We start from the raw sequence: 247,617 nt of genomic DNA on the forward strand, positions 1-247,617 counted from the left end.
AAGCTCAGAGAGACCGCTTCTTTCCACCACATCAAGCCCCCAAGCAATACAATGGTGGTGTCAACAGGCAGAGGCAACAGGAGACTGCAAGAACCAAAACTCTAAAAGAGAGGAGCTATGGTTCAAAGAGTGTATGAAAGCTCCCCATTGCCTTTTTCTCCCTTAGTTTCCCCTCCCCACTACCACTTGACCCTTGATGTGGAGTACTTGAAGAAGTAGATGGCAATATGTGGTAACTAAAGTCTTGGCTTTCTGGCTGAACAACTAAAAAGAGGAGTCTTGAGGAACCAGAAAGTTTGAGGGAGATGGTGGAGAGGGGAAAGCTCAGGAAAGCAAACCCACAAAGTCATTTATGAACTCCTAAGCTCACCCCAGAGCTGCACAAGTGTGGACCTGATCCTATTCAGCATAATGGTGACTGAAAACTGAACAGACAGACCATAGCCAAGGTCCAAGACTGACCACTGGGTGACACACATCCAGGAAAGAGACATCGTACTATGAAGACTTTGAAAATGGAACTGACATTGAAACCACAGCCTACAGAGGAGGGTTGGAACCAGTGGCCTGAATCTAAGCAGGTTGACTGCCTGCTAAAACAAAACTATTTAACATTCTCCATAGAAATGAAATAAGATCAGATTCTTATAAGATCAGATTCAAAATGTCTAGCATAGCCTAGTAATTTGGGGTAATAAATTACCAGGTAACTAGAATTACCTCGTTCTTTGCTGGGTAACCTGAAGTTACCTGGCAAATAACTGGGAAAATGCCAAAGCACCAGGTAAAAGATAATCAAAGAATGCCAGTGTTAAAATAACACAGATGTTGAACTTTTCAAAGATTTTAAAGCAGCCGTTATAAAAATGCTCCAGCAAGCAATCAAAAGAATTCTTGAAACCAATGAGAAAATAGTGTAAATCTTTGCACTAAAATTGATAATATAAAAAAAAATCAAAAGAAAAGTTTGACCTGAAAATAAAACAATCAAAATTTAAAATTCATTGGATAGCAAGGAAGGGAGGCAAGGAGGGAAGGAGGGTGGGAGAGAGGGAGACATTCAATAGCAGAATGTCAATTACAGAAAAAAAAACAGTGAACTAGCAAATATGTTCTGAATCAGTCTGAACAAAGAGGAAAAAATGATTTTTTTAAACAACTGAACAGAGCCTCATGGACCTATAAGACTATAACAAAAAGTCTAATTTTGTGTTATCACAGTCTCAGAAATACAGAAGAAACAGGGTGATGCTAAAAAAAATGTTAAGGAAATAATGACAGAAAACTGCAAATTTGATAACAGACAAACATATAGATTTAAAAGCACAGCAAACCCAAAAAGGAGAAATCCAAAGTAATTAGGCCTAGGCACATCAAAATCAAACTGCTGAAAATAAAAGACAACCAGAGAAAAACAATGCTGTATACATAAAGGAAAAATAATTTTAAAGACTAAAAATTTTCATCAGAAATCCTGGAGTTTAAAAAGGAGCAGAACAAGAGATTTAAAGAGCTGAAAGAAAAGAACTGTCCACCAAGAACTCCATGTCCAGCAAAAATATTCTTCAGGAATGGAGGCATTCTCACATAAAGAAAAACTAAGATAATTAATTGTCAGCAGTCATGCTTTCAAAGAAATTCTGAAGCAACTTCTTCAGACAAAAGGGAAATGAGACCAGAAAATAAATTTGGAATATCATAAATGAAGAAAAATCAATAGAAATGGAAAATATCTGGGTAAATAGGAAACTATGTTTCTTTTAAGTTGTCTAAAATATGTTTAAACAGTTGAAAGAAAAATTATAATACCTTGTGATGAGATTTACGATGTAACTACATGTAATGTATAAGAACACTACAACATAAAAAGGAGAGAATACATAGTACTACATAGTGGGAAAGTTTCTGTATTCCACTTTAAGTAACAAGAATATTGATTCTAAATAGCCTGTGAAAAGTTAAATATGCATATAGGAAGCCCTAGAGCAACTACTTAAAAAAATATAAAAACGCTATACATTAAAGCTGGACACTAAAAAATAGTCAAATAACCCCAAAGAAGGCAGGAAAACTAAAACAAAGGAATGGAAAAAAAAGAGAATAAACAAAAAAAAAACTAAAATTTTAGAAATACTCCAAACATTGAAATAATTAGAGGCAAATTCAACCTACAAAAGACAAGACAGAAATTGTGGAATGGATCTATTTTAAACACGTGAACCAACTATACACAGTCTATAAGTAACTAACTTCAAATATATAATGACATGGTTCAGTTAAAAGTTAAAGGATAAAAAAGATATACCATAGAAACACTAGTCAAAAGAAAGCTAGACTGGATATACTTATACCAGCCAAAGTATACTACAGAGCAAAGTGAATTACCAGTGATAAAGAGAGATATTATATCAGAGAGCAATAAACTTTTTCTATAAAACCCAGATAAATATTTTAGTCTTGGCAAGCCATATAGTCTCTATTGCAAAAGTATAATTCTGACACTGTGGTACAAAACAAACCATAAAAAAATACATAAATCAATAGGCTTGAATGTAGTCTAATAAAATTTTATTTACAATAACAGATGGCAGCCTGGATTTTGGCCTGCCATAGTTTGAGTCAGAGTTTACGGAGCCCAGTACTTTATATAAAAGTAAAATGGTTAACTGGTCAACAACATACAACTTTACATATGTATGTACCTATCAACAGAGCTACAAATACATGAAGCAAAACCTGACAGAACTAAAAGAAGAAACAAAACCACAATTACAGTTGGAGAGTTGAATATTCTTCACTCAGACAGACAGAAGTAGTTAACAGAAAATTTTTAAGGATAGAGAAGAACTGAATCCAACTGATTTAATTGATATTTACAGAATATTTCACCTACAAGAGTGGGATATATAATATATTCTATTCAAGTATACATGGAATGTTAATCAAGGCAGTCCATATCCAGAGTCATAAAAATCTTTCAATATCAAAGAACTGAAATCCTACAACATATATTTTCTAATTATAATGAAATTAAACTAGAAATTAGTAGTAAAGGTAACAAGAAAATCTTAGAAATTAAATTGCATACTTCTAAATAATCCATAGTTCAAAGGAAGTCTCAAGGAAAATTTAAAAATATTCTAAATAAAAATAAGAATATAGCATATCAAAATCTGTGTGATACAGCTAAAGTAGTCCTGAGTGAAACTTACAGCATGAAATGCTCATATTAAAATAGAAGAATGATCTCAAATCAACGAGTTAAGCTTCCACCACAAGAAACAAGAAAAAGAGAAAAACCCAAAGCAATGTAAAGAAGATAATGATATAAATAAGAGCAGAAATCATTGAAACTGAAAACAGAAATCAATAAAGGAAATCAATGAAATAAAAAACTGATTCTCTAAAAAGATCAATAAATTATTGTTAATTATCAAGAAAGACTGACCAAGACTAAAAGAAAGAAGATACAAGCTACCAATATCAGATGTAAAAAAGGGCTTTTACTACATACCCTACAGACATTATAAAATATAATAAAGGAATACTATGAAAAACTCTACATAAGGAAATTCAACAACTTAAATAAAATGAACCAATTCCTCAAAAACCGCAACCTGCCCAAACTAACCCAAAATGAACAAGACAGTACTATATTAAGAAATTTTGGCTGGGTGCGGTGGCTCACGCCTGTAATCCCAGCACTTTGGGAGGCCAAGGCAGGCGGATCACGAGGTCAGGAGATCGAGACCATCCTGGCTAACACGGTGAAACCCCATCTCTACTAAAAATACAAAAAATTAGCCAGGTGCGGTGGCGGGCGCCTGTAGTCCCAGCTACTCGGGAGGCTGAGGCAGGAGAATGGTGTGAACCCGGGAGGCGGAGCTTGCAGTGAGCTGAGATAGCACCACTGCACTCCGGCCTGGGCGAAAGAGTGACACTCTGTCTCAAAAAAGAAAGAAATTTTATCTGTAGTCAAAATCCTTCCAAAAAAGAAATCTCTAGACTCAAATGGTTTCACTGGTGAATTATACCAAACACTTATTTTATTTTTATTTTATTTTATTTTATTTTATTTTATTTTATTTTATTTTATTTTATTTTATTTTATTTTATTTTATTTTTTTTTTGAGACAGAGTCTCACTCTGTCACCCAGGCTGGAGTGCAGTGGCATCATCTCGGCTCACTGCAATCTCCACCTCCCAGTTTCAAGCGATTCTCCTGCACCAGCCTCCTAAGTAGCTGGTATTACAGGCACCTGCCATCATGCCTGGCTAATTTTTGTATTTTTGCAGAGACAGTGTTTCACTATGTTGGCCAGGCTTATCTTGAACTCCTGATTTCAAGTGATCTGCCCACCTCAGGCTTTCCAAAGTGCTGAGATTACAGGTGTTAGCCACCACGCCTGGCCTCCAAACATTTTAAAAAGAAATAATATCACTACTGTATTCCAGAAAACAGAAGAGAAAGAAACACTACATATTTTATGGGACCAGCATTACCTTCGTATTCAACCAGACAAAGACAGTATAGAAAAAGAAAACTACACAATATTCTTCATATAGAAGTGGAAGAAAAAACCTTAACAATATCCATTCAAATCCAACAATACACCAAAAACTGAATACACCGTGATTAGGGTTTATTCTAAAAATGTAAGCCTGGTTCAACATTAAGAAACTAATCAATGCCCACCATATCAACAGTCTAAAGAAGAAAAAAATACATAATCGTTCAATTAATACAAAAATGGCTTTTGACAAGATTCAAAATTGATTCATGATTTTTTAAAAACATGCTCAGTGACTAGGAATAGAAAGGGACTTCCTCAGCTCCCTATAATTTGGTAAATGATAAAGTTCATCATTTTTAAAAATCCCATAAATAAAATCATAACAGTGAAAGACTGAATGTTTTCCTACTGTAATGGGAAAACAAAGCAAGGACAAACACATTCACCAAATTATTCATCATCATATTGGAAGTCCTAGCTAATTTAATAAAGCAAGAAAAAGAGATAGGAAGAAACTAAATTGTCTCTGTTCGCAGATGGCATGATTGTCCATGAGGAAAATGCCAAGAAATCTACACCAAACTACTACAATATCTGAATATAGCATGAGGACACGATACAACCAACATGAAAAATTGACCATATTTCAATATACTATGAATCTACAAAGGGAAAGCAAACTTTTTTAAGAAGTACCAAACGTCTCCAGAAAATACCGAAATACTAATTATTTTAAAATGGTAAAGTGAATTCAGATCTCACCAATTACATGAACTAATTTATGTGTCTGTGTATTCTATGCAATTTTATTACATGTGTAAATTCATATTACCACCACAGCAGTAAAAATACAGAACAGTTCCATTACAAGGACCTTTAGTGCTAGCCTTTCATAGGGACAGTCTTCCCCACCTGTTGGCAACCACTAATCTGTTCTGCATCACTGTAATTTTGGCATTTCAAAAATGTTACATACATTGAATTATACAGTATATAACCTTTTGAGATTGGCTGTTTCCACTCAGCATACTGCCCTTGAGATCCATTCAAATTATTGTGTGAATAAGTTATTTGTTCTTTTTTTTCAATTTTATTATTATACTTTAAGTTTTAGGGTACATGTGCACAATGTGCAGGTTTGTTACATATGTATACATGTGCCATGTTGGTGTGCTGCACCCATTAACTCGCCGTTTAGCATTGGGTATATCTCCTAATGCTATACCTCCCCCCTCCCCCAACCCCACAACAGTCCCTGGAGTGTGATGTTCCCCTTCCTGTGTCCATGTGTTCTCATTGTTCAATTCCCACCTATGAGTGAGAACATGTGGTGTTTGGTTTTCTGTCCTTGCAATCGTTTGCTGAGAATGATGGTTTCCAGTTTCATCCATGTCCCTACAAAGGACATGAACTCATTATTTTTTATGGCTGCATAGTATTCCATGGTGTATATGTGCCACATTTTCTTAATCCAGTCTATCGTTGTTGGACATTTGGGTTGGTTCCAAGTCTTTGCTATTGTGAATAGTGCCATAATAAACATATGTGTGCATGTGTTGTTATAGCACCATGATTTATAGTCCTTTGGGTACATACCCAATAATGGGATGCCTGGGTCAAATGGTATTTCTAGTTCTAGATCCCTGAGGAATCGCCACACTGACTTCCACAATGGTTGAACTAGTTTACAGTCCCACCAACAGTGTAAAAGTGTTCCAATTTCTCCACATCCTCTCCAGCACCTGTTGTTTCCTGACTTTTTAATGATGGCCATTCTAACTGGTGTGAGATGGTATCTCATTGTGGCTTGATTTGCATTTCTCTGAATGCCAGTGATGATGAGCATTTTTGCATGTGTTTTTTGGCTGCATAAATGTCTTCTGTTGAGAAGTGTCTGTTCATATCCTTTGCCCACTTTTTGATGGGATTGTTTGTTTTTTTCTTGTAAATTTGTTTGAGTTCATTGTAGATTCTGGATATTAGCCCTTTGTCAGATGAGTAGGTTGCAAAAATTTTCTCCCATTCTGTAGCTTGCCTGTTCACCCTGATGGTAGTTTCTTTTGCTGTGCAGAAGCTCTTTAGTTTAATTAGATCCCATTTGTCAATTTTGGCTTTTGTTGCCATTGTTTTTGGTGTTATAGACATGAAGTCCTTGCCCATGCCTATGTCCTGAATGGTATTGCCCAGGTTTTCTTCTAGGGTGTTTATGGTTTTAGGTCTAACATGTAAGTCTTTAATCCATCTTGAATTAATTTTTGTATAAGGTGTAAGGAAGGGATCCACTTTCAGCTTTCTACATATGGCTAGCCGGTTTTCCCAGCACCATTTACTAAATAGGGAATCCTTTCCCCATTTCTTCTTTTTTGTCAGGTTTGTCAAAGATCAGATGGTTGTAGATATGCAGCATTATTTCTGAGGGCTCTGTTCTGTTCCATTGATCTATATCTCTGTTTTGGTACCAGTACCATGCTGTTTTGGTTACTGTAGCCTTGTAGTATAGTTTGAAGTCAGGTAGCGTGATGCCTCCAGATTTGTTCTTTTGGCTTAGGATTGACTTGGCAATGCGGGCTCATTTTTGTTTCCATATGAACTTTAAAGTAGTTTTTTCCAATTCTGTGAAGAAAGTCATTGGTAGCTTGATGGGGATGGCATTGAATCTATAAATTACCTTGGGCAGTATGGCCATTTTCATGATACTGATTCCTCCTAGCCATGAGCATGGAATGTTCTTCCATTTGTTTACATCCTCTTTTATTTCATTGAGCAGTGGTTTGTAGTTCTCCTTGAAGAGGTCCCTCACATCCCTTGTAAGTTGGATTCCTAGGTATTTGATTCTCTTTGAAGCAATTATGAATGGGAGTTCACTCATGATTTGGCTCTCTGTTTGGCTGCTATTGGTGTAAAAGAATGCCTGTGATTTTTGTATATTGATGTTATATCCTGAGACTTTGCTGAAGTTGCTTATCAGCTTATGGAGATTTTGGGCTGAGACAATGGGGTTTTCTAGATATACAATCATGTCATCTGCAAACAGGGACAATTTGACTTCCTCTTTTCCTAATTGAATACCCTTTGTTTCCTTCTCCTACCTAATTGCCCTGGGCCAGAACTTCCAATACTATGTTGAATAGGAGTAGTGAGAGAGGGCATCCCTGTCTTGTGCCAGTTTTCAAAGGGAATGCTTCCAGTTTTTGCCCATTCAGTATGATATTGGCTGTGCGTTTCTCATAAATAGCTTTTATTATTTTGAGATACGTCCCATCAGTACCTAATATATTGAGAGTTTTTAGCATGAAGCGTTGTTGAATTTTGTCAAAGGCCTTTTCTGTATCTATTGAGAAAATCATGTGTTTTTTGTCTTTGGTTCTATTTATATGCTGTATTACATTTATTGATTTGCATATGTTGAACCAGCCTTGCATCCCAGGGATGAAGCCCACTTGATCATGGTGGATAAGCTTTTTGATGTGCTGCTGGATTCGGTTTACCAGTATTTTATTGAGGATTTTTGCATCGATGTTCATCAAGGATATTGGTTTGAAATTCTCCTTTTTTGTTGTGTCTCTGCCAGGCTTTAGTATCAGGATGATGCTGGCCTCATAAAATGAGTTAGGGAGGATTCCCTCTTTTTCTATTGATTGGAATAGTTTCAGAAGGAATGGTACCAGCTCCTCCTTGTACCTCTGGTAGAATTCGGCTGTGAATCCATCTGGTCCTGGACTTTTTTTGGTTGGTAAGCTATTGATTATTGCCACAATTTCAGAGCCTGTTATTGGTCTATTCAGAGATTCAACTTCTTCCTTGTTTTGTCTTGGGAGAGTGTATGTGTCGAGGAATTTATCCATTTCTTCTAGATTTTCTAGTTTATTTGTGTAGAGGTGATTGCAGTATTCTCTGATGGTAGTTTGTATTTCTGTGGGATCGGTGGTGATATCCCCTTTATCATTTTTTATTGCGTCTATTTGATTCTTTCTCTTTTCTTCTTTATTAGTCTTGCTAGGGGCCTATCTATTTTGTTGATCTTTTCAAAAAACCAGTTCCTGGATTCATTGATTTTTTGAAGGGTAATTTGTGTCTCTATTTCCTTTAGTTCTGTTATGATTTTAGTTATTTCTATCCTTCTGCTAGCTTTTGAATGTGTTTGCTTTTCTAGTTCTTTTAATTGTGATGTTAGGGTGTCAATTTTGGATCTTTCTTGCTTTCTCTCCTGGGAATTTAGTGCTATAAATTTCCCTCTACACACTGCTTTGAATGTGTCCCAGAGATTCTGGTATGTTGTATCTTTGTTCTCGTTGGTTTCAAAGAACATCTTTATTTCTGCCTTCATTTTTTTATGTACCCAGTAGTCATTCAGGAGCAGGTGGTTCAGTTTCCATGTAGTTGAGCGGTTTTGAGTGAGTTTCTTAATCCTGAGTTCTAGTTTGATTGCACTGTGCTCTGAGAGACAGTTTGTTATAATTTCTGTTCTTTTACATTTGCTGAGGAGAGCTTCACTTCCAACTATGTGGTCAATTTTGGAATAGGTGTGATGTGGTGCTGAAAAAAAATGTATATTCTGTTGATTTGGGGTGGAGAGTTCTGTAGATGTCTATTAGGTCTGCTTGGTGCAGAGCTGAGTTGAATTCTTGGGTATCCTTGTTAACTTTCTATCTCATTGATCTGTCTAATGTTGACAGTGGGGTGTTAAAGTCTCTCATTATTATTGTGTGGGAGTCTAAGTCTCTTTGTAGGTCTCTAAGGACTTGCTTTATGAATCTGGGAGCTCCTGTATTGGGAGCATATATATTTAGGATAGTAGCTCTTCCTGTTGTATTGATCCCTTTACCATTATGTAATGGCCTTCTTTGTCTCTTTCCATCTTTATTGGTTTCAAGTCTGTTTTATCAGAGACTAGGATTGCAACCCATGCCTTTTTTTGTTTTCCATTTGCTTGGTAGATCTTCCTCCATCCCTTTATTTTGAGCCTATGTGCGTCTCTGCACGTGAGATGGGTTTCCTGAATACAGCACACTGATGGGTCTTGACTCGTTATCCAGTTTGCCAGTCTGTGTCTTTTAATTGGAGCATTTAGCCCATTTACATTTAAAGTTAATATTGTTATGTGTGAATTTGGTCCTGTCATTATGATGTTAGCTGGTTATTTTGCTCCTTAGTTAATGCAGTTTCTTCCTAGCCTTGATGGTCTTTACATTTTGGCATGTTTTTGCAGTGGCTGGTACTGGTTGTTCCTTTGCACGTTTAGTGCTTCCTTCAGGAGCTCCTTAGGGTGGGCCTGGTAGTGACAAAATCTCTCAGCATTTGCCTGTCTGTAAAGTATTTTATTTCTCCTTCACTTATGAAGCTTAGTTTGGCTGGATTTGAAATTCTGGGTTGAAAATTCTTTTCTTTAAGAATGTTGAATATTGGCCCCCACTCTCTTCTGGCTTGTAGGGTTTCTGCTGAGAGGTCCACTATTAGTCTGATGGGCTTCCCTCTGTGGGTAACCTGACCTTTCTCTCTGGCCGTCCTTAACATTTTTTCCTTCATTTCAACTTTGGTGAATCTGACAATTATGTGTCTTGGAGTTGCTCTTCTCTAGGAGTATCTTTGTGGCATTCTCTGTATTTCCTGAATCTGAATGTTGGCCTGCCTTGCTAGATTGGGGAAGTTCTCCTGGATAATATCCTGCAGAGTGTTTTCCAACTTGGTTCCATTGTCCCCATTACTTTCAGGTACACCAATCAGACATAGATTTGGTCTTTTCACATAGTCCCATATTTCTTGAAGGCTTTGTTCGTTTCTTTTTATTCTTTTTTCTCTAAACTTCCCTTCTCACTTCATTTCATTCATTTCATCTTCCATCACTGATGCCCTTTCTTCCAGTTGATCGTCTCGGCTCCTGAGGCTTCTGCATTCTTCACATAGTTCTCGAGCCTTGGCTTCAGCTCCATCAGCTCCTTTAAGGACTTCTCTGCATTGATTATTCTAGTTATCCATTCATCTAATTTTTTTTCAAAGTTTTTAACTTCTTTGCCATTGGTTTGAATTTCCTCCTGTAGCTCAGAGTAGTTTGATCATCTGAAGCCTTCTTCTCTCAACTCGTCAAAGTCATTCTCCATCCAGCTTTGTTCATGTTGCTGGTGAGGAGCTGCATTCCTTTGGAGGAGGAGAGGTGCTCTGCTTTTTAGAGTTTCCAGTTTTTCTGCTCTTTTTTTTCCCCATCTTTGTGGTTTTGTCTACTTTTGGTCTTTGATGATGGTGACGTACAGATGGGTTTTTGGTGTGGTTGTCCATTGTGTTTGTTAGTTTTCCTTCTAACAGACAGGACCCTCAGCTGCAGGTCTGTTGGAGTTTGCTAGAGGTCCACTCCAGACCCTGTTTGCCTGGGTATCAGCAGCGGTGGCTGTAGAACAGTGAATATTGGTGAACCACAAATGCTGCTGCCTGATCGTTCCTCTGAAAGTTTTGTCTCAGAGGAGTACCCGGCCATGCGAGGTATCAGTCTGCCCATATTGGGGGGTGCCTCCCAGTTAGGCTGCTCGAGGGTCAGGGACCCACTTGAGGAGGAAGTCTGTCCGTTCTCAGGTCTCCAGCTGCATGCTGGGAGAATCACTACTCTCTTCAAAGCTCAGATGGAAACGCAGAAATCACCCATCTTTTGCATCGCTCACACTGGGAGCTGTAGACCGGAGCTGTTCCTATTTAGCCATCTTGGCTCTACCTCCAATGAGCAACTTCTTATAATTTTTAGGAAAATTGAAGATGCAGGAATTCTATAGAGACTCCCCTTTTGTGTATTTACTTTGTGAAAGGATGAAGGGAAAAGAATGGGTTGGGAGAAAAATGCTTCTGCTATATTTTGTTTTAAAAGCAAAACAGTTTTAGCTGCCATGAATTCTGGAGCTGAGTCAATTTAGAGACCTGAGAGGAATATGAAGGCAGAGAAAGCAGCTGGAAAAGCCCTGTGGGCTTGCTGGGTCCCCAAGCAAGCTATTTCTACCCTGCCTCACAGGGGTCCTTGGAGAGGGCAGCCAGAGGCATTGGAAAAAGGCTTCCAGGAGAAGGAAACCTCCAGCTGAACTTTGTTAACAATTTGAACCGATGGAGAAGTCTCCTGGCCAGAACTCAGGAGAGAGTTTGAATCCAGTGTGCAGACTCCACAGGCAGGGGAAAAACAAAAGGCTGTTCTTTTTTTATATTAGAGTAGTATATCAACAAACTGAATAACTTTTAAAGATATCATACTGAGTGAAAGTCTACTTTCAAAAGGTTAAGTACTGTATTATGACATTTATGTGGCATTATCAAAAAGAAAAAATACATATACAGTGATTGAGAATAGATCAGTGGTTGCAAAAGGGAGGAAGATATGACTATGTCGAATAGCATGACAGAGTTCTTTGAGGGGTGATAGGAGGTACTACAGTTTCTTTAACCATTCACTTATCGAAGGACAACTAGGTTGTTTCCAGTTTTTGCCTATTATGAAAAAAGCTGCTATGAACATTTTGGCATAAGCGTTTGTGTGAACATAAGTTTTCATTTCTCTGAGATAAATACCTAAACATGCAACAGCTGGGTCATATGATAAGGAGCAATTTTCTGGGGAAAAAAAAAATTTGCCCTATTCTATTCCAGAGAGGCTATATGTTCCTACCAGCAACATGGTGTCTTTCATCATCAGCAGCATTTGGTGTTATCACTATTGTTTTTCATTTTTAGCTATTCTAATAGGTATCTAGTGATATACATTATAGTGTTGTCATTCCCTAATGGCTAATGATATTGAACATCTTTTCATGTGATTATCTTTCATCTGACTATTCTCTTTGATAAACCGTCTGTACATGTCTGTTGCCTACATTTTAATTGGGCAATATTTTCATCACTGTTGAGTTTTGAGAGGTATTTATATATTCTAGATACAAGTTCTTTGTTAAATATGTGTTTTGTGAATATTCTCCCCCAGTTTGTAGCTTGTGTTCTTCCTCTTTACAATGTTTTTCAGATCATGAAAGTTCTCAGATTTGATAAAGTCCAAATTTTATAATGTTTTCCTTTTTCGGATCATGCTTTTTCCAAGTCTAAGGACTCTGCCTAGTCCTTGGTCCCAAAGATTTTCTCCTGTGTATTTTTCTATAAGTTTTATAGTTTTATGTTTTAAATTTAAGTATTTAATCTATTTTTAGTTAATTTTTATATAAGGCATGAAGCTTAAGTCAAAATCTATTGAGCATATGTGTGTGATTTATTTTGGGGTTCTCTATTCTGTTCCATTTATGTATTTATTCCTCCATTAAATACCACAGTCTTTATTACTATAGTTATGTAAAGCCTGAGCATCAGTTATTCACCACATTTTACAATTCTTTACCAAAATTATGTGAGTCTAGATTTTTTGCGTTTCCATAAAAATTTTACAGTAGACTCTTTTACATCTACAAAAACCTTTCTAGGATTCTGAAAGATACTGAATTAAACCTACAGATCAATTTGGAGAGAAATGACATCTTTACTATGTTGAGTCTCCCAATCCATGAACATGGTACATCTTGCTACTTAGTTAAGTTTCTTTTGATTTCTTTCATCAATACTTTGTAATTTTCAGCACACATATTCTATATATACTTTTTTAGATTTGTACTAAGGCATTTCATTCTTTGAATGATTTGTAAGTAGGGTTGTGTTTTTAATTTTGGTTTCCACATGTGCATTCTTAATATATGGAACTGTGATTGATTTTTGTAGCCTGCAACCTTGCTGAGCTCATTTATTATTTCCAGAGATATTTTTTGTAGATTTCTTGGGAATTTTTTATGTAGACCTTCATGTCATCAGCAAATAAGTATAATTTTATTTCTTTCTACCTAATCCTTATGCCTTTTTTTCTTGCATATTGCACTGGCTAGGACCTCTGGTGTTGTATTGAATAAGAGAGGTGATAGCAGGTTATCTTTGGTTTATTTCCAATATTGGGGAAGAAGATTGAGAAGTGCGATGTTAGCTTTAGGTTTCTATAGATGTTCTTAAGTTGTGGAAGATTTCCTCTTCTTCAAATTTGCTGAGAATTTTTACCAAAAATAAGCAATTTGTAAAATGTCTTTTCTGCATCAATTAATGTAGTTTTTCTTCTTTAGCCTGTTGATACAGTGAATTTTATTGACTGATTTTCAAATATTGAACCAGCCTTGCATACTTAGAATAACCATGATTGATCATGTTTTATAATTATTTTTATACATTATGAGATTAAATCTGCTAACATTTTGTTGAGGATATCTGTGCCCAAATTCATAAGATATTGGTCTATAACTGTATTGTTTTGCCCTATCTTTGTCTGGTTTTTGTATTGATGTAATAATACCCTCATACAATGATTTGGAAATGTTCCCTCCTCTTCTATTTTGTGGAAGAGATTGTACAAAATTGATGTTAATTTTAAATTCAATGTTCAATAGAATTCCCCAGAGAAATTATGTTGGCCTAAAGATTTCTTTTGGGGGAGCTTTTAAATCATGAATTCCATTTATTTAAAGGTTATTGGATTAATATTGTATTTCATCTTGGATGAATTTTGTATTTTGTAGTTTTCTAGGAATTGATTCATTTATTCTAAGTTGTCAAATCAAATTTATCTATGTAGAGATATTTGCTGTATTCCCTTACTATTCTGTTAATGGCTGCAGAATTTATAGTAATATCTTGTTTCATTCGTGATACTGGGATTTTGTGTCTTATCCTTCTTTTATCTTTGTCTGTCTTGGCCACTGGTTTTTAACAGAGATGCAAAAGGAACTCAATAGGGAAAGGTTAGTCTATACAACAAATAGTATTGGAACAATGGGACATCCATATGGAAAATAAAATGAATTTCAACACATAAAAACGTATCTCAGAATGAATCGCGCAACTTATACAAAAAATCTCAGAATAAATCTCAGATCTAAATGATATAAAACCTTTAGAAAAAATAGGAGATATTTTTGTTAACTGAAGTCAGACAAATAATTCTTATACGTGATACCAAAAGTGATATCCATAAAGGAAAAAAATAATTAAATTTTATTAAAATTAATTTGTTTACAAAAGATATTCAATGAAAAGAATGAAAAGCTGCAGACTGATAGACATATCTATAAATAACTTGGAGTGAATTTCCTGTGTTCAGAACATTCCAAAAAGTATCAATACTCAACAGTAAGAAAATAAAAAATATATATATATAAATGAGCAAAAGATTTAAATGCTTCACCAAAGAGGATATATGGATAGAAAATAAATACATAAAAAGATGCTCAACATCATTAGTCATAAGAGAAATGCAAATTAAAACAACAATGAGATACTACTACTGACCTATTCGAATACATAAAATAAGAATACTGGTAAGAACAGCAAACAGTCAAAACTCTCATATAATGCTGGTGAAAATGTAAAAATACTACAGCTCCTCTGAAAAAGTTAGCAGTTTGTTGTAAAAACAAATATACACTTACTATGTTACAAGGCAATCCCACTCCTGGCCACCTATTCCAGAAAAAAAATGAAAATTTATATTCACATAGACATCTGTACAAAATGTTTATAGCAGTTGTATTTGTAATTGTCAAAACCTGGAAATAACGTAAAGGTCTTTCAGTGGGCAAACAGATAAACAAACTGGGATACGTCCATACAATGGAATGCTACTCGACAATAAGAGGTAACAAACTTTTAACATTCAACATCTTGAATGAATGTCAAAGGTATTATGCCGAGTGAAAGAAGGCTGCTTTCAAAAAGTTATGTGCTGTATAATTACATTTGCATAACATTATCAAAAAGAAAAACACTGCTATAGTGATTGAGACTTGATCAGTGGTTGTAGAGCTTAAGAAGGGAGGAATATAGGACTGCATTATAAAGAATAGCACGAATGAGTTTTTTGGGAGATGATGGAACTTTTCTATAACCTAATTGAGGCAATGGTTACATAAACCTATGCATGTATTGTTAAGCTTCACTGACATGTATAACAAAAAAAATCAATTTTATTGATGATTTTTTGAATAAATAAGTAAATAAAACATGGGAAGAAAGAGAAGGCAGTCACTGCATGTGACAACAAAGATCACTCATAACATGATAGAGTATTGGCTCTCAGCTAGTGTTGGTATTTAAAGCTATAGCTCAGTAGAGAACAAAAAGAGTTAAAGCAAGTGCTCTAGGAACTATACCTAAATTCTCAGTCCATCTTTTTTATACAGAAGCCCATACTGGAATAATTCTTAACGATGAAAGTGGAAAAAATTAAAACATCTGACAACACAAAATGAGAAAATTTGAACCTTATACACTGCAGGTGGGAGTGTTAATTTTTATGACCACTACAGGGTCATGAAATTTTGTAAAAGTGAATGTGTACATGCCCAGCAATTCCATTTCTATGTGTAGATCCTACAGAAAGTTGGTGCTTCTACAGACAATATTGTGTGTGCGAGGATATACCCATCAATGCTGTTTATAAAAGGAGAAAATTGGAAACCACTCATACGTCCACAATTAGGTGAATGGATAAATGAATTGTAGTCTATACCTACAATGAAGTAAGTTTCCAAAAAAGGACATCTGGCCCCCAGGGTTTTAATGAAGACTTTTATGAAATGCTTAAAAAAGAATTAACACTATTTCTACACAATCTTACCAACAAACATATGAGGAAGAATGCTTACCAATTCATGTTATGCAGCCAATATTTCCCTAATATCAAAACCAGAAAAAGATGATAAAAACAATACCTACAGACTATTATCCCTTCTGAATATTAAATACGGACACACAGATCTTTTACAAAATATTAAAAATAGAACTCAGTAATATATAAAAAATGTACACCTTTATCAAGTTAAGTTTATTTCAGGGATGTAGGATGGTTCCCATTAACAACCTAAAGAAGCAAAATTACATGATCTTATAAATTGATGCAAAAAATGCATTTGAAAAAATTCAACACTCAATCCTGATTAAACATTCTCCAAAAATTTAGAATAGAGCAGAATCTCCTTAACTTAATAAAGAGCATCTACAATAAATCTACAGCTAACATCACACTTAATGGTGAAAGCATGAGTGTTTTTCCCCCTTAAATTAGGAGAAGGGAAGTATGTCTGCTCTCAGCAACCTTATTCTACAGTGTTGGAAGTGCCAGCCAGTGCAATAAGGCAAGAAAAGGAAATAAAAGGCATACAGACAATAAAGGAAAAAATTTTTGCATATTTACAGATGGCACGTGGTTTAAATCTGAAGAAATATACAAATAAACTCCTGGAATTAACTAGTAAGATTACAGGATACAAGATCAACATTTAAAAATCAATGATATTTCTCCCATCCAAGTACTAACCAGGCCCAACCCTGCTTAGCTTCTGAGATCAGACAGGATCAGGTGCATTCAGGGTGGAATGGCTATAGACAAAAATCGGTGATATTTCTATACAAATGTCACAACCTATGATGTTTTGACTTCCAATTGTGGAAATGATATGCATTCCTTATGCTCATTGACCTACAATGGGGTTACATCTGGATAAACCCATTTTCATCATAAGTTAAAAATACCTTAAGTAGAAAACGCACTTTCAACTTACAGAATTTTCAACTTATGATGGGTTTATCAAAACAAAACCACATCATAAACTGAGGAGCATCTGTATAACAAAGAGCACAGAGAAACAAAATTAAAAATACAAGACCATTCACATTTGCACATAACAATGAAATACTTAAGTATAAACCTTAAAAAATATATACAGGACTTACATGCTGAAAACTACAAAATACTGATTAAAGAAATCAAAGAAATATATAAATAAAGTGGAGTGGCTTACCACATTCATAGACTGGGAGATTCAACATAGTGAAGAGTCAGTTCTTCCCAAACTGATACACAGGTTTAACATAATTCATATTAAAATTCAGCAAGATTTTCTACTGTAGACAAGCTTATTCTAAAATTAATATGGAAAGGCAAAGGAACTAAAATAACTAAAATAATTTTGAAAAAGAAGAAAAAAGTGGTCTCAAGACATGTAAAATATAATAATCGAGACTATGTAGTATTGTTGGAAAGGAAGATAAACCAATGAAACAGAAATAGCAAACCCAAAAATAGACCCACATTATTATGGCTAACAAATTTTTTTACAAGGGTACACAAGTAATTCAATGAAGGAAGGATAGCAAATTAAGTTGGAGGAATCAGATATTCATTGGCAAAAAAAAAAAAAAGATCTTCAACCTAACCCTCATGTCTTATACAGGATTTAACTCAAAATGAATTGCAGATTTAAATATAACACATAAAACTATAAAACTTTTGGAAGAAAACATAGGAGAAAATCTTCAGGTTGGTGAAGAGTTCCTAAACATGACACCAAAAGCATAATACATGAAAGAAGAAAATCAATAAGTAGGGCTTAATTAAATAAACACTTGTTCTCTGTGAATGACCCTATTAAGAAGATGAAAAAGCAAGTTAAAAAATGGAAGAAAACATTTGCAAACCACATATCTGACAGAGGACTGATATCTAGAATGTATGAGGAAGTCTTGAAACTCAGCAGTGAAAAAACAATACACTTTAAAAATGACCAAGAAAAACATGAACAGACGTTTCACCAAAGAGGAGATACAGATGGTAAATTAGCACTGTAAAAGATTTTCAGCATCACTACACTACTTGTGGGAATAGTACAGCCACATTAGAAAAGAGTTTGGCAGTTTCTTTCTTTCGTTTGTTCATTCGTTCATTCTTTCTCTTTCTTTCTTTTTCCTTTCTCTTTCTTCTTTCTTTTTTCTTTCCTTCTTTCTGTTTCTTTCTTTCTTTCTTTCTTTCTTTCTTTCTTTATTTATTTATTTTATTTTATTTTTTTTTTTTTTACAGTTTCACTCTTGTTGCCCAGACTGGAGTGCAATGGTGTAATCTCAGGTCACTGCAACCTCCACCTCCCAGGTTCAAATAATTCTCTTGCCTCAGCTTCCCAAGTAGCTGGAACTACAGGCATGCACCACCATGCCCAGCTAATTTTTTGTATTTAGTAGAGATAGCATTTCACCATGTTGTTCAGGCTGGTCTGGAACTCCTATCCTCAGGTGATCCACCCGCCTCAGCCTCCGAAAGTGCTGGGATTACAGGCATGAGCCACTGTGCCCAGCTGGCAGTTTCTTAAGGAATAAAATATGTATTTACCATATGCTCCAGAAATTGCACTCCTGGGCATTTATTATAGAGAAGTGAAATTTTACATTCACACAAACACATACACAAAATTCTTACAGCAGATTTATTTATAATAGCCAAAAACTAGAAATAAGAAACAATCAAAATGTTCTTCAATAAGTAAATGGTTAAACTGATATATAGTAGTCCCTCCTCATCCATGGCTTTACTTTCCACAGTTTCAGTTACCTGCAGTCAATTGTGGTTTGAAAATATTAAATGGAAAATTCCAGAAATAAAAAATTCACAGCTTTTAAATTACACACTGTTCTCAGTAGCATGGTGAAATCTTGCCTGTCAGTCACTTAGTTATCAGATTGATTGTTGCAATATCACAGTGCTTGTAACACAGGCACCCTTATTTTAACCTTTACTTTTATTTGCTATTAGTACCCCTACAGTAAACGAGTAACCCTTATTTTACTTAGTAGCCCAAAAGCACAAGAGTGCTACACCTAATTTATAATTTATCATCAATCTATATGTATAGGAAAAAACATAGAATATATAGGGTTTTGTACTATCTGTGGCTTCTCAGTCATCCACTGGGGATCTTGGAATGTATCCCAGTTGGATAAGAGGGGGACTACTATACATCCATACCATGCAATATTACTTAGTAATGAAAAGAAATGAACTGCTGACACATGCAATAACTTGGATACATCTCAAGGGCATTATACTGAGTGAAAAAAGGCCAATCACAAAACATCACATTACTTATAATTCCATTTATCTCATATTCTCAAAATGAAAAAAAATGATAGAGATGGAGAACAGGGTAGTGGTTGCCAGGTATTAGAAATGGTGAGAGGGAAAGTGATGGGTGTGACCATACACAGTAGGTAACATGACGGAGGTCTTTGTGATGATTGAACAAACACTTCTCAGAAGAAGATATTTGTGCAGCCAATAAACATATTTTAAAAAGCTCAACATCACTGATCATTAGAAAAATGCAAATCAAAACCACAAATGAGATACCATCTCATGTCAGTCCGAATGATGATTATTAAATTGTCCAGAAACAACAGATGATGATGAGGTTGCTTTTACGCCGTTGGTGGGAGTGTAAATTAGTTCAACCATTGTGGAAGACAGCATGGTGATTCCTCAAAGATCTAGAAGCAGAAACCCATTTGAACCAGCAATCCCATTACTGGATGATATGGTTTAGCTGTGTCTCCATCTGGAGCTCATCTTGAATTGTAGTTCCCATAATACCCACATGTCATGGGAGGGACCTAGTAGGAGGTAACTGAATCATGGGGATGGTTACCTCCATGCTAATCTCATATAAGTGAGCTCTCATGAAATCTGCTGATTTTGTAAGGGGCCTTTGCCCCTGCTGTACACTTCTTGCTGCCACCATGTGAAGAAGGACATATTTGCTTCACCTTCCACCATGGTTGTAAATTTCCTGAGGCCTCCCCACCCATGCTGAACTGTGAGTCAATTAAGCCTCTTTACTTTATAAATTACCCAGACTTGGGTATGTCTTTATTAGCAGCATGAGAGCAGACCAATACGCTGGGTATATACCCAAAGGAAGATAAATCATTCTGTTATAAATATCCATGAACGCTTATGTTCACTGCAGCTCTATTCACAATAGCAAAGACATGGAATCAACCCAAATGCCCATCAATGATAGACTGGATAAAGAAAATGTGGTACATATACACCATGGAATACTATGCACCCATAAAAAAGAATGTGATCATGTCCTTTGCAGGGACATGGATGGAGCTGCAAGCCATTATCCTCAGCAAACTAACGCAGGAAAAGAAAACCAAACACCACATATTCTCTCTTGTAAGTGGGAGTTGAAGGATGAGAACACATGGACACATGGTGGGGAACAACACACACTGGGGTGTGTTGAGGAGGGTAGGGGGAGGGAGAGCATCAGGAAAAATAGCTAATGGATGCTGAGCTTAATACCTAGGTGATGGGTTGATCTGTGCAGGAAATCACCATGCCACACATTTGTCTATGTAACAAACCTGCACATCTTGCACATGTACCCCGGAACTTAAAAGTTGAAAAAATATATATATAACAAAACGATGATGAATGAAATGTTATTCAGGGATCTGCTGTACTGTTATTCTTGGGAGAGATATGTATGCATATGTATATGTACATAGATACAGATAGATATAAAATCTACTACATGATAAGCTTCTCATGGGCATAAACCATGCCCTATTTATTTTTTTTAATCTTCAGAACCAATTATAGTGCCCAGTATACGGCAGGGATTCAATAAATTTTTGATGAATAAAATAATAAATAATAAACTAAGATAATATTTTATCAGTGATTCTATTGGCTTTTCTGAAATAATAATCTTTTCAGACTCATAAGCTTATCAAAGAATATCAAAGCTATTGTTTTATAACATAATTCTAGAATTTACTCCCAAAGCATTGTTAGTGACTAGGAATATTTTTTCCATTGTCCTGCCCCTCAGTGTTACCACAGTAATTCAACCTATGCAAAATGATACTATTCAAACTATAAAGACACTACATGAGATAATGGGTTCATCATGCACATACTATCCAGGACTTTCAATCTTACAATATTTCTTATAATATTTAGATGATTTTTTAAATGGTGCTAACAAGTGAAAAATACACAACAGTAAAAAAAAAAAAAAAAGATGGTAACGTTCTAGAGGGAAAGCCACTTATGAAAAACTTCAGTCTTTGATCTGCTAATTAATTTTACAGAAAGGCAGCCATTCTACATTTTACACTGCCCAAGATAAGATGTCTTACCAATGTACATGCATAACTCCACCTTTGTGAGAAACAAAAAGCAAATAATCAAAAAAAGAATAAGAGCCACTCCTACACTCCTAGGTAAATCAAAAGAAATGAAAACACGGACCTACATAAAAACTTGTACATTAATTTTATTACACCATTATCTATAATAGAATAAAAGAAAAAATAATCAAATGTCCATCAACTGATGAATAAATAAAATGTGGTTTATACATATAATGGACTATAATTCATCAATAAAAAATAATGAGTTACTGATACATGCTACGAAATGGATAAACCTGAAAATATTTGGTGAGTGAAAGAAGACAATCACAAACATTACATATTATGTTATTCCATTTACATGAAATGTGCAGAGTAGACTGGTGGTTGCCTAGGACTGAAGGTGTTTTGTGAAAATGTGAGGCAATTGTTGATAAGTACAAAGTTTCTTCTTGAGATGATGAAAATATTCTAAAATGAACTATGGTGATAGTTCAGAACTCTGTGAATATATGATAAATCATTTAATTGTATACTTTAAATGGGTGAACTATGTGAATAATATGTCAATACAGCTATTAAGTTTTTTAAATGATATTTGGAACTTTTTCAAGAGAGCAAAATCCAAGTAAATTATTTCTGTGAGGACTTACATCACTGATGTTTGCATATAACTATATCTTCAGCACATTATACTACCTACAGTTAATGATGACAACTTTGTGTCATTAAACAGGATAAACTTTAGTGATACATTTGAAGGCAGAAGACAAGATAGTACATTATAGTAAGTTTTCACCCAAAAGGATAAAATTTAAGTTCTGGTATGAAAGAGTTCACCCTAACTGGAAAACTCAGGCTTTTCCTAAAGGCAGACTTGAAGTCTAAATCACTGATGATTTTTTTGCAAATATATTAGTAGTTAACACTAAATAATACAATAATTTGTATACAGAGCAGTTTCATGATTACCCGAGACAGGGCACATATGAATGCTTGGCAAATAGCTATTCACTAAGAAAAGCTGACAAAGTACTTCTACAGGTCTGAAGCTGGTTGATTTTGGATTTTGTCAGTTTCCCCTTCCCAGCCCAGTTAATTCTGACAGCCAGAATGATGCCTGTTTCAGTGAGTCCACCCCCAGGAAAACAGCAACACCTGTCAACTAGTTCAGGTTAGTTTTAATCCTAGAATACCCACTAGCCACACTGATGAGAAAGAATTAGAAAGCACTTCTATATATCTGACATTATCTCTTTGTAACTGCTTCATCCTTCCTAACACCATCTTAACCCTACCAAACTAACATTTTACAATTTGGCTGAAACTCAGTCAACCAAGACAAAGTCTGAAATAGTATAACATAATCTTTTAAAATGTTTTACTTTTGACTCCAAAAAATCTATCCTGCTCCTGCTATGCCTACCCCTCAGCCTTTATTCCAGCAAAATAGGTGAAAATATGATTAATTATTGCCTGTAATTCCATATTATCATGTAAAATCAGTTAAGAATTTATGAAATGCCTTACTATATGCAAGATACTATTTTGATACTATAAATATTAAAAAACGAAAATGACATAGAATAATTTTACACCAGAAAGACTGCAAGAGAAAAAAAAACTGCTTCCAAGATCAGAATACATGTAGTCCTCATAAAATCCATTTCTACCTGTGTTTGTAACTGTCCTGAAGGAAATGACCAATACTGGAAAGGAGGACATAGGATAAAGAGCTATAAAGTCAAGTAATATAACTAAAGGTTGAAGAAAAACCAAAAATCTAAATAAAACTGGTCTAAAATCTAGGCTAAATTAAAATTATGTTGGAAATCCCTTTGCAATACATGCCAATAATGAATATCAAGAAAATGACTACTTGTGAAAAAAAAAACACTACTGGCTATAGCTTACTTTTCTTAACTGCACTTATTATGTGAAATTTACATTTCTACTTTTGAAAAAGAAGGTACTTATAGATCTTCCTAAGCACTTCACTTTAAACTATATACACAGAAAGCCAGTTACACTATTGTAAATTTCTCCTTGAGTTTCTTCTCTACATTAGTGCTAAGTTGGTTTGATGTTAAGACATATTGACTCAATATATAAAACTCAATTGTATTTCTATATACTAACAATGAACAGCTAAAAAAATTAAGAAAACAATTCAATTTATAATACCATCCAAAATAAAAAAATATTTAGGAATAAATGTAATAAAAGAAGTGTAAAACTTCTTAAAACTATAAAACATTGTTTAAAGAAATTAAACAACTAAATAAATGGTAAGACATTTTGTGCTGTTACAGTAAAAGACTTAATATTGTTAAGATGGCAATACTCCCAAGTTTACATATTCAATGCAATTCATATTAAATCCCAGCTGCCTTTTTTTGCAAAAATTGACAAGCTGATTCTAAAATTCACATGGAAATACAAGGGACACTGTATAGCTAAAACAATCTTGAAAGAAAAAAATCAAAGTTGGAGGACTCACATTTCCAGATTTCAAAACTTACTACAAAGCTTGAATAATCAAGGTAATGTGGTACTGCCATTAAGAAAAGACATACATAGGTCAATGGAACACACTTGAGAAGCTAGAAATAAACCCTTACACTTATGGTAAATTGATTTTTGACAAGAGTACAAGGATAATTCTATGGGTGGCGGGGGGTGGTCAGTAGCCTTTTCAACAAATGGTCTGAAATAACCGGATGTCCATAGGCAAAAGAATGCAGTTGAACTATCTTGTTACGCCTTATGCAAAATTTATCTCAAAATGGATCAGAGGCCCAAAAGTAAGAGCTAAAGTTATAAAACTCTTGGAAGAAACATAGGCATAAATCTCTATGATGTTGCATTAAGCGTTGGTTTCTTACTATTACAACAAAAGCACATTCAACAAAAGAAAAACATAAATCAATTTGATACTAAAAATTAAAAACTTTTGTGCTTCAAGGACCACCATCAACAGAGTAAAATGGCAAACTACAGAAAGGGATAAAATCTTTGCAAATCATATATCACTGATAAGAGACTTCATGTCTAAAATACCAAAAGCAATGGCAACAAAAGCCAAAATTGACAAATGGGATCTAATTAAACTAAAGAGCTTCTGCACAGCAAAAGAAACTACCATCAGAGTGAAACAGGCAACCTACAGAATGGGAGAAAATTTTTGCAACCTACTCATCTGACAAAGGGCTGATATCCAGAATCTACAATGAACTCAAACAAATTTACAAGAAAAAAACAAACAATCCAATCAAAAAGTGGGCGAAGGACATGAACAGACACTTCTCAAAAGAAGACATTTATGCAGCCAACAGACACATGAAAAAATGCTCATCATCACTGGCCATCAGAGACATGCAAATCAAAACCACAGTGAGATACCATCTCACACCAGTTAGAATGGCCATCATTAAAAAGTCAGGAAACAACAGGTGCTGGAGAGGATGTGGAGAAATAGGACCACTTTTACACTGTTGGTGGGACTGTAAACTAGTTCAACCATTGTGGAAGTCAGTGTGGTGATTCCTCAGGGATCTAGAACTAGAAATACCATTTGACCCAGCCATCCCATTACTGAGTATATGCCCAAAGGATTATAAATCATGCTGCTATAAAGACACATGCACACGTATATTTATTGCGGCACTATTCACAATAGCAAAGACTTGGAACCAACCCAAATGTCCAACAATGATAGACTGGATTAAGAAAATGTGGCACATATACACCATGGAATACTATGCAACCATAAAAAATGATGATGAGTTCATGTCCTTTGTAGGGACATGGATGAAACTGGAAAACGTCATTCTCAGTAAACTATCGCAAGGACAAAAAACCAAACACCGCATGTTCTCACTCATAGGTGGGAATTGAACAATGAGAACACATGGACACAGGAAGGGGAACATCACACTCCACTCTGGGGACTGTTGTGGGGTAGGGGGAGGGGGGAGGGACAGCATTAGGAGATATACCTAATGCTAAATGACGAGTTAATGGGTGCAGCAAAGCAACATGGCACATGGATACATATGTAACAAAACTGCACAATGTGCACATGTACCCTAAAACCTAAAGTATAATAATAAAATAAAAATAAATAAAGAAAGAAAGAAAAATACCAAGAGGTCCTATAATTCTATAATTAAAAAAAAACAGTTTTTAAAATAGCAAAATATGTGAATAGACATTTCTCCAAAGGGGATATACATATGGCCAATAAGCACAAGAAAAGATGCTCAATATCAACAAACATCAGAGAAATGCAAATCAAAACCAAAATGAAATACTACTTTTCATCTATTAGAATGCTATTAGAAAAATGACAAATAAAGAGAAAATGTTGGCAAGGAAGTAGAGAAACTGAAACTTACATACACTGCTGGGAGGAATTTAAAATGGTGCAGCCACTTTGGAAAACAGTCTGTCAGTTTCTCAAAAGATTACACTTAAGAGTTACCACATGACCCAGCAAATCTATTCATAAGATATAACCCAAGACATAAAATATATGTCCACATAAACATTTTTATATGAATTTTCATAGCTGCATTATTCATAATAGCCAAAAAGTGGGAACAATCCAAATGTCCACCAACTGATGAATGAAAAATGTGTTATATAATGAATGTTATTCAACAATAAAAAATGTGATACATGCTACAACATGGATGAACCTCTAAAACATTCTAAGTGAAAGAAGCCAGTTAAAAGGCCACATACTGTGTGATTCTATTTGTATGAAACGTACAGAATAGGCAAACCCAGAGACAGAACATAGATTAGTGGTTGCCTAGGGCTGGGGGCTTTGGGAGGAAATGGTAACTGATTGGTAATGGACACTGGGTTCCTTTAGGAGTGAGGAAAATGTTCTAAAGCTGATTGTGGTACTAACTGCACAAGTCTGTGAACATACTAAAAACCACTGAATTGTATACTATAAATGACTGAATTGTATGGTATGTAAATATCTCAATAAAACGTTTTAAACAAAACTTGGTGTAATATTTTATAAAAGAAAAAGATTTTTCTTTAAGCTTTCTTGCCAGATGGTTGGTCTCATTCTTTTTTAGACTCTTAACTATTGCCACTTTAATACTCTATAATATATACAGTATAATGATACCATATATTTCAATATTGGATTACTGGTTCATCATATATTTTTGTTTAAGAGTTAGACGAAGGGAGAGAAGTACCTTAACCCTTTAAATCTACTAGTTTTGCACCATTTACCTAAGAATTCTACAGTGGGATTTGCATATAAATCTAGCCAACAAGGTAGTACCTTATTTCTTAAACAAGGAAAAAAAAGAAAAAAAATTATGTACTTAAATATTGAAATTAAGGACTCACCCCAAAATAACCATATACATCTAAAAATAATCCTTATTTTTGATAGAAAGTATAATTTTTATAGACCAACACTTTGCCAATCTCACGCTATTTAAAAAAGGATTTAAAAAGAATTAAAAAATTTAAAAGAGAATTTTTAAAATCACCCTTATGTACTAAAATTTTAAAGTTTTATATATTTAAAGTTTTTAAATCTTAACTCACATTTAAATACAGAGTTTTCTTTCAGTTCCATGATACAAAAAAAAATAGTTGATGAGTACATCAATTAGTATATATACATATCTCCCATCTGGAGAGGGTATTTATGAACTTCGTTTTCAAGTGCTTCAAGCAGCTAAGCACCTTGTCACTCTGACAACTAAACCTGTATCCACTATGGGAAGAATAGCCAAAAGATCATGCAAAGTGAAATCCCCCACTGGATGTATTCAATCTGATCTGAGAGTGCCTATAGCAATTTAAGAGAAAAAATACATACTTTAATATTTTCCATAAAATATCACCGTTATGACTCAATACTATGTTCGAAACTACAGTTATACACTACATTGCCAAAATTTCCTAATTATTTCTCCAATCCTTTCTCCACATTTACTTCCATCTTAATCATGTGATTATATCTATCCTACTTACTCCTTTTTAGAAGATGTGATTTTATGTTAGCTACCATTTTCTCTTTACAGAATATTCCAACTGAAAAACTACTATTTCTACTCTGGCTTTCAGACAGGATCATGCCAAAGCAAAGATGTTCTATTTTTAAAGATCTCCAAAGAAAGGAATTCCAGAAACTTCCTAAGTAAACAATACTAAAGCTTTACAAATTTCACTCTTAGGAAATTTTTCCATAAACTAACTTAATTATCCACGTGAAAGATTAAGATCACTTGTATTTTCAGTGAAAATGGCATTATAAGAAGTTTGTTATTAGGATGTTACATGATGCAACATTCCACATTTTTTAAATAATCAGTAATCTTGTCACAGCATCTAAAGCTCTGGATTATGGCACATGAATCAAGGTTGCTTTCAACAAAAGACTTGGTTTTAATTTTCTATTCTCTACAGAGATTCTTAATACTTTATAACCCTAGCTAGGACAACTTCAGATGATTACAGTAGTACACAAAAATACTAAGATTAAGAAGGAGTCTCCCCATTCACCCTACAAGATTTCTCTTATCACTTCCTCTTATTGCACAGGTAAGAAAAGAAAACTGGTAAAAGAGCAAGAACCTAAATAAAAGATTTTGAGGCAATATGGGGAAGAGACTCAGTCCTAGAAGGAAAGTGACATGGCAACCAAGGGCCTGATGGGCCTTACATGTCCAAGCATATTCCCTCCCCTACCTTTTTTCCTCCCTAACAAGCTTATTCAAGTCACATAGCAGGAAAGGGGACCTTGTCTAAGCTGACCAGGCTGAATTCCTAATTATAAAAGGAAGAACCTAACCATTTATCTCTTTGAGTAATGCCCTCCAAGGTCACTGAAACAAGACTGTGGCATTCCTGATGAGAACCTGACCAGATCCAGTGGCTGAAGACAAGATGGACTCCAGCACTGACATTTTACTGACTTTTTCCTCATTATAATCTCATCGTAATACTAAAATCTCTGCTCAAGATAGGGCATATCCAACATTTTCTGGTCATGTGATGCATGTTAAAGCATGATGTCCCACTACACAAGCATGGAAAAGACCCTGCCTAACCATGCTTGTATATCGTTGCTTTTCCCATCTCAACTTCCTTAAAATGACAAAAGCCTAGCCCCTTGGGGAGCTAGCATCAGGATCCCCTTCCTATATGCTGCTCCCTTGCGATTGTTTAAGCTGCAAGCCTATTAAACATTGCCTGAAGAAAGTCTATATTTGGCCTGGTATTAATTTCTATTTACATGAGGGCCGAGAACCCGAGGTCCAAGCTGCAGTACCAATTTCAGTCCATTTCTTCCTATATAATCAACAATTCACTGCACACCAAGTTTAAAATGAATAACAAGGCTACATCTTCATTCAAAATCTCACTGAATACAAAAGTCAGAATTTTTAAAACCTGATGCTTTAATTTTCAAATAAACAACTAATTGTGTATACTGTACCAAAGAAAAACAGAAAATGAAGAACTAATCTCATGAAGTTGATGGAATGGGTTTCTAAACAGGACTTTGCATGTAATAAAAACAGTCTACTGCAACTATAAGTTTTAAAAACTAGTTTTAGTCCTTTTAAAAGTATAACTGTTTATTTTTTTAAAACTACATAATGAAATCACCTAAATTAAGTAGTGCTACATCTGCACGAGTAGCTTCTAACATTGCCTTAGTTACCAAATTTCCAAGATTGCTGTCAGATTTTCTTACTGTAATTTCACAGCCATCTAATTGTGTATCAGTTGGGCACAGAACTTCTTCTAACATATACTAAAAGGAAAAAAGGGGGTGGGGGGAGATTCAAGGTGGCCAAATAGGAAGAGCACCAGTCTGCAGCTCCCAGTGAGATCAACACAGAAGGTGGGTGATTTCTGCATTTCCAAATAAGGTCCCCAGTTCATCTCATTAGGACTGGTTGGAGAGTGGGTGTAGTCCACGGAGGGCAAGCTGAAGCAGGGTGGGGTGTCGCCTGACCTGGGAAGCAGAAGGGGTCGGGGAATTTTCTCCCCTACCCAAGGGAAGCCTTGAGGGTCTGAGCCTGAGGAACTCTGGAACAGATACTGTGCTCGTCCCATGGTCTTTGCAACCGCAAACCAGGAGACTCCCTCTGGTGCCTAGTCCACCAGGGCCCTGGGTTTCAAGCACAAAACTGGGTCGCCAATTGGGCAGACACCGAACTAGCTGCAGGAGCTCTTTTTTTTTTCTTTTTTCATACCCCAGTGGCGCCTGGAATACCAGCAGGAAGAGCCATTCACTCCCCTGGAAAGGGGTGCTGAAGCCAGGGAGCCAAGTGGTCTGGCTTGGCGGGTCCCACCCCCATGGAGCCCAGGAAACTAAGATCCACTGGCTTGAAATTCTCACTGACAGCAAAGCAGCAATCTGAGCTCCACTTGGGACATTTCAGCTTGGTCGGGGGAGGGGTGTCCACCATTGCTGAGGCTTGAGTAGGTGTATTTACCTTCACAGTGTAAACAAAGCCACTAGGAAGTTCGAACTGGGCAGAGACCACCGCAGCTCAGCAAGACTGCTGTGGCCAGACTGCTAGATTTCTTCTCTCTGGACAGGACATCTCTGTAAAAAAGGCAGCAGCCCCAGTCAGGGGCTTATAGCAGACTTAAATGTCCCTGCCTGACGGCTCTGAAGAGAGCAGTGGACCTCTGAGCACAGCATTCGAGCTCTGCTAAGGGTCAGACTGCCTCCTCAACTGAGTCCCTGAGCCCCATGTATACTGACTGGGAGAAGCCTCCCAGTAGAGGCCGACAGACACCTCATACAGGAGAGCTCTGGCTGTCATCTGGCAGGTGCCCCTCTGGGTCGAAGTTTCCAGAGGAATGAACAGCAGCAATCTTTGTTGCTCTGCAGCCTCCGCTGGTGATACCCAGGCAAACAGGGTCGGGAATGAACCTCCAGCAAACTCAAACAGACAGGCAGCAAAGGGTCCTGACTTTTAGAAGGAAAAGAAACAAACAGAAAGGATTAGCTAGTCCACTCAAAGACCCCAGCTGGAGGTCACTAACATCAAAGACCAAAGGTAGATAAATCCACAAAGATGGGGAGAAACTAGTGCAAAAAGTCTGAAAATTCCAAAAACCAGAACACCTCTCCTCCTCCAAAGGATCACAACTCCTCACCAGCAAGGGAACAAAACTGGACAGAGAATGAGTTTGACAAACTGACAGAAGTAGGCTTCAGAAGGTGGGTAATAACAAACTCCTCCAAGCTGGAGGAGCATATTCTAACCCAATGCAAGAAAGCTAAGAACCTTGAAAAAAGATTAGTTGAATTCCTAACTAGAATAACCAATGTAGAGGAAAACATAAACGACCTGACCACAGCACAAGAACTTCATGAAGAATACTCAAGTATCAATAGCCAAATCGATCAAGTGGAAGAAAGGATATCAGTGATTGAAGATCAACTTAATGAAATAAAGAGAGAAGACAAGATTAGAGAAAAAAAGTAAAAAGGAATGAACAAAGCCTCCAAGAAATATGGGACTATGTGAAAAGACCAAATCTACATTTGATTGGTGTACCTGAAAGTGATGGGGAGAATGGAACCAAGTTGGAAAACACTCTTCAGGGTATTATCCAGGAGAATTTCCCCAACCTAGCAAGAGAGGCCAACATTCAAATTCAAGAAATACAGAGAGCACCACAAAGATACTCCTCAAGAAGAGCAACCCTAAGACACAAAATCATCTGGTTCACCAAGGTTGAAATGAAGGAAAAAAGGTTAAGGGCAGCCAGAGAGAAATGTCGGGTTACCCACAAAGGGAAGCCCATCAGAGTAACAGCAGATCTCTCTGCAGAAACCATACAAGCCAGAAGAGAGTGGGGGCCAATATTCAATGTTCTGAAAGAAAAGAATTTTCAACCCAGAATTTCATATCCAGCCAAACTAAGCTTCATAAGCGAAGGAGAAATAAAATTCTTTACAGACAACAAACAAAAAAACTAAGGGATTTTTGTCACCACCAGACCTGCCTTACAAGAGCTCCTGAAGGAGGAACTAAACATGGAAAGGAACAACTGGTACCAGCCACTGCAAAAACATATCAAATTGTAAAGACCATTGACACTATGAAAAAACTACATCAACTAATGACAAAATAACCAGCTAGCATCATAATGACAGGATCAAATTCACACACTACAATATTAACCTTAAATGTAAATGGGCTAAATGCCCCGAATTAAAAGACACAGACTGGCAAATTGGATAAAGAGTCAAGACCCATTGGTGTGCTGTATTCAGGAGACCCATCTCACGTTCAGAGACACACATGGGCTCAAAATAAAGGGATGAAGGAATATTTACCAAGCAAATGGAAAGCAAAAAGAAGCAGGAGTTGCAATCCTAATCACTGATAAAACAGAGTTTAAACCAACAAAGATCAAAAGAGACAAAGAAGGGCATTGCATAATGGTAAAGGGAACAATGCAGCAAGAAGAGCTAACTATCCTAAATATATATGTACCTAATACCGGAGCACCCAGATTCATAAAGCAAGTTCTTAGAGACATACAAAGAGACTTAGACTCCCACACAATAATAGTGGCAGATTTTAACACCCCACTGTCAATATTAGACAGACCAACAAGACAGAAAATTAACAAGGATATTCAGGACTTGAACTCAGCTCTGGACCAAGCAGACCTAATAGACATCTACAGAACTCTCCATCCCAAATCAATAGAATATACATTCTTCTCAGCACCTAATTGCACTTATTCTAAAATTGACCACATAATTGGAAGTAAAACACACCTCAACAAATGCAAAAGAAGAGAAATTGTAACAGTCTCTCAGACCACAGCGCAAACAAATTAGAACTCAGGATTAAGAAACTCACTCAAAACCACACAACTACATGGAAACTGAACAACCTGCTCCTGAATGACTACTGGGTAAATAATGAAATGAAGGCAGAAATAAAAATGCTCTTTGAAATGAATGAGAACGAAGACACAACGTACCAGAGTCTCTGGGACACATTTAAAGCAGTGTGTAGAGGGAAATTTATAGCACTAAATGCCTACAAGAGAAAGCAGGAAATATCTAAAATTGACACCTTAACAACAAAATTAAAAGAACTAGAGAAGCAACAGCAAACAAATTCAAAAGCTAGAAGAAGACATGAAATAACTAAGATCAGAGCAGAAATGAAGGGGATAGAGACACAAGAAACCCTTCCAAAAATCAATGAATCCAGGAGCTGATTTTTTGAAAACATCAACAAAATAGATAGACCGCTAGCTAGACTAATAAAGAAAAATAGAATAATCAAATAGATGCAAAAAAATGATAAAGGGGATATCACCACCAATCCCACAGAAATACAAACTACCATTAGAGAATATTAGAAACACTTCTACGCAAATAAACTCCCACATGTGAGTGAACTCCCATTCACAATTGCTTCAAAGAGAATAAAATACCTAAGAATACAACTTACAAAGGATATGAAGGACCTCTTCCAAGAGAACTACAAACCACTGCTCAAGCACACAAGAGAGGACACAAACAAATAGAAAAACATCCCATGCTCATGGATAGGAAGGATCAATATCGTGAAATGGCTATACTGTCCAAAGTAACTTATAGATTCAATGCTATCCCCATCAAGCTACCAATGACTTTCTTCACAGAATTGGAAAAAACTACTTTAAACTTCATATGGAACCAATAAAGAGCCCAGATAGCCAATACAATCATGAGCAAGAAGAACAAAGCTGGAGGCATCACGCTAAATGACTTTAAACTATACTACAAGGCTACAGTAACAAAAACCGCATGGTACTGGTACAAAAACAGATATACAGACCAATGGAACAAATGGAGGCCTCTGAAATAACATCACACATCTACAACCATCTGATCTCTAACAAACCTGACACACACGAGCAATGGGGAAAAGATTCCCTATTTAATAAATGGTGTTGGGAAAACTGGCTAGCATATGTAGAAAACTGTAACTGGACCCCTTCCTTACATCTTATACAAAAATCATCTCAAGATGGATCAAAGACTTAAATGTAAAACGTAGGACCATAAAAATCCTAGAAGAAAACCTAGGCAATATCATTCAGGATATAGGCATGGGCAAAGACTTCATGTCTAAAACACCAAAAGCAATGGCAACAAAAGTCAAAATTGACAAATGGGATCTAATTAAACTAAAGAGCCTCTGCAGAGCAAAAGAAACTATCAGCAGAGTGTACAGGCCACCTACAGAATGGGAGAAAATGTTTGCAATCTATCCATCTGAGAAAAGGTTAGTACCCAGAATTTACAAAGAACTTAAACAAATTTACAAGAAAAAAGCAAACAACCCCATCAAAAACTGGGCAAAGGATATGAACAGATGCTTCTCAAAAGAAAACATTTATGCAGCTAACAAACTTATGAAAAAATGCTCATCATCACTGCTCATTAGAGACATGCAAATCAAAACCACAATGAGATACCATCTCATGCCAGTTAGAATGGTGATCATTAAAAAGTCAGGAAACAACAGATGCTGGAGAGGATGTGGAGAAATAGGAATGCTTTTACACTGTTGGCGGGAGCGTAAATTAGTTCAACCATTATGGAAGACAGTGCGGCGACTCCTCAAGGATCTAGAACTAGAAATACCATTTGACCCAGCAATCCCATTACTGGGCATATACCCAAAGGATTATAAATCATTCTATGATGAAGACACATGCACACATTATGTTTATTGTGGCACTATTCACACTTTGCTATCAAAGACTTGGAACCAACCCAAATGTCCATCAATGATAGACTTGATTAAGAAAATGTGGCACATATACACCATGGAATACTTTGCAGCCATAAAAAAGGATGAGTTCATGTCCTTGGCAGGGACATGGATGAAGCTGGAAACCATCATTCTCAGCAAACTATCACAAGATCAGAAAACCAAACACTGCATGTTCTCACTCATAAGTGAGAGTTGAACAATGAGAACACATGGACACAGGGAGAGGAACATCACACACTGGGGCCTCTCGGGGGGGTGGGGGCTAGGGGAGGGAAAAATATCATTAAGAGAAATATCTAATGTAGGTGAGGGGTTGATGGGTGCAGCAAACCACCAAGGCACGTATATACCTATGTAACAAAACTGCACGTTCTACACATGTACCCTAAAGTATAATAAAAATAAAATAAAATAAAAATAAAAATAAAAAATATATTTAAAAAAAGTTATCTAAAAACCAACATTTCTCATTTTTTAATTATTTTTTCTCCTCTTGATCATTTATTCACCTCCACGTCAAAATCAGATAAATTTACTGCAATTCTTCCTCTCCAAATATGAAAGTACCAAATATGAAAGGGATACCAAAATACTGTATATTTCAACAATCATTTACTTTTCAGAGCCATTTAATGAGCCAGGCTATCATAAATTTTAGGAGCCCCCATCTATACTTTCAGGAACCAGAAAACTGTTATAAAATATCTAATATTCATGATACCAAGCTGGTCCAAACATGAAGCCATCCATTAATACTTAGACCCTAATCAAAACAGAGTGCTCCATTCCCACAGAACTAACACAGACACCAGAAGTTATATGAGATAATGCATGAATAAATATAAATAGAACATGGCTCATATTGCCCATCAGTTCTTAAAAATGTCACACACACACATACACACGCACGCGCACGCACACACACACACATACACACATATTGATTTTCCAATGTGTAGGGTTGCCTGGAAAAAAGACAAACCTCAAGGCTTCAAATGTGTATGAAAGTTTTAAGTGGCATGATTACAAACCACTCAACATTTCAGGTAGTTAAGGAGAGAAGGCAAGAAAAAGTGCATTTTCTCATTACAAGCTGATGTAAAATTCACCTTTTCCATTGTTAACCCAGTACTTCTTAAATTTGAGTACTAATCCCTTTATTCAAGAAATAAATAATTGCAGTTTGTTTAAAAATATTTTCATAATGATAGTTAATGTAAGTTCAAACATTAAAGTAGATCTAAATTCCTGTTACTTATAAAGCCAAAATGAAGTATAAGTTGAATATGAAAATTAAAATCCAATAAATCTAAAACTACAATAATTTATTGTGATTAAATATGCCTTCTACAGTGTTGATTAGTCATTAATCATATGCCACCATGTTAATGTGTTGTCCAATAAATGTGAACGTGATCAATCTGTACTTTGCTAAATAATATAAGCAATATTCATGTACCTGTATGTTTTGAGTAAAATCTTTTACTATTGCTTTAATATATGAATCTTCTTCCAAATAATTCAAAATGTCCACTTTCTCAGATACATATTGGAAATACGCACCAAAAAGTCTTATATTTATTTTTGTTAAGTTTTTAAAATCGGATCCACTTTTGACAATCCAAGTTTCATTCACCTTACTGATTCCATAATCATGGTCTTGGCCTCCAGGAATCAAACTGACCCCTTCTGCTCTTTGGGCAAGCCTTGTATCATTTCCCCATTTCATATGAGTTATTGCAATAAGCAGATCTGCTCCTTCTTCTTTAAGTTCTACTTCCCTTCCTTTTATTAGCAACTTCAACATAATCTTTATAGTTTACTTTTGACTTATTAACTATAGCCAATGTATCTGGCCAATCTTCTTCAATTAATCCCATTAAGCCAACTTTTATATTGTTCCAATTAACTGTTTGTTTTTTTTTTTTTTTACTGCACCATGTCCAAGAGGTTCAGAAGCAAATCTGTCATAGACGTTACTGAGAAACCACGTAAAATGCATTTGTTTCATGTACTCTTCCAAAATATCCACACCAAAATCAAACTCACGGTTTCCTAAAAATAAACACAAAAATTTTTAAATTAATTCATAAGAATGTTATTCCATTTTCATATTTAAATATTGTCCTCCGAGTAGTAAAGTTTCCTATACTTGCAAGACTATATGTTAAGAGAATGCATTTTATCATACACTGCATTTACTTATGCCAGTATTTACTTACAAATGATAAAAAATTTTAGAAGCTTTTGTTATACAAAATTTCTCTGTAATCCAGGTAGCACTACATTCTAAAAAAAATTCTGAAGTAGGATGGAAAAAATGCCTTACAATATGGGGGAAATGCAATGATATGATGAATCTTAGGTAAATAACATGCTAACTTAAATATTATTTTTAGCTGGTGTAGGCACACTGGCCTACTTTATAAAAATACATATTGTTATTCCTAACTGAAATAATTTTTTAATTCATTCATAGTCACTGCAAAGGACTAAAAAGAAATCCTGATGTTTTTCTCCTGCATTTTCTGAAATAGCTTTATTCCTTATTAGGGTAAATGAGTACTGATTTTGAAAATCAAAATCAGTGATGTTTTGAAATCACTAATATGAATTATTACTAAAAACTAATCCTGTGGTAGGTTCTTTTGTAAATTTTTTAAAGACCAATAATATTGATTATTTTCCATTGATTGATTTTTTTATCATTTAATATTTTAAAGCATCAGATTTACATGAAGTAGGATGCTTGAACAATAGAGTAAAAAAAGTATATGCATTTTTCAATGAGCATGATATAGAAAACCAACTATTCCGAGCAAAATAAAAATAAAACATTAAAACAAATGATATGAATGTATGTGCACTTTCTTTTAAAGAGCAGAGATCTTTATGAATTATATTTGCCTTTTTACACCCTTAGGGAATTCTGTAATCATTAAGTTAGTTCCAATCTTTTATCACTGATACCTCTGGCATATATTTTCCCCACAGCACTTCTTGGGAAAACACTTCAGTGGGACCATTAGAGATTATGAAGTAGGAGTTGAAGAACTACTGACAATTACCTATAATAACACCTTTGATGTTCACAAATCTTATGAAGATATGAGTGTAAATAATGAGCAAGAATGGAAATAATTATAGCAAGGTTGTAAGGTTAATATACGAAAGTCAATCACTTGTCTATACACAGTAGTCCCCCTTTATCTGTGGGGAATACATTCTAAGAGTACTAGTGGATGCCTAAAACCATTGTACTAAAACCTATATGTACTGTTTTTTTTCCTATATATACACATCTATGAGAGAGTTTAATTTATAAATAAGTTGTAGTAAAAAATTAACAACAATAACCAATAATAAAATAGAACAATTATAACACTATGCTGAAATAAAAGTTGTATGGGGTACATGTGGTATCTCTATCTCAAAATATCTCATTGTCTGTACTCACCCTTCTCCTTCCTGTGAAGATACGAGATAATAAAATGCCTACAGGATGAGATGAAGTGATGTGAATGATATAGGTATTGTGATATAGCATTAGGCTACTACTGACCTTCTGACAAGACATCAGAAGGAGGATCATCTGCTTCACGTGATCCTAGATCATCAAGCCATGACAGTGTTGATGCTTGGAAGTCAGAAGCAGACTATGTCCATGACGAAAGGGCAGGGAGTCCAGTGTGAATACGCTGGACAAAGGGATGATTCACATCCCAGAAGGGATGGAGTGGGATGGTGCAAAATTTCATTATGCTTAGAACACTTCACAATTTAAAACTTATGAATTATTTATTTCTGGAATTTTCCATTTAATATTTACAGTCCATAGTTGGCTACAGGTAACTATAGCCACAGAAAGTGAAACTGTAGATAAGAGGAGACTACAGTGCTAGCAATGAAGAACTGGAATTTGAAATTGGAAACACAATGCCATGTACTGAAATAGGTATAAAACAAACAAAATGTGTATAGGATGTATAAGATCTATATGAGGAAAACTACAAAACTCTGATGAGAGGAAAAAAGAACTAAATAACTGGAGAGATATTCCATGTCTATGGATAGGAAGACAATATTGTCAAGTGGTTAATTCCAGGCATTTAATAACATCCAATTCCAATGACAATATAGAAGCAAACTGGCTTCAGTCTCCCCCACCCCCTCCCAGAAAACCAAAAACAAATGTATAGCACAAGATTATAACTAGCAATATCACAGAACTCAAATATAAGGATAACACAAGTCCCACAGTTACAGAAAAGTGAAAAAATTCTGAGCAGACAGTAAGAGAATCAGACTCCCACATCCACAATGCTCCTACCCCCAATCTGCTGACACCAAGTGTGCAAAAAATGTCCCCCCCCAATTCTATTTCTACACTGGAAAAATGATACTGAGTTAGACAACCAGGTTCCCCACCATCTTGGGTTGCCTAGCAAGGATCTATCTTCACCTTAACTCATGGGAAGCATCAGGAGTGCCTGAAAGGAGAAATATCCCTGAGAATAATCAAAGTAGGGAGACAGAACTACCATCCTCCAGCCCTAGAAACTCTGCTCTGTAACTCAATCAAAGGAGATGCCAGATCAGAGTGACTGTTCAGTGGCACCACACTATAGGAGGCTTGTTACACAAGTCCCTGGACACAAACTTCTAGCCAGCCTTCCCACACTACTGGGATATCACAATTAGAACCTCCTCCATTTGGGACAGGAAGTACTCTGATTATTAACTATACTAGAACCAAGACAAACCTGGGCATAAGGTGCCATCTGTGCTATGAAGGAGGAAGTGACCGAGCAGAAAGTAAAAACAATCAACAGATAAATTACAAAAAAAAATCTCAAGGCAAACATAGTCAATAAAAAACAAACCAAGCCAAACAGAGTAAACTGGAATCACTAATCTTTCAATGAATACACAAATGTACATCCACAAGAAACAACGGCAAACAAAACCAAGACCTCCTAAAACAGACAAAGCAAGAAACCAGTAACTGATCCTAAGAAGATAGAGACATGTGAACTCTGACCAAGAATTCAAAAAAAAAAAAAAAGTTTTAAGGAAACTTAATGATCTCTAACATAACACAGAACAGCAATTCAGAAATTGGTCAGAGAAATTTAACAGAGATTAAAATAATGGGCTGGGTGCAGTGGCTCACGCCGGTAATCCCAGCACTTTGGGAGGCCGAGGTGGGCGGATCACCTGAGGTCAAGAGTTCAAGACCAGCCTGGCCAACATGGTGAAACCCCATCTCTACTAAAAACATAAAAATTAGCCAGGCGTGATGGCAGGCGCCTGTAATCCCAGTTACTCAAGAGGCTGAGGCAGGAGAATCGCTTGAACCTGGGAGGCAGAGGATGCAGTGAGCTGAGATTGCGCCATGCACTCCAGCCTGGGCGACAGAGCAAGACTCCATCTCAAAAAATAATAATAATAGTAATGTAAAAAAAATCAAACAGAAATCTTGGAACTGAGAAATCCATTTGTTTAACTGAAAAGCTCATTAGGGGCACTCAACAGCAGAATGAATCAAGCAGAGGAAAGAATCAGTGAACTTGAAAACAAGCTGTTGAGGGGGACAGAGTAAGATAGCCTAATAGAAGGCTCCACTGATCAGAAACACAAAATTTATCAAATATCTACATGCACAAAAAAAAAGTACCTTCATAAGTACCAAAAATGAAGTGAGCACTCCCAGTACCTGGTTTTAACATATAACTGAAAGAGGCACTTAAGAGGGTAGAAAAACAGTCTTGAATTGCTGATGCCACCTCGCCCCCATTTCCTGGCAGCAGCCATTTGGCATGGAGAGAGAATCTGTGCACCTGGGAGAGGGAGAGTGCAGCAATTGTGAGACACTGTGTTGAACTCAGTGCTGCCCTATCAGAGCAGAAAGCAACACCGGACTGAACTCAGATGATACCCACCCACAGAGGGCGTATTAAAACCAGCCCTAGCCAGAAGGGAGTCACCCATCCCAATGGTCAGAATGTGAGTTCTGGCAAGCCTCACCACCACAGGCTAAAGTGCTCTAGGGCTCTAAATAAACTTAAAAGGTAGCCTAGGCAACAAAGACTGTAACTACTACATGAGTCCTCCTCTTGAACTGGACTCAGAGCCAGTGGACATGGGGGGGACACACAACCTACTAAGATACAGCTGAGGTGGTTAAGGGAGTGCTTGTGCCACCTCTCTCCCAACCCCAGGCTGTACAGCCCACAGCCGCCAAAAAAGACCCTTTTCTTCCACTTGAGGAGAGGAGAAGGAAGACTAAGAAGACTTTGTCTTGTATATTGGGTATCAGCTCACCACAGTAGGATAGGGCACCAGTCAGAGTTGTGAGGCCCCCTTTCCAGGCCCTAGCTCACAGACAACATTTCTAGACACACTATGAGCCAGAAGGGAACCCATTGCCTTGAAAGAAAGGAACAATCACCTGCTGACTAAAGAGCCCTTGGTCCTGAATAACCAGCAGTAATATCCACATAATACACTGTAGGCCTTGGGTGAGACTCTGAGACTTGCTGGCTTCGGTTGAGACTCAGCACATTCCCAGCTGCGGCGACTACAGGACTAAATTCCTCCTGCCTGAGAAAAGCAGAGGACCAGGAAGCAATAATAAAGAAAAGGGATTTATTTATTTCCCTTTTAGAATTATTTTAAGAATTTCTCTCTAGCTTAGCTAATTATCTTCAAATCCCAAATGCTATATTCTCAAATATCACACTAACACCAACTAAATCACAGAGCAAGTTTATGGTATGAAATAAAATAAATTTTCACTAATCCAAAGGGAAGACAGCTGGGAACTGCATCAAGCAAACGTGCTCCCAATTTATTACTAAATAAGATGGCTACAAAGATAAGGAAGCTACATATCTCCCTCACCATTTGCCCTTAGGGAATTTCCTTGTGGGCAAAGGATGAACAGAACACAATGCCATCTCTCTGCTTACCTGACAAATGCACATCTCATTGCTTCTTCTGCCCTATCATTTCACTAAGCCAGACTAAGGCATAAGTGAAGATTCTTTTACCCTCCTCTCACATGTAAATTGTGTATTCAGAAAAAGGCTAATCAGAGACTCAAAATAATGCAATCATTTGTCTTATCTACTTATGACCTGGAAGCCCCCTCCCATGCTTCAAGTCGTCTCAGCTTTCTGGACAAAACCAATGTATGTCTTAAACATATTTTCTGATGTCTCACAACTCCCAACAATGTATAAAAGCAAGCTGTACCCCAACCATCTTGGGAACATGTCCTCAGGACCTCCATAGGCTGTGTCACATCCATAACCTTGGCAGAATAAACTTTCCAAATTCATTGAAAAAAAAAAAGAAAAGTTAAGCAGAGGTAATCTAAAAGGAATTCTGTCTTGCACCTTAGCTCAGCCACAGGGGGGTAGAGCAACAATTGGGCTCTAGCAGTTGCAATTCCAGGCCTTGGCTCTTCAATGGCATTTCTGGACCTGCCTTGAGACACAAGGAAGCCCACTGCCCTGAAGGGTGAGTCCTAGGCCTAGGAACATTCACCATGAGCTGACTGAAGAGCCCTTGGGCCTTAAGTGAACATTGACAGTAGCCTGGCAGTACTTCTTATGGGCCTATGGTGGTGGTGGCCACAGGGTGAGGTTCCACTACCTGTGGAAAGGGGAGGGAAGAGTGGGAAGAATTGCAGTTCATGGTTTTAGCACCAGCTCAGCCACAGTACAAGAGAACACTGGATAGATTCCTAAGGTTTTTTTACTCTAGTCCCAGGGATCCCAGATCCCTGATCCCTCTGGAATCACCCAGGGCCTAAGGGAACTCACTGCCCTGAAGGGAAGGACACAAGCATGGCTGGCTTTGCCAACTTCTGTTTGTAGAGTCCAAGAGCCCTGAGCAAATATAGCCAATATCCAGGCAGTGGTTACAGTGGGCCTTGGGTGAGACCCGGTGCTGTGCTGGCTTCAGGTCTGACCCAGCGCACTCCCAGTGGTGGTGGTCACCGAGGTGCTTGTGTCACCATACCCCCAGCTTCAGGCAGCTCAGAACAGAGTGAGAGACTCATTTGTCTGAGAGAAAGTAAGGGAAGCAAACAAGTATCTCTGCCTGGTAATCCAGAGAATTGTACTGGATCTTATCCAAGACCACCAAGGCAGTATCTCTACAAGTCTGCAAGAAACGGTGTTACTGAGCTTGGGGTGTCCCCTAATGCAGATATGACTGACATCACAACACCCAAGTCCATTCAAATATCTGGAAAGTTAGGGTGGGTACAAACAAGCCCAGACTAAGACTACAGTAAATACTAACTCTTCAATACCCACACACAGACAAACACCAAAATGCATCCAGATCATCCAGGAAAACATGACCTCACCAAACAAACTAAATAAGGCACCAGGCACCAATCCTGGAGAAACAAAGACTTGTGAATTTGTAGACAGATAATTTTAAATAGCTGTTTAGAGGAAACAAACAAACAAAAAAACAGAAGGAATTCAGAATCCTATCAGATAAATTTAACAAAGAGACTGGTATAATTTAAAAGAATCAAGCAGAAATTTTGGAGTTGAAAAATGCAACTGACATACTGAAGAATGTGTCAGAGTCTTTTAATAGCAGAATTGATCAAGACGAAAAAAGAATTGGTGAGCTTGAAGACAGGCTATTTGAAAATACAGTCAGAGAAGACAAAACAGAAAAGAATAAAAAATAATGAAGTACACCTGCAGGATCTAGACAATAGCCTCAAAAAGGGGAATCGAAGAGTTATTGGCCTTAAAGAGAAGGGGAAGAAAGAGATAGGGATAGAAAGTTTATTCAAAGGGATAATAACAGGGAAATTCCCAAACCTAGAGAAAGATATCAATATTGAAGTACATGAAGGTTACAGAACACCAAACATTTAACCCAAAGACTACCTCAAGGCATCTAATAATAAAATTCCCAGTGGTCAATGTTAAAGAAATGATCTGAAAGGCAGCAAGAGAAAAGAAACAAATAACATGCAATGGAGTCCAATATGTCTGGCAGCAGACTTTTCAGTGGAAAATTTATAGGCCAGGAGAAAACGGCATGACATATTTAAAGTGCTGGAGGAAAAAAACTTTTACCCTAGAATAGTATATCCAGTGAAAATATCCTTCAAACATGAAGGAGAAATAAAGGACCTTCCCAGACAAACAAAAGCTGAGGTATTTCATCAACACCAGACCTGTCCTATAAGAAATGCTAAAGGAAGTATTTCAATAAGTAAGAAAAGGATGCTAATGAGAAGAAATCATCCAAAGATACAAAACTCACTGGTCATGGCAAATACACAGAAAACACAGAATATGACAACACGGTAACTGTGGTGTAATATTCTCTTTAAGTTATTTATTCAAATAACTTCCTTATTTGAAGTTTTTCTTCTTTTTTTCATGTGGGCATTTATAGCTATAAACTTTCCTCTTAAGCACTACTTTCACCGTATTGCATGGGTTTTGGTATATTTCCATTATCATTTGTTTCAAGAAACAAAATACAAAAGATTAATGAGACAAAAATATGTTTAAAAAAGTAAAATTGACAAACCTTTAGTCAGGCTTACTAAGAAAAAAAGAGAGAAGACTCAAATAAATGAGAGATGAAAAGGGAGACATTACAACTGATACCGCAGACATTTAAAGGATCGTTAGTGGCTACTATAAGCAATGATACGCCAACAAAATTTTTCAATTTCCTTCTTAATTTCTTCATTGACCTACTGGTCATTTAGGAGCATGTTGTTTAATTTCCATGTGTTTTTGTAGTTTCTAAAATTCCTCTTGTTATTGATTTCTAACTCCATTGTGGTCAGAGAAGATACTTCATATTATTTCAGTTTTTTGAAATTGGAAAATCTGGAAGAAATGAATAAATTCCTAGAAACACACAGCCTACCAAGATTGAACCATGAAGAAATCCAAAACCAGAACAGGTAAATAACAAGTAACAAGATCAAAGCCATAAAAAAAAGTCTCCCATTTAAAAAAAGCCTGGGGCCCGGTGCCTTCAATGCTAAAACAAACATATAAACAAGAACTAATACCAGTCCTACTCAAAGTATTCTGAAAAAATATAGGAGGAGGAAATACTTCCAAACCCATTCTGTGAGGCCAGTATCACCCTCATACCAAACCATAAAAAGATACATTAAAAAAAGGAATCTATAGGCCAATATCTCTGATGAATATTGATGAAAAAATCCTCAACAAAATACTAGAAAACCAAATTCAACAACACATTGAAAAGCCCATTCATCATGAGCAAGCAGAATTTATCTCAGGGATTCAAGAATGATGCAACATATGCAAATCCATCAATTTGATACATCATCTCAACAGAATGAAAGACAAAAATCATATGATTATTTCAACTGATGCTGAAAAAGCATTTGATAGAATTCAAACCCCTTGATGATTAAAAACCCTTAAAAAACTGAATATAGAATGAACATACCTCAACGTAATAAAAGCTATATATGTCAGACTCATAGCTAGTATCATATTGAAAGAGGAGAAACTGAAAGCCTATTGAGGATGCCCACTTTCACCATTGTTATTCAACACAGTACTGGAAATCCTGGCTATGGCAATCAGACAAGAGAAACAAATAAAGGGCATTGGCAAGACCGAATCAGAAAGAAATTGAATCCCTAAACAGACCAATAATAAGCTCTGAAATTGAGGCAAAAATAAACAGCACACCAAACAACAAAAACAAAAAGCCCAGGACCAGATGGATTCACAGCTGAATTCTACCAGATGTACAAAGAGCTGTACCATTCCTACTGAAACATTCCAAAAAATGAGGAGGAGGAACTCCTCCCTAACTCATTCTACAAGACCAGCATGATCCTGATACCAAAACCTGGCAGAGAAACAGCAAAAAAGAAAATTTCAGGCCAATATCCCTGATGAGCAATGATGCATAAATCCTCAACAAAATACTGGCAAATCTAATACAGCAGCACATCAAAAAGCTTATCTACCATGATCAGGTAGGTTTTATCACTGGGATGCAAGACTGGTTCAACATACACAAGTCAATAAATGTGATTCATCACAGAAACAGAACTAAAGACAAAAACCACATGATTACCTCAATGGATTCAGAAAAGGCTTTTGATAAAATCCAACATCTCTTCATGTTAAAAAAATTCCCAACAAACTACTTACTGGAAAAACATACCTCCAAGTAATAAGAGCTGTCTATGATAAACCCACAGCCAACATCATACTGAATGGGCAGAAGTTGGAAGTATTCCCCTTAAAAACTGGCATAGAACAAGGACGTCCTCTCTCGCCACTCCTATTCAACATAGTATTGGAAGTCCTGGCCAAGGCAATTAGGCAAGAGAAAGAAATAAACGTGTTCAAATAGAAAGAGAATAAGTCAAAATATCCCTGTTTGCAGAAGACATGATCGTATATCTAGAAAACCCCAACATCTCAGCCCAAAATCTTAAGTTGATAAACTCACCAAAGTCTGAGGATGCAAAACTAATGTGCAAAAATCACTAGCATGTCTATACACCAGCAACAGTCAATCCAAGAGCCAAATTAAAAATTAATTCACATTCACAACTGCCCCAAAAAGGATAAAATACCTAGAAATACAGCTAACCAGAGAGGTGAAAGATCTCTACAAGAAAACTATAAACCACTGCTAAAGGAAATCAGAGATGATACAAACAAGTGGAAAGCATTCCATGCTCATGGATAGGAAGAATCAGTATTGTTAAAATGTCCATACTGCCCAAAGTAATTTACAGATTCAATGCTATTCCTATCAAACTATCATTTAGATACTTCACAGAACTGGAAAAAAATATTTTAAAATTCATATGAAACCAAAAAAGAGCCTGAATATCCAAGGCAATCCTAAGCCAAAAGAACAAAGCTGGAGGCATCATGCTACCCAACTTCAAATTATACTATAGGGCTATAGTAACCAAAACAACATGGTACTGATACAAAAAAACAGACACACAGGCCAATGGAACAGAATAGAGAACCCAGAAATAAGACTGCACACCTGCTACTAGCTGATCTTCCAGAAACCTGACAAAAACAAGCAATGAGGAAAGGATTCCCTATTCAGCAAAGGGAGCTGGGAGAACTGGCTAGCCATATGCAGAAGATTGAACCTGGACCCCTTCGTTACACCATAGACAAATATTAATTCAAGATGAATTAAGGACTTAAATGTAAAACCTAAAACTATAAAAACTCTGGAAGACAACATAGACAATACCATTCGAGACATAGGCATGGGCAAAGATTTCATAATCATGATGCCAAAAGCTATTGCAACAAAAGCAAAAATTAACAAATGAGATTTAATTAAACTAAAGAACTCTGCACACCAAAATAAAGCACTATGTTCTTTCATAGAAACAACCATGTTGTTACTATCAATATAGTAAACAAACAACCTACAGAATGGGAGAAAATTTTTACAAATTATGCATCTGGCAAAGGTCCAATACCCAGAATCTATATGGTACTTCAACAAATTTACAAGAGGAAAACAAACAACCCTATTAAAAAGTGGGTAAACAACATGAACAGACACTTTTCAAGAGAAAATATACATGCAGCCAAAAATTAGATGGAAAAAAATAAACCCAACATGGCTGATCATTAGAGAAATGTAAATCAAAACCATGATGAGATATAATCTCACACCAGTCAGGATGGCTGTTATTGAAAAGTCCAAAAATAACAGATGCTGGTGAGGTTGTAGAGAAAAAGGAACACTTTTACACCATTGGTGGGAGTATGAATTAGTTTAACCATTGTGGAAAAGACAGTGTGGCAAATCTTCAAAGACCTAAAGACAGAAGTATCATTTGACCCAGCAATCCCATTATTGGGTATATACCCAAAGGAATATAAATTGTTCTATTATGAACACACATGCACATGTATATTCATTCTAGCACTATTCGCAATAGAAAATACATGGAATCAACCTAAATGCCCATTGATAACAGACTGGATAAAGAAAATGTGGTATATATACACCATGGAATACTATGTAGCCATAACAAAGAATGAGATTATGTCCTTTGCAGCAACATAAATGGATCTGGAGGCCATTATCCTTAGCAAACTAATGCAGCAATAGAAAACCAAATGCCACATGTTCTCACTTACAAGTGGGAGCTAAATGATGACAACACATGGACACATAAAGGGGAACAACACACACTGGGGCCTATTGGAGGGGAGAGGGTGGGAGGAGAGAGAGAAACATGAAAAATAACTAATGGGTACTAGGCTTAATACCTTGGTGACAAAATAATCTATACAACAAACACCTATGACACAAATTTACCTATGTAACAAATCTGCACATTACCCCTGAACTTAAAATAAAAGTTAAAAAATAAAATTAAATTAAATTAAAAGAAAGCAAAGGTATCCAAATGGAAAGAAAGAAGTCAAGTTATTCTTCTTTGCAGTTGATATGATCTTATATTTAGGAAAACCTAGGCTCTACCAAAAAAACTATTAGAACTGATAAACAAATTCAATAAAGTTGCAGGATACAAAATTAACAGACAAGAATCGGTAGCACATCTATTCGTGTACAGCAAACAATCTGAAAAAGAAATCAGGAAAGTAATTCCATTTATAATAGCTGTAAGTAAAATATCTAGGAATTAACCAAGGAATTGAAAAATCTCTACAATGAAAAATATAAAACACAGATGCAAGAAATTGAAGAAGACAAAAAAGGAAAAATATTACATGTTCATAGATTGGAAGAATCAATATTGTTAAAATGTCCATACTACCCAAAATAATCTACAGATTTAATGCAATCCCTTCCAAATTACCAAGGACATTCTTCCCAGAAATAGAAAAAACTATCGTAACATTTATATAGAACCACAACAGACCCTAAATAGTCAAAGGTATCCTAAACAAAAAGAATAAAACTGGAAGAATCACATTACCTGACTTTAAATTATACTACAGAGGTATGGTAACCAAAACAAAATGGTATTGTATAAAAACCGACACATAAATCAGTGGAACAGAATAGAAAACCCAGAAATAAATTCATGCATCTGTAGTGAACTCATTTTTGACAAAGGTGCGAAGAATGTATATTGGGGAAAGGAAAGTCTCTTCAATAAATGGTGTTGGGAAAACTGGATATCCATATGCAATGGAATGAAACTACACCCCTCTCTCACCATATAGAAAGATCAAGTCAAAGTGGATTAATGACTTAAATCTAGGACCTCAAAGTTTAAAACCACTGGAGAAACTCTCCAGGACATTGTACTGGGCAAAGATTTCTTGAGTAATTCCCCATAAGCACAGGCAACCAAAACACAAATAGACAAATGGGATCACATCAAGCTAAAAAGTTTCTCCACAGCAAAGGAAACAATCAACAAAATGAAGAGATGACCTACAGAATTAGAAAAAAATATTTGCAAACTCTTCATCTGATAAAGGATTAATAAACAGAATATATAATGAGATAAAACAACTTTATAGGAAAAAATATATAATAATCTAATTGAAAAATGGGTAAAAGATCTAAAGCATTTCTCAAAAGAGGACACAAATGGCAAAGAGGTATATAAAAAGGTGCTCAACATCACTGATCATCAGAGAAATGCAAATCAAAACTACAATGAGATATCATCTCACTCCAGTTAAAATGGCTTTTATCCAAGCCAGGCAATAATAAATACTGGTGAGAATGTGGAGAAGTGGGAACCCTTGTACACAGTTGGTGGGAAGGTAAATTAGTAAAACTAGTATGCAGAGCAATTTGGAGGTTCCTCAAAAATAAATAAATAAATAAATAAAGCTACCATATGATCCCTGAATCTCACTCCTAGGTATATACTGAAAAAAAAGGAAATCAGTATATTGAAGAGATCTCTACTCTCCCATGTTTAGTGCAGCACTATTCACAATAGCCAAGATTTGGAAGCTACCTGCGTGTCCATCAACAGATGAATGGAGAGAGAAAATTTGGTACATATACACAATGGGGTATTATTCAGCCATAAAAAAAAAAATCCTGTTATTTGTAGCAACATAGATGAACCGGAGGTCATAATTTTAAGTGAAATAAGCCAGGCACAGAAAGACAAACATCATATGTTCTCACTTATTTGTGGGAGCTAAAAATTGAAACTATTGAACTCATAGAGAGCAGAAGGAGAGCTAAAGGAGGCAAAAATTAAAACTACTGAACTCATGAAGATGCAGAGTAGAAGATAGAGTAGAAGGATGGCTATCAGAGGCTTGGAAGGGTAGTTGGGGGTAGGAGGGATAAGCGTGGATGGCTAAGGGGTACAAAAAATTGAAAGAATAAGACCTAGTATTTGCTAGGACAACAGGGTGACTATAGTCAATAATAATTTAATTGTAAACTTTAAAACAAGTTTACAAGAATATAATTGGATTGTTTGTATCACAAAGGATAAATGCTTGAGGTGATGGATACCCCATATGCCCTGATGTAATTACTGTGCATTGTATGCCTGTAACAATATATCTCATGTAACCCATAAATATATACACCTAGTATGTACCCACAAAAATTAAAAATTTAAAAAACAGGCTATCTGAAAATACATGGTAATAGGAGAAAAAAGAATAAACAATAAAAAGGAAGAGAAAAGGCTAGGTGAGGTAGCTCATGCCTGTAATCCCAGCACTTTAGGAAGCTGAGGCAGGTGGAACACTTGAGCCCAGGAGTTTGAGAACTGCCTGGGCAACAGGGTGAAACCTGTCTCTACAAAAAATGCAAAATTTAGCCACATATGATGGTATATGCCTGTAATCCCAGCTACTCAGGATGCTGAGACAAGAGAATTGTTGACCCCAGGAGGCAGAGGTGGTAGTGAGCCAAGATCATGCCACTGCACTCAAGTCTAGGCAACAGAATGAGACACTGTCTCAAAAAAAAAAAGAAAAGAAAAAAGAAAAAGAAAAGAAGAGAAAGCTACACAAAACAGAAAATTACCTCAAAATACCAAATACAAGAATTACCGGTGTTCAAGAGGGAGTTGAGCAAGAGCAATGGGTAGAAAGCTTATTCAAAGTACTAATAACAGAAACCTTTCCAAAACCTGGAGAAGATATAAATATCCAGGTATAGGATGATCAGAGGACCCCAAATAAATTTGACCCAAATAAGCCTATCTGAAGGCATAAAATCAAATTCTGAAAGGTCAATGAAAAACAGAGGATCCTTAAAACAGCAAGAGAAAAGAAGCAAACAACATATAAAGGAGCTCCAATTTGTCTGGCAACAGTCTTCTTGATGGAAACCATACAAGCCAGGAAAAAGTGGGACAACATTTTCAAAGCGCTGAAAGAAAGAAAACTGGCATCTAAGAATAGTCTATCCTGCAAAGCTGTTATTCAAATATGAAGGAGAGGTAGTCATTCCCAGATAAACAAAAGCTGAGAGAATTCACCACCACCACCAAATCCATCTTGTAAGAAATGCTAAGTTCCTCCATCTGAAGGAAAAAAACACTAACATGCAAAAAAAAAAAAAAAAAGGGAAGATACAAAACCCACAGGTAACAGTAAGTACATGGAGAAATATACAATACTCTAATACTGTAGCTGTGGTTTACAATCCATTTACAACTCTAATATAAACCCCCCAAAAAATTATCAAAAACAATAACAGCTACAGCAGCTTGTTAAGAGATAAGACTAAAAGCATGTAAATTGAGGCAACATAATGTCCAATGTTGGAGGGTGATGAAGTTAAAGTGAAAAGGTTTTCTTTTTCTCTTTTTCTGTTTGCTTCTATTTCTTCATTGTGATCTAAGATAAGGTGTCATCTCTTTAAAATAACTTCTGATATCTATAAGATAATTTTGTAAGCCTCATGGTAACAGCAACCCAAAACTCTGCAATAGCTTCATTAAAAATAAAAGGCAATTATTTAAAATGTCCTGCAAGAGAAAATCACTTAACCACAAAAGCAGACAGTAAGAAAGGAAGAGAGGAAAAAATGAAGTTACAAGACAACCAAAAACCAAGCAACAAAATGGCAGTAATAAGCCCCTATCAGTAGTAACAATAAATGTAAATGGACTCAATTCTTCAATTAAAAAGCATAGAGTGGTTAAACTAAAGAGCTTCTGCACAGCAAAAGAAACTACCATCAGAGTCAACAGGCAACCTATAAAATGGGAGAAAACTTTCACAACCAACTCATCTGACAAAGAGCTAATATCCAGAATCTACAATGAACTCAAACAAATTTACAAGAAAAAAAACAAACAACCCCATCAGAAAGTGGGCAAAGGACATGAACAGACACTTCTCAAAAGAAGACATTTATGCAGCCAACAAACACATGAAAAAATGCTCATCACTGGCCATCAGAGAAATGCAAATCAAAACCACAATGAGATACCATCTCACATCGGTTAGAATGGCCATCATTAAAAAGTCAGGAAACAACAGGTGCTGGAGAGGATGTGGAGAAATAGGAACACTTTTATACTGTTGGTGGGACTGTAAACTAGTTCAACCATTGTGGAAGTCAGTGTGGCAATTCCTCAGGGATCTAGAACTAGAAATACCATTTGACCCAGCCATCCCATTACTGGGTATATACCCAAAGGACTATAAATCATGCTGCTATAAAGATACATGCACACGTATGTTTATTGCGGCACTATTCACAATAGCAAAGACTTGGAACCAACCCAAATGTCCAACAACGATAGACTGGATTGAGAAAATGTGGCACATATACACCATGGAATACTATACAGCCATAAAAAATGATGAGTTCATGTCCTTTGTAGGGACAGGGATGAAACAGGAAACCATCATTCTCAGTAAACTATCACAAGGACAAAAAACCAAACACCGCATGTTCTCACTCATAGGTGTGGATTAAACAATGAGAGCACATGGACACAGGAAGGGGAACATCACACTCCGGGGACTGTTGTAGGGTGGGGGGAGGGAGAGGGACAGCATTAGGAGATATACCTAATGCTAAATGACGAGTTAATGGGTGCAGCACACCAACATGGCACATGTATACATATGTAACAAACCTGTACATTGTGCACATGTACCCTAAAACTTAAAGTATAATAATAATAAAATAAAAAGCATAGAGTGACTGAATGGAGGAAGGAACGAGACCCAACTATAGGCTGTCTACAGGAAACCTACTTCATCCATAAAGACACAGAGTGAAAGTGAAGGAGTGGATAAAGACATTCCAAGCAACTGGAAACCAGAAAAAAAAAAGAAAAAAAACTCAGGAATATCTATGTTCACATCAGATAAAAATAGACTACAAATCAAAGACTATAAAAAGAGACAATGATGGTCACTATATAATAATGAAGGGGACAATTCAGTGAGATGATATAACAATTATAAGCATGTATGCACCCAACAATAGAGCTCCAAAGTATATAAAGCAAATGTAAGTATATCTAAAGGGAGAGACAGACTACAATGTAATAATAGTAGAAGATCTCAAGAGCCCACTCTTAGTAATGAATAGAGAGTCCAGGACAAAAATCAACAAAGAAACACTGGTGTTAAACTACACTTTTGACCAAATAGGCCTAATTGACATTTACAGAAAATTTCACCCAAGTACTGCAGAATACACATTCTTTTCATCAACACATGTAACATTCTCCAAAATAGACCATATCTTAGGCCACCAAACAAGTCTCAACAGATTCAAAAAGGTAGCAATCACATCATGTATCTTTTCTGACAACAATGGAAGAAAACTAGACATTAATAAGAAGAGGAACACAAGAAACTAGAAAATCAAGAAAAAACTAAATGCAAAATTCATAAACACTGACATCAAAAAGCAAAAAGACTTTCAAATAAACCCAACAATGCATCACAAGAAACTAGAAAATCGAGAAAAAAACAAATGCAAAATTAGTAGAAAGAAAGAAAGAATAAAGATCAGAGCAGAAATAAATGGTATTAAGATCTGAAAAATACAGAAAATCAACAAGATGAAAAGTTGTTTTTTGGAAAGATAAGCAAAATGAAAAAACTCTTAACTGCACTAATGAAAAAAAAGATGGAAAGGGTCCAAATAAGTAAAATTGTAAACAAAAAAACTGAGACATAATTGAGAAGACAGAAATATAAAGAATCATTAGAGGCTATTATGAACAACTATATATCAGCAAAGTGGAAAACCTGGAAGAAATTGATAAATTCTGGGACATTCACAACCTACCATGACTGAACCATGAAGAAATAACCTCAACAAACCAATAACATGTAACAAGATGAGGCTGTAATAATGTCTTCAATCAAAGAAAATGCCAGGACCTGATGGCTTCACTGTGAATTCTGCCAAATATTTAAAGAAGAACTGACAGGAATTCTACTCACACTGTTCAAAAAACAAATGACAGGGAAGGAATACTTCCAAACTAATTCTACAAGGCCATCATTACCTTGATACCAAAACGAGATAAGGACTCAGTGGAAAAAAAAAAAAAAAAAACTACCAGCCAATATCACTGATTAACATATATGCAAAAATCTTCAACAAAATACTAACAAATCAAATGGAACAAAACATTAAAAAGATTATTCACCATGATCAAGCAGGATTCATCCCAGAAATGCAAAGATGGATTGACATATGCAAATCAATAAACATGATACATCACATTAACAGAATAAACAAAAATCACATGATCATTTCAATAGGTGCTGAAAAATCATTTGATAATAATTCACATTCTTTATGATAAAATCTCTCAACCAAACTGGGTATGGAAGGAACATACTTCAAAACAATAAAGGCCATACACAACAAACCTATAGCTAACATTGTATTAAATGGAGGGAAATTGGAAACCTTTCCTCTAAGATCTAGAACAAGATAACAATACCCACTTTTGTTCACCATTATGCTGGAAGTCCTGAAGAGGACACTTAGGTAAGAGAAAGAATTAAAGACATCCAAATCAGAAGGCAAGAAGTCAAATTAGCTTTGTTCACAGACATGATCCTATACTTAGGAAAACCTAAAAAACACCAAAAAACTGTTAGGACTGATAAACAAATTTGGCAAAGTTACAGGATACAAAATCAACCTACACATATCAGTAACATTTATATACACCAATAGCAAAAGAAAAATAAAAAAGAAATCAAGAAGCAATGTAATTTACAATAGCTAAAAAGAATATTAAAAAAATAGAAATAAATTTAACCAAAATGTGAATTTTAAAACATTGAATTTGAAAGTTCAAACAGAACCAAAAAAAATGGAAAGACATTCCATGATCATGAACTGGAAGAATTAATACTGTTAAAATGACCATACTACCCAAAGCAATTTACAGGCTCAATTAAATCCCTATCAAAATACCAATGACATTCCTCACACAAATAGAAAGAACCCTAAAATTTATAGTGGAGCCACAAAAGACCCTGAAAGGCTAAATCAACCTTGAGCAAAAAGAACAGATGGAGGCATCACACTTCCTGACTTCAAAATATACTGCAAAGTTCTAGGAACAAAATCAGCATGGTCCTGGCATGAAAATAGACACATAAGCCAATGGAACAGAATAGAGAACCCAGATATAAATCCATACATTTACAACCAAATCATTGTTTACAAAGCTACCAAGAATACACACTGGGAAAAGGACAGTCTCTTCAATCAATGGTGCTGGGAAAACTGGATATCCAGATGCAGAAGACTAAAACTGGACCTCCATCTCTCACTATAAACAAAAATCATATCAAAATAGATTAAAGACTTAAATGTAAGACCTGAAACTATGAAACTACTAGAAGAAAACTTAGGGGAAACACTCCAGAACATTGATCTGGGCAAAAATATTTTGTGTAGGTCTTCAAAAGCATAGACAACCAAAACAAAAATGGACAAATGAAATTAGATTAAACTTAAAAGCTTCTTCCCAGCAAAGAAAATAATCAACAAAGTGAAAAGACATCCCACAGAAAGGAAGAAAATATTTGAAGACTATCCATCTAATGATGATTTAACAACCAGAATACATAAAGAGTTCAAACAACTCAATAGCAAATAGTAATATGAATAATCCAATCTAAAAATGGGCAAAAGATCTGAATAAACATTTCTCAAAGAAGATATGCAAATGGCCAAAGGATATATGAGAAAATGCTCAACATCACTAACCATCAGGGAAATGTGAATCAAAACCACAATGTGGTATCATCTTACCCCAGTTAAAGTGTCTTTTATCAAAAAGACAAGAAATAGATGCTGGTGAGGATATGGAGAAAAATGAACTCTTATACTCTATTGGTGGGATTGTAAATTAGTACAGCCACTATGGAGAACAGTATGGAGGTTCCCAAAAAAATTAAAAATAGAACTACCATATGATCCAGCAATTCCACTAGTGTGTACATATCCAAAAGAAAGGAAATGAATGTATCAAGAAGACATCTGCACTCCCATGATTACTGCAGCACTATCTACAATAGCCAAAATATGGAACCAACCTAAGTGCCCACCAAAGATTGAATAGGGCTGGGCATGGTGGTTCACATCTGTAATCACCACACTTTGGAAGGCCAAGACAGGTGGATTGCTTGAGGTCAGGAGTTTGAGACCAGCCTGGCCAACATGGCAAAGCCCCATCTCTAGAAAAGTTAGCCAGGCATGATGGTGCATGCCTGTAATCCCAGCTACTCGGGAGGCTGAGACATGAGAATCACTTGAACTTGGGAGGAAGAGGTTGCAGTGAGCTGAGACCACGCCATTGCACTCCAGCCTGGGTGACGCAGTGAGATTCTGTCTCAAAAAAAAAAAAGAATAAATAGATTTTTTAACACTACATATATATATATATGCATGTATATATATATATATATATATACACGCATATATATGCATATATATATACACGGTATATATATACATATATATACACACACACACACACACACAAAGGAATATTATTCTGCCATAAAAAATAATGAAATCATGTCATTTGCAGCAACATGGATGCAACTGGAGGTCACTATGTTAAGTGAAATAAGGCAAGCAAAGAAAGACAAATATTGCATATTCTCACTCACCTGTGGTTGCTTAAAAAAGTGGATCTCAGGAAGAGAGTAGAATAGTGGTTATCAGAGCATTGGAAAGGTATCAGAGAAGGAGAGATAAAGAGAGGTTAATTAATGAGTACAAATGTGTCAATGTAAGTTCATCAATTATAACAAATATACCACCCTGGTTGGGGATGTTGATAATGAGATGGCTATGCATGTGTAGGGACTGGAAGTACATGGGAAATCTCTACACATTCCATTTGATTTTGCTGTAAACCTACAACTGTTCTAAAAAAAGTCTGTATTGTAAAAAGATGTTAACAATAAAAATGTGTAAAAGTCTAGTAGACTGCTTTAAACACCACAATTTCATTGATTATAATTACGAGTAATCTCACTTAGAAGACAGTGAAGATAGTGACATGAAATATCCCCCATTATTACTTATGGCATAATTATTAAACCTGCATACTAACATTGCATAATTTATGACACACCATGAGGTAATCTGATGACCTTAAAAACAGTGAATAACCTGTAAATACCTTCATTTGAACAACTCCTTATGCCAAGCACTATTCTTGGTATTAGACATATCACAGACAAAAAATCTTTACTCTCATGGAATGAGGAGAGACAGACAATAAACAAAGTGATTAATTGAAATGCATCCTCTATTAGAAGCTAGTAAGTGCTATGAATAGAAGCTAAACCAGAAAGACAACTACAGTGCCAGGGTAAAGGGTATTGTTTAAAATAAGGTCTTCTGAGGAAGCCACTCCAAGGTGACATTTAAGCAAGAAAAGCCAGCTGTGTCAATATGTGGGAGAATAGCTTCCTAGGCAAATGAAGTAGCAAAAGCATAGACTTCAAGTTGATAATAATATAAAGAATATTTATAATATTTAAGAAATATAAAGAAGACTGACAAACAGCTTCAGCAAAATAAGTGAGTTACATGGAAGTAGCAGATGAAACAAAAAAAAAGTAATGGAGACCTATATCAGATAGGGTTTGATTGACTACAGAAGACTTTGACTTCTACTCTGAAAAAGTTCACGATAACCACAGTTTTTTATTGTAAAAATGACATTATCTGACATTTTTAAAGATTTATCTGGAAACAATGGCAGGAATAGTCTATAGGAAGGAAAGAGCAGAAAAAGAGAAACCATTTGAGAAGGTATTATAATAATCCAGAAGAGAAAGAGACAGAGGTGCTTGGAGCAGGGTGACAGAGTGGGGGTGATAGAAAGTAGACAGGTTATAGATATTTTTGGAAAGCACAGCCAATGGGATCTGCTAGCAAATTGGTAACGGGGTTCAAAGAAGGCTGTAAGACTTCAAAGAAGTCAAGAATGACACCTAACATTTTTGACTTGAGTAACTGAAAGGATGAAGAAGATGGAGTTATATTAACTAAGAAAGGCACATCTACAGAAGAGAACATTTTGTCAGGAAATCAGAAGTTTATTTTGGACTTATTAAATATCAAAGTTGAGATGTCAATTAAACATTCGGTTAATCAGTCTGGATTTGAAGGGAGAGGTCTAGGTTGAATATATGCTTTTGGAGTCAGCAAATATGAAATCAGAATTTGGATGATGTCACTAAGGGAGTAAATATAGATAGAGAAAAGAAACAAGAACTGATTCCTGAGATGGTCCAAAATTTAGAGGTTAGATAGATAAGAAGCAACCAGCAAAAAATACCAAGAAGCAGCAGTCAATGTGACTAGAAGAAAACCAGGAAAACTAAGTGAAGAAAGTGTTTCAGAGAGAAAGGAGGGATCATCTGTGTCAAATGCTGCTGATACAAAAAGCACTGAGAAGTGGCCATTGACTTTAGCATCATGTAAACCACTGAAAACCCTGAAAAGAGCACCTAAAACCTTCATCTCAGTTTAAATGTGTTCATTTTTCCTGCATCTAATAAATTAGGAATCATATATCAGTGAGGGAATCCATGGCAGAATAAAGAAAAGTCCTAGGTAAGTAGGTGTGAATAAAAGTACATCTGACTTTCTTCTGGGCCAATATTTACCAAACTGTATTCTGTGAAATCTCAGCTCCTCAGGATATTTATAGATTCTACATAATTCTTCAGTCAAGTTTGAAAAACAACAAGTTAAGCAAGAGTTAATGTGTTTTCTTTATTCACCAACTTCTCTGCATTAATATACTATAATATTCAGTGTGAATCTCCAAAACCAGGGATAACTAATAAACAATGTTTTGCAAATTCATTTGGAAATAGAAACCTGTTTTATGCAAAACACCTAGTGGTAATAATGTTTTGTAAAAGCTACTTTGAGAAATGTTACCCAAAGCCTCACAACTAATTCAATTTCTTGCCAAAAAAGAAAATAATATTTAAGCTACTCTATGTAAACTGGATTTTGAATTATTTCAGTACTTTACTAAAATTTACCCTAGCTACCCTCCACCAACAATGTGTCAAGTACTTTAAATACAATACTCCTTCAGGAGCCTGAGGCTCCCAAGCAAATCTAACTTTGTTACAACATTTATTTATTTATTTATTTATTTATTTATTTATTTATTTATTTATTTATTTATTTATATTAGTTGTCTTTTTTTAAATTGACAAATGAAAATTTCATATACTTGACATGTTGAAATACGTATGCCTGTGAGATGGCTAAATCAAGCTAATTCACATATGCATCAAAGCAAGTCTTAAAGAATTTAAGAGGACTGAAATCATGTCAAGTATCTTTTATGATCACAATGGTATGAAACTATAAATCAATAACAGAAGAAATCTTGGGAAATTCACAATATGCCAGATTAAACAACATGCTCCTAAACAGCCAATGGTCACAGAAGAAATCCAAAGGGACTTTATGACAAACACAGAACCACAACATACTAAAACTTATAGGATCCAGTGAAAGCAGTCCTCAGAGGGAAACTTACAGCAATAAACATCTACATCAAAAAGATCTCAAATAAGCAGTCTAATTCATACCTCAAGAAACTAGAGAAAGAAGAACAGACTAAGCCCAAAGTTAGCAGACGGAAGAATATAGCAAAGATCACAGAAGAAAAAAATGAAATAGACTACGAAAACAATTTTAAAATTCAATAAAACTATGAAGGTTTTTAAAAAATAAATAAAATCGACATATAGTTAGCTAGACTAAGAATAAAAGACTCAAATAAAATCAGAAATGAAAGTGGAAACGTTACACCTCACACCACAGAAATACAAAGAAGAATAAATGATTATGAAAAATTATGCAACACAAAATTGTATAATCTAGAAGAAATGGATAAATTCCTGCACACATATAACCTACCAAGACTGAATCATGAAACAAAACCAGAACAGATCAATGATGAGTAAGGATATGAATGAATAATAAAAAGTCCCTTCAAAGAGCCCAGGACTGGATAGCATCATAGCTGAAGTCTACCAAACATTTAAAAAAGGACAAATCCCAATCCTTCTCAATCTCTTCCAAAAAAATTAAGGAAGAGGGAATACTTTTAAACTCCTTTTACAAAGCTAGGATTATCCTGATAACAAAGCCAGATAAGGATAGTACAAAAAAAAGACAATTACAGGTCAATATCCCCAATGAACATTGACGTAAAATCCTTAGCAACATACCAGCAAACTGAATTCAACAGTATATTAAAAGAATCATTCATCATGAATAAGTGAGATTTATTCCTGGGATGCAAGAATGGTTCAATATATACAAATTAATAAATATGATTCATCACATTACCAAAATGAAGGATAAAAACCATATGATCATATCTATAGATGCAGAGAAAGCATCTGACAAAATTCAACACCCTTTCATCATAGACACTCTCAACAGAAGAGTTATAGAGGAAATGTACCTCAACACAGTAAAAGCCATATATGACAAACCCATAGCTAACACCATACTCAATGAAGAAAAATCTAACACTTTTCCTCTAAAATCAGGGACAAGACAAAGATGTCCACTTTCACCACTTCTTTTCAACATAATTTTGGAAGTTCTAGACAAAGCAATCAGGCAGAGAAAGAAATAAAAGACATCCTAATAAGAAAATAGGAAGTGATATTGTCTCTGTTTGCTGGTGACTTGTTCTTATATAAAAAAACCCTAAAGATTTCACGAAAAAAACTGTTACAACTGAAAAAAAAAAAAAATGATCAAAGTTGCAGGATATAAAATCAACAAACAAAAATCAGTAGCATTTCTATACACTAATAAAAACATAACTAAAAAGTAAATTTAAAAAATCCCATTTACAATAGCAATAAAAAATAAAATACTTAGGTATAAATTTAACCAAGGAGGTACAAGACATGTATACTGAAAACCATAAAACATTGATGAAAGAAACTGAAGAAAACAAAGTGCAAATATATCCCATGTTCGTGGATTGGAAGAATTAATTTTGTTAAAATGCCCAGACTACCCAAAGTGACCTATAGAATCAATGCAATCTCTATCAAAATCAATATCATTTTGCCCAGAAACAGAAAAAATAATCTGTAAATTCATATGGAATCACAAAAGGCCTTGATAGACAAAATAATCTTGAACAAAAAGAATAAAACTGGAGGCATCACACTACCTGACTTCAAAATATATTAGAAAACAGTTTTCATCAAAACAGCATGGTGCTGGCATAAAAACAGACATGTAGACCAATGGGACACAACAGAGAACCTAAACACATAAATATATAGTCAATTGATTTTTTACCAAGACGACAAGATCATAGGAAACCAAGTGGTTAATCTGATCAGGTCTGCCAAACAGCCTGCTCTGCTTGCTTTTGGTCACTTTTTTTTTTTTTTTGCTTGTCATTTTATTTTTCCATGAAGCTGAAGGCCACAGTAGCTAAAGGTCACATTGCTGAATACTGAAAGTTGACTTTCACTGGCTACCTTATAGATTACATTTATAAGTCACCATGGTAATAGCTGCTTCAGTTGTTTTTCAGGAACTTGGGGTAGCTCCTGTCCAGTTCAAACTGGTTGATACTGGTGATCCTTCAACTGTGCCTGTGCAAGTGCCCAAGAGGTAACTTTTTGACATCTGAGAGCCAAAAACTCCACCCTTGGATCATGCTAACACTGCTATTTTCTGTACATATGTCCTGTGAAATGCCATGTGATATGGTTTGGCTATGTCCCCACCCAAATCTCATCTTGAATTGTAGTGCCCATAATCCTCATGTGTTGTGGGAGGGAGGCAGTGGGAGGTAATTGAATCATGAGGGTGGTTACCTCCATGCTGTTCTCATGACAGTGAGTGAGTTCTCACAAGATCTGATGCTTTTTGTTTTTTGTTTTGAGACAGAGTCTCACCCTGTCACCCAGGCTGGAGTGCAGTGGCACTATCTCAGCTCACTGCAACCTCTATCGCCCAGGTTCAAGCAATTCTCCTGTCTCAGCCTCCCGAGTAGCTGGGATTACAGGTGCCTGCCACTGCACCCGGCTAATTTTTTGTAGTTTTTAGTAGAATCTTGGCCAAGGTGGTCTTGAACTCTTGACCTCGTGATCCACCCGCCTCAACCTCCCAAAGTGCTTGGATTACAGGTAGGAGCCACCGTGCCCAGCAGATCTGACGGTTTTATAAGGGACTTTTCCCCTACTTCCTCTGCACTTCTCCTTGCTGCAGCCATGTGAAGGATGTGTTTGCTTCCCCTTCTGCCATGATTTTAAGTTTCCTGAGGCATCCCCAGCCCTGCAGAACTGTGAGTCAATTAAATATCTTTCCTTTATAAATTACCCAGTCTCAGGTATATCTTTATTAGCAGCGTGAGAACAGACTAATATACCATGAATCCCGACTACACTAAAAAGGTTCTAAGATGACAGTTGTCGCTATTTTCTGTTTTATCTCCATGCTGACACTTGAAAGAAGGTACTAGAATCCCTCTAGCCAGATTGCTCAGTTTCTTGTTGGTAATCAAACAGCAGCTGTACCAAAGGAAAGCAAAGCTAGGACCTAAATCAGAATCATAGTTGCCACATATATGGTAACAATATTGTGTGAATTTGCTTTCTCAGTGTTGAGTTGCGGGATGAGGAGAAATTATTTTACTGGCATTTTTCTGTAGTTGAATAGAAGACACCTTTTTTGCCTTTAGGTTTAGGAGAAGCTACTAGGATACTGGATGTTTATCCTATGTTAGTTTGATTTGGAGTAATAAGAGAGGAGAAGAGGATGGACTTTGGCTTTTTCAGTAGTTTTTCCCCTAAAGGGTGACATTGCCGATGTTTCTATCAATTTTACACATAATATGTGTCTATGAAACTATATATCTCACTTAACTAAAAACCATAGTCTATTATTTAAAGCCAACAAAATAGTTTTAAGCTCAATAATGTTCAGTATTGTATAGAAATATATTGGAGGCAAAGTTCAGTTGATGACAATTGTGTATATGATACTGATGCTCTAAATTATTTTTAATAAGAAAATTGTACTATCACAAAAAATATTTGCAATGCATACATCTAATAAAGGGTTAATATCCAAAATATGTAAGAAACTCAAACAACTCAATAGCAAGAAAACAACCCAATTTAAATGTGAGCAAAGAAGCTGGGCACAGTAGCTCACACCTGTAATGCCAGCACTTTGGGAGGCTGAGGCAGGTGAATCACCTGAGGTCAGGAATTCGAGACTAGCCTGCCCAAAATGGTGAAACCCTGTCTCTATTAAAAATACAAAAAAAAAAAAAAAAATTAGCCAGGCATAGTAGAGCATGCCTGTAGTCCCAGCTGCTCAGAAGGCTGAGGCAGAAGAATCGTTTGAATCCAAGAGGCGGAGGTTGCAGTGAGCCAAGATCGTACAATTGTACTCCAGCCTGGGCGACAAGAGTGAAACTCCATCTCAAAAAAAAAAAAAAAAAAGAGTGAGCAAAGGATCTGAACGATACTTCTCAAAAAAAGACATACAAGTGGCCCACAGATTTACAAAATATGCTCAACATCACAAATCATTAGGAAAATACAAATCAAAACCACCACAATGATATATCATATCACCTTACCTGTTAGAATGGCTTTTATCAAAAAGAAGAAAGACAACAAGTGTTGGAGAGTATGAGGAGAAAAGGGAATGCTTTTATACTGCTGGTGAGAATGTAAATTAGTACAGCCATTATGGAAAATGGTATGAAGTTTCCTCAAAAAAACTAAAATAGAACTATCATATGATTCAGCAGTCCCCTTTCTGGGAATATATCCAAAGGAATTTAAATCAGTATTTCAAAGGGATATTTACACTCACATATTCATTACAGCATTATTTACAATAGCCAAAATATGGAATAAACCTAAGTGTTCATCAAAGGATGAATATATAAAGAAAATGTGCTATATACAGACAATGAAATACTATTCAGCTTTAAAAAGGAATGAAATTCTGTCATTTGGAATGACGGTAGATTCTGGTGCACATTATCATGAGTGACATAAGTCAGGCACAGAAAGACAAATACCACATGATCTCACTTATATGGAGAATCTTTTAAAAGTGAATTTATAGAAATACAGAGTAGAATGACAGTTACAGGGGTGGGCAGGGAGGACAGGGAGTGAAGTTGCTGGTCAAAGGGTATAAAGTTTCAGCTAGACAAGAGGAGTAAGTTTTAACGATTATTGCACAGCAGCATGACTATAGTCCACAATAATGTGTTATACATTTCAAAATAACTGAGAGTAAATTTGAAACATATCACCACAAAAATGTTAAGTGAGTGAGGTGAGGGATATGTTAATTAGCTTGATTTAATCATTCCACATTTTATACATATATCAAAACATCACATTGTACTCCATAGACTATATTAGTCGATTAAAATATTAATTTTTAAATTAAAATTTTTCAAAAAAACAAAATATGCATAACAATTTATAGTCAAAAATATATGCATAACCTCATATAATTATTTTTGTGATGAGAACACAAAATATGAGGAGATTGATTTGAGTAATAAAACCCCAGTTTCCTATACAGCCAGCTCTGCATGAATTACTCTAGCTCTATTGCAATTCCCCTGCCTTGATAAATCGGCTCAGTCTTCTCTTCAGTGATGGATCCAGAGGCCAGCCCAAGTGGCTGCCTAGTTCTCTTAGACTGGTGGCTGACTCTGGTACTGTCTCTATGGGCTGGGCACTACTGACCCAATGTGCATGGATTTAACTGAAAAACAGAAATAGTCCTGGGGAGATGTTGCATAACTGTAGCCCTATCTCAAGATGTCTGTAGCCCCATGGTGGGGTGCCTGTCTGTAGCCCCAGTGCAAGGTGTCTGTCTTGATTCAGCTCCTTTGGAGGTTGAAGTTGGCTCTCCTTAATTAGTAGGAAGAGTCTTGGTTTGGGAGACTTCTCAATCAGGAAGATTTCGAGGAGATTTCCCAGATGGAGAATAGGAGGATAATTTGGAAGGGAAACCTCTGGAATTCTTGGTAAGGAATATTGATTTGGAAGGCCTTCTGTCTGTCTTGCCTTTGTATGTGTGTTTGTATATGTTGAGGGGATCTCTGAAGGAATTACCGACAGAATTTCAGCAGGCCCAACTCAGAGAACCCTCATCTATCTGGTCACATTCAGTGAGTCCTGAAAGAAGTTTAACAGGCCTGATTTGGGGTGACCGCTCTTCACCTTGCCCAGAGACCACCCATTGAATTCCTGGTCAGAGGACACCCCTCCTTGCTTTGAGTGAATCAAAGACAACAGGGACCAACAAAAAAAATTTTGAGCCTTGCCAGGTCAATGTTGGGTGCTGAACAAGGTGACTACTGTCGGCTTTGTTATGTGTATTTTGCTTTGGCTGGGATGGAAAATGTTAATTCAGGTCCTCATGCAACCCACTGGGCAGCATCTTGCAAAATTGAGAATCTTTGCCTGTGGTTCCCTAAAACAGGAAAGGGTGATTTTCTTCTGTAAAGTGGCTTGTACCCCACAGCTATGGTACAGTGGGCACTGTCATCAAAAGCCACTCCATTCTTCTGGAAGCTGCAGAGAAAGAGAACCCAGAAACCTGGTATGCTGGTGAAAAAGGTAAGAAATTCTTACTAGCTATGTTCTTGGTCTCTCTCTGTCTGTCTGTCTGTGTACGTGTATATAAATGGTAAACGTCACTATTTGTCTCCTTTGCAAGTGTTTAGTAGAAAAAAAAGGATTTGTGAGACTAGACTTAGGCTATAGCAAATCTGGTGCACTTTGTGCTAAGAATTTATCTTTCTGTAATGGAGAGAGGGGCATCACAGGATAGAACATGGGTTTAGGACCTCTAGAAGCCTACTTTTCAAGCCAGACTGGCATGCTCGTTAGTTACAAACTTTGCTGTGGGTCCCTGAAACCATTACTGGATGAAATTTCTCTGTCTTGTTTTGTGTCCTTAAGAGTTTCACATTGTAACCAGGTGGGGACACTTTCTCTTGGTTTCTGCCATCCAGAAGACGGGAATTTGGGGGTTGATGTCATAGTTAGCCCTAAAAATTATCATAAGCAGTTAAAAGCCTTTTGCAAGCTTGAAATTGGCTGTTCTAGACTTCTTCTGGGAGAGCAACAGAAACTGCTGAATGCTGTGTAACTAAGGTTTTTGTCTTTTTGACAGTAGCAGCCTGGGTTCAGTTCTTGACTTAGGGAGTGAGCCCTTTCTGGTTTGTTGTCTGTGTAATTTTTTTGCCTTTGATTAATTCTTTTCCCCCATGGACTGCTTCTGATTTCCTGTCTTTATTTTTCCTTTTGCTGAATTAACTTTGGGTAGATTCTAATTCTTGTAGCAAGGAAACCACTTACCATTTCTTTGAGACACCTTATCCATCCATGGTTAAGTCATAAACTTAGTTAAAACTTACTAATTTCAGGTGGGAAGTAGCCTGTGGTAGAATTCAAAAGCCAGAAATATTGTCTGTCCTGGCTGCAGTCTCATAATAAGAGATTTTAAAAGATTTTTTTTAAAAAAAGAGCTCTATGGTTAAAACCCAGTTAATTAAAAATGGATATCCAAGCTATGTGTATTTAAAAGGTCTTTATCTTTTTCCTCTTCTTGAATTGTGCTTTTCTAAAAAAAATTTTCTTTTCAGTTGACTGAATTGTTTTTCTCCATTTTGTCTTCTTGCTACTGCTGATGCCCACATAAGAGAACCTAAGATAATTACTAATAACCTGGGACTCCTGGGGAAAAACAGAGGAGGCACCACAGAGCCCATTCTTGGAAAAACCTCTATTTTCCTCATGAAACTCCAGGAATTAAAAATGGATAGATCCCTCTCTAAATCTAAGGCTCTGCTCTGTTTTGCACTGTGTTAGCTGACAGTTTTGACTTTTGGGGGCATCAAAAATTACTTTGCATTACAGGAGAGCTTTTAGCCTTGGTGTGTAATAACTAGGTAGGAAATATAAGGGATGGCTAATGGCAGTTTTGGAGGGATACTTGCCTCTTTGCACACTTGGATCAGAGAAGCATGGTCTTGACCACCTGGAAGATATGGAAACATCCCCACTCCCTCCACCTCCCCACTGAGAGATGAAACTCCCATGGGGGATGGCCTGATTACAAAATGGGCTGATTGGTTTTGGCTTGCCATGCAATTAAATGCATGATAGAAGCATTACACTATCTTCTACTGTAGTGTTTCCCTCCTTTTTGAGGGATCCAGAATCCAATATAAAATGGTACCCTTAATTTTGGGGATCTGGTTTTGCCTTCTGTGCCTGCTTACTAGGCCCTAGAAACTGCAAGTTTTCCTGGCCGTATTCCTCTAAGGGCTCCACCCTTAAGCCAGTAATCCAATTAAGAAACTGGCAAATGAAAAATCTTACAACTACTGGATCTTCTGCCTATCTCTCTGTGTGTTTATATGTGTTGTTTACATATAAAAAAGCTCTGATTAATTGGCTTAGAAAAATAAGTGCTTAAATCATATTTTGTCAGGAAAAATAAGAATTTTAATGCCTTTTTGTTCACATGACTTTAGTAATCTGTTGGAAATAAAGACAATGTTAAAGATTACTGGTAAAATAAAAATGCCTTTAAATTTTAGACATTTGGTCTAAATTAAGGTCAGATATGAGATTTGCTAAATGCTTTAAGGTCATAACCTGCTTCTTTGACTTTTTTTTTTTGAGACAGAGTCTCACTGTTGCTCAGGCTGGAGTGCAGTGGCGCGATCTGGGCTCACTGCAGGCCCCGCCCCCAGGGAGTTCACGCCATTCTCCTGCCTCAGCCTCCCCAGTAGCTGGGACTGCAGGCCCCCGCCACCTTGCCCGGCTAATTTTTTGTATTTTTTTTTTTTTTGAGACGGAGTCTCGCTCTGTCGCCCAGGCTGGAGTGCAGTGGTGCAATCTCAGCTCACTGCAAGCTCCGCCTCCCGGGTTCATGCCATTCTCCTGCCTCAGCCTCTCCTAGTAGCTGGGACTACAGGCGCCTGCCACCATGCCCGGCTAATTTTTTTTTGTATTTTTAGTAGAGACGGGGTTTCACCGTGTTAGCCAGAATGGTGTCGATCTCCTGACCTCGTGATCCGCCCACGTCAGCCTTCCAAAGTGCTGGGATTACAGGCGTGAGCCACTGCGCCCAGCCACTTCTTTTACTTTCGAAAATTGTTTGATTTACCTACTTTGGAGCATAAGATTCTCGATAAGGCCTGGGGACTTGTGGAGTTAGCCATGCTCCCTAGCTATAACGGAAAATGTCAGACCTTATCTGCATTTCTGTCTGATCTCCTAGGCTCCACACCTAGTACATAATTAAAATCACTTACCAGGTTTTTCACCAAAAATAAAAGTTGTTAAGAGTTAACATCGTAACATGTAATTGAGACTACTGGAGAAACAGTTTCATATACAAGGTGTGTAAGGAAAGTAGAATGTGTTTTTGGTAAAACATTATAAGGCATGGGAATATGGTTTTGTTAAAGGGAATGTAATTTTGTCTAGTTCAGAGGGTTTTAAAGATCATCTTAATGTAAAAGAGTAGTGGGACAAAACTGAAGGTTTAAACAAGTTGAAAATGGTTTTTGAAGGGTTGGTCTTGTAAAGAAAGTTCTGTGGGTAGAAGCAAGTTGGCTAAGACTTAAAGGGGATTATTTAATTTATTTCAATAGGTTGAACATTAAAATTAAAGCACACTAACGCAGGGCCAGAATCTGGGCCCATGTGTCTGAATCACAGGGTTTTCTTAGAAAACTGATCTGCTATTTAACAGAAAATTGTAAGTTCTAAAAAGTTGATGAAAATCTTACCTTATGGTCAAATTAATTAAAACTGGATAGATTTATAAAATTTTATTTAAAAACTAGCTATAGCATTAAAGATGCACTAATGCAAACATGAAATCTGGTTTCTTCTTTTGAAAAAAATTTGTATGTAATATTGAGAGACAATGGAAGATTTTTGTTTGCCTTTTGAGTAAACTACAAAAAGTGGGGAGGGAGAGAAGAGACAGATTCAGCTGGCCTCATGCTATCTTCCTGGGGTCTTGTTGTTTGGAAAGCAAAGTCTCCTCTATCAGGGTAAAGGCTTTTCTTTTCCAAATTTTTGGACTTACCATTTTGGCCAAATGAATGATGTATGATGATCTGGGATTCTATTTTATGACTTCCAGTGTTTTAAACCTTTGGTATTTGACAAACATCCCAAAATCAAATTATAAATTGTGTCTTTCTAACCTAATCTTTCAGATATTAGGCCCTCTACAGTCCAAAAGTGACATCTGGCTTATGTGGCATAAAAATCATACAGGAAGCATTGTCAAATATGAAATGGTGTTTCACTTTCTTTGGGCTATATTTGTGTAAATATGTTATTGGTATATGTTCCAAAATTATGTGAAACTCCTATAACTGTGATATGACTTACTGTATGTTACCAGTAATAATTGTTATGTTAAATTATTATATGCCACAGAGGTAAGAAATTTCATTGTCAATTGTGTCTTTAACTGTGGCTGCCCTTTTTGCCATCCACAGAACACTGTTGTCTTGTTTTGATCCTCTTTAAATGATGGTTTTAAAATCAGCTATGAAATTCTAACAGTTATTCTTAAATGCAGGTTTCTGACTGATAACTTTGGAGACTGTGACATTAGAATAGAGGAAAAACGTTCAAATAGAATACTGAAGTAATCTTTTTCGACTTTTCGCTTAAATTTTTGCTAATCCTTTTTTGTTTTTCAGAGCCAAGAAAACTTTTCTTTTGAGCTATTTATAGCTTTTAACAATTGAGTATACTCCTGTGAACAATTTTAAAGCATATTTGTTTTTCTCTACCTGCTTTCTCCAGAATTTGGAAACTATTTGTGAGTATTCTTAACTTATGGCAATATAGTTATTTGCATAAGTGCAATAAGAATGTTTTCTTTTGGGACAGGACATAATTGGAGAAACTGGTTATTTTACCAAGGCGTTGACAGGAGTGGTGTGCTTCCCTTTAAGGAATCAAACTTGACTTATACAGCCAATAGAAGACCCTTGGGAAAACTGGCCTTATAACTTGTCTACACAGTCCCTGAACAAGGTTTTTGACCGGTGGTAAGTACAGAATGTCACTTTCTAATGGGCCCAGGAACCCCAGGTTATCTTGGGACCTCAAGAGGAGAGAAATTTAACAAATTCATAGGTATTTGATGGTACAAAACCATGGCTGGGCTCAGCTGCAAAAAAATGTCTTATCTGAGATTCCTTATGACAGAGTTCCATCAAAGCCAACTTTAAATGCCTATGTAAAAAATAATTATTCTTATGCTTTATGCAAATAATCCAGCCAAGTAAATATATTTTGTGAACAAGTCAGTCCTATCAAGATTTGTTTTTAATAAAAATGGGGACTAGAGAGAGAAAAATTATGTTTCAAAAAAAAAAACTACAATACACCTGTTGTTAGCTGTTCTTGGGTTTTTTTCTCCAGTTTGGACTAAATCCTAAACTCTTTGTAAGCTACAAGTCCCCAAGCTGATGCTTTCAAATCTTTACTTTTAAAACCAGGAATTGCACTCCTTACCATAGTACTCATTATTTACCCTGTATTATGCTGTTCCTTTAAATTCTGTGCTAAAATTATAGATGACAATACTAACGCCTTTGCTATGCAAGCCTTGGAACCCCATCCAGGTCTGCATGAGTATGCTCAGACAGTTGCAAAGCAGTTCCTATCCTCTCACCTTGGAGTCAACACCTACACCCACTATGCCCCTGGTCAGCAGGAAGAAGTTAGTTAGAAGTTCTTCAACTTCATTAGCCAACACCTTAAGGTTAAGGTGTTATAAAACCCAAATGGAGGGATTGAAACCCCCATTGCAAAACCGTAACTGAGACAGTGAAAGAGATCTGACCTAACCAACTCCATCTTGCTTCTAACCTCCAAGCTGTCCTTGTTCACTCCTGGGCAGAGGCCTCACTAACTTAGTTTATAGTTTAAACAGAGATGATAACAGTCCTTTCCCCTAAACAAACCCCCATCTTGCCTGGGGACCAGGCTGACTTTGTAGGACTAACAAATTAGCCACAAGATTAGAAATTATGGTTTAGAAGTCAAGCAGCTGGAGGCTACAAGACTCTGAGCCCATTCAAATTGCTCCTGGAAATAAAATCACTATTGTAAAACCTAAAACCAGTGCTTGAGATAATTTGCAGACCCTGCACTTGATGGATTAGCTGGCACCACCCACATCGATAAACTGGCTCATCTGACCTTGTGGCACCCCTACCCAGGAACTGACTTAGCACAAGAAGGCAGCTTTGACTTCTTATGATTTCATATGTGACTTGACCAGTCAGCACTCCCAGTTCACTGGTGTCCCTTAACTCACCAAGCTGTTCTTAAAAACTCTGATCCCTGAGCATTCAGGGAGACTGATGTGAGTAATAACAAAACTCTGGTCTCCTGCAAAAAAAATCTAAAGATTAGATTTTAAATCTAAATCAAATTTACTTTTTATTTGGACATCAGACTTACTGCTAAAGTAGCTGAAGAATAGCTCACTTTAGATATGAAGTTAGATATCACCAACTTGAATTTAGATATCAGTGTTACATTTTAAATTTAAGTGTGTGGCTTTTTGCTTTATATTTTTTAAAGACTGATAGGTTACTTTTGCCGGGTCAGGTTTCTGAACCCTTGATCACTCTCAGTATACCTGGGGAGCTCATACCTTAATGCCAAGTCACTTTTATTAAAATCCAGACCTATACCAGCTAGTTTTAAAAAGGGAGAGGCCAATGAATAACTCTCTGGAATAACCTGATAAAAGAGCAGATGCAACATGTCATGCTACTACTTTCACCCACCAACACTTGCTGAGGTAAGTGCTTTTACTTCCCGAAAGAGAAGATGAGAAACTCAGTTTCCTGGGAATCCACAGGCCATAGGAACAACTCTAAATACAATTCCCCACCATTTGCTTGCACTGAATCCTGCCTGGCACAACACTGGTAAAAGAAAAAAGATAAGAAAGGCAGCAAAACTTACCAAAGAACAATATTCAAAAAAAATCTTCCCACAGTACAGATTAAAATTTTGGTATAGCATTTCTTCAATAATTAAAATAAGAAGAAAGGAAGGTCACAAGGGGAAATTGTTTCAATGTAGGAAAAAGATAGTGAGAAAAGAGTGAATGACAAAAATATATGTAATATGCTCCATTTGTGTAATAAAGGGAAAAATAAGCATCACTATTCACATTTGTTTATGTTCACTCATAAAGAAACCCTGGAAAGAAACCTAAAAAACTAAAAAAAAAAAAAAAAAAAGAAACAAAGTTACCTGGAGGCACAGGAACTGAGCAAAAGGGGCTAAGCATTAAAAAGAGACTTTTTTTTCCAACTCCATAATTAAATTTTTTTTGGATTTGGAACCACATGAATATATAATTTATATGAAATTTAAATACAATGAATAAAATAGTAACACTTAATAAAAACACAAATTCAGTTATCCCAAAAAACAGTTTGTTTCAGAGAACATAAATTACCATTTTTTGTCTTAAAACATTTTCAGAACTAAACATAAAAGGAACTACAGTTGAGTTTTGTCTCTCTACACATATCAATGAGCAGAACAATCACCTACTGAAACTTTCATATGCTGCAAGTTTATTCCTGAAATATGACTCATAAAAAGCAGAGTTAGGGAAAATTAAACAAACTGTAATGTCTATTCCACTAATGAACTGAACAGATGTTTATATTGTAATGTCTATGATAAAAATACAAAGCAAAAATAGACTGGAGGGTCACAGCTAAAGCTACTTGAAAACAAACTAAGGATTTTGATGAAGATCATGGATTCTCCTTGAAGGTAAGAAATCATAATATACGCACATTGTATTTAACAGACACTCAGTTCTTCAGATAAGTGAAAAAAAAGTCCTAGACAGCCTTTTAAGTCTTTTTTTTTGGGGTGGGGTTTAGCTTAAATTTTTATTTTATTTATTTTTTATTATTATTATACTTTAGGTTTTAGGGTACATGTGCACAATGTGCAGGTTTGTTACATATGTATCCATGTGCCATGTTGTTTTGCTGCACCCATTAACTCATCATTTAGCATTAGGTATATCTCCTAATGCTGTCCCTCCCCCCTCCCCCAACGCCACAACAGTCCCCAGAGTGTGATATTCCCCTTCCTGTGTCCATGAGTTCTCATTGTTCAATTCCCACCTATAAGTGAGAACAATGTAGTGTTTGGTTTTTTGTCCTTGCGATAGTTTACTGAGAATGATGGTTTCCAGTTTCATCCATGTCCCTACAAAGGACATGAACTCATCATTTTTTATGGCTGTATAGTATTCCATGGTGTATATGTGCCACATTTTCTTAACCCAGTCTATCGTTGTTGGACATTTGGGTTGGTTCCAAGTGGTTCCAAGTCTTTGCTATTGTGAATAGTGCCACAATAAACATACGTGTGCATGTGTCTTTATAGCAGCATGATTTATAATCCTTTGGGTATATACCCAGTAATGCGATGGCTGGGTCAAATGGTATTTCTAAGTTCTAGACCCCTGAGGAATCGCCACACTGACTTCCACAATGATTGAACTAGTTTAAAGTCCCACCAACAGTGTAAAAGTGTTCCTATTTCTCCACATCCTCTCCAGCACCTGTTGTTTCCTGACTTTTTAATGATGGCCATTCTAACTGGTGTGAGATGGTATCTCATTGTGGTTTGATTTGCATTTTTCTGATGGCCAGAGATGAGCATTTTTTCATGTGTCTCCTGGCTGCATAAATGTCTTCTTTTGAGAAGTGTCTGTTCACGTCCTTTGCCCACTTTTTGATGGGGTTGTTTTTTTCTTACAAATTTGTTTGAGTTCACTGTAGATTCTGGATATAAGCCCTTTGTCAGATGACCAGGTTGCAAAAATTTTCTCCCATTCTGTAGGTTGCCTGTTCACTCTGATGGTAGTTTCTTTTGCTGTGCAGAAGCTCTTTAGTTTAATTAGATCCCATTTGTCAATTTTGGCTTTTATTGCCACTGCTTTTGGTGTTTTAGACATGAAGTCCTTGTCCATGCCCATGTCCTGAATGGTATTGCCTAGGTTTTCTTGTAGGGTTTTAATGGTTTTAGGTCTAACATTTAAATCTTTAATCCATCTTGAATTAATTTTTGTATAAGGTGTAAGGAAGGGATCCAGTTGCAGCTTTCTACATATGGCTAGCCAGTTTTCCCAGCACCATTTATTAAATAAGGAATCCTTTCCTCATTTCTTGTTTTTGTCAGGTTTGTCAAAGATCAGATAGTTGTAGATATGCGGCATTGTTTCTGAGGGCTCTATTCTGTTCCATTGATCTATGTCTCCGTTGTGGTACCAGTGCCATGCCGTTTTGGTTACTGTAGCCTTGTAGTATAGTTTGAAGTCAGGTAGCGTGATGCCTCCAGCTTTGTTCTTTTGGCTTAGGATTGACTGGGTGATGCAGGCTTTTTTGGTTCCATATGAACTTTAAAGTAGTTTTTTCCAATTCTGTGAAGAAAGTTATTGGTAGCTTGATGGAGATGGCACTGAATCTATAAATTACCTTGGGCAGTATGGCCATTTGCACGATACTGATTCTTCCAACTCATGAGCATGGCATCTTCTTCCATTTGTTTGTATCCTCTTTTACTTCAATTAGCAGTGGTTTGCAGTTCTCCTTGAAGAGGTCCTTCACATCCCTTGTAAGTTGGATTCCTAGGTATTTTATTCTCTTTGAAGCAATTGTGAATGGGAGTTCACTCATGATTTGGCTCTCTGTTTGTCTGTGATTGGTGTACAAGAATGCTTGTGATTTTTGTACATTGATTTTGTATCCTGAGACTTTGCTGAAGTTGCTAATCAGCTTAAGGAGATTTGGGGCTGAGACGATGGGGTTTTCTAGATATACAATCATGTCATCTGCAAACAGGGACAATTTGACTTCCTCTTTTCCTAATTGAATACCCTTTATTTCTTTCTCCTGCCTTATTGCCCTGGCCAGAACTTCCAGCACTATGTTGAATAGGAGTGGTGAGAGAGGGCATCCCTGTCTTGTGCCAGTTTTCAAAGGGAATGCTACCAGTTTTTGCCCACTCAGTATGATATTGGCTGTGGGTTTGTCATAGATAGCTCTTATTATTTTGAGATACATCCCATCAATACCTAATTTATTGAGAGTTTTTAGCATGAAAGGTTGTTGAATTTTGTCAAAGGCCTTTTCTCCATCTATTGAGATAATCATGTAGTTTTTGTCTTCTGTTTATATGCTGGATTACATTTATTGATTTGTGTATGTTGAACCAGCCTTGCATCCCAGGGATGAAGCCCACTTGATCATGGTGGATAAGCTTTTTGATGTGCTGCTGGACTCAGTTTGCCAGTATTTTATTGAGGATTTTTGCATCAATGTTCATCAAGGATATTGGTCTGAAATTCTCTTTTTTGGTTATGTCTCTGCCAGGCTTTGGTATCAGGATGATGCTGGCCTCATAAAATGTGTTAGGGAGGATTCCCTCTTTTTCTATCAATTGGAATAATTTCAGAAGGAATGGTACCAGTTCCTCCTTGTACCTCTGGTAGAATTCGGCTGTGAATCCTTCAGGTCATGGACTCTTTTTGGTTGGTAAGCTATTGATTATTGCCACAATTTCAGAGCCTGTTATTGGTCTATTCAGAGATTCCACTTCTTCCTGGTTTAGTCTTGGGAGGGTGTATTCGTCGAGGAATTTATCCATTTCTTCTAGATTTTCTAGTTTATTTGCGTAGAGGTGTTTGTAGTACTCTCTGATGGTAGATTGTATTTCTGTGGGATTGGTGGTGATATCCCCTTTTTCTTTTTTTATTGCATCTATTTGATTCTTCTCTCTTTCCTTCTTTATTAGTCTTGCTAGCGGTGTATCAATTTTGTTGATCATTTCAAAAAACCAGCTCCTGGCTTCATTAATTTTTTGAAGGGTTTTTTGTGTCTCTATTTCCTTCAGTTCTGCTCTGATTTTAGTTATTTCTTGCCTTCTGCTAGCTTTTGAATGTGTTTGCTCTTGCTTTTCTAGTTCTTTTAATTGTGATGTTAGGGTGTCAATTTTGGATCTTTCCTTCTTTCTCTTGTGGGCATTTAGTGTTATAAATTTCCCTCTACACACTGCTTTGAACGTGTCCCAGAGATTCTGGTATGTTGTGTCTTTGTTCTCATTGGTTTCAAAGAACATGTTTATTTCTGCCTTCATTTCGTTATGTACCCAGTAGTCATTCAGGAGCAGGTTGTTCAGTTTCCATGTAGTTGAGCAGTTTTGAGTGAGTTTCTTAATCCTGAGTTCTAGTTTGATTGCACTGTGGTCTGAGAGACAGTTTGTTATAATTTCTGTTCTTTTACATTTGCTGAGGAGTGCTTTACTTCCAACTATGTGGTCAATTTTGGAATAGATGTGGTGTGGTGCTGAAAAAAATGAATAATCTTTTGATTTGGGGTGGAGAGTTCTGTAGATGTCTATTAGGTCCACTTTGTGCAGAGCTGAGTTCAATTCCTGGATATCCTTGTTAACTTTCTGTCTCGTTGATCTGTCTAATGTTGACAGTGGGGTGTTAAAATCTCCCACTATTATTGTGTGCGAGTTTAAGTCCCTTTGTAGGTCACTCAGGACTTGCTTTATGAATCTGGTGCTCCTGTGTTGGGTGCATATATATTTAGGATAGTTAGCTCTTCTTGTTGAATTGATCCCTTTACCATTATGTAATGGCCTTCTTTGTCTCTTTTGATCTTTGTTGGTTTAAAGTCTATTTTATCAGAGACTAGGATTGCAACCCCTGCCTTTTTTTGTTTTCCATTTGCTTGATAGATCTTCCTCCATCCCTTTATTTTGAGTCTATGTGTGTCTCTGCACGTGAGATGGGTTTCCTGAATACAGCACACTGATGGGTCTTGACTCGTTATCCAATTTGCCAGTCTGTGTCTTTTAATTGGAGCATTTAGCCCATTTATATTTAAAGTTAATATTGTTATGTGTGAATTTGATCCTGTCATTATGATGTTAGCTGGTTATTTTGCTCGTTAGTTGATGCAGTTGCTTCCTAGCCTCGATGGTCTTTACAATTTGGCATGTTTTTGCAGTGGCTGGTACTGGTTATTCCTTTCCATGTTTAGTGCCTCCTTCAGGAGCTCTTTTAGGGCAGGCCTGGTGGTGACAAAATCACTCAGCATTTGCTTGTCTGTAAAGTATTTTATTTCTCCTTAACTCTTGAAGCTTAGTTTGGCTGGATATGAAATTCTGGGTTGAAAATTCTTTTCTTTAAGAATGTTGAATATCAGCCCCCACTCTCTTCTGGCTCATAGAGTTTCTGCTGAGAGATCAGCTGTTAGTCTGATGGGCTTCCCTTTGTGGGTAACCCGACCTTTCTCTCTGGCTGCCCTTAACATTTTTTCCTTCATTTCAACTTTGGTGAATCTGACAATTATGCGTCTTGGAGTTGCTCTTCTCGAGGAGTATCTTTGTGGCATTCTCTGTATTTCCTGAATCTGCATGTTGGCCTGCCTTGCTAGATTGGGGAAGTTCTCCTGGATAATATCTTGCAGAGTGTTTTCCAACTTGGTTCCATTCTCCCCATCATTTTCAGGTACACCAATCAGACGTAGGTTTGGTCTTTTCACGTAGTCCCAAATTTCTTGGAGGCTTTGTTCATTTCTTTTTATTCTTTTTTCTCTAAACTTCCCTTCTCGCTTCATTTATTCATTTCATCTTCCATCACTGATACCCTTTCTTCCAGTTGATCGCATCGGCTATCAAGGCTTCTGCAGTCTTCGCGTAGTTCTCGATACTTGGCTTTCAGCTCCATCAGCTCCTTTAAGCCCTTCTCTCCATTGGTTATTCTAGTTATCCATTCTTCTAATTTTTTTTCAAAGTTTTTAACTTCTTTGCTATTGTTTTGAATTTCCTCCCGTAGCTCAGAGTAGTTTGATCGTCTGAAGCCATCTTCTCTCAACTCATCAAAGTCATTCTCCATCCAGCTTTGTTCCATTGCTGCATTCCTTTGGAGGAGGAGAGGTGCTCTGTTTTTTAGAGTTTCCAGTTTTTCTGCTCTGTTTTTTCCCCATCTTTGTGGTTTTATCTACTTTTGGTCTTTGATGATGGTGATGTACAGATGGGTTTTTGGTGTGGATGTCCTTTCTGTTTGTTAGTTTTCCTTCTACCAGACAGGACCCTCAGCTGCAGGTCTGTTGGAGTTTGCTAGGGGTCCACTCCAGATCCTGTTTGGCTGGGTGTCAGCAGCGGTGGCTGCAGAACAGCGGATTTTCGTGAGACCACAAATTCAGCTGTCTGATGGTTCCTCTGGAAGTTTTGTCTCAGAGGAGTACCTGGCCACGTGAGGTGTCAGTCTGTCCCTACTGGGGGGTGCCTCCCAGTTAGGCTGCTCAGGGGTCAGGGACCCACTTTAGGAGGCAGTCTGTCCATTCTCAGATCTCCATCTGCGTGCTGGGAGAACCACTACTCTCTTCAAAGCTGTCAGTTAGACAGGGACATTTAAGTCTGCAGAGGTTCTTGCTGAATTTTTGTTTGTCTGTGCCCTGCCCCCAGAGGTGGAGCCTACAGAGGCAGGGAGGCCTCCTTGAGCTGTGGTGGGCTCCACCCAGTTCGAGTTTCCCGGCTGCTTTGTTTACCTAAGCAAGCCTGGGAAATATCGGGCGCCCCTCCCCCAGCCTCGCTGCTGCCTTGCAGTTTGATCTCAGACTGCTGTGCTAGCAATCAGCGAGACTCCGTGGGCATAGGACCCTCTGAGCCAGGTGTGGGACACAATCTCCTGGTGTGCCGTTTCCCAGGCCTGTTGGAAAAGTGCAGTATTAGGGTGGGACTGACCCGATTTTCCAGGTGCCGTCTGTTACCCCTTTCTTTGACTAGGAAAGGGAACTCCCTGACCCCTTGTGCTTCCCAAGTGAGGCAATGCCTCGCCCTGCTTTGGCTCATGCACAGTGCATTGTACCGACTGTCCTGCACCCACTGTTTGGCACTCCCTAGTGAGATGAACCCGGTACCTTAAACAGAAATGCAGAAATCACCCATCTTCTGTGTCGCTCAGGCTGGGAGCTGTAGACCGGAGCTGTTCCTATTCGGCCATCTTGGCTCCACCCCCCTTAAGTCTTCTATTTACCAAACCTTCATCAACAAGTGATTCATATTTTGTGTGCTTTTAATGAATAAAATTACGTGTTTAAATGTTCTATCATTTAAAAGTGAAATATGCTATTAAATTTCATCACCTTGGAATCAAGTTCCTTTAAAATGAATTAATTATTCAATCCATATATCAGAATTAAAGCAATAAATGGAAACAAGTTAAAGAAATACAACCCAATAAATCAAGGTTGTGTACTCCACTATCAGTTTAGACAGGAAAAAATTTTATATCTTAAAGAGAATGTTACCTTTAAATATGGGCATAAAGTAGGCAACATCAAAATTCTATTGATTTTCAAATTCTGGAGTACACTTTTAAAAACTCTATTAGTGAACTGCTTGATTGCTGTTCTAACCAAAAACTCAGTTTATCTTTATATTAAATGAAACTATACATCCTAAATAATTCCCATAATTAGGCTACATTACAACTTTCCCCAAAGCATTTACAATACAATATAACATAATACATAAAATGCAATGTGTAATCCTTCAAAATTAGATTTCCAAAGCATTTTAATGAGGCTATGTGCTAGATATCTTCAGTAGATTCCTCTAGATTTACTCTCTACCTTTTTCTACTCTGCTCTGGATCAGGTAGGCCAACCTCTGTGGACTGCATCAACTGGCTCCCTTATCTGTTGGCTTCCTTTGGATTAAACTAATGGTAGACACAGCCAGGAATTTGAAAGCAAATGGTCAAGGCAGAAAACAGGGTCATGGATTTATTCCTCAAACCTCCTTCTTCCTTTTGGGTCAATGTAGATTGGCTGTATCCCTCTAATAAAGGTCATGTATCCTATCAGCTGACCTTTCCACAGGCTCCTGCCTTCGTTTTTCAGGCTTACAGCTGCCTCTCTATATATATCCCGTACTAGCACTAATAAAAATAAAATGTAAGCAATGTGTGTAATTTTAATTTTTCTAGTAGCTACATTTTAAAATGAAATAGGCTAATATAATATTAATATATTTTATTTTTAATATACATCCAAATATTATCATTTCAGATGTGATAAGTATAAAAATCATTAATGAGATATTTCGCATTCTTCTGCTTTCATATTAAGTCTCAGAAACACAGTGTATGTATTAAACTTACAACACACCTCAATTTGGACTAGCCACATTTTATGTGCTCAATTATTTTATCCCCTCCTGATGATTTCCTTCCTCCTCTCTATTCCTTTGTAAATAGTCTTTTTATTAAACTCTCCTTAATTATCCTCACGGTTGCCTCAACTATTTTCCCCCAGGATGAAACTAATACACATGGGGAAATCCTTGAAATAATGTTCATGAAAATGTAGTATGCAAAATTGTACAATTACACTATCATCTCAACTACACGAATAATGAACATAAAAGAAAATGAAAAGAAATATCACAAGATCTTAACCGAAACTGATGGCACTGTTTCTTGGTACATTTTTGCACTCTCCAAATTGCATTAAATTCATAAAAACAATTTAAAATGTCAAAACAAAAATGCAGTATAATACTTTGCAAAACTGATCAGCTGAATATAACAAACAGGAACTATTTGTTCTCACCTTCTTATAACAGAACCTACTCATAAAAAGCCTATAAAAGGAAATTGAAATCATTCAAATATTGATTTGTGGTATAAACAGAGTGTCAAATAAACTGAAAATAATATCACTGGCAGCAAATCTATACATTCCTCAGAAAGGGGAGTCAAACACTAAGGAGCTCAGAGTATGCGGCGAGTATATCAGGTTTTCAACATTTACGGGTCCCTTCTTTCACAATATAGGCAAGTAGAAAAAGTCAGGACATATGGTCCAGTTCAATGTGTGGACTAAAATTGGTTACCAAATATACACTGGATTTAAACATGGAACATTTCTAGATTTTAACATCTTAGTCCACACGGTAATGAGTTCCAGAATTCTGTGTCAGAGGAAACAAAGAACATGGTAAGTAGGTTAAGATGAAGAGAGAACAGTTATATCCCAGGGCTGATTCTACTACTTCTTTTCCTCGATCTTCTCTTTCACCCAAAGAAACAAAGTGCATTCAGGGCTTAAGAAGGATGGCATAAATGATAGAATTCTATGTAACCATTTCATTCTTTACCTACTTGGCTTTGCCATCCTACCTACTCTTAAAACAGACATTCCCTAATATATGTGTGAAATATTTCAACATCCTTTTTTTCCCTAGATCAGCCTCTCCAAACTCCCAGTTTTATTCTAATAACAAAAAAATCTAAATATCTAATAGATTAAATAATGAAACGTCACCCATTGAATGGAATGCTATGCATTTATAAATAGTTTTTAAATTATTTCATATACAACAATGTGAAGGTACATAATACCAGTAAAGCTTATATATAAAAATGTTTAACATGGTAAATTTTATGTTATGTATATTTTACCATAATAAAAAATGATTATTCCATAATATGGAACCAAGTGAAAACATTATATTGTGACGAACCAATGGGAACAAATAATTAAACATTGGGAATCCATGGTTTACTGTATAAAATATAGAAAATCTCACAGAAAAAAACCTCTGATACTATTCAGATACAAACACTATTAATCACTATATATCCCTATAATGGGATGGTGGTTAGATACAGAGATTGATACCTGTTAATCTCAGTCTCTATCTAAATTCCATAATTATCTCTTCACATTAGCCAAATAATGTCCAAACTGTTATCTTCTCATCAAAATCCAACACATTTCACCAACAGTTCAAATATCCTTTTTTTAAAACCTGTTATCTGTTCATCTTAATAAAAACAGCTAAAATGTACTGAGTGCTTACTATGTGCCTGGCATTATTTCATTTACTTTGGTATCTTGTTTAATCCTCATAAATATCTTGTGAGGTAAGAACCATTATTTTCCTAATTTTACACCTGATAAAAATAAGGGTTTGAGTGATTATTCAGTTTTTAAAAAATAACTAGAGGATAACGGAATCATGATTCAGACCCAGGCCCAGCTAACTCTAAAGTTCACAATCTTAACTATTTTGATAATACTTTTCACTTTTGTATAGACACAATAAAATATCTTACCACATACAATCAAACCTAGGTTTAATTACAAATTTTTAGATTCATTGAACAATACTGTTAATGGGCTCCCAAATGCTCTGTCTCAGTACCTATATGCCAATAAACAGAATTATTCAATTCCTCTTACATCAAATAATCTAAAAGTAGTCCTTAGTTACATTATAAGCTTCAAATAAAGAGTAAAAATAATAGCTTACAAATACTTAGCAAAAACTACAAAATGCACTCCCAATTCATTTAATATGGGAATCATATGCTTTCCTTTCATTATTGTACTTAAAACCAAAGGATTTCAGCAGTTGCCACTAAAAATCAAAAGTGGATTCAGGAAAATGAACTTTTTCACATCTGTTGCAAGTCTAAAAAATAATTTAAAATGCTGTAAATTTATGCCTTTATCAAAAACAAAGAAAATATTTTAAATATTGACATGAATTCTTTTCTTAAAATTAGAATAAAAACTAAAGTAAGTTTGAGGACACTTTTTAAAAAAATTTTCTTAGAGGCAGGGTCTTGCTCTGTCACCCAGGCTAGGGTGCAGTGGTGTCATCACAGCTCACTGCTCAAGTGATTCTCTTGGACTCCAGTGATTCTCCCACATCAGCCTTCCAAGTAGCTAGGACTACAGGTACATGCCACCACATTCAGCTAATTTTTTTTTTTTTTTTTAGAGATAGGGGCTTGTTATGTTGCCCAGGCTAGTCTCAAACTCCTAGACTCAAGCAATCCTCCTGCCTCGACCTCCCAAAGTGCTGAAATTACAGGTGTTAGCCACCATGCCCACCCTTCAAAAATGTTTTTAATAAGATCACTTCCCACATAACCAACATACCTCACCTTTTAGCATATTTGCATTCTCAAAGGATAAGCTAAAAAACAAATTTCTTCAATCAATCATATTTTGCATTGAAATATGAAATGTATTTATACCACAGAAGATATCCTTGAATTATAATTTGAAATCACTTAAAAGAAAACACCTTAAAATATACAGGAAAACTTAAACTATGTTACAAAATACAAATCCTTAAATATAAATTATGTCCCCTGAGAACAAGATGAAAGATTTTCCTGACATCTTACTAGATATTTAAAATTAACTTTGTTGCATCAAGTTTGACATAAGATAATCCCTCTCTGCAACCTTATAATCCAATGTTCCAATGCTAAACAGATCTACTCAATCTCATTACTGAATACTTCCTTCATCCTACTGCTTCCCCCTGCTTTTCATTGAAATCTGAACATCCCCTGAGGACAGCATTAACTATGCTATCCCTCTCTAGTGGCCATTACTCATTCTCTGATTCCCCACAATGGACAGAACAGGGAATGAAGGGAGAGGGAGAAAAAAGGCAGGCATGCTCCAACGCTAATTTCTTTTTTTTTTTTTTTTTAGTTTTTTTTTTATTATACTTTAGGTTTTAGGGTACATGTGCACAATGTGCAGGTTTGTTACATATGTATCCATGTGCCATGTTGATTTCCTGCACGCATTAACTCGTCATTTAGCATTAGGTATATCTCCTAATGCTGTTCCTACCCCCTCCCCCAACCCCACAACCGTCCCCGGAGTGTGATGTTCCCCTTCCTGTGTCCATGAGTTCTCATTGTTCAGTTCCCACCTATGAGTGAGAACATGCGGTGTTTGGTTTTTTGTTCTTGCGATAGTTTACTGAGAATGATGTTTTCCAGTTTCATCCATGTCCCTACAAAGGACATGAACTCATCATTTTTTATGGCTGCATAGTATTCCATGGTGTATATGTGCCACATTTTCTTAATTCAGTCTATCGTTGTTGGACATTTGGGCTAATTTCAGACTGGACAAAGACTCTCCTGCTTTGTATGCCTCAGAGCATCTAAATCTAACACTCTTCATGCCAGGGAATTCTGAAGTATATCTTATAACAGCCTTAGCTTTGGGGATCAACCTGTGTATTTTGAAAAATCTACCCAGGTAATTCTTATCTGCTGCTTTCTCCCAATGAAAACCACCCTTCACTTCCCCACATTCACGTGGCTTACACCTTTCCCTATACTCCATATTCTGCCACCAGCTTGGTGACTTTAATACCTTATAGAAGAAGCCCTAGTTGGCTCCCCTACCTTAATGATCAGCTCCAGTTCACTTCAGCAACTCACTTTTGCGATCACATTGGCTATCAAAAAGGGAAGATCAGGCCAGGCACTATGGCTCATCCCTGTAATCCCAGCACTTTGGGAAGCTGTGGTGAGAGGATTGCTTGAGCCCAGGAGTTCGAGACCAGCTTGGGAAACATTGCAAAACCCCATCTCCACCAAAAACACAAAAATTATCCAGGCATGGTGGCACAGGCCTATGGTCCCAGCTACTCGGGAGGCTGAGGTGGGAGGATCACTTGAGCCCCAGAGGCAGAGGTTTCATTGAGCCAAGATGGCCCATTGCACTGCAGACTGGGTGACAGAGCCAGACTCTGTCTCAAAAGAAAAGGTGGGTTGTTGGGGGAGACCTTTTAAAGGTCCCACCTGTTTCCTACATATCTTTCCAGTTTTATCTCCTCCTTTAAAATGCACTCTACTCACCGGGACCTTGGAGAAGCTCTCCAAAATCTCCATTTTATACTTGTTGCTCCTTCAAACCAGAACATCCTTTCCCAATCCAATCCAGGACACTCCTACTTGGTCCCTAAGATTTCATTTAAGGCCTACTGTCTCTGTGAAGTATCTGCTGATATCCTCATGATATAAGTATGGCATTTAATCTATTTACATGTCTTCTTCCAGTCCCCTAAGACTATTTAGCTTCTGAGGATAAATGCTTTTGTTTCAGTTAACTTTAAATACTCAATGCTTTTAAATTTGTGGAATACCTAGCACTCAGTATGTATGCAATAAATATATCCTAATTTTACATTCCTCTGTTATAAAACTTATCCACTCACATGTTCTCAACTATGGTCTGTATTTCCAAAATTGAAATCTCAGCTCAATCACCAAATAATTAGTAAAAGCCAAGTACTATACTATAAAAGTTATAATGAATGCTACCTAAACTTGAGCTTAAAAAATCTGGTTGCAGCCAAAGCAAAACGTTTGGTCTTAGGTAGAATGTGATAGGTTGTGACAGACCACATTCCACATTCCCACTTCAACAAATAAACAAACAATATTTTTTAAGACATCATAGAACTAAGTCAGTAAAAAGAATTAAGTTACCTGAAATTCCAGAAAGTAGAAAACCTTCCTGAGGTAAGCAGTCTATCACTGGGTATTTTCTTCTCTGGGGATACTTGTCTTAGTATAGATGGAAGGGAAAAAAAGAATGAGCTTGGTCCACAAAGAGTGACTTTTCTAGAAAAAAAAAAAGAAGCCAGCAATGTGTTGGTGATCATACAAAGCTGGCGTAACAATTTGGAAATTTCGAGTGTCCTAATATGTGGCTAACTAATCACAATATATTTGCTATATTCTGATGCTGTCTGGAGAGGTAGGAAACTTCTATAAAATAGAATGAAATTTTCTGTAGTCTCATAGTAGATAGGAGACTACTTTCTACTAAAAGAACAATACCTGCCAAATCTATAAACAGTATGGAAGGCCAAAGAGTGAAGTTCCAAAGAGCAGACTGAATCACCCAATCTTTCAAGGTTAATAAGGTAAAGACCTAGCAGATTCTCAATCAAAAGTACAGAAGGGTTAAGTCTAAGGAATAAGGAAGAACCAAAGACAGAATGAATTTTACTAAACCTGCAATCAAAACTGACTCAGCTGACAGAACTGAAGTAATCAGCCCCTAATCTTATCTATATGACAAAGGAAAAGGGAATTCATTTCTAGAAGAAGAAAAGCATCATCTAGAACTTCTATAGTTCTTTTATGTATGTCTGGCATACATTAAAGATTACTAGGCACATGAAAAGGGACAAGACTGATTGAGAAAAAATACAAATTACCAATAACGATTAAAAATGAGAACATCACTATAAACCTATAGATTTTCAAAAGGTAAAAATGATATTATAAATACCATTCTATCAATAAATATAATTTAGATAAAATAGACAAATTCCTTGGAAAATATAACAGCAAAAATAGCACAAAGATATATAAAAATCTGAAGTTTCCTGTACCTATTAAATAAATTAAAACCATAATTTAAAACTTTTCAACAACAAAAACTCTAGTCCTAGATCGTCATTGGTGAATTTTCTTAAATATTTTTAAGAGGAAACAATACTATTCTTACATAAACACTTCCAAAGAAGACAAAAAGAGTAACCCTTTCCAGCTCAATCAATAAGATCAGCATTATCTCAATACCAAAACCTGAAGGACATTACAAGAAAAGAAAATTATAGACCAATGTCCCTTATGAACATAGTAACAAAACTCTTACACAAATTCTAGCAAATTGAATCCAGTATATGTAAAAATAACAAGACATAATAAGCAAGTAGGGTTTATTCCCGGATTTCAAGAATGGTTTAATATTCAAAAATAAATATAACTTTATCACATTAACATAATAAAAGATAAAATAATGATTTCTTGCACTTATCTTAAAAAGGTACAGAAAAAGCATATGAAAAATTGCAATCCCTATGCATGATTTTAAAGAAAGAATTATCAGCAAACTAAGATTAGGGAGGTTTGGGGGTAGAAAACCCCTTGGGTAGAAACTGACCATATACATTGTTTATATCTCCATATAAAATGTATGTGAAAATGCAAAAGTCTAGTAGAAAGTAAATACTAAAGAACTAGAAAACAGACTCATATGGCTGTGCATCAAGACTTTTTATAAAGCTAAAGTAATTAAAACAGTATAGTATTGTCTAAGATTAATGGAAGAGAGCAGAGACTGGAACCAGACAAATACACAGCCACTTGATTTATTACAAAGGCACCCCTGCAATTCAGTGTAGAAAATGACAGTCTTTGCAATAACAGTGCTGGTGCTAGTAACTATAAATATATAAATATGGATATAACTATAAATATATATGAATGATACAGAGGAAAGAAGGTGACCCCTACTTCAACCATATACAAAAATTAACTTCAGGTGGATCACAGAGCTAATGTAAAAACCAAAACAATAAATGTTCTGAAAGAAATCATGGAAGAATATCTTCATAACCTTGGAGCAAAGATTCCTTAAGCCAGACCAGAAAAGCACAAACCATAAAAGACAATATTGGTAAACAAAAGTTCATTTAAATTAAGAACTTCTGCTGATCGAAATACACCATTAAAAGAGTGAAAAGGTAAACACCAACTAGAGAATATATCTGCAAAACACACATTCAACAATGGAATCATATCCAAAAAATTAAGAACTCTTACAAATCAACAAAAAAAGATAACCCTATTTTTAAAAGTGGGTTTTTTTTTTTTTAAAAAAAGGCTTAACCAAAATACGAATCCAACTGGCCAATAAACATGAGAAAAATGCTCAATATCATTACTCAATGGTAAATGCAAATTAAACCCATAATGCCATGCCACTGCACACTCATCAGAATCGTAAAATTAAACAGACAATACCAAATGGCAAGTATGTGGAAAAATTAAAACTCTCATACATTGCTGATGGAAATATAAACTAGTAAAACTATTTTGGGAAAATGTTTGGTGACATCTACTAAAGCTACACATATATCTACGTATGATACAAAAATTCCACTCTTAGGGATATACCCAACAGAAATGATTGCTTCTGGCCATCAAAAAAATTACTCAAGTATGTTGATAGTAGTAACTCCACAGTAGCAAATACTGGAAACAATCCAAATGCCCTTCAACAGAACAGATAAATAGATTACAGTATATTCATAAATTAGAATACAATTCAGCAATTAAAAAAAGAACAAATTACTAATACAGGCAACAATATGGATGAATCTCAAATAAATATTGTCGAGTGAAAGAAGCCAACCATAAAAGAGCACATGATATATGACCTACAGTGATAGATAAAAGAATAGCACTATATGACTGGAAGGACATAAGGAAGTCATATAGTGTAATATTTCATATTCTGGAAATATTCCATATTTTGATCTAGGCATTGATTATATTAGTAAAAAAATTATTGAGCTCTAAAGATCTGTGTCCTTCAGCATATTTAAGTGATGCCTCACTTTTTAAAACTGAGAAAACAGAAAATAATATATATGTACTATGTAAGACAGTAGAAAATATATGAATACAAAAACTGAGCAGTATAGAAATTCAGGACAGTTGTATCTAAGGTGGAAAGTGAAAGCCAAGGGTATGGCCTGAGTCTTGAACAAACAGGAACTGGATAATAAAAAATAGCTAATATATAATCAAAATTATATAGTAAAGAAGTACAAGGCATATGTGATGACTGATGAGTGTTCCAGCTAAAATGGTATAACTCAGTTGCTCCTAAAGTTGGCTCTTTCTAGCTGAGGAATATATTTTAAAAAACAAACAAATGACTGAGAAGAGTGGACTGCTGTAAATCTCTTTTATGTCTAACTTAATAGGGACAGGTGAAGTCTCATATCTGCTGCTGCATTCAATCTATTGGAATAAGTTGTTTTGGTTAAAACATATGAAGAAAATCTGGTGTCATACAAATAGTTAAATAGAAAAATATTTCAATAACATTTCCAGGTAACTGTGGATATTTTTCTTTGATATGATACCAAAATTCAACAAGACAATTTCTCAACAAGTAGTTTCAATGTGCTAATCTCAAACTACATCAATTAAATTTTCAAACTCTGTACACGCATGAAAAAATGGCAGTGGATAAGGTGAATAGCATCTATTAGGTCTGTTAATAAAAATAGTTTTGGCTTTGAGGTTTCTCTAAAAGAATCTCACAGAGCACTCTAAGGGTCCCTGGACTATGCTTTGAGAACTGCCAGTTTATATTTACAATCCAGGTGATAGCTCAAAAGAAAACAAGCACGTGCTCTACATGGTACACATTTTGTCTAAATAACCCATACTCATCCGTCAACCCTCAGCTTAAACATTCCCCAGAGAAACATTTCCAGATCCCTCTCCAATCAAAGAAGTGCCATGTTAGGCATTCTCATTGCACTTAGCACATGATAATTTTACTTTTATTTATGAGATTCTTTTGTCAGCCTAATGCTAGTCTGTATTTTCTACAAGGGCTGAGATCATTGAGATAATGTCTAATTTTGTTCATGGTTACATCCCCAGAATCTCTCTCTCTCCCTAAGATCTATTCTCAGTATAGCAGTCAGAGAGTTCTTTTCAAAATCTAAGTCATTTATATCATTCCTCTGCTCAAACTTTCCAGTGGCTTCCCAGCTCATGCCAGGTAAAACCAAAATTGTCAACATGGCCTACACAGCTTTGTATGACCTGATTCCTGTTGCCTCTCTGATCTCACCTTTTACCAATATCTCCACTACTCACTCTGCTGCAGCCACCATGGCCTCCTGATATTATTGGAACCCACTAACCACATTCCTACCATAGAACCTTTACTCCTGCAATTTTCTCAGCCTGAAACACTTTCCTATAGACAGCCAAATATCTCACACTACCTCACTTCACTCAGATATCTCCTCAAATAACACTCTATCAGTGAGGACTCATCTAAACAACCTTTTTACAAATAGCAACTATCCCTGCCCTCAACTCTCCACACTTCCTATTCTTACCCTGCACTATTTTCCTCCATAGCATTTATTATCATCTGACATATTACAGTAGTCTCCTCTTATCTATGGGGAATATGTGGGTGCCCCAGTGGATGACTAAAACAGTAGATAGTACCAAACCCTATATATACCATGTCTTTTCCTATACATACATATGTTTGATAAAGTTTAATTTCTAAATTAAGCACAGTAAGCAAGCACTAATAATAAAATAGAACAATTATAACAATATGCTAGCATCACTACTTTTGTGCTTTGGAGCAATTATTAAGTAAAATGAGGGTTGCTTGAATACAAGCACTGCACTACCACAACAGTTGATCTGGTAACCAAGATGACTACTAAGTGACTAACAGGCAGGTAGCATATAAGGTGCAGATACACTAGACAAAAGGATGGTTCACATCCCAGGCAGAGCAAAGCAGGAGAGCACAAGAGTTCATCAGGCTACTCAGAATGGACCTCAATTTAAAACTTACAAATTGTTTATTTCTGGAATTTCCCATTTAATATTTTTAGACCACAGTTGACCATGGTTAACTGAAACTATGGAAAGCAAAATCACAGATGGTGGGGGGTGCTTTATGCATTTTCTTATTTATGGTCTGCTTCCTCAACTAAAACACAAGCTCCATGAAAGCAGGGATTTTTTTTTTCTCTTCTGTTCCCTGCTATATCCCCACTGCCTAAAAGAGTGCCTAGCACTGTAAGTTCAATAATTCACACATATTTATTGAATTCTTACCAAGTAAGAAGGACTAGCCCACCCAACATTGAAAGAAGCCAGTGATCCCACCCAGGTGACTGGCAGAGCATCACCCCCAGGAACCAAGAACCAGCCCACCTTATATTCACCACCACTGGCAACTCCAGTTCCAGAACCAGAGGAGCCATAAAGGCCAGCACACACTTCCTTCAGGGCCTGAGAACCAGCCCACCTGGCAGCTGCCAGCTTCAGTAAAGGCATGCTGCTGCCTCCACAAACACCCACGGTCTAAGCCACGGAGACATTCACAGACACCACTGACATAAATTACAGCTGAAGAAATCCCATGGAGACTACACGTTGGCACACACCCAGAATCAAAGCCAAAACACCCTACCCAACCAACACTATAGGACATATCTACAGGAAAAAGTCTTTCTCTACAAAAGCTACTCCCATAAAATTGGAGGAGGTGATTGCAGATGTGTAGCTATCAACATAGAAACACAAAGCACATGAAAAAGCAAGGAAACAGGGCCACCCCAAAGGAACAAAATAATTATCCAGTAACTGATTTCAAGGAAAAGGAAATCAAAATAATGATCTTATGGAAATTCACTATGAAATAACTGAAAAGGAATTCAAAGTAATAATCTTATGGAAACTCATTGAGATACAAGACAACTCAGTGAAACCCAGAAAACAATTCATGATCTTAATGAGATATTTAACAAAGAGATAGGGAAAAAAAGGCAGAAGAAAGGATATCTGAACTTGAAGATAGCTCTTCTGGTATAAGCCAGCCAGGCAAAAATTAAGAGAAAAAGAATTTTAACAGCATGAAGAAGGGCTAGGGCTTATGGGACTCCATTAAGTAGACAAATATCCACATTATGGAACTTCCAGCAGGAGAAGAGACAAGGAAAGGCAGGGAAAACAAATTTAATGAAATAACAGCTGAAAACATCCCAAGTCTAGGGAGAGATAGGGACATCCAGATCCAGGAGCTCAAAAGACCTCAAATAGATTCAACCCATCCATATTTATTGAATTTTTACCAGGTATTCTATACCTACTAAATGGTATGCTTTCAATGAATATTTGTTGAACCAAATGAATACTGCAAGAATATGTTTCAATACACAGATAAGTGAGCCTAGTATAGGAAGCTGCCAGAAGTCTATGCATCTAGAATCAAAGCACATTAGAGTCAAATTGTCAAAACTCCAAGCCAAAGAGAGAATTCTCAAAACAGCAAGAGAAAGCAGTTAAGTCACATATAAGGGAATCTCCTTTGGAGTAACAGTGGATTTCTCCACAAAAACCTTACTGGTCAGGAGAAAATGCAAAGATATAGTCAAAGTATGAAAGAAAAAAAGTCATCCAAGCATCTAGGGATACTATATCAAGCAAAACTATCCTTCAGAAATTAAGGAGAAATAGTGTTTCAGACATGCAAAAACAGAGAATTCATTACCACTAGACTGGCCTTATAGGAAATGCTGAAGGGAGTCATACATAGGAAGAGAAAGAACAATAACTACCATCATGACAACACATGAAAGAATAAAGCTCACTGGTGGAGCAGATATACAAATGGAAAAGTGTTAGGAATCAAACCTCATCACTAAAGAAAACCACTAACCCGCAAAGATAAACAATAAGAGATGAAGAAAAGAACAAAGGACATACAAAACAAACAGAAAACAATTAACCAAATGATAAAAGTAAGTCCCCATTTATGAATAACTTTAATGTAAATAGATTATATTCCCCCATTTAAAAGGCTGGCTGAATGGATTTAAAAAAAAAAAAAAGAAAAAAAAAAAAACAGGAGTTCAAGACCAGCAACCAACATGGTGCAACCCCGTCTCTAATAAAAATACAAAAATTAGCCAGGCATGGTGGTGCATACCTGTACTCCCAGCTAGTCAGGAGGCTGAGGGTGGAGAATTGCTTGAACCCGGGAGGCAGAGGTTGCAGTGAGCCGAGATAGTGCCACTGCACTCCAGCCTGGGTAACAGAGGGAGACCCCATCTCAAAAAAAAAGAAAAAATCAAGCTCCAACTATAGGCACACACAGACTGAAAGCATAGGGATAGAAAAAATACTCCATACAACAGAAACCAAAAATAAGCAGGAATAGCAACATTTACATCAGGTAAAATAGACTTTAAATCAAAAACTTTTAAAATGACAACTCTCATAAAATGACAAGAAGATTAACCCAGCAAGATGATGTAACAATGTTAAGTATATATGCACCCAAAACCAAAGGACCCAGATATATAAAGCAAATATAATTAAATCTAAAGGGAGAGGCAGATTCCAATATAATAACAGTTCGGGACTTTAATACCTGAATATCAGCGCTGGAAGATGATGGGAACAGAAAATCAACAAAGAAACATCAAAGTTAGAGTGCACTTAGACCAAATGGACCTAACTGACACTTATAAAACATCCCATTCAACAGCTGCAGAATTTACATTCTCCTCATTAGCACATATAACAATCTCCAGGATAGATCATATGTTAAGCCAAAAAACAAGTCTCAACAAATCCAAAAAAGTAGAAATCATATCAAATATCTTTTCTGACCACAATGGAATAAAAGTAGACATCAATAACAAGAGGAACTTTGGAAACTGTACAAATATATGAAAATGAAACAACATATTCCTGAATGATGAATAAGTCAAAGAAAAAATTTTAGGGGGTGGAGCCAAGATGGCCGAATAGGAACAGCTCCGGTCTCCAGCTCCCAGCCCCAGCGACACAGAAGACGGGTGATTTCTACATTTCTGCTTGAGGTACCGGTTTCATCTCACTAGGGAGTGCCTAACAGTGGGTGCAGGACAGTCGGTGAAGCGCACTGTGCGCGAGCCGAAGCAGGGCGAGGCATTGCCTCACTTGGGAAGCACAAGGCGTCAGGAAGTTCCCTTTCCTAGTCAAAGAAAGGGGAAACAGACGGCACCTGGAATATCGGATCAGTCCCATCCTAATACTGCGCTTTTCCAATGGGCCTGGAAAACGGCACACTAGGAGATTGTGTCCCGCACCTGGCTCGGAGGGTCCTATGCCCACGGAGTCTTGCTGATTGCTAGCACAGCAGTCTGAGATCAAGCTGCAAGGCGGCAGCGAGGCTGGGAGAGGGGCGCCCGCCATTGCCCAGGCTTGCTTAGGTAAACAAAGCAGCCAGGAAGCTCGAACTGGGTGGAGCCCACCACAGCTCAAGGAGGCCTGCCTGCCTCTGTAGGCTCCACCTCTGGGGGCAGGGCACAGACAAACAAAAACTCAGCAAGAACCTCCACAGACTTAAATGTCCCTGTCTGACTGACAGCTTTGAAGAGAGTAGTGGTTCTCCCAGCACGCAGCTGGAGATCTGAGAACGGACAGACTGCCTCCTAAAGTGGGTCCCTCACCCCTGAGCAGCCTAACTGGGAGGCACCCCCCCAGTAGGGACAGACTGACACCTCATTCAACCGGGTACTCCTCTGAGACAAAACTTTCAGAGGAACTATCAGACAGCTGAATTTGTGGTCTCACGAAAATCCGCTGTTCTGTAGCCACCGCTGCTGACACCCAGCCAAACAGGGTCTGGAGTGGACCTCTAGTAAACTCCAACAGACCTGCAGCTGAGGGTCCTGTCTGGTAGAAGGAAAACTAACAAACAGAAAGGACTTCCACACCAAAAACCCATCTGTACATCACCATCATCAAAGACAAAAAGTAGATAAAACCACAAAGATGGGGAAAAAACAGAGCAAAAAAACTGGAAACTCTAAAAAACAGAGCACCTCTCCTCCTCCAAAGGAACGCAGTTCCTCACCAGCAACAGAACAAAGCTGGATGGAGGATGACTTTGATGAGTTGAGAGAAGAAGGCTTCAGACGATCAAACTACTCTGAGCTACGAGAGGAAATTCAAAACAATAGCAAAGAAGTTAAAAACTTTGAAAAAAAATTAGAAGAGTGGATAACTAGAATAACCAATGGAGAGAAGGGCTTAAAGGAGCTGATGGAGCTGAAAGCCAAGTTTCGAGAACTACGCGAAGACTGTAGAAGCCTTGGTAGCCGATGCAATCAACTGGAAGAAAGGGTATCAGTGATGGAAGATGAAATGAATAAATGAAGTGAGAAGGGAAGTTTACAGAAAAAAGAATAAAAAGAAATGAACAAAGCCTCCAAGAAATTTGGGACTACGTGAAAAGACCAAACCTACGTCTGATTGGTGTACCCGAAAATGATGGGGAGAATGGAACCAAGTTGGAAAACACTCTGCAAGATATTATAGAGGAGAACTTCCCCAATCTAGAAGGCAGGCCAACATGCAGATTCAGGAAATACAGAGAATGCCACAAAGATACTCCTCGAGAAGAGCAACTCCAAGACGCATAACTGTCAGATTCACCAAAGTTGAAATGAAGGAAAAAATGTTAAGGGCAGCCAGAGAGAAAGGTCGGGTTACCCACAAAGGGAAACCCATCAGACTAACAGCTGATCTCTCAGCAGAAACTCTATGAGCCAGAAGAGAGTGGGGGCTGATATTCAACATTCTTAAAGAAAAGAATTTTCAACCCAGAATTTCATATCCAGCCAAACTAAGCTTCAAGAGTTAAGGAGAAATAAAATACTTTACAGACAAGCAAATGCTGAGTGATTTTGTCACCACCAGGCCTGCCCTAAAAGAGCTCCTGAAGGAGGCACTAAACATGGAAAGGAATAACCAGTACCAGCCACTGCAAAAACATGCCAAATTGTAAAGACCATCGAGGCTAGGAAGCAACTGCATCAACTAATGAGCAAAATAACCAGCTAACATCATAATGACAGGATCAAATTCACACATAACAATATTAACTTTAAATATAAATGGGCTAAATGCTCCAATTAAAAGACACAGACTGGCAAATTGGATAACGAGTCAAGACCCATCAGTGTGCTGTATTCAGGAAACCCATCTCACGTGCAGAGACACACATAGACTCAAAATAAAGGGATGGAGGAAGATCTATCAAGCAACTGGAAAACAATAAAAGGCAGGGGTTGCAATCCTAGTCTCTGATAAAATAGACTTTAAACCAACAAAGATCAAAAGAGACAAAGAAGGCCATTACATAATGGTAAAGGGATCAATTCAACAAGAAGAGCTAACTATCCTAAATATATATGCACCCAACACAGGAGCACCCAGATTCATAAAGCAAGTCCTCAGTGACCTACAAAGGGACTTAAACTCCCACACAATAATAATGGGAGATTTTAACACCCCACTGTCAGCATTAGACAGATCGACGAGACAGAAAGTTAACAAGGATATCCAGGAATTGAACTCAGCTCTACATAAAGTGGACCTAATAGACATCTACAGAACTCTCCACCCCAAGTCAACAGAATATACCTTTTTTTCAGCACCACACCACACCTATTCCAAAATTGACCACATAATTGGAAGTAAGGCTCTCCTGAGCAAACGTAAAAGAACAGAAATTATAACAAACTGTCTCTCAGACCACAGTGCAATCAAACTACAACTCAGGATTAAGAAACTCACTCAAAACCGCTCAACTACATGGAAACTGAACAACCTGCTCCTGAATGACTATTGGGTACATAATGAAATGAAGGCAGAAATAAAGATGTTCTTTGAAACCAACAAGAACAAAGACACAACATACCAGAATCTCTGGGACACATTCAAAGCAGTGTGTAGAGGGAAATTTATAGCACTAAATGCCCACAAGAGAAAGCAGGAAAGATCCAAAATTGACACCCTAACATCACAATTAAAAGAACTAGAAAAGCAAGAGCAAACACATTCAAAAGCTAGCAGAAGGCTAGAAATAACTAAAATCAGAGCAGAACTGAAGGAAATAGAGACACAAAAAACCCTTCAAAAAATTAATGAATCCAGGAGCTGGTTTTTTGAAAAGATCAACAAAATTGATGGACCGCTAGCAAGACTAATAAAGAAGAAAAGAGAGAAGAATCAAATAGATGCAATAAAAAACGAAAAAGGGGATATCACCACCGATCCCACAGAAATACAATCTACCATCAGAGAATACTACAAACACCTCTATGCAAATAAACTAGAAAATCTAGAAGAAATGGATAAATTCCTCGACAAATACACCCTCCCAAGACTAAACCAGGAAGAAGCTGAATCTCTGAATAGACCAATAACAGATTCTGAAATTGTGGCAATAATCAATAGCTTACCAACCAAAAAGAGTCCAGGACCTGATGGATTCACAGCTGAATTCTACCAGAGGTACAAGGAGGAACTGGTACCATTCCTTCTGAAACTATTCCAATCGATAGAAAAAGAGGGAATCCTCCCTAACACATTTTATGAAGCCAGCATCGTCCTGATACCAAAACCTGGCAGAGACATAACCAAAAAAGAGAATTTCAGACCAATATCCTTGATGAACATTGATGCAAAAATCCTCAATAAAATACTGGCAAACCGAATCCAGCAGCACATCAAAAAGCTTATCCACCATGATCAAGTGGGCTTCATCCCTGGGATGCAGGTCTGGTTCAACATACGCAAATCAATAAATGTAATCCAGCATACAAACAGAACCAAAGACAAAAACCACATGATTATCTCAATACATGCAGAAAAGGCCTTTGACAAAATTCAACAACCCTTCATGCTAAAAACTCTCAATAAATTAGGTATTGATGGGACGTATCTCAAAATCATAAGAGCTATCTACGACAAACCCACAGCCAATATCATACTGAATGGGCAAAAACTGGAAGCATTCCCTCTGAAAACTGGCACAAGACAGGGATGCCCTCTCTCACCGCTCCTATTCAACATAGTGCTGGAAGTTCTGGCCAGAGCAATCAGGCAGGAGAAGGAAATAAAGGGTATTCAATTAGGAAAAGAGGAAGTCAAATTGTCCCTGTTTGCAGATGACATGATTGTATATCTAGAAAACCCCATTGTCACAGCCCAAAATCTCCTTAAGCTGATTAGCAACTTCAGCAAAGTCTCAGGATACAAAATTAATGTACAAAAATCACAAGCATTCTTGTACACCAATAACAGACAAACAGAGAGCCAAATCATGAGTGAACTCCCATTCACAATTGCTTCAAAGAGAATAAAATACCTAGGAATCCAACTTACAAGGGATGTGAAGGACCTCTTCAAGGAGAACTACAAACCACTGCTCAATGAAATAAAAGAGGATACAAGCAAATGGAAGAACATTCCATGCTCATGGGTTGGAAGAATCAATATCATGAAAATGGCCATACTGCCCAAGGTAATTTATAGATTCAATGCCATCCCCATCAAGCTACCAATGACTTTCTTCACAGAATTGGAAAAAACTACTTTAAAGTTCATATGGAACCAAAAAAGAGCCCGCATCGCCAAGTCAATCCTAAGCCAAAAGAACAAAGCTGGAGGCATCACGCTACCTGACTTTAAACTATACTACAAGGCTACAGTAACCAAAACAGCATGGTACTGGTACCACAACAGAGACATAGATCAATGGAACAGAACAGAGCCCTCAGAAATGATGCTGCATAGCTACAACTATCTGATCTTTGACAAACCTGACAAAAACAAGAAATGGGGAAAGGATTCCTCATTTAATAAATGGTGCTGGGAAAACTGGCTAGCCATATGTAGAAAGCTGAAACTGGATCCCTTCCTTACACCTTATACAAAAATTAATTCAAGATGGATTAAAGACTTATATGTTAGACCAGAAACCATTAAAATCCTACAAGAAAACCTAGGCAATACCATTCAGGACATAGGCGTGGGCAAGGACTTCATGTCTAAAACACCAAAAGCAATGGCAACAAAAGCCAAAATCGACAAATGGGATCTCATTAAACTAAAGAGCTTCTGCACAGCAAAAGAAACTATCATCAGAATGAACAGGCAACCTACAGAATGGGAGAAAATTTTTGCAACCTACTCATCTGACAAAGGGCTAATATCCAGAATCTACAATGAACTCAAACAAATTTACAAGACAAAAACAAACAACCCCATCAAAAAGTGGGCAGAGGACATGAACAGACACTTCTCAAAAGAAGACATTTATGCAGCCAGAAAACACATGAAGAAATGCTCATCATCACTGGCCATCAGAGAAATGCAAATCAAAACCACAGTGAGATACCATCTCACACCAGTTAGAATGGCCATCATTAAAAAATCAGGAAACAACAGGTGCTGGAGAGGATGTGGAGAAATAGGAACACTTTTACACTGTTGGTGGGACTGTAAACTAGTTCAACCATTGTGGAAGTCAGTGTGGCGATTCCTCAGGGATCTCGAACTAGAAATACCATTTGACCCAGCCATCCCATTACTGGGTATATACTCAAAGGACTATAAATCATGCTGCTATAAAGACACATGCACACGTATGTTTATTGCGGCACTATTCACAATAGCAAAGAGTTGGAACCAACCCAAATGTCCAACAACGATAGACTGGATTAAGAAAATGTGGCACATATACACCATGGAATACTATGAAGCCATAAAAAATGATGAGTTCGTGTCCTTTGTAGGGACATGGATGAAACTGGAAAACATCATTCTCAGTAAACTATCTCAAGGACAAAAAACCAAACACCGCATGTTCTCACTCATAGGTGGGAATTGAACAATGAGAACTCATGGACACAGGAAGGGGAACATCACACTCCGGGGACTGTTGTGGGGTGGGGGAAGCGGGGAGGGACAGCATTAGGAGACACACCTAATGCTAAATGACGAGTTAATGGGTGCAGGAAATCAACATGGCACATGGATACATGTGTAACAAACCTGCACATTGTGCACATGTACCCTAAAACCCTAAAGTATGATAAAAAAATAAAAATAAATTAAAAAAAAGAAAAAATTTTAAAAGATTTTTAAATTTTTCTCAAAATAAATGAAAACAGAAACACAACATAAAAAACTTACAAGATAAAGCAAAAGCAGGACAAAGAAGAAATTTTATAGCAATAAATGCCTGAATTAAAAAAGTGAAAGATTTTAAATAAGCTATCCCTTTAGGATAAAAAAAAAAAACCCTCAACAAATAAGGTACAGAAGGAGCATACCTCCAAATAATAAAGGCTATATATGACAAACCCACAGCTAACATTGTACTGAATGCTAAAAAAAAGTTGAAAATTTTTCTACTAAGACCTGGAATAAGACAAGGATGGCCACTTTCACCACCTCAATAACCTTTTTGATGCACCTCAAAAAACTAGAAAAGTAAGAAAAAGACAAATCCAAATTAGTAGAAGGAAAGAAATAATAAAGATCACAGCAAAGATAAATAAAAAAAGACTAAAATCATCAACAAAGCAAAAAGTTGGTTTTTGAAAAGATAAAACTAACAAACCTTTATTCAGAATAACTAATAATTCAGAGAGAGAATATTCAAATAAATAAAATCAGAAGCAAAAAAGAAGATATTACAACTGATAACATGGAAACACAAAAAAATCATTACAGACTATTATGAACAACTATACACTAGCAACCTGGAAAACCTAGAGGAAATGGATAAATTTCTGGACACATACAACCTACCAAGATTGAACCAGAAAGAAACAGAAAACCTGAACAGATTGATAACAAGTAGCAAGATTAAAGCAGTAATAAAAGATTCCCTAGCCCCAGTGACTCAGGAGGCTGAAGCAGGGGGATCACTGGAGCCCAAGAGTTTAAGGTTGCAGTAAACTGTGATTGAAACACTGAACTCCAGCCTGCGTGGTAGAACAAGATCTGTTTCGAATTAATTAATTAATTAATTAGTCTCCCAATCAAGAAAAGCCCAGGACCAGATGGCTGTCACAATTGAATTCTATCAAACTTGGAAGAAGAACTAACACCAATTCTCCTAAAAGTACCCCAAAAAAATTATAGGGAAAGGAATTCTTCCAAACTCGTTGTACAAGGCCAGCATTACCCTGATAACAAAACCAGACAAGAACAGAACACAAAAGAAAATGCTAAGCCAATATCCCTGATGAATATAGATGCAAAATTCCTCAATAAAATACTAACAAACTGAATCCAACAACACATAACAAGGTTATATACCACAATCAAGTGGAATTTATCTCAAGGATGCAAGAATGGCTCAATATATGCAAATCAATAAATGTGACATATCACAGCAAAATAATAAATAACAACAATCATATAATAATCTCAATAGATGCCAAAAACATTTGACATAAAAAAAAAGCCTCAACAAATTGGGTATAGAAGGAGCATACCTCCAAATAATAAAGGCTATATATGACATACCCACAGCTAACATTGTACTGGATTCTAAAAAACATTGAAAGCTTTTCTACTAAGCCCTGAAACAAGACAAGGATGGGCACTTTCACCACTCTTACTTAACATAGAGCTGGAAGTCCCAGCCAGAGCAATTAAGCAAGAAAAAATACAAAGGACATCCAAATTGAAGAGGAGGAATTCGAAATATCTGTTTTCAGAAAACATGATCTTACATATAGAAAAAGCTAAAAGCTCAATCAAACAAACTCTTAGAGCTAATAAAAAAATCAGTAAAGTTGCAGAATACAAAACCAACATACAATAACTAGCAGCATTTCTATACACCAATAACAAACAAGCTGGAAGAGAAATCAAGAAAGCAACCCATTTATAGTAGCTACAAAGAATATAAAATATTTAAAAATAAATATCAAATTTTATTTGATAAATTTTATCAAATTTTCTACAAGAGATTTTGTAGAAAGATCTCTACAATGAAAGGTATGAAACATTGATAAAGGAACTTGAAGAGGACACCAAAAAATGGAAAGACATTCCATGATAATTAATTGGAAGATTTAATATTGTTAAAATGACACACTACCCAAAACAATCTACAGATTCAACTCAATCCCCATAAAAATACCAATGACATTCTTTGCAGAAATAGCAAAAACAATCCTATATTTTGTATACAACCACAAAATACCCCAAATAGCCAAAGAAACCCCAAGCAAAAAAAAATGAAAAATAAGGCTAGGGGCATTACACCACCTAATGTCAAAATATACTACAAAGCTAAAGAAACCAAAACAGCTTGGTACTGGCATAAAAACAGACACACAAACCAGTGGAACAGAATAGAGAATCTAGATTTAAATCCATGCATTTACAGCCAAATAACTTTTTACAAATATGCCAAGAAGACTCACTGGGGTAAGGACAGTCTCTTCAATAAATGGTGCTGGGAAAACTGGATATCCATACGCAGAAGAATAAAACTAGATCTCCATCTTCTGTCATATACAAAATTCTAATTAAAATGGATTACAGACTTAAACGTAAGACCCGAAACTATGAAACTACTAGAAGAAAACATTGGGGAAATATTCTAGAACATTGGTCTGGGCAAAGAGTTTTTTGGGTAACATCTCAAAAGCACAGGCAACCAAAGCAAAAATGAGCAAATAAGATTATATCAAGCTAAAAAACCTCTACTCAGTAAATGAAATAATCAACATAGTGAAGAGACAGCCCACAGAAAGGAAAAAAACTATTTGCCAACTATCCATCTGAGAAGGGATTAATAACCAAAATATATAAGGAACTCAAACAACTCAATAGCCAAAAAAAAACTGATTTTAAATAGGCAAAAGATCTGAATAGGCATTTCTCAAAAGAAGACATACAAATGGCCAACAGGTATATGAGAAAATGCCCAACATTATTAATCACCAGAGAAATGTGAATCAAAACCACAATGTGATATCACCTCAACCCAGTTAAAATGGCTTTTATCAAAAAGATAGGAAATAATGAATGCTGGTGAGGATTTGAAGATAAAGGAACTCTTGTACACTGTTGGTGAGACTGTAAATTAGTACAGTCACTATGGAGAAAGGCTTCAGTGTGTTATGTTCCCCTCTCTGTGTCCATATGTTCTCATTGTTCAATTTCCACTGATGAGTGGGAACATGCGGTGTTTGGTTTTCTATTCCTGTGTTAGTTTCCTGAGAATAATGGTTTCCAGCTTCATCCATGTCCCTGCGGAGGACATGAACTCATCCTTTTTTATGGCTGCATAGTATTCCATGGTGTATATCTGCCATATTTTCTTTATCCAGTCTATTATTGATGGGCATTTGGGTTGGTTCCAAGTCTTTGCTATTGTGAACAGTGCTGCAATAAACATATATGTGCATGTGTCTTTATAGTAGAATGACTTATGAATCTTTGGGTATATATCTAGTAATGGGATTGCTGGGCCAAATGGTATTTCTGGTTCTAGAGCCTTAAGGAATTGCAACATTGTCTTCCACAATGATTGAATTTACACTCCCACCAATATTGTAAAAGCATTCCTATTTCTCCACATCCTCTCCAGCATCTGTTGTTTCCTGACTTTTTGACGATTGCCATTCTAACTGGCATGAAATGGTGTCTCATAATGGTTTTGATTTGCATTTCTCTATTGACCCGTGATGATGAGCTCTTTTTCATGTTTGTTGGCCACATAAATGTCTTCTTTTGAGAAGTGTCTGTTCATATCCTTAACCCAATTTTGATGGGGTTATTTTTTTTTTTCCTTGTACATTTGTTTAAGTTCTTTGTAGATTCTGGATATTGGCCCTTGGTCAGATGGATAGACTGCAAACACTTTCTCCCATTCTGTAGGTTGGCTGTTCACTCTGATCATAGTTTCTTTTGCTGTGCAGAAGCTCTTTCGTTTAATTAGATCCCATTTATCAATTTTGGCTTTTATTGCCATTGCTTTTGGTGTTTTAGTCATGAAGTCTTTGTCCATGCCTATGTCCTGAATGGTATTGCCTAGGTTTTCTTCTAGGGTTTTTATGGTTTTAGGTTGAACATTTAAGTCTTTAATCCATCTTGAATGAATTTTTGTATAAGGCATAAGGAAGGGATCCAGTTTCAGCTTTCTACATATGGCTAGCCGGTTTTCCCAGCACCATTTATTAAATGAGGAATCCTTTCCCCATTTCTTGTTTTTGTCAGGTTTGTCAAAGATCAGATGGTTGTAGATATGTGGTGTTATTTCTGAGGCCTCTGTTCTGTTCCATTGGTCTATATATCTGTTTTGGTACCAGTACCATGCTGTTTTCGTTACTGTAGCCTTGTAGTATAGTTTGAAGTCAGGTAGCATGATGCCTGCAGCTTTGATCTTTTGGCTTAGGATTGTCTTGGCAATGTGGGCTCATTTTTGTTTCCATATGAAGTTTAAAGTAGTTTTTTCCAATTCTGTGAAGAAAGTCATTGGTAGCCTAATGGAGATGGCATAGAATCTATAAATTACCTTGGACAGTATGGCCATTTTCACGACATTGATTTGTCCTATCCATGAACATGGAATGTTCTTCCATTTGTTTGTGTCCTCTTTTATTTTGTTGAGCAGTGGTTTGTAGTTCTCCTTGAAGAGGTCCTTCACATCCCTTGTAAGTTGGATTCCTATGTATTCTATTCTCTCTGTAGCAGTTGTGAATGGGAGTTCCCTCATGATTTGGCTCTCTGTCTGTTATTGGTGTATAGGAATGCTTGTGATTTTTGCACATTGATTTTGTATCCTGAGAGTTTGCTGAAGTTGCTTACCAGCTTAAGGAGATTTTGGGCTGAGATGATGGGGTTTTCTAAATATACCATTATGTCTTCTGTAAACAGGGACAATTTGACTCCCTCTTTTCCTGACTGAATACCCTTTTTTTCTTTCTCTTGCCTGATTGCCCTGGCCAGAACTTCCAACGTTATGTTGAATAGGAGTGATGAGAGAGAGCATCCCTGTCTTGTGCCAGTTTTCAAAGGGAATGCTTCCAGTTTTTACCCATTCAGTATGATACTGGCTGCGGGTTTGTCATAAATAGCTCTTATTATTTTGAGATACATTCCATCAGTACCTAGTTTACTGAGAGTTTTTAGCATGAAGGGTGTTGAATATTATTAAAGGCCTTTTCTGCATCTATTGAGATAATCATGTGGTTTTTGTCTTTGGTTCTGTTTATGTGATGGATTACGTTTATTGATTTGTGTATGTTGACTCAGCCTTGAATCACAGGGATGAAGCCCACCTGATCATGGTGGATAAGCTTTTTGATGTGCTGCTGGATTCAGTTTGCCAGTATTTTATTGAGGATTTTTGCATCGATGTTCATCAGGGATATTGGTCTAAAAATTCTCTTTTTTTGTTGTGTCTCTGCCAGGCTTTGGTATCAGGATGATGCTGGCCTCATAAAATGAGTTAGGGAGGATTCCATCTTTTTCTGTTGATTGGAATAGTTTCAGAAGGAATGGTACCAGCTCCTCTTTGTACCTCTGGTAGAATTTGGCTGTGAATCATCTGGTCCTGGACTTTTTTTGGTTGGTAGATTATTAATTATTGCCTCAATTTCAGAGCCTGTTACTGGTCTGTTCAGCAATTAAATTTCTCCCTGGTTTAGTCTTGGGAGGGTGTATTTGTCGAGGAATTTATCCATTTCTTCTAGATTTCTAGTTTATTTGTGTAAAGGTGTTTATAGTATTCTCTGATGGTATTTTGTATTTCTGTGGGATCGGTGGTGATATCCCCTTTATCATTTTTCATTACATCTATTTGATTCTTTTCTCTTTTCTTCTTTATTAGTCTTTTTAGTAGTCTATCAATTTTGTTTATCTTTTCAAAAAACCAGCTCCTAGTTTCATTGATTTTTTGAAGGGTTTTTTGTGTCTCTATCTCCTTCGGTTCTGCTCTAATCTTAGTTATTTCTTGCCCTCTGTTAGCTTTTGAATGTGTTTGCTCTTGCTTCTCTAGTTCTTTTAATTGTGATTAGTGTGTTGATTTTAGATCTTTCCTGCTTTCTCTTGTGGGCATTTAGTGCTATAAATTTCCCTCTACACACTGCTTTACATGTGTCTCAGAGATCCCAATATGTTGTGTCTTTGTTCTCATTGGTTTCAAAGAAGATCTTTATTTCTGCCTTCATTTCGTTGTCTACCCAGTAGTCATTCAGGAGCAGGTTGTTCAGTTTCCATGTAGCTGTGCGGTTTTGAGTGAGTTTCTTAATCCTGAGTTCTAATTTTATTGCACTGTGGTCTGAGAGACAGTTTGTTGTGATTCCTGTTCTTTTACATTTGCTGAGTAGTGCTTTACTTCCAACTATGTGGTCAATTTTGGAATAAGTGTGATATGGTGCTGAGAAGAATATATGTTCTGTTGATTTGAGGTGGAGAGTTTTGTAGATGTCTATTAGGTCTGCTTGGTGCAGAGCTGAGTTCAAGTTCTGGATATCCTTGTTAACTTTCTGTCTCATTCATCCGTCTAATATTGACAGTGGGTTGTTAAAGTCTGCCATTATTATTGTGTGGGAGTCTAAGTCTCTTTGTAGGTCTCTAAGGACTTGCTTTATGAATCTGGGTGCTCCTGTATTGGGTGCATATGTATTTAGGATAGTTAGCTCTTCTTGTTGAATTGATCCCTTTACCATTATGTAATGGTCTCCTTTGTCTCTTTTGATCTTTGTTGGTTTAAAGTCTTTTTTATCAGAGACTGGGATTACAACCCCTGCTTTTTTTTTTTTTGCTTTCCATTTGCTTGGTAGATGTTCCTCCATCCCTTTATTTTGAGCCTATGTGTGTCTCTGAACATGAAATGGGTCTTCTGAATACAGCACACTGATGGGTCTTGATTCTTTATCCAATTTGCCAGTCTGTGTCTTTTAATTGGGGCATTTAGCCCATTTATGTTCAAAGTTAATATTGTTATGTGTGAATTTGATCCTGTCATTATGATGTTAGCTAGTTATTTTGCCCGTTAGTTGATGCAGTTTCTTCTTAGCATCGATGGTCTTTACAATTTGCATACTTTTGCAGTGGCTGGTACTGGTTGTTCCTTTCCATGTTTAGTGCTTCCTTCAGGAGTTATTGTAGGGAAGGCCTGGTGGTGACAAAATCTCTCAACATTTGCTTCTCTGAAAGGATTTTATTTCTCCTTCACTTATGAAGCTTAGTTTGGCTGGATATGAAATTCTTGGTTGAAAATTCTTTTCTTTAAGAATGTTGAATATTGGCCCCCACTCTCTTCTGGCTTGTAGGGTTTCTGCCAAGAGATCCACTGTTAGTCTGTTGGGCTTCCCTTTGTGGGTAGCCCTACCTTTCTCTCTGGCTGCCCGTAGCATATTTTTCCTTCATTTCAACTTTGGTGAATCTGACAATTGTGTGTCTTGGGGTTGCTCTTCTCGAGTAGTATCTTTGTGGTATTCTCTGTATTTCCTGAATTTGAATGTTGGCCTGCCTTGCTAGGTTGGGGGAGTTATCCTGGATAATATCCTGAAGAGTGTTTTCCAGCTTGGTTCCATTCTCCCTGTCACTTTCAGGTACACCAATCAAACTTAGATTTGGTCTTTTCACATAGTCCCATATTTCTTAGAGGCTTTGTTCATTTCTTTTAACTCTTTTTTCTCTAAACTTCTCTTCTCACTTCATTTCATTCATATGATCTTCAATCACTGATACCCTTTCTTCCAGTTGATCGAATTGGCTACTGAAGCTTGTACATGCGTCACGTAGTTCTCATGCCATGGTTTTCAGCTCTGTCAGGTCATTTAAGGTCTTCTCTACACTGTTTATTCTAATTAGCCATTCGTCTAATCTTTTTTCAAGGTTTTTAGCTTCCTTGTGATGGGTTCAAACATACTCCTTTAGCTCGGAGAAGTTTGTTATTACCAACTTTCCGAAGCCTACTTCTGAGAACTCATCAAAGTCATTCTCCGTCCTGCTTTGTTCCATTGCTGGCAAGGAGCTGTGATCGTTTGGAGGGGAAGGGGCAATCTGGTTTTTAGAATTTTTAACTTTTCTGCTCTGGTTTCTCCCCATTTTTGTGGTTTTATTTACCTTTGGTCTTTGATGATGGTGACGTACAGATGGGGTTTTGGTGTGGATGTCCTTTTAGTTGATGTTGACACTATTCCTTTCTGTTTGTTAGTTTTCCTTCTAAGAGTCAGGTCCCTCAGCTGCAGGTCTGTTGGAGTTTGCTGGAGGTCCACTCCAGACCCTGTTTTCCTGGGTTTCACCAGCCCAGGCTGCAGAGCAGCAAATATTGCAGAACAGTAAATATTGCTGCCTGATCCTTCCTCTGGGATCTTCATCTCAGAAAGGCACCTGTCTGTATGAAGTGTAAGTCAGCCCCTACTGAGAGTTGTCTCCAAGTTAGGCTACATGGTGGTCAGGGACCAACTTGTCCATTCTCAGTGCTCAAACACTGTGCTGTGAGACCTACTGCTCTCTTCAGAGCTTTCAGACAGGGACATTTAAGTCTGCAAAAGTTTCTGCTGCCTTCTGTTCAACTATGCCCTGCCCTCAGAGGTGGAGTCTACAGAGGCAGGTGGGCCTCATTGAACTGTGGTGGGCTCCACCCAGTTCAAGCTTCCCAGCGGCTTTGTTCACCTACTCAATCCTCAGCAATGGTGCACGCCCCTCCCCCAGCCAGGCTTGCCTCCTGGCAGTTTGATATCTGCCTAGCAGTGAGTAAGGCTCCATGGGCATAGGGACCCACTGAGCTAGGCATGGGATATAATCTCCTGGTGTGCCCTTTGCTAAGACCGTTGGAAAAGCACAGTGTTTAGGTGGCAGTGTCTGATTTTCCTGGTATAGTCTGTCACAGCTTCCCTTGGCTAGGAAAGGGAAATCTCCCAACCCCTTGTGCTTCCTGGGTGAGGCAATGCCCCGCCCTGCTTTGGCTCACCCTCTCTGGGCTACACCCACTTTCCAACCAGTCCCAATGAGATGAACCAGGTACCTCAGTTGGAAATGCAGAAATCACCCATCTTCTGTGTTGATCACTCTGGGAGCTGCAAACCAGAGCTGTTCCTATTCTGCCATCTTGGAACCAAATTGCAGGCCTTCTTTTATGGTGTGGGAAGTGGAATCCCATAACCTTAGCTCCCGCATTTCCCCACCAGAATCATATGGAGAGGAAGAAATTGAAAAGAATTGGTTCTGTTACCAGAAGAGGGAAGGCAGGCAGAGGCAATGGCTGCTCACTGTACCAGTGATTATGATAGACAGCCTGGGTTGGAATCACTGTTGCACACATTCTCCTAGAGAATGATTTATCAAGTTAAGGGCTTAAACTTTCACTTCTACCAGAAAGATTGTCAGACATATATCTTGGCCCCTAATCTGTTTACTGAATTTTAGATGTGGTATATATAATTACCTGCAGGACTCTTTCCCTAAGAAATCTCATTATTACCTCAATTTAGCACATCTACATCCCACAAAACCAGCTTCTCCTCTGGCTTTTGATATTTCAGACGATCATTCTACCATTATTGAGCCTCCTAAATATAAAACCCTGGAGACATTCTTCATACCTCCCTTTCCCATTATTCCAAGTTCTACCAAGTCTTCCTTAATGTCTTTCACAACTCCCCCTTTCCTTTCCCACTGCTATTTTTAAATTCCAGGCTCCATTATTTTACAGCAATAATCTTTCTCATTCTAATGTCTACTTTATTCATTCTATACACTACTGCCACATTAATCTTTTTAAAACATTGCTAGACTCACTTTCAAAATAAAAAATAAAATGAATTTTCTCTATTATTTATAGGATGAAGTCCAAAATACTTAGCCTACTATTTCAAGATCTGTTATAATCTGGCTCCAATCCACTTTTCTAATCTTCTTAATTATTTGCTTATATATACCTGCTGATCCAGCCAAACTGATATACTTGTCATTCCCCAGGCATAGTATGTATATTTGAACCCTCCTCTTATGCATACTGATTCTCCTGCCTTGAATGCTTTCCTCATCCTTTTCTCCTTATCTAAAGTCCCATCTCTTTTCTTCAAGAGCCACATCAAATTTTCTGTCTCCCCAAAACCTTTTTTTACAGATTCAGCAATATGCTGGCTCTCTCCACTAAACTTTTGCAGCACTCTGGCCCACTACTCATTTTAGTAACAAAATGTGAGTCCTTTCCTTCCCCAACCATAGTCAAATACTGTGTATGCCACAAGCCAACTCATCTGTCTCTACTCCGAGCTCCCCAGACACTCCTGTCTAACACAGGTAGTACAAAAGAAATCCCAACACCTAAAACTAGTCTTGTTGCCAAAGGTGGCAAGCCTGGTGTAGATAAGCTTGTATATTGATGAGGTCATTGAAATACACCCTTTCTCTGTTCCCAGGAGTGTTGGCATTGTTCATATCACTGAACTTCTGCTTCATATTCTTCTTCAGGTTCTCCAGTTTCTTCTAAAAAATTAAGCCCAGCTCTAAATCTCATTCTACTGCTCTGTGACCTCAGAACCTTACCGAGCTCTTGTTAGCTTGATCCTCTATTCCCTGGTGTGCTGGGAGACTTACTCCCAACAAACTTCTCTCACAGATGCGTCTGACACACTATATATATTGCTTGCCATTTCTACTTCTGTTATAGTTAGTTCCTCTTAGGCAGGGATCTATCTTGTTTGTCTCTGTGTCCCAAGAAACTAGCACATAGTAGGTATGTAAGTCATGTTTTTTAAAATAAACTTTTAATTTTTTAATAATTATAGATTAATGAAAAAAGTTGCAAAAATAGCACAGAGAGTTCCTGTAATCCCTTTGCCCATCTTCCTTCAATGTTAACTTCTTATGTAACCATGATACACAGTTATCAAAACTAAAAAATTAATATTGGTACGGTACTATTACTAGTGGTTCAGAATCCAGGTTTCACAGATTATCCACAAATATCCCTTTTTTGGTCTAGGATCTAATCAAGGATACCACATTAAATGTAATTATCTTGTCTGCTTGGTTTTTTCCAATCTTTGACAATAAATCAAAATAATCTTTCCTTGTTTTCAATGACCATGACTTTTGTGAAGAGCATTAGTCATGATTTTGGGGAATTTTCCTTAACATTAGTTTTCTCTGATGTTTCCTTTCCCTAATTTATTTATTTTTCTCAAATGACAATAAAAATTATATATATTTATTGTGTAAAACAGGATGTTTTGCAATATGTATACCTTGTAGAATGGCTGAATCAAGCTAATTAGCAAATGTATTATCTTGCATACTTACCAATTTTGTGGTGAAAACATTTAAAATCTATTCTCAGTGATTTTCAAGAATACGGTGCATTATTAACTATAGTCAACATATTGCATAATAGAGCTCTTGAAATTCTTCTTCCTATCTAACTGTAATTTTGTACCCTTTGACCAGCATCTTCTCAACACACCTTCCCCAACACCTAGGCCCTGGTAACCATATGAGTCATATTTTTTGAACCAAAGAAATCTCTGCTAAGTTAGACCTCCTTAGATATTTGTGAATATGAATCATGCCAATTTTGTCCAGTCTCTTTTAACATGGCAAAATGGACAGTCAGTTCCCCATCAAGGGTCAGTTATCCTTGTCCCAGTTCTGTCTAGACTCTGTTCCTCCTTTTCCTTATAAAGTCTCACAGTCAGGCATGATTTATGACAGTTAGAATTTTCTCTCTTAGATTCATGTCTGTTTGTATGGCTCTAAAGGTGGAAACTGTGTCATCTAATTTCTTAGACCCTCTATTGTATAGCATAACGCACTGAGTACACCAGACATTCAACAAAGTTTTGTTGATGTTGCTCTGAGTTAATTGTATGTCTTAGCCCATTTTGTGTTGCTATAAAAGAGTGCCTGATATTGAATAGTTTATAAAGAAAAGAGGTTTCTTGAGCTCATTTTTCTGCAGCCTGTGAAGTTGAAGTGCATGGCCCTGGCTTCTGGTAAGGGGTTTTATGCTACATCGCACATGGCAGGGAAAGTAAAAATGGAAGTGAACATGTTAAAAGCAGGGGAAACCTGAGGAACATCCTGGCTTTGTAACAACCCACTCTTGTAGGAACTAGCTCATTCTCAAGATAACTGATCCAGTCTCCAGAGAGTGAGAACTCACTCACTACTGCTAGAACAGCACCAAGCTATTCATGAGGGATCCACCCTCATAGCCCAAATACCTCCCACTGGGTCTCATCTCCCAGCATCACCACATTGGGGATCAAATTTTAACATGAGCTTTGGTGGGGACAAACAAACCATATCTAAACCATAGCATTGTATAACACTAAAACACATTTTAACATCGTAATGAATTCATTATAATCAATTGTCTTTTAGCCTTGTAATGAAGAATTATCTATCAATCATTCAATTCCTCATTTCTGATTTCTCAGTATATCCCTAGACTGATAGATTCAGATAGTTCCCGTAGATGTCTAGTATTTCCCAATCTACTTATCTAGTAACTTTTCCATAATTTTTATTGAAGTGATAACTATGGAGTAAAAAGAAAGATTTGATTTTTGAAAAGTAGTTATTAGCTCTTTTAAATGCACACCAAAAAAATTAAGTCATGATAAAGCCCTTTCCTTTTGAAATTTCTGTATTAATCAACCTTTATTTCTGTCTTATCTATTTACATCTCTTTTTAGTCCTGGTCTAAATCTTATTTTAGAGGGAGTCAAGATGGGCAGCTAGACACAGCTGAGAGGAACATCTCCCAATGAGAGAGCCGGACATTAGGAAGACTGGCACACTCTGAGAAGATCTTCAGAGGAAAGGCATTGAGAGTGGATGGAGGGAGGACACAGATGCTAAACTGAAGGGAGAGGAATCTGGGAACCCTGCATGGGGCTGCTGAACACCAAGATCCACTCCTGGCCCCCAGAAACTCCTGGAGAAGGGCTAAGTGGAACAATTAAGGAGTGGCCTACTGTCGTTATGGACCTCCAGAATCCTAGCTGCAGGAGACCACACAACCCGCACTTGAGCTGGCAAGCAAAGCTGCTTAGAGTGGTGGCAGGGGCAGGACTCCAGCCTGTGCAGAGCCCAGAGGGTTTGGCATGGGAATGGCTGCAGTGGAACACAGCCAGGGATACCCTTTCCCCAAGGCTTGCCAAGATCTTGTAGGTGGCTTTAGCCTTTAGGTGACTGTCAGACCTGGACAGAGCAGGGCAGCCTTGCCTATGAGACAGGGCCAGTCCAATCTGAGTGACCCCCTGTCTGCTGGCCTCTTCTAGGTCCCCAGCCCAGCTATGCTCACTTTCAGTGCAGCCTCAGATGTCAAATCACAGTGCTTCCTGGGGGCCTACATCATAGCTCCTTGGTCAGGAGCTCATACCTAACCATTAGAGAGCTCCAGCAGATGGGCTTCTGCTGACAAGAACAGCCCACTCACAGCCTCGTTCCACTGCAGCCTCCCCCACCATGTTCTGGCACGCCCTGACCATGGACCCTGTATTAGTCTGTTCTCATGCTGCTAATAAAGACATACCCAAGAATGTGTAATTTATAAAGGAAAGGTTTGATTGACTCACAGTTCCACATGGCTCCAGAGGTCTCACAATCATGGCAGAAGGCAAAGGAGGAGCAAAGTCACATCTTACTTGGGGACAGGCAAGAGAGCGTGTGCATTTATAAAACCATCAGATCTCATGAGACTTATTCACTATCACGAGAACAGTATGTGGGAAACTGCCCCATGATTCAATTATCTCCACCTGGACCTGCCCCTGACACATGGGAATTCTAACAATTCAAGATGAGATTTGGGTAGGAATACAGCCAAACCATATCATTACCACTTTGCCAGCATGTGCACAGGAGTACCTCGCCTCCCCCCACCAACAGCAAACGTGTGCACCACGCCACTGCCATTGGAGTGAGCACACCCCATCACCCTGACAATCCCTGCCAGTGCTCCACCCCCCCGAGGCATGAGCAGCCCTTCGTGCCGCTGCCACTGCTGATGGCTCTAGTGCAAGCACAGACACTTGAACCCTGCCCCCACTGGTATCACAACACTGCCACAGGCACATACATGTGCATAGATACCACTGCCTTGCTTCTGCTGGCCCCCGACCCCAGCTGATGCGTGTGCACCCCACTGCATGGCTGCAGCTGCTGGCATTCACAAGCAAGCATGGATTTTGCTGCCACTGCCCCTACAAAGTGCTTTGGCTGGCATCTCCCATCAGAGTGCTGTGGTCAGTGGAAGAGAACACCTCAATCCTGCCAGAAAAACAGGTTCCTAACTTTGAGAGGCCGGAGATCAAAGCTGGGGGCCTGATACTAGTCCCCCAGAGTTAGAGAATGCAGCCCAGGAATGCTGGGCTGAGCTTTGGCCCCCTGAAATCTTCCAGGATCAAAGTCAGTTGACTGAACTCACCTTATACCACAATCAAACCCCTAAGGACATTAAAGAAGATTAAAAACAAAAAACACCCATCCAAAAGACAAGAACTTCAAAGATTAAAGTGACATCAGCCCAGATGGATGAGAAAGAACCAGTGCAAGAACTCTGGCAACTCAAAAAGCCAGACTGTGTTCTTACCTCCAACTAACCACAGCAATGATTTGTAAGCAGGCTAAAATGGCTGAAATGACAGACACAGAATTCAGAATAGGAAAAGGAACAAAGATCATCAAGATTCAGGAAAAAGTGGAAACCCAATCCAAGGAATCTAGGGAATACAATCAAATAATACAGGAGAAGAAAGATGAAATAGCCGTTTTAAAAAAAAGAGCCAAACTGATCTGATAGAGCTGAAAAACACCACAAGAATTTCATAGTACAATCACAAGTATTAACAGCAAAATGACCATGCTGATGAAAGCATCTCATAGCTTGAAGAGCGGTCTTCCACATTAACTCAATCTGACAAAATTTTTTTAAAAAAGAATAACAAAACCTCCAAGAAATATGGGATTATGTAAAGAGATCAAATCTACAACTCACTGGGGTCCTTGAAAGAGAGGTAGAGAAAGCAAGCAACTTGGGAAACATATTTGAGGATATCAGCTACAAAAATTTCCACAACCTCACTAGAGAGACCAACATTCAAATTCAGGAAATGAAAAGAATCCCTGTGAGACCCCATACAAGATGACCATCCCCAAGACACATAGTCATCATATTCTTCAAGGTCAACATGAAAGAAAAAAAATACTAAAGGCAGCTATAGAGAAGAGGCAGGTCACCTACAAAGGGCACCTCATCAGGCTAACAGCAGACCTTTCAGCGAAGCCCTACAAGCCAGAAGAGATTGGGGTTCAGTATTCAACATTCTTAAAGAAAAGAAACTCCAAGAATTTCAAATCCAGCCAAACTAAGTTTCATAAGTGAAGGAGAGATAAGTTCCTTTTCAGACAAGCAATTGTTAAGGGAATTTATCACCACAAGACCTGCCTTACAGGAGATCCTTAAGAGAGTGCTAAATATGTAAACAAAAGACCTTTACTAGTCACCACAAAAACACACTCAAGTACATGACTATTGACACTACAATGTAACTACACAACCAAGTCTGCATAATAACCACTAACAACACGATAGGACCAAATTTGCACATATCAATATTAACCTTAGACAACCTACAGAATGGGAGAAAATATTTGCAAACTATGCATCTGACAAAGGTCTAATATCCAGAACCTATAAGGAACTTAAAAAGCAAAAAAATGAACAACGCTATTAAAAACTGGGCAAAGGACATGGACGCTTTTCAAAAGAAGACATGCATGCAGCCAACAAGCATATGAAAAAGTGTTCAATATCATTAATCATTAGGAAAATGCAAATCAAAACCACCAAAAGATATCATCTCTAATCAGTCAGAATGGCTATTAATAAAAAGGCAAAAAATAACGGGTGCAGGCAAGGTTGTGGAGAAAAGAGAATGCTTATATGCTGTTGGTGGGAATGTCGATTAGTTCAGCAACTGTGGAAAGCAGTTTGGTGATTTCTCAGAGAACTTAAAACAGAACCAGCATTCAACCCAGCAATTCCATTATCAGGTATATACCCCAAGGAGTACAACTTGTTCTGCCATAAAGACACATGCACACATATGTTCATTGTAGCACTATTCACATGTAGCAAAGGCATGGAATCAACCTAAATGCCCATCAATGGTAGACTGAATGAAGAAAATGTGGTACATACACACCACAGAATACTCTGCAGCCATAAAAAGGAACAAGATCACGTCCTTTGCACAACGTGGATGAGGTTGGAGGCCATTATCCTAAGCAAACTAATGCAGGAACAGAAAACCAAATACTGCATGTTCTCACTTAGAAATGGGAACTTAACATTGAGTATACATGGACACAAAGAAAGAAACAAAAGATACTTGATGCTACTTTGGAGGGTAGAGGTGGGGAAGAGGGCGATCAAAAAACTACCTACTAGGTTACCTATGCTTGTTAGCTGGGTAATGAAATAATCTGTACACTACACCCCTGTGACACGCAGTTTACCTATATAACATGTGTACTTGTGTACCCCTGAAACTAAAATAAAAGTTAAAAAAGACGAAATACAGAACTGAATATGAAACATTTAAATTATACATTCTCTGAGGTCACATCCTATGTCATATAATCCTACCAGAAGTCTAAGCACATAGTAAAGGCATAATTTTTTTATTTATTTATTTTTGAGACAGAGTCTCACCTGTTGCCCAGGCTGGAGTGCAGTGGTGCAATCTTGGCTCACTGCAAACTCCACCTCCCAGGTTCCAGCAATTCTCTTGCCTCAGCCTCCCGAGTAGCTGGGACTACAGGCACTGGCCACCACGCAGGCTAATTTTTTGTATTTTTAGTAGAGACAGGGTTTCACCGTGTTAACCAGGATGGTCTCAATCTCCTGACCTCATGATCTGTCTGCCTTGGCCTCCCAAAGTGCTGGAATTACAGGTGTGAGCCACTGCACCCACCACAACTTTTTAAATGAGCAAAAACTTAATAAAAACCAACATTGAGTAATATTATATGATTCCACTTATATGAAGTACCTATAGGGGGCAAATTCATAATAACACAAAGTTACCAGGGCTAGGGGAGACGAGAATGAGGAGTTATTTAGGGGTACAGAGTTTCTACTCGGAATGATAGAAAATGTTCTGGAAATGGTTAGTGGTGATGGGTGCACAACATTGTGAATGTACTTAACACCACTGAATTGTACACCTAACGATGGCTACGATGGTAAATTTTGTTATGTATATTTTACTACAATAAAAATTTAAATAAAAATAATACTGAACTCTAGTTAATAATATGCATTCTGAAATATTTAAGGGGATATGTACTGATATACATATGCAATTTAAAGTGTATATAAAACAACTCAAGATGGATCGATGGATGGATAGATGGATAGGTATGTGATAAAGGAATTAAAGTATTAATGATAGAATCTGTACAAGTACTTATCATAAAATTTTTTCAACTTTTTTATATACCCAAAACTTTTTCTTATGACATATTAGAAAGAAACTAAAATCATATTAGCAAACTTTAACTGAGAAATATTTTTAAAAGAATGAGTGGAAAGATAACTACGTATCCAGTTGAAAAGATTGTATATTGCCAAGATTTTAATTCGTCCCACATTAATTCATACATTTTACACAGTTTGGAATTTTTATTTTAAACGTGATTCTGAATTGCATTTGAGAAATCAAGCATTAACCCCATCACAACAGAAGTATGTCATTATAATGTATTTGACATATATAGCACTATGGTTAAAACATTATGGCATTATGTAGCAATTAAAATATCATGGAATAGAAAAGATAATCTTAATTTACATGCTAGAATACCTATGAGCTTAATAAAAAATAAAAGAAATGCTAATTCTTTGGAGAAGGGTGGATTTTTAAATGAATGTTGGAATAAAATCAAATAAGAACTTTACCTCACATCATCTCCCAAATTAAATTATAAATGGGTTAAAGAGTTTATTTTTTAAAATAGAGGCAGTTACTGCTTTAGGCAGTTATGATATACACAGATTTTACTTAACACAGCATTGTGAAAAGAATGCCAGTATGAAAAACTAGAATAATGTATAATAAATAGTTAATTTATTTTCAGATGATGAAAACCATTCTACTAAGAGCAATCAAAGAAATCTAAAGGATAAGAATAGTATATTTGGCCACTGGAAAAAAAAAGCAAATTCCTATGTCTTCAAAAATGTTATAAACAACAGAAAAGAAAAATGTCAAAATTGGAAAACTACTTACAATATGTCTGGCAGAAGGGTTACCATCCTTAATAGAGGCAGAGATTTTTTAAATCAGAAAACCAAAGCAAAAGGCCATAAGACTTCCACATATAAGTTGTCAAAGCATCAAAAGACAATAAACTCATAAAAATCTCTCTCTCATTACCACGGAAAACTTTACACTAAAAATGAGATACGGCTGGGGGTGGTGGCTCATGTCTATAATTCCAGCACTTCGAGAGACCAAGGCAGTCAGATCACTTGAGCCCAGGAGTTCGAGACCAGCCTGGGCAACATGGTGAAACCACATCGCTACAAAAAATACAAAAACAGCAGGGCATAGTAGCCTGCACCTGTAGTCCCAGCTACTCGGAAGCCTGAGGTGGGAGGGTCGCTTGAACATGGGAGGTCAAGGCTGCATTGAGCCATGATGGTGCCATTGCATTCCTGCCCGGGCGATGGAATGAGCTCAAAAGAAAAAAACTTACTTTGTTCGTTTATATTCAAAAAGATTTTTTAAAACACCTTCTCTGAGATAGTTTCGTTAAATATGTTTCTCTTGTTTTGCCATTAAGGGTGATGCTGTGGTGAGCATCCTCATACATCTTGCATATCCTCTGATTATTTTCTCAGGATAATTATTCACATTGACGGTGTTTTCTTCTATTGATGATGTTTTATTCCTTATGTTGGTGGGTAAACATGTAACAGTTGGTCACATAAATATCTTTTAAGATGTCAAAAATCATACTGAATAATTAAAAGTTTCCTGAATGCAAAGAGAAAAACAGAGAAAATGCATGAAAAATATATACAGTGACTATCAACTGCATGATATGATTATAGATGATGTCTCTTTTCTTCTTTATAATTTTTCTTAATTTTCTAAGAGTTGAAGAATCATTTACAAAACAAGAGACACTAGGTTTACAGATTTGACCTGGATTTTATGTCAGCACCTGCTATAGTGCCTGGCATGTATTTGATACTCATACACTTATTAAAACAACTTCATTGAGATATAATTTACACATCATACAATTCATGCATTTAAAATGTACAATTCAGTGGTTTTTAGCATATTGACAGATATGTTCAGCCATCTTCATAGCCAATTTTAGAACATATTCTTCACCTCATAAGGAAACTCTGTCCCCTTTGGCTATCACCCATATATCCCCCGATCTTCCCCAGCCCTAAGTAAACACTAATCTATTTTCTGTCTCTACAGATTTGCCCATTCTGGTCATTACATTTAAATAGAATTATATGATATGTGATATTTTGTGGCTGGCTGCTTTCACTTACCTTAATGTTTTCAACATTCATCCATGTTGTAGCGTGTATCAATATTTCATTCTTTTTTGTGGCTGAATTTTATTCCATTGTATGAATATGCCACATATTATCTATTTATCATCAGATGATTTATGTTTGGCTCTTTTTTACCTTTTGTATACCATGAACAATTCTGCCATAAACCTTTGTGTAAAAGTTAAAAAATAAAAATATATAAAAATAAAAGCTTATTTTAAATCATTTCTTTTGCTAATGTTGTCATATAAGGAATTATATCTGTCATTTAAACCACAAAGTTAACATAGATTATTAGCCTGGTTGTTTAACTTTAGAAGTAGTAGTTGGAGCCCTAATGTATTAGTTAGACACAATAATGTGATACAATAAAGTTATTTATTTCAATCAAATTATTACTAGAGATCGTATTTTAGAGGTTAGTTTCAGTTATTTTGAAATAACAAAAATGATTGTGTACATCTTTCAAGAAGGGTGAAGGAATTAAATTACTTTTGCCTGGAAGGAAAAAACCTGAAAGGTGACCTGGATATGAATCTGTAAGGATACAAGAGTTAACTTAAAGAGGATAATGGCCTCATTTTACCTATGGTCATGTAACAAATCAGTAGAGGTTGTGGTGGACTCTGCATTGGCAGTTTTGAAAGAGCCAGGCTACTGCAGCTGCATTTGCTGCCAAACTGGGATTCAGACACATCTACTTCTGCCAGACTACCAGAACATCAGATAAGTCCTTCCAACTTCCACAGAAATGGAGATAGGACAGAATGAGCCAAAGAGAAAGGACTGGTATCCATCCTAATCTGATGCTAAAACTTCCATCTCTCAGTCCCTTAGAAGAGCCCTCTTATTCCTAAATTCCCTTTGGGAGGAAAAACCCTAGATTCCCCACACCTTGGAGTTATTCTCTCTGCAACCTAGTTCTCTCCCCATTTCTATCAGGGGTAAAAGACTTACCTACACCATTTTGAAAGTGCAATTTTTATTTTTAGTCATCTGTCTTACTTTAAGCCTGGCAACACATGCTATCTATTTCCCATATTCACTAAGAAAGTGGAATGAAATTGCTCTAAAGAGAAATTTGAAATATATATAAATAAGAATGTCCTGACTTGTTGGATGCTAGAACAGGTTATTGAGAGGAATTGTAGAATGTTCTTTCAGAACCAACCTCAGAAAAAAACACAAACTCCCTAGCAGAAGACTCTGAATTTCCCTCATCACCCTCTGATGCATCAGAATTTCAAAAATTAGATAGAAAACTCAAGAGTTCTAATGCCTCAATCCCCAATGCCAGCTGATGGTGTTATTTTGTACTCCTTTATTTGTTCAATTGATTATTTTATTAACATATCCTAAGGGCGTAGACACTTTAGACCTAGATTTTATCAGTGTTAAGCTGAGACCAACAGCACTGAATTCCTGTTAGGGTCTTCTGAGAAGACTGTCCACAATTCCTCATTTGCAAAAAAAAAAAAATCAGTAAACTTCCATTCATTTGTACATTGGACCACTTCTTTCTTCTCTCAGCTGACATTGTTTTTCCTATAATTATGCCTTATTAAAGCAGTGTCTATCTTTGCTTATCTACTGGTTCCTTCCTTCTTTTTCAAACATGTCCTTTTGCACACACAGATCAGAACCTGCCATTCTGTGGGTATCACTCTGTCTCCTTCTTGCCCTTGTACTTGTGATCTCCACCTGCTTCTTCCACTTTGCATCCTTATTGCTCACTTCTAATTTGGGTTTAGCTTCTTTTATTATTATAAATACATAACTTTCCACAATGACCTCTTCTTGGCAAAAGATATTTTTCTAAATCCTCTTCTTGATGGCTCTGGGGCAAATACAGCTCACTACTTGAAAGTGACTCTGCCCTTTGCTTCTGGGTCACTGTATTCAGTGGATTCTTCCTGTCTTTCTCAGGCAGTCCCCTCTCCATCTCCACTGACTCGTTATCGCATTCCACCTCTTATCTGTTGACATGCCTCAGGACTTAATCCTCACCCTCTGCCTTTTTTCCTCTCTGTACTACTCCTTCCTGGAAACACATTCATGCTCAAGATGTCATTGAACACTTTTTGTTTCTGACTTCACAATTTACATCTCTAGACCCAACCTGTCACCTAGTCTAATATTTTCAGTTGTCCAATTCTGTCAGGGAAGGCTCCATTTTTATAATTTCTCAGATTAGGAAATTCAAATTCATCTTTTACTCTTTTATCTCATCCCTGTTCTGTCTATGTTTCCTAATTGGTGCAATTTATAAACCCACTCTTTCAAAGGTGGGCTGCATCCACTCGAGGCTACTGATGTGAGTAGGAGTTTGAGAGTCATAGTGGGTGGGAGGGTAGCATATGAGTGTGGGGAGTAGGGTGAGGGGGATGGATGGAAGCATTACCAAGTGTGATCCCACAGAGATTCTCTGCTAAATCAAAATCAGTGAAAGCCTGTGAAGAGGAACTAGAAGCCTGAGAGATAAAAAATATAGCATTGAAATAAAAAAAACTCAAGTTGGAACAAATTCAAAAGCTTAATGATGTTAAACTGGTCTTTCAACTGGCCAGTATGTAGGGAAACAAGTACTTTCATAAATAGCCGGCATGAATGTAATTTGATACAACCATATTGGAAAGAAATTTCAGAATATCTCTTAAAAATGTAAATACACATATTCTGTGACCCAGCAATTTCACTTCTTTATATGTACTTATGAAATATTGTATATACTCTCATATGAAGAAAAGAGCATGCTTAAGCATTTCATTGCAGTCTTGTTAATAATGTTAAAACATTGGAAATCTAAATGTCCCAACTGGGGAATGGTTTAGTAAGTTATGATATCTATTATTCTAGAATATTATGCAGAAGTACAAGATAGAGGTAGATGTCTATTAATATAGAAGCCTCTCCAAAGACTTAGTGTTAAGTAGAAAGAAACAATGTCCAGTGGCTGTGTGTCCAGCTCACACCTGTAATCCAGCACTTTGGGAGACTGAGGCAGGCAGATCACTTGAGCTCAGGAATTCGAGACCAGCTTGGGCAACATGGTGAAACCCCGTCTCTACTAAAAATACAAAAAATTAGCCAAGCATGGTGGCAAGTACTATGGTCCCGGCTACTCAAAAGGCTGAGGTGGGAGAATTGCTTGAGTCCCGGAGATGAAGGTTGTGGTGAGCCATGATCACACCACTGCATTCCAGCCTGGGTGACAAAGTGAGACTCTGTCTCAAAAAAAAAAAAAAAAATGCATATTGTAGAATGACATACAATGTATGATTTCTATAAAAACATACACATAAATAAACAATACCAAAACACTACATGTTTTTTCAGGAAGATATAAGTATACAATTATAGAACAGAAAATCTACAAATAAAACCTTCCAGAAAGATTATTTTGGGGGAGCCAGGAGAGTACTGAGGCTGGAATGGTGCTCAAAAAGGACGTTATCCTTATCTGCAATTCAGTTGTTTTAAAATAAGGAAAAAATATATATATGCATTAATTGTGTGGTTATTAGAGAGAGAGAGAGAGGGAAAAAAGCACAAAGAGGACTCAGATAATGAAGCAAAGGTAGAAAATGGAAGGCCAGAAATGAACCAGGGCATAGATGGGTCAAAGGACAGTTAAGGAACTGGTTCTGCAGACACATCCTGTCCACTGCAGTGTTCCTTCAACGTGCGTTTCAGCATATTTGGCAGGCCCAGAAGTGTCCTTAAAGGAACCAAGTTTTATTGGACGAGTAGCCACTGCAGACAGAGTTGGTGAGGCCAGAAGGAAACAGGGTAAGCAAAGCAGGGGCTGACTAGTGTCTGGATATACTGTAGTTCAGGTTAGATTTAGGCCAGAGCTGTGGTTGGCTAGAAAGAATTCTAGTCAAATAGGTAAGAGGTCTCAGTAGAATTCATAGACAAAGTAGGAGGGCTTGACTAATGGGTATATGTCCTGGGTACATATCAGGTAGGAAGGACTCTATAGAGTCAGGGCTAAATGCAAATTTCAGGGACGATTGTCAATGAGTTTTGTTATTTCCATGGGAAATTAAAATAACTGTTGCCTTTTACCTTAGTTAGTTCAGATTTTTTTCTAGTCAGTCCTGTGTTGAGATAATGCTCTGACACTAAAACCCTCTGAAATTTCTCCCTGATTCTGACTCTTCTCCCAGCAGTCACATTCCTCTTCCACTTGGATTATTATAATAGTTCAGTAGATGGCTTCACTGTCTCTTCATTCCAATGCATTCTACATATCACTGCCAAATCAGTTTTGTTAAAACATCACATGCCTCATTAGTTCACTTGAGAAATGGCAGTGGTCTTCTTTTGCCAATGGTCTATCCCAAACCAGCATCAGAATCAAACTCCTCTGTTTTAGTCTAAAGGCTCTAAGTAATGTTAACCATGCCATTCTTAGTTACCATTAACTTCCACCCTACCCATAACTTGCATCAACATTTTCTCAAAACACTGGAGTTCAGCCTCCAGGTTCACTTCTGCAAAGCTGTAGTAAGTCAATATTAGACATGAGATAAGTCCTTTGGGTGTATCTATTCCCAATGCAGCCTCAAATCATGTACATTATTGTCATCCAAAGAAAATTGTTAGGTTTTCTCTGCTGCTAACCTACTGTCCTTCTTCCTTTCCTAAACCAAAGGAACCAGATCATTTGTCCTACTTTTGTGACCTCAGCCACAACACTTTCACAATAGCCTCTCCTCTTTATCTTCAATTCAGGTCTGACTCTTGATGCCCTCCATTCTTTACTCCCTTACTCCTGCTCTTAGCCAACCACTGAAAAGCTGTCCCACACTCCTCCATCTATCCCAATCCTGCATACATATAAATTAATACCTATCTCAGTTTCCATCTCTATCATGTAGCCTTTTCTAGTAACCTCAGCATACAGAGATTGATCCCATCTCTAAATTCCTGCAGTATTTATATGTAGCAGAAAGTAACACTATTACGTATTTTATTGTTCTTAGTGGTTTCTTGTCTGTATATTTTATCTCCCAGGTATAAGTGCCTTGAAAAGAATTATACCTTTACTCTTATTATATCTTCTCTTTGTCATTAATGTAGTACCTTGCTCATAGTAAACATTCAATAAGTATTAGATGGATTGATTTGATGTATCCTATACTTTTTCACAATTATTCTTTACATATTATATTAATTAAGACTCTTTTGGTTGCAAGTGGTAGTAATCCAAATAAAACTGACTTAATTTGAAAGGAAATTTTTTGGTCCACCTAAATGAAATTGCAGGTATAGTTTGACTTAAGGCAGAGATGGATCTACAAACTCAAATAATATAATTAAGAATCAATATCTCTCCATCTCTCCATTCTGATCCTCTGGGTTAGATTACAGGCAGTCTGTTGACCATGAATGGCAAAAATGGCCCCCAGAAATTCCAGCTTTCATCTTACCAATTTACCAACCCAATGGAAAGAAAAAAAACTAAATATTAGGTTGAAATATATAAAATTGCTATTTATGTAGGTCAAAATGGTTGAATAATGGCAATTTCATATCTTTCAACCTAATAGTTCCAGAAAAAGTCCCAATGCTAAAGTTCATTGGTCCAACTTAGATTTCATAACCATTATTAAACCAGTCATTGTGGCCACTGAGATACAGTATTTGTATTAGTCAGTCCTAAATCATATGCCCACGTACAGAGCCATGTGGACGAAAAGTGAGAGAGGACTGATTTATCACAGGAAATTTAAGGTGCTATCATCAGAAAAGGGAGAAGAAAAATCTAGCAAGCAAAACACTAGATGCCCATTATGCACACAAGAAATACTCCAAGGTTGAAATTTACCGTGAATTTAATGAATCCTAAACTTCAGGGAACCTCACTTGCATAAGCTCCTTCTAAGACAATGTATCTCATCTTGTATTTAAATTTTTGTGTTCTTTTTCTTTAAGAGGGGCTCCCAAATTGTATAAGCTTTAAGACCAACAAACCTGGATCTGCCTCTAATAAGAACACTCAAAAATATTTGTGAAATTAATAAATAAATGTTCCCAACATATTGCACCCTCTTCTGCTTTTAGCAGAAAGAAACCATCTGTTAGATAGTTTATTCACTAAGTTCTTCGCAATAACTTTATCTCTTATCTTTTGACACTAACAAAAAAATAACTTGATCATGTCCTTCAGATCTCCCTAGCTTCTGGAATTCAGAATCTTAATGTATTTTTCTCTGCCTCTATCAGAGACCCACTCATGTAAGGGCCCCCCCTTTTTTTTCACTTCTCTGAACTTTATTCCCAGATGAAACCTGCCTTCTACTATCGCCTCTCATGAGAGGCCAATCCATTATGAAGTGTTCATTTCTGGGTCCCACTATGGTTCCCTACAGAACCAATTTGAAGAAACTCAGCAATTGCTCATATTCATTCTAAACTGATGTTCTCTGATATTCTTTAAAATTTCAAATCAAAATGAATTCTCAAAACTATCACGGAGAGAACACAAAATGTATGTCTTATATTGGAGTGAATCTAGGATGTGACTCTTGTCAAAGCCATATACCTATAGGGGACCAATGATAAGGGATGTGCCAAAATCACGTCTGGGTAATCAAAAAATGTGCCTGTTGTTGAGATTTCCAACTACACTTTACCCTTCTACTTGGCAGTCAAGACAGCCTCAGGAATGTAAATTCATGCAGTTTTGAATGTGGGGGAAGGTTAGGAAACTAAGCCTGCCTGCTGCTATTCTGATTACGGCATTCGTCGCTGGCTGGGAGAGACAGCTCTGAGATTGATGCTATTTTTCTCCCTTCTCAGGAAAATGGCTTGGGCTGTGTATCAGGGAAGGCCAAAGGGTACCTATGAGTGAAATTTCCGCTTAATCCCCCAGCAGGTTCCCAAGTCAGTAGTCTTTCAGATGTGGCATTGCATTTGACCTATTTATTCCATCCCCCGCCCCTGCCCCCCGCCACCGCTCCTGCAAGAAATATGGCATAGAAACAGGGCAGTGCAATTATATTGCCTTTTTTTCTTTTAATTTGTTGAAATTGTCTCTAGGCAGAAGAAGGGAGGTGGGGGTTAGAAACCAGATGGTTGTAACTGGAGTAGAAACCTACTACTGAGTAGCTTTAAGATGCTCAAATCTGGTAGAAGTGGCTATTTCCTCACAGGAAAAGGAGATGAAGCAACAGAGCCATGGAAAAAGATTTCCAGCAGACTGATCTCCAGTGTCCTATCCTCTCCAACCCATGTGCACACACATGTAAAAGGTAGCCCCTTTTCCCTTAGTTCTCCAAAGCACCACCAACAATGGGTTATAGCAGACTTTTCCTGAAAGTTGGGTGGAGGGTACAGGGGTAAGCTAGTGTCAGTGAAAGGGGTTTATAACACAGGACTTAAACCATCTACAAATGAATATTATCCATCCTTCTTTAAAGCCCCTCAGTCTCTCTGTTATCTACCTCCTCATCATCCCAAGCATCCTCACCCCTCACAAAACCCCAGGCACCTGATGCATTTTTCTGCTTCTCTCTTTACACGCATGAAGTAGAAAGAAAATTGGGGCTGGGCACAGGGCCTCATGCCTGTAATCCCAGCACTTTGGGAGGCTGAGGCAGGCAGATCACCTGAGGTCAGGAGTTTGAGACCAGCCTGGCCAACATTGTGAAACCTTGTCTCTACTAAAAATACAAAAGTTAGCCGGGCGTGGTGGCACATGCCTGTGGTCCACTCAGCTCAGGTTGTAGGAAGGGGTTCCTACAACCTCCTTCTCAGATTTGGTAATTCACTAGAATGACACAGCACTCAGGAAAGAGCTTTTCTTACTATTACCAGTCTATTCTAAAGAATACAACTCAGGAGCAGCCAACTCAGGCATGTCTGTGGAACTACTCAGAAGTCTGCACTACAGCCTGGGAAACAGAGTAAGACTCCGTAGAATGAACAAATGAACAAAAGAATGAAAGAGAGAGAGAAGGAAGAGAGAGAGGAAGGAAGGGAGAGAGGGAGGGAGGAAGGAAGGAAGGAAGGAAGGAAGGAAGGAAGGAAGGAAGGAAGGAAAAAAGGGAGGGAGGGAGGGGAGGTAATTGAGATTGCAGGAAATAGAAAGGGTCAGGGAGCTGACTAAGCAGTAACCTGTTATCTTCTTATATTTGGGGAGATTCAACCAGCAGAAGAGCCCTTTCTCTCAGTCTCTGGGACATCTAAACACCTGGAGGAGAGCAGCACACCAAGGTCTGGGCATGAGGGCTGGTGCCTCCTTTCTCTAGTCTTTGATAGGGAAAACTGACTCTCAAGCTTGTGTGAAGTTCTGGTCAGGCGCAGTGGCTCACACCTGTAATCCCAGCACTTTGGCAGGTGAAGGTGTGTGGATCACTTGAGCTCAGGAGTTCAAGACCAGCCTGGGCAACATGGCAAAACTCTGTCTTTACAAAATATTAGGTGGTATGTGCCTGTAGTCTCAACTACTTGGGAGGCTGAAGTGGATCACCTGAGCCCAGGAAATTGAGGCTGAAGTGAGCTCTCATGGTGCCACTAAATTCCAGTCTGGGTGACGGAGCAAGACCCTGACTCAGAAAAAAAAAAAAAATGTAGCCAAATATCCACTCAGTTATCCATCTGTTAGGTTTTCTTCCTTCCCACCCAAATACATGATGTCTTTTCCAATAGCACTTCTCCAACTCTCTAACACAAATTAGCTGGCCTACAATTCATTTCTGGCACTAACTACCCAGAGTTAACATCAGATTTACAGGTTCAAGGGCTCAGTCCCACAAGACTGCCCTCATCTCAGAGGCCAGTCACAAGTATGGGATCCACAGGTTACCAACTCTTCTCTCCATCTTGGCCACAAATTCGGGGGTTCCTATAACCGCCTTCTCAGATTTGGTAATTCACTAGAATGACTCACAGCACTCAGGAAAGAGCTTTACTTACTATTAGCAGCCTATTCTAAAGGATACAACTCAGGAGCAGCCAACTGGAAGAGAAACATAGGGCAAGGTATGGGAAAAGGACATGGAACTTCCATGCTCTTTCCTGGTGTACTACCCTTCCAGCACCTAGATGTCTTCCACAACCCAGAAGCTCCCCACACTCTGTTGTTGTTTAGGAGTTTTACAGAGGTTTCTTTATGTAGGCATGATTGATTAAATAATTGGCCATTGGTGAGGAACTCAGTCACTAGCTCCTCTCCTTTCCCCTGAGATTGGGGGATGAGGCTGAAAGTTGGAAGCATCTAATCAAGGCTTGGTCTTTCTGGTAACAAGATGGCTTATCATAATAACTCGGGCGATTTCCAAGGGTTTTAGGAGTTCTGCACCAGGAATTGGGGACAAAAACCAAATAACTCTCTTATTATAGTACCCCATTATATTTACTTGTCTTGTAAAAAAATTTTAAAGCCACCCTCCTTAGGATATTAACCTTCCTGGCTATTTCTGGCTTTCTCTTTCTATGTACTCTCCATATCCCTTTAACAGACTGACCAGGAACCTCTGATCTGTTCTTATTAGGATTACTAATACATAACTAGTTTTCCTATGGCAGACCCCTTTATCTCCCTCTCCAAACAAATCATTCAGGAGAACAAGCATCCTTAGAGCCTTAGAGTTGAATGCCCACAACACTCGCTTTTCCTCCCAGAAGAACCTTAGGAAGATGTCAGTGGGAAGGGTGAACTCAAATGGCTGAGGGCCTCACCCCCACTCCTTTTCACGCAGGAATCATCGCCGCTTTTCTGGGCCACCTCTGTTGGCCTCTGGGTTACTGACATCCCATAAGCGAGAAGAAGGTCATTTCGAGTGACCAGGGAGATCTCTTGGCTCTTATTTGTTCAAGTCTCCAGAAGGGAACTCTAGGAGCTGGGTCCTGAGACCCTGGAATGCAAGACCAAGAGCTTTACTACTTGAAATGGGGTGGGGATGAGGCCCAATCTGAGTGAATGTCTCTGTGCATTCTGCCTCACTGGCTCTCCTCTTTCCCCCTCCATAAACAAAGACAAAATTAAAACAAAACAACTCAGGGAAACAAATCTTTCCTTTTAGGTTATCGAGAGGTCTTCCATTTGGAGCAAAACCTCACTCCCTCCTGTGGCCCCAGTCTCAGTCTCAGATGGTGAGGGCCTCAAGCCCGCACTGGCTTATTTGAAATCCATGTTTAGGTCCCAGCATGTGGCATGTGCTCCACTCTGATGACACTTTTTGTTTCTAATAATAGAGCAGATGAAGTAATATTGCAATTGATGTTCCCGGGGATTTGATTGGATAAGTGCATAAACTGTGGAGGGGGAAGGGGGTTGCATGGACAGATCACATTAGTATTCCCGTCCTATCAATGTGCGGGCCCGCGAACAACGTCAGCCGGACCGATTCTCTGCGTCTGCCAGTCCCGCCACAGATTCATCTGGGATCTTCAAACAGACAAGCCCTTAGAGACTAGGGATCAAGGCAGCCGATTAGAGCCAATTGCTTGCTTTGGGGACGGCCAGTCCTTCCAGGCCTGGCGACAGTGGAGGGAGGGGAAAGACAACCGAGTGCCGCTGCGGGAAGACACTGAAGCAAGAGCGACACCCCTTTCCGCCCCCCACCTTGCAGCGCAGGCTTTGAAAGCTGCTCCCCCACCTGAATGGAAACTCGGAACCGCCGGGCGGCGCGTTCTTTCTCGCCCAGCCTTGCAATCCATGCCGAGAGGAAGGCAGTGCGAGCCCGCGCCAGCGCCCAGCTCCCGGGACAGTGTTGGCAATGCTGCTGAGCAGAACTTGATCGCGCCCCTTCCTCGCTGCTAGTGGAAGCGATGCTGCACGGCACAGCTAGCGCTTCCCCGGCTCTCCTTCAAGCTGAAGGTTACCGACCCGCGCAGCCAGCCCCAGCACTGTGAGCTGCGCGCCTCAGGTCCGGGCTCCGGCTGCTTGGCGGCGGCGCCCAGGGCAACAACCGGGCCGCCCGAGCCGGGGCGCACTGCATCAGCGGCTTCGGCTTGGTGGATGTGTATGCATGAGTTCTGCACCGAATGGGCGCAAAAAGCGCCCCAGCCGGTCCACCCGCTCCTCGATCTTCCAGATCAGCAAGCCCCCGCTGCAGAGCGGAGATTGGGAGCGCAGGGGCAGCGGCTCCGAGAGCGCCCACAAAACCCAACGAGCCCTGGACGACTGCAAGATGGTGGGTGAAAACTGCGCCTCTTTTTTTTTTTTTTTATTGAGAGGGGGTGGGGGGAGTCATGTATGTTAATCATTTGCCTGAGTGCCAGCCACTCCCCCACCCTCAGCTCCTCAATGCCGATCACGTGGCACATGCACTATTTTTAAATCTGCAGTCCCCCAAATTCAGGGTGACACCCTGGTCGTAATAGCCCTGCAGAAAGAAGTGTCACAGCAAGGGTCTTGGGGATCAGCGGCTGCAGGTTGTGCCTGTACCCCCTCGAAGAATGGTGGATGCGAAAGACACAGTGAACTGGCTCGCTCACGGAGGAGGGAGGGATGAGGAGGTGGGGATGCTGCTTTCTGGGGAGAGAGTAGCAAACAAACCCAAATACAGCGCACGGGGCGCTGCGGAGGGGTCGAAGGTTCCAGCGCAGAGGCTGTAGCTGGTCTTCCCGTCAGGCCGTCAGGCCGAGAGATTCAGTGGCCCAGCAAAAGGTGAATGGTTTGCCTATTACACCCTATCTGTCGCCTCCCCCGCCCCTCCCGCCGTGCAACTTAAAAGCCATGTCCTAGCAGTAGCAGAGGGGAGCGTTTATGTAGGAGTCCCCAGCATCATTCTCTGTTGGCCTGGGAGTGGCATGGTAGCGCTCCAAATATGCTCTCCTGCTCTTCAGAAACTGAGTCTGAAAGGGTGAGGTGAAGTAGGTCTGGAAATAGAGCGTCCATGGCCAGGCTTGCCTATGAAAATAAACACTTGCCTTGGACAAAGAGACTTGCCATTTGGGTGCCTTCTGCTTTAAACAATTCCTAGGTTCCTTAGCTGGAGATCTGGGGAGCTGACTCAGGGGTTAGTGAAGGCCCCTGTTTATGTACTCCGAAACAAGAAACTTTCTGATGAGAAATGTTTGGTTAAAAAAAAAAAAAAAAAAAAAAAAAAACTCACTTCTTTTCCAGCTTGTCCAAGAGTTCAACACACAAGTGGCCCTGTACCGAGAGCTGGTCATTTCTATTGGGGATGTCTCGGTCAGCTGCCCCTCACTCCGGGCGGAAATGCACAAGACAAGAACCAAAGGCTGTGAAATGGCCCGTCAGGCACACCAAAAATTGGCTGCCATCTCAGGGTAGGAGACTCGGCATTATTTGGTAATTCATATACATGATGCATGGATGCTGACAGAATTTTATGGTAGTCAAGTCCTCAGAGATGATCTCCACATATTTGAGATTTTAACCTTAAGACAGAAATTCTCTAGAGAGCTATACACAAACTATAGGCCAAACCATAATTTGAAGGCTGTGTCATTCTTGTATATACGTATATATATTTAGAAGATTTGGATCAAGTGATTTTTAAAAAGTTAATTTTCAATACTCTGGCCACATTCGGGAATTTGGAGCATAAGATTTGGGGTGGATGGTTGGACATCAAACTGAAGTTAAATCATCTTGCCTCAAAATTATTTTGTCATCTGCTGCTGAACAAAAGGCCTGTGCTGTAGAGAAAAAATCTTTCCCAAATCCCAGATTTACTAAACTATTTATACCATGAGATAAATTCCTATGATACCACCTAAAATAAAATCCCTAAAATAAAGTCTTAGATATAAATTACTCTCTTCACTGTGGTGATATGAAGGGGTAAGTTTTAGCATAAGAACAGTTTTTAAAGATTGAGGAAATTCACACATCTCAGTAAACCTAACATGACTTTGTCCCCCAGATTTTTATTTTCATCAGATTTATCATTTTTCAAGCCTGTATTAGGAGATGATTCAGTATGTGAAAACTTCTCTCTTGGGACCCTACCTACACTTTCTTTCATCTCTTAATATTGGGAAAAAAGTTAGCCATGGATTTTGTTAACAGTTCCTATTTTCAAGATAAGTACTTAGAGCAAGGAAACACAGGAATCCTTACACAAATACATCAATACATTAATTTAAGTGCTTGGTTCAGTCTGGGTATAGTATTTATCTGTTTATCTATGTGAGTATAGCTTTATCACAGCAGAAGTTCAAATTAGACTCACCTGATAACGTTACAAGCTGATCACTTGTAGGAATTATATCTAATTTACCTATTTGGAAGAATCACTGTTTGCCATCTTTAATTCCAATAATATGTATAGTGATTATAAAGTTTATAAAGATTGGAAAGCCATATATTGCCTCTGTTAATAATTAGTTTACATTTGACTACAGGCATTTTATATCATGAAAAATGATAAGCTGTACTCATCTCCTTGAAGAGAGGGATAAACAAAATATGTTATAACCATATTTTATTTAGTAAAATATTGAGAAGCCTTATCCTTTTCTGTTTTAACTCTTATACTATTCTCAACAGGAAGTAAACCTGGGAAATGGAGGAGAATTAAGTGGTTCAGGAGTTTGGGGAAGAAATGCAGCTGTGATAAATCCCAGGCAAGGAGAGAGAGAGAAAAAAAAATCAGAAATGTGAAGGAGCACTGGTAAATTTAGAAGTACAGATAAACAATAATACAGAAGGAAAAGCAGATTTAGGACAGGAAATTTTCTCTCAGGGCTAAGGAGTAGCAACTCTGTCAACTTTGTGTCCTAGATCATAGGATGGGATTGCATTTAGGATCCCTTTGAGTTGGAACTCAAAATGAGAACATGTTCTAATCAGAGAAGGTGGGCTGGAGGAATGAACAAGGTGTTCGATTCAGTCTATTTTGCTACACACACGAAATTCAGGGTCTTCTAAAGGTTCAGGAAAGAAAACGTCTGAAACTATTGGCTAAAAGTTGAGTTTGGAGGATTTCAGGTGGTTTTTTTTTCCTTTGAGAGGTATTATAGCTATGTTACCCCGGCTGGTCTTAAACTCCTGCACTCAAGTAATCCTCCCGCCTCAGGCTCCAGAGTAGCTGGGACTACAAGAATGCACCATGGTACCTGGCTTGAGGTGGATTTTATTTACTCTGGTGTTTTTAGCTCTTTGCTACTTGTTTGCATGTTATCTGTGTGTTGATGTTAATGGTGGCAGTTTTATAAGAATTAGTGGGAAAATAAGGTGTTCTTAGAGCCTTGCCGAACGAAAACCAACTCCATAAAATATTCTAGGATAGAATTTGACACATTTTCCCCCTTACAATAATAATTAAACGCAATTTAACATTCATTATAAAAAAGTGACAGCAATATAATTGAAGGAAATCCCTTTAGTTCCTCACCATCTGGGCTCCATTAATGAAGGATGTGATTCCTTTTGGCGGAATTCCGTTTCTGATATCACTTGTTATGTGGGTTTTTGTTTCAAGCTTGATGTGAAGGCTGGTAGGGAGGTTGTAGGAGTCACTTTAAAGTTTGAAGCAGGGGTGAGAAAAGCAAAGGTTTTTGGCGAAATTTAGAGAGAAGAACTGGATTTCTTGAGCGCCCACTATTTGTCATCACAACCCAGCTATTTCCTTTCAGCTGAGGGAGGGATTATTATTCTTATTCTACAAATAGGTCTAGAGAGATTGAGGAACTTGCCCAAAGTTACACAGCTAAGAAGTGACACAGCTTTGATTCAGCCCCATGTTTGCATGCTTCTGATATTCATGCTTTTTCCTCTATATAATGCTGCCATTCAAAAAGGTGTTATGTATAACGGATACATGATAAAATATAAATTAACCTTAAAAAGAGTATGCTAACTGAAAGAAGCCAGCCACAAAATATCACATATCATACGATTCTGTTCATGTGGAATGCCCAGGAAAAGCAAATCTATAGAGACAGAAAGTAGATTAGTGGTTACCTAGGACTGGAGGCGAGAGCAGGTAGAGACTACAGATGAGCTCGAGGAATCTTTTTGGCATGATGGAAATGTTCCAGGATTGGACTATAGTGACGGTTGTACAATACTGTATATTTACTAAAAGTCATTGACTTGTAACTAATAATGAGTTAATTTTATGGCATATAAAGTATACCTCAGTAATTGTTTTTTAGAAAGGTATTATCATCATCACCGTGATTAACACTTGGTTTTTTGTCAACTTTATTATTTTCTACATATGTAGCTTTTAATGAAGGGGTATGAGCTATATAGGGTGCAGGAAAAGTAACACTTGGCTCCCCACGCATTCCTCAAGACACCTGCCTCATGGCTATTGTTTAAGCACCAATGCTTTGCTCTGTGTAGGAATACAAGTGTGGGAAAGGCAGGACTTGAAGGAGTAAGTGAATTTATTCATTTTCTACCAATACAGACCCCCACTTCCTGGTCTGCCAGCTGGCTTTGGGGCCACAGGGGGTAGACAGGATTGAAGGTGGACAGGGTAAAAAGAAGATGAGGCAAGATAGAGAGGAAGAGGAAAAACAAGGAGTTAGCATTAAACAAGCCACTAATGCTACATACCTTTCATCCCTGACCAACTGAAACCCTCAACAAATGGTGGAGCTCACAGGAGAAGAAAACTCAGACTATGTTTTTTCTAACTGTCCCTGTATAAGAAGGCCATCTCCACAAATACAATCAACACACTTTCTCAAATTATGTTTAGATCAGCAGAGTTCAGGCACCGCCTTTTCTTTCAAAGGCATCAGATATCTGCATTCTGGACAGACCCAGCCAGGTGAATACAAAGTATCCTCTGAATGTCTTGATTTACTAAAGTTTTATCTTTACAACTCTGACCCTGTCCCAGACATTAAAGCTAAGAGGGGCCTTAAAGATCACTTGCAAGAATGGGCCTCAAACTTTTTTAGCAGCAAATCCTCCCTTCGATCTAAATGTAGAAAGCCACATTTATACAGACGGTCACAGTGGCATTACTCTGCACTGCTTGGGGTGTGTGTGTATGTGTCCATGTGCATATCAGGAGTAGGCCGGGTCCTGCCTTTTGGACTTCCTTCCCAAAGTGACTTCTGAGACACTTCATAGAATCCCTAGGGCTCCATGGCACTTTATATTTGAGGACTCTAAGATTCAGAGGATTTAAGTGACTTTTGAGGCAACTTGACAAAGAACACGTGAAGATTTTGGAGTCAGGCAGACCTGGAATGAGTATCATCTTTTATGACCTTGATGGAACGCTTAACTCTCTAAGTCACCATTCCTTCATCTGTAAGGATGAAGTCCTTCATGTCCATTCATGGGGTAGTTGAGAGAGTTAAGTGAACTAGGTATGTGAAGCAGGGACCACATGTCCAGCCTGTCAACAGCACTGCCAGTCAGAGGCTGCTCTAAGACTGGGACTTGGATCTTGTGCTCCCTGGTCTTGTACCTGTTCCATCAACCACACCTGAGAATGAGGAGAGATGAGCACAGCATACAAGGTAGGAGTGGCCCCAGGAGCCAACATCCTCCAGCACACCTTGGGAGTTACTGCTATGGCTGGGGGGCTGGTGGTCAGGATTCCCTTTTTGCTGCTGTGCTTCTGTGGTGTCTGTGTTGGACTGAATCTTTCTCACACTGCTGCTTTTGGTTAATGGCTCTCAAGAGAATCTAAATGTAGAAAGATTTACTCCAGATCTTAAGTTTAAGTATGACAACATGACAGACAGTAGAGTGTGATGGGAAAGAGCACTGATTCTAAATCAGATTAGGCCAGGCTTTACCACTTGCTAAGGACATGTGTGAATTTGTATGCAGATTGATTCACAGAGTGGTTAGTGGTAGTCTGGTATCGTGGTTAAGTACATAGACTTTGGGACCAGACTGGCAGTCTGGCTGTGCTGCTATTCACATGTAGTATGAAGTCGGGCAAAGATATTGTCTTTCCCTCTCTGCTTCAGTTTCCTCAACAGCAAAATGGAGTTAATGAATAATGGGACCAGAGTATACGGCATTGTGAGGATCAAGTACTTAGGAGACCGCAAGCATATAGTAAATGCTATTAAGTGCAAGTTAGTGGTAATATAATAAGACATTTAAAAATTCAGATTGTCGAGACACGTTTATATAAAAAGTTAATCCATCAAATATTTTCCAAATAAATACTTTGGCTGGAATAAATCTTTGTTTACCTTGGTTTCTTATATTACATTCTGAGACATTTTCTAGGTGGAAGTTTCCCCGATGGCTATCAAAACGCCTGTTCTGAGATACCATAAAAGTTATATGGAGCTGTGAAGATTCAAAAGTAGTTAAGTTTAGAAATTTTTTATATAAATCAGCCTAGATTCTTCATATATGAAATAATATTTATAAAATCTTTTGGCCTAGTTCTGGTATAGGCTATATGTCATGGGACAAGTCTGTTAAATTCCCTGCACGCCAAAATGAGTGTTACATGGAAGGACTTCTGAATCTCCTGGCTTCCTCATTCCATTATTCTACATTAATTCATACAGAATCACATGGACCTTGTTAACAGAACTGAGCTATGAAAAAATAAATATCATGCAAGAAGTTTGATGATTGAATTCCAGAAATAATTTGTTGAGATCCAAACATAGTACAGTCACAAGAAGAATCTTAATTTCCTATTGGCTTTCTAGAGCAATGTAATGAATATCCTAGAAGTCCAGAAGCACAGATTTCAGGTTTTTCCCTCCAGCAATGATTTTCCTGACCAACCAGACCCGTTTCTCTCCTTTTCTCCTTCTCTTTCCTCATGTTCTTTCCTTCTCTTCCTTCTCCTCCTCCTGCCTTTTTTTGGGGGGGTTAGGGTGGAGTCTGTTTTGGTTTTGATTTGTGTTTAATTTTTTTGCCCTGATTTTTTCAGTCCCACTTCTAGTTGGTTTCTTGTTCTGTTTGCTAGGAAGTTAGGAGGTGAGAGTGAGATAAGGGAGAATAAAGAATTGCAGCTTAGTAAGAGTCCTTTCAACACTTTGGCTGAGCCAGCAGCAATGATGTATGGTGATAGAGTATGGAAGAGCTCGGTGACCATGGAAGCAGCTCTCAGCCTTCTTTGATCCACATGGTGGAGGAGGCCTTATGTGGGCAGTGACAGCCTCTGCCGTTAGTAAAAGGGACCTGTGGTTGGCAGGCATGCCAGGCCACCCACTCTGTCTTTTCTTTTCTCTTCCTATTAAAGGTGTTTTGCTTTAAAATGTTTAGCTCTCACTGGTCAAATAGTGAAAGGCAAGTTATGTCTATACCAAAAGAATATACTATCCATAAAGATAACTAGGGAAGAGCAATTCAGTATTAGTTTGCTAAGGCTGCCATAACAAAGTGCCACAAACGGAGTGGCTTAAACAAAAGAAATTTATTGTCTCACAGTTCTGGAGGCTGGAAGTCTAAGGTCAAGGTGTCAGCAGGGTTGGTTCCCTCTGAGGGCTGTGAGGAAGTATCTGCTCCATGCTTCGCCCCTAGCTTCTGGTGGCTTGCTGACCATCTTTCACATTCTTCGGTTTGGTGAAGCATCTCTGCCTTCAGCTTCACATGGCCTTTTCCTCGTGTGTGCATCCATGTTCAAATTCTCCTTTTTTACAAGGACACCAGTCATATTGAATTAGGGGCCAATTCTACTCCAGTATGACCGCATCCTAGCTTAATTATTTACACCTGCAATGACCCTTTTTCCAAAAAAAGGTCACATTCTGAGGTACTGGGGGGTTAGGACTTAAACATACGAATTTGGTTGGGCGAAAGGGGGCATAATTTAACCCATGATAAATTTCCATCACCTATCTGCAGCTAAATACACACTTTGGGTTGTTTTGCCCCAACTAGAGGTGAGGTTTTGCCTAGGACTTTCTGTATACTCTCTCTACACTTTCATACAAAGCCATCCCAGTGCCCAATGTTTAATCATCTGCAAGATCGTAACTCATGTAAGGGTAGAGTTTGTGACCATGGAATAGAATGTTTTCTGTATGAAATGGATTGTTCACAAAGATACTAAGTCTCTAATACAGCTAGCACTTTTCTTTTTTTTTTTTTTTTTTTTGAGACAGAGTCTCACTGTCACCCAGGCTGGAGTGCAGTGGCGCAATCTCGGCTCACTGCAGGCTCCGCCCCCTGGGGTTCACGCCATTCTCCTGCCTCAGCCTCCCGAGTAGCTGGGATTACAAGCGCCTGCCACCTCGCCCGGCTAATTTTTTGTATTTTTAGTAGAGACGGGGTTTCACCGTGTTAGCCAGGATGGTCTCGATCTCCTGACCTCGTGATCCGCCCGCCTCGGCCTCCCAAAGTGCTGGGATTACAGGCATGAGCCACCACACCCGGCCCAGCTAGCACTTTTCTTTAACCAATTTAATTATATTATAAAGGTAAACCAAAACCCAGCTACAAGAGGGAATACTGGGGAGAGCTGGTGAGGCATCTAACAATCCATGCCCCGGGTGGTTCCCTGGTGCGCATGAGAGAATTGAGCAGGTGGTGGCCCCTCAGTGGTGCTAATACTGTTGCTTAAGGACCATAAGCATTCTCTGGAGCAAGGACAAGGTTCTGACTCACACCAGATTAAAGAAGAGTGCTATTATTAGCAACTCGACTAAATGTGATATGGCATCTAGACAAGTGTTTGCCCATTGCCTATTGAAGTTTAGCAGTTTTATGTTTTGAACAGATTTAATGACTTTCACCTTGTTATAGTCTTCTTAATAGATGTTCCAATTAGAGAGAAAATTAAATCTAAAACTAACTTTGGAAAAATTCCCCATCACTTTATTATGTATACTCTGAAGTGCAAGGGACCAAGGCTGTTTCATTCATCTTTGCAACCTGAGTGGTAAGCTCAATGATGATATATTTGTCTTCTCTGTTCATTAAGTTCACTTGGTATTTTAAAATCCATTCTTAAAAGAAGCTGTGTCTTGATACCAACTTTAGTAAGAATTGAGAGATTCGATTAGTTTACATCTTATTACTTTTAACTATTATTATTTTCTTTTTTAACTCTAAAACCAATATGTTGGTGTTTAAATAACAGAGGACTTGAAGAGCTTATATACCTAAGAGAAATTTCTGAGGCACAGGTGTTCACTATTAAAACAAATCAGCGGGCAGTGTGTATCTTAGGATTACTCATAAAATAATTATATTTAATTTATGTTATTTGATAAAATATTACCATAACATCTCTCTGCTTAGTAGCTTTACATTGAATAGTTAATTAATCAGTTACCATTGAGATCACCTTTTCAAACTGTTCTTTAAACTTCTAGGCCCTGAGAGTTTGGTTGTGTCTTATCCCAGAAAGATAACTATACAAAGCACAGCTCCAGAGCAGTATCTATACTGCCTGTTTATTTCCTTTGCTTTACAAGACATGACTTTAAAAAAGGTAAAACTTCATGAAAAACATTTAATTACTTGCCTATATGCATATATATATATACACACAAACACACACACACACACATATATAATACACACACACAGAGTAAACTTATTTGTGAGATTGACTATGGTTAGAATAAAGTATCTGAGCCTTTAAATAGAACTGATTTCGCAAATAATAATAATAATTATTATTATTATTATTTATTTTTAGAGATGAGGTCTCACTCTGCTGATCTTGAACTCCTAGGCTCAAGCAATCCTTGTGCATCAGCCTCCTGAGTAGCTGGGACTACAGGCATGCACCACCAGACACAGTTACTTTTTATAAACTTATTAGAGACCGGGGTCTTGCTATGTTGCCAAAGCTAGTCCTGAACTTCTGGCCTCAAGCAACACTCCCAGCTCAGCCTCCCAAAGTGCCAGGATTATAGGTGTAACTCACCACTCTCGACCTAAATAAATGTTTTCAACCTAATAGAATACTCTAGATACAATCAAGTTAACAAAAGTCCATTTAACATTTGCAGCTGTAGATACACAGCAAACTAATAAACTATACCAATCTGAGTTTGAGCACAAGGGGAAATACATACTAACCCGGAAGAAGCCAAAGCCCTCATGTATTCTTCAGTCACTGAGAATATCTTGAAGTGCCCCCACCCCTATCCCATAAGGTACCAAGTCCTGTAGTGTTTTATCTTTTTCAGTGTCTATTGTGTCCCTTCTTTTTTTCCCCATTTCTGTGGCCACCTGTTAGTTCACAGATGTATCCCCTCAGGCCATCAGCTGTTGTATACGTCCTGATCGGTCTCTTTGAGTTCAATCTCTCACCTCCTCTCTTCAATTTATTCTCTAGATCCAGGATAATCCTCCTCCTAAAACACTCCTCTGATCTTGTCACTTCTTTGCTTTAAAACTTCTAAAGATTTCCTATTGCCTAAAGCAGTGTTTCTTCAAATTTGAAACTAGATTTCCTGTATCAGAATCACGTGGGTGGGATGTTCTCAGACCTGAAAAACCAAAACCTCTGGGGAGGTAAGGATAGGAAATCCAAATTTTTAACAAGCACCACTGCATCTCCCAGGAGATTGTCGAACATGCAACATATGAGGCCTATCTGCCTAGAACAGCAAATCTCAACCTGGGCTGCACATGGGAATCACCTGGGGAGCTTTAAAAATGTGCTGATGCTGGAGTTCCATCCCTAGAGTTTCTGATTTAATTGGTCTGGGATGCTGCCTGGGCATTGGGGTATTTTTAAAAGCTTCCCAAGTGTGCATCTGTATCAGAAAAGATTATACTTGGCTATATTTAACAGAAAATTCAAAGTAGCAATTGCTAAAGACACCAGGGTTTATTCTCGCCCAGAAAAAATAAAAAAGTCCTAGGCTGGGCAATTCAGAACTGGTACAGTGGCTGCATGAAACCAGATGGTTCTGTGCCCATTCTTTGTTTATGGTTTCTATCCTCAATCTCGCTTTATGAGGCAAGATGAGCACAGAAGCTCAGCCATCAGTCCATGTTCCAGCATAGAAGGAGGAAGAAAAGAGGAAGGGCAAAAGGCCACCATGTCCAGATGGGTCAGCTCTCCTTAATCAGTTTCAAACATCCAGAACTGTACCATATGGTCACACCTAATTGCAAGCAAGACTTGGGAATACGGTCTTTTTTCATTGCCACCTTAAATAAAAAGGACTTCATTACTAAGGAAAAGGGAAAGAATGGATATTGGGAAACAACTAATGATCTCTGTCACAGTACCCAACCTATATTCCTGGATTTTTTACCACTTAACTTTTAAACACTCCACTTCCTCAAACTGGTCTACTTTTTATTCCTTAAGTGTGTGTAACAGAGTGACCCTATCCTATTCATCTACATATATGGTTTCTATATGTAAATCCGTACTCATTAACCAGTAAAAGAAAAACTTCACTCCTCCGCATGTCGAGGTCTTACCTGCACCTCATTATAGTCCACCATGCTCCTCACACTGAAAAGCAGAACAGGGGAAAGGGTCCAGAAAGGATTGAGAAAAAGATTTTACTGCTTTTAAATGAACTCATGGAAAAGACATGAAGTTTAGAAACCACTGGGAGGGCAGGAAGTTAGGCGAGTTGGCTTTGAAAGGACTTAAGTATAATTTTCACAAGACAGGATGTGAAATGGGACAGAGCCTGCAAGGAGTATAGGTAGTGGCACTCAAGAAATTATGTTTCAAAAAATCTACTTGAGATTGAGACTCTTTAAAAAGATTTTTTAAACCTTCTGTAAATAAATCAAAGAAAAAATTTCATCAGGGAGTTAAAATCTGATAAACTGTTATGAATAAAAGGTGGGAAGCGCTAGAAAACTCAAGGAAGCAGGAAGGGTTTTCTGGAGATGGGGATAAACTGCAGCAGGATCTATGGTCAAGATGATAATGAGCTCATTAAGGGAAATTGGACTTGGAACTCATTATCCCATACAAACAATGTTATACATAGTACTTAGGTCATAAACAGTATTTAACCCATAATTTGCAAAATTATAAACCTTTTCATCATATATAACAGTATTTTCTATGGGAAAATAGATTTATGCCCAACTCCAGAAGTCATCTTTCTTCCTGGGAACGTATTCATAGTGCTCTTCTAGGTGCGGTAGATACAACAGCTTTGAACAAAATAAAGTCCTTGTATTCATGGTGTGTGTGGTGCTGGTGGCGGGGTTGGGGCTGGTGACTGAGAAGAAACAAAGAAAAGAGAGTATTTCAGATAGTGATAAATGCAGTGAGGAAAATAAAACAAGATGATATTATTAAGGGATGACATATGCAGCGTGAGTAGTTATCTTCTGATAGGGAGGTCAAAAAGGCACCTCTGAGAAGGTAACATTCGAACTGAATATCTGACTCTGAGAAGGGACCAGTCCTATGATAATTTTACAGAAAAGCATTTGAGGCAGCAGCAACAGCAAGGTAAAGGTCCTTGAAGACTGCATTATCGGTTTGGAATTATCTTCAGCTGCCAGTAACATAGGCCAGACATCAGTGACTTAAACATATAAAGGTGGCTTTTTCTCGCATAATTAAACACCCAAAGGGGTAGGGAGGGCAAACATTGGTTCATGATTGAAGAACATCATGACCGAGATTTCTGTAGTTCTCTGGGGATTTTCCTCAAGGTCTCAAGATTGATGTTGCAGCTCCAGAAATTGTATCCATGTTCCAGGCAAGTAGAAAGGGCAGAGAGCACAGACATAAGCCCATTAAATGTGGCCCTTCTTAATAGAGTTTCTCAGAAGCCTCACACTGCAACTTCCTGAATGTCTCAGCAGCCAGGGCGGTGTCATGCAACTTCCCTGACTTCAAGTTTCATGATCTGATTTGCATACATCTCTCTCTATACCAGCTGTCTGCTGAGAACACAAATTTCCTAATCTATAAGCCAAAGTCATGCTTCCTGAGGCCTAGGACAGGATCTCTAGCAAGACTGGGGAGACCAGAAGAGTATGGAGCTTGGATGTGAGGAGTGAGGAAAAGGGTTGCTAGACTGGGAGAAGGCAGTAAAGGTAGATCCCTCAGCATCAACCTCTCCTTCCTCCTTATTTCCCTCTTAGTTCATTTGTTCCTTTCATTAAACGTTGAACACGTATTATGGGCCAGACATTGTGCGAGCCTCCAGAAGCATAAAGACGAACCAACATGGCCCTTGCCCCTGAGGAGCTTATCACCCAGCATCTGTATAGAGACAGACATTAAACAAATCATTGCAGAACAACGGAATCAACTCTGCAATAGAAATAGGCAGAGGATACAGTACAGGAAGAGTAATCAGCTCTGCCTGACTGGGTGTAGCCAGGGAAAACGACTTCATAAGGGGATTGATGTCACCTGGGCTGAACTTTGAAGAGCAAATAGCAATTCCTTTCTCTTTTAGTTACGCAGTCATAGCCTCCTGCCATAGGTAAGCCTCAGGAGACACTATTTGTTTTGAACCATGGGGAAACAGAACTAGGAGTTTAAATGTGCTAAGAGCCTACTATGTGCTGTTCCCTTTGCACACATAATTCATGATTAAATCATATTCATGATGAAATGAATATGATTCATCTGAAATAACGTTTACCTACAACCCGGGAAGATACTGTTTTTAAAGGCTGGTATGTTGACTGGGAAGCACATTTACCTGCAAATAACAGAGACCAACTTGTTCACAGAGTGGCCTCATCATAGAGCCAACTGTGTAGATGGGTGGGAGCTGAGATTATTTCACCAACTCGAGAATGTCAGGACTGAGATCCTCATGATTCTTTTGCCTTTTCCCTATGGTTCCAAGATGTTGGTCCTGTCCGAGCAAACAGGCTCCAGAGCTGTCTCTGGATTTTAGGTGAAGCTCACTTGGAAACTTTCTAGAGAACCCAAAATGTTAGGTATTTTTAAAATCTCCATTTTATAGTGAACTGAGGTTCTGAAAAGCTGAGATATTTGGTCAAGACGTTTGGTGGAGCTGGAGTTTGAACACTGGTCTCTCTGGTGCCAGAGTCTTTATTCTTGCCACCATATTGGGCTGTTTCCCGACAGCCCCTTCTTTCTTGGACTGGCCACAGGATTGCTTTCCTTCTTTTCTGCTGCCACAAACTATTATTTCCACTCAGAGTCTCCTTTCCCCTGGACACACTTCAGAACAAGGATCTCTTCAGCCAGCACACAGCCGATTTGAGGGTTTTTAAGGTTTCCTCAGCTACTAAGAGGAGGAAAACAGGCAGGAAGGAAAAAAATAACAAAATTATGGCCTTACTGAAGCTGCCAGTGGAATGTAAATGGATCTTGGCTCTGCATTCTTGAGGCCTCAGCACTTTTCTCTGGACCCCTAATTTTTCAGTCTTTCTTTCCCTATACCGTATTTCATCGCTTCATTTGGGGGCACCTTCTTTCCTGGTTGTTTGACTATGCAAGTCCTAGGCATGACCCTATGGGATCAGACTCTGACCCAGGTCTGGGTGGGCTGAATTCTGGGTGTTTCAAGAATCGACCTACTTTTTCCCAGGGGAAGACATGTTAGCAGGGGCAGGACTCCCCATCATCACAATGGTGTTGGCCGCCTGCTCCCCTTCAGGACCCCAGTGAGCACAGGGGGTGAGGGTGGGGAATGTAGGAAGTGCTGGAAGGGTTTGAAGGACAGACAGCCTCTCCCTGGGGTGGCTGGAAGGGACACTCCTAAGGAAGTAACATTGAGGCTGGGAGGAAAGATGGGAAGAAGTCATAGGAAATGAGATCCGGGAGAGATTATCAGACCAATCTCAAAAACACTACTTCTTAAAATACTGAAATCCCTTGTCAATAAATCCACAAGAGCTCCTGTTCTCCCACAAATGGTGTTTAAAATCATCACGGTAATTATCTAAATTGCCTCCCTCATGAGATTTCTCGTTTCCAGCCAAAATGACTGATTATTAGGGCTTCAGGCTCTGAGTTTTAGACTCTTTTATTCCCTTAGTGGGCCTAATTTTGAAGTGTTCCATTTTGGCATGGAATTCTTATTTCCAGTCTTGCCACCCACTCATTAAGCTGAGGAAATCTGTGAACTTGATGGGTTTTTTAAATTCTTTTTTATTTATTTTTTGAGATGGAGTCTTGCTTTGTCACCCAGTCTGGAGTGCAGCGCCGTGGCCTTGGCTCACTGCAACCTCCATCTCCCGGGTTCAAGCATTCTCCTGCTTCAGCCTCCCGAGTAGCTGGGACTACAGGCATGTGCCACCACATCCAGCTAATTTTTGTATTTTTAGTAGAGACAGGGTTTCACCATGTTGGCCAGGCTGGTCTCAAACTCCTGACCTCGGGTGATCCGCCCACCTCGGCCTCCCAAAGTGCTGGGATTACAGGCGTGAGCCACTGCACCCGGCCTTTTGTGTCTTTTACATATTGTCTTTTACATATTGTCAGTAAACAGATATTTTCTGATTTTTCATCTTTTATACCATATTCCCATTTTTCCATTACCATGAACAGTCCTATTTATCTTAGAATTAAAGAATAAATCATTTTCCCTTACCCTCACCAAAATATTGCTGAGGTAGGAAAAATTTAGGTAGCAATAGAAATTTATTGCTAAAATGGTCCCTGAAAAATAATAAGCACTTAATGTTTCTTGAATTGTACATCAGAAACATTTTGCGTTTGTGTAATTTTTTTTCTAATAAATGATTCTACTCCATTCTGTTCTATGCTGCTATAACAAAATGTGGGTGGGAGGAAATGGATACATTTCCACAAAGTAAAAAGTAACTGGAAAGCAAGTCAAAGACCAATCACCTTCAGACTCTTTTTCCTGTTCTTACAATCACTTAATTGACTTTTACAAAAAATCTATTTGTTTTGGTGTTGTGATAATCCTTATCTGGGTCCTGCTCAAAAATAGTGGCCAGTATAGAAAGACCTTCCCTATGAGGACTACAGCAGATTATCCTCAAGTGAGCTAGGTGGGGCAAATATAAATGGTCAGAATCTTTTTGTGACCGTAATTTGGCAATGTCTAGTTCCAATGAGTACACCTATCCTCTGCCTGGAGGAGAGACATACTCACCCTACTGAATGGAAGGCTGAATGGAAGGTCTCTCCCCAAGTTGGGTCAGTTCCCTTGACCACAGCAGATGGCCAAAGACCCCAGTTTTCATCATTTTGAAAGAGTATAGCTGTGGGGCAGTCACCAGTGGACACTTGAGAAGCCTCATCTGTGTGCACAGAGAGGTAGCCCCTGCCAGTCAGCACACAGTCAGGAACCAGAACGTGATTCAGCCCTCACTGAAGACTCTCTACATAGGGAAGAACATGATTTGAAGGAGATTGCTGTCTCTTCCAAATTGGGTGACTCCCATGCATGTCTTTCCATCATAAGTCACATTTTCTTACTATCTGAAGTTTGAGCTCGAATGGCTGCATCGGTTTGAGTACTGTACCATCATTGAATAATGAGGATTATTTTAGACCACAGCATGAACCATAATGCAAAATCACTTGGCAAATGTTCCTTCCATAAAACAAGCCATATCAACTGTTTCTATATTCAAAGATTCAATCTTTTGTTTTATGAGGATGAAATATGTTTTAAGCTACCAAATCTGTTCAGGCTCAGAGTGGTTTAAATTCTTCTCTAAATTTTAGTATTAGGTTATTGCACAGCGCCATTGTAGATCTAATGTGAAAACGTGAAGTGAGTTCAGATATCCATTTAGGTGTAATCGTTCCAAAAGATATATGTGATCACACAGTTCATTCCGGGAAAGTCTTGCTTCACGTGTCAGCATTATAAAGGCATTCTCCATCTTCTGAGAAGGAAATTCTGTGGGATGTGAGGGGGAAAGAGGCAGGGAAGGAGAATGATTCAGCTGGAAAAGAAAAGAGAAAATGGGGAAGGAGGGCCGAACCAGTTATTTGGGAACTATGCTGACTAAGGAGTGGGTACTGCCAGGAGATAAAGGAATGTAGTTGAAGGAAAATAAAAGGGACTATCCAGTCGCAGAGTTGGTGATTGGAGCGAGTGTGCAATTCAAGGTCTCCAAACCCAGGTCCAGCAGGGCCCCGGATAGGTGAAGTGAAAAAGTAAAGTGGACACGGTGGGGCGGTGCTGCAGGGGTGAGCACGTGACCCTGGATCTGAAGCAGGCAGCTGCCACCCAGGCTTCACTGTTTGCTGATTCCCATAGGGAAATATTGGCCAAATGTGCCATTTTTTTTTTTGGTGTGACTTTTTCTTAGGAGAATCTATGAATTCAAGTTTACGTGTGAAATGCCACGATTTTTATATGTTGGCCCACAGAAAAAGTTTGCTGACTAAAAGTGGCTCTCAGCCATTAGTGTCTACCTGTTAATTAACACCTGCTTGTTTGTTCAGAATATTTGTAGATTGTTGGATGTGAACAATTAAAGAAATGCCTGATTGTTTTATCACTTTGAGTTTATATTAGTAACTGTGACCTTTATCACCTTCTTTCTTTGCTGCTTTCAGAATGGCACACTGTTGACTGTTAAAACTTGTCAATACCTGTCACATAATTAAAATAAAAAGAATACACCAAATATTGAGAAAAAAGGAAATATATTTTGGCTTTGAATTATTAATGAAGACCAAATCTTTTTAATTAGCCTTAGCAACATGTTAAACCTTTCTGGAATTGAACATAAAGAAATTATCATATTTGTTAATTTGTTCTGAAGTCAAATTGCTTGAAAGACCCTCTCTTTTGCCAAAAAGACAAATGCAAATTATCATATGGCTCACATATTACTCTCTTGCATCAAACAGGAACCATCAATCTTATTATAATTAGGATCAAGACAAATAGCCTGTCAGGTATGTAACAGAGTCTGAGGTCTGCATGCATGCTAAATATTGGGCATACATATTTAACTTTACCTAAATGAGACTCTAAGAGGAAAAAAACTTCTTAACCTACTTTCATGTTATTTATATGATTTAGTAGCTGGTAGGATTTAACTGTAAGAGAACACTGTATATGAAATATTGACAGATGTCAATCTACACAAAACAGTTATGGCCATTTCTAGACAACTATTTCTGAATTCCCAGCACAGTGTTCATTCTATGATCAGCTTTTTCTACTTACAAGTGTGGAACCTACATCAAACATTTCCTTTCCAAAACTTAATTTGTCCCTATTCTAAGACTCAAGATTTAATGTAGCCCATCCATTTTTCTCCTGCCTTTTCCTCTCCCTCCTCCAATAAAGTAGTCAAGTGAAAGGGAACTAAGGTGAAGGAGATTAGGGATCGAGAAACGTAGGTATTACCTGCGGAGTGATATCTAGGGAAGAAATGTGTGCATTTGAAGGGAAACTGGATCATATGACTAACACAGAAGTTCATTAAAACTCTAACATCTGGGATTTCTATGATAACTTTTTTCCTCAATAATTTCTTCTAATTACAGATTCAACATCAACATTTTAAACATCACTATTATATTGCTAATGCAATCGCATTTTTCTGGGGCTTTTGAGGACAATTGAATGCCTAACTCCTAAACTTTCATGTTCTTTAAAAATTTTATTTTTATTATTATATTAGTCCCCAAAGAGATAGTGCACATGAGCCCACCAATCAGTCTGCAACCACAGGCATCACATGGCATCTTCAACCTTCCTCTCCCTCTCCTGCTTCAGCTGTCCCTTGTCCATGCCCACTGCCCACGAGGCCCCTTAGCACAACTTCCTTGCCATCATTCTGAAAAATCCAGGCAAGGGGGTTGTCATGAGGTACTCTGAAAGCTTGCAGTCCCCAGAGTGGGTGGGTTATATACTGAAATGTGAGTTGGCCTCTCCACCAATTCTATGCCATACTTGGTGGCCTGGGGCTTGATAAAGTGCCACTCATAAACTTCATGTATTTCTTGTCACTTCTGCCGCTACTCCATCTCATCCAGGTTTGAGTTTATTCTAGGGCCCAGGTGGTAAACATACCACTCAACCTGCCATCATCCTCTGCCTTTTTCTAGGTCTGTTTCCCACCCATTTCAACTTCCTCCCTCCTCCGGGGATGAAATAGAAGCCCCCAAGCAGATCAGCGTGTGCAAATACTGGTGATGGAGGTAGAGATGGGAACAGAGCAAGCGAGAAAGGAGGTGTTCTTGATGTGGGAGCATCTCCACCCCAGCTCAGCAATCTAAGCCAAGGAATAACAGAAAGAACAGCTGTTGGGACTGTATTCCTTCCCAGGTGTCTTATGAAGTCCCTTACAGGGTTTTTGTTGTTGTTGTTTTAGACTTCAACTTTAGAGCTAAAGGGGTGCTGTATCCTACTCCTTGATATCTTGGAGCCTGAGAGGCTCCCAAGAGGCACACTTACCCTTTACTGAATGGGTGGACCCCACTGTGACTGTGGATATTCTAGTGATTTACAAGATGTAACGTGCTTCCACCAAAATTATGTTATTTAATCCTTTCTAACACCTCTGTGTGCAGGGAATTATTATCCCTGTTTTACATATGAGGAAACTGAAGCCCTGAGAGGTGAGGTGACTTGCCTCAGTCACACAGCTTGTGAGCAACTGAGTTGGAAAGAGCAGCCAGATCTCCTGACTTCTAGCCCATGATCTTGCCCACTACCCCCACAGGTGCCCCTCTCCAGCCATCCTGTTATTTATTGTGAAGAATTTCTGACTAACCAGAGCTAAGACCAAGCAGATACTTCTATACTTGTAAATGGACATCCATCTCCTCCATTTTTATTTCCTCATTTATCTTCAATTGGTGTTCTGATGTATTATACGGACCTGAAGCATCCAGATCACAGGAAGGACAGCAGGAAGCCCCCAGGAGCAAATCCACCATAAGGGGGAAGGGAATCTAGCACTTTGCTGTGGTTTCTAATGTTACTGAACACCAGGGGTCCAGGCTAGGTCCTGTTGCTCACTGCACAGAAAGCCAATCACTGAGACGATGAGTATTGACAAGGGAAGAAGGCTTTATTATATTACGGGTGACGTCAGCCAGAGAGACAAGAGCCAGATCTCAAATCCATTCCTTCTTCCTGACTAAAGTTATGGGTTTATATAGCCGGAAAGGAAACCAGGAGGGGCAAGGAAAAGGAGTTGGTCAGCAGGCAGCAGGTGTGTTTCATTGTACAAATGTAAGTTTGCTTCAGTTCTATTGTCATCTGGCTTGTTGGAAAATTGGGCCAGTTTCACTGAGAGAGTGGTGCTCTGGGTATATCATGGCCCCAAACTCTTCTCAGCTCAGGCTCTGGAGTGGGAACCTGTGGGTATGAATTGAACTGCTGAATCACTAAATCCTAGAGCTTTGTGGGCCAATTAACTTTGCCTCCAGACACTTGTCTAAATACCATTTGACCCAGCCATCCCATTATTGGGTAATACCCAAAGGACTATAAATCATGCTGCTATAAAGACACATGCACATGTATATTTGTTGCGGCACTATTCACAATAGCAAAGACTTGGAACCAACCCAAATGTCCAACAACGATAGACTGGATTAAGAAAATGTGGCACATATACACCATGGAATACTATGCAGCCATAAAAACTGATGAGTTCATGTCCTTTGTAGGGACATGGATGAAACTGGAAAACATCATTCTCAGTAAACTATCGCAAGGACAAAAAACCAAACACCGCATGTTCTCACTCGTAGGTGGGAATTGAACAATGAGAACTCATGGACACAGGAAGGGGAACATCACACTCCGGGGACTGTTGTGGGGTTGGGGGAGGGGGGAGGGACAGCATTAGGAGATATACCTAATGCTAAATGACAAGTTAATGGGTGCAGTACACCAACATGGCACATGGATACATATGTAACAAACCTGCACATTGTGCACATGTACCCTAAAACTTAAAGTATAATAATAATAAAAAAATAAAATAACTGGAAAACACAAAAGGCAGTCTTTTCCTAATTCACAATCTCTGGCCTGAAAACATGGGTGAGCACCATTTCCCCTAGCCTCAGCTTACAACCTATTTCCAACTTCCCTGCAACCAAAAAGGCACAGTGAATGGCAGTGATGGCCGAGTGCTAGTCTGATTGATACCTCTGTAGGACAGTTAGGGCCTGAGGCTGCAGATGCCCAGGCCAGCTTACCGTGGCAATGAGCAACTAATGGAACCATTTAGACACTTACCAGTATTTTACAGAAATTCAACCCTGGGGTTCCTGGAGATTCCTCAAGAGATGGTGCAGCCAAGCAGGAGGGGCTCAGAGCCATGGAGATCTGTGTGCGAGCTAATGCTAAAGGGCTCTGTGGCTGTGAGTACAAATGGGAAAAGCCTGAGATACTCAAGCTGCAGCTGCTCATTTGCTCTCCAGCCCTTCCCCTCTATCACCTGTAAAGCAAACATTCAAAGCTCTCCTAAAACCTGAGCAGTTACATGAAGAAGCACTTCTCTTCCAATGTATTCTCCTGAATACACACTTGAAATTTCTCTTTCAAGACCAAATACCCCATGAAAATGGACCAAGAAGTTACCAGAGTAACATACTCGGGTCCAGTTAGCTCAAGAAAGAATAATTACAGGATGTTTTGAGAGGCTCTATTATACCATTCCCTGTTTAACCTCCAGAAGCTAATGCTGAGAGGGTTCTAGGACAGCTCTCTGTGAAGTCTTGATTCCAGCAGCTGCCTCGTATAGAGCAGTGTAGCTCCTAATCCTGCAGCATATTAGAGCGCCCAGGGAGTTTTTTTAAAACTACTGCCACCTGGGCTCCACCCCGATCAATTAATTCAGAATGTCTGGAGGTGAAGCCAGGACATGATATATTTTTAAATCTCAGCAGGTGATTTGAGAATCTGCAGTAGGGATTGAGAACTGCTGGTATGGAGGAAAGAGGCCAGGATTGATAATCAGAAGACCCCACTTAGAGTTTCTGCCAAGATTTCAGCTGGGTAATTTTGGTCAATTCCCTGACCACTCTTGGTTGTGGTTTTCATAGCATTTCTAAGTTTCTTTTAGGCACAGAAATTTGTATGTACATTAAAGCATTGCTTATAACAGTAAAAAAATAAAAAAAAAAAAGAGGAATGTTCTAAATATCCAATAGACGATTAATTAAATAAATAACGCATACCCAGGTTCTAGAATACAGTGCAAACATAAAAAATGACATTAAGTGAAACAGCAGATTATAAAATAGTTTTACTCTATGATCTCATTTTTGAAGCCAAATGAAAAAATTATATAGATATGTATATAGTTGCAAGGATATACACCAAAATCTTTAGTTTTTCCTTTCCTGATGAATGACTTTCATTTTGTTCTTTTTACATGTCTGTTTTCTAAATATTCTGTGGTAAATACTAAGAGAGAGAAAAAAATCTATCCACACATGTCAAACGTTGAATATCAGTCTGAAATATAGTTGCAGAAAATCTCAAAAATAATTATATCTCTATAGGTAGAGCTTTAGCTTTTATGTTTATTAGGAAGATATATGCAAAAACTGACTGCTTTGCTTGTCCTCTAGGTTACCTACAAAAATGTACTAACCTTAGACTTGTTCATCTTCCTGATTTGAAGACCGAAGATCTAGGGAGAAGATGGAGAAGGCATTTCTCCTGCAGTATTTGTTCTGGGTCCTGGCGGGGCTGCCCTCATTTCATTGGAGAGAATAATGAGAGAGGAAGCAGAAGTGAGAAAGTCGGGAGGCCAGGGAGCCAGGAGAGAAGGCTCTTCATCTGTTTTTCTTCCCTAGAGCATCCTGTGATATTTTTTGCCTGGTGTATTGTTGGTTATGAAGATAAAATAAGAGACATCAGTGGAAAAGATTAGGTCACATTTAAGCACACAATTGTTCAATAAATTTTCATTCACTCACACATGCCGTAACAGCTACTTAACAAACATGTGACTTCAGAGAATTATCCCCGTGAGCCTGAGTTTCCACCCCTAAAAAAGGGAGGATAGGCCAGGTGCGGTGGCTCAGGCCTGTAATCCCAGCACTTTGGGAGGCCAAGGCGGGCAGATCACCTGAGGTCAGGTGTTCGAGACCAGCCTGGCCAACATGGTGAAACCCTGTCTTTACTAAAAATACAAAAATTAGCTGGGTGTGGTGATGCGAGCCTGTAATCACAGCTACTCAGGAGGCTGCGGCAGGAGAATCGCTTGAACCCGGGAGGCAGAAGTTGCAGTGAGCCAAGATTGCACCATTGCACTCCAGCCTGGGTGACAGAGCAAGACTCCATCTCAAAAAAAAAAAAAAAAAAAAAGTGGGAGGGAGGATAATAATGGCACCAATTTCACTGGGTTTCCATGAGAATTAAATGATGTGATATAGGTAAAGCACTAAGCAGAACATAGAACACATAAGAAGTACTCAATACAGGCCAGCTATTATTATTATTACAACATATTCCAGTATTCCTTAACCAAAAATACCTGCGGCATTGATAACACTTTTATTGTAATCCCGAAAAAGAGAATTATAAAAACCTATAGATTTTAGCTTTAACAATCTGGGATAGAATAAAAATAGTTTGGGAGGTTATATTTTGATTAGAAAAATGTACTTTTTTGCCATTTTAATGCCAAAAAAAGAGAATTATTTCAAGTGTTTAAAAATAGTCCCTCTAAGGCCTGACACCAAAAATAGAATATTTCATTTCAGAAAGAATGCCTTAGAGAAATGATGAGCTGCCAATAAAGGAAACTACACTAGAAATGACTTTGGGTTTAAGGCAAGTATTTTTCTGTTATAAAAGTGATTAGGCCTTTAGAAATGTTTTCAAAATGATATAGAATATTCACCTCATATAATGAATGTATCTTGACTTTTTGTCAGGCTCAAGATTCAAGAGAACCAGGACTGGGTACAGGAATGGGGGAAAAGAAACTCTAAGATATTGTTGGTTTCAGATCACAGGCTTTACTGAAATAAATAGGTTATGAGAACAATATAAACCAGTGGTTACCAAGCTTGTGATGCCCATTGGAATCGCCTGGGGAGCCTGAAAAAATGCCAGTGTCTGGGTCCCACCCTCAGAGATTCTGATTTACTTGGTCTGGGGCACGGCCTTGGTTCCAGAATTTTTAAAATACCTCCAAGTGTTTCTGATATGCAGACAAGTTTGAGAACCACTGGCATAGACAAAGGATCTACTTGAACAAGTATAGCCTTCAAGAAGGGCTATCTCCCTTTCTCTTTCACCAAGACAAGTGACCAGATTCTGGATCCTTGCTGTTCTAGCTTCATGTCATCTCCCATTCTCTGTATCTCTGCTTCCTTTAGTTGTGTTCCTGCATCACATGTCCAGAAAACTTCCATTTATGGCTACTTAAGAACCACCATGGGCTGGACTTTTAAACCAATTCTATACTTCTATACTTCAGGACTTCTATACCATTTCTATACCAGGTGACATCAATAAACCAGGAAAATATGTTTCAACCACATCAATTTTTATAGAAGCCAAAGTGTTCAGATGGTATCTTTGAAGGATCACCAGGCCAGGAGCTGTGGTCTGAACTGCTCTGTGTGCATGCACCTGTCATTAGGAGAGTGAGATAGTCGGGTCAAATGTAAACTTAGCTTTCAAATTGAGAAAAAAAAAACTTATCTACTCATCTTTACAACATACTTTAACTGTATTGCTCACATTGGAAGTAATGACATAGGGGCCTTTTAAAAACTAGAATTTGAAGCCAGAAGTATTTCATCTCCCAGGTTTATCTGAAAAAGAAACTAGGAAATACGTAATGAATGTAGATTGCATACAAAATGAGATTATATAGAAGAGATATTATTGGCCTAGAATGACAAAAATAGCTTCAAGATTTAAAAGTGCTTTCATGATAAAAATAATCTCACATTGTCCTTGGAACATACCTGTGTGATATTTTTATTCTTGTATAATAGACGAGGAAATGAAGGCTCACAAAGATTAAGTGTCTTGCTCAAAGTCACATAGGCAATAAATGCTACTGTCAGTGCTTGAACTTATATCACCCTGATTCAAAGGCCACTATACTTTCCACTGTGCCATGACCAGAAGTACAAATCATGTCTAAATGTAGTTCAAGTTTATTAGGTTATTTATAATTTTTGCTTTTCCCTTCATTTTACTTATAACTGCCAAGAATAGACTTAGCTCTGTTATTAATCAGTAATTGAGGAGATGTGTCAACAGGGTTTTTTTTTTTTTTTTGCAAGGAAGAGTAGGTGGCTCCAGATATATTTATTAAGTAGAACAATTTATTGGAATCATTATTCCAAATAATGCAGACGGAATCATTACAATCACATGGGGGAAACGAGAGAAAAGGGATTGGAAAATGGACACAAACCAAGGAGAATGCACAGTCTACATAGCTGAGACAGGCTGGCCAGGATGTTGCCCTAGCCAACACCACTGATGGATGCTGCTGCCCTAAATGAATCCTAATTATCCCTTCCTCTTGGGTCAAACACTCCAGCTTCAAAGCTCTGGTATGAACACCCAACTGGTCATGTGCAGCTTCCTGGTTGCAGGGAGTAGGAGAGGAAATACTCTCCCCATGGAAAGACACTTCTATAGTGGACATTGTACACCCTCAATACCATCAATAATGGGGAGTCCCTCAACAGGAAGAAGGATTGAATGTAAGACAACCAAAAACATGTCTCCTGCAGAACAGTGGTTCAAAACTATACGTCCATATCCTTCTATTTTTCTGCAGTATTAGAAAATCTTGTAAGAGAGGCTTCCAAGGAAATTACAAGCTATTTAAAAAAGAATACTTTATTCACTCTTAATTTTAAAATCTGTGGTAAATAACAAAGTCATTGGAGGCACAATCAATTTGCACACTGAGAAAAAAATACAAAAACTTGCACCTGGGGAGTTTGTTATTTGACATCTTCCAAATTAGGAGGTCTGTGGGATTACACTCATTCATTTTCTAATCTAGCTGCAGTCCGTGAAGTCACCCCATGCAATAAGGTCACAGCCACTCTAGGGCAGAGTGTGGAAACATGCTCCTTATTCGTTTGTTCATTCATTCATTCGTTCATTCATTGGTTCAGCCTACATTTACAATGCACTTTTCTGTGTCCTAGGCACTGAGGTTTCCAGCACCTGCTTCTGGGAAAATGAAGATAAAAATTCATAGATCCTGAAAAAAAATATTGTTTGTGCACATGTATGGTAGGCTTGTTCTCACATGATTTTGAGCGTATGTTGCTATGCAAGAATTAGAGAGAATTTTTCAAACAACACAGGGTATTTAGGTAATTTAGAGAACTCCTTTATTAATAACATTGGTGTAGCATATTTACTAATCTGTTTAAACAATGTTAAAAATTTTTCATCATCTTGGAAATTCCCCTCCTGCTCTATCCTTTAGTTTCCTACCTGCTAGTTTTTTTTTTTTTTTCCCCTCTCTCTCTTTTGCTATGTGCATACAAGCACAAGTAAAGAATAAAAATTGCTCATTGCTTATCGGGAAGTGCTATTTTTAGACAGAATCTTAGGTCTTGAAAGATTTTGTTTCATAAGTCTTTTTGGCATGCTTACTGTCTTTCAGAAAATGAAAAAGAAGGTGCTCACCAAAGACAGATTTATACTTAAAGTTGGACTAATTTGGATGATAAAAACTGAACTGGAGCCGTATATGGGAAGAGCTAAATAATGACTTGATGTTATCATTGCTTAAATCTTTTTCTAAATAGCCCAAGCACCACCACAATTTGTTGTAATATCCTTTTTTTTTTTCTTTTCCTGGAGCTGTACCTGGGTTGTATCAGCCCAGTGTCTGTTTTCATAAACCCAAACAGAAGAGCCCCGTAGAACAATGAGGCTTAATCTGCAACGCGTAGAGAGGCAGAATGGGCTTTAGAAAGAGCATTTATGCTTAGGACAAATTGTGTAAATACCATTTCAAGTGTCAAAATAATAACCTTTTGTTTCTGGAAGTTGAATGTAGGAGCACCTATGTTTGCTTTTTTAGGTATTTGGAAAGCCATTTCCATTTAAAAACAATAAGTAAAAAGAATGATGATCTAGTTTTCTACTTCCCAGTGAAAGTAAAAGCATCAGCTGCTAAAAACCTCTGTAAATAATGAAACAAAAGTTTCTCTAAATTCTTCAGTTCCCGGAAGCTACCCTTACATTTAGTACCCAAGTAAAATGACTTGAGCCCCCACCTCTAATATTATTTGTGGAGTCTGTTGCCCCCACACACCCTCAACCCCCTTTTCAGGCCATTCTTCTCTAGTGTATTTGGGTAGCGGAGGGCCTGTCCCACATTCACTGCTGAGTCAGCCCATGCTGCAGCCTGAATCCCTAGCATAACCACACTGCCCCTTCAGTATTGTTTGCAGCTCTGTGTCTCTGGCCCACTTACCTCACAGCCTCATCAATATACACATACTGATTGGAATCTGGACTGCCACTCTTGTGCCTTCATTTCCCGGGGCATTGCTCACACCAGGCTGTTGTTACCAGTCCATCTCCCTTTCTGCCAAACAGCTTCTGGATGCCACCCCTGAGAAATCTTCCCTCTTGCTATGGCCCAGGTGATGACCATACCAGCTTCTCAGTTGGACCACCTAGGTAGTCCCTTCATTTCTTTCCTCTTGAGTGGACCTTCATCCTCCACCTGCATTCAGAAATTCTCTTCTCATTGCTCCTGAAACGTCTAGAGCCGAGAGAGACTGATGTGGTTGGTGATACTCAAACTCAGCCAGAATGAGTTAGGCCCTGTCAACCCTGTCTATATTAACGAATAAGAAGCTTTGAAGACTCTAATACTAGATTTTCAGGTAAATGGCTCTATTACCCAGACTACATGAGCTTTGGAAAGCATATTTCATGAGTTCCATAAATGTCTCCTAGAACAGGAGTTCTTAAGTTTGGCTGCATATTAAAATCACCTGTAAAGTTTTAAAACTCCTAATGCTCAGGCCACGACCCACATCAATTGGGACCACCTGGGGGGTGGGACCCAAGCCCTGCCCCTGAGGTGATCCCAATGGACAAAAAAAGTTGTGAACCGCCGCCCTAGAAAGTGGCAGGATGAGGAATTAAACATAAAGATCATCACCTCGGCCGGGCGCGGTGGCTCACGCCTGTAATCCCAGCACTTTGTGAGGCCGAGGTGGGTGGATCACGAGGTCAGGAGATTGAGACCATCCTGGCTAACACGGTGAAACCCCGTCTCTACTAAAACTACAAAAAATTAGCCGGGCGTGTTGGCGGGCGCCTGTAGTCCCAGCTACTCGCGAGGCTGAGGCAGGAGAATGGCGTGAACCCCGGTGGGCGGAGCTTGCAGTGAGCAGAGATCGTGCCACGGCACTCCAGCCTGGAAGACAGTGAGACTCTGTCTCAAAAGAAAAAAAAAAAAAAAAGATCATCACCTCATATTTTTCTTCCATAAAGTATGTACAAGAGACCCAGATTTTAACAACAATTTCACATACATTCAAAGCTTTATGCCTCTTTGTATTTTGATACAGTGAAGTAAAACTCTGTTAGAAGTTTAAAAGTTATGCCAACCTTCTCCCTCCCCACCTCATGTCTATTTCTAAGCTACAACTGTTTATTCTACAATTATTCCTTCAACAAAGATGTATTGAGCACCTACTATGTACCAGGCACTGGGGATACCCCAGGAAATAAAGCAGACATGACTTACACTTGTGAAATTTATATCTGCCAGAGGGGACATATGATAAATAAGAAAGCAAATAAATAAACAAGATTATTACAAAAGTGGGATGTGTATAAGGACAGTAATAGAAAAAGGATAATATGAGAGCAAGTGTGCTGCATCTGTGGGTGGAGGAAAAGAGCAGCTGATTCAGGTACCCAGGAAAGTCCTTTTTGGGAAGATGACATTTGAGGTGAGATCTGAATGGTAAAGGAGCCAGCCATGCGAAGATCTGGGGCAGAGCATGCCAGGCAGAAGGAGAAGTGAATGCGAAGACCCTGAGGCAGGAACGAACTTGGCTAGTTCCGGAACCTGACAGACTGGAGTGTGGTGAGAGGCAGGAAAGCAGGACAAGACAAGGTCAGAAAGGAGTTAGCAACCAGCCTGGCAGGGCCTCACTAGGTCACAAGAAAGAGTGGATTTGATTTAAAATGCAGTGAAAAGCCACTGGAGGATGAGATTTATGTTTTTAAGATGTGTAAGAAAAGACTGTACAGGGCAATAGAGGAATTCGTCCCTTGGGTTATAGTTGCTTATTTTAGAGGTAAGCAACTGTTTAGAGGTAAGACCAGCAGAATTTGCAGAAGGGTTGCAGCTTGGAGGGGCAGTGATGAGGATGAGGGAAAGGGGAGAATCAGAAACAAGTCAGTCTGAGTAACTGATTTGATGGTGCTGTGCCATGAACCTGGGAGGTCTAGGTGAGGTATCCTTTGGCAGATGAGAGAGCAAAAAATCAAAAGCTGTGTTTGAACATAATAACTTGGTGATTCCTTTCAGCATCCATTAATACCCATTAAAAGATAATGTCCATTAGGACAAATCTGGAGCTCAAAAGAAAGGTCAGGGCTATAAATTTAAATCTGGGAGGCACTGGCATGGAGGTGGTATTTAAAAGTTTGGGACTGGATGAGTTCATGTAGGGAGATGATGTAGATAGAAAACAAAGGAGAGCTAGGGGCTGGGCACTGAGGTGCTCTTAAAACCTAGGAAGAAAAGGAAGATCCAGCAAAGGCGACTGAGTAGGGGCCAGGGATTTAGGGTGATAGGGCCCTGGGTGTCAAGAGAAAATCTGTCTCAGATGGAAGGTGAGACAGTTTTGCCAATGCTGCTGAAATGTCCAATAAGATAAGGACAGAGGGACTAGTGAATTTTGTGAGAGAGGTTCTTGGTGACCTTGACATGAGCAGCCGGAGGAGCACTGGGAACAGAAGTCTGGATTGGAGGGCTGAAGAGAAAGTGAGATGTGAGGACGTGGAGGCAGTGGCTATTGGCCCATCTACCAAGAACTTCTGCTCTTCATGGAAACATGTACTTATTCCCCATCCTGATCTAGACCTCTGAATATACAGATCTATTAAAGTATGCACATTTTTCTTGTTAAGGAACAAGTGTATACACTGGGTGCCTGATCTCAGCTTAAATATACTCAGTGCGTCCCCTGTTTGACATAATGGCTACAAGAAACTTGAAACATGAATGAATGCTAAGGAGAGGATTAGCTCTGCTCTCACCCTATGTAGGAATAACTTCTGGAAAGATGCTCCCTCCCAGCCCCACCTCTTCAGCTAACCATCATAATCAAAGAGAAAAAATATATGATCCCCTTAAAATGCCTATAAAGAAAGAAAGAAAGGTTGATTATTAAATGACAGGAAAGGTTATCCAACATAGAGAGCTTCAATTTTAAGTAGCACGAAGTAAGACTTCCTCACATTCCTATTCAACTTAAAACCTGAATAAATTCAAATAGCTTTTAGCTGAACTAGATTTTCACTCTCCTTCCCTAGCAGACAGGAAGACATACATCCTCCTTTATGGAGATTAAATGGTCCTGCCAATAACTTTTAGATTATGACCTCAAGAAGCAACGCAATATTTGGCCAGTTATTGTCAAAGGAGCAGCTTAATATCAGCTTTGAAAAAGGTAAAAATCTACTTTATTGGAAGAGAGTCTTGGGAATCAAAATGGGTAACACAGAAAGTCTTGAAAAGACTTAGTTGTCTGAGGTGTCTATGTAGACAAGCCCTTGGGGGTACAATTGTGATGGAAATAAATTACTCTACAGGTGCCAATTTAAGTGTGTATTTTGCAGAGAAGGATAATTTGTGACTCTCAAAGTCAAAATACAGCAGTCTTGCCCTGTGTAGCAGGGCTTTCAGAACTGAAGTCCAGAAGTCTCTTTGGGTAGGTAATATCCTCATTAAACATCAAGGAACAGCCAAAAAGTAGTTCATGATATTGGGGCAGGGCTGAGTTTGAAGACAGAAGCCTATAGCCGTACCAGTAAAGGGAAGATATTTCTGATTTCTGTAGACAAACTTCAATTGGGAGCAAGAGCTTGTGAGTACAGTGAGGAAGTGGAGAGCATATGGGAAATTCTGAGAGGGACTATATGAGAAATCCAACGAGCATCAGATATCTCAGGTCAGGGAGCATAAAGAAAAGGAAATTATGTTAACTAGGGTGATTATGTTCCTTACGGTGTTTATTGTCACACATATTCACAATAAAAAATCCAAATACCTTTAGTAACAGTAGTAGTTGTTCTTATAGGATGAAAATCTTCATCCTATTTACATGTATCCCTGCAATTCAGTGTGCAAATCACAGACTTTACTTTCAAAACAAAATGTGTCAATAACATAGAATACCTACATTTCAGGTGCTATAGGTATTCTTTTAACTGACCTTCACTTACCTGAGTCACTGGATTAAGGGAAACTTTCCATTCCCTCTGTGAAACCTATTGACTAATGCCTTGGTTAGCAAGCTACTTCTAGTACCAGATATGGACTTCTGACCCACCCATTCAGTTGTATGCTTACCAAGAGTCAGCTATGCTGGTTTCCAAACCTGTTTTTGCCACATTTTGATTACGTGATTTGATGAAATAGGAGGGAAAAAAGAGCTGTTAACATAAAAATTAATTTGATGAGCTAGTAAGAAAAAAAATGCTATCAAATTTGGTGTGGCCAAGGTAACTATAAAAGACTGTGACAAATTATCACAAAATTCCAGAATGATTCTGCACTGGGTGTGCATTGCAAGTATCTTCAAGTTTCTTCTAGACTTTAAAGAAATTGAAACTGGAAGTTGGAGATGATGTTTTATGTGTCGCTTCTCAGCCTTTTGGCCAAGATCAAGTGGAGATGATGTATAATGAGTATGGTTCTTGCCAGATGAAGAACTCCAATCAATGGATTCATGATCAAAGAGAAGACCTTAGTCCAGGGGTGTCCAATCTTTTGGCTTCCCTGGGCCATGTTGAAAGAAGAATTGTCTTGGGCCACACACAAAATATTAACACTAATGATAGCTGATGAGCTAAAACTAAAAATCGCAAAAATAAATCTCAAAATGTTTTAAGAAAGTTTATGAATTTGTGTTGGGCCACATTCAAAGCCTTCCTGGGCCACTTGTAGCCCTTGTCCACGGGTTACAAGCTTGGTTTAGGCTATCACCAGAAGACTGGTAGGTCAATGTATAATTATGTGTCTCAATTTAAAATAAGTTTAAGATGTATAGTTAGCGTTGACTTTTTAACCACCCAATTACCTGTCTTGGTAAACTGGGTAGGAGAGTTTTTACTGTACCTGCTAGGGATGTTCATTTTGGGCTCTCCAAGCTTTACTCCTCCCCAGAAGCTTGGCTAAAATCATGGTATTCAAGAGAAAGAGCCTAGGAATGTGAGTTTCTCTAAGTTCCATCCCTGGATCAGGACAGAGCCCCAGAAAGCTACATCATGGACCATTTTGCTTCAGATTATGATAGAAATTCCTTCACAGAGACATGATTTTAATGTTAGACTCTTGACTTTCATTGATGATCCAGGGAAGAGTGTGTCATATGAAGAATATCTCTGCCTGCTCTGCTGTGCTGCTAAAAGCATTCCATTATGCTGTTCAAAGCCTGATACATGAAGATCCATATGACAAACCTCTCAGTGCTAAAAATCTGCAGGCACCCACATGGGAACACTGGGAAGGGTGGAAAAGACAGGAAAGAAAGAGGAAGGAACTCATAACCCTAGACAGAACTAATGTTTCAACCAAGTAAATAGAAAGCTCTTTTTTGTTTTACCTCTTCTTTAACTTGTTTTCTTATGGATTTATGAATTTTAAAGTTGATAAACCTAAGAAGTATGCATTATTTTACCTACTTAGCTGAAACCGTATACATAGCTAATTTTAATTAATATTATTATCAAAGATATGAATGCTTTTATAAAACTTAATTTTTAACTTTTTTCTGTCTCCCTAATTTTTTAAATCTTTTAAAATTGGCTTAACTTACACACAATAAAATTTCATTTTTTGTTGTACATTTCTATGAGTTTTGACAAATGTGTAGAGTTGTATAACCACTACCAACATCAAGATACAGAAGAGTCCCATCACCCCCAAAACATTCTCTCATGTTGCCGCTTCCTAGTCAATCCCTTCCCCTTTTCACAGCCCCTGGCACACTCTGATCTGTATTTTGTTCCTACTATTTTGTCTTTGTTTTGCCTTTGTTTTGTCTTTGTCAAAATATCATCTAAGCTAAATCATAAGTGTTTTTTCTTTTCTTTTCTTTTCTTTTTTTGAGACAGACTCCTGTTCTGTCACCTAGGCTGGAGTGCAGTGGCACGATCTCAGCTCACTGCAACCTCTGCCTCCTGGGTTCAAGAGATTCTCCTACCTCAGTCTCCTGAGTAGCCGGGATTACAGGCACCTGCACCATGCCCAGCTAATTTTTGCATTTTTAGCAGAGATGAGGTTTCGCCAGGTTGGCCAGGCTGGTCTTGAACTCCTGACCTCAAGTGATCCGCCCACCTTTGTTGGCCTCCCAAAGTGCTGGAATTACAGGCAACGTGTAGCCTTTGAGTCTAGCTTCTTCCACTAGCCTAATTCATTTGAGATTCCACTCGATTCTACTTGAGATTCATCTGCATTGTTGAATGCACATTCCTTTTTATTTGTTCTGTAGCATTCTGTTGTGCAGATGTGCCCCAGTTTGTTTATCTATTCACTATCAGTTGTTTCCAGTTTTAATGACATCTTCAGTACTACATATTGTTAGCTTTTGTTTGCTTTGCCCATTTTAAAAGTGTAGAGAGATATCTTGTGTTTTTTTGTTTTTTTTGTTTTTTTTTTTTTTTGAGACGGATTCGGCTCTGTCCCCAGGTGAGTGCAGGGCAATCTCGGTCATCCAAGTCCGCCTCAAATTCCCTTCTCCCGGCTCACCCTCCTGACCTCGTGATCCGCCCGCCTCGGCCTCCCAAAGTGCTGGGATTACAAGCATGAGCCCCCGCGCCCGGCCGATATCTTGTGTTTTTAATTTGCACTCCCCTAATGACTCAAGATGTGAAGAATCTGCTTATGTGCTATTTAGCATTCATACACCTTCCTTAGTGAAGTGTCTGTTTAAGTCTTTGGCTTATTTTTCATTGGTTTGTTTGTTTTCTTACTATTGAGTTTTGAGAGTTATTTATATATTCTGGATATGAGTCCTTTGTCAGATATGTAATTTCATATTTTTTCCAAGTTTGAGGTTTGTATTTTCATTTTCTTAACATTGTTTTTCACAGAGCAAATTTTTAAAAATTTTGATAAACTAAAATTTACCAATTTTTGTCTATTACGGATTGTGCTTCTGGTGTCTTATTTAAGACCTCTTTGCCTAATCTAAGGCTACAAAGACTTTCTCTTATGTTTTCTTTTAGACGTTTTATAGTTTTTCCAGGTGCAGTGGTGCTGGCCTGTAGTTCCAGCTACCCAGGAGGCTGAGGCAGAAAGATTGCTTGAGCCCATTTCTGAGTTGTAGTTAACTATGCCTATCAGGTGTCTGTACTAAGTTTGGCATCAATATGGTGACCTCCCAGGACCTGACCACCAGGTTGCCTAAGGAGGGGCGAAACAGCCTAGGTTGTAAATGGAGCAAGTCAGAACTCCCGCGCTCATCATTAGTGGAATCGCACCTGTGAATAGCCACTGCATTCCACTCTGGGCAACATAGTGAAACCCTGTTTAAAAAAAAAATTTAAAGTTTATTGTTGTATATTTTACATTTGGGTTTGTGAACCCTTTTGAGCTAATTTTTGAACTAAGTATGATGTATAGGTTAAGTTCATATTTTAAAATACGAATGCCCAATGTTTCAGTATTATTTGTTGTTGAGGTTATCTGTTCTTCGTTCAACTGATTTGCATAATTTTTTTAAAAAATCTGTAAAATCTAGTTTTAATGAAGATTCTTTTTGATTTTAGAAAATTTTAAAAATTAAAGAGAGTAAAGCAGAAAAATATTACTTATTATCTCCCAAAGAATAATCATTGATTATATTTTGATATTTTCTGTAGTTGATTTTTAAATTCCTTTATAGTTAAATAATATGCATTTTTACTATAAAAATAATGTGTTTATTGCAGAAAGTTTAGAAATTATAGGGAAAATGCAAAGAATAAAATTAAAATTACATCCTCAAGTATATAATTTGTTGTTTTGTCTACATACATATTTTAATAAGATTGAACTCATATTGTATGTACCACTTATAATCTTTTTTCATTTAACAGTATAATAAGTAATTTGCCATAACTTTATTTGTTTTCTTTTTTTAACCAACAAAACAAGCAGTGGTGAACTTCCCATATCTTTAAACTTGGTAGACCATGTGTAGTGTTTTATGGACTATAATAAAATCTCCAATCATTCATCATTAATTTTCACTTTTTTCAATTATAAATATGTGTCAAATAATCCTACATAAAACTTTATAAATATATCTGCTTTTTTCCTTGGTATAAATTTATAAAAGTAAAATACAAGTCAGAGAGTATTACTATATTGACCTCCAAAAAGATTATACTAATTTGTTTTCTTCAGTTCAAGTCCTCTTGAAACCAGACACTGAGATGAAATTAGAAATGCAAGATTATTATTGGGGGAACTCTTGTGAAGGATGAAGGGGAGAGAAAGCAGTGGGAAGACAGGATGGCTTTCATCAGGACTGACACTTGTGAAAGAACAGGAGGAAGAAAGGAGGGAGGGCTACAAAGAGCTGTGCAGCACAAAAAAAGCCTCAGCCAGGCCAAGGGGAAGCCCCTGATCAAAGAAGACCTGCTAGAGGAGTCCTGCATTGAACAGAGTGACCCAATTCTAGTGATATCACCATGCTTAGTCAGTGGCTAGTGATTCTGGAGAGCTCGGGTGTTGGCATGAACACGTTGGTGGGTGTGTTAGTCCATTCTTGCATTGCTATAAAGAAATACCTGAGACTGGATAATTTATAAAGCAAAGAGGTTTAATCAGCTCATGGTTCTGCAAGCCATATACGAAGCATAGTGCCAGCCTCTGCTTCTGCTGGTGAGGGCCTCAGGAAGCTTACGATCATGGCAGAAGGCAAAGGAGAGCCAGCATGCCACATGATGAGAGTGGGAACAAGAGACAGAGCAGGGAGAGGTCCCAGATGCTCTTCAACAACCAGATCTCATGGGAACTAACTGAAGGAGAACTCACTCATTACCAAGGGGATGGTGCTAAACCATTCATGAGGGATCCATTCCTATGATCCAATCACCTCCCACCAGATCCCACCACCAATACTGGGAATCACATTTCAACATGAGATCTGGAGGGACTAATATCCAAGCCAAGTCATATCAATGGGTCCCCAAAACGCAGCAGCTGTAGGTGGTGAGCTCACGTACCCTGCACAGCAGGTTCTCTCTTCCATGTCTGCCACATTCACTTCCTACCAGCAGTGGAGGTGACAGCAACTGCATTCCAGGATCCTGGTCATCACTATAGGGTATTCTCATCATTCTTAAGTGTGGCCAATGTAATACACAGAAAATTGTATCTCATTTTTTCACTGAGTTTTCTTAATTAGAATGTAGTTGTACTTACAGTTATTTACACTTTGTATTTCTCCATTTGACAATTACTTGTTTATCACCTTTGCCATTTTCCTACAGTAGCATTATTTTTTTTCAGTGTTTTTTTTTTACTCAGTGTACTAAATCCACCTCTGTCAAATACATTGCAAATACATTCCCCCAGTTTGTTCTTTGTCTACCAATCCTGTCTCTGCTGGTTCTTCTTTTGATTTTTTTAAATTAATTAATTTGCTTAGAAAGAGCTTCCCTAAGTAAAAATCAGAAATCATTTCATATATTTTCTATTCTAGTTTTTTTTACGATTTTTCCATCTTATTTTTTGTTGTAGTATATAGTCTGAGGTAGGAATCCATGTATTTCTAGATATTAACCAATTTTCACAGCACTATTTTTTAAAATAATCTATCCTCTCTCTGTCTGTTCTGACATGCTGCATTTGCCATCTTCTTATTCCTTAGATATACTTCGTGTCAACGAAAGAGTTGAAAGTTTAGAGTAGACTTGTCAGCATCATACGTCTTACCCAACACCAGACTTTACTAATGATACAAAGGTACTGGCAACAACCAACATGGATGAGTTACTGAAGGTGCCTGAGTCTACCAGATGCAGCTCCCCAGAACTTCCCCTTCTCCTGCATTAGGACATGCTTTGGTTCAGAGTAACAGCTGAGTTCTGAACAATATGTGAACATGCTGTTTTTTAAAAAATGCCATTTTGGTTTGGGGGTTCCCAGTTTTATATTCCTTCAGTTAGATTAAAAATGCTTACAGGACTACCTCCCAATCTCTAGCCAGCCATGACCCATAAATCCATAAACTACCACTTTATTTATAATAACGTAGTCTAGACAGATCAAGTTTATGCTGCCCAGAAACACTGTTTTAGATAGGGACTCTCTGGTATCTTTCCACTAGTTTAAAAGCCATAGCATGTTTACAAGTAGCCCTGGTTGAGGTCAACCATTTTCCCCAAGTAGGGAGGAAGGAGTCTCAGGGCTGCTGTTAACCCTTTGTTTTCCATGTGGACATGGCTTGATTTACCAGTAAAAGGAAACATTTTACATCTCATCCAGCACAATGAATTGAATAATCTGAGCTCCACGTCTAGAATTCATCAGCAGTTTATAGCACAGCATTTTCATCACAAGAATGGGCAAATAAGTAAATACAAAGTTATTAAGTACATGATTCTTGTCTCTTTTATATGCACTGTCTCCTTTCGGCCCCATATGACTCTGTGAAGTCAATGTTTGGGGAGAACTCCTTTACCCTGTTCCAGATATTTTCTTTTTTGTGGAAGTAGACTCATTAATGTCATATTTATGATCTTTTTGAACCATACAAGGAGGCATATCTCCATCTTGAAAATGGCACAACGTTGATAGTTCATATTTAAAAGTAAGTGCTTAGAGTATATATGATATATGCAGGAATCTATCTACAAAAGAAAAATGGTGGAGTAATCACTCTGAGGACACTCATAGGAGACTTATGTTAGAAAAGACCTCTACTGGTAAAATATGACCATGTTATCTATATTTTGTGTATTGAGCCAGACTGTTGAATGTTGGGAGCTTACTTCTGTCAATGTCAGCAAAGACAGAATCAAAAGTAGAACATTTCACTCTAAAGTAGACAAGATTCTTTTGGTTGCAAGTGACAGAAACTAATGCTGAACCGGCTTAAGCCAAAAAGAGAATTAATTGGTGCAAAAACTCCATGAAAGTGTTGAAACTAAATGTGGGAAGGACCGGCATATGGATAACGTTCACAACTAACTGAATCCAGAACTTAAACACCATGAAGATTCTGTTTCTCATTTCTGTGACAGTTCATTATTTCTCACTCAAGACAGCTCCCTGTACCTGGAGAAAAAAGTTTAAAAAAAAATCCCAGAAAAGAAACAGATTGGTGCCCATCTCTGGACTAATCCATTAGGGGAAGGGGACAGATATTACGATTAACACAGCTTAAGTCCAGTGTCCAGGTATAACCAATCACCTGTGGATAGGGTGTCAGGGTCATGCAAGAAAATGACAGGTTGCAGGAGCTGCATAAGTGGAGCAGGGAGAGTCATGTTCCCAGGGGCTGCTGTGCCCCAACAAAAGTGAAGGTTGAGTAGGGCAGGAGCAAGGGTGTCCACTCTATCTTCCCTGTAAATAATGAAAAGAAAAGGGAAGGGCAGAGGCCATTAAACTGTAGACTTCAATCACTAACTTTAGAGCCTGAGGTTTAGTTTCTGTGGCCAAAATAAAATCCCTGGCATCTCTATACAACAGGTAGACTTTCAGCATTTTTTAAAAACTTTTGAATGGTTCCCTTTCCAGAAATACCAAAAAGATGATGCTTTAGACACCTTTGGATTTACCGATCTCTGTTAATAGCAGAGTTACATGTGTAAGTGAACTAATGATATTTGATATATAGTACTTTAGAAATGGTTAACTTACTCTTCATTTATTCAACAAATACTGAGCCAATGTGTCAGGCACTGTATTAAGCACCGGGGCACAAAAGTGAGCAAGACACAGTTCTTGCCTTCATAAAGCTTACACTGCCGTGGGAGCAAAAGAAGCAAACAGGTGGTGAAAATACAATGTGATGCGTATCATCCTAGAAGATGTACTGGGATCTCACAGGGATAGTACTTAATGCTGGTTAGAGATTTTAGGGAGGATTTCCCAAAGAAAGTGATATAGATATCTAAGATGAGACTTGAAGATGTATAGGAGGCCAGGCATTGTGGCTCCTGTCTGTAATACCAGCACGTTGGGAGGCTGAGGCAGGAGGATTGCTTGAGACCAGGAGTTTGAGACCAGCCTGGGCAACATAGTGAGACCCTGTCTCTGAAAAAACAAAAAAAAATTAGCCAAGGGTAGTGGTGCATGCCTATAGTCCTAGCTACCTGGGAAGCTGAGGCAGGAGGGTCACCTGAGCCCAGGAATTCAAGGTTGCAGTAAGTTTTGATCATGTAACTGCACTCCAGCCGGGGCAACCAAACGAGACCCTGTCTCTTAAGAAGAAGAAGAAAAAAAGACCATATACAAGTTGGTAAGGGAAAAGGAGTTGAAAAAAGTGTGATGACTAGAAGAAGAACATATACAAAGGCTCTGGGATGCAATAAATCATCGTATACATGGTATATTCTAGAACTTTAAGTAGTTTGAATCTAAGGCTGTAGTAATAAATGAGCAGAAGAAAATGACTAGGCTGAAGAGGTAAGCAGGAACCACGTTGTAAGACACATTAAAGAGTTGGCTTTTGGCCGAGCGTGGTGGCTCATGCCTGTAATCCCAGCACTTTGGGAGAACAAGGCAGGTGAATCACGAGGTCAGGAGATTGAGACCGTACTGGCCAACATGGCGAAAACCCAGTCTCTACTAAAAATACAAAAGTTAGCTGGGTGTGGTGGTGGGCACCTGTAGTCCCAGCTACTCAGGAGGCTGAGGCAGGAGAATAGCTTGAACCCAGGAAGGTTGCAGTGAGCTGAGATCGTGCTGCTGCACTCCAGCCTGGGTGACAGAGCGAGACAATGTCTTTAAAAAAAATAAAAAACAAACTCATAGGTGGGAATTGAACAATGAGAACACATGGACACAGGAAGGGGAACATCACACACTGGGGCCTGTTGTGGGGTGGGGGGATGAGGGAAGGATAGCATTAGGAGACATACCTAATGTTAAATGATGAGTTAATGGGTGCAGCACACCAACATGGCACGTGTATATATCTGTAACAAACCTGCACGTTGTGCACATGTACCCTAAAACTTAAAGTATAATAAAAAAAGAAAGAGAAAAAAGAGTTGGCTTTTATCCTGAGGGCAATAGAGAACCATTGAAGAGTTTTAAGCAAAGCAATAATATAATTAAATTTGCATCTTAGAAAGTTTACTCTAGCTATACTGTAGAGAATAAGTTGAAAGGGGGCAAAACTTAGGAGGATGCCTGCATAATTTATGTGGGCAGTGTTCTGAACTTGAACTTCATTAGTGAGAGTAGAAAGAAGCTGAGGAAATTAAGTATAATTCAAATGGTAGGTTCAAAGTGGTTAACTGCATCTAAGAGAAGAAGGGAATAAATTAAGGATAACAGGATAACTCATAAAATTCCAGCTTGGTCACCTGAGTAAATGGGAATGCGATTCATTGAGCTAGGGCATATGAAAGGAGGTTTGGGGGTGAGATAATAATATGGAATTTGGGGAACTTGTGAGAAATCAAAGTAGAAATGCCTAATAGCTACTAGATAAATGGATCTGGACCTTGGTAAAGTGCTCTGGGCCGGAAATAAATGTTACAAGTATTAATGAAAGTAACGGGGTTTGAGACCAGCCTGACTAATATGGTGAAACCCCATCTCTACTAAAAATACAAAAATTAGCTAGGCGTGGTGGTGTGCACCTGTAGTCCCAGCTACTCAGGAGGCTGAGACAGGAGAATTGCTTGAACCCTGGAGGGCGAGGTTGCGGTGAGCCAAGATCGCGCCACTGCACTCCAGCCTGGGCGACAGAACAAGACTCTGTCTCAAAAACAAAACAAAATAAAACAAAAGTCTGACCAATAACGTGAAACCTCATCTCTACTAAAAATACAAAAATTAGCTGGGAATGGATGAGGTGGTCAGGGAGACTGTGTAATGTGAGATGAAGAGTGCAAGGACAGAACCCTGAAGACCACCAAGATTAATGAACAGAGATAAAACCCTGGAGACCGAGAAGCAGCACCCTGAGAGGTAGGAGTAAAACCACGAAAGACAGTGTCACAGAAGCAAGGAATAGAGACTTTCCAGGAGGAGCAAGAGAGGTCAACAGTGTGAAATGCTTCCAACAGGTGATAAAATAGCTGAAAATAGTCCCTTACCTTTAATAGCAAGGATATTAGGGACCCTGAAAATGACTATTTCAGGGAAGGGAAGAGGACAGTGGTTGAAACAAGATGGGGAGGTGAGAATCAAAGAAGGTGAACTCCGACATCTTTGAAAGAACTTTGTCTGTAAAGGGAAGGAAAGATAGGCAGATACTGAGAAGGGACACAGATTAAGAATTTTTTTTTTAACTCGGGAGAAACTTGAATATATTTATTCCAACTTTCATGCAGTTAAAATCATCAGCAGTAGAATTTATTGTCTCTTATGAAATTAGCAGGATATATGTACAGTAAAGCAAGTCAATGAACTAATCTATGTATATAGTTCATTTATTTCCTACATATGTATACACCTGTGTAACCACCATTCAGACCAAAATGTGGGGCATTTCCAGCACCCCAGAAGGTTCCCTCATGCCCCTTCTCATCAACCTCAACCCCAATCAGAATTCTGATTTCCATCACCATAGTTTTGCCAGTTCTTAAACTTCACGTAAAAGAAATCTTTCAGCATATCTGTGAGATTCATCCATGTGTTGCAAGTAGCAGTAGTTTTTTTCTTTATTACTATATTTCATTGTATATATGTGTTACAATTTATCCATTTTTCTATTGAATGACATTCGAGTTGTTTCCAGTTTGGAGCTGTTGTGAAATAAGCTGCTATGAATATTCTTGTATATATCTTTTGATGGACAAAGATTTTCAGTTCTCTTAGGTAAATATCTAGAAACAAAATTCCAGATCATAGGGTTGATACATATTTAACTCGAATAAATAAAACTGAACAGTTTTTAAAGGGGTAGAATCGATTGCACTCCCTAAAGCAGTGTATGGAAATTCTTCCCACCAAAGCTTGTTGTTGTCTGTCTTTTTAATTTTAGCCTTCTGGTGAGCAGACATTTTGAAATTCAGGTTTTCTGACATTATAAATCACAGCTTCTCAGTTGGTACCTACAACAATTTCAAAGTTTCCTATCTTAAGTATTTCCCATCATTGGCTACCACCTTTCCAGTAAAACAAACCTAATATTAAAAACACGCAAACATAATTTAGGATGTTTTATGAGAAATAAGTGATTTAATTATCCATTAAAGTTATCTAACTATAACATAATGATCAGAAAAATTCTGTCAGAAATAGTCTCACCCGTAATTTGAATAGGTAGGAAATAGTATCATCTAATATATTAGAAAGAAGCAAATAGCTTCTATGATGATGGAAGTTTCTCATTGATGCGTCTACTCCAATTTACATTTTATATAAGTAGTAAGTTTAGAGGTAATGGTTCTCTTTCCTCTTCTCATTTCTATTCGAATGCTATATTTGAAGTTATTCACTATAATCTGAAGTATAGACTTATTTTGAAGAATGCTAATAGGTCTTTTGGGGAAAAATAATAAAATCAACTATTGACATAAAACTAAATACTGATTCTTCTATATTTTGACTCACAGTTTTTTCCTCTTTGATGTAGTTTCTGTTTGATGCAATATCTAAAACCTGACAAAGGAAATAAATATATGACAATTCAGATAACATTATCCATAATTATTTACCACAGCAATATAACTTATTATTATCTAACAATATAACTTATTGTTGCAGTAAATAAATATTTGTGTTAATATTATATACAATATTGTCAATATCATCAAATAATTTATTCAATTCTCACAAGTATCATGGTAAATATATTTAGAAATCTGTTTAAACATTTCACCAAAATAAGATAGGTTACAGATTTAAGTATAAATTCTGAAGTAATAACAATACTAGAATAGAGACACATATTTATACAACTGAGTCAGAAAGGCCTTTATAAAAGTGACACTGAAACCAGTGAACTTAACGAAAATGTTTGACACATTTGCCTATATAATAATTTAAAATTTCTGTACACAAGTTAAATTACACCACATAGAAACATAAATTCAAGGTTTGAAATATTTTACTGGACAACCGACCTGTTCTCTTTTTTATTTTTTTGCTTTTTGAGATGGAGTCTCGCTCTGTCGCCCAGGCTGGAGTGCAGTGGCATGATCTCGGCTCACTGCAAGCTCCGCCTCCCGGGTTCAAGCAATTCTGCCTCAGCCTCCTGAGCAGCTGGGATTACAGGCGCCCACCACTACATCTGGCTAATTTTTGTATTTTTAGTAGAGACGGGGTTTCATCATGTTGGCCAGGCTGGTCTCAAACTTCTGACCTCAAGTGATCTGCCCACCTCAGCCTCCCAAGGTGCTGGGATTATAAGCGTGAGCCACCACTCCCAGCCTTGTTCTTGTTTTTCTAAAAAAAAAGGCAAAGTTGAAAGCCCTTTACTTTTTTTTATTTTTTTATTTTTATTTTTTTTACTAAGTACCCTAATTACTTCCCAAATACCTCAGCACTAAATACCATCACATTGTGGGTTAGGACTTCAACACATAAATTTGTCAGGGGACACAGCTTTCAGTCACACTCATTCCATTTTTGGCCTTCTAAAATTTGTATGCTTCTTCTCTCACGCAAAATACATTCCATCCCAATAGCTCTGAAAGTCTTAACTCATTCCAGCATCACCTCTAAATTTTAAAGTCCAAGGTCTCATCTAAATAACATCTAAATCGGATATGAATGAGAGTTGAGGTATAATTCATCCTGAGGCAGAATTCCTCACCAGCTATACATCTGTGAAAACAGACAAGTTATGTACTTCCAAAATACAATGATGGAGCAGACACAGGCTAGACATTCACGTTGCAAAAGGGAGAGAAAGATAGGAAAAAAAAAAAAAAGGTCCCAATCAAGTTCAAAGTTTAGCAAAACAAATTCCATTAGATGTTAAGGCTTGGGAATAATCCTTTCTGGTTCAATGCTCTGTCCTCCAGGTCAACTGGGTGGCAGAGTCAGCCTCATGGCTCTAGGTAGGGGTCTTGCCACCATGGCTCTGCCAAGCAGTTCTGCCCTCAAGGCTTCAGGCACAGGCCATCTGGCCTGTTGATACTGAGGCAGTGGCCTTGAAATTTCTGAATCACCTTCAGGGTCATTTTTTCTTCCTCTTGAAGAATATCACACATGGCTGAATAGCTTTATCATTCCTTCCTGTCAAGTCTGAAAAGTCTGACAGCTTTCCTTCATTTTGTCCTGTCTCCATCCCCTTCTGTTCTAACTGGCAGTTCTTCTGCTCATATAATCCCATAAGATCTTTACTTTATCAAGTGATGGTCCAGCCACACCCTTGGTGTTCTCTTCAGAACAAGCTTTCTCATTATTTTTTATAATATGGGTAGGCTGAGAATTTTCCAAATCCTCAAGTTCTGGTTTTCTTTTGCTAAACAATTCCTTCTTCAATTCATCTCTCTTCTTTTACATTTTACTGTAAGCACTCAGAGGAGCCAAGTCACTCCCTCAACACTTAGGAAATCTTCTCAGCTAAATACCCAATGTCATCGCTTGGTAGTTCTACCTTCCACAAAACATGAGAAAACAGTTCAGCCAAGTTTTTTGTTACTTTATAACAAGGATCATCTTTCCTGCAGTTTCGAAAATATGTTCCTCATTTCTGTCTGATACCTTACCAGAATCACCCTTAACCTCCATATTTCTGGCATGTACATTGAAACTCTTCCAGCCTCTACCCATTACCCAGTTCCAAAGCCACTTCCACATGTTTAGGCATTTGTTATAGCAGTCTGCTCTGACTGTCATAACAAAATACCACAGACCAGGTGGCTTAAACAACAGACACTGATTTTCTCACAGTTATGAAAGCTGAGCATTCAAGATCAGGATGCCAGCATAGTTGAGAGCCAGGGCTCTTTTCCTGGCTTGCAGATGGCCACCTTCTCACTGTATTCTCACTTGGCAGAGCGAAAGAGAGAACAAGCTTTCTGGTGTCTCTTTTTCTAAAGGCACTAACCCCTGAGACTAGGGCCCCACCCTTATGACCTCATCTAGCCCTCATCTAAATACCCCATCTCCAAATACCATCATCACATTGATGGTTACAGCTTTAACATATGAATTTGGTGAGGGGAGATACATTCAGGCCATAATGTAGAATATTTCTCACTTTGTAAAACAAATGCGTTTTAAAATATATTAAAAATGAAGTGTTCAGAATTATATAAATATTATTGTCTAAAGCTTTTAAACCAGAATACAATCATAGCAGCAATTACCCATATTGAATGCTGGCTCAACTAAGATTTCATTTCCTTGAAACACAGGTCATTTCTACCTACTCTCTGTATTGGGTTTTCTGCTTATTTTTCACCCATATTCAAGAATGTTCTCCCTTCTGCCAACACAGTATTAAAACAGACAAAGATTACTGTCTATAGAAGCATCCTGTGTCTTAAGGATTTTTTTTTTTTTTTTTTGAGACAGAGTCTCGCTCTATCTCCCGGCCTGGAGTGCAGTGGCACAATCTTGGCTCACTGCAACCTCTGCCTCCCAAATTCAAGCAATTCTCCTGCCTCAGCCTCCCGAGTAGCTGGGATTACAGGTGTGTGCCATGACACCTGGTTAATTTTTGTATTTTTAGTAGAGACAGCGTTTCACCATGTTGGCCAGGCTGGTCTCAAACTCCTAACCTCAAGCCATCAGCCTGCCTTAGCCTCCCAAAGTGTGTGTCTTAAGTGGGAGTCACCCTATATTAAGACTATAGAGTGTGCTTCAATTCATCTTTAGACATCAAGTATTTAGAAAAAATATTTCAAATCAGCACTTGACCATTAAGACCAAAGGGATTATTCTAAAGAGCTTCTGGTCGTTTTTAGGTCCAGAAAATACAGTATGTTTTTCTGCATTTTGTTGAAATTTCTTTCTTTCCTTTTATTATATGTTAAGCAGTTATTAATAATTACTTTGTCCATATATATTAGTATTCTATTCTTTATAGCTAATCTAAAATCTTTTACTTTTTAAATTTTAAGATCATTTTTCAATTGTTCCAATTACATATCATCTGGTTCATATATAGTTTCCTCTAAAAATATATTTGTTCAGCTGACATCCTTACAGTAAGTTCATCAGTATACTAAAAACAGAACCAGGTTAGCTTGACAACTGCATGTTTGATACCTTATAAACTGGATTAGAACTTGTATTAGAAGCTGGATATGTGCCTTTATCAAAATTCTTGAAAAAATAAAGCATCTCTTCACTTTTTATCTGCATAACTAATTTTCCTTATTTTCAAGGTATATTTTAAAGTGTATTCAATACTCAATAAAATATGTCTTTTGATGATCACAAATGGTGATAATGTGGTCTAATGTAAACAGTCTAGAAAAATTTATCCCCTAAATAACACCTCCTAAAATGGTATTTTAAACTGTATCTATTAGAAAAAAATTTTGTTCTTATTTTCAGAAATGGTTACTCTTTTTTCTTCTCCCAATTCTGATTATTTTTTCCAAAGTCAGTAATATTTTCTAAATAGCTTTCCAAAACTTAGTCAGTTTTTAGACTATCTTAACTACTTCTGACATTTTCTTAATTATTTAACTTATGAAGTAGAATGTATCTTATTGAATTTGAGGGAATACTCTTTTCTTTTTCTTGTTTTCTTTCATCTTTGTACTAATTTCTCAACAAAGGAGAATTAGAACTGACTCGACATACCTAACATATCTTCATTTTGAATTGCCTGTATACATGAAATAAGTGTTTGTCCTGATTTGACATAATCTGGAACGAGAATTTCCACTCTGCATCATCAGCTTTTATCACCTGGGTCTGAATTTAGATTGTGGCTTTCTGGACTTGTAAATGTTGCTATTTTCTTTCCATGGTGTCTATTGACTATTTTGTCAATTTAGAGGCTTTCGATTCTGTTTTGTTTTGTTTGAGACAGGGTCTTGGTATGTTGCCCAGGCTGGTCTCAAACTCCTGGGCTCAAGTGACCCTCCTGCCTCAGCCTCCCAAGTAGTTGATTCTGTTTTGAAGTAACATGGGACAGTTGCAAAAGCCCAGATAATTGGAAATCAGGATGTTTTTGTTTCACAGTCTTGTGCTGTCCAAAAGAAAATAAATTATCAGGACTTACTCCTTTTCTTCCTCCCTTAATAATGGCTTCCATGGGAGAATCAATGTCAGATTTGCACCTACAACCTATAATACTTAAATGTCAGTCCTTATTAATGAATCTCTAGTATTCTTGTTTTTTAGCCTGTTTGTCTTTTATTTTTGGAGCTTTATAGTTAATCTTTCAGATGACTTAGTATAACCTGAATCTGTAGGACTTTTTCCCTTTTTTTTTTTTTGAAACGGGGTCTTGCTCTGTCACCCAGGCTGGAGTGCAGTGGCATGATCTTGGCTCACTGCAACCTCTGTCTCCCAGGTTCAAACAATTCTCCTGCCTCAGCCTCCCAAGTAGCTGGGATTACAGGTGTGTGCCACTATACCCAGCTAATTTTTGTTTTTTTGTAAAGATGGGGTTTCACCAGATTGGCCAGGCTGGTCTTGAACGCCTCACCTCAGGTGATCCACCTGCCTCGGCCTCCCAAAGTGCTAGGATTACAGGTGTGAGACACCACGCCCAGCCCCTTCCTTTCTTCCTTAATTTTTTTCTACCTTCTTTCTTTCTTTTCTTTCAAAATGACATTTTTTTTTTTTCAAAATGTCACCAACATTCTGATAGCATGCTTGCACCCAATGTTTAGTGTAGTAGAAAGAGCCTGGGCTTTGGGGTTAGAGTACCACTCCTAGCTTCATAGTTCTATGACCCCTGAGAATTAACCAAGTCTCAGTTTCCTCATCTTTAAAATATTAATAATATCTATACATCATAAGGTCTGTGTAAGATTGAGTGAGATAATGTATCTATTTCTGGCAAGACACTGGTTAGATAACCCTAAAACAAACAAGATAGTTAAGTTGTATAATGTATACAAACACCCTTTTAAATGTATTACTAAGCTCACAGGAAAGTAAGAGAAATCTTCAGGGTCAAAAATGAATAGGAAATAAAAAGTGAGTTGAAAGGCAGCATGGTCTGATACTACAGCTTCCCTGAGGGAGTTCGTTGACTCCATTAAAAAGGGGCTTGTAGTTAGAAGATCATACGGCAGCAGGAATTAGAACTGAGATATACACATAAAGTCATTTGCTGGATGTCTGCTCTTTGACCCTCCAAATCTGCTCTTTGCCTTTCTCCACCCTATATCACCCCACTCCCTTATCCTCTGCATTTCAGTTTGGCTTCATCAATCGGGAACTCTGGCAGGACATTGGAAGGAAGGAAAAGAGTTAAGCCAGGGTATTTAGTCTCCCGTTTCCCTCTCTATAAGGTTATTTTGAACTATCTGTCTCCCATAACTGCAGGTCACTGTTCTACACAAGGAGGCCTGCACTATACAACTCTTTCTCTTTTCAGGTGCCAGGAACCTCTTCCTCCTCTCATCCTTAGTGGTGACAGCACCATACAGCCAACCTGAAATTCCTTGGGGTTTCTGTTTGCCACCCACACCTTTGTAACTACTCCCTGTGTAAAGAGGTGCTCTTCAAATTGTCCATTTGTTTCCTGTTACAATTCTGATTCAAGCCAGGATTTTCAAAGGGCTACATGCTTAGTGAAGAGTTAGGGAAAATGTACCACCAGCCCAAGAAGATAACTACGATGTTTGCTTGACTTGGCATCCTAAGAATCATGACTATACTGTTGTTATAGTCCAAAAGCAATACATCTCAGGGATCTACAGATAAAGTCTGCTGAATACGAGATCACAAGTTAAATTGTAAAACACACAAGGAAAGAATCTAGCAAAGGTGAAAGTGAACGTGCAAAGTCAACAGCAGGATTTAGTCCTTCAAGTGCTTTAGTTAATACCATTACCTGTTAATGACTTAGAATAAATATGTCAAATTATTAAAGACACAAGAGAAGAATTGAAAATATGAGACAAAAGAGTATGTAAAAAGACCAAGCATACTTGGAAAATAACTCAAATTCTAAAAATGAATATGTATAATATAAAAAATATATGATTATTAAAATTAAAACCTAATGAGTATATTATATACAGCTAAAAAAGATAAACTGGAAGACGGATCTGAAGAAAATGCAACAGAGAAATGTAAAGATATAGAAAATATAAAAAGGGATTAAGAAGACATGAAGACCAGAATGAGAAGATCCAACATATTTCTAATAAGAGTTTCAGAAAGGGAAAATAGACAATGGAATGGTATCACAAAATACTAAGGACAAAGGAAGTTTTTAAAAGCAACAGGAGAGAAAAGACATTTCCTACAGAGGGACTACAATACAATTAAGCTTGAAGTGAGTCTCTCCACAACAAAAATAGAAGCCTGATGACAACAGAATAAAATGTTTAGCAGATTACAGGCAATGAACACCTTGCCACACTTCACAAGTGGCTGTTTTCTTATGAACTAAAGGAGCTCATCACATTTTAGACAAACATATTTTTCTGTTTTACTCAATGTGTATTTGTTTTGTTTCAATAGTAGTTTATTTTTTACATAGTTGAACCTGTTGATCTTAACTAAAGTTGTTTTAACCTTCGACCAAGAAACTTTAAGCAAAAATGCAAAAATGTTTTAATGCTTACTGAAAAATACAATGGGGAAAACTGCCCTGAAATTCTAGGGGATATAAATTAGAAAGAAATTAAGGAGTATATAAAATTAGTAGGAACTATTGCCAGAGAAAAAGAAAATGTTTACCTGGGATTTATAGCAAGGACTTGAGCTGAAAATGGACAAAGGGTATGAACAGACAATTGAAATAAACAAACACAAGGAAAAATATTCAACTGTGTTAATAGTTGAAAAAGCACATGGTAAAACAAGAAATTGAATTTCACACATTGTAAATTAACAAAATGTCAAAATTTAAAAACATTCAGTTCTGGTAATTCTGTGGTAAAATTGGTACACATATGCTACACAATGCTAGAAACACTGAAGTTTAAATTTACATAATTTAAATTTGAAATTCAGCTTCTTAGTCCACCAGCCCATTTTAAGTGTTCCTTAGCCACATGAAGCTAGTGGCTACCATATTGCTCAGCACAGGAAAATATTTCCATCATCCCAGGAAATTCTGTTGATTTGTGCTGCTCTAGAGAATAGGTGTAGGGGTAGAGTTGATGGGTTGTTGATATGCACAGCTTCCATTCTACTTGATACTTTAAATTGTTCCTCAATGGTTGTATCAATTTACTCTCCCATCAATCGGTACATTGCTTTACCTCCTCTTAAACACTTGCTATTTTTGTGTTTTTATTTTTCTAATCTAATGGGTATCAAGTGATATATCTCACTGAATTAAATTTGCACTTTCCTGATTACTAATGGGGCTGAGTATTTTTATGTCATTATTAACCTTTCATATTTCCTTTTCTGTGAGTTTCCTATTTATGTTTTTCCACAGTAGTTGAAATGATTTAAAGTGGAAATGATTTAAAGTGGAAAAATGTTGATGATATAGTGATAAGTAAAAAAACAATCTCCCCCAGCCACACACACACACACACACACACACACACACGCACAAAATTGGCTTTCAGTGATTTTAACGGAGTAAAAGAAAATGTCCAGATGGTTAGTTTGGAAAATTTGTTACAATTGTTAACTCAGATACATAAAGATAGTGATATTTGGGGAAATTTACTTTTTATCTAAAAATGACTTTAATGTCACCATAATACTGTTATCTCATCTTGAAAGAGCAAAAAAATATATAGTTTTGCTTGGGGTTTGGGAAAATTGCCCTACCACTTCTTAGTCTTTGTTTTTTAAGTCTTTCTCCTGGCTCCATGTAGACTGGGTGATTATTTTTCTTTATCCTTGCTATTATTTTTATTTGACATTATTCCTTTCTGGTAGAACACTGTGTGCTTGACCTAAAAAAAAAAATCTCTGTGTGTGTGTGCCTCTGTGTGTGTAAAAGAAATAATAGAGTGCTGAGAGAAGAAAGGCATTTCGAGATTTGTATCTTTAATTAGAAAACATGTTTAAATTGTAAAGGAGACGGCTTTTCATAATTCTTAGTAGAGGGAAATGAATTAGTGCACATCACTTGGAGACTTCACTTATTCACATTTTGGAAATGTAACTTAAGTCCACACTGGTACTTGTATTTCTAAGCAGTCAACTTGGAAAATAAATGACATTCTTAAAAAGTGGAACTGCACTGCTTAAAACAACAAACAAAACAGAAACTGTAATATAAAAACTAAAAAGAAAATACTTCCTGCTCACCTAAATTCTTGGGAAAGAATGGGCTATATTCTGTAAGATGTTTCACTACAGCTCTAGCAGCCAGCATGTGTAAACTTCCACTGGAGAAATGTAGTTATGCTCCCCAACATACCCAAGCAGATTTGTCCTGATGGGTCCTTTCCTTCTGTCATATTGTCAGCCAGTTTTCCTGGTATTACTCTTTCATTTTCTGCCTGGACCAACTTTCCTAATTTCCCTCCTACTCTCTAATGAATGATGTTTTCCATCCTGATACAAGTGCTCTTTGCAGCAGGTTCAGACAGCACAGCCAGGATAACCAAGACAGACAGGAGCTGTCTTTCTACTTTTTTGCTGAGACTTCAGGTCCCAGCGGAGGCTGCAGCCTGACATCCTTCAAGCACTTTTCATCAGCTGTGGGCACATTGGATATCTGTTATGGATCTCTGGAATTTTAGTAGTGTGAGCAGGAACGTGACTTTGTGTATCCCCTGCCTTTCCCAGTTGCTTTTAAATGAACACCACTATAAGTGATGTATTTAGGACAGGAGGCAGAAAGCCTCTGAGTTTATCAATTTTGACTTTGCCCTTGCCCTTGCCTAGAACATTGCCCCTTTCTGGTAATCTCACCATTTGGGACTTTTTGTTAACTCATATGCTAATTTGTAAAGTGGGTGTTGCTGCCTTTTCTTTGATTTGTAATAAGATGTCAGTTGATATTAAGGCTGCTGTGACATGAGTTCAAGGACAAGAAATGAAAGAAGGCCAAAATGAAGCAAAACTTTTTAAACAAGACACTTTTAAAATTAGGATAAAACCTTGCACAGTAAAACCTGGAGTGCAAAGCAAATAGGATTTGCAATCTGAATGCACACCCTCCAGGAGGCCTCCTGGAATAATCTGCCAAGCAATGCTTGGCTTCTCAGGGGTGCCTGTCATGTGGGATGCCATATCACTGTGGGCCTGGAGCCTCCCATGGTCTTCCATCTGCTTAACTTTGAGCTAAGGTGTGTGTTTGGATCTACTTACTAAGATTTTTCTAGTGTGTATCCTGAATGGCATCTGAAAACATTTTTCTCTCCATGTGTTGTCTTGGAATGTGGTTTGTTGCGGGAAGTCAGGGACCCTGAACAGAGGGACCTGCTGAAGCTATGACAGAAGAACATAAATTGTGAAGATTTCATGGACAGTTGTTAGTTCTCCAAATTAATACTTTTATAATTTCTTACACCTGTCCTTACTGCAATCTCTGAACATAAATTATGAAGATTTCATGGACATTTATCATTTCCCCGATCAATACCCTTATAATTTCCTATGCCTGTCTTTACTTTAATCTCTTAATCCCGTCATCTTCATAAGCTGAGGATGTATGTCACCTCAGAACCCTGTGATTATTGCATTAACTGCACAAATTTTTCGTAAAGCCTGTGTGTTTGAACAATATGAAATCTGGGCACCTTGAAAAAAGAACAGGATAACAGCAATGTTCAGGGAACAAGGGAGATAACCATTAGGTTGACTGCCTGGGAGCCAGGCAGGACACAGCCATATTTCCCTTATTACCGAAAATGGGTAAGAGAAATATCGCCGAATTCTTTCCCCAGTAAGGAACATTAATAATTAACAGCCCTGGGAAAAGAATGCATTCCTGGGGGGGCCTCTAAAATGGCCACTCTGGGGGTGTCTGCCTTATGCAGTTGCAGATAAGGGATGAAACACGCCCTGGCCTCCTGCAGCGCCCCCAGGCTTGCTAGGATTAGGAAATTCCAGCCTGGAGAATTCTAGTCAGACCGGTTCTCTGCTCTTGAACCCTGTTAAGATGTTTATCAATGACAATGCATGCACAGCGGGACATGGAACTTCATTAGTAATTATAGTTTTGCCCTGACCTTGTGATCTTGCCCTGACCTTCTGCCTTGTGATCTTTTGTTGCCCTTGAAACATATGATCTCTGTGACCCATACCCTATTCGTACACTCCCTCCCCTTTGAAAATTGCTAATAAAAACTTGCTAGTTTTACAACTCAGGGGGCATCACGGAACCTGCCAACATGTGATGTCTCCCCCAGACACCCAGCTTTAAAATTTCTCTCTTTTGTACTCTTTCCCTTTATTTCTCAGACCGGCCAACACTTAGGGAAAATAGAAAAGAACCTATGTTGAAATATTGGGGACTGGTTCCCCCAATAGTGGTTGGATGTTTACTGACACTACTCTTTTGGTTCATGGAATTAGCTCTATGGCTGTATATTATATTTGGGGGAACCCTATCAGGTTGCCTGCTTTAAATATCAACCTTACCACTGGCATGTCAACATTATTACTTATTTCCTTTGGATGTTGGGGTGCTAGGTGGCTTCTCATCTTCAGCATTTTCTTAAATGTAAATATCTCTGCTGGCATATTGTATTATTTCAGACTAACACCTTAGCCAATTGTTACAGACAGAAAATAAAAGCAGAATAGGACCCAGGAATAATGGAAGGGATGAGAGGAAGGAGGAGGAAAATTAGGAAGAAAAGGGAAAGAGGAAGTGCTAGTGGAAGAAATGAAAAAAGGCAAAACAAGCTTTACTAATGAAGTACATTTGCCAGGTGCTGAGCATCCTTCCAATAGTTACATTTTATTTTAATACTGTGTTGTTCCATTGAGACATATGTGCATTTATTTGGTATTTACAAAATCAAACGTACATGTGGGATTAAAAAAAAAGAACTTGTCCACCAAAAATGTAATGAAAGGCCCTCCTCAAACTAGTTGGTCAAAATCCTGGAAAAACACTCATTTTAGAGAAGCACTGAATGGATAAAGGTTTACTGGAAGTAACTGTCATGTTTCAGAAATCATTATTTGGGATACCCGAATTCTAATCTGTCTAAATTAAGCCATATTACATAACATGTTCATCATTTAATAAGGCCCTACATATGTCACACTGGCTGTTTCATGCAAATAACTCAAACCATGAAATGCCTACTTATAACATCAAACTTTAACCTTACAGTACTTTCTCTATATCTAGCATTTAAAAACAATTTTGTTTTAATGTGTTTACAGAGGTATGGTTTTAACAGACTAACCCAGTGGTTTTCAAGGTATGGTTCCTGGATCAGCTGGGAACTTAATACAAATCAAATGATCAGGCCCCACCCCTGACCCACTGAACTGGAAACTCTAGGGATAGAGCCCTGCATTCTGTGGTTTAAACCCTCCAAGTGATTCTGATGCACATTAAAGTTTAAGAACCTCCAAGCTGAGTCTGTGGGCTTCAAAGGGAGGTTGTGCAAGATGACCTGAAAGAAAATATCATAACTTTCTTATTACATACTTCTTTCCTAATTTCTATTTTTTTGTATTTAAAAATATGTCTAATAGTTAATATCATTGTATATATACATATAATTTATCAACAAGTACATATTGTACACTACAAGTGCATGCTTAATTTTTTATTTATAGAAATGCGTGATATGCAAAGTTTGAAGACCACTTAGCATAATATTTGAAAGCTCTTATTTTATAAATCCAACTGAGCCATTAGTCACTAACAATGTCATATATTTGCATTAATAACCTTCTCACTTCCAAAATGCTTTGCAAATAATTTTCAGTACTCATTTCCACCCTTATGCAGAGAAGTCTCACATTCCCAGTAAAACGATAAGAAGAGGCCGTTGCATTGCATCCTGACTCTTGTCTCTCCTTGGGAAAAAGAGAGAATAATGACAGTGCATGAACAGCATTGATGCCACCTTCCCATTTTTCCCTTAATGCATTCATTTTTGTGTGTGCAGAAAAGAGCACAAAAAGTTAGGATTCTATGCCCAGTTCTTGCCATATCCTTTTCCCATTCTCATTGCTCTGCTTAGATGCTGGGACTCTTGGGGGGCAGGAGCACCCTGTTCTTGTTTGCAGTTTTCCCCATACCCCCACATACACTAGCTTGCACTAGCCTGATGGTCCTCCTGTGCTAGACATGTATGCCTCCTTTGTGTTATGTGTTCCTCTGAGCTAGGCAGAAAATAACATTGTACACTTATTATAGGAAAAGTTGAAGAACTAGGAGTAGGGCCAACTTTTAAGCCACAATAATTTAGGGGCTCAACAAAGAAAAAATAGAAAATGATTATTTCATTCCTAGCACAGTATTTTATAAAATGTATGCTCTCAATAACTATGCCTGGGATGAATAAACAAACATATAAATATAGCTCCATTCCTGAGCACTCTGTCCTGGTAATGGTATGTAAAATCATAAATGTGGGTTTGAGTCCTATCACTGTGTTTACTCTTTCGGTGACCTTCAGCAACTTTCACAACCTCTCTCAAGCCTCATTTCCCTCAATCTGTAAATTGAGGATAGGGATAGCAACTACCTCATAGACTCATTGTGAGAATTAAATGCGATGTAAGTGCTTAGCATGGTGTCTGGCACACAGTAAACTCCCAATAAACATTATTATATTTTGCTAATGCTGAATTGAATGCCAAGAAATAATAAAAGCATGTTCCTAACCTCAAGTTCTTTGTCAGTGAAGCTCACCAAGCTTTTTTCCCTCACTAAATGATCTTACATAATTTATGCCACTTTGAAAATCAAAAATAATGTCTCTATTGGAGAGACTGACCTAAACGTTTGCTAATCACTATCTCCTCCTGCCCATATGTCTGTCTGCCTGAAGAGCTATTTCCGTTCTTGAGCTAACCATTGGCAGTTGTGCAGAGTCCTTTCATTCTGTTTCACCTAATGGTGCATTATACTTCATCATTAAGAAAGAAAGAAAAAATTATATGTAGATGTCCACAGTGGAGCCATTTAGTTGAAAACTTGTTGGCAATAAAATGATACTACATCAAGGAAGGAGATAAAGGACTGCAAGTTTTCTATCACTATTCAGAAAAATCAATTTGTGTTAGAGGAGACTTTACAATAGGTTATCATCAAATAAAAACAACATAGGATAATAATGGGAGTCTTCATGAACTCTTAGGAAAGGACTCCAGAAAATGTAATGCTTTTCTTTTTTTCCCCAATTTCAGCCTTTTTTGAATAACAGGGACTCCATAAATAATATTTGAATCAGTAAGTAAGAAGAAAGCCTGTAACAAAGATATAAGGTTCCCTAGGCATAATGTACAGAATTGCCTCCCTGGAACACATCTTCCATTCATTTCTTCTTGTCATGACCTTATATTTTCCATATATTATTTCACTTAAATCTTTTTGACAATGCTATGAAGTGTTATTATACTGATTTGAGGCACTGGAGAGATTAAGAAACTTGCCCAAAATCACACACTTGTAAGTAATGAAATTAAGATAGAAACCCAGAGAGGGCTTTCTGACTCTGGAGCATTTACGCTTCATGTGGAGGCTAGAAGGTGGCCTTCATGTCAATATTCTTTCCTCTCTTTGAGGAAGTGTGAACTCCCACAGTCAAGTGGACTCTCCTCCCCCAGGACTATTGTTGCTTTCCTTCACCAGTGTGAACACTCTGAAGTTACTAGCCTTGTCCCTTTGAAAACAGTACCTGTACCACACGGACCCAAATCCATGGTCCATCCAGCACGATACCATTTCCAACAGTGAAACCAGGTGAGCTGGTCGGTGAGCAGGACTGGGCATCTTCCACAACATCAGCCTTGGAAGTTCAGTTTGATCCATTTCAACAAACATGGATGGAGAGCCTTTAATGATCCAGGAACTAAGCTAGGTGCTGGGTAAACCCAGATAATGAGTAAAACTTCCTGTTCCTAGGGATATTGTAATCTAAGGATCTGTATCTGATAGAAAACACATTTTCCAAGAATGTTGCCCCTCCATCTCACACTCCCTTCCTGTCTCCCCAGCTGCTCCTTTTACCTGCTTGCACCCTCTCCCTGGATCCTGATGAAAAGTCGCTTTGGAAGTCTAGCATTGGCACACCTGTGATTTTAAATCTAGGACGATACATTCCTTGATCACTTTAAAGGGTAGAAAAGGAAAGTAGGGTTAACTACTCAAAACCCTAGTGTATTATAGATAAAGATCTCTCATTTATGAATTAATCCTTGAACCCATTTATACTTTGAGCCTGGACAATCTGGTACGGTTTCTTAAATTCATCAACTGCTTTTTCAAATAGCAGTGTTATGAATTGAATTGTATGTCCCCCAAATTCATATGTTGAAGTCTTACCCCTTATTTGGAATGTGACTTATTTGGAAATAAGGTCATTGCTGATATAATTTGTTAAGATGGAATCTTACTGGAGTAGAGTGGGCCTCTGATCCATTATCACTGACATCCTCATCAAAAAGGGAAATGTGGACATGCACACAAAGAGTAAGCTCTGTGTAGGTGAAAGCAGAGGTTAGGATGATAATTTTATAAGCCAGAGAACTTCAGTGATTGCCAGAAAACTAACAGATGCTAGGTAGAAGCACAGAGCAGTTTATTCCTCACAGCCCTCAATAGGAGCCAACCCTGCTGACATCTTCATCTTGAACTTCCAGCCTCCAGAGCTGTAAGACAGTATATTTCTGATTAAGCCACCTAGTTTGTGGTAATTTGTTGTGGCAGCCCTAGCAAGCTAATACACAGTACGTTTACTTTCTTCTAAGTGTGTTTATTTTGAACCTAAAAGGAATTATTGGAGTTTCAAAAATAAGTCTGTGGTGTTTCTTTGACATCCTTCAAGATAATATTAACTTGGATTTTAGGGCTTCACAGCCTGTGTCTTTTTAGTCTAAACATTTCTGCACTTCTTTTATTTGTAATTGTGTGTTTTTCTCCCATTTTTTCCTTCACAGAAAAGTCCATCAGTGCACTTCACCTGGAGGGTTTAAACATCAACTTCACTGCTGTGTTAGTGTTAGCATCACTCTCTAGTCAAAAGAGTTAACTCCCTATCTCTTAACATTGAAGAGGAGAATTAAGTTAGCCAAGATTGAAGTGGTTATTTTAAAGCGAAAGACCTAGAAAAAACTTCAGTCATCTAGTCTACAATACTACCACACTCTTAATACAGTTCCATATACCACCCTGCCACTGGTCATGTTCTGCCTCAGTCTGCCCACAAACAGTGCAGTTAATTCAGTAACTGCCATTGGGGAAGTATTTCCAAAGTTCTATTTTTAGAGCAAACTGAAGCCAACTATACAGTTTCAAGGATCTTTGCTGGTTTTCTTTAATATACTTCTTGGTTAAGGGATAAACTGAATTTTTCCTTCTTGGAATAAGATCAGAAAGCTTATTTTGCTATATTTCAAATATGTGGCTTATTTCATGATTTGGGCTCTTGTTTGTTGAACTTTTTGAAGCTTTTTAATAATCATTTTCAGTTATAATTCACGATTTATGAGAAGGGTACAGATTGTGATGAACTTTTTATATACCCTTAAGTAATTACCAAGTCTTAATCTCCAATTTTATGTTTCATATCCAAGAAAGCATTTTTATTTAGGAAATTCTACTCCACTGAAATTGATGCAAGCATTTGCTGCCTGCAAACTTACCTCCTAAAATGTGGTTGTTTGGTAAGCTCACTTTGTAGACTGTTATATATCCTAATTCACTGTGCTTTAAGCCAGCACTAGCAAATCTAGATACAGCAGAAGCCACACTGATACAGTCAATATATGAAGCAGTCTGGGCAGGGGTCTCTGGAGAACTGGGGAGCTTTTGCTTGTCTAAAAGGGTGGCTATTCCTCAGAAGCAGTTAAGTGCTGCCATTCCAGAGCAGGCCTGGTGCCACCATCTTCTGACATTAAGAAACACAGGAAATCCAGATTGTTGTGTGAATTCATGAACAAAACATTGACCACTGCAAGCCAAATAAAACAAGTTTGTGGCCACATTTGGACCACATGCCACCAGTATGCAATCTCTGCATCAAACTATTACAAGTAAAGAAGAAACTTGGACAAGCATCTGAATGCATTCATCTTTTTCCATGCATAACCATACTGGAGACTTTATTATGAATAATTTCACCCATCACAACAACACTATCAGATAGGCACTGTTATCCTCAATTGATAGATAAGAAAACTAAGACTCAGGAGGCTAATTCTCTTAGAAAGGCTAAGCTAATAGGTGGTATGTTGTTAGGTAAAAAAGTGAACTCCAATGTAATATATATATTATATGATGCTTACTTGCTTTCTCTCTCTCTCTCTGTGTGTGTGTGTATATATATATATATATATATATATATATATACACACATATACATTTGCCTGTGTATATGTATATTTATATACTTTTTTTAATCTGCAAAGAAATATACAAAAATGTTAGGATGTTTACTTCTGGCATAAATCATCTTTTCCTTTTTCTACTTATCTGCATAAAAGTTCTGTTTATATGTATTATTTTTTATAAAATAGTTTTTTGTTTTTTTTTTTAAAAGAAGGCTTCAGGAAAATAAACCCTCAAGAAGCCAATCTCTAGTGATGAAATGGAACTGATGAGGTAGAACCAGCACTGTAACCCCAGCCTTCCAACTTCTCACACCACATAGGCACTACTTTTTAAGCCACTATGGAATTGTTTTATTTCATATGTACCAGACAACATGTTAAGGGTTGGGGATTACAGAGATACATAAGATAAACTTTTTTTTAACTCAAAGAGTTTACAGTCCAGTGAAGAAACTCATGTTGGAAGATGGTATTTTCCATGTATATAGATACTGGCCTCTTCTGTTTGCATAAAGCATGTGCCTTTTTGTAGAAAATAGCTCTTACATCTGTCTAGGTATATACATTTCATATTGGCATGAAGTGTCATTTTTGACAATTATGCAAAAAAATGGAAATTATCATTGCATGCCAATGAAAAGACAATAACACTCCAGGATCCAATTAGATATAATGTGTACAGAATCCCTAGTGTTGGGTAGGATTGAGTCTGAAGCTGAAAAAGACTGCAAAATGCTGGAGAAGAAAGTTCTAACTATCCTCTAAATTCATCCTATCAACTAAAGCATGAAACAGAGAGCTAAGCTGGAAGCCCTGGGCCTCTGGCACATAGTAGAAGTTCTCTGTTTTTGCTATTATTATTATTAGTACGATAAACAGATGTCAACTTCCTACCCTCTTCCTAAACCCTCCTCAAAGAGCTGTTGACAGCTGATGTGATACCTTGGTTCTTGTTTTCTTAGTTTAAAATGATTTAAACAAGGGGCATGCAGCAAGGGAAATGCAGCATAGAGTAATTTATTGCAAAAGAAAAAAATATCTTGTAAGTTAGGTGCAGAATAGACAGTACACCCTGAGAGAGAGAGAATTCAGGGCAGGCTGCTTGTAAAAGCGAGACAGCAAAGACTGGCGCTAGGGAGACTGCTTTACAGGAGTCTTATATGATTATTCATTAGCAGGTGGGACGAGATGGTACCAGTAAGCATGTTCTGGGTGGTCCTCTGGGTGCACATGTGCCGTAGCTGTACATGCTTGTTCATACGTTGCATGTCTCATTAGCATCTTAAATTTCCACCCAGGGGAGGATTTCTTTACTATTAAAATGAGCAAAAGGCCAGTTTGAGGACAAGTAAAATTGAAGTGTACATGCTCTCAATAGGGGAAATTCCCTACTCAAGATAGCTTTGCTTGAATGAGCTCAGTTACAGTGGGAATGCTGGGGTTTATTGTGTAGACTGTACGGTCACCACGGTTGCTGGGTTCTGAGAACATGGTCACTTCCTTTGCTACCTGTCCTGCTTCAGAGCCTTTCAAGTCTAATCCTTTTGTGAGTCTAAAAACTGGGATTTCAGGCCTGTGTGGTCCATGATTGGGAGCCCTTATGGTCTTTCTGTCACCCTATGGCCCATCACTTTAGATAAACTGTCTCAAGCAAAGCTATCTTCAGTAGGGAATTTCCCCTACTGAGAACAGATACACTTTAATTTTACCTGTCCTCAAACAGACCTTTTGCTCACTTTCATAGTAAAAATAAACCTCCCCTGGGTGGAGATTTAAGATGCTAAGGAGGCATGCAATGTATGAACAAGCATGCACAGCTACTGCGCATGTTCATCCAGAGGACCACCTAGAACATGCTTACTAGTATGTAGTGTGGACCACTAATGTGGTCCATGTTTGGGGGCCCTTATGGTCTTTCTGTCACCCTGTGGGCCATCACTTTAGATAAACAGCCTCTCACATGGAAGAGGAGGCCGTTTTGAACTGGCAAACACAATGGATTCAACAATCGGGTATTCTATAACTATACAACTTATTTGTCATAATTAATTATTAAAGTATTGATCAGTATTTTGTGCTGTTACAGTTAAATGAGATGATAGAATAATGTCTTCTTTAAATTAAATCTCTCTTTTATAAATCCTCAGTCATCAAGCAAATACTCCCTAGATTCTACAATTGACATTTTACAATACTTGCTTTATTACATATGTACCTGTCTGTTTATCCCTCTGTCCGACCAGCAATCCATATTATTTTTCTGAAGTTGCAGACATCAGGATTAATTGGATAATTTGAACATAGTCAGCCCAGTTACCTCAGGTTGTTTTAAAGCTGTGTCATTGTTTTTGGCAATATTGATTCCATAAAACCTGTAGCTTTACTGAAGAGAAATACAGCATCACTAACTTAATGACATAATTAAGAATGAAAAGCTAAATACTATTTAAATAAGCCAACAGTTTAATGTATTGACCCCCTAAAATTCCAGTGGGTAAACGTAGGAATTAACTGCATACTGCAATGAATGACCCATACTATAGATATGATGAAAATTAACAAGTTGATTTCTTTCCAGTATAACACATGATAATTGAATGATAATTGACCTTTGAAGAGCATTGATATCAGATGAAAATAGTAAGCATCAGAGGTTGAAAATCTTGATTTTAAATGCAAAAATATTTTGCAGATTAAAATGTGGAAACCTGTATGTTTCTTTAATTCAAGTATATGTAGCTCTCTTTTAAAATAATATATAGATATAAATATTTTTAACATATATATTTATATCTACATATATTTATGATATATTTCTATTTTATGTTTATATATTTATAAATATATATCTTTACATACAAACACATTTAAATAAATACCTTTAAAAATAAACTAATCCTAGCTATATTCAGTGGGAAAGGGCTGTGTTCTAGCCATGTAATCCATGGTACTGATTTTCATCCCAGCAGAGATTGAAGAATTCAGCACTCTGACTCTATCAGTCACAGGCCTGTCTCTGCTAGCTCTGAGAATCACAAGACCTTATAAGACCAAGACCTAAAGAGCTATTTGCCCAACCGGAAACCATAAAGAGGACAACGTTAAGAGAATCAAAGGGAAAAATGGAGAGGCCAAGAGACTCTCAAGCCAAAAAGTGTAGGAAGGTGGAAGAAGAGGCCAAGACAGAATAATAAAGACATTTTATTTTAAAGATTTAAGAAATGGTGCCTTGTACATGTTAGTTTTCTCCTTGCCAATAAGCATGAGTTTTTGGAGTGATACTCCTGTCATGAAAACACGAAGTCATGATGTTATCGACCACTAACTCCTTCAACCACCAATGCCCTGAGAAATGCCTAGACCACCCCTTCAGAATTGCCCCAAATGTCACCGCTTATTCCCAACTTTCTCCAGTATTGCATTAAACAGTTACATTTAAGATGAATAAAAGATGACTTACAATTTATTAGTAATATTTTTAGTCTTATTTCATTATAAGCATCGAAGTTCAGGGAACTGATGGTTATTGATTTTTTTTTTTTTTTTTAGTGTTTAAATGTTTAAATATAGTTTTTACTTTCTAATGAAAAAAAGTGAATAAAGTGCTTAGTAATGCTACCCATTATTTATCAACTCTCCCAACCGGGTCATGGGGAAATGGCAAAGGTGCTGGCCGAGGGCAAGCAAGGGACAACACGGAGATGGTCACCAGAATATCTCTAGAAACTGTAAAAGGTGCTGGCCCCCCGAGGCCTGTTGCTTTATATATAGGTCCCCAAAGTAGCCACCAAAAGAAAATTCCATTACTTCAGGTTCCCCTTTACTTTTAAAAGTCAAGTTTTATTTCTGACTGAACCTGAATAGCTCCAGGGCAGAGTTTGATCTCAGCTCATGTTCAATGGTGAGGAAGTCACAGAGCCAGCCATATGTTCCCATGAAACAACATGCTGTGAAGAGAGGGGAATTACTGCAATTATTCTTCAAAGGCTCCTGGTGGAATCACACTTGCTAAGGCTCTCTACGAACAAAAAAAAACACACGTTTCCACCTAAACCACAAGTTTCATAAAAACTCACTGGAGCATTTTTCTCCATGAGAAAAATGGAGACAAAATTATGAGAAAAATGGAGACAAGACTCAACTATAATATGTACAGGTGCCTTGAAAAATGTCTTATTTCTATTTTTCTGATTAACTGGGCTTTTTTTTTTAATTGTAGTACTTACTTTGGTATGAAATAGTGTGGTTGCTCAGTAGGTACCTGGCATCTGTTCTGTATTTATGAGAGTCTGTAACTACCTTTAAGAATTTGAAACCAAAATTAATAACTGGGTTTACACACACATTTGCATCTTCCCTGCCCCCAACTATCCAATGGTTACGTAGATGTATGGGACCACCTCGAGAAAGCTCCCTCACTGAAGCCATATGAAGACTAAGCTCTGAAGCTGTCACTGAAGTTGGCACTGAATTAGGGTGTATTCTTGTAAATGGAATCCATTTGAGAGGAACCAGTGGGGATATTTGAAGAGAGATCCTGGAGCTCACTCTCCTTGGATAAGTCATTTAATCCCTTTTCTTCCTCTTTGCTCTAAAAAATAAAGCAAATGATACCATCCCCTTCCCTCATCCTGTTTTGGCTTCCTGGGTCTTTCCTTGCCACTTGGCATAATAGCCAACAACAGAATTGATTCCAAAAAGAGAAACTTAGATATATTTGTTGTGACAGGAGTTCTGTTTCCATTTCTGCTAGCTGACAAACCCCAGGTGTTTATCTGTCATCACTAAATTATGTGAAATGCTGAGTGATTGTCAATGAGGTCACACTTTTTTTTCCTCAGCCTAATGGCATATTTATTTAAGCAAAGTCCATATCAGGGAACTGTAAAGCAAATACAGACTTTTATAGAATAGCAGATAATTTTTATAAGTAAAGACTATATTCAGCAGAAGGCTAAGTAAACACAAGTTTGATATGCTAAAAGGGATTGCAGCCAACTTCTTACCATCCTTTGCCTTTTATACTTGTTTTCCCACACATGATTTCATTTGATCCTTGCAGCAACCTTGAGATACTTCATATAGGTGTTATTCCAATTTTACAGCTGAGGAAACTGAGTCTCGGAGAAGTTAGTTTTCCTAAGATTGCAATTCTAAGGGGCAAACCTATATTTAAATCTAAGTTTTCTGACTCCAAGATTCAATTTTCCTTTCATTACGTCTCACTCCGTTCAACTAAATACATAAATCATTACATTAGGGACAGACCATTAAAATAACAAACATTTTGCTGTTTTTTTAAAAAGCTATTAGCAGCTACACAGGTCTCCAAAGGCAACCTCAGCAAAAGAGCAGACTGATGCAGGGCCAAGACATTTTGTAACTAAAATCCCCAGTGTGTTAACTCCTAAACTTGACCCTACCAATTATAAAGCCTCCCAGTGGTTTTGATTAATTTATCCCATGTAATTATTTAGGGAAATGTAAATCCTCGGTCATCAAATAAATACCCATTCCCTAGATTCTACAATTAACATTTTACGATACTTGCTTTATTACATATCTACCTGTCTGTTTATCCCTCTGTCCAACCAGCAATCCATATTATTTTTCTGAACCTGCAGACATCAGTAAACTTAACTCGTAAACAATTCAGCATACATAGCATTAACTTAGTTCAATATTTGCTTTTGGGTTTTTTTTTAAGTAAAATTTGCATGTAATCAAATGCAAATCTTGAGTGTACCATTCAATACATTTTGCCAAATGTATACACCCGTGTAACTAAACTGCCATCTAGATATAGAATATCACCCTCACCCCAGAAAGTTCACTTATGTCCCTTCTTAGTCAATTCCTCACCTCTGTTCTGATATTTACCATCAGTTTTACCTGTTCTAGAGCCTCATATGAATGAAATCATACAGTATTTATTCTTTTGTGTAAGGATTTTCTCATTCAAGATAAGGCTTTTGTGATTTATCTATGTTGTTTTGAGGATCAGGAGTTAGCTTCTTTTTATTGTTAAGTATTATTCCATTGTAGAAGTGTACTAATTTCTTTAACCATTTTTCTCTTGACAGACACCTGGGCTGTTTCCACTTTGGGGTTAATCTAAATAAAATACCATGAATATTCTTGTAGAACTCTATTTGTGAATATGTTTTTATTTCTCTTGGCAAAATACCTAGAAGTGGAATCCAGGTCATAGGATGGGTATATGTTTAGCTTTATAAGAAACTTCCAGAACTTTTTTGAAAGGAGTTGTAGACCACTTAATTCCCATGAACAATGTATGAGCATTTCTGCTGCTCCACATCACCACCAACATTGGGCATTATGAGTCTTTTTACAGTTAGCCATTCTGGCAAGGCTTTGTCATATTACTTTTTGAACTACAAAATAAGAATATTCACAATAGAGAGAGTTTCCATCATTAAGAGGCAACTTAGGCAAAATCTGTATTCATGTCATCCTCCTCCTACAGCAGTTCAGTTTTCCTAAGCTATATGATTTAGACATTAAATCCTGATCTGTAAGGAGTTAGTTGAGAGCAGATTTATAATTTGGTCATTATTTTAAATGTTTTTGGATTCAACTTGAACTCTAAAGCACTGAAATTTTGTAGAAGTTAATTCTTAGGGTTTTTTCTATCAATACTAAGGCTTTGGAATTAATCAAAATGGTTAAGCTCTTGACTTACACTCAATAGAAAAAATAAATAATCACAATCTAGTCGCTAACCCATAAAACATATTTGACTGAATTAAACGAATCACCCCCAGGAGTGACCCTCATAGACCTAAACTCTGATTAATTAGAGTGAAACATGTTAGACTAAACGTAAGGAACATGTGGTAAAGTTACCTCTAAGTTAAGTTACTTTCAGTTCCTGTAGGAATTACACAGGTCCAATTTCATTTTAATGTAAATGTTTCCTACGGTTTTGTAATTTATCCCTAGGAAGTTTCCAGCTTTTAAATTGCTGTTTTCTTAGCTCTTCTTTCATTCTCCATGTTTCAGCTCTTACTCATTTGTTATGAAAATAATGCAAATGTTCTTAATGTTTCCCAAAAATGTATTTCAGTTCACTGCTTATAACATCAGACATATTATAACTCATTTGACAACTTGCATTTCAATGAACTTTCAGTAATCACTAACGGTAATAAATCTTAAAGCTCTAAAGAGGGAGAAATAAATTGTACAAGGCCTGAAGTTAATGTAACTTATTCTAGGCATCATGAAACTCTAACATAAAAGATACCTTAGCTTTTCCACTTTTCTTTAAATAGTTCCTTTCTTTCTCTATATTTCAATTTCCCAAGACATTAAAGGACAATATATGAGTGTATATGTGACTTTGTTAACCAGAAAACTTATGATGCAACCTTAGCATCAATTAATTTTTGTTAGGCAGATGGGATTTCTGGTGGCACCTATTCAGTTCTTCTTGTAACAAGTTTGAGAATCTCTGTAGGTTACAGAGGCATTTGGGAGATGGCACCCAAAGCAATGTTTTGAATTAGGCATTTTAATCTGTTTTGACTTGCCTTTTCTCAGAAGCACCTAATACATTGCTTTACCTCTCTTTTTCTAGCTGTAAAATAATATACTGGTTCCTAAAATATGTTAATATGGTAGTCATTTGTTTAAATTACATAAAATGTCATCCATATATGAAGTTTGCATATTTTTGGAGCTAAGCCCCACTAGGCACATATTTTGCACTTCTGAAAATAAGAATGTTCCATGGCTTGGATGCTACTGTACTGGCTAATTGTCCCACTCATAAAATGTACAATACATACAACAGATTTTTAAAAGGTTTTAAAGGTTTTTTTTTTTTTTTTAAATCTGCATATGAGTGTTCAGCATCACATACACTAAAATTGAAATGATACAGAAAAGATTAGCATGGCCCCTAAGCAAAGATGACATGCAAATTTGTGAAGCATTTTATATTGCTCAAAGTTACAGTTAGATGGAAGGAATAAGTCCTGGTGTTCTATTGCACAGTAAGTAGCATGACTATAGTTAACCATAATGTATTTTATATTTCAAAATAGCTAGAACAGAGTATTCTGAATGTTCTCACCACAAAGAAACGATAAATATTTGAGGTAATAGATCTGCCAACTATTCTGATTTAATCATTATACAATATATACATGTATCAAAACACCACACTATATACTATAGTATGTACAATTATTATATGTCCATTAAAAATAAAATAAAATTTTAAAAAATATCTGCCTATGAGCCACCAGGGCCAATGTTGTATGTAGGTGAAAATAGGCAGCTGATGTTGGGATGATGAACCAGCATAGAAAAGACCTGTCTGCCTTAAAATACTTTCCCTTTACCCTCCTTTTAGATTAAGACATTATCTTCAGATTTTGCTCTGGAAATAAATGTATTGGTAGATAATATACAAGGATCAATTTTTATTACATGAACCATTAACGCCCATTATCTGTTCAGAATCTAGCAGTTCCATGAGGGAATAGGACACAGTCAGAGACTGTGAAGGCTGAAGATGATATGAAATAATCAGAGGGGTGTCTGTGTGTGTGTGTCTGGGTGTGTGTATGTCTGGGTATGTCTGAGTGGGGTGGGATGGGAGAAACAGAGGACAGCTTGAGAGTGGAAGGCACCTGTGGGAGGATGCTCTGAAAAAAACCCCGATATTTTCCCCAGAGATACACTTGCTTCCTATGTTTGCCTAGGACGGCACCCACGAGACACAAATGAGAAAATAACACCTTTTAATTTTCAGATAGAGCCAAATTTTGTGTGCAGGCTCTTTTGAGGTACTTTATTCTGTCTGACACAGTTAAGAACATGTGCAGGCATCACTGATGCTGAGGCTAAGAATTTTGCATTTTCTTGTGTTACATAAGCCATATGGTTAGATCAACTCTTGCTCATCGACTAAATAACTATTGAAAATGAAAACTAATTATCATTGTAATGTGCTGTGTACATACAGATTCTCTTTACTGTGATTCCAGAACTTGAAGCCATTATTTTTATCTGATAATTAACTCCTGATATATTGCCACTGACCCACATTACAAAGAAACCAAATCCAAATGCTATATTTAAAAATCAGATTTCATTGCATTTTAAATTAATAGGGATGGAAGTAAAGTTAACTCATTAAGACATCCGATAGAGTTCACTTTTAGGCTTTCTTTTATTTCTAATCTATCTCTAAACTTTATCCCTTTTATTTGATTTGTTTTATTCAACACATGCTATTTTAGTTGCATATAAAATAAAGTATTATTTTATCAACTAGTTTTTCTCCCCTTAATCAAAAACAAAAGTGATCGCTCCAAGTTTTATCATTTATATATGTTTTATCATATTTAATAGAGAAATACACAGGACTTTAGAATAAATCTTAGAGCATAAGTTCAGTGTTTATTTAGCTTTAGGTTATTAAGCATAATTATTAGAATTTTATTACTTTTTTCCATGAAATTTTAATTTTTTCATTAAAAACATTTGGTCTCTCATAAATTAGCCATAGCAAACGCTAAAGGAAGAACCTTTAGACTGAGACAAAAAACCTTGATAAAAATAATTTGTAAATTGCCCTCTAATCACGTTATACTAGGCCCCAATATTAAAGAGCTGTCTTACAACTGGTAATTGAATTGCTCTTGTCAGTTTCTCTAAAAACAAGGGTTTTTAATCTCTTCTTGCAGGCTAGGAGATTCTTATGGTTTAAATATATTTTGGAAATTTGTTCCAACAGTTCAATTGAAGATGTCTGATATTTTCAATTATGTAAAGCATTTATGATTTTAAGCTCCCGGCAGAACTCTGCTGCTGAAGGGGAAAAAAATTAAGAACCGTTAGTCAGAAAGAAACTTACATAAGAACTGTCACATTGGTCATTGGTTTGAAAGCAGGAAGTCCTATATTTTAGGATGAAGGCTTTAAGGAATCTTTACTGAGCATTTTTCCCTCTCGGAGCTGAGACAAATGGCTGATGAGTGAAATCTTGAGAATGTTCACAGCTTTTCTCTCTCTTCTGTTGCAGCCCGGAAGATGGTGAGATCCATCCAGAAATCTGTCGGCTTTACATCCAGCTGCAGTGCTGCTTAGAAATGTATACCACGGAGATGCTAAAATCCATATGTCTGCTGGGGTCTCTTCAGTTTCATCGAAAAGGTATCTACATTTAATATTGCCGGAAACACTGAGGAATGTTGAACAAAAGCTAATCTTTGGCCAAGTGTCCGTATATACCATATGCCTATCTATATGTAATTACAATGAATTTAAATGTTCAGGAAATGCTTGCTATATAAATTAATAAGAAGTCTATATCAGTACTATTAAGTGTGGACTAACACTGATTGTTTTGAACAGAAATTAGGGCAGCAACAGTTCTCAAATTTATTATTTTAGCTGTTGTGAATATGACTTTTGTTAGATTCAGCATAAACAGCAAGGTATGTAGTGACTTTACCAGGGTAGTAAATGCTATCCAAGAGTGCTATTTTCCTAAATGAATTAAGTTGCAAGAAGACAAATTACATAGTGTCCCAAAGATTTAAAAATAGAGGGAACTCCATAAATAACAGGGAGGTTAGTAATAGATAACCTCATTTTCTGGCTTAAACCATAAAGGAAATAAATTGGCTCAAAGGACTGTACCCTCCAGAGGTTAGTCATGGCTTCAGCATGATTTCATCAGACTTCCAGCTCCCATTCTGAATGATGCTCTGCCTTCTGGGTGTTGGCTTTACCCTCGAGCTGGCTTCCCTCACATTAGCAAACTGCAGCAGTTGCAGTCATCACATCTGCACACCGCACTGTCCTCTAAGAGAGAGAACTTCTCCCAGCTACAGAGAAAAAGTTGTGAACTTCATTCTGTTTGGACCAGGTTTATGCCTAAACCAATCACTGTAGATAGCGGGGAGGAATTCCATTGACTGGTTAAGGGCAATCAAGGCCCATTCCTGGAGCTAGGGGGTGGAGTCAGCCCCACCCAACCAGTGGATATTCTGTGATGGGAGAGGGTGGAACGGGAAGGATGCCACAGAGGAAGCCAAAAGTATCCATCACCAGAAGATTCAACCTGTATTTTCTTCATTAATTCATTGAAAAATAATTTACTGGGAACTTCTAGAATACAGTGTTTTTGTGCTTGAGCTCAGAAGAATGGTAGAGCATGGGCTGCGCATAGAAGGTAATCCTTGCCTATGATTTAAATTCAGAGATAGAAAAGGCCAGAGAACTTAGAAATACTCAGGGAAAAGTTTAGGGTTCTGAAGGTAGGGTTCAGTTAAGGGAGGAAAAAGAAAGATATTTCATATGAAGAAGCAATTAAAGGAAAGAGTTAAAATCAAATAAGCATTGCAATTTGGAGGAAACTAAAGGACATGATGAAGTACTTGTAAAAACCAAATCTTGGCCAGGCGCGGTGGCTCACGCCTGTAATCCCAGCACTTTGGGAGGCCGAGGCGGGCAGATCACGAGGTCAGGAGATTGAGACCATCCTGGCTAACACGGTGAAATCCGGTCTCTACTAAAAATACAAAAACAAAATTAGCTGGGCTTAGTGGCGGGCGCCTGTAATCCCAGCTATTCAGGAGGCTGAGGCAGGAGAATGGCATGAACCTGGGAGGAGGAGCTTGCAGTGAGCCAAGATCCCGCCACTGCACTCCAGCCTGGGCGACAGTGAGACTCCATCTCAAAAAAAAAAAATCTTGTGTACACATATACATATGCACACAGGTGAACTAAAAACAAGATCCTACTACATTGCTCCAGAGACAGGAGAATATTTTTCCCAATATGTGAATATTGTCTTTCTCGTTTTGCCTTCTGAAGGCTGATTTTGCAAGGTTTCCATCTTTACTTCTGTTATTAATATAAGAGAGATTAGCTCCTTGATACTCCTAATGCTTGATCAGGAAATTGAATACTCATGACATCCAAACTGATGTCATTGGCCTGATATCTTTCTCTCTCTCTCTCTGACACACACACACACACACACACACACACACAAACATGTACATGCATTCACACATAAACACACATACAGAGCCGTATTTTCATTCTTTTTAATGACTGAGTAGACAAGGGATAGGTAGTTTTATTCCCAGGTCTGCATTAGCTGCACCTGCAGGATTTCATGCCTTGTTGCCACTGGAATCTTCCTTGCTGATGGCATGTCCTTAACACCCAGTGATCTCTACTCCCACTCCTGCTGTAGCTCCTTGATTTGCCACCTGGTCTCCTTCTGCCATCCACTCCTACTTTTTGTCTTTTCAGAACTGATTTTTGACAAGGCAACAACAACTCTTTTCTGCTAGCTCTCTGTTTATAAATAAAGGGGATTTGCCCATCCAGACTGCTTTCTTGTTGCATTTGGTCATTTCACGCAAATGAAATGCAGTCACCTCTTAACTAAGCAGCTCGTTTGGTCTTCACTGCCTCCCATCTTCACTGTCAGTTTCTGCTCTGCTCCCTTCTCTGCCTATTTTTAAAAAATAATCAAAAAAACTGCTGCCCCCTGCTCTAGTGCCTAAACTTCCATGTACAACTCGTAAAAAGAAAATACCGGATAATACCTTCGATTTCTCCCCCATGTAGGATTAAGTGTCCACTTGGATTTCTATCTTCTAAAATCATTATTAGTTAAAGTGTAATCGTTAGAAAACCTCCTTCACAATTATCCAGGATGCTGGATAAACATGCAGATGCCTGGATCCTATCCAAGGACCTACTGAATTCAAATCTCTGAGGGCACTCCAGGTGATTCTGAAACACATTGAGGATTAAGAACTGCTCCTCTACCCCCTGAGACCAAAAAAATGTAAATCACACCCCACCCTCCATATGAATAAAACGAAAAACTTCCAAGCCCTTACCATGCCATTCTGCTTTGCTGCTGTCTACTCCCCTAAGTGTACACTTTCAATGTGGCATTATGCGTTCTTCTTTCTCCCCCATGCTGATGAAAAGCAAATGCAAAAGGAGTAGGTACCTCTGAAGAGTGTGATCTGTGTGATGGCTCATACAGTGCATTGTCTCCAGGAACTGGGGATGTGACCACTGAAATAGGCAGTGGTTCTCAAAGTGCAGTCCCTGAACTAACAGCATTGATGTCCAAATCATTTGTTAGAATTGCAAATTCTTAGTCCTCACCCCAGACATACCAAATCAGAAACGCCTCTAAAGTTACTTTTTTTACTGCTGGAAAAAAATAAAACAACAAGTCATTGAGATATTTCTTCAACTGAATATATGTATAACCCCCGATCACCGTCTGTAGCCAGCAAACCATAATTCTTTACTCTTTTTGGAAGTATGCATGTACCCTACACTCCTGGCAAGTCTCTTGTGTTTCCAGAATGCAAGTCCAAGAACTAGCTGTCCTATAAACTGTTACCTCTCTCGGTACCAGTAGAGTTAAGGCAATGAGGAGGAGGAGACTGCTTTATTGGTGAGAAATTCCCAATTAATTTAGGAGTAAAGAAAATAGTAACATGTAGGCTTAAGAAATACATTGAAGGCCGGGTGCAGTGGCTCACGTATGTAATCCCATCACTATGGGAGGCCGAGGTGGGCGGATCACGAGGTCAGGATTTCAAGACCAGTCTGACCAACATGGTGAAACCCCATCTCTACTAAAAATACAAAAATTAGCTGCGCGTGGCAGCATGTGCCTGTAATCCCAACTACTCAGGAGGCTGAGGCAGGAGAATCACTTGAACCCAGGAGGTGGAGTTTGCAGTGAGCTGAGATCACACCACTGCACTCCAGCCTGGGCAACAGAGCAAGACTCCATCTCAAAAAAAAAAAAGAAAAGAAAAGAAACATATTGAAGGTGGAGATAAGCCACTAGCAGTAAGCATGAAAGAAAATATCATTAAACCACAGAAAATAAAGTGCTAGCAAACATATACATGAAAATATATACTAGACAAATTTCCTGAACATTTCTGGAGGGATGATTACATTAAAGAAATCATTTTTTAATTTTTTAGTTACATATTTGTATGATACATCCTATTTCTTTATTCTCACCATTAATTTCTTTATTACACCTAATGGATTAACACTATGTTAATACTTTGGACTCCTGGCTTGTTTGTATTGTGTGCTAATTCATATTCCCACCATCAAGATAGCATAGAAAATGTCAGCTGATGCCACTAGGTTTTGTTCTTTCTTTGATATCATTGGAAACTGTAGAGCAACCTGTCTGCCCAGGAACCTCTAGCTAATACACAAGTATATGACTCTTTGGGAGGCCATGGTTAAAAGAATAAGAATACATGGTTCCAGTGACCATGAATAGCCAGAAATGAGTTGAGGAAGAGATAGGTCCACAGACCACAACCCAAGAGTATTAAACTATAACAGAAGAGTTAGACAAATTAAGAGACATAACATGTGTCTTGGAACCCTTGAAGCTTGGAGCACCTACTCATAAAAGTAGACAGAGAGGAGTCAGGAAGCCTTACTACCTATAAGAAGTGACAAACCTTACTACCATTGGAGAGAAAGGCAGACAAATGCTTCATCTTCATAAAAACAAGAAATGGGGAAGGAATGGGGAAGAAGGCTATGCTAATATGACTTAAGGCCCTGAGTCAAGATGCATGATTAAGGAAAGGTATGTATAGACTCAAAATGAGCGGTGGATTAAGAATTGAAATGTAGGTGATTCCAAATTTCAGGCAAGGTGGTGGAGGTAGCAGGAGAAAGCATGGATCAAGAAATTAGTCTCCTTCGCCCGGAATTGATATAAATCCATATAAATATATAGGTATATAAAATATAAATATAAATATATTTATTTAATTTTGTATGTCATATCTTAGCAAAAATGATCATTTACCCAATGAAAAGAAGTCTGTTTACTGAGATTTAAGATGCCAGACTAGTTTTTACAAGATAATATACTCGCAACCAAACAGTGGTACTTCTGGTGTGGCCTCAGGCTAAGGATTGAGCCTGTCTGGATGACCTCACTAAATGCCTTCCTTTGAGAAATAAAATAGTCCCCAGAGTTTTAGGGGAATTATGGCTCACATTCTAATCTGTAACACTTGAAATCTCTTTCTGCATAGAATCTCTATCTGGTTTGTTTCTTTTAATGCTATAATAAAAACTGGAGGCCAGGTGTGGTGGATCATACCTGCAATCCTAGCACTTTGGGAGGCTGAGGCAGGAGGATCACTTGAGCCCAGGAATTTGAGACCAGCCTGGGCAACACGGTGAGACCCTGTCTCTACAAAAAACACAAAAATTAGCCAGGTGTGGTGGTGCATACCTGTAGTCTCAGCTACTTGGGAGGCTGAAGTAGGAGGACTGCTTGAGGTGGGACACAGAGACTGTAGTGAGCCAAGATCATGCCACTGCACACCAGCCTGGGCGACACAGCAAGACCCCGTCTCAAAATATAAATAAAATAAAAACTGGTATTTTAATCCATTATGCAAGCCAAACTCTTTTTCCTCTGTGTGAGTGCTAAAAGTTTGCCATTCCCCTCTTCTTCAGCATTTCTTTTCCATCAAGGAAAAAAAGAAGGAAAAAAAAAAAAGGATTGCAACTGAGTCGCTAAATTTGGCTCTATATAAGAGTCTCTAGTCAATTTTTCATAAGGATGAGATACTGAAACCAAACTGTTTCCCATTTGTCTATATATTTAATTTGTTTTTATGTCTATCTACCTCCCTGGCTGCCACCAGAAGTTCAGCTAGAATTACATATCTCACTTAGTTGTACTATTGTATTGAGTAGTCATGACATGAGTTTACTCTTTGGAGAGAAGGGGCACACAAGGCCACTGCAGGGGTTAAGAATATAGTTTCTTTCTGGGAAAAACAAGCCACAAATAACTTTAAAGCTCCTGCAGTGAACTTGAATTTAGTAATGAAGATTTTCGTTCTCTCCCAATTAAGCAACTTCTAACTATCTTTCTAGTCCTTAACAATATCTTCAATGGATTTTCATGTTTATTTCATGCACCATGCTTCTGAATTTTTGCTGTCTCATAAGTCTGATTGGTACAATCTACTTGGAAATCTTTTTTACTTTGCAAGATGATCCTATTGCCAAAGAAATGAAGAAAAACGTTACTAAAGTGATTTTCTTTTTTAAGGCCAACAAAATGAAAGTAAACTACAGTAACGTGAGGTAAAATCTGCATATAATAAGGGCTACCGAGTTATATCAGGTAAGAGTGGCTCTGAAAAACTTTGTTTTAAGAAGGTGACAGATGGGAATAATTTTAATCATCTTGTAGTTTCATATTCTAACACTTTAAGTTGTAGATTGAAGCATTACTTGACAAAGTCTAATTTCAATGTTTATGGTGAAAAATAGTTGTTCTCACTTCTTCACAGTTAGTTAAGTAGGAAATCTTTTCCCATTACTGAGTCCATGTATCACATTGACCATTAATGCCTGTTTTCTGCCACCAGATGAAAAGAGATTGCAGGTTTCATTCACTTCGTTGGCAGAAGGTGGAGCCAGGTTTCTAAGGGAATTGAATGATCCTGCCATTTTGACCATGGCTTTCCTCTCTCTTGCTTTCTTTTCCCCATTCAATCAGTTGTGGCAACAGCCCCATTCTGGAAAGAGCAGAGATGACAGAACACTCCAGTCCAGCTCCCCTTCACATGTGAACCTGCCCTTTCTATCTTTGTTCTCATTTTACCTTGCTCTGTCAGTGGTCCCCTCTGACTCTGCTTGTCCTCTCTGCCATAGCTTACAGCAAAATTGTCCCCAGGTCCTTTGAAGGTACACCATCCTCCCTTCCTCTCCCAAAGATAAGATGGGTTCTTTCCCCTAAAATGTGCCACCATGGTAAATACAGAGATAAAATATGCAGAGGAGATGTAATCACAAAAGGGAAAGAATAGAGAAATGTTCAAAGTTGAAAAATCTTAATTCAGAATCTGCTGGGAGCTAAGAGCTCAAGATGCACTAATGAGAAATTAATGAACCATCTTCCAGCAAAATACAGGATGAACTCAAGACAAAGAATAAAATATGAGCAGTAAAAACTCCAGTGTATTCAGCATCATATTAAGAAATGTAAAGGAGGTGATCCACATCAATAAAAGAAGCCAGCAAAATAAAGACAGAAATAGAATATAGCTGCCTTGTTTCCTAATGGAATGAGGCAATTAATACTAAAATAGAACAATGGATTAGAAGAAACAAAGCAGCATAAATCTTAGACATGATTCAAATTCTAAGTGGAAACATGCATTCATTCTTTGAAGAAATATTTGTTATCTATCATATGTAGGGCACTGTTCTGGGTGGTGAGAGACTGCAATGATTAAGACTGAAGAGATAGGCCAGGCGCAGTGGCTCACTCCTGTAATCCCAGTACTTTGGGAGGCTGAGGCAGGAAGATCGCTTGAGGTCAGGAGTTCCAGACCAGCCTGGCCGACGTGGTGAAACCCCCATCTCTAGTAAAAATACAAAAATTAGCCAGGTGTGGTGGTGGGTGCCTGTAATCCCAGCTACTCAGGATACTGAGGCAGGAGAATTGCTTGAGCCCAGGAGGCAGAGGTTGCAGTGAGCCGAGATGATGACACTGCACTCCAGCCTGCGCGACAGAGCAAGAATCCATCTCCCCAGAAATGAAAAAGACTGAAGAGGTTTCTGTTTCTTGTGAAATATATATTCTAAGGCAAAGGGAGAGAGGAGAAAGAGAGACAGACAGGGCAGAGGTAGGCGGAGGGAGAAGAAAGAGAGGAGGGGGAAAGAAAGAACAGAAATAAACAACTTTTCTAAAAGTTCCAAATACTAATAAGTGCAATGAAAATAATTGAAATAGAATGGATGATGATGTAATAGAAAGTGACTGGGTGGCTACTTTGGAAGGGGTGGTCAAAGTTCTCTAAGGAGATAAAATTTAACCTGAGATTTGAACGACAAGAAGGAAACAATTTCATGAACATTCGTATTACCAATGACCAGAACAGGCATGTAGTGTTTGAAGAATATAAACATAACTAACTTCTGAAATCCAAGGATAATCTAAAGCCTTCTTCTACTCTATCTCCATGTCTTCATATACCAGTGAATAGGACACTATTTGTCACCTTTAGTCAATGTAGATGTTGGCTGAAGGATAGGATAATAGCAATGACAATAGCTTCCACTTACTGTGTGCCTTCTACTTGCCAGGTGCATTATACACATTATCTCATTTTATCCTCAAGTATATTTTCCCCATTTTACACTTGAGGAACTCAAAGTTCAATGAGGTAAGTTGCCCAAGGTCACATAGCACATTTATCTCACTACAAAGTTTGTGGTTGTTCCACTGCACTAGACCATTCTTACTAAGCTACATTGGAGAAGGGCAGGAGGACATATCAAATGGAGAAATAAAGGATAGTAGCACAGTTAGCTGAATTTTATCTTATTTAATGATTAGTGAGCATATTTCAAAACCATGCTTAATAGCTAAAATCCATTGTGTATTTAGTTTCTTACCAAAATAACACTAAGTTCGGAGAGGTACTTTCAAGGGTGGAGAGAATTTTAACTCCATATATCATCTTATTTACAAAATATATAAAATGGGTGAAAAAGGTTAATTCTAAGAAACTATTATATACAGTAAAAGTAAATAAATAAAATGAAACATTCATGTGATCCAAAAGGCATAGGAGTTAGCCCTGACACCCAGTATGGAAAAGTCTGAATTAATTAACTATAGAGTGAATACATCTTAGACACTGTGCTGCTCTATGTTAGGGGCTGGAAGGGGAGCAGTCAGAGCCCCATAAGGATATCCTTTGAATGTATCTTCTATTGTTTGCTCTTCTCCTGTGTTCCAAGGGGGTTCTGTGCTTCTTACACAGCTACTTGGCACTACCATGAAGGCTGCTACTCTGGGGGCTGTGGCAGTGCCACAAGGAGCACAGAGGAGGCCAAAGGGCAATAGGAGAAGGGGATGGTTTTGTATCTCTTCTGAATTGGAAAATGTTTATCTCCCAGTACATGGGAAGAATGGAGCTCCGGATATGGCATAATTATTATTTTTTGCCATGTGTTTTATGGCCCTAAGAATATCTTCTTACAATAGTGTGGAAGAACCTTTGAAACTGCTTTTTAATATGGGTAAATGGCTAACTGAATTAATATAATTTATTTCTATTTAAGTTACATGCTTTTTAGAAACACAAGAGAGTAAAAGTGGATTACTTTAAAGAACAGCCTATGTTTCCCCAGTCCTTTTCACAGTGCATGGAGTTAAAAATCACCTAGAAGTTATGAAAATGCATGAGAGTTAGTATAACTGTTTGGATTCATAAGCATCCGTGAATCTAATGTAAGCCATGTTCATTTTATTGTTCGCATTCAGTCATTATGAAAACTGCCCTGCAAGCCTGTTCAGTGCATAGTGTCATAGCAGGTAATGTGTCAGGAGCACAAAGGATGTAGGAAATTTACTCCTGCCACCAAAGAAGTGACAGGGCACTGATTCAGTATTATCCCAGAGAAGATTGGTTTATTCTGTTTTGATTCCTGGAGAAATTTACTCAAATGGATAAATTGACTTTACTGGACAACAGAGACCAAACTAAGGACATCCAAAAAGATATTATCTATGGTAGTGCCTCCCATTGTCACTGGCAAGCTGAAGACAGGCAGGAAAGCAAGAAGGAATGGAAGGGGCAAAGCAAAGAGGAATGGGGAAAACACAAGTGGAGGAGAAAGGATGGGAGAAATAAGAGATGAGAAGGAAAGAGGTCTCTAGAGTGGGTGTGATAAAGGACTCCCACAGTGGGTGTGATAAAGGACTCCCAGCCCACTCCTCTGGTGCCTGGGCCAAAGACTCCTAAAGCTGAGAGTGCTCTATTGCACCCCTGAGACTGCCCCACAGTCAGATGTGTTTTTGTTTCTCATGAATGAGCGGCAATTTCTCACGAATATAAGAATAACCAGCCTTTCAATTTGTTATGTGCTTCATGGGTGGTTTCCCTTAAATTTTCCTCAAACATGCCTATTATGTTATCCATAAACAAGCTAAAAATACATAGAAATCCCCAAGGAGCTAAAGGCTAAAAGCTTTGCAAGACTCTAAGGAAAGTGGCCAAGTTTTTGATGTCCTAGTTCTAAACAGTGATGCAACCAGCATGGTATGATTTTAAGGTGCTCTTAGGGTTCTCTTCCTCCCCTACCCCATCCCCTCCTGAGCAAATATTTGTTCACTGAGGCCTGAAATTGATTTTTCAGGGGACAGAGTTTTTCATTTCATAATAAGAAATGATTTTAAATGTACAACAACTCCCTTGGGCAAAGCAAAACATTGACTTGAAGTCACCATTTGGAAGCACATGTTGACCTCTTTTCCAAGAAGAAGGCAAGGAGCCCACCTGATATGTGAAAACAAGTACTGAATTCTGAGGATAACCTGTCAAAGGGGGTGATGCTGGGGATGAAGAACTCAAATTGGCCACTTTCCAGGTTTGGAAAGTGCTGACTCCTTAATGTGGCTCAGAAGAATATCTATAAACTGACCCTGAAACCTCTCCAGTTTCATATCTCACCAGTAATGCCCACCTCACCTGCGCTTATACCCTGCCCTACACCACTCGAATCATCTTGAACTACTTTGAAGAACATCAACTTGCAAGTTCCTTCCAGTTTTTTCCTCTGCCTTGGACATATGACCCATCCTACCTCACCCTACCCCTGTCCCTTTTACTCGGCCCATCCCTATACTTTCTTTGGGTCATAACTTAGATAACTTATGAAGGTCATAACTTTCTTCAGAAAGATTTTTCTGACCCTCCAAGCCTGGGCCAATGCCCACTCAATATGTCCCTCAGGCATTTCTATGACACTAATAATGGCACATGTTACATTGAGGGGTGGTTGCCTGGTTTCTTACCTATTGTCCTCTCTAGACTCTGATCACCATGAGTATGTTCACCGTTGTATTCCTAGCACCTAGCAGAGTGCCTCAGGCAGAGTAAAGTTTCTATTAATGGTTATTGAATACGTGAATAAATTGCTTTAGTTCTGTATCTATTGTCAAAAGAAAGAGAGTATAATTAGAGGAAAAGTTTGTCAAGAGATGTTGGACTGAACTTATGCATATATTTTCCTTCCTGGTGAAAATCCACTGAAATAATGGAAAAACATGTAATGAAAGGAATAAATCCATATTAGTTCCTGCATTTGTCAGGGTAGGGTAACTACTGTATGAGATAACACCAAATCTCTGGATTAGAACAATAAAAGTTCATTATTCACCGATGGCATAGTCCAATGCCAGAGCTGGGTAGAGTGGGCAGTGTTGCTCTTTCCATTCTCTGCATTCATCAAATGGTCAGGCAGAAAACAAGGAAAACCTGGGGGATCCTATAGGAGGACTTTTAGGGGCCAGTCTGGAAGAGGCATACATCACTGCTGATCAAAGTCCATTGGCCATAGCTCTGTCACACAGCCATTTCTAATAGTAAGAGGAAAAGAAAATAGAGGATGACAAACACAAAACAGTCTCCCACAACCTTGAAAAACAAGGAAGGATGACTTCAACAAACTAGAAATTTTGAGAAATCTGTCAAAGCCAGAAAGCAATTGGGATTAGACTGGTGAAAATAAAACAGAGGAAACCCTAGCAGATAAGAAACTCGAGAAGAAATTCAAGCAGGAGAAATTTTCTGTGAAAATGAGGTCAATTCCAGAGATTTTTCAAACTCAGAATCCACAAATACAAATCATAGGAAAGATTGCTGGAACTGCTGTCAGGAAAATTAATGTTCAAAATTGCATTAAGGAAAAGCTGGGCTACCCCACAATAAGCAGCAGAGACTATCAGTGCTTGCCCCAGGAGGACACCTTGTGTGAGTGTCAGGACTGGGCAGCAAAGCAGAAAAGAGTATAAAATAAATCTGAGCCTCCACAAGGACAGCTGCAGAAGAAAAAGAAAGTGAGCACATGACTACAGTGCTTTTTTCCAGACTAAATTGCTCAGTACATCTCTCTGGAATAGGAGTTGTAAACAGGAAACTTAGAGCAGGCACAGGGCCAAAAACAGGCAGGGTACCCAGGTACCCATTGGAGATGGCAGACTCTCACACCTAGAAGAAATGCTTTTGACACATACTGTCCAGCCCCTTTTGACACACCCCCTTCTCCATCATCACCAGAAGGAGGACACTGTTATTAGTGGACAGACAGAGGTCCTGAAAAACAAATTTGAATAGACATTCAGGAATGACAAGATTTTTAAGAAAAACAAACACTATAAAAAGGAGATACCAAATATAACAAATAACTAATACTTGAAGAACAAATTTTAAAAGTGATAAAAAATTTAAAATCTATGTGATCAATATACGCAAAGAGATTTATGAGTCTGCATATTCATAAAACAATTTTTTTCTGCAACATAAAGGAAGCAGCCAGATTTGTTGGAAGTAAAAATGTTATCAATCAAATAAAAATAGATGGGTTAATTAGTGTTGGGAGACAATTCTCCATTGGTCTCTCGCATTTGGCACATCTTGCAAAATGGGGCACTGACTGCCCTTTGTTTTACCCTGTCTTCTCAAGGATGTTTATTTAGGAAATGCCTTGGAAAACAGAGACAGTGTTTCTTCCAGAGCAAAGCATACTTACTATTCAGTATAATGAAAATGTTTCCCTCTTCAGCAAAGGGCAGACATGCTTATAAAAGACACAGAATCCCTAAGCTCAGGGTTCTCCCCTCCTGTCATGCAGCCCACTGTGTGTACAGGTAGTGTTTGGCCCTTTTGCTCCTCACTATGGGAATTAGGACTCAAAAAACCAGCACAAATGCTAATCCTCTGGCTACTGCTCTTCTGTGAGTAATAAACTACCTTTGTATCTGACTGAGAAATCTCATGTCTTCTTCCAGTATCCATGAAACTACAATAGGCTAATTTGCAAGTAAGGTGAAATCTCAAACCTTTCACAGTTCTTAACATTATCATAATGGAAATAGTGAGAGCCCAAAATGGTGTACTGAAAGATGAAGTCAAGGTATTCTCCCAGAATTCAGCCCGAAAGATCATTTGAGTATGGAGAATACTTAAAAAATGTGAAAGATTGAGCCAGAGACTCCAATATAAAATAGCAATTCAGAAAGAAAAGAGAGAATTGAGAGAAATCGATAATCAAGAAAAATAGAAAACAATTCCCCAACCCTAAAAAACAAATAAATATCTAAAGTTAAAATATTAGACTATCTCAATGAATCACTTTGTAGATTACTTAATAGTTACTGAGGGATGGGTAGGTACGGTGGCTCATGCCTGTAATCCCAGCACTTTGGGAGACCAAGGTGGGCAGATCACTTAGAGCCAGGAGTTCAGACCAGCATGGCCAACATGGCCAAATCATGTTTCTACTAAAAATACAAAAAAAATTCCGGGCATGGTGGTACACACCTGTAATCGCAGCTACTTGGGTAGGTGAGACACAAGAATTGCTTGAACCTGGGACACAGAGGTTGCAGTGAGCTGAGATCACATTGCACTCCAGACTGGGCAACAGAGGCAGACTCTGTCTCAAAAAAACAAAAGTTACAGAGGGGAAAAAGTGCATCTACAGTGGTACAAGCTGGCAGAAACCACATTAAACAAACAATTGAGAATACTTAGCATCATGAATAAGACAAACTGACTCACATTCTTTCTGGTGTGATGCACTAAGGACACCATATCACCCCTATAATATTCTTGCCAAAAAAATGTTTATTCTGAATCTAGGCCTGTGAGACCCATCAGACAAATCCAAATGGAAGGACATTATATAAAACAACTGATCTGAACTCTTCATTCAAAAATATTCATGACATTAAAAATGAAAAAGGCAAGGATGCTGTTCTAGATTAAAAGAACATAAAGAAACATGACAGGCCATGCACAGTGGCTCATGCCTGTAATTCCAGCATTTTGGGAGGCTGAGGTGGGAGAACTGCCTGAGGCCAGGATCAGTTTGGGCAACATAGTAAGATCCCATCTCTACAAAAAATAAAAACAAATTAGCCAGGCATGGTCTTGTATTCCTATAGTCCCAGCTATTGGGAGGCTAAGGAGAGAGGACCACATAAGCCCAGGAGTTCAAGGCTGCAGTGAGCTGTTATCATCACTGTTAGGCAACAGGGCTACCTTAATGGCGCTGGTTCCAGATTCTTCTTCCTCCTCGATACAGGCCTGCCAAAGGAGGACCAATCAGAAAGAAACACCACCCGCCTTTCCCCAAGCCCCACCTCTAACCCCAAACACGTACGTCCACGTAGCCCCCAGCAATATAAAAACTGGCGCCCAGGCAGCCTCTCTCTCTCTGTCTCTCTTCTTCTTCTTCCTTCCCTGCGTGTGGTGCCCGATACCTCCAATAAAGATCTCTTGACCACAACTGGCATAGGCTGATCCTTGCCCGGCCCCTTTCAACCACTGCACTCTAGCCTGGGCAACAGAGCGAGACCCTGACTCAAAAAAAAAAAAAAAGAAAGCCACAACATGTAAATGCAGTGCATAGTCCTTAAATGGATCTCAATTTAAAAAGAAAGGATAAGGTATTTTATTGAAACCGTTGGGGAAATTTAAATATAAACTATATATTAAATAATAGTATAGAATCCAATTGTATTGAATCATATTTAATCAAAGTTAAAAAAATTGGTGCATCCCTAGATATAGATGAAAGAGAACAGTGTCATACCAGTTATTAGAAAAACTTAGTTTGAACACGAATTTATATATCCAGCCAATTAGAATCTAAGTGTGAGCACCAAGAGGGAGAGAGAGAGAGAGAGAGAGAGAGAAGAAAATCTATTTTCGGTCATGTAAAAACTAACGAATTTTGCATTCCGCAGATCTCCTCTGAAATAATTAGTCAAGGATATGCTCCCAAAAATGAAAACTGAATTCAAAAAAGAAGAAGATATGTTTGAAATCCAAGAAAAAGTGGTATACAAAGAAATCAGGAGCCATAAATAAACAGCATTAGGGTATGAAACAGTTCCAAGAGAAAACCACGTTCAACTTTATACTATTAAAAATATATTCGGTGGATTGTTTTCTAGAACGAATGAATTATCAAAATTAATGTAAGAAGAGAAAACATTTTAAATAAACCATTAAACCTAGACAATACTTAAAAAATAATCAATAATTCATGCTTTAATAAAGGTCAAAGTCTTACATGATAGTAATTTATAGTTTCATTTGCAGTGGATTCAAAATTTCAAAATTCAAAAATGTCAGTGGAAAAAGTACAGTGAAGGAGAACTTTCTGTACTGAATACTAAAAACATAATAATTAAAATATCATGGAATTGCCACAAGGATAAACAAATTAAAATAAAATAGTATATCCAGAAATAAACCCACATTTATGTAGGAACTTAATATATTAGAAAGAGCAAAGTCAATAGAAAAGTCATTAAATGCTATTGGGGCAATTGGCTCTTCATTTGAGCTAAAAATTTAGATTATTATACCATACCATATACAAAAGTAAATTACAGATGAATTATAGAACTGAACATTTCAAAACTGTGCAAGTATTAGAAGAAAATACAGGCAAGGCTAATACCAAAAGACATAAAAGATGAACAGCTTTGACTATACAAATTTAACTTTTGACAAAATACATTACAAACAAAATTAAAAGACATAATAGAGTGAGAGATATAAGCAGTATATATAGCAAATGATCAGTATCCATTATATGGAGAGAACCCCTACAAATCAATAAGAAACCCAACCCATTGTTTAAATGGGCAAATTATACAAACAGAAAATGCAAAGAAGAAACACAAGTGGTCAATTAAACATAGGAAAATAAATGTTTACCTATGTAACAAACCTACACCTATACCCCTGAACTTAAAAGTTTTTTTAAAAAGAAAGTAAAAAACAAAAAAAGAAAAGAAGTTTAACCTCAGTAGTAATAAAGGAAATGAAAAATAAAAATAAAAGTGCAATGAGATTCTATTTCTCCCCATTAGATTAGCAAAAATTAATGTTGATAATATGAAGTGCTGGGAAAGGGGTGGGGAAATGGGCCCTCTGGTTTACCACTGGTGGACGTAAAGTGTAAATTAGCATAGCCTTTTCAGAGGCCAGTTTGGCAATATATATTAAAATTTAAAATGTGCATATATATACTTTGTCTCAGTATTCTGCCTCAAAGGAACCGTTTTACATAAATATTGGCATATTGTGGAAAAAGAGAACAATTACAACCTAAATTCTTTATGATGGAATACTGCCCATCCATTAGAAAGCATTCCATAAATTAAAATGCACTAACAGGAAATTGTCTCTAAGCTGGACTACAGCAGCAAAGTAAGTTATATAACAACATATATAGTATAATTACATTTTTTAATGCCGTGTGTCTATTGAGATACTACTGTGTGTAAGCCTTGTCTTTGGTAGTAGGCTTATAGAATTGAAGAAAGATAAAATTATTGGCCTTACAGAGTTTACCTATGAAGTTTGGAGATGAGAGATGAGTGTGCGGCTGGGGACAGCAAACAATACACTAGTAAGCAAATACATAAGCAAGATCATTTCTGATAGTGGACCTTTCTATGAAGGCCATAAACAAGTAATGTGGTGGAGAAGAATCCTAGCATAAAGTCAGTACTATGGGTTAATGAGAGCAATTATAATCCACTTGCAGAGTAAACTTGACACCACATACATTCTGGAATTGAAAACCCCTTAAATTCATATTGCTCTTTTCTGTCTTTTAAGACATGTTAGCTAAAGAAGATACCATATCAAACTTCTGCAGGGATTTTGTGAGCTGACAGAAAGCCCTCAACTGAGGGCCAACATTCATGGTTTCCATTCTGGTTCAGCTACATTAGCAGAGTTAGATCTAAAAGTCACCAAAAATAGGAAAAGTAGGTTATTACCTGCCTTTACTAGCCCATAGGGCTGTTTCAGGATCTTTGAAATCTTCAAAATGATGTTTTACTTTGAAAAAGTTATGGAAGGGCATTTGTCTTGTAAGTAGCAGAATAATCACAGGTATTAAGTATAATCAAAGGTGTTGTCAACTAGATCCCATTTATGGCTTTGCATGTAAAAGGTGTGATATGGGGGAGGTGGAGAGAGGACTCCAACAAGGAACATCACATTTCCTGGTGTCCTCCCTTGTCCCCATTGGAATAAAAGCTTCAGGCTCTGTAGTCTGGACCTCAGGACAGGGAATAATATGGCCCCAAAGCTAGACAAAGCCCATAAACCAGAGGATTCTGGTGAATCTTCTTCCCTTCCTCCTCTTTGATGCCCAAACCATACTCCATTCACCAAGGCATTTCCAACCCACAGGAGTGTCACAGAAGCCTTCAGGTTTTGAAAAGCAGAGGACTGTTTTGGGGGAGTCCAAATTTTGCCGCTTCCCCTCATCTCAGCGACCCCTGCTCAGACTCACATCCTAAGGCTGACCCTGCCTAGAGATACATGGCTGGTAGACTGACTGCACTTGCCACACTCTGCCAAGAGGCAAAATGCAAATGCTTTTAAGAGGTCAATGCCCTCCATCTGTGAAATGGTAATGTGCTAAATTATGTGCTTAATTAATTTCCCCCCAAGAGCATACCATAAAATTGGAATAACAATTCCTCAGGCAAGTCCCATCACCCAGGATCAATGTGCATAAAGTACACAGGAAAGGATCAAAGTTTCTCATCAGTCAATGTGTGCATGTGCTCTGGCTGAATATTCTGAGGTCGATTTCTACTATAGGTTGGTGAAAGGCATACAACCAATTAAATTGCTTTGCTCTTTCGCCTTGTGTTGCTACCACATGGGCTAGAAACTTCAGGGATGAGATTTTTGCTACTTCCCTCCAGCAGGAATCCAAGGAAAAAACTTCCTGTTAGATTTTACCATGAGCAGCCATCCTCTTCACAAGTTTGTAGGTTTTGTTTTTTATTAGTTTTCTTGTTAATGCAAAACAATCACAGCAGGATTAGGGAAACTGAGCTAAAATGTTAGGTGATACAGCCACTACCTCATGAATATTCAGTGACATGGGCTGTAACAATTACTTAACAACTAGTCTGGAGTTACATCTACATGACAAAAATAAAACTGGATAAAGGAGGCAAAAACACTATATATAATAACTACCCTTTTTTCCAGACTACATAATGTTATACAACAGCTTTGTAATTATTTGTATAATGTTTTTATTGTTTAACTCCAGCACTGTAAGCTCCATGAGACAGAGACTTTCTTTCACCTCCATATCTCTAGCATCAATCCCAGTGCTGGTAGCTGACACTTAAGATTTATTTGTAAATGAATGAATGAATGAGTGAGTGAATGAGTGAACAAATGACTAAGCCAGGTTTAAAACCCAGTTCTCGGGCCTCATTGACCATTTCCATGGTACTAGTATACCCCTCTATGCATGCACAAATTTTCAAGAAAGAATAAAAGACATTAAGAGATTATGCCTAGGCCATACACCATAACCTCCCACTTAATTTCATATAAATTTATGGCTGAACCAGTTTGGAGATTTGTTTCCAGAAAGTACTGATTTATTCACTTGAGATCAATCATGGTAAATACAAGTGTTAGTGGGTAGGCAGTGCACTGCTGTGGACGGCTACCTACTACATGGCATTCACATTTGAGTTGATGGTGTTTTATGGTCTCAGTGGTGTAAGGCTGGATCAAGGTCGGGCTCTCTCCTCATAGAAGGATGTGTTGAAGGAGGTTGGAGAGCCAAGGAATTGGAAGGCAGCTGCATGATCCCTGCTGCATGCTGAGAGGGCCAGTGTCTAGAATCAGAGAAAACAGCAGGAGCTCCCATTCTTTCTGCTGGGTGTCACCTGCTTCTGGCCCTTTTACCTACTCCTGCATCTAAGCACCAAAAGCCAGTAGGTTTCACAAGCTAAATCCCCCCTCCTGAGCTAACTTAATCTAATTCACTAAGATGGGTTATAAAACACCAATACTCTATCAAAGACAGGGGCTTTAATTTTATCTTGATCTTTAGGTTGCGTTGACCTCAAGCTGTCTTTCCCGGAATGTTGTGAAAACATGCTATACACACAAACACACACACTCATACATGTATATATCTAATTATTTTATTACTCAGAAAGCGATTAGGGTTAATGGAACATTTGACTCAAAGCATAGCCAACCTTTGCACTGACATCCTGCATATATAACCTGCCTTTATGATTTCTTATTCCTCTTCTCTTTACCAACACCCTCCCTCCCTTAGGAAAGGAACCTGGCGGGGGAACCAAGAGTTTGGATTGCAAAATTGAGGAGAGTGCTGAAACACCTGCCCTAGAAGACTCCTCATCATCCCCCATAGATAGTCAGCAACATTCCTGGCAGGTTTCCACAGACATTGAGAACACTGAAAGGTAAGTGGGAAGTTACCCTGAATAGACTGCCAATCCTCCTCCCGTTAGTGTTCTTAGGGGCCACAGAGAGATGAGGTTTTCCAGTTCAGATTCAGAAACAGAGCTTTCTTTGGTCTGCCAGAGGAGCACAGCGCTGTCAGGGACCCTGCAGACCGCCTAATCTGCAGACAAGCAAACTGAGACAAGAGAGGGTAAGCAGTCCAAATCCTGCAGAGGAACACTAGCGGCACCCACAGTAGGCACAGGCTCCCAGGCCTCTGCTTCTCCCACTCCAACACATTGCATCTCTGTGGAAAATGAGAACAGTGTGCTGCCTTGGAGGGGAGAAAGTCTACATGCTGTCACAGTTCACCTACTGGGCTGGTACCCAAAATTCCCATTTGTTTAAGGGAGAAAATCCAAAGTTACACAAAGATGCCTCCAGTAAAGTCTCGGGTTTCAGGTACATGGGACAGCCTGCTTAGCTGCCATTTAGGGGCTGAACATTCTGTCCAGTTCACAAAGGGCTTCTCCCAGGGCCCCCTTCTCTTACTCTCCATAAGGTGGCTGATGGCCCCTCAGTGGTCAAAGCAAGTTAATGCATTTTCTTAACTTCAGTAGCTCACTTCTAGGGAGGCAGTTTCTTTCTTGAAAAGAAGAGACTCTACAGTGATTTTATTTTATTTAGGAAAAGGGAGTAATAATAATAATATTGTAATAAATACCATGTCCCATCTAGATGCTAAAAATGACTTTCTGTGAGGCAGAAAGATATGCCTCTTGTTTATTTGCCTTTACACTGATATCTGTGCCCTTTGCTACTAATGTCCCCAGAGCTCGCACCAAGCAGCTGAATGAATAGTGGGCAATTCCACTGAGCGTTCTGTGTGTATGAGGTTGAGTCACTGACAACATAATGAACATTTTATTTTTTTTTATTTTTAGAAATGTAACACACAATGGCATTTATAGCCATTGTGGTTCTACTTTCAGATTGTGATATAATTCTAAAGCTAATTACCGAATTTCTGTGTTTATAGAAAATTGGAGCGTGTCGTAATTATGTGCTATTAATAAAACTTGGACTTTGTATAAGCTTGGAAATGCAACAATTCAAACAATAAAGCTGTTTGGCACCGTTTGATAGCACTATAGACAAATGATGAGGGAGTGATTTATCTTAATTTATAAAATAGAAAATTCTTAGCTCTGTTCCCAGGGAAAAAAATATCTGCTGAAATGCCATATCAGGGCATAAACCATCAGTGAAGCCATTTTCCTTTGCAGACCTTAGACAGCAGCTATATTCAAGCCTTATAAGCTTATAAGAAGGGATGGCAGTAAGAGTAGAATAGTTAAGGCCCACAACATTGGCAATGTTTCAGTTCAGCCTGAAAGCCCAGCTCTGATCAAAGGAGATGGAGGTAGGCACAGTGGACCTGGCCCAGGATGTGGCTAACTCCCTTCTCCCTGGCTGTCTGCCTTGAGAGATCATGGGTCTCAAACTGGACTGCATAGTTAAGTCATCAGGAGCGAATTTTTAAAATACTGATGGCTGGGCCCCACTATAAGCCAACTGAATCAGGCTCTCTTGGGGTGAGACCTGGGCTTAAGGTGATTCTCCTGTGCAGCAGCCAAGATTGAGAATTGGTGCTTTATTAGAGAAGACCTTGCCTCAATCCCCCATGTTGCATACCTAGCCCTTTCTCACCCATTCTATCTGTCCTTGAGATCTTACATGAAAACAGACTGTGCCTTGCACTTATGGAGGTGGGGCCCTGCTGCCTTTCTCCTGCCCTCCTCTCTCACTTGATCAGCATGCAGCCCACAGACACATCCTCATACCTCATACCCATGGGAGTGGATTTGGAAAGTTTTTACAAGTATATTTCTGCAGATCCTCAAGGCTGCTTTCCCTTCCTTTTCCAATCATTATTACTGAGACTTGAGTTCCTCTTCACATATCAGTCAATACTTGAAAAGGAGCTCCCATGAGGTCTCCAGAATTACCCTAAGAAAATGGTCCTCAAACCGTGCTCAACAGAAGAGTGGTGTTTTGTGAAATGGACTGAGAGGTTTCATACCTAAAATTAAATGGTGACTGTCTTTCCTCAAACAACAGAAGAAAAATAAGTGGATAGAATTTCTTCAACTTTAGGATGATCTTCCCCACAACACTTTCCTAAACCCATGGTGCCTGCTAGTGCTTGCCTATCCTCAGTTAATTAAAAGATGCCTCTGCTTTTTGTACCAAATTATGTTCCTGGCTATTTTAAATGAAATCTGCCACTATGTCCTGGGGTTTCAAGAGCACTTTCTCCAATGCACAACCACCTGGAAGTGTGTAGGGACGATTGTCCCAAGGGTTTCAAAAGATGAGTTCTCCCCTACCTTAGACTAGAAGCCTCCTGAGATGGCTTCTTGCTTTACAGTTCTGGGGTTTTATGACCATGTATGCTCTGAGATGAGGGAAGATATTGGATGTGTGCAGTGGCATTGCATGCTGTGTGCTGAAATCAGGAAGTGTGGAAGGACGGTCCATGCTACAGGAAGGCCCAGCTGTCCCCAGGTGGGGTTGTTTTCCCTCTTGTTCCCATACTGTGCCCCTTTCTGTTTCATCCATTGTAAGGAGCTCTTCTCTGGAAGTTTTAGAATTTGTTACTCTTTCATTATTCCAAGTCAATGTAATAAATGTTGGCCCTGGTGAATGCTTAATACCTGAGTTATGCTGAATTCCAATCATGGTAACAAGAGACTATTAAAACCAAGCAGAAGATGGAATTGGAGGCCATTGTCTTCAGTGAAACAACTTAGAAAACAAAATAGTGCATGTTCTCACTTGTAAGTGGGAGCTAAATGGTGGGTACACATGGACATGGGGTGTGGAATGATAGACATCAGAGACTCAGAAGGGTGGGAAGGTGTGGGGGATGAGAAAATACTCAGTGACTGAAATGTACATTATTGGGGTGATAGATGCCCTAAAAGCACAGACTTCACCACTATGCAATATGTCAAAGTAACAAAAGTACACTTGTACTCCTTAAATTTATACAAATTTTAACAAACGAGCAAATAACAGTAAGTGAACATACATAGCCACTATAGTCCTCTGACCATAAAGCCTTGATAGCACCATCACCCAGCCTCAAGTTTGCCCTGGGTAGCCCTGTTGCTCCAGTTGTACTTCCTTGGCATCTCTTTGCAAATCTAAAGCACTGTCTTCGTGACCAATGACTCTTCTCTGATCTCAGCCAGGTTCGACTGGAGGCAGACATGAGGGCTCCTGCAGGAGAATGCCCTGTAGAAATGTTTGGCAGAATAGCTCTCATTTTTTCCTGAGCCAACCCATCTCAGATTTTTTCTCTTGTAAAAGCAAAATAAATTCAATATTTGCCTACTGGAAACTAGAGCTAGTGCAATTAGACACAGACTCTCATCCTTCAGTTGTCTCATAGAACAGATTGTTTGAGATTTCGTTTTGAAAATTTACAGCTGATTATTCTGTCTTTTTATCAATTTTACAGAGACATGAGAGAAATGAAAAACCTTTTAAGCAAACTCAGGGAAACTATGCCTTTACCATTGAAAAATCAAGGTGAGTCTTGTCACTTCTCTTTGAGGCAGAGGATGTTTTTAATGGGATAACCTTGGGAATTGTTTCTTGGAAATTAAAGCATGTGTCTCACACAAACAGTAGAAGGCATTGAGCATTCATTAGTCTTTCCTCAAGAATATATCAAAATGAGACTAGAGACTCTCTGGTGAACACAGCATGCTCTGAGGGGGCCCAAGTTACACTCTGACCTTAAAATGAACTCCTCCTCCACTGGCCCTATTACTCACTGTGGAAAGCACCATGCCAGGCACAGCAAGAGACTTAAGAACACCTTCAAAGGAAGATCTCTGCCATCCACTTGTGTAATTATCTTTGAAAAGTAATCCAAAAAATTAACATATATTGAGAACTTACAGCATGCCACTATTCAAAATACTTTGCATGTATTAACTGTATTAACTTATTTAATTCTAAACAACTTTGAGGGAAATGCTATGAGTGTTTCCCAATTTACTAGAAACTGGCGCACAGAGAGGTTAGCTAACTTGGCCAAGGTCACACAGACTGTAAGTAGAAAAACTGGGATGTGAAATCAGGCAGTGTCTCTCCAGGTCTGTCCTATGGGAGTATATGCCCTAATGCAGAAATGAGAGGGAGATGTTCACTAGAATGAGGGAAAGTCCTCTGCATGCCTTTTAAACTACTGTATCCTCAGTATCTGGAGCCTGGGACATAGTAGAATAACACCTGTCACAATCGATGTTTGTTAAATCTGCACCTACCTTTGCAGCCCCAGAGACTGACGATGTGTACAAAGGACCAATAATAAGTGCTTACATTAAGTATACATGGCTGGAGCAGCCATAGGTGAAGTATCAGCTTCAGAAAGTGGTACACAGGGGTGGAGAAAGCCTTCTAGGAGGCAAGAAAGAACCTCCTCTTGTTTTCACTGAGCAAAGCCTGATGGGAGGGAAGACAGGGTGCCACTTGCCTTGAAGCGAGGAGGAGGAGGAGGAGGAGGATTTGGCAGTGGAGCTGGAGGCTCCTCTTGGCTCCAGGAGCAGCTCAGCAGAAGGTGGAGGGGTGGAAGTGAGAACACCAGATGAAGAGGCTGAGGAGTAGTGTGGCCTGAGCTACAGAGGGGCGGAGGTCAGAAAATAAGAAGCAGGGGCTACAGCACATCAGATAGCTCAGAACATCCCCTGAAGGGGCCTGGTCACCAAGGCCAACTGGTTTGAGCCACAAGTGTAGTGTTTTAAGAAAGCAGAAAACATGCTGTAGTGATGAGAGACTGCTCTGACCACCACATGGAAGATTGTTGCCAGAAATAAGCACAGTGTTTAGAACAAGGGCTTTGAATTAAGGATAGCCTTGGGTTCAAACGCTGGCTCTGCCACCTACCAGCTTTGCACCCTGGAACAAGTTGTTTAACTTCTGCAAATGTATTTCCTCATCCCTGCAAAGGGGATAATAGTGTCACCTACTTTAGAAGTCTGTTGTGGGGATTAAATGAAGCAATGTGTCATATGCCTACTACCAAACTTAGAGAGCAAACACTTGACAAACGCTTTGTTATTATTATTGTTGTCACTGTTATTATTATTATTTACAAGTTGGCCAACCCAGCATTGCTCAAGAGAACCCCAAATAACCATCAAATAGAGGAATCCCTGCTACCACTCACTCTGCAACAGACCATGTGTAGTGTATATGCCAGGCTTGTCTTGAGCCTGCAATTCAAAGCATTGGCCCCAGGACTTTAGATCCACAGCTCATGTCTGAAGCTGTCCTCAGTGTCTTAATAGGTTTGGCAAGCCTCCTTCATCAGTAGCACCCTGGCCTCTCACCCTCCCTCACATTCAGCTTTCCAAGAGGATGGCTGCCCAGGGTCCCCCAGTCTGAATTTCATGGGTGCCATGTAACGTATATTTTAAATCACATCATCCTGAACATTCCCTCCCCATTTAGTGATCATTCATCCAGCAGTTTTTGACTGTGTGTTAATAGAAAGACAGAAATTTTGTTTTATTTGGTCATTTATAATCATAAAGAATATCATCTAAATATTTTATGTGACTTTGTATCACCTTTATACACAGAAAAAATAATTAGAATTTTAATTACATTTTTTAATGTAATAATAATAATCGAAGGTTGCTACTGTGAGTGAAAACATGAGTGAAAAGGGAATAGTCATCAAAATAAATTATACTCAGGACTTGAACCTTGGCTCTATCTGGGGAACAAAAAGGAAAAAGCTAGAAAGGAGATACAAGGACTTATTCAGAAGGAAGTGGTGCAGTAGGATTTTAACAATCAAAAATAACTAATGTAAAGGATTGTGAGGAATTTGAGTTTCTTCACTGAGGGGAGAAATGGGAACCCTTAGCATGTGACAATACATCTCTGTTCTCTATATGTTTAACATGACCTCACAGCCTACTGAGCTGACCCATGGGGAAGGGGACTGTGTCTGAACTGGAGGATCCAGAGGGAACCTGAAGAGTCTCTCTGGGAACATTTTGACAGATGCATATGGCACCATTTTAATGAACAAATCATATAGATTCTTCTTGCTACATAGACTGAGATAGACCATAGAGGCTTCCCCAATTCCTTTCTGGAATTCTTTTCAGGTGGTTTATTTATTATCCAGGTCTAATACGTGCAGGAAATGGTGCAGGGTAAAATGTGGAAAAAAGTATTCCGGTTCTTTTCTGCAGGACCTTATTGTCAAAACATGATTCTAACGGAATGAAAACCATTATAGAAAGCCATCTGTTTTCTTTCTGCCTTCTTATTTCCTTTCTCTTTTTATTCCTTTTACATGGGTCTTTAAATCAGAAAAAAAGGGGAAAGATACCACTCCTGGTCCCCATGTTTCCTATCTCAACCCCTGACCACGTGAAAATGCTGCTGACTGAGTCTGCTGTTCTCCAGGCTCTAACTCGGCCCTCAACTCCAAAACTGTTCCATGTTTATTTCAGCATTTAAAGATTTAATAATATCTTCACCCCTTTCTACTACAGTCAAAACTCGGCTCCACAATGGTTTACTTTAAATCAACTTTCAGTGGAGAAGAAAGGAAGGTGGCCAAGGGCAGGAATTTTAATGGTTGGTGATTATGCCCTCATTTTCAGACAGGCTTTTCTTTTGCATCCATCCAGTTTAACACTGGAGGCCAAGAGATGCACAAAAGAAAAGCAAGCCACCCTTGCACTGCTGAGTTCCACCGTGGGCTGCAGACAAGGGCCAGGTCTCCTGGCTCTCAGCCCGCAGTTCTTTCCACTGCTTCAGCGCCCCTCCTGTCCTACATTCTAGGACACTGGCAGTGCTGTAGGGAGCTTCATTAATTATGATAGTCTCGCTGTGTCAAATGGATTATAAATGGAACCACCTGTGGGGAGCCTGCAAGGTTACTGACAGAGGCTAAAAGGAGATTGGAAAGTGAAGGACAAGCATCTTCTAAATGCACGCTGTTATCAAACAAAACAAATCAGCAGAAATAAATTAAGCCTGAAAGACAGTTTTGCCTTTTCCAAAATTCTGACTTAGTGAACGCTGTGGGAGGTGTTGGTATGTTCATTCTTGCATAGAATTTGGTCGTTGATGCCATGCATGAGAATCAGTCTGGAAGTAGGTAAGTCAGGAATTGACCTGGGCTAGAATGAGTCCCCTCCTGTGAACAATACTACTCCAGACTAATGTGAGCCTAGAGATAGTTCTCCCAGACTCATAGCATCCTCCTCCAATCAGGACCCCCACATCCAGAACCGAACCTGGCTGTGTGAGGCAGAAGAGTTCTCAGATATCTGGCTGAAGAATACTGGGCAGTTATGCCACCACCTAGTGTAGAGATGACCTTGTAGGTCCTTCCTCCAAGGGCCTCATAAAGACTTTCTATGTTTCTAGCTGCTGTCTGAAAATTATTCTGAGCAGTTTTACCAGTAGCCCCATATCCTTTGCAATTTCTGCAATCTCTTGTCCAAGATTCAGTGTGACATATGTAAACCAATCTAATTTCTTAATGCATCAGTCTATTATGTTGAGCTCCTACTCACAGATGTGAAATGTCTACTCACTATCTACTGAAGGAAGAACAGACCTCTCACCCCAGCAGCCTTTGTCCCCATCCTCATCCAACATATAATGGTCACCAATGATGTGTCAAATTCTGTGCTAGGTGCTGAGGAGGTCTCTCCTCCACTAAAGCCTCTCCCTTTCAACAGGGAAAAATTGGATAAGAATCACCTAGGAAACTTTTCCAAACACCATATGCCTCCTCTCTCACAGATTCTGGTAGAGCCTTCAGGGCTGGGCTGAAAACAACTATTACATATGCAGACACACACACACACACACACACACACACACACAATTGGAAAGACACAGAAATTAGTGCTCACAATGTAATAATGCCATAAAAGTTAGACATGGGTTGCTACAAGGTATATTAGATTCTCACCTAGCCCAAGCTTGAATAGAAAATGGGGGATTATTAGGGATTGCTTTTTAGAAGGTATCTGTGCTGACAATTTTTAGGATGAGTAGCACTTAGCCAAAGAAATAGAAAAAAGATAGTCTAGGCAGAAGATTCTGGATGTGTGAAGGCATATGGGGAGATGAAATAGGAGGGGATTTTGATAACTACAAGGACTTAAGTAGTTGGGAAAGTCTCTAGACAAAAGGCTTAAGAGAGAGACAAGAGCTGTATCATTAAGGCCCCTTAGGCCATGCTGAGGTTTGGGAGTCACTGGAAGGATTCCATGAGGAGGCAGGTGCAGTCATCCAGGTGAGAAATGCTTAAGATCTCACCTAAAGTCAGGGGATTGGAGAGGAGGACAGGGACAATTGGATGTGGTGCATAAGGAGAAGCAGAATCCAGAAAGAAACCCAAGTTCAGACTTGGAAAACGGAGTAAATAACGATGTTGGTCACCAAGTTAGAGAGAACAGAGGAGCAGTAGTAAAGGCAGAGAACAACAACTTTTGGACATGGGGGGAACCTTCTGGAGCAGTGCTCCATGGTTAATAGTGCTGTAGTGCTGAAGTGAGACATGTGATCTGAGAGGACTGAAACACAGATTTGAGCATCATCAGCATAGTGGGAATTGAAGCCCTACCAAGAGTGTGCACAGACGAGAGTCCTGGAATACCAAAATGGAAGGTTTGAGAGGAAAGAAGATCAGTTTACAAAGGAGACTGAGATGAAAATCACAAGAGCATTATTAAATAAATCGAAGAAGGTTGCAAAGAAGGAATGGCCAGTGGTGAAGCTAACTATGAATTGGAAGTGTCCACAGGATTTAACAATAAGGTAGTCACTTGTGGTGTTGGCAAAAGCAGCTTTCTTGGAATTTTGGGCATGGAAGCTTGGCTAAGGAGGAGGGGAAGTGAATGGTAGATGATGAGCTGGGGCAGCAATAAAATAAAATAAAATAACATAAAATAAAAAGACTTTTATAAAGAGTTGCTTACAGAGCAGTGGGAAGATGGGATTGGATGCAGATGATGTGCCAAGAGCTGTAGCAATTGTTTATAGAAGCAATGGGAACATGAAGGAATGCAGAAGCATGGAGCAGTCAGAAAAGACTGCAGGAAAAAAAATGTTTAAGCTAATTTTTGAAGGAGGGCTTGCCATTTGTCTAAGGAGGGAGGACTTTTCTGAAAAGAGAGGTGGCAAATGCAAAGGCAGCAGGCAAAAGAAAGTACAGGCATCGTTAGGGAATTCTAAGTAACTCTGTTTTGGACTATCTCCTCCTTCATAAGCCCTTCATTCCAGCCAGACTGGACTGTTCACTTGGACCCAAATTCAGGCTGCCTTTGATCACTTCTCTTTATTCACACTGTTCCCTCCATTCTGAAGGCCTATCCCCTGCTACCTTCACCAAATGTCCAAGTTCTCATTCCTCGTGGCCCAGCATGAACTCCAGGGCCTCCGTGAATCTTCCATAAATATCTTTTTCCTTCTCCTCCAAATGGGAGGAATCTCCCCTCTTCTCCTGCCTGGCATTCTCATAGCAATGTATTCAGATCTTTCTTATAGCATTTTTCATGAAGCCTCATAGTTACTCAAGGAAAGATCCTTGAGGCCAGGGACTATCTTTCCATTAGGATCGGTATTATCCTCAGTACCCAATGTAAAGCCTTGGACTTAGCAGGCCTTCTGTTAATCCAGTGGTTCTCAAAGTGTGCTCTTAGGACCAGCAGCAATGTCTGGGAACGTGTAAGAAATGCTGATCCTCTGGCCCCACCCCAGAGCTACTGACTGAGAAATTCTGGAGGTGGGGTCAGCAATTTGTGCTTTAACAAGACCTAAGATGATGCTGATGCAGCTAATGTTTGAGAACCACTGGCTTAGCTGAGGGTCTCTCTCTTTTTTTCCCTGGAATAGAAATTTGTAACTGCAGTGTAGTAGAAGCATTTCTCATCACCTATATAAGAAATCTTTTATTAGCAAAATAAATTTGAGCAATAGAGAAGTGGTTTGGGGGAATTGCAGTGTCCCTGGCTTTAGTAGCATTCAAGAATTAAATGTTGAGGCTGGGCATGGTGGCTTATTCCTATAATTCCAGCACTTTGGGAGGCCGAGGTGGGAGTATTGCTTGAGGCCAAGAGTTCGAGACCAGTCTGGGCAACATAATGAAACCCTGTCTCTCCAAAAATAAATAAAATTTTTAAAAAAATCTTAAAGAATTAAACATTGAATGACTGAGGTTTGAACTTACTGGTGGCCAAATTTCCTACTCTCCCTCGTTTTTTTTACTTTCTCCTATGCTTTATTTACTCTGCTTCCCTTTCCACCTTTCATTTTCACATTTAAAACTGTCTTAGGTTATAGTTTTCTGAGAGTGAGTACTTTGGAGAAAAGATGCTATAAAAGTCTTAATTATAAGCCACATCTAAACAAAAATTTGCAATAAAAAGCAAAGATTTTCCAATAAGTTCAAGTGGATTATTCCAGAAAATTTAGAATGAGTGGGGAAACATTCCCTTTTGCTTACATTCTTGCAGCCCTTCTGTTTATTCAGTGGTTCTCAAAGGGTGGTTTTAGGACAAGCAGCAATGTCTGGGAACTTGTAAGAAATGCTGATTCTCTGGCCCCACCCCAGAGCTGCTGAGATAGGCCTTCAGAGAAAGGATTTCAATCAATGTGGAGAGACACATTTCCTTGGAACTGAATTCCCTTCAAACCATCCCAGGAATACTTACTGCTTGGTAAATTTCAGCATTTACCACAGGTGTCAGCTCCCTATGGTGTAGAAAGCTGCTCTGAATTTCTGCCAATAATTTTTTAGCTTTTCTATTACCTCAGCCTTAGGTGATGGTCAGACAAGCTCTAAGCAAGGCAAAGGTCTCACAAATGTGCAGCAAAGATGCCCCAAACTAGCAGTTGTCCTTAATAGGCAGCCTGCCCTTTGCTTAATGTCTGAGCACTTTCTCATCAATCCTAACAACTTATTCACTTGTGAGAGAGATACATAGTACACATAAATATATGTGTATATGTGGGTATGTATGTGCACATAATGTGTATATATATGCTATATATATGTATATCTGGATACATATAGATAGATAGATAGATAGATAGATAGATAGATAGATAGATAGATAGAGAAGGCTGAGCGAGAATTTCAATAGCTCAAAAGGCTGTGCTATTAAAAGGTTTTTAGTTTTTTTTTAATCCGCTGTAGTGAATTCACAGACATAAGGGTCAATCTTGATACAAATTTCATAGTATCTGTGTATAATACCTACTTGTTTTTAATATATACAAAAACAAGACAGTGGAGCTAAATACATGACCACAACATACACATACACATTTTCCTTTGTAAATACAACATTGTGGTGGATATTTCCTCGTGTAAGGGGAGCAACACACATAAGAGCTGCATTCTATAACGTATAAAGACCACTTCAGTCCCTCCCCAAATTAGATATCTTTGGGGAAAGGGAAGGAGACACCAGAATTTAGAAAACAGATCTTCCAAGTCTTAAATAAAGAACACTATGAAGATCTTTCTTTCCCATAAATATCTTCATAGTTTTGATGACCCTGTTTTAGGGAAGCATTGAATTCCAGGTGAATTTGAGTTTCAGAAAGTGTATTCAGAGTCCAAAGAGACACTGAAAGGTAAAATTCTTTACCCCTCAGAATTTGCTATATCTTTGCCATATCCAACTAGGTTAAGTACATTGATCAATTCATGGTTAAAGAAGTAAGAGTCCTAAAAATGATGAGAAAATTCGTTATTTCTTTCTGCCCCAAATATTTCATGGTTTATCTCTGAGATGCTCTCCTGAAAACTGAGGCTAATGTTTAGTATCTAACACTGTTTGCAGTTTCTTAACTATTTGGGAGCAAGTTAACTTTAAAAGAAAGATATCCTCTTTTTAAGTCTCATAATGTTGACATCCAGATTATAGGAAATTATTTTTCACTATGGAAAGGACAATTATAGTCCTGTTTTTCTCCATGTCAACAGAATATGAGCTTTAAGAGAGGATTTTAATCTCTGGAGACTGGGAGGGTGGACTGTGTTTGATTCATTTGATATGCCCAGCGGGGGCGCCTGTTTTCTTCTCTGGCTTGGACTTGCTACTCTAGCTCTGTCTAAATATATAACATAGTGCAACATTCCAAGGAACACTGTCAACCTTGGTGGGTGATACTAATTTACAAATAAGTATGACACATTAGAGCCTTTGGGAAGGGAAGGAGAAGCCCAGGCACTTAGATGACACTTTATGTAAGAGGACTGGAAAGCCAGGATCTATTTTTGCTCTCAACAGTTTCCTGAGCATTGTAAACCAAAAAAGTATCTGAGACACATCTCAGCCAATGTAGAAATTTATTTTGCCAAGATTAAGTACATGCCCATGACACAGCCTCAGGAGGTCCTGAGAACATGTGCCCAAGGTGGTCAGGCTACAACTTGGTTTTATACGTTTAGGAAGACATAAGACATTAATCGATACACATAGGATGTATATCGGTTTGGTCTGGAAAAGTGGGACAACCGGAAGCGGGGCTTCTAAGTCATAGGGAGATTCAAAGATTTTCTGATTGGCAGTCGCTTGAGTTATTATCTAAAGACCTGGAATCAACAGAAAGAAATGTCTGGGTTATTATGATAGGGGGTTGTGGAGACCAAGGTTTTATCATGTAGATGAAGCCTCCAGGTAGCAGGCTTCAGCGAAAATAGATTATAAATGTTTCTTATCGGACTGAAGGAGTCTGTTCTATCAGTCTTAAGGTCTCTGTGTTGATGTTAACTCCAGTCAGCTTTGTCTGAATTCCAAAAGGGAGGAGGATATAATGAAGAATGTTCAACCGCCTCTTCCCAACATGGCCTGAACTAGTTTTTCAAGTTAACTTTGGAATGCAGTTGGCTGAGAGGAGGGGGCCATTCAGGTGGTTGGGGGGCTTACAATTTTATTTTTGGTTTACAGCATCTAGGCTCAGTAATCAAGAAAAACAAGCCCTCTTCTACAAATCAGTTCAATTGAGGTGGGGCACGTTCTTCACTTTAGCTATCTCTTCATCTAACTTCTGCTTCTGTGCCCTTTGCCAAGCTTCCATCCCCTTTAAGGTTAGGACAGGGAAAGGAGGGAACTCCTTAGCCCCACTCTGGAAGGAAAGTGCAACTAGTCTTGGCGAAGCTTAGGTACGTGACAGTCACCAATGCCAATCAACCATTTTGTTGCCCTTAGCTCCAGTCTGACCATGTCCTAGCACTGCCCCAGTTGGAAAATTCTAGATTATCACCTTGTAGTCCTTTGCCTCTGGGACCCACATTGACGAGTTCTGCTTCAACAGGATATTTCTACCCACCTTCTCTTTTGGTTTGCACTTTTTAAAAAGACCCAACTCTTTAAACCAGATTAGATTTACTGGTTTATTTCTTCCTCTCCTTGTCATCATCCTAAAAATTTCAAACCAAAACTTATTAATTCAACAGCTGGCCGTCTTCTCTGAATGCCCTTGTGTACAGAAATCTATAGAAAGTGCTGGGGAAAGACTCAATAGGAAATAGTTGAAACATGAAGAGACATGAAGTCAATTAATGAAGGCGCGATAATGATCCAACGTAAAGGAAAATAGTTAATAATAGCTATTTTAACTAAATGCTTCCTCTATGCTAGACAGTAAGCTATTCACCATAGCTAAATGTTTTCCATAGATTATTTCATGTAATCCTCACCTGGGCTAAGTTTTATTAAACTCTATTTTACAGACAGCTTAGCAAGCTTCAGTTACATGTTCAAAGTCACAGAACTGGCAAATAGCAGAGGCAGGTTTAGAAAAGAAGCCAACCTTATTCATAAGCATGGGTTCTTTCAAATAAGGTATATACATTTCCCAACTGAAAGATTGCCTCTAAGCAGTTTCAATTCAATTTTAAGCAGTGGTTCTCAGCCTTGAACTCTTTTGCCTCCTGCCCCAGGGAACATTTGGTCATAGCTGGGGATATATTTGGTTGTCACAAATTGTCATACAGTGCTACTGGCATCTGATGAATTGAGGGATGCTGCTAAACATTCCACAGTGCTCAGGATAGTACCCCACAACCAAGAATCATCTGGTCCAAAATGCCAACAGTGCTGAGGTTGAGAAATCCTGATTAGGAGGATGGTGGATTTGTAAAGCCACTGCCTAAAAAGCAGGTTGCTGTGTCTATACCTCACTTATGTGCACATTATGTCCCATCACAGATGACAGCAGCCTTCTGAATCTAACTCCCTACCCCCTGGTGAGAAGACGGAAGAGAAGGTTCTTTGGGCTGTGTTGTCTCGTCTCAAGCTAGGTGGCTCCTCCTGGAAACCCACTGAGAACATCTGAAAAAAAATCACAAAACCCGAGGACCTCCAGACAGCTGAACCACACAGTTATTGGTTTTTGACTATGTTTTCTATGCTTCCTTATTACTTTTATCTGCCTCTCCCTGCCCTTTTAAATGATTTTACACTTGAAAGCAGCTGCCGTCAAGAAAAAAAAGAACAGATTCAAAAAGCAGGCTGTTTTTAAAAGGAAATTTTAAAGCTGACATTGTGCATGTCTGCTCCAAACCACACCATGACAGATGCAAGACTTATGATTTTTAAATTATTTAAAGGTTTTTTTAAATGTATTATACAGAGGAAAAAATATTTCACAGATAATAGTATATCTATAGCTCTTGCTGATCTCATGTTAAAATTTATCGTATATGAAAGAAGTCTTTAAACATAGAAATCTATTTAAAACTGAAAAACTGTGTTCAAAAATCCAATCTATCAATATCATTAGAAATAATATTATAAGCAAACATATACCACCTCACCTATTGCTTTCTCTGCACTCATTTACATTTAGTCTTCCATTCTGTCAGAATCTAAGAGCTTCAACATAAAGTTATCTTAATTTATAATGCAACAAAAACCACATATGAAAAGTACTAAAATTTTGTAAATACACGATAATCCTAATACCTTCATACAAATGCATATGGGCAACTAATTTCTTTTTGATCCAATGATGTCTTTTTCAGCTTCTTGGAGAATGAAGTAATCCAGTTAGGAAATGGTGTAGTAACATATACAATTACCCTCAAATGTAAAATCAAATATTATTACATTTTGTTCTAATTGAAATCTGAAGCATGGTGTCTGCACATCAGCATAGTGTTAAATCTTATAGGGCATGCTGGAATTAGCTCAGATCATAAAAATATTTAACATTTTGCATTGTTAATAAAGTTTTTTAGTTAAGCTAAGCTTGTCTCATTTTAGATGACTATGCAGATAAGACTTTTCCAATGTGTACTTGGTGTCTTGTCTTACGCTTAGACTCTTGAAAGCAGGACACATTAAGCAATACTATATTTTAGAAAGGAAGAAGCCACATGCTTTGTTTTTCTGCTCACAGCTTTGTTGTGATCTTCCTTCACTAAACTTGTAACATGGTACAAATTTTGTTATACCGTCTCCTATTCTTCCTTTGGCCCATTTCCCAGACAGAATTTCCCATGGGTTGAGAGATCGAGTCTTCGCACTTTTTTCTTGTTTTCCATAGTCTGAAAAACCTTCAAGTCAGACAGGAGGCACCAGTGTCTATAGTACGATAGATGGATGAGCTAGATGCCAATAAGTGGTTTATCCAAGACACATCTTTAGTCCCAACCCTGTTCTTTCCCAATACTTATGTGCACAGCCATTTATATGTATACCAATATTTTTACCTAAAAACTAAATATATTAAGGCCTTTTGCTTTAGTGAAGATGAACTACTGTAATAATTATTGTATTAGGTTGAATTATATGAAATTTCCTATATTTGACTGTTTTGACCTACAAAATGGCAATTTCATATAGTTCACCCTAATATCTGATGTGGAAATTATACTTGGAATTGTCTTCTAGCTCTTTTGATTGAAAATGAAAGAATTAAAGGGTTGGAAGAAAACTTTATACAGGTCTCTATTTAGATCATACTGGCTGGTTTTTGGCCTTATTCTTTGAATCTAGAGTTGTGTTCCAATGAACCAGTAATTAATGCATGGTTATAGGTATACCTGGCTTCAAAAAAAAGAAGTAGCCATGGAAAGCTATATGAGAAAATCACAATTTTCTGAATCAAATATTTGTAAAACAATTTGATTATTTAAAGACTCTTAGGGTGAATATTCCCTGGAAAAGCAAGCAATCCAGACTTACCTGGCCTGCAAACCTTGAGTTAAGCTTAATATCTTCTCCTGAATCTAATTCATTTTCACCCCCTAAGGTCATTTCATTTAAGATCCATTGTTTTTGAAATTTTGAAGTAGCCCAGTTTGGCAGCCCTTAGCACTTGCCTCTGCCCTCTCCTATACTTCAGCTGTATTGAACTCTAGCTTCAATCTAGTTCCTACTAATCCATGCAAAGTTATTAACTGATAAGCCCAATCTTGTTCAGCACGTTCTTCTAAATGCCTGACCTAAATAACTTCTGCTTGGTTAACTTGTGTTCATTCTTGCCTTAGCCTCAGTGTGAAAGTAACACTTACCTTCTGTGCAATTGTCCTTTGCACAACTGAAGACTGTTAATAAATTCAGGTCTCACCTTCATGTCTGAAAAGGCTGTAGTAGCTATTCATGGAGATGGGAATTTGTCTAATTACCTAGCCAGACTTTATATTTAAGGTAATATATTCAGCTACCATATCTTTTATTCATAGTGCCTGTTTTCCAGCCTTTGATCAGTTTTGTAGTTCCCGTGGATAAACTCCAAGATCTAAAGATCCTCTTTCAGTAGCATATCCTAAAATTAAGTTTAGTGCTCAAAATCCTGGTAACCTACACTGGCCCATGGTTACAGTAGGTAATTCTCCGTCTCACATTAGACAGGCCAATGCATCCCTTAGGAGCTGCCCCGCTCTCCTCTCACCTACCAAAGGATTTTCTCAGGTGTGGTTCCAAGCGATAAAGTTCTACTGTCTTGGCTTCCTGCTGGTAATTCGCTTTCGGATTAGCAATAACACTGAGCTGATCTCTAGGGTCAAGAAGAGAACATTGAACACATTTTGTTGCATGTACCCACAGGCTTGAAACAGAAAAGAATGTAAACTTTTGTGGCATACATTCACCCATTTCCCCACCATATCTTTAATATCCTGTGTTGATTTTTTTTTTCAGATTACAAAGACAATACATGTTCTCTGTGGGAAATCTGAAAAATACTACCAAATAGAAAATAAAAATCACCTGAATTCCACCACAACTACATTGTTTAAAACCACATTTCTGGGTTTTAAATCAGTCAGTGGCTGGGCCCAAAGGCACTTTTGGGTAAGATAAGTGAAGAAATGCCCACAAGGCCAAGGTGTCACTTAAAAAAAAACAAACAAAAAAAACAAGCCAGAAAAAAAAAAAAAAATCTGTCCACTAATGTTTTGCACGTATCTAGGAACAGACTCACTGCAAACCTCTGGTTATGCCATTATTCAGGGGCACAAAGAAAGCTTAGAAGTAGCATAGTCCTGATGCCTCCTCTAATGAATTAAAGCTCTCGGGGGAAATTCTAAAATTGCCAGACCATTTTGTTTCTCTGTGCTCCTATGAAACCAGTCAGGATACTGAGTGTTTGGCAATACTGCCACCTACTGAAAGCTGAGCTTCAGAGTGAGGTGAAATAAAGACAGAATGTAAAAGCATCTACTTTGTTTTAAACAGCAAACAAATGGACCAGATTAACAATTATCCGATCTGGAATTTAAAACTCTGAAAGTGTCAACATTGAAAGGATTAAGGATATCATCCAGTCAAACTTCCCACCCTACCCATATACCCAAGCAACGTCTATCATTTCTTTGTCTTAGGAATGTCACCAAATACAAAATGCTCAACTTTCAGGTAACCATAGGTAGGATGAGAAAAAGCTGTGATACTATTGGCCTCAGGATAAATTATTAGAATTAAAGATGTAGACCATAATAGACCTAAGAATATAAAAGAATTGAGTATATTATAAAAATGACATTTCAGATCGATCAGAAAAGTTTGGTTTATTAATTTATATTGGGATAACTGGTTAGCTATTTCTTGAGAGAAATATTAGATCTATACCTCATAATTTTTATCAAAATAAATTCCAGATGAAATAAAGATTTACATATTCAAGGACATAAATAAACATACAACAAGACTAGCAGGCAATGTGGGTGGATATTTATATAATTTTAGTGTGAAAGAAGCCTCTCTTTGGGTGACACCAAAGGAAAAAAACAGAAAGAAAGGATGGATGGAATTTGACTGATTAAAAATGCTAAACTCCTATATAGTAAAAAATAACAAACCAAATTGAGAAAACAATCTATGCAACAAGAAGTATAGATCTCAAATACATATTAAGAGCTTAAACATCACTACTTTGGGGACATTTCCATGATCTACAACCCCCTTCTCAACCAAGTGTTTCCATTTCATTCTTTCCTTATTGAATGTTTTCATTATTGCTTGTTTAATTGCCTGTTTATCCCTATTAAATTGGAAGTGTAAGAAGGCAGCAACCATGTCTATCTTGCTTATTGTTGTATCCATAACACCTAACACAGTGCTAGACACAAAGCAAATGCTGAAAACATACTTATTGAATGAGTGAATAATGAATGAATAAATGACATTTTATAATTCAAGGAGAATCAAACTTTCCAACAGAAAAATTGGACCAAGAACACAAACTGGCAATGCACAATAAACTAAAATAACCTACTAATAATAAATATGAAAGTGTTTTAATACACTAGTAATAAAAAATGCAAGTTAATATGATATACTCCTTTTTATATGTCAGAAAGGCAAAGGGTATAAAGAATTAAAATTCCCAGGGACAAAAAGGAAGTATAGAAAAAAACATCTTACAGAGTCAACAGGAATGTAAATTGATTCCACCTTTCTGAAAAAATATTTTGGTAATATATTTTTCCTGCATGCCTAGTAATTCCACTTTAGGGAAATTCTCCTTTAAATGGGTCAGAAAATAAAATGAGCTAAGATGCACTTATTCATTATTCAAAAAGTATATGCAAGAAAGGATGTTTATAGCAGCATTATTTGGATAAGCAGAAAAATGTAAATAAGCCTACTTTATAGGGTTGGTTAAATATGGTACATCCTTTCAATGGAATACTGTGTACCAATTAAGAATAAGCACCATATGTGTATTTATTGAAATGTACAAGCTGTATTGTTAGATGAAAAAGGAAGTTATAGAGGAATATTTATAGTACGATCCCTTTTTAAAAATATATGTATGCATGTGTGCATTAAAGAGTCTGAAAGGATACTTGCCAAAGTGTAACAGCATTTATCTCTGGGAGGTGAGATTTGGAGCAATTATATTTTCTTTTTGCATATCTGTAACTTCTAATTTTTCCACAATGAGCATGTAGTATCTGTATAATTTTTCAGGGAATAAACAATGATGTTCACAATATATATTAAATGAAAAACACATGTTATAAAACAGTATGTATAGTATGACACAATATTTGTAAAAAAGAAAATTATATATAAATATATCTATGTATGTATATATATGCATAAGAAAGCTAGCAGGACATACACTAAAATGTTAATAGTAGTTCTGGGTAGTGGGATTATGGGTGATTATTTTTTCTTTTTGCTTTTCTGTGTTTTCTAATTTTTCTACAATGAACATGTATTACTTGTGTAATAAAAACTAATAATAAAAGTTTTAAAAAATGAATATGTGAGAGAGACATTTTTGACTCACTACTTGTCTTCATCCTCTTCCCCACCCTATTCCCATCCCCTTCTTGGCTTATTCTTTGTCAAAATATGGGCAGTGGGGATATGGAGAGGAAACAATAGGGCACCAGAGCTTTTGAGAATAGAAGAGACAGAGAGACACAAAGACGGGTGAGAAGGAAAGAGAGAGAAAGGAAGGAAGGGCCTGGAAAAGAAGGTAACAAAGAAAGAAAGAAACTGATAAGTGAAGTCAGTAGGGGAAGGAATAAAACAGATTTAGAAGCTTTTTCACTAACAAGAGCAATGTCTTTAAATTTAGCTCAGGGTTTCTGACAGCTACAGCAAGAAAAAGAAATACATTAAGTTAAATAATTTTGTTTTCTAATAAAAGGACACACACACACACACACACGCACACACACACACACCCCTACATTCCTGGAGAGATATCTAGAAATGAAATTCTGACAGGAGTGTATCCCAAGAAGGTTTTCAAGGGGCAAACTGTTGTGGTCCAGCTGGGTGCCAAGGGCTGTACAGTACAGCTTGGAGTTCATAGACTTTCATGTGAATCTCAGATGTGCTGCAACCAAGTACATGCCTGTGGCTAGCAGTTCCAGTATCCATTCTCTCCTTTTCTTCTTTAGTAATAGAGAACCCAAAGACACCACTAGTCACCTAAAGTAAGACTCCCATTTCCCAGGCTCCTCTGCATGTGAGTGTGGCTGTATAACTGAATTTGGCCAAAAGTGTATGAGTAGAAGTGCGCAATTTCCAGGTAACATTCATTAAATAAAGGGCATGCATTTTCGTGATCTTCTTTTCTTCCCTCTGCAATGAGAACATGAGCATGGGAACTGAAGCAACCATGCTGGATCCAGAAATGGACACCAACTGAAGATGGCAGAAGTTCCCTATGTCAACCTAAAATAATCAAAATCTAACTTAAAGAGAGTTTCTTGAAGCCCAAGTGGGAAGATGGACCACCCAGAGACACCATCTCCAAAGGAATAGAGTCAGTGTTCGAAAGTAAGGAAATTAAGGTTTCATTTCTATAGGCAGAGACAGAGGAGATTTTAGCAGAATTACATTATTCATACAAGGTTGGCACACATAGCAATTTGCTTATAGGCAGTGTTTCTTTCTGGGAAGGGTACACTTAACACATTCTTACAGAGGGTGCAATAACCATGGGTTTTCTGTCATCTGGTCTAGGCAAAGCAGGACAACAAAGGAGAAATTAATCTATTATAAGAGTCATTAATTAAGAAGGCAGGAGGTTTTGTTCCTGATGTTTAATTCTCTCTAGCCATTGAACCGAACTAGAAAAATAAGAAAGCGAGTTACTCTATAATCCAAGAACAGAGATTGTAACCATATTTGACTCAGATCACAATCATATCTCTCTCAAGGCTTAAAGTGTTTGGTGTTTAATTCTCTCTAGCCAATGAACTAAACAAGAAAAATAAGAAAGCAAGTTAATCTATAATCTAAGAGCAGAGATTGTAACCATATTTGACTCAGATAACAGTCATGTCCCTCTCAAGGCTAAAAAGTGTTTGGGGGATTCCAAAAGCTCTTAAATTTTATTTATTTTCATATCTAGCAGCCCTGGGCCACCTACCTCCATCCTATTACCCACAAAAATAAATAAATAAAATAATGTCTATCTTGTTTAAGGCATTATGAGGTGAACCTTTGTACAGAAGAGCCTGTTCACTAAATTAATTTCTGTATGCCTCAGTTTCCTCATAGTAAAATGGGGATAATAACACCAACATCATAAGAGGTTCTACCAAATAACTGTCTAATTACTTGCTTAGAACTAAAGCTCTTTTATGGAGAAAAAATCAAACAAACAAAACATTGCATGATACCATATTGGAGAACATTGGAGAAAGGAAAATCTTTTAAATAGTATTTTAAATCAAACATTAATTGATTTCCATGTGGAAAAAAATGTAAACTTGACTGCTGCCTCATGTCATACACAAAAATTAATTCCAAATTGATTACTGATATAAAGTTAAAAAGTAAAAAGTACAGAAGATAATATAGAAGAATATCTTCACACCCGTAGAATTGTGAAATAGTTCCTAACAGGACACAAACCACTTTGGAAAACTGTTTAACATTATCTATTATCTAGAACATTTGTGGACCCTCTGATCTAATAATTTCACTCATAGAGAGAAACGTAACAAAAATATATGTGTATCTATTCAGACAGGTAAAAGAATATTCATAGCTACATTATTTGCAGCAGCCAAAAACAGTAAGCAATTCAAAGATCCATCAATAGAAGCACGGAATGAGCAAATTGTGGTATATTCATGCAATTGAATGCTATAGAGCAGTAAAAACAAATAAATGAACTACATTACAGCTACTTACAACCATATGAAAGAATACAACCGTAACAATGATGAGTGGACAAAAGCTAAGCACGAAAGAATGCATAGTGCTACAGCAGCCAACATTTACAGCAGCTGAGAGACAATATTATGGCCCCGTGACACAAATCTGGGCAGGCACCACAGCATTTATGACAATTCACCCCTTGCATTGCTCAGATCCACTTGCTTCTCACATTAAATTTGCTCCATTCAGATACAGTTTCTTCTGAATTCTGTTGTCACAATTCCTGGAGCCATAAATAAAAAGAGGGATAGTGGGACAAACCACAGCCCCAACTTATGCATTTGGTCCCAAGACTGTATAGCTGATTCTCATCATCTCCCTACTCTACCACCATTCTAGAACCCTTCATTCTAGGCTGGCCCTTCTGGGTTGCCTAGTAGAATGGCTAGACCCTCACCAAGGGGTATGAGGTCCTGAGGGTTACCACGCTCTTATTGGACTGTGTTTGCTGTTCTTTTTGACTTACAGTTAAACCTGGGTATGAGAATACCAAGAGATCATCCATCAACCTGAGTGCCAAATATTTACCTGCATCATGATTACTTTGCAGTAGCCCTCTCATGCCATGATGATCAGGGCCAGCTACCCCTGTCTATATGATAACTCTTTTATTTGCCTAAAAGTTAACTGGCATAAGGAATCTAAAGTGACTTGGTAACAGCTGTAGCTTAAACTTTAGTGGGACTCATTTTCTCCCCTCTAGGACCCAGGATCTCTATGTCCACAGACTCTAAAGTTATAGAAATGGGAAGCATACAGTGGATTACTGAGGTCACTCCTACTTTCAGCCCTTGATTTTTGGGCCCATATATTCTATCTATTGGAGACACAACCAAATAGTGACCATTGGATTAAGGAGAATACTGCATCCTGGAGGATAACATCCAATGTTGCCAGGTGTCCTCTCCTTTAAGAGCATGTCATCACTCCATCAGGATGGAGTATGTCATAGGAACAGTGAATCCAGTAGTCATGTTTTCTCTGATAACGTTTCCTATAAAATGGGACCCTTGGTCTGAGGCAGTGGTACGCAGGATCTTATTTCAGTAGACCACACGTCAGTGAGTCCACAGAGAATGGTGCTGGATGAAACCCTGCAGACAGTAAAGGTAAACCTACGTTCAGAAAACAGGTTAATCCTAGTCAGGTAGATGCAGTCAACTTACCATCAAGTGGCAGGTAGTTCCTATTGAGAAATGACATTGTATCATGGGCACAGTGTCAATCTCTGTTACCGATAGGTTGGACATTCAGCAGGCTGAATGTCTGTCAGCCTTGGTGAGAAAGGCTTGTATTAGTTTCCTGTTTTTGCTGTAACAAATTACCACATACTTTGTGGCTAAAAACAATATAAATTTATCAACAGACCATTCTGGAGGTCAGAAATCAGTTTCACTGGTCTAAAATCCAGGGACAGCCAACCTGTATTCCTTCCAGAGGCTCTAGAGAAGGATCTATTTCCTTTCCTTTATAGCTTCTAGAGGCCTCCTGCATTTCTTGGTTCATGGCCCCTTTCTCCATCTTTAGGCCAGAAGTGTAGCATCTTCAATTCTCCTTCATCTCTGTTTATAACCCCTGCTTTCATCATCACTTCTTCCTTGACTTGGACCTTTCTGCCTCCCTCTTGTAAGGGCTCTTGTCATTACATCAGGCTTACCCAGATAATCCAGGATAATTTTCCCATCTCAAGATCCTTAACATAATCAAATCTACAAAGCTCCTTTTGCCATGTAAAATGACCCACTTACAGGTTCCAGGGATTAGGATGTGAACATCTTTGGAGGAGTCATTATTCTGTCTACCATAAACCAATGCTGTTGGGCCCAATCATAGCCTCATCCCTCCCAGGAGCTGTTTTTTGAATGGTTTAGAATTTTCTGCTGCAGATTGCATGGCCTTGCTTCAAAACCCTAAGGGTCTCTGCTGTGATTCTCTTATAGGAGTTTTCCAGAGTCTCCATTAGCATCCTCAAATACCCAGATACCTCTAGTACCATGGCCTCTGCCAGATATAATGCAAGTGACAGGGCTGCTAATCCTGTACCCTAAACCTGCTGCAGAGCCGCTCCTTGCTCTGGGACCCACTTAAAACTAACATTCTTAACATCATCTGATACATGGGTCAGAACTCTATCCCTAAGCGAGTTGATAAGAATCAGCTATATCATCTTGGGACCAACTGCATCCCAAGTGGAAATAAGCTGCCTCAAACTCTGAAGGGGCTGACCAAGCTTCATAGTTCTTCCTTAATGATAGGAAATTCACGGCGTAATAACTTGTTTTCATTTTGGAGGGGATGTCCCAGCATACCCAAGACCATGGGACCCCTAAAAACATCACCAATGTAGTAGGTCCCTTAATCTTTGCAAGGTTTATTTCCCATCCCCTGGAGTTCATGTGTTTTACCATGGCATTCACAGTACTTCATGGTCACCAAGTCCAGTTAACATGATGCCACCAACTTAGTGGATAGAGGCGATGTTCCCCAGAAAGAACCTTCAAATTAATAGGCTCTGACTGTGCTGTCATGAGGCATGGTGAGGTTTTCTACAGATAGAAATGCCTGGTTCCAAAAGGTCATCTGAGGACAGGGAGTTATGCTATATCCCAGGTACTCAACCACTCAGTGATTAAAAAGTATATTATGAAAACATAGTGTGCTGTGGACTGTGAGGTCTACTGGAGATGGAGAAGCTGGGTTCCAAAAAGTCATCTGAGGATACGGAGTTGGGCTATACCCCAGGTACACATCTGCTGAGTAATAATATTATACAATGAGAACATGGAGTGCTTTTTTCATTGTCAGATAAAACCCCATAACATTGTGGCATAATTTGTAATAGTACACATGTACTTTCCGTTGATAAAACTTGGCCTGGGCTTTTAAAGGTTTCCTCCGCATCTCTTCCCTGAAAACCTCTGCTAGTGACATGTAAAGATAGTTGATTTGTTTCCAGGAAGATAAAATTAGCAACTCTTATTGGGAACCCATAACATCTCTAGAATCCTGATCCTCTTAAAACTTCTTGCATCTTTTTCTGTAATAATTTTTATTATAATTACAATTAGTAGAGATCTTTGGAATTGTCTTAAATTCTCATAACACACATACCTGTGGCTGTATTAATCGGTTACAGTAAAGGTACCACATTCAGCAAAGCAGCTACTATTGGATCTTCTTGGGTAAGCTTGTGGCAGTCTACTCACTGCATCTGCCATGGTTTGTGCAGTTTGTGAAGAAGCCAAACTGGTGAATTAAATGGTGACATAAGAATCAACATCCATGAACTTCTTCCATTATCCTTGATATGTGGTGTTTTTGATTAACTATCTTGATGAGGCTGGAAGGTTTGAGGAACTACCACTAGGCCTTTTCTACTATAATAGCTCTTCCTCTATAGGTCAACTAATCAATGTGATAGTACTGCCAATTGCTAAGTATATTAATTTCAGTTATATATTTCAGAACAGAAGAAATAATTACTAGGTGGGTCCATGGATGCCGCTGACACACTGTGAGGCCAATCTTGGTCAGGACTCCACTTGTTCTTCCTCTAACAGATGTTGGGCCCCTGAATATTAGTGTCAGCTTAGAACCTTTATCCAAAGCCCTTGAAAGAGTTGAGTATTCCCCTTTTCCCATCATTTGGTGTACTGAATAAATGGCCATAGGGCCATGTGGGGAAGGACTAGGGGAATCATTACTGCACAAACTTTGCAAGAGGAAAGTTTGCAGAGACCATCTTAATAGACATGTATCCCCCCAGTCAGTAGATGACGAGAGAAAACCGGCTCATATCTGGAAACTGGATAAGAGATTGTGATGTCAGCCTTCTGCTCATCATTTTCGCTCCCTTCAAATTGTATTTTAAGTAAACCTTTGCCATGTATCTTACTTATAGGAATACATGATGGCCATTATCAGCCATCTTCAAAGATCCCTGCAGGTTCACCTCTCTTCCTACTATTCTGATCCTGCTGCCCATTACAGCAATTATGCCCACCTTGCTTCTGATGATTAGATGATTCCGCCTGGCTTTTGTTAATCCAGGATCCTACCATTTCCATTGCTAGTAGGATCCCAGTTCAATAACAGCCTCTTCTACTATCAGCCCTGTCCTACACAGGATGGACACCACAAAACTTGTTATTAATACTGCTACTCCCTCACTAGGACATTCCTTATTGTCTTGGAAAATAAAGTATCCTCTGCATCCTCCCAAGGAACAGAGTCAGCTGGTGGGTTTTCCAGTCTCATAGTAGATCTATGCCAGCATGCTTACTTCTGAGTCTTCTAATCCCTTCCTCTATATTCTGCATGGTCATTCTTGTATCACAGCTTTATTTAATGTGGCCCATCATTTTTTTCAAGCTTCCAAGTGCCCTAACTGCTGTTTAAACCATCTTCCAGGACCCTTACCAAAGTGTTAAATCTTATGTCACAGAAGAGTGTTTCTTATTCAGTTTTATATTTTGTCACCCTTTGATCCAGCACCCTTAGGATCCACGTTCTTCTGGTTTCTGCTGGTACACATAAGTCAGCTCCTTTGGTGTATAATTCATCACCTCCTTTCATAAGCCTAGCATATGTCCATTGTAGATCTTACCTTAGTTACTGGTCTGGCAGCCAGAAAAGGAAACACAGGCAGATCCTGTTTCCTTCCTATGAGGAAGACCTGCAATGTCTTGTAAGGCCCCAGTGTCATTTGAGGTGTCTGCATTGTCTTCAAGATGGAGGGTAGCGGCTCTATCTTCCACAAGGTGGAATGAGCCATTTCTGCAGGCTTGGAGGGTTCTGGATAATCTGCGCACTTTAATAGACTCAAGGGAAAATACTTAGAAGTTCCCTTTCCAGAGCTCCATCTCTATGGGGACCCTAACTCTAGTACTGCAATTCAGGCTGCTTTGAAACTCTGCCCCTCTTAAAACTAAATCTAGTGTGTCTAGTCTTCAGATATGTCTGCCCTCCAGCTACAGAAGATGAGGGTCTCTTTATGTTCTTCCCAAAAGGCCCACTCACTCTCACAGTTTGCTTTAGATTGCTGATTGCCCAGAGCCTATTTTCCCTCATCAACGACCATCCCCTTCCACAGTCCTCCTAATTGCTAATTCTCCTATGCTAGAACCAGTGCATTCCCTCCTACCTGTATCCTGTCCAAATTGCAACAGGATAGGTGAATGCCTTAGAAATTACACTGCTAGAACATGCCAAGGCTCAGCATTGGGATTACTCACCAGACAGATGGCAGTGAGGTTCCTAGCCTGCTATTAGGTCCCTGCTATCAGGCTAGGAACTTCACTGTCATCTGTCTGGTGAGTAATCCTATCCTTAGAATCAGCTTCCTAGGACCATTCTGGTACCCAGTGTCTTAGGCTAGGTTTCATAGAAGCAGATCCTAAGATAAGGATTTGTATGCATATATTAATAATATTTTTGAAGAAATACTCTTCTCCTTGCTCAGCTCCTTCCTCTTTTCCTATCCTAGAGGAAAGAGCTGAGCAAGGACGTTGTCTCAGGTAAAATCTAGGCTTAGCCTGATCCACTGTTAGGGGTGGAAGGGACAGGGCTGGGGCATAAACTTCATTGTCTAATTGCACCCCTTTGAGGCAAAGAAGCCAGCTTTTGACCCTCATGCCTGTGGGGCATTGGCTGTGGACCATCTGGCAAGGGAGCTGTACAGAGTAACCTCTTGAGGAAAGACGGCATATTAGCAGAGGGCAGTTCTCAGGAGAGGGGCGGTGGGCTGTGAAGTGGCAACTGGTGTGGAGAGCCAAATTCACATTCCCATGCATTGGCAAAGCCTGCAGACAGGGAAGTAGTTGGGATGGCAAAGACCCCCACTGAAGATCCTGTTATGGGTAGCTTCCTGTTCTTCCCAGATCAGTGAAGCGTTGTGAATGGCTTCTCATAGTTAATAGTTAGCATAGGACAGACTGCAGAGGCCGCATCAAAGGAAGACAAAAATAATTATTGTCTGGACTTTTTAACCCCTGGCATGTATAAAGGCACTGAATAAACCAGAGCTTGTTGGCGTTTCCCTATCAGGGAACCGTCCCTCCTAATCCCGCTTCTCTGTGTCTTTCTTTCACCATTCTTCTCGCGACTTCTCGGTGCATCCCTGAATAACCCCTGCGGCTGGACCGCGAGAGGTGGCGCCCGAACAGGGACCCAAGGAACACTGTGAGAAGAACGCCCAGTTCTGGTAAGTTCTGCAGAAGTTGTGAGTATAAACAGTTGTGGGCGCATAGTCATACATTAGGAGTAAAAATGGGACATTCTGGTTCTAAGGAACGAGCTCTTTACATTCAAGTGTTGCAATCTATGATGCATGCCCATGGGGCTTCTATAAAAACTAAGCAGTTAGAAAAATTTTTGGAGACAGTACAAGAGGCATGTCCTTGGTTCCCTGAGGAAGGCACTATTAATATAGATACCTGGTCAAAGGTAGGGGAAGGCCTGTGGAAGCATTATACTCTGCATGGCCCTGATGGAATTCCTGTAGACACCTTTGGGCTTTTTAACCTGGTCCAAGAATGCCTAGTCCCATGTCCTGAGGCATATAAGCCTTTTTCATCTCCTCCTGAGGATTTGCCTCCTCCTCCTCCGTCGGCCCC

The 247,617-nt window shown here is 38.3% G+C and overlaps 1 protein-coding gene and 1 non-coding gene across 3 annotated transcripts; both read left to right on the top strand.

Annotated features, from left to right (window-relative positions):
* Positions 1-129,805: 129,805 nt before the first annotated feature.
* Positions 129,806-238,580, top strand: RGS7BP (regulator of G protein signaling 7 binding protein). 2 transcript variants are annotated; one of them, XM_032144733.2, is made up of 6 exons: positions 129,806-129,976; positions 130,912-131,078; positions 199,469-199,599; positions 218,665-218,812; positions 222,319-222,389; positions 233,072-238,580. In XM_032144733.2, the coding sequence occupies exons 1-6, from the start codon at positions 129,812-129,814 to the stop codon at positions 233,161-233,163; spliced, it is 774 nt and encodes a 257-aa protein (XP_032000624.1). In that variant the 5' UTR covers positions 129,806-129,811; the 3' UTR covers positions 233,164-238,580. The 2 variants fall into 2 exon arrangements, with proteins under 2 accessions (XP_032000624.1, XP_032000626.1); XM_032144735.2 differs by lacking the exon at positions 233,072-238,580 and having other exon boundaries at positions 222,321-222,393.
* On the top strand, positions 197,279-197,380 carry LOC116462801 (U6 spliceosomal RNA). Its single transcript, XR_004246458.1, has one exon. It is a non-coding gene; the product is annotated as a U6 spliceosomal RNA (small nuclear RNA).
* Positions 238,581-247,617: the final 9,037 nt, after the last annotated feature.

Source organism: Hylobates moloch, unplaced genomic scaffold, assembly GCF_009828535.3.
Source record: "Hylobates moloch isolate HMO894 unplaced genomic scaffold, HMol_V3 SCAFFOLD_23, whole genome shotgun sequence".
NCBI classification, from domain to species: Eukaryota; Metazoa; Chordata; class Mammalia; order Primates; family Hylobatidae; genus Hylobates; species Hylobates moloch.

Coding starts and splice junctions, on each gene's coding strand:
- RGS7BP (XM_032144733.2), top strand. CDS start 129,812: ATGAGTTCTGCACCGAATGGGCGCAAAAAGCGCCCCAGCCGGTCCACC. Junction 131,079..199,468: donor AAATTGGCTGCCATCTCAGG/GTAGGAGACTCG, acceptor CTTCTGTTGCAG/CCCGGAAGATGGTGAGATCC. Junction 218,813..222,318: donor GACATTGAGAACACTGAAAG/GTAAGTGGGAAG, acceptor TCAATTTTACAG/AGACATGAGAGAAATGAAAA.